Here is a 288,358-nt window from a genome sequence, read left to right on the forward strand (position 1 = left end):
GTTCAGAGAATTTGGAATTACAGTGCCAGAAGATCTTAATTTAGCTCCTGCTTGTACTTTATTTTGCAGTGATGGTTCATTGTATTCATATTGTAGCTAACACTTTAAATCAGATTCTGTTCTCTGCAGAAGAGCTGCTTATGATTGAACTGCAAGCCAGAAACAAACACAGCATTCTGCTGCTTTTTATTTTTCTCCAGTACTTCTTCAACAGTGAAGAATTCCCAGTGATGCCACCAGAAAATGTGTGCCAGGGTAAAGAGGCTGTGGCTGTGTGAGGCATGGGGAGAGGTCATGCCTGTGCTCAACTCATCTGTACTGCTCCAGTGGCTGATGGGGACCAAGAGAAGCAACTGCAAGGTAATGTGTGCTGGAAATCATGCTGATATCTAGAAGCTTCAGAATTTGACAGCCATAAGGAAAGAAAGCCAAATCTATGTAATCCTCAAAAAGCCTGGAGGGTATGGGGAAGGAAATTCAGACTTACAACTTTTAATTATTTAAAAGAGTTTAGAACATAATCTCTATGTTTTATAGAGATGTGTTTTCATGCTTTATAGTGACTTTGCTTCACAACAGTGAGGATAAACCCTGCAAAGTTCAATGAACTAGAGAAATAAGATTCCAGGCATCGTTTTTCAGCAGAGTCCAACCTTGCTTAAAGAGATGCAAATCTAGGATTTTTCAGTGAATTCCTGCACATTATCCTATGTTTGCATAAGAGCAGGTGAAATTTTGGGTTTTGCAACCCGTCTGTAATGCACCCTAATGTTTTTTAAGTGTTTTTCATAGTTTCCTCAGAAGCAAGAATTATAAAATCAAAATAGATGGAAATAATAAATGTATTTTACTGAGGTTCCCACACTGGTACAAATGGCAGGATTTGCTGGTGTAGTCATAATGCAAACTGTGTTTTAATGGGAATATCATTTACTGGTTTACTGGATGTGACATTGAATATAAAAAGTCTAGAGTCAGGCACCAACATAAATTGTACAAAGGAAAAAACAGAAGAATAGTTCTAAAACATCAGGCATGAATCAGTCCTCCAAGTGATAATACTTACTATTAAGCAAACAATATTTTCAGTAGTGATAATCTGGAGAATCTGAGGCTTGCTGGTTATTGCCTCAAGGTTTTTAAAATGTAATTGTTTCAAGCAAGTGTTTTCACCTTTCTGGTAACATGAAACAATGTAGAAAGTGAAGTATACATACAGCCAAAACAGAACAGAATGTTTTTTGTTTCTCAAGAAGCTGCACTTCCCCATTGGGTTGCTGCTGGGCTGTTGCTTCTGAGCTGTGCCAGTCAATCTCCCAGACTGCAGTGCCAGCTTTTAGATATGGCAGCAGGCTGACTGTGACAATGGGTTATTCATAATGTCTGTGTTCCCCCTTGTTTCTTGATTGCAAAAGGCTTGTTACAGGTTTCATTTTCCTTATTTTCAGAAAAGGTCTTAAATGTTTATATGAACTAAAAAGGCATCTCACTTGGTATGTTGATTCTTCCTACCTTGATTGTTCTCTCTTGAAGGACCTGGGTGCAATTTTTGACAAGTTTCTTGCCTTAATTCTTGTATGAGCAAGCTGGGATTCTAAAGCCTGTCTATCCTCTTCTTCAAGGGCACCTGAATTTGAATGCATCTAAATTTCAATGAGTGATGAATTTTAGTCCAAAAAGTTTTAAATAAATTTAGGCAGCTTGATACATAAATATCCTAGTTGCAGCTGCTGGTTACTTCTATTTCATTTCAGGTTTGAAGTGGGCCAGGGTTCAAATACATCTAATGTGTTTTCATCAGGAATTCAGCACAAAACTCAGTTGTCATGGTAGAGCCAACTTTTACATAATACCTAAGTGGTTAGAGCAGCTACCTCAGTTCACTTACTTCCTCAGCTCTTCTTATTTCATCTCTGAAAATTGTGCCCTTTTCTTCAGGTCATAGAATGATCTGAGTGCAAATGCTTTCCAGTAGCCTCTTCAAAACTTGGCTTCCATGCTTTTAGGAATCCAGAAATCCTGAGTTATGAAGAAGAGCAAGTAAAAGGATGCCCAGGCCTGAATTGCAATTGGTAGCATTTGCAAGCAGGGGTGAAAAAAAATGCTAGGTCTCATACCCAGAATTCCTTCCATTTTTCTTAATGGTGTAAAGAAGAGTGGTGCTGATGTTAAAGAATCTCAAAGCAGATTTCTTTTTTATCTTACTTGTGGTTGCAGATAAATAGTTCCTAGAAATTTCTGTGGAAGCATTAACCACACCCAGATTTCTCCAGCTCTGAGTTGTACACATCATAGTATGGTCAAATCCACTGTGATCATCCTGTGCAGAAATTTAAAAAAATGGTTTTTCATTTGTTCTTTGTCATTTGGCTAGAACTGTGTCTTCTTTGGGCAGAGTATAGTTATCAGTAACACTAAATGCAAGTAGTGATAGGGGTTTTTTTAATAACATAAACACAAGAGCACTTGAAAATGAGGGTCTGAAAGCTAATGTGAATAAAAATAAGAAACTTTACATAACAATAAATAAGTGAAAAGAAAAAATGAAAAACATTAGCTCTTGTGTGAATAGGACTATGGGAGATTTTAATGGGAAATTTTAACAGAATTTTTTTAAAAAGTTAATAAAAACAGTGTCTGAATTATTAAAATAATCAGAAACCGATTTGCTTCAATAAAAGACTTTGTGTGCTTTGATTAAGAAAAGAAATTGGAAAGTTTCATATTCACCTCAGCAGGCATCTCTGCAAAATGGAAGGTCCCCTGTGCTCCTCTGAAGCCATTTAATGCATATATGAGCATGGATTCTCAGAACTATCTATAATGCATATAGTGCTTTCTGCTCTCAGTGGCTTTTTTTCCCACTCTCTTTACGTCATTTGCCATTTGTGAGGGTTGCCAGGGTAATGACCAATCATCCCTGGAGAGATGCCTGCTAGTAAGGACAACATAGGCTTTCTCTTTTTTGGTATTCTGCAGTATGTATTTGAGAGCTATTCTAGCATCAAGATTACAGAACTTTTGTTTAGTTAGGAGGGAGTGAAAGTTTACAGAGTATGAAATAACAGCTTATAATTGTTGAGGTAAGTGAGGATTTTTATATTCTATTCTATTAACAGCTCTGTCTGGATTTATTCAAACCATTGATCATCATTAACATTTGGTGTTTATTTCTGCTTTATGTTTAGCTGACCTTGAAGTTAGTAATAGCAGAGAGGTTTTGCCTAATTTGAACAATGAAATCTTAGTAGTGCTGCACATACAGCAGGTCAGGATTTTATTCTCTTTGTAATTACGAATCTCTCAGCCTTTCTTGCCACTACATTCACCATACACATCCACTCATCCCAAAAATATTTTCAGAAGAATTAATTAAAACCAGAAGAACCCCACAATGAGTTGTACTGCAGATTATAGAGCATTAACTGGGGTTGTCTGTAAGGCAAATGGGAAGTTCTGAATAGTCTCCATTGTGCTGCATGTATATAACAGGCCACGTCAACTGGAAAAATTAAAATGCAGAGTTGAGCCCCATCCTATAAGATGCTGAACTTCTGTTAATTTTAAATTTTGTCAATTAAATAGACACTTGCAGGCTCCCAGGATAACTCTTTGCTCACCTTGGGCAATACGAAAATAGAGCCTCCAAACTGCAGATTTTTTTTCTATCAGTGGAAGCTGGTGGGTCACAACTGCCCTGCAGAATGGGCTCAAATTTTGTTCTTTTGCGTGTGAGAGCACATAAATAATACATAAGGAAGGAGGCAAAAAGCCCAATTCAGAAGTTCCCAATGAAGTCAGAAGTTTCTATGAAGTATTTATTTGTAATCCTGACACATATGACTCAAGTGTTTGTTTTGAGGTAGTTTTTTTATCGCTGTTGTTTGAAATGAACTACACTGGAATTACTTTGAGTTGAGAGCATGTTTTTTGGTACAGTTCACTGTTTGTGTGCCAGCTCCCTGGGGGAGAAAGGGACAATGGAAGAGGTTGTTGTGTTGTTTTTCTGTAGAACTGCTAAGGTCTGAAAGTTCAGATTAGTAACCGTCTCCTAAACATTACTATTTACTGCTTAATATATTTGTACCTACACATAGTTTCTATGGGCTTTACCCTGGCAATCTTGCATGTCATGATGGGCATAACATATATTAACCAGAGTAAAGCAAATATATATTTCTTTAACTCTGTTTTCTGGTTATTGCAAATACATGCAGAGTGTGAGTTTGACTCACATTTTTCCCCAGTGGAAATATACATTTATGGTATTTAATTTAGCATGGTAAATTCCAGTTGGTATATTTCAGGTGTTACTATGTATTGAGATGTGTTTATGATAGGTTTGCATTACCAAAACAACTGGAGCACAGCAGTGAGTCTGGATGTGTGTATATGAGGGAGAAGAAAATTGGGAGTGACAATTTTAGTCTGAGGTGAAAATGATCTTTTTATCTTGCTCTTGAGAAAATGTTTGTTCAGAAAGTAGACATGTTTCCTCTTTCTAAAAATTTTTGATTTTTTTTGACATCTCTGTCCTGAATATCACCTTCAAGTGGTAAAAGTATGCATCATAGTTAAATGGTTGCACAGGAGGAAAAAGAAAATCATCTTAAAGAAAATGTATCATTACCTAATGTTTCTAGTTAATCAGCATTCTGTATGATCCTACCATTTTTAGTAAACTGGAAAACAAAACCACAAAAAGATAATTTTATATTATTTTAGGTGGATCTTATGGGAGAAAAATAATGACAACTGGGTAAGGCATGTTAACTAACAAAATAGGTTTTCAAATGAGAGATTCAGAGGTAAAGATTTCTGGAGAAGATGGTTGGTAACAAGCCTCAGTCTTTGTCTTTCTGTTCACCCTTTTCCTGCCTTTCTGCTTCTTCTCTCGTTCCAACTTCAAAATGCTCTGTGCCTGTATTATGCAGAGAATAGCATTTACTTTCAGACAATGGGACAGAGATAGAAGCTGAAAGAAGAGGAAGAGAATGAAGTCTGCATTGTGCTTTGTTCACAGTATAATGTCTGTCAACAATTAGGGAAAAGTATTTGTGGCTCTGAGGGGTGATGTAGGAGGTGGGCAACTCTGCAGCAACAAGTCTGAGGAATCAGGAGGCAAAGCAGACTGGGAGTAATGAAGGAAAGCTGTGAAGGTGAGGTGGAACCAAGTGGCTTTAGCAGTGCTCATACTGGGGCTGCAGTAAACTAACTGAGTAGGAGAGAGCTGCAGGGAGCAGGCTAGGAAAATTCCTGGAGCATCCTCCATGAAGCTGGTGAGCAAAGTTTGGGGTGGTAAGCTGGAGAGGTTAGGTTGGATAGTGACAGACACTAAAGTCTGGCATACAGTATTTACCCATGACACAGTATAAGTGCTGCTGAGCAATTTGATGCCTTCAATGACACATCTATTGCTGGAAACTTTGGAATGGTGAATTCTAGTTGTTTCTTTATTTTCTGCTTTTGAATACATAGAAAAGATGTGGAAGAATTAACACAAATTGATCCACTGATGAAAACTCAGGCTTCAGACCAGGGTGGAAAAGCATGGCACAGGGTGGAAAATGAGGAGATACTCAGCAATAGGAAAATAAGTGAGGATGACAAAAGAGAAGCAGTACTTATCCTAGGAAGACCAAGACATGCTGAATAAGGTCAAGAATATATAAAAACATTCAGTAGCCCAAACTCCTCATCCCTTGAGAAATAGAAGAGAAGAAATAAACGAATAATCATTGAGTGAACAATAGTTTCTAAACATAGTGTATGACAGAGCAAATGGTTACTGTTAAATGAGTTTGTGCTATCAGTGGACTGGACAGCTCAGCCTACACTGTGGCCTTTGCTATTTGAGGTTAATTCTCTTAAGACATGACAGATTATTTTATCTGTCAGTCATAACCTATCCATGATCTAGCATTACCATTTTAGTTGTTGGGAAGTCCTTTGCTGTACTGTTTTGGGGTTTTGTTTTGTTTTGTTTTGATTTAACATTGTATATCTCAAAGGAATACTATGAATTTTAATTCTTGACTGTGGTGATTGAGACCATCTGATGGAAAATTTAGTGACTCATTTTTATCTGAACAAGGCCCTACAGTTGTGTGCTTATTGTTATGATGTTATTGCATTACCTGGGTCTGACTGTCCACTGCTGTGAATAAGCATAGCTATATTACTCCAAAACTCTGATGTGAAATTATGAAATGCCTGTATTCAAGGCACTAGAGAAATAATTTAATCACATGAACTTAGCTAAAGTGGCACCAAAAGGCACAGGAGTAGTTACACTATAAATGTATAATTTTAAATTGCCAGCAAGTGGCACTTTTGAAAAAGGGGGTAAAAATGTGCTTTATCATCCAAGGCTGCAGTCCAGGAACACATTAAAGGCATGCAAAAGGAAAATTACTGTTACTCGACCAGAAGTATGCATAGTTAGGAAAGACTGAAATTTAGTATGTATTACAGTACAGCCTCTCTTTTAAAGTGCATGTTAAGGTTCACTTTGAACAAGTAATTAGACAGAAAGTGCCCTGTGGTTTAAAACAGAAATAGTTGCCAGAAGATGGGCATTTAAAAGCACTCTACTAAAATCTTTCAATTTCTACTTTTAGTCCTATTTTCAAATGATTTAACTTGAGTTTTCATTGCACGTCTATGCTCTGAGTTTTAAAGAGACATTGAGGCTTTTGAAGGTTGGATCACTTTTTCCTTAATTGTTACATAGTTACTGTATGATGTTGGACAAGTACATTAAAGATTTTAGGGCTTGCTTCTTTCCATATGTAAGCTGGGAATGAGTAGTATTTACCTCATTATACTATGGACATTATCTGTTATTTTTGTGTACTGTTTTGGTAGTCAAGTTGTTCAGGACCTAGCTACTTAGATATGCAAAGTGCTACAACATACAGCTCTCTGATACCCCCCAGGTCATCTTGGTTTTCTACTGTAGTAAGAAGGTCAGGTTGAAATAATCCATGTTATTATAAGAGCTTGTATGCAAAACTTTCCTGGAGAGCAACATCTGTTATCTGGTGGTAATAGTGATTCAAAGGAGCTCTCTGGGAAGAGAACACAGTCTGTCTCACATGAACAGGATGACTCAGTAGTTCACATTTGGAAAGAGAAACATTCTCAAGGCCTCACAAACATGATTCTGGAGACTCATTACATGCATTATTACACTTTTGCGAAGCTCTCTGATAGATGCAATGCAAATGGTTTCTGGTAGCCATGATCCTGTCTTCTCCAGGAGCAGAAGTGACACCAGACCACCTGCAGTGCCAGTGCTGCAGGCTGATTCTCCTTCCTCTCCAGTTCCTCAGTGGCATCACATCTGGCTCTCATTTCACATGCTTGGTAATCAAGCTGAGAAAGGGATGTGACAGCTAACGTGTCAGAGCATTGTAGGTCCTGACACGAGTTTATCTTGTATAAACTCTCCTGTAACAGGCTAGGTCTGTGCCACACATGTACCTGTTTGTTTGTGTTTAACAGCTGAGGCTGTAACTTATGTTAATTTGTCTAGAGAAAGTACATTACTTCGATGGTGAGTATTTTGGGCTATGGAAATGCACATCAGCTTTCACAGGATTTAACTTCATTTCCCATTTTATCTAAAATTTGAATCAAATTTTGTAACATGTAACATGGCTGACCCTGCTGTCCCAGGCCTACAAATCAAGGCTACCTTATAGCTTCACCTAGAGGAGTGAGCAGGCATCCTGCCCTAACCTGGTGTTGATTGATGACTGCAGCTCTGTTCAGCTGAAAGCAGACAGCTGAGCTATATATGGGTATTCCAGTCCCGTCTGCTTCCACAGAGGCTTGCATCTTGCAAACATTGCCCTGTGCAAGGAAAACTACTTGTAGGTGTTAGGTAGTAACATTATATAAAATGCTGTAGACCTGAAATACTTCACAGCTTAATTGAGTGCAATTCCTATTGACTCCAATAGATGTTTTATTCAATTAGGGACTGCAGATTTTAGATCATTGCCTTTGGCTTACATCATTGCAAATATTATTGATACTTATAAAGCTTTTAAGGATCTTTCAGGCTTTTAGTCCACAAATTGACTGCAGTGTGAAAGTCTTCCGCAGGGGTAAGAGGAGTACTTATATCCATCTCATTTTTCATTTACTTATTCCTGAGCCTTTCTGTGCTATTCCTTTGGGAGTGCTCATATAAAATATGCAATTTAACAAAGAGGGGGAAAGCAGGGTTGTCTCAATATAGCAAGATTCAAGTTTCATTTTTGTACATTAGGAGTATGCCTTTCTTATTTTCTTGCCTAAAATGTAGAAGTGAATCTGATTAATTTTAATTCTCATAAAATGATGAAATTAAGGCACAGTAAATTTAGAATGAATATTGAGGAAAATTAACAGTTTCCCAGAGGCAAGCATGGATACAGTACTTGAAACTTTAAAAGTACACTGGATGGAGCACTAGAAATTTTAACAGAACTGAACTGCTTTGGCAAGAAGGGGCTTGATGGCTTAAACGAGTTTTTACCTTTCTAATCTGTATGCAGTATAAAGCCAGCTGCTGAGTTATTAAACATGAGTAGCACAAGTAAGCCTTGTGTAACTTAATTCTGTCCCCTCTGCCCCTGATCACAGTGGGAGTATGGATAGGATGGAAATCCTTATGCTGTCTCAATGTTACACCTGGAGAGAAACAGGTTACAGTTTCTGCTCTGTTCCATTCAGTGCTTTGGGGAAATAATAGTGAGTAAACCATTTCACATGTAGCACTTGTGATTGCATTTGATATTTCTTTTTTATCTAGAACCAGTGATGAAACATATATATATATGTGTGTGTGTGTGAAAGTAAATCAAAACACAAGAGATTGATAAGGATGCACACAAGTATTTTTAGGAGTTATATTGTAGAAATCTGATTGCGTTTTTGGCAATACATTCTTACTGTAGATCTTCCCAGAAAAATCTGCAGAAAGAGCTAGGAGAAGTCAAACATATACACATGCATATTTTTAGGACTATTTAGTAACATTTGAGAACTGAATCTGTGGGAAAACTGATACACATCCTGGCTAGAACACTGACCATTTTTATTTAATTCTGTTGTCTTAGGTGAAGTGACATTGGACTTTAAAAAAAAGAGGTAGCCTCCTTATACTTGGCATTTTTTTTCAGCAGCAGAGAGCACAATAAATGTTATCTATCAGGGAAAGAAACAGTCTATTTAAATTCAGGCAGCATAGCATCTTCAGGCAGAAGGGCTATTTTTAACTTCAGATGTAGCTTAATTTAGAAACTGAGCAGTTGAAATCCCTTTTTTTTTTCTCCACTCCTCCAACTGGAGATTTTTTATAATGATTGTAGATATCCCTGTGTGAAAATACTGAATAGAATAAAAATTATATTATCCTGAGCCTCAAGGTCATGAAAATACACAGCTAAACAAAGCAGCTCTGTGGCAATATTGTCATACACGTGTACACAGAGATGGGATTAGGTTGATACACTCTTTTGTGTAGCATAAGGACCACTTCAGCAATTTATCAGTCAGCTGTATATAATTTTAATATCCATTTATTAAAGATCTTACACAGATCTGTATTATTTTATATAGGAAGGGCTGTAATTCATATAACCCTGTACACCACATGATAAGGGAGTGTAAATTTCAGTGGTTTCTAAGGGAGAAAAGTCTATGAGAAAACTGGCAATGATTCCCTGCATTGATTTTTCTGAACCAGCTTCTTGTACTTGGCTTTGTGTGTAAGTTAATCACAAGAATTGAGAAGCTCTTGTTACAGAAGATATTCAGGATTAAGAATTGCAGATTTGACTCTATTAGCTGATTACAGGCTTTTTAATGTATTCAGATGCCGAAAATGAAAAAAAAACCTCTCACAAATGGAAGTACTTCCAAGATGGCTTGTAGCAAACAGTCTTCTTGCATAATTGCATACTCTGTCACTCAACATCCATCTATTGAATTTCAATAGCATTTCAGCCTAAAACACAGCTCTAGCTGAATTTTATAGTTTACCTCTTCAAGCTCAGCCTAAAGTGATCCTGAAAACTATACTAGTTGTGTAACAATAACAAAAAGCATGGAGAGATATGTGCCATTGTGACAGAAATAATTGGGTTATTAATAAGCTGAGTGTGACATGGAAAAGTCGTCTCTATTTCTGAGCATGGTGACACCTTCACTGTTAACTCTTAAGCACACACAGCTTCTTACAGGTTCTGAAATTTTACTTAAATGATAGAGAATTTGTTCATGTACAGGAAAGGTAACTTTTTCTGTAGCTACCTAAAATCCTGCAATTATAAGTGAAAGCTTCTGCTGGCATTTATTCTTTAACTTATGACAGCTAAAATTAAAGGCTTTCATTCCATTGTTTTTATACACAGGGTAGCATGATGTAATGTAGTAAGAACAGCATAAAACAAGTTAGAAATTTAGAGTGATAATCTTTAATGTTTAATGGAGGTTAAAAAGAAATATTTCTAGGGCTGGGCTACTCCTGAAGTGCCCACTTGGGTTAAGGATTCTTTCATCTTCCTCTTAAATGTCTGTTTTTGAGGAATGCTCCTTTTCCCCAGCTATTTCATATCTGGAGGGAATATGTGAGTTAGCACAGAAGCTATTAGAGCCTTTAGACACTGCTGTGGTGTTTCCTCAATTCCCTGCTGGCCAGACAGACCTAAACTAAGGCTGAATTCAGTCTCTTGCAGGCATTTTAGTAGTGCTATAAGGCTTGGAGATTTGGACTGTGATGCACAGTTTGGATTGGGAATTTGTATTCAAAGCCCTTTCATAAAGAGGATTTTCTTTGTAATAAAGGAGATATATTGCACCAATATTTGTTGAAGTGTTTCAACTTTAAAAAGAGAATTTGATTTTGTCATCAAAGGCTTAATCTGAATCTTGTGGCAAAAGAAACATTCAGCACATATACTTTCTTGTTTTAGGTATGTTGGGATGCTGTCAGGAGGCAATATTCAGTTTGCCTATTGAAGAGGTTCAAAAAAAAAAAAAGACCAATAACCATCTAAAGCAATGGAATTGTCAAGGAAAAGCAGAAATCTTGTAGAATTGAAGGGAAAATTTTTGGTCTTAACAGGATCTACTTAAATAATTTTCTGAAATGCTTTATAAAATCTAATCAACTTGGAATTTGAACTATCAATTTTTATCTGCTTTGTTTTCTTGTTGTTTGTATTAAAGAGGAAAAGCTGTTTTGAGAGCAAATGGTAATTCTATTTTCAGGCATTTTCAGGCATTCTAACTCTTAACAGCAAAATGCAGCTATGAAGAATAACAGTGCCACACAGATGATGGGGCTTAGGTAAAGGTAGACTTTGAGACTTCATTTCCAAGTAAAGCTAGGGTTTCTCATAGAACAGCACCAAAATGCTCATTTCTGATCTGTTTTCATCATCAGAGAAGCAAATGCTTAATGTACTGGCTCTTCCACTACAATTTTATTATAATTTTTTGCATTTAAAAGTTTAAGCCCTCTCTTCTGTGTCAGCTGTTGTTACAGAATTTTTTTCACAGAGAAAATATATTGGTGTTTTTTGTTCCCACAAATCACAGAAGGAAGGACATGCAGTAGACTGGAGTTTTTATTAATCAGTGTACTGTCTTCTCCAAAATGGAAAATTGATTTTTTCAAAGCGTGACAATTGCAAGAAATAAATGAGTTGATATGGGGGTGAAATACAGAAGACTTCAACATTCATACTGTGTATCTGATTAATTATAAAAATACAATATGCTATGGGCATATATGGATTTTTACACATCAGTACATAGGCAGCTCCCAAACTTAGATCATCTTACTGTGTTTGGGGCATAGAATCATAGAATCATTTTGGTTGGAAAATGCCTTTAAGATCATTGAGTCCAACCAAAAACCCATCACTACCAAATTCACCATGAATCATGCCCCTAAGTGCTACATCTACATGTCTTTTAAATGCCTCCAGGAGTGGTGACTCAACCATTTTCCTGGTTGTTGTCCCTGTTGCAGTGCCTGACATCCCTTTTGGAAAAGATTTTTTTCTTCTTTCATGAGATGATGGTCATAGATGAGGTACTAACAAAGTCAGATTTGAGAGTGCATGCTCCCTACAGTGAATCAAAGACTGAGATGCTGTTTAGACATGCAGGCAACCAGAAGTATCAGAGTAGGAAAAGAGTGTGGTTGAACCAGTTAGTGCACTGATAAAATCTGCTACTTCTACCTTGAGCAAAATTTGTGAAAGTACTGGAAATGAAGTGCAGAAACACAGCAAAAGAGATGTGTAAGGCAGTCCCTCTTGCCTGTCCTTGCACTCCTAACGTAAGTGCCTGAAGGAGGATGTCCTGGGCTATTGAGAGACTAAATGCAGAGGTTGATCTGGCAGAAAGAAATTCAGAATCCACTCGTACTTCACAGAGCTTGTGTTCATAGTTCCTACTGGGGAGCCTGACACTCTTCACTGATTATATGGGAGACTTAGATAAACTAACCTTGAGCCCCTGAGTTTGGTATTAAACTGACACTGTGTCCATACGGGGTCACTGCAAAGACAACTTTGTCTGTAGGACTAAAAACCTAATATTGATAATGTTCTTTCCTTGTATGCCATCACCTTGGGAAATTTCCAGACTGCCTTCAGACTTCTCTTTCTGTTCTTTATTCGACACTCAGATCTCATGTGCAGAGGATGAGTAATCTGAAAGTCAATGGAAGAGAGTAGCTTAAGTCTGTGCCTTGCCCTTGTAACCACACCTAAAGTCAGACATACTCAAGGACTTTCCTCTTCTGTGTTCCATCCTAGAGATAGGATGTTATTTCTCTAATCAGGACTGGCTTTTTAAGATGTCCCTGGCAAATTCATAAATACTGCTGTTTAGTTCAGTAAGATATGTGACAAATAGAGGAAAGTTCATAATCAAAAGAAGATGGATAGTTTTTGTGCTGTACCTGATTCAATAAGAAAGCAGTGTTTGCTTGAAAAGAAGAAAATCTGTCTTTTCATTAAAAGAGGTGAAAAAATTTTAATGCTAAAAGGATTAATTTGTATTAATTTATTTATGGCTAAAACTCCTTTTTTGTTCAAATTTTGTTACTGAAAATTTTGTATACACAGCCTAGCTTCTGAAAATCTGTTGAATTCCCTGTCCCTTACATCTGACTTGCAGCACTCTTGACACTTCTCATGTTTCTCTGTTGCACTTGTCGTGTTTAATATGAGAGAAGAAGCCATGTGGTGACAGCTCTATACCAACATATCTTTACAGACAGATGCTATAGCTTGATCCTGATACTCACTGTATGTTTTACTTACTGCTGCAACTGGGACGTAAAAATACAAGCACAAGGGTTTTTTTCCTGTATACAGTGACATTAAAAATCCTGTTCTGATTTAGTGTAATATTAATACAAAAGTATTTTAACCTAAATGAAACAAGGGGACAATGACAGTAATGTTTCATGGTGCAAGAAAGGATTTCTTCCTTCTGGCTGACATTAATCACCAGTTCTTGCATAAGCATTCACCATACCTAAATAAAATGCTAAGAAGAAACTTCCTCCTCCTATGAAATGGCCCTTGTTGCAGAGATCAGGTTTAGCTGTTAAGGTCATCAGGAAGTACATGCAATACTTAAAATCATGTTAACTGTGTAAATACTGCTGTAGAAAAAAAAATTACAATTTGCCTCAGAAATGTTATGAATTTCATGTTCATCCTTGAAGAGCTTTTACCACTGTATTAGATTTAGGAGTTTAGAGGAGGGAAACAGGAGTTACACTGTTTTTATCAGTGCTGGATTCAGGAGTTATGGGAGGGAATCTGAAAAGGAATTTTCTGTGCTGCACGCCACCAAACTGTTCTGAAACCTTGTTGCTAGACTGACTCTCAAAAATGGCCCTGTGAAAAGCCAGTTACAGGTCTTATGTGCCTGGACAGAAAATATTACATAATGTATGCTAAGGAATTTCACATTATCTGAAGGATAAAACAGGAATATGTTAATTCTTTTCTGTAATTTTGTTTGATTTGTTTGATGTGATATTTAGGTCTTGTGTGAACAGGTCCTTTTTCATTGTTAGTTTTCAACATAAGGTCGGTTGATCAACCAGACCTTCTGTGGTCTCCAAAATACAGAGGAGAAAGAAATCATTTCAGTCACAGTGAAAATGAGCAGAGATGCTCTCAGTCAGGAAATTAGGAAATGAAATCCCTCATACTTAGCATGGAATAGCAAAGTCATAGAACAGATATTAATGTAGTATGGTAATTTAGTCTTGGAGACAAAAAAAAAGAATTAAGCCTATTTTTTATTTAGGAAATTGAGTATTATTTCCTTGGATATGTAAATTATGGTAAATATGTTTCAAAAAATGGTCTAAAAGAACACCTCAAGGGAAGGAGCACAAGAACAAACAAAGGAATGGCTTAAATGGGTAAAGAAAGACTTGTTCACTGAATGACTCAAACATTTGTAAAAAGCGAGCAAAATGGTAGCAGAGGCAGCAAAAGGAAAATGCATTTTAAAATTCTAGCAAGTAGACTTCAACTCTAAATATAACTACTGTAGTAAATGACTTTGGAAAGTTATACACAGACACAAAATATTCTCAACCCTGTGGTTGACAGAAATGTCGTGATTTCAATGGAAAAATACACTAACACTGCTCATGGATGCTTGTTTTGTGGAGAGAAAATTTCTGTTTCCTTGATACGTATTTATAAACAATGAATGAGTCCAAGCCTTTAAAATGCAGATTACCTTGCCTGGGTGCTGAACAACTCCTCCAAAGAAAACACACAAACATACAGATCCACTCATTCCACCATTGTCAGGCTTTAGTATTCTTTTCAGACTTTTTTTTTCTCTTTTTCTTTTTTCTTATTTCTTTTATTCTTTTTATTCTTTTTCCTTTTTCCTTTTCCCTTTTTCCTTTTTTCTTTTATTATTTTTTATTTTTATTCTTTTTTCTTTTTCTATTTCTTCTCTTCATCTTTTCTTCTTCTTTTCTTTTCTTCTTCTCTTCTTTCCTTTTCCTCTTTTTTCTTTTTTGCCTCTTTTCTTCTTTTCCTCTTTTCTTTTCTTCTTTACTTCTTTTCTTCTTTTGTTCTTTCCTTTCTTTCTTTTTTCTTCTTTCCTTCTTTTTTTTTCTTTTTTTTCTTTTTTTTCTTTTTTTTTCTTTTTTATTCTTTTTTCTTCCTTTTTTTCTTTTTTCTTCTTCTCTTCTTTTCTTTTTTCTTTTTTCTTTCTTCTTTTTTCTATTTTTTATTTCCTATTTCCTCTTTCCTTTTTCCTTTTTAATTTTTCATTTTTGTTTTTACCTCTTTTCCCCTTTTCCTCTTATTCTCTTTTAGTCTTTTCCTCTTTTTGTCTTCTTTTCTTTTTTCTTCTTTTTCCTCTTTTCCCTTCTCCTTTTTCTATTTTTTCTTTTTCTTTTCCCCTTTTCTGCTTTTCCTCTTTTCCTCTTTCCCACTTTTCCTCTTTTTCTCTTTTCTTTCCACAGATCAAACGCTTTCCCTCAGTTATCAGCATAGTTGATGAGAGCAGTGATAATTCTGTCATGTGAATGATGATGATGCACCAGAAATTACAGCTGCTGGCATGGAAGCAAAGCTTAGTGGAAAGACAAATTTAGGTGATGCAGATAATTTCCAGAATCCTGAAGAATCCACAGTTAAGTGGGTTTCTCATGAGTCTGGTCTTTTGTTTGGATTCTTTGTGAAATTAATTTTTTGGTTGTTTGCTGGGTTTTTTCCCAATGATTGGAAAGCAGCAAGTGTGGACCTATTTTGGAATAAATTACAACACTGTTTTATCAAAGGTATATCATAATGTTCAATATATTCCAATATGATAATTGATTCTTTTAGAGTGATAAAAGTGAGCTTCATCCACTTGGATTCCAATAACTGATATCCCACAGAAAATTGTTCTTGAATTTAGAAGCTGTGGTGGTGAACCCAAGAACTGTGAGCTGGACAAAGTGCTGAGTGAAAGTAATAGTCAAAAGAAGAGAAATGTTATTAGTGGTGTTTCTCTGGGGTTAGTCTTGGGAGATGTTGTATTTAATATTTTTACTGGTGTGTTGAGGTGAAATTCCTAGACAAGACAAAGTTGGGAGATTGTGGCAATGCTGAGAAAGTTGTTGTTCAGAAAGAATTGCACTAATTTTTTTACAAACTCACTGGTAGTGTCTGCAGAGCCGTACACTTTGGGTTCAGTAGGAACTTCATCTGTAACTTGTGGGTTTATGAGCTAGAAGTAAGAGAGGTGGGAACAAATTGGAATGTACTTGTCAGTGAAAGGATGAATGTGACTAGACAATGGAATATAATTATTGCAGTAAAGATAATACAGTCTGAAAGGCAAGAGTATTTTAGCAGAGTGAAGGAAATCTTGGTACCATCCTACAAGGAGTGTTAACTGCAGTTAACACAAGGAGTGTTTTCTGCAGTCATGTTGGGCTATTTCCAAACTGTGAGAGGTGCAATGAAGAGCTACAGGATGAGCAAGGGAATGAAGCTCCGTCTTTAGAAGGCATATTAGAAGTGCCTTGTATACCCAACCAAATGGAGTGATGAAGCACTCAATACACTGGCAGCAAATATTGAGGAGTGGATAGGTTCAGTGTTGATGACCACTTCGTCCTTTGCCTCTGCTGGGATTGCTGTCACAGCTGCCAATTGCTGCCTGTTCAGTAGTTTTCTTTTGTGATGTGGACAGGTAGGCAGTGTTACCTCCAGAAGTCCACAAAACCTCTGCATGTGACACTGAGGAGAGGAATGCCAGTAAGACTGTATTTTATTAGTACTGTAAAATTATTTGGCAGCCTTAAAAAATGCATGCCATTCTCCATATCCTGGCTGCAGATGACTTACAAAAGAAAGAACTGCTCTTCATTCCTGCTCTTACTGATCTTCCTCCTGCTTGGTCTTTTGATGGCAGCTGCTGCTGTCTGGTTTTGACTTTGGAGAGCTCCATAAGTGTGAAGTGGGATGGCATCATGCTCCCTGGAGTGTCACTTGTTAGCTGATAAAAATAGTTACAGGCAAACACAGAATAGAAAAATCAAATGACTGTTTAAATTGCTTGTGAATGGGAAGGTAAAGAGGCACAGCCCACCTGGGAGGCTTTTTATTTAAATGCAAGGGCAACAATGTTGGACTACAGTCCCAGCAAAAGTTGCAGATGATGCTTTAGGACTCCTGAGCTGGGAGAGCCCATAGAGACAAGTTCGTCCCTGGTGCAGTTCCAAAACTGCCATGGTAAGTGAGCCTTTTGTGTTTATTTCCCTCTGGTTAGATAATCTGATCTGAGTAATCTGTGTTTTACAGTTTTTAATGTAAGTGTAGCTATGGGATCCACAGCACGAGAATGATGTCAGTGTTAGTGCCAGTATAATCACTGTTCTATTAAAAAATAAAATATTCATGTTGTAAAATGAAGTGTTCAGAGGTAAAGAAATAATTTAAAAAAAAAAAAAAAAAGAGATGCAGGCATAAATGGAGCCTCCAAGTTCAGGAAAATATCCAGCTCAGCATGCATTTGGGGCTGTTTGGTGCAAGTTCTTTTGACTCCACTTAATGACCTTTAGGCCTTGATTACAGGCTCTAGTTTAATTCCAGCTTTGTAATGTAGACTTCTGTTTAATGTTGCTGTGGTACTAGCTAGGTGTTTCAGATATTAAGCTGATTCAAATTACAGCTAAGAAGGAAAAAACATAAATGCAGAAGCAAAATAACATGAAAGTTGAGGTTAACATAGGTCTCACAACCTTTGAAAGGTCTTACAGTGGGGTTTTTATATCAATTTTTAAGCCATGGACAGAAATGTTCATCCAGGCCTATTGGTGCTGTTGGAAGATACTCTAAGCTGAGCTACTTGTAACTATCATTACTACACTTCTGAAATTGCTGTCTAAGGGCAGGTAGGGGTAGAAATATGAAGCTGTGGCTCTTCCAGACAGACACCAGAAATCCTCATTCCAAGCTGCAAATGCTAATAGTCCCACAGCTCCCTTGGCCAAAGTGTACTCTTTATTCACCCCTTCGGAGTCACCTTCATCAGATTAATGTGATTCAAAACCATCAGAAATGGCTTGTAATTAGCACTACTCCCCTTACCAGGGAGAACAAGCTGTTCTCCATCCAGCTTTTGCAGCGTGGCCCCAAACTGCCTGGTCTCCTGTTTGCAGCCAGGACACAAGCTGAAAACACAAGTCTGCTGATCCTGCAGAGCCTGACTCACGCCTCAGTCAAGCACTTAGAGCAGCCTTCCCCAGAGGGAAGGAAGAGCCTGATGGATGTGGTACTGCAGGTTATCAGAGTGTGTGCTAATGAAGCAGCAGATCCATTACAGTATTTATCCATTCTGCAAGATCAAATTACAGGAACTTCGTGGAGTACAAAATAGTTTGATTTCACCCCATGTTCATCCTGTAAAAGATGATGTCTCTAAAAGATATTGCCATCCTCTCATTATTTGCTTGTGCTGATTCATCTATGCTCAACATTATTTATAGCCAGGATTTGATTCTGCCTTGTTGCTGAGAATGTGTTTTGTTCTTTTTTTCTTTTTCTTTTTGTAAACCTGTTTGGTAATTGTCATGGATAAAGCTGAAGGATCCCCAAGTCTTCTGCTTGTGGGGTGTGACATGTAAAACAGAAGTTTCTCTTGCTATTACAGATCAGAAGGCAGGGCACTGACGTAAGAATTATTATGTGAATTACATTGTCTCTGTTATGTAGGAATTCAGGCAGTGATTGTGATAGTCCCTTTTGTCCTTTAAAAATGAGAATTTATGGCTCAGAGGTGCTCCTCTGTCAGTCACAAAAATTTTAACATTATATCAAATTTTAATGGTATAATATCTTATCTTTTGAGCTGCAAGTGTGGTGTTTTGTATGCAAATTGATTTACAGTCATTTTCTTCAGTCTGCAAAATGGGCACACAAAAAAGGGGAAGAAATTCTGTTTTCAGTGACAGTGTCCAGAGGGGGAAAATACAATGATAATAAAAAAGCCTTTATTGAAGATTTTTTCCTTTTTGCATAGGTTTGTGAGATACTATATTTTTTTATATAGGAAGAAGACTGCTTTTAGGTGACTCCTTAATACTGCCTGAAGGAGTAGTGTCTAAAAGAGAATGATAATAAGAAATAGAAATACAGGGAAGGTTTTAAAACATAAAATGCATGCAGTTTTAAGCGTGTGTTCAACTTCTTGTCTAGAAAGATTTCCTGCTGCATTAATTTTTCCTTGCTGTATCCCCAGAAGGCTGAACATCTCTATCTCCTGCAGATAATGCAGCAACACCCTTATTTTGTGCTAGCAAATGATTTTTCTATTCACAAGCTGTTTCAATATTGCAGAGCATCTCACTGCACTAGCTGCATTTATCTGAATTTAAAGTAACTTATTCATAAAAAGATTATTCTCTCTTGGTTTGGGGGATAAAGGCACGTGCAGTAACACCAAGAGCTGAGATCATCTGGCAGACTTTTTGTCTGCTTAAGACTTTCACTGATGGTCTTGACACTGATTATAATGCCAATAAAATAAAATACAATTTTCTGCTGAAATGCTGGCAAAGCAGTGCCAATGTGGCAGGCACTTACTGTGTGATGGCACTGTCTTGCATGTTCAAGGTTAAACAAAGAAGTGTACAGGAGACTCTCTGCAAGAGGCAGAACTACCTCAGCCTTAGGTCTGACTTGAGCTGAACAGTCAAACCCTTGTGCCATGCTTTCTGGGTGCAAGTGGACCTGCTGTGTATTGAAATTATCTCACTTTAAATAGCAGCCATGTAGAAAACCGAACTGTGTGAATGATTGTGAATGGATATACCTGATTTTTGTAGAAAATCTAAGCATAACAGATGGAAATAAACAATTAAATTAGTGTAAAAGTCTGTGTAAAACAGCTGTGAAAGCACATGGTTATCAGTTTTACATATCCCAAGTTAGACCACAATAAAATGGAGGATGTGACACAATGACACAAACAACATACATGCCTGGAATACACGGAGATCCAATGTCAGGAAGCTGAGTCCAGGCAGGTTCAGACTGGAAATGAGGTGTATGTGTGTAATAGTTTGGGTCACTACACACCAGCACCTCTAGACAAGGAACATGGGGTATTTCACAAGCACAGTAAGTTGAGGGTTTGTCTGCATAAGACTAAACACATGAATTGACTACCATTGACAAGTAAAAGGATCTGATGCAGGAACTACTTAAGGAATATATTTGAGTGATGCTCTAAAATGTCATACTAAAAGATCAGGATAATCTCTGTGCTAGGAAAATCTACGAGTCTATTGCCAGAGCTCTGTCCGATATGTGCAGATCATGCAGAGAGCAAGGAAAGGTTTTCATTCCACTGTATAAGAAGATATTAATTCTGTCTCACCACAATTTTTCACATGATTAGATAGATTGTGTCAAATCTCGGGTCATCACAGAGAGTACTTTCCATAAAATTTCTGATACAGTAAGAGGAACATCCGCATTAAATGAAATTTGAAGATTGTCTAATGTATAAGTTTGTGAGACTAAGTCCTTATCCCTAGAAATACTGTTGTCAGCAGCATGTTTGTGTGAATTAAAGTGCAGATTGGATCTAGTCATTGATGCTGATCTCAACTTTTATGTAGGACATAAACTGAATACATTACATTTTCTAACACGCCCGGCCAGCATTCTCTGACGCAGATGCCAAAGCTTAAGTAAATGGGGACAGGCAGGGTTTGCCAGCCTGAGGTTTCAGGTCGTTAGAAAATTCAGGTGCCTAAATGTAAATGTAATGTAGATATCCAACTTGAAAGATGTCTTGAAAACGTATCCAAAGATACATATTATTCTGACAACACTCTGGAATCAGCTATTACTGCTGACACTGTGCCAGCCCAGCGAAGGAGTCTTTTGATGTATTTCAAGAAACATCTCAGTTTGGTGTCCTGTAACTACATCCGTAACCACCAGCCTCTCAGGAAAAAACTTGAGAAGGCTGTTTTTTGTTTTTTAACCATTAGCTTCTCACTCTTGTGCCTTCCTTCCTCTCTAAGCTTCCTTTTTTTTTTTTTTTTTGAAGATGAAACCTAGCAATGCAATGTTTGCCTATAGGCGTCCTTTTTCCTGTGAAAATAGAGAACCCTGAAGAACAAATAAACTTCTTTAGTTGCTGATCCTGCACGTTTGCAAATTCATTGGGAGATTTGGCTCACATGTAAGGACACTAGGATCTGGCTCCTAGGGAATAAATGTCAAAGACCATGAAAAGAAAAGCCTTAGTAGGCACTGGGACTATAAGAACAAAGAATGCTTCCAAACTGCAACAGTGAAAACCACTGGGAAATGTGGAATAGTCTGACAGAAGCAATAGGAATGATGGTTCTTAGTCAGGCACTGAATCAGAAAAAAGAAAAAAAAAAAAGCTTGATCCCCCTTTAAATGAAAGTAAATTTAAATGAAAATAAAAAAAAAAAAAAGACAAAGAGTTTAAGAAGGTAATTGTATTTTTCAGGAAGAATTACATGGCAATTTCTGACTCCCAGGCTTACATTCAGGGTACTAACCAGAACTTTGACACACTGACTGACTTTCTGTAGTGAGTGTCAGCAGTGTTGCCTCCACTGCCTATTTACTTTTCAGTACTTCCTCTCGGAGGCTTTCTTTTAGTCTGTGTTCTCAGCAGGCTTTTAGAGGAAGCTCTGGGTATTATGTTTTGTCCAGAATAAACAGAAAGCACAGTACTGTCTTCTGTGCATAAGCTCTCTTCTTCCCTTGTGAGTTCACAAATACTGTAGGAAAACAAAATTATCACAGAAATGGTGCTTTGTGAAACGAGCAATCCAATATAGTGCTGAGGATTTGGTTCCTCGCTTTGTCGGGGAGTTCAAGCAACTCAGTTACATCATTTACTTTTTGTCATGAAGGCCTTCAAGGAAGTGCTGACGTCTGTGAACCAGCTCCCCCCTTTCCTAGCTTAGGCTGAGACTATTTTCATTCCATTCATCTCTGCCTAGATGCAGTGTCTGAAGACTGTTGCAGAGTATCTGTTTTCAATGGACACTGATGTTTTTCCAGTCATATGTCATGAGGGACTGTCCTCCCACTGGTATGAACAATATGACCATGAAAGAAGGCAAACAGTAACTGCATTATGTCCTCCAGAAGATGGATAGAAGTTGGAGGGAATGTTTTTCTGCACTGTGTTTCAGAGTCTTGCTCGTCTGTTGCATGACACTGCTCAATTTTTTTCCTAGTGCTTGCAGATGAAATTAAATCAAGGTTGTAAAACTGAAAATCATATTCATATACTTTGTAGATGGATGATGACAGATGATTTGGCAAAATGCTAAAAAAGATCAACTGCAATTAGTCTATAAAAAGCCAAATCACCAATATGGATTTGTTAACCAAGATTTCAAACAACGAACTTCATTCTGTCTTATATACTCACTAAGGATGCCTTTTTGTGTTGATTTTGTTGATGGATGGAAGTTGCTGGAAGTCGTTATTTTAAGATTCAATTATTCATAAAACTGTATCATTTAATAACAAAAGCCCATCTGATTATACAGCATTTAGGTTGCTGCTGCACTGAACATACTCAGACTATCCTCCAGCCATTGAAAGGGGGCTCTGTCTTTCTTAGTTGGCTGAAGAGTGGAGAAGGACTGGGGCAATTTCCTACAGACTTTTCTGGCTCTCTTGGTATGATCTCCTGAAGTACACAGCTGTATCCCAGAGACCATTGGGTTATAGTAGCCAGGATATGATTAAGATTACAGAAACAACCCCAGAAGTATGGGGTTGCAAGCAGCACTGTCTCTCACTGTTCTGAAGAAGGTTTATTCCTTGCTACTTCCCTTGAGAGAAGAGTTTAAAACTGCCCTTTTATGGAATGAGGAGTACCCAATAGGTGGCCAGAAAAAGCAATCTGAGAACTGGCCAGCTGGAGCCCAGCCAGAGTGGCTGCAACTGGTGATCCCCTGAAACAGCCCTGTGCAGCAGGAGCTGCCACCTCTGCAGAAAGAATCCCCCAGCAGGTACCACCTAGAGAAGTCACTGACAGCCTGGTCTGTCAGAGCCAAAGATGAAGCAAGGTGAATGGGAATGAAGGAATAACAGGAAGGGAGACAGTGGGGAAAGGAGTTAATCTTTGTTTTGTGTGCTGGGAATCTCAAAGTGTGTTGTGCTGTTGCTGTGTTTTGAAGTACATTTTGTCTTAGGACCCAGCTCTCCTTGTGCCATCTTAAGTCATCAGTTTAATACAGAGCAATGCAAATAAGCAGCAACCCCTTGGCTGTCTGCTCATACAGACAAACATGTATGTTAGATGCTTTCCTTTAAGCACAGTAGTGAGCCAACAATGTTAAAACACATTTGTTTTGCTTTGTCAAGGGAACCAGCTGTCACTGTAGCCACGTCACTAAATCACAATATAACTCTTGGTCTAATGACATTTGTATAGATCTCCAGCTCTCTACTGTTTGTCACTAATCAGAGTAGTCTGAAGATAATCATGCAGGGACATTATCCCATTTGATGTTCTTTTCCTCTACCTCAGCTAATAATTTCTGCAATGGATACACAAGCCAGCATATCCTGACTTCTCCAATTCCTTTTTCTATCTTTATTTTTCTTTCTTTTAGAAGAAATAATTGAAAGATCAATGAGGTTAGTGTGCCAGATCTATTGCTCAACTGCCGTCTCCTTTTCCAGTGGGATCTACCAGGAAGAAATCCAAAGAGCATCCAAACCTCTTCTCAGACTTGCTCTGAGGGTCCTACCCTGTCTGTATAACAGGGATAGTTGAGCATGATTAAGCATTAGAAGATTAAATACACTTTATTACAGTATGCCTCATTCCAGTGGAGACCATGTCATGGTTCATATTAGCACTACTGGGTGCTCTTGTTTTCTCTTTCTGTTTTAGCAATGCAAAAAAGAAACCAAACCTAACAATAACAAAAAGATGTACATTCTCTTCCCTGTTACAGGTGCTTGAAACTGCAAGGAATTTCATGAAGTGTACAAAATTGTTTAGGATTTTAATCAATGCAGCTGCAGAATTTGACCATCCATCTTAAAACCACTGTGTTTATTTTTAAGATTCAAAACACTAAATTAAAAAAATTAAACAGCTGTAGGGAATATCCTCTTAAATTGACCTTTAATGTGTTATTAAACATAGTAAATACAGTATTTGCTTGCTAAAACCAAAAGATAAAATGCTCAGTCTCTTAGATCTTCATATGGTAATCATCAGAAAAACAGCTCCTTGTTAAAATGTGTCTGTTAAACTGACAGGCTGCAAAAGAAACAGATTGTCGGCTATTCAGTGGTTCTCAAGGATCAAAATCACACATTTTCATCAGCCTACCAAAGAGGGAGACTTGAGTTTGCTAAATTTAAGTAATTTCTTTCTGTTTGCTCACTTAGGCTGGTCCCAGCCACAGGTTTGTTAGAAATTTGTAATAAACTTTTGTGCTTACTCACTCCAAGGTGGCACTGAACATCAAACAGCTGCCAATTATAAGGTGGCAGGGACTTGAATAAAAATGAACTACCTTTTTTGAGAAATGCTTTGAGTTGATTGCAACCACTTTGACATAAGATGCAGTTCTCAGCAAGTGCAGACAGCAACTGAATCTGGCAATTTCCTTAAGGGATATTTGATGTAAGCAAGTGTCTCTGAAAACAACCTGTGTATGCACTGCAAGGATCATTTAGAAGTCTTTTTTGAAAAATATACCTCTGTGTCTTCTATACTTTAGGCAAGAGTGTAGAAATTTAGCTATTCCTGACCCTTTATCCCTGTCTGTTGCTCAGCTTCCACCACTCTGGAGCAGTGGAAACCTTGGGTTTTTCCATGTGCTCGTCAATGTATTTGCCAAGATACTTGGGACTTCTTTGCAAAGGTGCTACTGCTCTGCTGCTTGACATTCAGCATGGGCAGGCAGAGGAGGCCAAGGGAAGAAGCAAGAAGCCAGAAGGGAACAAAACCCTTCAATTTTTGAGTTCTTATTCCAAATGGTTTTGAATCAGCAGCTCTGGGCCCTTACCAGCTCTTGAAGGAATGCCAGTTCAATACAGAGAGTGAATAAGGTGTGTGTGTGTGGGCGACTGCTTCTCTGTCAGTTGTGAGAAGCTTTATTTTAAAAAGTGCTGCTTTTTTTTTTGCTTTTTTCTTTTTTTTCTTTTTTTCCCAACATTACAGAGAATGGCTCAGAAAAACTGGTAATGGTTTAGGGGGAGGCTTTCTCCTTTGTGGCCTATTGCCCAGCCGAATCCAGCTCAGGTCACTAGTGACTGGAAACTGTTCCCATGTTAACACAGTCTGATGGATGATGTGAAGTGTGCCTGAGCCCAGTTTCTAGCAGGAAAAGCATCACAGAAACCCTGTTGCTGTTGTCCCTGACTGACTCTCTGGTGAGCAGGGGGGGGAAGGAGCTGTGCCAGATTCCTTTGGGGCAGAGCTGAGGGGAGGGCCACAGCCCAGGGCTGCTGCAACTTCCTCTGCTGCTGCACATCCTTCCCTGCTCTGCAAAGAGGGAACATCAGCCCTTCAAGCTGCCAGGCTGCTGCTTTCCCCCAGAAATGACACGCAGGGGAGAGAGGCAAGCAAAATGAACAGAAAGAAGGAGCACCTTGGCCAAGGAGCCCTGGTATCTTCTGGTAAAAAACCACATGGGAAAGCATGAATGATTTCATTCAGAGTTTTGGACCAAAACCCAGTGTATATGAGGAAAATCATTAACATACCATTAGCAGTCGTGTGTTAAAATAGAAATTACTTCTTTATTGTAACCTCTGATTTTATTTTATGTTGGTTTTGTTTCCTTTTTTGCATTTTGCTTATTTGAACTCTTACTGGTCATTTTCACACTGCTTATATTTATTTTCACTCCTTTGTTTGCTCATTTGTTCTTCCATCTGAAAAGCTCTCATGTTGGGTAACTTGTTTAGCAGCAAGGGTAGAAGGAAGGCAGGTGGGCAGGCAATCTGTATTCTGATTTTGGCTCTGCTGCTGGTTGCTTGGCAAGCTGTTTACACGACTCTTCCTTACTTTCCCACAGGACAGTCATAGTTGAAGAACATCTTAAAATCTTTGAGAAAAAACTAGGACTATACATCCTCTAGTGCTATTTACTGAAGGAAAACACAATGAAACAAAGTATTTTTTTCCATGTGCACCTAAAGTGTGTATGAGTTGATTAAGCCCAGTAAGCCTCTATTCTTCATTTTTCCTTTCATGAATTAGATCTAAGTGTTGAATCATCATTGATGTACACATCCAAACCTCTATAGACATCCTAGCTTTCAAACTGTAAAAAGTCCAAAGTGTTCTAGATTCTTCAGCCCATTTAAGAAATGTGATATGCAAGTAGCAAGTCATAGTAACTAGAAAAACACAGTTTTGATACAGATATGAATTGACACTACAGAGAGTATGTATTGGCCTCTCCTTAAAGTCCAATGCTCTCTCTATTCCCTCTCACCAAATTTAATTTGGTTAAAGTGCCCACCATCATGGCACAGCAGTTTGTTAAGGGTGCAGTTGCTGTATCATTTTATGTTACTTGCAGTCTTATAAAGCTGTTGTGGATAACAATAGAAATAGTATTGTTTCTTTGTCTGGGCCAGGGTACCATTTCCAGCATCATTAATTCACTCTCCTTTTTCCCTCAGGAATGGCTGGGGTCATAGCAACAATGCTGATGCAGATGCAGGTTAAGAGCCAGCTGAAAAGCTGGCTGGAAATGCTCTCTGTCTCCCTGTAGACCTGGAAACCCAGCCCCCTGTGTCAGATTCCCTCATTCACAACCATAAAATTCTTCAGGTACCTAAAATTCTGTAAGTTAATAGCAAAACTTAAATTTGCAAGCTTGAGTAATACTTCTGACAACTCCAGTGTAAGCTCAGACTCAAAGTTGAGAAGAAGGTAAAATATAATTATTCTAATATGCAACACTTCACTGTAGTGCTGATTTCTTGCTGCGTTACACCTGGAAGATAGCTTAGGTTCCAAAACTTTGCCATCTTTACTGTAATTCAACTGCAGCTCCCTGATTTAAACCCATAGTTCATTTATTGATCTTCACCAAAACATTTGCCAGTGGGACACCTGGTAGCTTTGTCTTCTGCAGTCTTCAATTAGCAATGCTAAATTGTGCTCAATGGGAGAGTGTTGTGGTGATGTCCACTGGGTTGTGGCTCTGTAAACGTGTTCATTTGTTGGTGGCACTGTGCAAATGCATGTACTAGAACTATGACACCTATTATTTTCAAGGATGTTGGGTAGCAATGCAAGAATCTTTTGTTAAAAATGTGAAAAGTAGTTTGATTTTGGTGTGCTTGGAAATTAGCTTATATTTGTAAGAATTTCTAAAGCTGATTAATGGCCCCGATGATGCTTCTTCAGTTGGCTTCCTGTCTTGTTCCACAAAGGGGCAAAACTATCTCTAAACAAAACAATATTTCTTTAATACTTCTTTCTTCCTAATTCCACACTCTTTTACTGCCCATGTCAGTTACTGAATGCTTTGTTAAGCTCTTCATGACTATTCACATTTTTTCTTCTGTCTCCATTCATTCCACGTTATGCCTGGAACAACTTTAATGTACCTTACACTCTTCATTTGTTGAAGCAGTAACTAAAAACTCACAAGAAGTGATCACTTGCTGTTTTATATGAAGGTAACTAGTCCTTGTTTGCTCCCTATTGCACACACTGTGAAATTCTTGAGGTTTAGGATTAGTTTAGGTGTATGGTATAGTAATTGTAATTTCCAAAGCAGGATCTAGAAAATACCACTCATAAGAGTTAGGAATATAGCTGTTTGGCTGAAAAGAGTCGGGAGATTTTTTTAAAACTGAGAGTTAAAAAGGGATCTTCATTGTTTCTGCCACTCCCATCTGCTGTTCTCTGCAGCTGAAAATGGGGCAGAAAGCCAACATCATGACATTTGAGCAGACAGCAGTTTGTGGAAGCGTCTATTACAATTCCACACCCACACCCTTGGTGGAAAGGAGCCTTCTCCATGGACATTTTCAGCAAAGTTGCTGGCAGAGAGTTACAGCTGATGGGAGGCTTCATCCCCTGAGTCTGGGATTTGTAGGCAGACTCTTAAATTCTTCTATGAAGGTTTTAGGTACAGAATGCCCTTCTTCTGCTTCCTTTCTCTTCTGTCTCTCCAGAAGAAATCATGAGAATTTCCAAAATATGCAGTAGAGTTTTCTCAGCCCTCACGTGCCTTTGTTACAAGCATCAGAGAGCATGCAGAAGCACAGTGATTAATAGGAGCATTGTCTTTTGCCACAGCAGTGATCTTAAACGTTGGTGAAATATCTTGCAAATTACAGTAAGCACGTGAAATTAGTATTGTTCAAAAATGCATGCATAAACATAGGCAATATGTAAAGCATCTATGCATGTCTATCCACTCCTCTTTCTTCTATTTAAATCGTGCTCAGTGACTGTTCAGTTCCCGTTAAGGGATGAGTCACCTGGCTCACTCTGAAGTCAGGAATCTAGACTCAAAACTGTAGCTGCACAGTGATCCAACTGTGCATCTTGATCAGTTCCTTTACTGGACCTCAAAAAGTAAATGAACTCTCTGACATCTGTCGTTTTTTCAGCCTCCTAAATAACCAGAGCAATATTATTATTGTTTCTCCTTACATCATTTTTGCTTGATTTTTTTTTTTTTAAATTGAATTAAAGATTAGAGAATAAGCATGTGGATATAAAAGGAACTGAATTATGCTGGACTGGCAGCCCTAGACACTGAAGTTCACTGCTTCTTGGTAACACAAGGACACTAATAAAACACAGCAAGGATACTCCCCTCTACCTGCCCAAATGAACAGCTGGTCCAAAGACCAGAGCCAGCGGTGAGCAGCTGGTGCAGTTGCCATGCACATTCTTTCTGGGACTTCTAGAAACACATGTACACAACATGAACTAAACTGCCACCATGGATACAGATCATGTAGAGCATCAGCTGGCATGCAGAGGGATCACTGCTCCTCAGTGCTGTAGAAAGCCATCCGTGTGTAAGCAGAGCCAGTGACAGACTGATAAAAGATGATCTGATGTGCTTCAGTTGTGAGGCTGAGCATGTGGAGGGTTCTTGAAATGAATGAATGTTGGGCTTCAGTAAGAATAAGAACAGGAGATTGAAGATACATCAGTAAAGCACTTCCTTTCCTATTTAGGAATACATTGAGGAGGGGATGTCTGAAAGTGGATATGTTTTTCCTTCATCTATATAGAATATAAAGATAATATGTGTTGTCCTGCTTAACAGAGAAATTATACTATATCAGTAAATTAAGTGACCTTTTACATCTCTGGCTCTTCACAAGGCTTGAATAAAGAATGGTGTGAGATTACTCACTTATTAGTAAGGAGTTAATTTTAATTCCTAGATGGAAAGATGGAAATGTAAGGAGGAAAGGATGTCGATCAGCGTATCTCACCTGAATAGCTGCATGGTTTGCAGTAGCAGAAGTGCTGTCAGACATAAACAAAGAATGAGGACAAAACAAAAGGCAAGGGCACATACAGCAGGAGCTGCCTGATTTAACCAATGAAAAAAACAATGATGAAAGGAAACCAGTGTTGCCATTATGGAGTTGTCAAGAGAGTGCATTGCCACATCCATAAATTAATTCTGAAGTCTGAATGAGCAATTTATTTTTTCTTTTGTTTTTCTGAAGTCAGTCAAAGGACTGGTGTGATTCAGTCATACCAGTGAAGGGGATTCCCTATCGATCTTTGTCTCTTTGTTATCAGGGTTGCTTTGCTTTAACTTGTCTCCTGAACAAACATGATTACTTCATGTATATCCTGAAGTGTTTTGGGAAGGAATTAGATAAAGGGCTGATGAAATGTGGGGACTTTCTGGAAAATGGAAAGTACCAGTCTCAGAGTGAAGTCTGCAATTTGCTGTAACCAAGAAAAGACATGCGCAGACCTCAGTGGTGTTTTTAGCCATTTAGAGTACACAAGTGTCTGTCCATCTTTATGTCTTTTGATCTCAGGGCCTGCCAGCACTGGAGAGTTTTTTAGAAAATGTCTCATTGCTTCCTAGTGCCCATTTGCTTTCACAGGGTTTCACAAAACTTCAATCAAAAAGATGTTTAAGGTGCTGCTGGAGCTAACTTGGCTGAGGTTTTCACTTGCAGCTGAATCAGCACAATCTCTGAACAGGTTCCCTTCTCCCTCTGGGTATCTCTCCCTTCAGAGATGTTTCCGACTCATCAGGCAGGAATCCAAGCACTGAGGGCCTCCAGCACCACTTTATCTATCAGAAACCAAAGTTGCTACGTTGGCTGTAGTAACTCATAATTCAAAGGAAACATGTTAGGAAAGCTGATCTAGATACTGGTTTTAAAACTCATTTGGCACTGTATCTCAATATTTCTCTTTCACTGCAGAATAAATTGATTCCTTATATAAATTCTAAAATAACACGAAACATATTGCTGAAGTGGCATAAGGATAGTTCCACTAGGGGCAGTTCTGATTTTGCAGAGTAGGGTTTGGCATATGAAACCAGTGATCAGAAGGACTGGGTAGAAACTGGTTGTAGAATATTGCCAGTAGCGGGACTGGGGATATCCCTTTCATTAGGAATTCATAATGTCTTAATATAATAAATAAGAAAGCAGACTACTGAATAGCTGGGATGAGTTTTATAGGGACAGGCAATTTCTTTTATTTGTACTTGTTGGCCTAAGAGAAGATATCCCTCCTTGCAAACTTTGCTTTGCTGTTAGCTTTGGACCATCACGGGTGCAGCAATGCCACTCTTGCAAGGTGAGTTTTCCTGCTGAGAACCATGTCCTGCCTGCTTCATTTTCCCAGTCTGGCACAGGAGAAACTTCCTTGTCTCCCAAATGAGTCATGAGGATAAAATATGAAAAAAAAATCATAAAATGTTTTGATATTGCTCCACTGGAAGGACAATGGCGGATAATTTTGCAATATGTAACTGCTACATCTGAACTTTTCTGGGGCTGTTTGCTGCCTGTGATTTTCCAGAACTGTTTGAAAAAAAAAAAAAAAAAGAGAGAGAGAGAAATTATGTGCTCATTCTGGGATCATATCTTGTCAGTAATCTCTACTCAGAGATCTGAAAATTTAATTAAGAAAAATGTAAGGAAGCAAGCATAATTTAAGGGAGAATTATCCTTGTGCCTTATTTCCCCCTTTTATAAAAAGTTAAGCAACTTATAGAGTGACACAGTGATTCTGAGAAGTTTCTTCTCTTCTTCAAGCATAGTCCATCAAAATCTGACCCATACCTTGTCTATTTTTTTCTATGTGATCACTTGTTAAATGCAAAGTAAACATATTACTGAATGTCATCTGTCATTTGGATAAAGGGAAGACAGATGTATTGCAGTGCAGGAAAGCGTAACGTAGATTTTGTAGCCAGGACAGAGCTATAAAAATAATAGGTTTGAGTCAGTAAAGGGAAGTGCATAAATGTTTTTTTAAGACTGATTTGTGGTAAGCAATGAGCTGTTTCATTACAGTACATACTGTATGTTCCAGTGTGTACTACCATTAACACAAGACATTAATCAGTAATACACTAATAGCTCAAAGATTGCTTTACCCACAGTAGCTATGATACTCATGTAAGGTTTTTTTACAAAAATCTTGGGGCTTCATGGTGCTGGTGGCGTGGCAGAGGTGTGTGCTGAGAAGGTGGATGATACAAGTATCCTGCCTTCAGTGTTGGAGCCCTGGCTGCCTTAGGTTTGGTGTTCCAAGGCAATGACTTGTGTAGCGGTGTCCCTGTGGCACCAAGATGAGGCAAGACTCAGAGAAGGGGTGGCTGAAGCATCCCACAAACCCCACGCACAAATTGGTGTGATGTTTGGTGTGATTGTAGTCTGGCAATTTGATGGTAATTTGAGCACTGAACGTGGATAGCTCAGCAGTCTTGTGCTGGGGTAAGGATGCGTGCCCCATTAAGGGATGTAGGATTGCAGCTTTGCGAGGAATACACCAGATCCGAGTATCCATCCACAGCCATCACTTGTACTTTGTTACTACCTACAAAGCTGGGTGGAGTCACTCCTTGCTCCTAATCACAGTGAAACAAGTGACAGAACAAGAGGAAATGGCCTCAAGTTGTGCCAAGGGAGGGTTGGATTGGTTGTTAGGAAAAGTTTCTTCACATCAGAGGTAGTAAGGCGTGGAGCTGCCCAGGGATGTGGTTGACGAGGATTCCTTGGGGAATTTAAGACATGTATATGTGCTGAGGGACATGGTTTAAGTGGTGGTCTTGGCAGTGCTGGGTTAATGGTTGAACTTGGTGATCTTAAAGGTCTTTTACAAGCAAAACAATGCTATGATCTACGAAACACCCCAGTCCCCTGGGCGTTAAGGGTGAGATGCAACTCTCATCGATCAGTTCTGCAGAATTGATTTTATTGATCGGGCAGGGTTGCCCACAATGAGGTAGCTGAAAATGCAGAGTTTGGGGCCTCACCTGGAGCCCTTTTCCCGGCCAGGCCAGGTCCCCACCCTCCTCCCCAGGCCGCTCCAGCGGAGCAGCAGTGCAAGGCGTCCATCGAGTACTTGGGGGCACCCCAAGACTACTTCAGGAGTGTTTGAAGAGCCCCGATGTGGGTGCTCGGGAGGCTACAGGCTGCACGGAAAACGCGTGCTCTAGCAAAAGAGGAGTTCTGCCCGCGGCTGCACTAACTTTTCGGTGGACACCGGTGTGCCCCGGGAGCTGGAGCTAACCCACCACCCCCCGGCACACCTTGTGCCCCGGCACAGGCTCGCAGCCCCCGCTGGGCTCCCTGCCAGGACGCGAGAGCCATCTCCGGGCAGGGGCACACCCGTCCTGCGCTGCCCGCCCTCCCGCCGCTGCTGCCTCACGCTCCGCCGCCGCACCCGGTGATGGGGCTGCAGAGCCGCCGCCTGGGCACGGCTTTCTTCCCGGGGTGCCGCCAGACTCCGGGACCTTACACGAGGCTTCCACGGGCGCTGCCGGCTCCCGCTCCCGTCCCCGAAGGTGGCCGTCCCGCTCCACCCCTCCCCGCCCCGCCAGGCCACGGCGAGCCCGGGCGCCGGCACCTCCGGGGCGCTGTCGCTTTAAGCGCTCTGACGTCAGCGCTGCGCTGCCATGGCAACGGCCCGTCACGTTGGCTGGGTCCATGCGGGAGGGGGAGGAGCTCCTCCCGCCGCGACCGAGCGCCATGGAGGCGGCGGCTCGGTGACACCCGCGCGGACCGTTACCCGGCGGCGGAGAGCCCGAAGGTATTTCCCGCCCGGGCCGCGGCGGGATGGAGGAGGCCCGCGGAGCCAGGCTCCTGCCGGCGGGGAGCGAAGACGGGCTGGCGAGCGGCCGTGCCCGTCCTCTGGGGCTCAAGGGGGGCCGCCTGAGGGCGGTGGCTGGTCCTCCGGGACGGCCCGCGGCGCCCCCTCCGCCGTCCCGGTGCCGGGAAGCCTCGGCCGGGCGCGGCGCGGCTGTGCAGGGCTGGAGGGGCCGCGGGCCGCACTTCCTGGTCCGGCGGCAGCGCTGGCCGCCCCCGCGCAGTGTCGGCCGTACACATCCCGGAGGAGTGTGGCTGCGGGCGGGTGGCGGCCGCGAGGTTCCGCCGCGCTTTCCGCCCCGAGCAGGTCTGCTCGGGCGGCGGAGCCCAGGGGAGAGCTCGGCCCCACCGCCAAGGGGGCGCGGAGCTCTCCGTACACGGGGAGGGCCGCACCGGCGGGAAACAGCGGCGCCCTCTCCGCCTTCTCCCGCCACCGCCCCCCGATAGAACTTGGTGGGGCCGCCCCGGGAGCGCCGCAGCCGCCCCGCGCCCGCCGACCCCCCGCCCCGCCCCTGGCGGACGGCCCCATCCCGGGGCGGGGGGGGAGGATGGGCGGCACCACCGCGCCGCAGCGCCGGGAGGAAGGGGGCGGTGCTCGGCGGGGAGAACCCAGCCGCAGCGGGGGTGAGAGCTGAGGCGGCCGCGGGCGTCGCCGCCAGCAGCGGCCCCAGCCCGGCCAGGAACGGTGCCGCGACCCTGCCAGCAGGTAAAGCTCCGCCACCGGGGCTGTGCTTCCCGCCGGGGCGCCGGCTCCGGCCGCGGACGGAGGGGCCCCGCCGGGACACAGCCCTGGGGCGGTGGGCGAGTTAGGGGTGCGGTCCCGCCTCGGGGTTGCGAGCACTGGGGTCCGCCGGGAGTGGCCGGTCCCGGTAGGCGTGGGTGGCATCTCCGGCTTCGTCCCTTCCCGTCCCCCTCCTCCCCGGGCTCCCCGTAGCGCGGGCATGCCGCGCCGCCGCACCCAGCCTCCGCGGGGAAGGGTGGTGCCGGGGCAGGGCTGGGCCTCCGGGGCCTCGGGAGGGCTCCCCGGGGCGGGTCCGGATTGGGGGCGAACGGGAGGGAAGGAGAGGCTCCGTCCCTCCGGCGTTTGCTTACGTTAAGGGGCGAGGAGCGAGGTGGGCGGCACCGAGCCCCCAGTATCTCCAGCTCCGGCACGGTTCCGCTGAAAGGAGCAGCGGGACCTGCGGGACGAGTTGTGAGAGCTGCCGGCGGGGCAGGGCGCCGAGGAGTCCCTTCCCGCCTGGAAAGTGCCTGCTTGTTGCCGAGGGTCATCAAAGACAGACCTGGCGCTGAAAGTAATGGGATTAGCGATGCGGGTGTCACTCTGACTTGTGCTCAGGGATGTTCAGAATTCTTCTGCCATCCCGGCAGAATCAGCTAGCCCAGCGCTTCGGATTTAAAAGTCTACCGCTAGCAGCAACAGGCAGTTCTGAGGCTTATGGGATAGGCAGGGGAACTCTTTTTCTTTTATGTCATTATTTCTATGCCTACATAGAACTTGTTGGGGTTTCATCATTCTCTAAATCAGTTTTGTGGCAAGGGGCTGTGACTTTCATGCAATGCGTGGGTGTTGTGACAAGGGTAAGTCTGCAGGTACTCCCCATACTTAGGAAAAATGCAAAGTCATTAGGTGCGTTTTGTGTCATATTTCATAGGTACTGCTAGTTTCCACATCCAGATTTTTTTTATTTTTATTATTCTTATGTTGAGGTTATCAACTTCTTTGTTTTTAGTGTGGTCTTCATTGGAAGTTGTGAAGAACATTTAAATTGCGTGTGTCTGGTAGACAACAAGTTTAGCTTATGCTATAATGCTATGTGAATTAATGAAAAATGAGCCTCTGATTTGTGCCCCCTTGTTAATTACACAGTTTGGGAAGAGATGTCTTTTACTAGGTTGATTATTTGTAGCTTGGAAAATTCATTATTTTCTAGGCTGTTTTTCAGTTCTGAAGTAGGAGCATGGTAGATTTCAGAGCAAGGTGTGAGTGGAGGAAAAAAATTCATAATTATAAATTATATTGTTTTATTATAAATAATAAATTTCTGAAACAACAGAAGAGTAGCTGTTCTCTGCCAGGTAGGTTGTTAGCAAAAGAATGGCAAAATGGTCTTGAGAGAAGAGGCAGGTAACCAACCTCTTAATCCCACTAAAAAAACGTTGAGAGAGATAAAAATTCTAGTTTTCTGAATCTGATGGGAGTTGTGTATTTAGTGGAGTTCTGTGTTCTAGTCTGATCTATTCTCTGAAAAATGTTGTGTCAGTTTTCAGCTGAGAATCTGAATTGGCAGATTGGAGTGATCACTCGGTGAGGAACAGTTCCCCTGTGATAGTTGGGTTCTTTTTCTCTATTCTCATCGTTGTAGCCCAGGGGTTGCCATGCTTCACCTACAAAACTACCCACAAGAGCATTTATTGTGCTTTCCAGAATTTCATACACTTCCCTAAGAATGAATAGAGGATCCAGAGGTTTTTGATAGTTCTTGTGGGGACTTAAGGAAACACTGGCAGGCATGAGCCTGCAAAGTCATTCAAGTGTGCAGAGAATGTGAAGCTGCTCTCTGACTTCTCCTTGAAATGATGGGAGTGATGTAAAAGTGGTCACTAACCTGACAATTAAGTGACAATACAGTAGATGTAATTAATGGTTAAAGTTAAGGAAAGTCTGAAGTAACACTAACAGGGATAACAACTGTATCAACAAATTAAAATGAAACAAACCACACGAAAAAAATCCTGAAAGTCTTCTAATGGGATGGGAATCTTTGGTTGGTTTTTACAATGTTTGTTTGTGATTCCTGTGCGTGATTGCTGTGGTGAAGTTAATTTGTGCTTCCAAAGAGCAGACTGATTTTGTCTTGGAAGATGGGATCTAGGAAAAACAGGGAGCTCATAAAGATATGGATGTCTTGTGTATCTAACATGGCAATAATGGATTATCTATTATTTCTTTAAAATTAGCAGTTTTTACAATGAATAATATAGGTGAATTGTAGCCTTAGTTATTAACATGATAGATCTGTGTAACAATAAGAAATAATAGCTTTCCATATGTTAATGAAATGTTGAGTTTCAGGTTACAGGGATGTCTTTTTCTGTATCGTTAAAGTGATGCAGCAAATAGCTGGTGCTCACTGTCTTGCTTAGCCCTCTCTGAAGTGCTTTAAAGTTAGGCTCAATAGACTACTCAGGTTATTTAATTCTTAAGTAGAAGATAGTTGGCTATTAATGTGGTCTGTTATATTTATGTTGGATAATGGAAGTTTCAAGTATTTCTTCATGTTGCTTAGTTGAGTACTAATATATCTAGTGTTTAATTTGTCCTCCAAGTATTTTAGTTTTCCAAACGGTTTCTAAAGAAAAAACCTGGGACTCAAGAACCACATTTGAAAACCTTGCAAAAATATTTTCTGGTACAGACCTGTGTATAGTTCTCTCCTTGAACATTATGCAATTTTTTTTAAGATGCTGCAGACTTGATGAATGTAAGGCTTTGAAGATGAAGTAAGGAACAGTAAGACCGCATTGTGCAGTGCGTTGTAAATCTTCCACAGTTCCTGTCTTCTCTGCCAGAGTCATAAATTAAGATTTGTGTTACTGAAGACAGGGTCATTTGATTTATAGTTTCTTTTTTATTTTTTTTATTTTAGGAGTCACTTTAAAAAGTCTCATCAAACCAGTGAAAAACGCAGAATCTCTGAGCTTGATGTGCAGTGCTAATTCATTGAATGTAAATACTTAGGAACAATGGTAACGCAGTTATTGTGGTTTGGACTTAGTACTGTCAGAGAATATCAGTGCTCAGATTAATGCAATTCTCAAGTGCCCAGAACTTGCTGTTTAGAAAGTATGCATAATATTGCTAGTCAAGAAAACATTTTTAAGTTCCACCAGAATTTTTCTCTCCTTTAATTGGATGCAGACCTGTCACTTATCTTCTGAAGTTTGTAATTAAACTTAGTTGTTATTGTTCTTGTATGAAACCTCTGTGTTTTGCAATGCAGTGTTTTATAATAGGATTCATATGAAAGATGTTAAACAGAACTAAAGCAAAAAATCATGACAAACGTGAAGGTGTGCTCCTAAGGTTGTTTGGTATCTGGTAGTAGGGCAGAGGACTTCATAGAGCTTTCTAGATAACACATGACAGTGTTGAATGTGCAGCTTTAATTTTTAAAAATCTGTACTGTTTAGGATTGGGCTGATATGTTCAGCAGCATGTGAACCATGAAACAGTTCATCTTTGCAGAGAGGCTGAGACAAGAACAAGAGATGAACAACCTCATGTTTTGATGGGATGTCAGCTTAGATGCAATCAGTGATCCTTGCTGTTCTGATTAGTGTGAATTGTTACAGTTAGTGTGGGGAAATACCATAATGAGAACTTACCTGCATGTTTATAAAAAACAGATTTTAAAATGAACATAGACATTGACCAGCAAATAGTTATGCTGTTCAATGGAGACAGTTTTATTTCTTTTAGGTCAGCTTCCAAAAGTATGTGAAATGCTGGCATGCAGTAAAACAAATTTTGATTCAGTTACTATAACTCTTGCAGTGTGTTGCTTTTTGAAACCATTCTAAACTGAAAAGGAGGGGAGTGCCTAACTATAATGTAGAGTAAAAGGCACTTTGTAGTTCCACCTATTACATAAAATTAGCTGTTTGGAGGCAAAATGGATTTGCCAATTTGCAGAAGCTGTAGTTTTCCCTTCCTTATGTTAGATCCCAGACAAATATTAATCATATGGATTTTCAACATAAGCCAAGTGTTTGAGTCATTGTGAATTCTACTGTTTTGAAACATTAAAAGGGCTGAGTAATGTTAAGATTAAAATTATTTTATAATAATTAAATTTTCAAATGGGGGGGAGGGGAACAAAGTAAACCCATCAAATCAGTCCCATGATTGCATATATTTCTTAAATGAGATTGCAGATCTTGGAGCTACTCTTGATTATTAGCTTGGTATCTTTGACAAGAACAAAACCTCCTCACAGTAAGTGATGAGAAAGAACTCTTGGACCTGTTTGGTTGCTTTTTATAGTGCAGTTATTAGTTCAGGTGGTCAGCATCTAAATCTTGCACAGATCACCCAAGCAGTTTCAGGATAAGATGATGATTTGAGTCTTGTTGGGTTAATTTTTATATATGTTTTTGCTGCCCTGTATTTTTTTTTCTGTAGTAATTATTTATGACATAAATTGTAATTTTCTGTTTATATTTTAAAATGCAATTTATGTGGTATTTGTACACATCTAAAGTCTTGCATTAAAATTAAAGATGCTTATGAAAGATATATTGTTAAAACACATGGTATTTGAAATTGATCCAATTAAAATAAATACATGATTTGACTACTTTTCTGAAGACCCTTTCTGTCATTATCAATTGTTGTGTGATTTTTCATGTATTTAAACTCCAGTTTGGAAAAGATATTTTCCTTCCTTTGGGTCTTTGATTTAAAGTGAGCTTAGTAGTTGCTAAGCTGAAAGAAGTGCTCATTACATATACAGATGCTACACTTGTCAGAGGGGAGATTAGAACTTGTTGATCTGTAAGATCCCTTCCAACCCAAACCATTCTACAAAAATCTGATTTAACACACCAAATTTAGAGCCTCAGTCTGTATTTAATGACTTTGATTGTTTTTGGTGATTTGACTTACAGATTTTGACAGTGCAATGTAATGTCAGAGAAGTAAAAAATTAATAAAAGTGTGGCTTGTAAGGTTTTAGGCAATCTTATTCTACAGAAGCTTCCACCCCAAAAAGAATTATAAATTAGGTTTAAGCAAATGTATTTATTTGGTGTTGCTATGGGGGAATGTAAAGTGGAGTCCTTTCCTTCACACATCCAGGTTGATGGTGGGAAGGAGAGGAAGGAAGAGCTAATGAGTTTTGTAGCAATTTCAACATTAGGTACAAATAGGGCAAGTTCAAAAAAATGTCACAGCAGTTTCTGAGAAAACATTGAGTCCAAATGCCCTAAAATTTGAAGAAACTGATGATGGTCTTAGTGCCATTTTCCTTCCATTGGATCACTCGGAAGGATACAGCAGGGATGTGGATGTTCCCAACATTCTTAGAGGAGGAGAGCATTGGCCCACAGGGAAGTGTTGCTGGGAAGGATTGCATCCTTTTCAAGGTTACTAAATGACCCTTTTTTGATCCTGACTGACTGACCTGTGGGGCAAGAAACGTCTCCATTGTTCTTTCTAGTAGTTTGGATACAAGGTGTCTAAATTTAAAAAAAAACAAAAACTAAAACCAATCCAAACTACAGAAAATGAAATGGCCGAGAACTAAGACTGCTGCTACAAACACAACCGTAAAGGGCAGATTCTTCTTTTGTCTCAGAAGCAGCCCAAAAGAGGGAGCTGAATTATTATTTTATTTTTTGTGCAGCAGGATAAAAATGTAATACAAGAAAAAAGTAAAAGGGCTATAAATGTACTAGAATGTAATTATGTCAGTGCTTCATTGCTGATCCCAAGCCTTCAGGAAAAGCAGCTAATTGGGAAGGTCAGGTAGCTGGAGACAGGAAGTCATTGTGGCATTTTTTTCCCCTCTCATCTACTCCAGTTCATTACAAATGCAAATAGATGGCGATCAAAAGGCAAGCACAAACTTTGGAAAGTGGAAAAATTAAGAAAGGAAAATTGACTTGCCTTGTGTTTTCAGAAGCCTGAGCAATTTTCTGTTCTTAATCTCTGCAGAAATCTTATGACCCTTAATCATAGACTTTCCTACTTTCCTACAAGATGAACAGCCACCATCCTAAGCAAACAGTTAAATTGCTTGAGTTTCACTGGCAGGGCTAATGTTTGCCTTTTCATTGAGTCAGATATAGTTTTGCTGTGCTTAGCTTGAAAAAGCAGAGTATTAAGACAACTCAGCCATTTTTATTAATCTTTCAGTCACAATTGCTGAGAAAAAGTCCAGAACTGTAGCATGCGTATCTCAAACATTAAAACCAGAAGACTTACAAGAACAGTGTCTGCTCTTTAGTGAAGGCTGAAAGCAGAGATGATGTACTCATCTAGGCTGCTGTTGACCCAGTTCACTTTGAGATATGTAGGAAGTATTTATAAGAACAGAAGTTTCAAGGGATTAGAAAGATAACCTCCAGCAAGGCAGATTGTGGACTCATGGGCTCTTTGTGGCCACACTGCCTGGCAAACACATTCCTGTCTATAACCTTAGGCTTTGTCTCCACAGCGGTATTCTGCTATTTATAATGTAGCATGTGTCATGTTTTAATAAAAGTGTTGTTATTGTGTTAACAAAAAAAAAAGGGACACTTTGGGAAAGATTGCTTCTAGGGGGAATATTGTACATCTTTCCTCCAGCATTTTGTTTCTCTTCCATCCTCTTCTGTTGGAAACTTCATCATAGGGTCATCTTCTGATAGCCATGTTGTCAATTTCTGACTTTTTGCCACTTCACACATTTGTGTGACCCGAGTATCTTCTTTTTTTGTTCTTGTATTTTTATTTTTGGGCTATAAACTACACAAATATGTTTGGATTTTAATGTATTGCAGGGATGTGAAAAATGATGAATTGCACAATGTCTTTTAACATAATGCCACTTTTATCCAGACACGTTTTGTTTGGGGCTTTTATCCTGCCTAAAAGTGTTCTGCTACATGTAATCAGCATGTTAAAGATACTCCTACTTTAAAGACAGCCTTTATTTTGAGGGCCCTGCAAGTGTGAGGATAGTTAAAAGCACAGTGACTGCTTTTATATATGCTTTCATATATTGTATTCCTTAAGTATTTGATGTAGTTTCTTTTTTAATAAAGGACCATTTGAAAAGAGGCAGTGCTGCATGAGAAACATCAAAAGAGTATGGATGAGTTAGATCAGTCTCATCACAAGTGATACCTGAAGTTACACAGCCTACATACTCTTAAACCTATACTTGCATCAATATAGCTAAAAAACAGTACTCAGGGTTTTCACATTCTAGTATGGGGTTTCTTCTGCTCAGCCTGTGGCTTTCTGTATAGAGAGGAGGTTGATAGATTTTTTTTAAAGGTCTGTGATAAAATGCATCTGAAAAATAGTATGAGAAAAAAACTATTAAATTCTCCTGAACTCTAGTCTAGAAGAGAACTTAATTTTTGTGGCTTAACTATTATAAATAATTGACTGGGAGCATATTGTGAACCAAGTGCAAAATTACAATTAGACCTGAGGGCAGTAGTTTTATCTAATCTTTGGGTAATCAGTGTAAAAAAAGCAAATGTTTATATTCCCTTGTTTTCTTATGAAAGAAGAGTCCAGCTGTATGCTAAATGTTACAGCTGTGTGATTATGTGAACTGCATAATGCCTCGCTGTAACTTGGGTACCAAGGGAGTGTGTGTGTGGTGCTGAATGGTGAGGAGAAGGGAAGGGTGCTAAAGACTATGTATAGATCAAAATGCTTTTTTTTTTTTTTTTTTTCTGCAAGCTGGTGATACATCTGAAAGGATGCAATGTGTGTGTGTAACTGGTAGTGCTGGGCTTTCTGCTCCTGGGGTGTGTAAGAATGCTCCACTTTCAAGAACTGTCAGCAAGAAATTAATATCAGTCAAGTGAATGATCATCTTAGTTGGGTCAAGACACTTTTCCTGTAGACAGTTTCTCTTAACATGTATCTTCGCCACTGCCTTTAAACCTAAACTTTCTGTGTACTTAGTGCCTTTTATGCATACCATGCAGTCTGCTTGCTCTCAGAAAACAGGAGGCTGCTTAAGTAATCCTTTGTGCACGTGGATGCCAGACCAGATTTTATACACATAACACTGCTTGGCTCTACAAAATGCAAAGGTACTGTGCCACTTCAGTAAATATCAGTGTAGTAGCCCCTTAAAAAAGTCCCAAATCAAACTTGTTTAAAGCTAGTTTCAAATGCAAGTGGTCTTCCAAAATGACTTTCAGTTCTCAGTCTCCAGTGCACTTTTCGTACCAAAATTTGGTAGAATAGCTTCTGGGTGTAGCTGGGTGTTTGAAGAGGCAAATTACATAGTGTGTCAGTTCACTGTGTGTGTCCTCCTGTCTGTCCCCAAGGAAGAAATTGGAGTGGAACCATCTCTGTGTTGTTATTTATGGTTGTACCTTTTACTTCATTAAGATCTTTCTTGCCACTTCTTACATATTTTGAATTGCAAAAGCAATAATAATTTGTTCAGCGATTGTCCTGTGGTCAGTGAACCTAATTTTCACTGGAGAATAATTATTACAGTCACTAAAGACAGTATAATTCAAATTATATGAAGTTCTGTTTGCAAGGATTGTGATGAAAATGAATCTGTTCTTTTGTACCAAAACATTTAGACCTGGAAATGAACATAATGAATATGAGAATGTTACTTTTGAAAAAATCACTCTCTTGGGCTGCAAAATATTAATGATTTTTAAAAATTCCTTCCTTCCTGTGCCTTTTTCAGACTTGTGATTAATGCTTAATTTGTTGGGCTGTTTTTCCAGAATCTAGTGTGTGTGGGCAAAGAAGAGTAGGGGCTTTCTGCAAGTGTTTTATGAATGTACTTGGCTTAGCCTTTTGAGTTATGTTTTAGAAATAAATTCTTGTATCTCTGAGCTTAAGCTACCAGTCTAGCAAGATGTCAACCTATTGTATAAAGAAAGTTAAAAAGTCTGAAGCCACTGCTCGTTTTTTCACGAGTAAACTTTTAGCAAGAATTACCTCAATCTGATTTCTAAACCGGGATTTCCTTTGTCTGTTTGGTGGCTGCTGTTAACAAGGTCAGTATTTGTTGGTCTGTTTGTCTTCCATGGAAACCATAACCCAAGTGGTGATCCAGCTCAGGGAGGGGTTGTGATCTGCTCCCACCCATCTCCTCTCGGGTTTGTTCTCTGATCTGCGGGCTGTGCCTGCGCGGGGTCAGGCGGCAGTGCTGGTAAAAGGGCACTGGCTTCTGAGCCCAGCAGCACTGCTGTGAGACACCTTCCAGCCCTGCCTCATCTGCTGGTGAAGATACACTCAGGGTTGATGCTTGAAGTGCAGAATGTGCACACAGATTATTTGTCTGACTCCGGTTATTCCTGTTAACACACCCAAGCAGTTGTTGCGGTAAATCCAAACGTTTTCATGTGGCAGGCTGTATTTCCAAGTTGTACTAAAATCACAAGCTAAATAACTGTGTGTGTGTAAAGTGGCACATGCTTCAGCTCTTTTTGATGTGTACGAGGTGTTTTGGTGGAGGAAGGAAGGAGCAATGTTGTTGGCTTGAAACTCCTTCTGCCCTGCAGCCCAGGGGTGGGGCTGCATTTGTGATGTGACTGCGTGGGGCATGTTGGCACACCAAGAGGCAAGACTGCTTTCAAATCCCACTCATCTGTTGCTTGCTCATGGGTTTCTTTTGTTACCTCTCCTTCCCAGCTGTACATGCAATCTTGAATACATATATTCATCAGTTCCTTAAAACTGGGGGGTGGTATCTCTTGGAGAAATGGGTCTTTAGGTTCTGCTAATACCCTTCCTCTCCAGAGGCGTTGGTTGATTATTTCCTGTTTTTGTACCAAAGCTATAATGGAGACATATCACTTTAAAACACTTCCAAAATGTGCAGAAGTGCAACAATAGCACTGACCTCAGGAGGGAGGTCACACCCAGGCTGCTTCCTGTTTTCTTCTTGGGGAGACCAGAGGCCCTGAATATGGGAGAACTCTGCTTTATGTCTGCCCAGGGGCTCAAAAATCACTGACAAATTGATTCCATTTTACAAAATAAAAATTTAAAAAGCTTGAGGAAGATATTTAATTAGAAATTCCAAGCTTGTTTTCTAAATGGTAACAATTAAAAAAAAAAAAGTCAACCGTTATTCTTTTTCTTTACTGAAATGTCTAAGATACTCTGCAATTAACACACCCCTCAAAAGTATGCATTAAAGATATAGAAGGGAAGGAGATGCACTGAAGAGGTTTGAGAGGAGAGAGGAAGAACAAGGTACACAATGGCACAATGGCAGCCTTTGTATACTGTTATTTCAACTTTTGCCTCTTTTTACTTGGTTTTAAGTATTAGTTGATCAATATAAAAGCTCCTTGCTTTGTTGTCTTTGTTATTGATGCAGTGCAGCTACAAATCAGAACAAAGAGTTCTTGGGAGAATTAATAGCTGCTAAGATCTTCAAAAAACAGGAAAGACAACATAGGGCCAAGATACAGGGGAAAAAAAAAGGCATTAGAAACATAATTTTCTTCAGTGGAGAGTTGAGTGCTTGTGGTCCTCAAACAGCTCTACCACAGTAAATATATTATGTCAAATTCCAACTGTAATACTTTTACTGTATAAAGGTATATAACTACAGTATAGCATTAATACATTCATTTAAGATTACTGTTGTGCAGGCAGAGATTCACTTTATGTAAGGCCTTGTCCACTGGGTCAAAGCTTATAAAATTTGAACTGTTCTTGAATATCTCAAATCTGTTCCCTTTAGACAATAAGAAATAAAACTTCTGTATGTTTATCTTCTCTATTCATGGTTTGGGGGGAGAATAAAAGATTGTGCAAAGTTACCAAAGTCTTGATTAGTGTCACTAAAAAAAGTTACAGAAGATTAGCAGGTAACTTTGCACAAGTACCTTCAGCATATAAAGGTTTTGTGTGTGAGTTACCAGTATAACTCCCTTGAGACAGCTCTGGAGTGTTTCTTAGTGTCTTTTTTCTATAATTAGTCAAGTACTATAGTTAGAATTCCTTATGTTTAGCCACCTGTGTTGATCACTGGTAGGGATGATCACATGCAAGCTGTATGAAACCTCCTCTCTTGATTTTTGCTGCTATGTGTCGATCACTTTTGAGATCTTACTGCATAGGAACTGAAAAACTATGGTTGCTAAGTGTAGGTAAGCACTTACTCAACTCTAAAGAACTGCTTTTTGAATACAAAATAAAATTCTTGTTTAAACAATTCTTTAGTCAGTAGCTCTTAAGAATATTGTCAGGCAGACTGTTCTTCTTGCAGTCTCTGTATATTTGGCACAATAATAGCAATGCTTAGTTATGGGGTGTGGAGTATTTACACCTCTCTAGTAATTTTTTTTCCTCCTGTCTATATGGTGATCTTACATGGGAGTAAGCTAAGCTTGCCAAGGCAAGTGAAAATGCCCCCTTTTTTTTTTTTTTTTTTCTTCCCCTGGTAAAGAAACCAAATTATTTAACACTTAGTTTGTAAACTGCAATGTTCTCTGAGACAGAAATAGCTCTTCTTTGCAGAACTGAAGCTTCCTATCACTACATGCCTTACTATTCTGCTTCAAGTAATCTGCAAATATCATCCCATTTCCTGGCTTTCCAGAGCTGTGTTGGCTCTCAGCCTCCTGCTCCATGCAACAGGGTCAACAGGTCCCTGTCTGGTGAACTCCTTGTGTCCTGCTCTGCAACCTGCCAGGCTGTCACAGAGGTCTTAGGTTCCCTGCATCTTCTTACAGAGTCTCCTCAAGTGCATTTAGTGTGAGTTTTTGCAGAGGAAAGGATATTTTTCCAGCCATGATGGTTTTTTTTTCCAATCCATGTATTGCAGAGAAAGTACTTTCAATACAAGAAATGGTAATTTGTCACTGCCTGCCCCATATAATGAAGGATTAAACTCTTAGACAATGATGCTGCTACTGAATCAGGAGTAATGCAAGGGATAATTTATCTGTGGAGCACTCAAGCCTGCCAGTGGCTCTCTTGACACTAGATATGCTGTGGAATCTGACTTAGTTAATTATTCTGCCTCAGGAGGTACTTTATTTTGGTACCAGCAGATTCACTCGCACAAGTCTGCTGAGGAGAAGTTGCGCTGAGGTAGAGTTCAGCCAAGAAATGGCATTGCTGTTCTGAGGGCAGAGATGTGCTGCCTTGGTTACACAATAACTTGCTCACAACCTGCTCCCTGTGTTGTTGCTTCTGCAGGGCAGCATCTCCTGTCCTTGACCCTGTTTCCCAGTTGCTTGGGTGTCCTGCAGTGGTACACCCCCTGGCTACCAGTGGCTTTAAATATTCTTCCTCTTCTATTGCTCATCCCCCTTATGGCCTCTTTGCTGTAGCAGATGATGTTATTTATCACACATCATGCACGTTGTGAATTGCATTTGAGGAGAAGCATCTGGCTTCTTCATCAGAGTTTCTACCTGTGAATGTTAAAAAGGAGGTACCACTCGTTTTCTTTCTCAGAATATTTTTTTCCCTCTCACTGAATGTTAAATAAGAATATTAGTAAGTCAGGGAGATAGACATTCTGTTACCCTCAGCCTTACCAAGAGGAATCCTGACTCTTAGAGGTGCAAGAGCTGATGCCTCTGCTGTGTGCAGGACCAGCTAGGGTATGGCTGGGCTCCTGGGCAAATTATTCTTTGGAATAAAGAATTTTCCAGGCAGAAGTAGTAGTAGTGGTATTTTTGCCTGCTGTAATATTTTGATCTTCCTGGAGGGCAGAGTGAACAAGCATGTGTCCTTTATAACAGTACAAATAGGAGTTGAATCCACTGTAGTTTTCAGTAATTGGTTGTATGTGGAAAAAAATGGCAATATAGTGATCGCTTACCTCTGTTTTTGCAATCCCTATGAGCCCTGTGAAAGCAGTCCCAGCATTTAATCAGATAAAAACCAAGTTGTTTTTATCCAAGGACTGGTAGCATTGGGAAATAGCGTGCTTCAAGGTTGTGGTGGTGACCTTCTTCTCTGGGCTGAGGACAGCTTTACAGGATGAAGCTTTTGCTTTGCCATTGCTGCCAGCCATCTATGTTCTTGCTGCGCTTCACTGATCACATCACAGGTGCAGGTAACAACAATGTTGCAGCAAAGAAATACAGTCAGCATAATGGTCTTCACACATGGTTACATCTTGAGTATGTCATCAGAAGCATTAAAATGAAATAGATGAATCTGCAAGTTCCAAGCACATGCTTAGCTTCTGGCATTGCTGTCTTCAGTATGGATGGCATCAGGAAGGTTCTCACACAATAGTCCAACAGCAGTTCAGAGATGCTGCTTGCAGAGTTAGTCTGAATCCATGAGACCTTCCTCCCTACCCACTCCATTTCTGGAATTTGTGAGCACCTCAAAATAATGCCTACAAAATTAAAAAATCTCAAGTGGAAGCATCTTCCTCACAGTTCTGCTAAATACTTTAAGGTGGATGGATGGTCATTTGAACATGGGAACAGCTGCATTGGGAGCTGCTGCCAGCAATATATATTGTATTCAATCTATATGAGATGTAGCTTGACTCTGATACTGATAGGATTTTATGGGCAGTAACTAATGAACTTGCAAATTTAGAACATACCAGGATTGGTACCATACCATTGCTAGGACTTTCCAACTACAAAAAATCTATTTTTTTTTCCAAAAAAGTATGGAAGATCATTGTCCTTTAATTTGATTAGGAATTTATTTTTATGCTAAAGGTAGGTGACTGAGAAGTCTTCCTGACCAGGGTTTTGTCCATGTAGGAACTTGTACAGGTATAACATGATTTAAAGCTGTCAAACATAGCAGTTGTTCAGCTGCTGGTGCAGCTTGACTCAGAAGTGGTATTGATGATGAACAGTGCTGATATGAGTGACATTAAAGTCATTAACATTGACTTTATGGTTGGAGTGCAAAATGGTCATTTGTGGTCTTTCAGTTTATTTTCTAATATGCTCACAATTTTACTACCAATAAAAAAATGTCTTGACTTTAACTACTTGTGGCCAGCTGTGCATACTTCCAGATGAACAGTAACATCACTTTTTTTATGGCCAGTTCTCTGCATTGAAATTAGTGTTTACAGAGCACTGAAGTGTGTGGTACATCACAGGGCAGAAGCTGACTTCCCTTCTCAGAAAATTAGAGATACATCAACTTCTTTGTTAAGTGTCTTTATCTTCTGTTAAAAATAGCCTGCAGGACTGCTGAAACACTGGCAGGCATTGAGGCATCATGGCTGGCTTGCTTCAGTAATCTGAGTCCAGTGTTTTGTCTGTGTTACCTTTGTGTAGGTTCTAGAACAAAAAAGTGAGAACATTTTTAAAAGGATAATCTTAACACTGTGAAACTGAAAAAAGGGGGTTGTATTTCATAGAGGCATGGTATTCCAATCAAAATATTAAAATTGTAATTAAACTTCAAAGGCAGGTGAATAGTATGCATGATAAAGTGATTGCAGTTTTTGATGCCTGATTTTTTAAACTGGTTAGTGTTGGTGACTTCTATTTTAAGCTTGCTGTGCATTAGACAATGTTAAATAGCCTGGGCCCCTGAAGTAGGAAGATGATGGTATATGGATTATGATGTCCTGAAGAGCATAGGTTTAGGAAGGAAAGGTGTGAACTTCATTGTTTACTTGTGTGTCTGAAAATATTAGCTAGACCTAAGTCACCACTGTGCACTTACTAGTGAGAGTGTATTTTAATTTAGAGGTGATCCAGTTTGTCTGTGTTTGAGGGTTCATTTGGATACTGACTGTGGAAAGCATGGAGGGTCAGATTGAGAGAAAGGTACCCTTTCCTCCTTGAGCAGAGAGAAATTTCCTACCTCTTGTGTAAGGAACACTTGTGTAAGCTGTTAGTCCAGGGATGATTGTTAGCAACGAAAAGTGTCCTGCTTTATAGATGGAAAAAAGCCTTCCAGAGTCTGTCGTACAGGGCACATCACTGCTGAACTACAGAGAACCAGTATCTAGACCAAAGAAAGAGCTGGGCTCCCCTAGGGCTCTGCAACTTAACCAGTTACTCTGTCACCTTCCTTCCCTCCTTTTTCAGTGGACTAAAACTGGGAGGACAGTGCTGTGTTGTCTCTCATCCTTAAATTAAATGCTTAATGTTTTGAATAGGTTCTTATCCCCACTTGTTTTCTTCCCTCAATTTTCATTCTGTGAGCAGTAGTCCAACTTCTCTCTTTTTCTATGAGCTTTAAAGTCTTTGGGGATTTTTTGTTCATGTAATGGGATCACCACCACCACTTTTCTGGTGTACTTTTTTTTTTATCATGAAAGAAATACAAACAAGAGCCTGGTTTATTCCTGAGTAAGCTCCTATCTTATTTTGCTTTTACTACAAGGATGTTGAAGTCTAGGCTTATGTGAATAGACTTACGAGGTCTTTGTCTCTACGGGTGCTGTACTGAGAACAAAGAACAAAGTTGATCTGAGGAAATTGTTGAACACACTGAAAAAAAGAGATGTAAAATCTGATTTTAAAAAAAATTACTGACCTGAAAGCTTGCTTAGGTTTGGCCTTACTCTGAGGTGTTCTTTTTCTTAAGACTGCTTTGAGTTTTTGTTCAGATGAGGACTGCTTTAGGCTCTGTGGGCTGTGCCAGCAAGGGGGTGCTTGTAGGGATGGTTCAGCTTTTACTCTCCCTTCCACTGTGTGGATGCTTTTGAAATTACAACATCATCCATGGTACTTAGCCCAAGGAAGCAGGGAAGAAAAATGTAGGGAAGCTGCTATTTCACCTGCAGCCCTCTCTAATTTTCCTCTTTAATTAAAACGAAAACCTGCCTCGGATGTGATGTGCAAAGGTGCCTGTATCCCAGCAGTGCTGAGCTCCAAGGCAGATGTTTGAGGCCACCGCTGCAGTCTTTGCTCTCTGTTGCCACCTTGGGGTGAAGACTGAGGGGTTTGGAGGCTTCAGGGGCAAGGAGAAGTGGCACTATGAAGGTGTTCAGTAACTTTTTGAAGTGCAGTGAGAGCTTCTGTTGACAGTTCCTTGTAAACACCAAATATACTTCAGTTAATCCTGCTTTTCATATTAGCTCAGGAACTGAAATAACTTAGGTCTTGCCTGATTTATTAGACAGTGTACGAAGGGAGATACCAATTTGGAAGTCTTTCTAGAGGCAGAATAAAGAGATATTAGGTTTGTGAGGTTTTGTGGTTTACTTTTTAAAGAGGAGCAAGTGATACTGAAGCTTATTTTTCTTCCCTCTTATTGACAGGTTTTCTTCACCAGTGGAGTGTGAGAAATAGAGACTGAAGATGAGTGAGCTGGAACAGTTACGACAGGAGGCAGAGCAGCTGCGAAATCAAATCAGAGTAAGAATTACTAATTGCTTATTTTTCATTATAAAGTTCCTCCTTTAAAGGAATAAAGATTGCATCTGTGACTTGCTCCTGTTTAAGCTGTGCAGAGCTTAAAATGTTTACAGAATATTTGCTATCAAAATCAGAAAAGGATGCCGGTGGAATAATGAAATGCATTCATAATACTTCTGGAACAACATGTTGTATTTCCCTATTGAATTTTGCTGTATTTTGTTACTAGGGTGGTGTTTGTCTCTGCAAATGTTTTATTTGGTATTTAAAAGAAAAAGTGAGCAGCAGACTTGTAGAACCTAGACATGACAACTTGGGCTTAAGGGTATTGGAAAAGCTTATTTCTGTGCTAAAAGTGACCTCTGCACTGCTACTCTTGATTAGCTTGCAGGTCAAAGCATGGAGTGTGAGAGAAAACCTTCCAGGCCCTGTGTCATTTCTACAGGCCCTATTTCTTTGCTTCCTCTGGAATAATTTTTTTAAAAATGTGGATTCCCCCATATGTGCTAATTTTATGTTGAAATTACTCACTGCACAGAAATGAAGCATGAGGTGTCATGCCTGAAGTCAGTTTGCCAGGAATCTGTTGCAACCTGCCTGTAAACTTCAGTGATGGAGTCTTCGGTGGGGAGAAAAGAGCAACATATAATAAGGATTTTCAAAGTCTGTTTATTCTTCACCAGCATTTCCTTTCCCCAAACATGAAACATTTGTAGATCTGGTTTTTATGAGAAAGACTTATTTACAAAGATGTGTATCAGCCAAGACTTCAGGTGTCTCAGACCACGTTGCATGTACACTGACTGTTTCAGCATGGCATCTGCTGGCAGCAGTTGTTTAGTGGTCTGCTGGTCAGAGCAGTGGATGTTAAGCTGCTTATCAGTATCAGCAAGGTGATAAACACACTTCATGTGTTGGGGGCAAATGTTGCTTTCATGGTTGCTCGTTCAGTGTTATCCAAGAAGAGCTGTCTGCTGTCATTTTCACTTAATGCCACTAATGAGGCTCAGTCAGTGTTGTGACACTGGGTGCCCCTTCTAGCAGCACTGTAGGGCAATGCAAATAAATTTTACTTTACAAAACTTTTTCTTAAATATAAACTTTATTACAGCATTGAAAAAAATAAAAGGAATACCCAATGTTTCAGTTTTTCCTCTGCCTGGTGTGTAAAGATTTTCTCCTCAGATTATGCTGGGGTAAACCAGTTGGGTTTATTTCAGTATTCATTATTAGTCTGGTTTTGTGCAAAATTCTTCTCTGTGAAGGAGATACCAGGCAAGTGAAGAGAGCCAGACTGAGTTGCAGGAATGTTTGCTTCTTTAATTTTGGTACATACATATCTGACTGACCCTTTGTATAAGGACTCCATTTTGTGGTTTCAGGTTTATTTAACATTTACCTTGAAACTCTGTCACCCAAACTTGTAACTGGATCTACACAGATGTGGCTGAGTAACCATGTGTAACCAGGGCTATTGCCCTTGGAGTCAGCTCAGGGCTGGCAATTAGTTTATGCCTCTTTGGATTTAAGTGCAGGGTTGGATACCTAATCCTTAATTTAAATTCAGATTAATATGCAATTATAATATGCTCCTGATGACTTAATAAGATGACCAAATAATCGAGTTTTATATTTGCATAGGTGATTGTTTATCTTTCTTATTAAAACTTGCTTTATCTTTCTTATTAAAGCTCTACACAATTTTCTTTCTAAATAGGTATTCTGTTTGGGACAGGTAAAAAGACAGGTGTAGAATCTAAACAAGTTTTTTTAAGTGTCTAGAATTTCTAGCCAGCTGGTAATCTTCAAGACATATTTCTTATGCACTCATAAAAAGAGGTGATGGCAGCATTTAATGTTTTATATGCAGCTAGTGGTTTGCTATTTGAGTTGTTTGCAACTCTTTGGTTTTACCTGATGTTTTTCCTAACAATAAAAGCATGAAAAATCAGCTTTATGCATACAAGTGAGTTCCAAATAAGATTGCACCAAGCAGCTTCCTAAAGTAAAATAAACTGCATAGCTGTCAGTTTCCCAATACACTTTCTGTAGTCTGCAATACTTTAGAAATATTGAATGATTTTTTTTGGTATCTAGGTGAAATCAGTACTTGTGCCTCCCCATGTAGTTACTACAGCTGTAGCCTTGTTCTGCACATGACTGTTGGAGGGATAAGACTGCATTAATTTTTAGTGCAAGAAGTTTAAAACATCAGTGAGTGATGAACTATTAGACAGCTTTGTGGTTAAAGTTGATTCCTAGTTCTGTCTATACCAAGGTTCCCATGTGATGCGTGTCCTCACTTTGAAAATTAAAATTCAGGATATGATTTTTGCAAGTGTTACATATTTGGCACAGTCTCCTTTGAATCATGACATTTTCTACAAAGTTGGCACTATTTAAAAAAGCCTATATAGTTTTGAGAAAAAAATCTTAAGTTTGTATGCTAGAAAATTGTGGGGAATGCATATTGATCCCTTTTTCTCACAATTCTGTACTGCCTAATGCATGAACTGAGAAAAATGTGCAATCATATAGAGGAATTCTTTGTGTTGTGCATCATCCTAGCAGAATCACTAGTGTCATATGTAAAAATTAGAACTGAAATATCTTGAAAATGTGAGAATTAAAATAGCTTGTGGAAACTTTGCTTTTCCTGCAACTTTGCCAGTTCTATGGCAACTGTTAGACAGCCTCGATGATAGGTGTTGCTAATAGCACTGCCTTTAAGAAAAATTGCTTTGCATTATTCAGAATTTATGTTGAGCATCTTCAAGTGTTTCAGCTAAACTAAAAAAAATTAAGTTGGTCAAAATCCAGTGTGTTTCTTCTTGTGGATGAAGTAAGACCTGAGTGCTAGGGGATTTGCTGCTCTGGTATTTTAAACCCCTCCTGATTCCAGACGTCAACATTTTATAAATATTTCTACAGTTCAGACATTTTAAAAATACATTGAGATGACTTAATCCACTCTCAGGCTTGCTTTCTGGGAGGAGAGTGGTCAAAATAAGCACGCAAAAAAAAAAAAATTTCTTAAACTTGAAGCATCAAGTAACCCTCAAGCAAGAGCTTGAAAACTCTTGAGCTCCTGGTCAGGAGGCATTGGTGCAGTTCTGAAATGTGTGAGAAGAGTTTTCCTTTCCTCCCCTCAGAGAAGACAATGCCATTGGTATAGGGAGTGCACATACTTCCTTGAGGGCTCGTCCTGTGGGGACACACAAGTGAGTGGTGAAGAAGGCCATCTGTCATCTGTGGGTTGCCTGCTTCACTGGTTACAGAAGTTGGAAGGTACCTGGAGAAATTGCAGGGAGTTAGAGAGGATCTTGTGGCTGATCCTTCAGCACTGCTGTCAGTAGTTTTATCTCCAACTTGGGCTATGGAGTCCCTGTCTAATTTTAAGCCAAACATTTTAAATCAAGTGCCTATTTTTGTGTTTGGAAGGCAGGACCTGAGTTGCAGGAGTGCAGTGCAGACCCAGTTGTCACTGAAACCAGGTTATGCAAAATCAGGAGTGTTGCAGCTGAGGCTGAGTGATGCTTGCCTGCATGTCAGGTGTCCAGCCTCTTACTCTTGGTTGTACAAATGAAAGTAAAGTCTGTTTCCTGGGTCATATAACCACAGAGTCTGAAATAAATAAAAAAATTAATAACAAAAAGCCAGAACAATATCTGTATGGAGACTTGAACACCATGCATTCTATGAAAGCTTCTCTAAGTCCATGTCTGTCCTGCTCTCCAGCCCCTGCCTGCTCATTTTTCCTTGCCTCTTATAATCAGCATCATCACCCCTGCACAGCAAGGAGAGTTAATGCAAGGACCTCCTCTAGCACAAAGCTTGCTAATCATGCATAATATGTGGTTGCTTTTTCAGATGGATCAGTTCTTCCTCTTGGTGCTCAGCACACCCTGAGCAAGCATATCCACACCACGGAAGGAATACAGGGCAGAGGGTAGGCACTGGGACTTTAGGATGGCACCAAATGCCTTTGAATCACCAGTTCTGTAGGAAGGGAGATTCAAAGGTTGCTGGAGCATGATACTTCCTAAGTCCCTCTTCCTCCACTACCACCTAGCTTGTGTGCCAGTGCTTTAGATCCCTTGGACAATAAAACACACTAGGTGACAGAAGGCATACTGGTGTGTAAATTGTTGTTGGCTTGTGGCTTTTTGAGTGTGGTGAATTCTAGTTTAAAAATTTTTTCCTTTAGACACTTCCTCTCCGTTGACACTTAGTGTCACCTTTTAGATTCAAACTCTTCCATTCTTTTGTTTCAGGATGCAAGGAAAGCATGTAGTGACACAACTCTTGCTCAGGTATGTTCTTGATTCTGTGTGTAGGCTGTTACTTGTTATATAAAAAAATAAAATTCCCTAAAAATTATGACTGTAACATGCTTCTGTTTAGTAAGTGAGATAATAAAATGAAAGAAGCCTTTGGAAGTGGACTGTGTATTTAGACAGTTACTTAAAACAAAACCACCTCACCAAAAAACAAACCAGCAAAAACCCACTAGTCAGTAAACCCCTCACCATCTTAATGATCCTGCTTCCAGTTTAGTTTTTAAATAGTGTGTGTTTATTTTGTTCGGTATGTTTAGAAAGACTTAAATAAATAGCTTTTAGCTGTATCTTGTAAACAAAAGTATTTTGCATTTAAAGTTCTGTTGTGCTTTAAAAAGTAACAGTGCAGTAACAGTCCTACCATTGGTTTTATTTGAAAACTTTCAGATTTAGTAATACTGAGGCTGTTTCAAATTATATAGGATTATTTTTTTAAAACTTCCTTAAGTTTTCAAATGTACTCATTGTGAAGTTTGTTTCTGTATCTTCTGTAAAATCTGCTTTCCCCAGTCCTGTATGCAACCTAAGTCTGGCTTGTCCTTCAGTGTAATTATCTTTTTTTTAATGTTGCATGCCAGAATAGATTACATTCTATCAAAGTTCAAATGTATTTAGTTATCTTATGTATTAAAAATAGTCCTCAGTATCTCAGGGGTTTGTTTTATTTATTTTTAGATCACAACAAGTCTGGACTCAGTGGGTCGAATTCAGATGCGGACAAGGCGTACGCTTAGAGGTCACTTAGCCAAAATCTATGCTATGCACTGGGGATCTGACTCAAGGTTTGTACAAACAGCCCCTTAAACCTCCACTTGAAGGGTTAGAAGTCAGATTGTTGACTTCAGAATTCAAATTGCCAAATTGCTACATTTTGGGATCTATGTGGTACGGTGCTGGTGCCTTTCCAGGGGGATCACAGACTATGGCTGGAGTGGGATTTTTGTCATCAGTTATAGTTTGCCTTTTTAAAACGCTAACTGTGAGTAATGCACAGTGGTAACACAGCCTGATTTGAAAGGAGAGGTACTTTGCTTCTTCCTACCACAGGCATTTTGCCTTTTCCTTAATTCAGTTTTAACTAAGCTCTTTGAGTCTGTCTATCCAGAGGGTAGGGTATGTGATGTGGTTTTGGAATTATGGATATTGTATTTTCCCAGGTGTTGAATAATTGTGTAGGTTCTGTGATAATAGATATAGCACCTGTAAGAAGAAATCCCAACCTGTTTTACTGAAAAAACCCTAAAATGACCTGACTGAACTTAACAGGAAAAGTTACACAGCTTCTAGGAGAGAATTTTGTTATTCTGCCTTCAGAGCCAACTGGTGGTCAGAAGTCAGTAGAGCTTTGTGGTCTGTTTTGCCTTCTATAGTCCAGAAAGGATCTAGAATCTGCTCTCAGAATAAGCTTTATTTTTCCCTAAATTTCTTGCTTTTCTTATTTAGCTGTGTAGTTAAAATATTAGTATATGAAAAATAGAAGCAGCTGTGGAGAGAGTTCATAAAATGTGTTTTCAGTAAATTGTTTGGTTCTGCCCATTGTTAATCATAACTGTCTGTGGACACAGGGGAATCTTTGGTCTGGTAATATATAGCTCTTTGCAGGTTTTTTTCAACAAATGTTGTGTAATAATGAAATTATGATTCTGAATCACTTGGTCATGATGTATGTCCATACTGAGATTTTTTCTGTTTGTTTGTTTAATATTAACATATTCCATTTTGTGTTCATACATAGGCTACTAGTCAGTGCATCTCAAGATGGAAAATTAATTATTTGGGATAGTTATACAACAAACAAGGTAGAGTTTATTTATAATCCCTCTTAACAATTCACACTTAACTTATGTTTGAAGGTGTTTGTGTCTTATCCTTTTTCTAATTTAGACATAACAGGTTGGTTTTTTTTTCCTTTCATGAATAACTAGATAACTAGATAATATCCAGATAACTAGAGATATGGTGGGGTTTTTTTGGGAGAACCTGTTAATTGAAAAAAATCTCAGGTAGAGTGTGGTGTGATGATACCTGCTATAAACTGTCCTGTCTCCATGGGTACAGCTATCCAGTTCAGAGATGTAGAATAACTGGACAAAGAAACCAAAGTAGGATAAACAAATGTTGTGAATGTTTAAGTTTAGAATAACTTTGCTATTAAATAATGTTGTACCTGAAGTTCTATATAACTACCCTGGAGACTGCTGGTATTTTTCATCTTAGAATGTATATATAAATATGAACATGAGTTGTAAGATGTTGTAAAATCAAACTCCTGAAACAACATGCACAATCTACTTGGTTTAATCTGCTGTAATTCATTAACTGATATGAATGACCTCAGTGCAAAATGAAAGCTGCTGTGATTCATGAGCTCTGTCTTTCTGAAGATGCACGCCATTCCCTTGAGATCCTCCTGGGTGATGACTTGTGCATATGCACCATCTGGGAACTATGTTGCCTGTGGTGGACTGGACAACATCTGCTCCATATACAACTTAAAAACCAGAGAGGGCAACGTGAGAGTGAGCCGCGAGTTGCCAGGGCACACAGGTCAGCAATAGTTTTTGTTTGAGTTTTGGTTTTTTTATTGCACCAAATGAAATTGTCTCACTTTGGGGTGTATTCTGAACTCTGAAACAATTCTTTTTTGTTTTGATTAACAAACCAGCTCTGGGAGATCTTTGGTCACTGCTCTTTGATTTGAAGCATCAGTTATTATTACTCCTAAGTCTGAAATTAACATGACTTTGGATTTTTTTTTTAGGATACTTATCCTGTTGTCGCTTTCTAGATGACAACCAAATTGTCACTAGCTCAGGAGACACCACTTGGTGAGTTTTTGAGCTCTTTCAGCCTTTATTTCCCCCCCCCCCCCCTTTTTTTTTTTTTTTTCACTTTTCAATGCCTTAGTTTGTATTTAAAACCTAAACCCTCAAATAAGCATATACTTTGTGTTAATGCTGTCACTTTATCTGCAGCGCTTTGTGGGATATTGAAACTGGTCAACAGACCACCACGTTCACTGGGCATACTGGAGATGTGATGAGTCTCTCCCTAAGTCCAGACATGAAGACTTTTGTTTCGGGTGCCTGTGATGCCTCCTCAAAGCTCTGGGACATTCGAGATGGAATGTGCAGGCAGTCATTCACAGGACATGTGTCAGATATTAATGCAGTTTGTGTAAGTGATCATTTCTATTTCCACATGGAAAGAGGGAAGATAAAAGCTGTAGTTGCATGAATTCAGCTTATAGTCTACTGGTTTACCTTATTTAAAAGAATTTTTTATGGCAAAGACTGTTAAATTTCCTGTAATGAAGAAGGTTGTCTAATAACTCGTGAACTAGTTTATAACTGAATTATTACTCCTATCACCTATGGTGCACTGAAGCGTTTTTGGAATACTTTTAGCCATGTTTTCATTCATTTTTTTTAGGAAGGTAAGAATGGAAGAAGAGAACTTTTTTGCAGAGTTAAAACTGAAAGTTGTAGATAGTTTAAAAGAGCTTCCAGTGAAATATTCTGGAGGGCAAAGTCAAAATCAGAACTCGTATTGAATATTCATCCTTGGAATAATTTTGTAATATTTATAAACTGGATTATATTTCCTCTCTGTCATAATAACACTATGTTCTGATCTGCAAGATACAAGCTCTGATAAATAGGGAATGAAATCTTAAGTCAAAGCTGCATCTGGTTTTGATAAACATGAAAAATTACTAAGGCTGAGAAAATACCAAAAGCATGACCAGTAGAAAAATGCAGTTCCTATACTTAGATCTGAGTCCTGAGATGTGTTGAGCTTTTCTCATTCCCATTTCAATCAATTTGGCTGTTCTAAGAATGACTCTGCTTTGGAGTAGATATTTTGGAAATTGAATTGCTTGCTTGCAATCTTCTGTCTTGGCTGAGCCAACCTGGCTCATCCAGCCCAGGATGGAACATTGTGTACCACTTCACCCAGGTCTTCCTGGCCCACAGCCATGACACACATCACTGCATTTTGCTTCATTTTGTAGGATTTACTTGCATCCCCTCTGACTCCCATTATGCCGCATGCAGAAACTGTCTGGGTACAATTCCAGTCATTCAGGTGTTACTAATACTAATCTGTGTTCTGTTGCTTAGCTGTGTACATGCAGTTTTTTCTTAAACTTAGAGATTTTTATTTTTTTTTAAATAAATCATTCTGCCCCATCCTGTCCCCACCCAGCAAAACAGTCCTGTGACAGTCTTGCAGTATTGCACGAGCAGTGTATTTTTCTTGTGTCAAACTCCTCTCTCTCCATTCAAACTTGCAGTTTTTCCCTAATGGACATGCATTTGCCACCGGATCTGATGATGCCACCTGCCGACTCTTTGACCTCCGTGCAGACCAGGAGCTGATGATGTACTCCCACGACAACATCATCTGTGGGATCACTTCTGTGGCCTTCTCCAAAAGCGGTCGCCTCTTGCTAGCAGGTTATGATGACTTCAACTGCAACGTGTGGGATACTCTGAAAGGGGAGAGAGCAGGTGAGTTCACCTCGAGCAGGGAGCTCGAGTTTTCCATTTCCTTAGCAGAAGATGGATATTCAAAATCTATGGGAAATGCAGGGCCAGTTCATTGCCAATGTTGTTGCTGATCTTACTGAATCTGCTTGATTCCTCCTGACACTGTCTTCTTCAGGAATGTCATCTTTTTATTCTATCTGGTTAAATCTTCCAGTTGTTGCATTGCACTGCAGTTTCTGTCTGTGTAATGTGTGGTGTAACACATCCTGTCAGTGAAATACTCTGGTGGTTGGGTATTGGCCATTTTTAACTCCTCTGCTGGAAGATACCAGCTCTTGAGTCTAAGCATCAGCTTCCAAAATTGTTATGTCTGCAGAAAATTTATTTAACTCAATCGTAGAAATTAAATAATGCAGAATTATACACTGGCATTGGCTTTTGCTCTCATCAGAGGATTCAGTTCACACAGTAGTTAGTTCCTGTAGGCTTTTTGCTTTGGGGACTATAATTTCTTCCTGTTGGGAAGGAGTCAAAGTGGATACTTTTAATCCTTGGATTGTTCACAGTGATAGTTCACAGGATAGACAGTGTGTGGCTTAATCTTTCTCACTTCATTCAGTAATGTCAGTGATGAGGCCTGGTTCAGTTCTGAGCCTCAGTTCTGCTGGTTAGGCTGGGAATGTGTCCTTTTCTTAAAGGACATGGACAGGCTGAGAGATTCAGTAGAGATTCATGTGGCACCTTGGGAGAGCTGACACGTACAAGAATGGGTAGAAGGGAAGTAAAAACAAAGCAGAAGGAGGCACAGGGTGCTGTGCTGCTTTTCTAATAGTGTGGCTCAACACATGATTTTAATCCTTGGGGTTTGCAAAACATGAGAAACTCAAGGTAGTTCCTGTATCCAGGGCACTGTCAGAAAACACCACATTTAATTTTGGAAATATTTGATGTGCTGAAATGGTACTGAAAATGAAAATGAGGTGATCTTTGAGGTAGAAAGAAGTCATAAAGGCAGGAAGAAAAAAAGGAGGCAGTGTTGTGTGCACATGTTTTTCAAAACCTTGTTGTTAAGTTTCTTGGTGTGGCAGTTGTATTGTATCTCATTCTTCAGGGTAAAGACAAGGAGGATGATTAGATCTTACATTACATCTCCCTTTAGCATTTTTGAAGACTTACCTGGGAGAGCAGAGTTACAGCTGAAGTCCTTGGCATCCTATGACTCTTTAACTTTCATTTCTTCTTCTTTTCCAGGTGTCCTTGCTGGCCATGACAACCGTGTCAGCTGTTTAGGTGTTACTGATGACGGCATGGCTGTAGCTACAGGGTCTTGGGACAGTTTTCTCAGAATCTGGAATTAACTGGGAGCCAAACATGTACATTCTCCATTTGAGACCTGGAGAGATCAATGCTGCAGCCTATAGCTGTGAAATTAACATTTCTACCTTGTATTTGCAGGTGAAGTTTTTCTATTCACTGATTATTACACAAAAAGGCTTTCTGTAAACTAGAAAAAAAAATCAAGTGAAGAAATAGGGGAGGGGGGAAGAAATCACTGACTTTTTAAAAAGGGGCCAGCACACATAATCATGGTGACCGACAAACTAAGAGCCAGTCTTATTGTTTTTGGTGGTTTGGTTAGATTGTCCTTGAAGGGTTTTTGCTTGTGCTCAGTCTGCTAATCCTGTACTTTTTTTGTACATAACAGAGAATATACACATTATAGCAGCCAATCATGTAACATTTGTCTGTATGTAAAAAAACATGTTTGCATTTTTTAAGGAACTACATTTATAGCTTTGCTTTTAACCTGAGATGTCACTTCTGAGTTTTGTAGTGGATGAACTAGATTGCTGTTTTCAATGTTTTTGTGAATTTACTGTAGATAAAGTGAAGCCAATGGTATGTATGTGTTTTTATAATGGAAGACATTTGAATTTTTTTAAAGGCCCTGGAGACTCCCAGTTAATACCTACTGCCTTATTCACACACTTGACCTGCTTGCCTGTTTTTAATTGTGGGGGTTCTTCCTTCTAGCCAGTGGTTCCTGGTTCATCCATTGGCAGTCATGGCCTCCAAACACCAAGGAGTTAATGCCAGGCAGACTTGCAACAATAGCAGAAATATTTAAAAATGAAGATAAAATGAAACAAAATCTGGTTCCAGAAGTTGTAGCTTCCTTACTGCAGCTCTTTGCATCAGCTGCTCCCTGCAGTCCTTGGGTAGGGAAGCCAAGTGACCTGTGCCACTGTCATGAAGTGGCTGAGTGCTTTTCCTTTGGACAGTTCAGCTCTAACTCAGTGGGGTGGTTTTGGCCCATCACAAACTCCAGCTGATTTGCACTAACAAAACAACTTGGCACGACTCTGGGCATGCAGAAAGCAGCAGTGCTTCTGCAGAGCTTGCTCAGTTCCCACCATCAGCTGAGGAATTCAGAAGGACTTTGCTGAAATTCTTAGAGATGATTTCCAATGTGCAGTTAATTGCCTGTAACCCCCCTCCAAATGAGGGGGCTGCCAAAGCATACCACAACCAAAAGCTCTTGTTGTCAGTTATGTGCAGTGTGAATTATAAAAGGAATTGTGTAACTTAGGATAAACCAAGTAACCTTATTTACCTGTGTGACCCTCTCAAACTTCATACTACAAACTCAGCGACCTGCTTCTTCTCCTGTGGTCACAGAGGTCTGTGCCATGGTGGCTTATTAGATGCTAATTGTTCTGCAGCTCTGACACTGTAAATAGCCATTTCCTCTCCCGTTCCTGATTTTATTCTGATTTTGATGTCAGTTGCTTATAAATTATAGGTTCTGAACAAGGACAGTTGAGTGTAGATGTAGGAAACGCAAGTGGCTGATGCCCATTTGAAACTAACCAGGAAGATTGCTTAACTTTTTGGTGCCTGGCTGCATGCCTGTGCTTGCAGTGGATGTTCTCTTGGAATCTGAATGTCTGCAGCATTTTTGGAAGGGGGAATGAAGTCTATTGGCTTCTCTTAAGTGACTTATTTTAAAGATAACCTAAATTTTAAATCCTCGGGTTGGAAGATGACGTGAATCTGCCCCCATCTGAAGTTGTGGGGAGTCGGGGTATCTCTGGCAGTAAATGTAAGTGCCCGGTATCTTGTAATATACCAAAACAGATTTGTGGCTGAGAGGACTATTTGTCAAGTTTTGGACATTTGTAATCCTAAATTTCAGTACTTCCATACTGTGCCTGTAAACCTGCCATGTCTGTAATGGTGAAGGTGCCAATAAATGTACCAGTCGATCACAGTAAATCCACTTTCAAATAAAGGAAAAGGCACATCTTGTGCTGGAGAAGTATACATTTACTAACAGCAGACTGGTGTAGGACCAAAATCACACTCTTGTATGTCACAGGAATTCCTCAGCATTTTGCTTTATGATCTGTCTGCATTAACAAACTATTATGGAATTCTTGTTACTCTCTTAAGTGAGCAGCTCTCGGGATCTTGCAGACTTGGTTTATTTTTAATGGTGCACTTGATTATTGTTTTTTAGCTCACAGCTGCCTTGAGTGAATCATTCTGGAAATTTGTTACTAAGGAATTTTAAGATAATATTCTTTTTCTAAAATTTTTTTTTTTCCATAGAAGTGTGTTTTGAACCAGTTTCCTAGTCAACACCGTTGGAAAGACAGGTGCCATTTTTACGTTCTGGTATTAAAACTTGTTTCTACTTGTGAAACTCCAAAAACAATTTTACAAATGTATATAACTTTTCTTAAAAGTTCAAGTAGACTGTAAATGTGGTAATGGCTTTCATACAGGTATTACTGCAAATAATTTCACTGTTGTTGTTTGATGGGCAATTGTCTGTTGGGTTCAGCTGCTTTTAAAATCAATAATATGAAATGCCATCTACTCACTAATGAGGTTTCCAGAAGGATCATACAAATATCTGCCAGCTTTTGCTGTTTGGTTAACCAGTGTTTGTAGTGCTGCAGGTCCTTTTGTGTTAGTGTACAAGGAAACCTGGAAGAATCATGGAAACATTAAGGTTGGAAAAGACCTCTAGGATCATCAAGTCCAACCATCAACCCAACACCTCCATGCCAACCAAACCATGTCCTGAAGTGCCACGTCTACATGTTTTTTGAATACCTCCAGGGATGGTGCCTCCACCACCTACCTGAGCAGCCTGTTCCAGTGCTTCACCACTCTTTCAGAGAAGAAATTGTTCCTAAGATCCAATCTAAACCTTCCCTGCTGCAATTTGAGGCCATTTCCTCTCGTCGTATCCCCAGTTACTCGGGAGAAGAGACCAGCGCCCACCTCACTGCATGCTCCTTGCAGGGAGTTGTAGAGTGGTAAGGTCTCCCCTCAGCCTCCTTTTCTCTAGACTAAGAAAAGCCTTAGCACAGCTGAGGAAGCAGTAGCTGATGCTTCTTGGGAGCTTGTGATAGATCCTGCCAAGGTGGCGTTAGATGTAGTTTGTTTGCTTTGGGGTTTTTTTTTTGTTTTTTTTTTTTACAGCCTACAGATTTAGTGTAACAGTGTTATTGTATGAGGCCAGGTAATGACCTTGCACGGGCTGTGGTAGCTTCTTCTTTAGGTGGCTGTCAGTGGTATTTCAAGATTGATTCTCTTACTAAAATGGATGTGGTTTTAATGGTAAAAGCTCAACCTTCTAGTATAAGGGAGGTAATTAAATTCATAGCATTCCCTTTGAAGGTTTTATTCCCAGCTTTGAGTCTCAAATCGAATTGTCTGTAGTTTGACACAGGCTCAAGGATGCAGGTTGAGCTTTAGTGATTTTTCACGCCTGCACACCAAGGCAGCACACTCTCCATATTTTGCAGCACCAGCGGGTACGTCTTAACTTGTCTTAAAAAGTAAGTTTGATGCCAAACTACACCATTATCTGAATTTCAAGTAACTTGTGTAATTACAGAAATGGAGGAACTGATTGTGCCAAAGCACTGGCAAGGTAATGCTTTTCCAGCCTCTCTCAAAGTCAATGGATTATGGCTTGGAAAATGCCACTCTGTGCTGCTTTATGGAACGCAATTTATTTTATTCAGGTACAGTTGGTGTTATTTTTCTTTTTGTCAGCATTTTCTGGTGTGCATTTAGCTTTGCAATGGAGAATACTAATCAGGCAAGTGCCCAGATTGGGCTTGTTCCCACGTAGACTGGGACATGGATTTATTGGTAGAGATGCAGGTTGAGGTTCTGGAAACTACACAAAGTTTCCACGTGGCATCCTGCAGATGTGCACTCACTGCCCTGGCACTGCGGGCCCCTTCCCCTCAGTCTCCAGACCTTTTTTCTTCCAACCCTGCCTTTCCTCTGCCTTGCCAAATTACAGATAAATTGTGGTATCTGGCAGAACAGGCAGTTCAATGTATTGACAGCAGCCTCAGCTGCCCTTTGAAGTGGAACAGGGATGAAACAGGCTTTTCCCCCTGCCTAAGGCGAGGGCCTGACCTTGACTTGGCAAAGCCAAATTGCTGTAAGAGCTGGTCCTGGTGTGCTTACTGTGATGCATGGGTTGGAAATAGTTAACTCATTAATTCAATTAGTGTACCCGCTTGTCCCACGATGAAGTTCACATTTCTTTTAAGGTGGAATGAAACCATTGTGAAAACATTCCAAGAGTGCTTATTAGTCTTTCCTCTTTGAGGACACTGTCACCGCCACTAGGTTTAGTGCTGTGCTTTAAGATGTTGGTGAGAGTATTGGCTAATTCAACTAGTTGGTATAAATGGTTGTGTAGCAGAATGACTGATTTTTGAGATAGCATTTCCTGTACAAGTAATTAAGCATGGGTTGATGGTGCACTTTGTATACAGTAATCTGGCATGCATGCTGGTAAAACTACTTCCTACACTTCAGAGGCACCACAAGCCTTTTTATCCAATTGCTGGTTATGTAAAATACATGCAGAATGTTAATGCAGTGTTGTTATGGTAAATGTGTGAACAGTGTTACTAATTGATATAACTGATAACAGATTACATGTGCCTGACATTCTTATACCACACAGTATGTTTAGGTTGTAACTAATATGGACTTCGGTGGAATAGTCTTAGATATTTCAAGCCTTTGTTTTACTTACACAATGGTGCTCTATTTGTGGGTTTTTTCTTTTTTTCTTTTTCCTTTTTTTTTTTTTTTTTTAAAGGAAAGCATCTGAACACTTGTAGTACATATTACATCCAAAGGAGTCCAAAACTAAATGCTTCTAACCATGCTTGATTTTAATTTGCCTTTAGTTTCCAGCATTTCTCATCAGCTAGGTTTTTGGTTTTTTTTTTTTTTTACTTGTTGCTGACTACTTTGGAAAACTTTGGTAATGTTACCAATTATGAAGTGATTCTGCACTGCCTTTGGATTGTGTATGTATTCAGAACAGTCTTAAAGCTTTTATTTAAGCTATTAAAAAAACCAGGGACTTGTGCCATTTGTTCTTTAACAGTGCTGTTGTAAAAAGACTTCCCTGTGAAAAAAAAAAATCACTTGCTATGAACTCTTGTTTATAGCTTTTTTTTTTTTTTCCACAATGGATCTTTTTCTTTGTATTTGTACAGTGGCTCAGTGAAAGATGTTGCCATGAGTTGATATTGTAACCAATAAACAAGTGCTTTTAACCAGACTGTGTGACTTGCCGATGTGTTATTAGAGCTGTGGTAACCAGCAGCCTGCCAGACCTACAATTAATTCTTGCATCTGGCTACCTTGTTGCAGTGAACTGAAAAGTTGTGTGTGTTAACCAGCAAAATAAAATATACAAGCAGGCTGCCCTTACAGGCAAATAATTACGGTGATTTGTTTGTTTTGGGTTTTTTTTTTTCCCCAAAGCAGTGTGTCTGTACTGGTTCTGCCTGAGGAAGGAGGAGGTGTGTTAATACTACAGTGAAGTGAGCTGGATGGGAGCCACCACTCCCCCACCGGCAACCCAGCAGGTTTCAGAACACTCACTCACTCTGGGTTTCAGAATTCCTGTTACACAGTAGCACGCTCCCTGCAGGGCAGACACTTTCACCCTTTTTTATGGTTACAGCAGCATTTTCCCCAAACCATTGCAGTGATCAGTGGAGCAGCTGTACAGAGTGCACTTGCCTGCAGAAGCACCTTCTCTGATTCAGCCTCAGCAGTTCTGCCCCAGGCCAGGGGTGCAGTGCAGGTAAGAGAGATCCATGGTGTAGGTTTGCACCTGAGATGCAGCTGCCAAATAACTTAACAGAGCAGACGAGTAGGATTTTTTTTTAATAAATAACTGTCAAACACATGCATGTAAAGTTTTATCTCCATAGAAATGCTCCAGAAAAAGAGCATCAATACACAGCTGTTACCTCACACACAGAAGGCTGGGCTGTCAGTTTAGGACTCCACAGTTCCCTTCAAAGTCCTTGAGGCTCCTCATGCTTACTGCCAATGAAAGGTCCCAGAGAGCTGTGCTTGTGCTTGCAGTCAGAACACCAAAATACATTATGGTGATATAAGTGCTTTGTCTTCAACTACTTAGCTGACTCTAGCATTAGATTGTACATGTTTCATTTTATGATAGCCCTTTGCTGAAAAATAGCAAATCTCCAAGTCTTAAAGTTGAATATTTCATTTAAGTCATGTTAACACATACATAAAAATATATAAATATTCTGAAAAGGCTCTTCTAAAATACGTTATTTTTAAAAAGTCTAGTTAGAAAAAAGTAGGTGTTACATGACTGCAGATGGCAACAGCAAAAAATAAACCCACTTTTCTTTTTTTTTTAAAGAGGTTTTGCTTTGCTGGAGGTGAGCAAAGGTAAACTCCAGAACACAACTGCCTTGAGTCTCACCTAGAAGAGCCTTGGTCTACAGCAGAAACAAGGGAATGCTCAGGGTACCCCCTGAGCCAAAACTCATCCAGCCTGCACCACCCGAGTCAGGCACATCCACTCCCTGCCAGGGACACACCTGCAGCTCACCTGAACGTGGCTCCTAGCCCTGCTCTCATGGCCCTATGACCATCTTCACCACTTCACCAACTGTGAAAAATCTGATAAAATGGTTGAAATTGGTTTAATTTCATCAATGCCATCCTGTCTAAAGGATTTTTCTCTGGGAAACCAGAGCCTACTGCCTTTCCTTGGTGACTGCTCTGCAGTTTACTATTGTCTTTCACATCCATTTAAGGAACTGCTGCCCAGCACAATTTCACTTGGTTTCCAAACAGTCCATTCCCCATGCTGGAGTTCATACTTCCCTTCATTAAACAAAAACACAAGTGAGAAAGCTGCATCCTCCATCCCTGGCTAATTGCTACACGACTGAAAGCAGGAAACAGTGCCACCAGTGAGAAGCTCTTCCCCATGTAACCTCCTGGATGCCAGGAAGCAAGACTTGCCACTGCTAAATACTAATGAAAACCAATAAGAATTTGAGGTTTTATTGTCAAGTGCCCAAAGAAATGTAGTGTCTAAGGGTAATTTTTAACTCAAAATCTGCAAAAGAAAGTACCCAGAGTACTGCAGTTAAGTTCCCCATCAGAGTCCAAGTTTTAAAATAATTAACAAGTGTAATCAAAGTAACATTTTAAAATATAAATCATTTTATGTGACTTCACAGAGAAGTTTCATCTGTAAAATTTCTACTTTGTCCTACAAAGGATCACTGGGAAAGCTAGCAGGGGTGTTTCATTTACTCTTTTGAAGAAAATGTTTTGTAAAGCGATCCAGTTCATTCTCAAGGTGAATGGCTTTATTTCTGTAAAACAAACAAAAGCAATGGATTTACTTCAATGCAGCAACAGCACAAAGCAGACTGAACCAACATCAGTGTTCACTTTCCATTCCTCTGCTCCTGAAACCCACTAAGAAAACCTAAACACGTGCTCTGGTCAGAGCTGTGGATGCTGCAGGCAGCCACCAGCTCCTTGCCACACCTTTCCTTTCCCCTGAGCAAGGCCCATCTGGGACTTCCCTGGTTCTGTCCTTTGCTTTCTGGTGTGTAACCTGGCAGAGCTGCACACCAGGGTCTGGATGACTTCAATGCCTCATGCCCACAGGCAGGGCAGGCTCACAGAGGGGGGAAAAGAACCCAAAACTAAAGCTGAGGCTACTGCTAAGACCCTGAACCACCTATTGCTGCAGGTTTCTCTTCTGCAAACACCTTCAGGTTGTACCAAAAGAAAAGCAGTGACTGCTCTGAATGACTCAGTGCAACACCACTGCTCTTGGGTTCTGTGGGGAAGGTTCTTTGGAAGGTGCCAACCTAATTTACCTACAGAAGATTAATATTCTTGAGAAAGCCATCTCTCCCATTCAGTAAACAGAGCCAAGGGCAAAGATGATCTAAGACAAGAGCATATTTGGAGCTTTGGTCATTTACCCAGGTAGAAACATACTTACTGAACTTAACCAGAGCTGTGCAGTTACAAGAAAAAAAGTACTGCTGCATTTCTCCACCTGTGCCTGCTGCATTTCAACTAGAAAGTAACAGCAAGCACCAACCTCACTCAATTTGCTCATGGCCAGTCACATCCAGGCTTACCTCAGCTGCTTGGAGTTGGTCTGAATGTTCTCCAGCTGATCTATTTCTTTTGAAAGCCTGGCAATTTCATTTTCCAGGTTTTTCTGGGTAATATCCACCTGCTGACAGAGCCGAGCAAAGGTAGTGGCCATTTCCCTAAAGGAAAAAGAAGTTTCATGATTTACAGAAGTGTCTGCTACCAAAAAAAAAAAAGTAAGAAGAAAAAAAAATATTAAAAATCCCCAAATCACATGTCATTGCAGTGTGCAGTGGAACACAGCAATCAAAGTCTCCCAGCTGTTAAAGGGATTACAGAACAGCAGAAAACAGGAGTATCATTATATTTTAAATTTTAAAAAGACACTTAAAAAATACAAAAAGCACCTTGGTCTATCCCAACATTGCATCTGCCAATTTTTCACTGAGCATCAACAGGTACAAGTCTGAGGTGGGGACTCTGGCAGTGCCCTGCAGGAGCAGCCTGCACTGCCCCCTGACACACTCAGCACACAGCTCCAGGGACACGAGCCCTCTGCAGGGCTGGAGTGCCCAGCCTGCCTGGGACACCCCATCCTGCCCTCCTCCTGCTTCCAACCTCAGTTCCAAGATTCCTCCTTACACAAAGGAAACAAAACCCATTACCAGCAAGCCAGCTCGCCCACAAGAGAGGAGCCATCTCCTCTCTACTTCACCTCACTGGAGCACTGGTTTGAGTCCAGCTCTTCCATGTCCTCACAGAGACACACGGTTGCTGGACACGGGGACGATTCTCTTTCCTCTGCTGAAGCTGAGCTTTGTATTAGTAAAGTATTCCCTGGGCTACACAGGAGAGGTGTTCTGCACCCTGGTGGTTAGAGGTTTCATTTAGCAGGGCTAATTTTCTGAAATAATAATTTAATCAAAACACTTCAACAGGAGAAGCTCATGGAGACAACCACCCAGATAATACTTTGCAGAGATAAGCAGAAAAGTATTTGGGAAAGAGACACAAAAGAAAATATGGAATATTTCAGAAAGGCTTTTAAGCTCCTTGTCTGCAGTGCAGAAGAACCAGGACTGGCTGCTTAGAACTGGTCCCTGCCAACCCTTGAAGCAGCACAAATGCCTTGGGGCTGGTTCAGTGCTCATCCAAACCAGCCCAAGTCAGCCTCCACCAGAACTGAGCCACCTCCCACCTCTTCAGAGTAAGGTGCTGGACAAAGACAATCTCCACCTTCAGACTGACTCACACACATACACACAGAGACCTACATATTCACCTTTGGTGGTAGTTTCAAACTCCTTTAAAAAAAACCTCCCCTGTAACAAATACCCAGGGCCATTCAAGCTGCCCTCCCACACAGCCATGTACAGCCCAGAACACCACAGGTCCATGGACAGGTATTGCCTGTCCCAGGAGGGGAACTCCAGTGTGATACTTACTGCTGCACCTGATGGCTGCAGTTTGCACTGGTAATACTGACGATCATTTGCAGCTTTTCAGTAGCATAGTTTACAAACTGCTGTTTAAAGGCTCTCTCTTTTGCTTTGGTGGTCCAAGTCAGTCTCTCATAAAGATACAACAACCCATACATACTTAAGGAAACAGAGATGAGTTTCCAGCCGACTGTTCTCCAAATCTGAAAGAGAGGATTCTTCATTAGTTTTAGTAATTTATCCTACAGAGTAAAATCTGATTCCACCCTCTTAAGTCATCTTCATGGCCCTTTCACCAGATTAGTTTATAAAATGTATTATTCCCATTCATTACTATAGGGTAATACAGCTGTATTTAAATGATCTGGTACCCCAGTGGCATGGAGAACACAGAGGTTACAGAAGCCTTGCCACTTTTTCATGAAGGAGGAAGGAGAAAGCAAAGCTCCCACAAAATCCAAATGGAATGAAGTGCCATCAAATCATATGGCAAAGAGAGAGAACATCCAACTGTGCTCAGAGTGAGCAGACTCATTCTCTCCCTACAAACTGTATCCAGTGAACTACATGCAGAACATTACATGTTTCAAGCTGCACCCCAAACAGGAAAGACCAGTTTAACCTTTGTGTGTTCTAGCACAGTGAACACTGCTAATGCTACTTGCCACTCCGCCAACAACGATGATGGTCATGGAGGTCCGTGATGTCAGTGAAGCTAAACTCATTACCAAGGGAACCATAAAATCATCCTGGGATGCGTTCTCTGGAGTGAGGGCAGGGAGGCTGGCAGCAGATGGGGTGGTAGCTAAAGGACGAGGGATCTAGAAGAGTGGAATATGGCAGCCTGAGTAAAAAGCATTAAGGAACTACACAACAGAGTGGTTTTATTCTCACATAGTCAGGGTTTGATTTACTTCAGGGGAAACTCTTCAGCACTGAAGTCTGAATGTTGCTCCTGACAGGCAGTGGAAGTTTTTTTTTTGTTCCATTCTAACCCTGAATATAATCCAATAAAACCAACTCTCACCAAAAATATTTCACACAAAGGGACTGGGGGAAAGTAGCAGCAAGCATGTTAACAGTAGGGGCAAATACAGTAAAAATCCATATATTCTTATCAAGATAGTATAAGGCACTTCATGTCAGCTTCATCCCTAAAGCACTCACTTGCAAGTTGGGATCTGCTAATCCAAACAGCACTCTTTGAGCTTGTTTAGGACCCAAGAAACGGTTTACAAGTGAAGTCCATCCCAAGGAGAAGTGGAACATGATATCCTCCTGGAAATCTGCACACAGACTATGACAGTTTAAGTCATAGCTAAGGTCAAACTTCCTGCATGGAATTAACAAGTGGAGCTGATTCTGAGCACTAGAAGGCAACAACGGTTTCAGATTTTCTAGAAATAAACCAGAAAAGGTGAGTTAATACTAAAATTTTACAGTCTATTCACAAGTAGTATCCTTGCACTGCTGAGCAGCTTTGTGATCTACAAGAATATAAACTGACCAGTTTTTGTATTTATTTGTAAACTTGGTGGACATTTTGGCAGCACTGACCATAGCAGAACAAGTAATTTATGGCTCTGCTAAAGAAAACAGTCAAGCAAAATCAACTCATAGAGAAAGCACTGCTGGACAAAATGGTCAAATTCATTGAAAAACCTCTCTCAATGGTCAAAAGATAAGGATAGACTAAGAAAAAGTTGGTTTGTCTAGCAGTTCTGGGCTGCCATGCAGAAAAGGTAACATTATTGCATAAGATGACAGAAGGCTTCATGGAATTCCATTGTCTTATTCTGAATCTGCTACTAGCAAAAACAGATCAGAAGAGAGGGATAGATATGCAATAAAGTTACTACTTATTAAAAACAAACAAAACAAATAAACAAAAAACAGACTGCACAAATATTTTGTGAAATTATCCTGTTTTGCACTCAGAATCTGGAGGGGCCTATAGAGAGAATTATGCCACAGAAATGTTATCTAAAAATGAGTGTATTTTGTGCATCTGTTGTGGAAGCCAGAAGTCTAAATGGGTTTACAGAGGGATTAGACATGTTCCCAGCGGACAGCTCCATTACTACTTGCTTAAACCATTAATCCAGATGCAGTACTTTGACTCACAAGTCTCTAAGTTGGAGATGGATCACTATAGCTACCCTGGCTCAATATTCTCCTCACCAGACATGTGTTACTGGTTAACATCAGAGACAGGCCACTGAGCTCAACAGCCTTGATCTAGGATGGCTTTCAATTAATGTTAAATCACAACCAGAAAGAAAATTCTTTTAAAAGCAAGTTTCCTTAAATTATCTTCCTTTGAACAAAAAGTCTTAACATTCTTCCTTCCTCATCTTACCAATCATCTCCTGCTGTGACTGATGCATTGACTGATTGACTTCACTGGAGCAACGGTCAGCCAGGTTCTTCCCCAAACCATCTTCTATGTGTTTGTTAAGCTCCTGAAATTTTATAAAGAATATGTGCTCATTAATTTAGATTTACCTAACCAGTTTCACTATAGAGAGCAGAGGTATGTTAAACACTTAAGCACTGTTATTTACAGTGGGAAGACAAGAATGTTACCATGGAAATACCGCCACACACTATGCCTGAAAACCAAATTAAAGTGACACTGGAAAGGCATCTCTAGGAGTATAATAATTAAAAAGGCATATGAAAAAGTCTCTATTTTCCATAAACCATGACAGTGAAAAGCACACCACTACCATACTGCTCTGCTAAGCCTTTCCTGTTGTCATTTTGATGGGAGCCAATTTCATTGCTGTACACGAAGATGAAGAGATCCCATAAGCTCCTCTGGACAGACCTCCTGCAACTGCAGAGCTCCCAGCTCATCAACAAGGCTGAGGCAGGAGGGAGTTACAGCAGCCATTCATTAACAAAGTCTGAGGGTAAGAAGCAAACAGAGGTGTATGCTCCTTTGGAATATTCAGTTTAAGGAGAAATTTATGGAAGTTTTATAAAGAAGAAGATCACAAATCAGGATGTCAGTGAATTAAAGCTTCAGTAACCACTCCAGTAAAAAGACAGTTGAAACAAAAATTAATATCCTTCCAATAACAAAGCAGAAAATATTTTCAACCTTCTCCAGCTCTAGGTAAGCAGATACACATATAATAAACAGTAAGTAAAAATCCTGCAATGCTTAAACAAAATGTCACGTAAAGTCCTATGGAAATTATTAAAATACAGGGGTAGAAAATAAAGGACAAATTAGCTTCAAAACATGAAAGAAAACTTACGGTCTTATAGAGCTTCAGTACTTGAGGAGAAGGGTGAAAATCTGAATAAAATTCATCAACTAAAACAGAAAGTCGGCAGATCTCATCAGTCATGGCAGAGGAGACCTGGAAGAACATGGTAAAGGCAAAATGTTTCTCTTTCCTCTTCCAGACAGAGTGCAAACACACAACTGCATTAACTGTTAGAATAAAAGAACCAAGGACCCCACAGTCAGGAAGGATTCCCACTTTGACACGTTTGGGTTTTCCTTTTTTTTTTTAACTGTAGGAAAAGGAAGATACTAAACATTTGAAACTTACTTTCTAGGCTGGGTGGACACCTAAAGGAGCTGCCTTACAGATGAATGCTTGAATCTGAGAAATTTTTCATGCTGCCATTACTTACTTTATTTTCTACTTCTTCAGTAACTCGTTTGATTTTTTCCTTAGTATCTTCTGTCAGAATGTTCAGCTGATTTCGAACGAAGTCCAGCCTGTCCTTCTGATCCTCCCTCTCTTCCATTGAATGGACTCTAGCATGGCAGAAAGGACATCCCCATCACCAGCAGGTATTCCCCCAGTAATGAAACAAGCCCCAAATCCAGGCATGGACCACCCAGCCAATGGTTTACAGAGCAGCCAAAAGAATCCAAAATGACAGTGGCTGAACGAAGCAGAGGCACTGTTTCAGAATAACTGCAATATAGGTGTTAAATTTACAGGAGAACTTTAAGGCTGCACTGATCAAACATAGCTCAAATTGCTGGGTTTTGATGTATTTACAAAAACAGCATTTGGAGTTGGATTTGTTACAGTGTACATAATTACAAGTCAGAAAGGCAAGGGGAATCAGAGGGCTTTAGTACTTAGGCCTATCCTGATTTAAAAACAAAAGGATAAATCCCACCAAACTGTCCTATTGCTGCTCACCAACACCACTCAACTACTCCTGAACAGTGACATGGGTCTGATGACCTTGCAAAGCAAAGGGGAGGTGGCAGAAACTAACCTCATCACAAACAACTCTCTTCAGAGATCCCTCACCTATCGTTTAAGTAAAAATTGCTTAAAATCCATAAAAGCAGTTATGTCTTGAAGGGCAAGCAGAAACACCAAAGGGCAATTCAGATTAAGAGGGGTCACTACACAGGTTCTAGCAGGTCAGCTGACAGAAAGAAGTAGAGTATCTGAACATTTTCAAACATTTCATGGCATGTTTTCACAGGATCTGACAATGTGAGACAAGTGAGTATGAAAACAGGCAGTTTGTAAAAGCTGATATATTCAGGGAGATGAGTGTGTTTGATGGGTACAGTGGAGTCTGCTGAAACATGAAGACAGACTATTAACAGGCACAGAAAGGAGATGGATGGCAAGGATTAAACATGACAGCAAGTTCACAGTCTACAAGAGAGACAAGAAGTAACAGGAGGAGGAAGGAAGGAAAAAACCCCATATATATGCAAATCTCAAAGAACATATGAGACTGTCAGACAGAGTAAATGGGCTGCTATCATTAGCACTAAAAGGATTACATGAGCAAGATACTGAAGCATACTACATGGAAAGGGCCAGGGGCCAAGTTTCAGCTAGCTTGGGCTCTTCTCAACCCTTAACAGTACCTGAACCACTTGGAAAATTAAGTGTCTATATCCTCACTTTCATTTACTCAGCGTTACTCTTAACAAAAAACTTAGGTAAGGCTGGGCAAACATCACTTCTGAAATGCTGGATACCGCTAGAAAAACATAAAGCTTGAAATCTTTTTGATGAAAGATCTGAAAACCCACAGGCTGCCCTTGTCACTGGAAGTCAGTAATGAAGAATAAATTAAACCACAATCCCTATACAGAAGTCACAGACCAAGGACCAGACAGAGTGGTGCAGGTGAACAGCAGTCAGAATGACACATCAGAATGAGAGAAATTCTCAGTTTCTTACCAAGTGAGAAAAGTGATTTTTAAAGTCCATAATCACCCAAGAAAATCACCAGCATAGAAACGGCTCCTTAGGTTTATCCTGCCTGGATAAACCAAAGCCAAGGAGCTCTCCAACCAACCTACCTTTTCTCAGCTGCTGCTACGTTTATGTCGTCCATAATGTTTTTCACAGTATCTATGATCTGTTTAGCTCTGATAGTGTGCTGCTCAAACTTGGTTTTCACGGCTGACTGCGAGATACACTCCTGCGAGGGGCCCAAGCCACAACACATTACTGCAATTCCAGGTCAACACATTCAGGAATTTCACTGCCAGAAAGCACATGCTGCTAATTTTTACCATGAACTTAAACCAATGGGAAATAAAAAGGGAGAAAGTATATAGAAATTAATAGAAAACAGAACTGAAATCTGAAATGAGTCTATAGCAGCATGTCTGTATCTTCGTGTTCTTTCACAGTAATGTGCAGAGGTATTTACTCTTCTAAAAGAAATTAATAATGTAAAGAAAAGAAAACTCAAAAGGATACATAAGATAAATCTAACTCTTCAGAAAGTCTTCCAAACTATTTTTGAGGAATTATAAATATCTACTATGAATTTTCTCAGTATTGCCTGGCTTGAGTTGTCTTTGCTGTAACAACCACACTTAGTTTCAAGAAACAGTTCTGTCAATCAGCTTTGACATATTAATGCCAATACTGACCATTCAGGAACAAAATATAAAATTAGCCATAGGAAACAAGGATTATCTCACAGGACTAAAAAAAAAAAAAGTTGGGAAGTAGCCCTGAAAATATTAGCTTATTTGCAGAACACAGAATGCTCCCAAGATACAGCTTCTAATCAATCTGAAATATTGAATACTGTACAAGTGATTTACAAATTACAGGACACTGACTGAAGAGATATACAAATGTTCAATTTGGACAAAAGCAAAACCATTCCAAAAAACCATAAATTAAGACTATTACTTTCTTCAAGCAACTGCACATTCTGAGTTATGTAGCTGAGTTATTTAAGTTAATTGAGTTAATTAACCTGAGTTAGTTAAGTATTGTTGGAATTCAACCTGTACAAAGTTGCAACAAAGTAGCAACATCTGTGTTTGAGGGGAAGAAAGCAAGCAGCTAATTTCTATCAAAGAAAGATATGGATATAAGATGTACAAATCTATGGATTTGTTTAATAAAATTTGTTCCCAGTCTATGGATGCAACTTTCATAGCACAGATTTTTAAAAGACTTGCCTATGACTTCAGCATATGCTGTGGTAACAAATTTTCAGCTATCTAAAAATAATAGATCAAACCAAAATAAACAAAATGGGTAAAATATATCCCCTGTTCCTCGATGAAGCAGATCTAGAAATCAGCAATGAAAGGCCAGAATTTCATAAATATCAGCACATTGTAAGAGCTAGACAAGACACAGAGGAAAGAGTCTTCTCAACATTAGTATGTGGTAGATAAAAGGATGACAGTCACTCACAACACAATCAGAAAATCCAAGTTAGAGCACTAGGAAGAACACAAAGGTTAGGTTAAATGACTGGGAAAAGTCAGAGGGGGACAGCAGTAGCTTTGCTGTTAGTCAGTAAATAAGTATCTAACAAAACAAAGAGAAAAGGTACATTTCAACAGTATAACCAAAACCAGTTACCTTCCAGTACAGCAATACAGTCTGTAAGTGCACAACTTAGAACATTCCTGTGCAGTGTTAGGAAGGGTTTCTGCAGTAGCATACTAATTCTGGCTGTATTATTCACTCCAATTTACAGCCAAAATTCCTGTTCCACCAGGCCTCCCCTTGTCCACTCCCCCAGACACCTTTTCTTTTACTGTTTTTTTTAAGTAATTTGGGAAATGCTACAACTGGAAGCATAGTGGGGTTTAGTTTTATATAGAATGTCCACTAAGGACTGCTGCATGCACCCAGCAGACTGTGCATGCACTTCTTTGTTATTTTGCTAAGGCATTTTTATTTACCTCATTGAAAAATTTCAGACAAAGATACACAGGCTACTTTGTTACACTAAAACATAAAAAAATTAGAACTGATCCACTAATCCAACCCTTTCCTTTAGAACCACATATCTTTTTTCTTTGTTGTTATACAGCTGACACACACAGTAACATCACTTTTTCAAGCTACTACATAAATCTCTAAAATCTTAATTTCACCACTGCTTACAAGTGTTCCTAGTAATGCCTGGACCTTTTTTTTTTGTGTAGCAACTTTAATGAGCCTGTGCACTGGAGAAGAGCATCACATTTATTTTTGGAATGCCTTTTGCCTTCACACAAGTCACAAACCTACATAAAAGTAGTTACAAACCTTTCAAAAATAGTCCAATTTTTTTCTGATATCACAACAAACTAGCACTGATGGTTTGTTTCTAAATTGTTTTGATGATTCTAGATACACTGAGCACATATCAGTCCTGGGATGAGCAGGCTTTTCCATCAGGGAACTGATACTAAAATCTGGAATGTGGATGTACTAGACAAGTAACAGTTCCTCCTCTCAGCCCTTGTGGAAAAGGAGTAAAAAGCCATTCAATTTTGGCAAAGACAAAACCAGGATGAGACAATGCAGGAGGAGCAAAGCCAGAAAAATACTTATTTCTAACAACTATCTGCTATTCAAGGTGAGAACAGATGAACAAACCCATAGAGAAAGCAAAGATGTTACACATGGTTTGAATAGCTTAAAGTCCTCTAATTGTTAGCAGAGGTTATGTTCAGTAAAATTAAAGTTAAGCATAAGTAAAAGCTACCTTTGCATTAATAACCAGCAGTCTGTAAAGCCCATCATAAATACCTCAAATATCTGCTCAAAATGCTGAAATTCTTGTAGTCTCGTTTGAAATCCTTCAGCAAGTGCTCCACCTGTGAGACATACCAGACCATAAGGAAGAGAGCAATACCCCAGCGTGGTGACTGTATCTGAAATATTTTTATCAGGTTTTATGAGTATTTTTCTGTATTTGAGGAAAAGTGAGAGTTCCTACACACCACCCTCTGGCATTCCTTGGGCCTTCTGTCTCCTGGCACTCAGAACTTCTTTTGCTGAAACAAAAAAGATGCGGTTCCTGGCTTCTACAGGATCTATAACCTTCAGCTCATCAACTAGAAAAGTCAGGCAGCGCTCCATGTGCTGCCTACGCACCTGAGGAAAAGGTAAAAAAGGTAAAAAGCTCATGAGAGAAATGCAAAAATTGAGACATCATCAAATCAGAACATCAGTCAGAAACAGAGGCTGGACAATCCCTTAGAGAGCTGATGCTTTCTAACCCTACTGATGCAGCAATTGTTTTTAACCATCTAAACAGCCCCAAAAGCAACACCATTTTCTTCTCCAACTGTATTTCTGTAACCCGGCTGCCTTTGGAGGTATCTAAAGAGCACACTGAGCTGTTTCTGTCAAACACTGTACTTTGCCAGCTACTCTATGCATGCACACGTGGATAGTCTGTATCCTCAGGCTGCATTACCATGACAGAAATTAAAGGTAATAGAAAAACGTAAAAGAAGCTGAACTGTGCAGGTAAAAGGTTCTAAACCATCTTGCCATTGCATTACCTGTCTGTATATATTGTAGCTTGAATTGCAGGTTGCTTTTTTTCTCTGATCAAGGAAAAAGTTAATTCCATTTCTTGACCAAATGATTTATCCTTTTATAGCTAAGAAAAAGCTGGTGTTTTCATATTAATAACTGTATTACCTAGGCAACTTCACATGCTTTTATGCTTGTAGAGACCTTCTCTTTATATATGTTTATTATTTTTTTAAAAATAAAATATCCACCCATATAAGAGCCAAATAAGTCACTCACATCTTCCATATATTCTGGTTCTGATGCAGAGGCATCCCATCTATTATTCAAGATGAAAATGTTTGGCTTGGAAAGTCGTTCATTCACTTTATGGAAAAAATGTTTTTCCTAAGAATTAAAGCACAAACAGTAAATTCCTAGACATCCAAACCAGAGCCACACAATCTTCTGTGAGAGATTCTAAAGTTAATCCAGTTTTTAAAAAGTTCATGAAAAAGAATTTATTAACATTAAAACTCACAGATATCCAACATACACATAAACATACAGTCATCAAATGTCTTAAAACTGATGCCTATGCTAAATGTCAAATAAACAGCAAGCTTCTCTAAAAATAAATACAAATACAAATTAAGAACATTTCCAAAACAAGTAGTTAAGGAAACAGTAAAAAATAAAGTCTACTTTTCCATAAAACCATCACATTGTTCATTGCATTTTCTTTTTCTCCTCCTTTCACTCTTACTATCACCTAACTCCATGTCCTTTGATACTCCTAGCCCTCTGTTCAATTTGTTTGCAACTGTTTGATATTCAAAATACTGTGTGGGAAGAGAGGAAGCAAAAAAGGTCACACAAAACAAGACTCTATCTGCTCCTTTTGTTTTTCAAATAAGACATCTGGCTAAACCTGTGAAGCTTCCCTTATTTAAACTACCAAGATGTTCCTGGTCACCCTGCCAGATCTGGTTTCCATACCCAGAAAAACACCCTGTGACTATATTTTCAACTAAACAACATCAGCTTCCACTACAGATAAGTTACATTTGCTGCGTGAGGACGTATGGCTTGAGCCACAGGATAAAAACCACTGCTAAATGTTTTAATTTTAAAAAATGAGGCATGTATGTACCTGAAAAAATATTCAGGTCCCTTGTCTGTACCTACCACCCCTCACTGCTGTTTTCACAGTGCTAATGGGTCTGTCCTGATGGTGTGAATCCCTGAGAGCTCACACTGAATCTCTGTGCTGCAGTAAGGTTTGTGCTTTTGCAGAGGGACACCACCATGTTCTGGACAGGGCACAGGAGACATGTTAGTCTCTGTCAGCCAGGCAGTAAGCATACATAAACTGTATTATTCTTGCAGAAATTAGAACTTTGTCTGAAGAGAATTTATGAGGAAATATTAGAAAAATCACGTTTATGTAAAAATTTGTGGCTGTGCAGCAGCTACCAAATATTCTTAAGCCTGGTAAGAGGTAAAAGTGATGTGTAAGGAGGGTGAGAAGATAGTTACATGCTTTACCTGAAGGATAAACTTGTGTAAATGAAGAAAGGAATTACCATTTGCCACAGTGCAAAGCAAAATACAAATGCTTTACAGCAGCTACATAACTGTTAAAATTAAAAGCAACTTCATTTGTGTCTGCCCCAATGAAAGCATTCAAAAGGAGAAAGAGTAAGAGAGCTTAACTGAGCCAAAGCCTCAATCCCAAGGAAGATCAACATCCTTTCCCTCCAGTATACACCCTGGACACAGGTTACTTCCCCATTCTTATAATTACAAGGTGCTCAGTGTTAAGTGAGGATTTATAGGCATGGCAACCAAAAAAACTCAGTAAGACTTAAATGCTGCAAACAAGTGGCAAGACAAACCTATTCCTATTTAGGAGCTTCCAGCCATGCTCAACAAGGAGCAACAATTGACAAAAAATCACAGGACTTTTTTGGTCAGACAAATAAAAGGATCTGACAAGCACAAAATTAACAGATTTTCCACTAGATGTACATCCAATGTTTCTCTCCTGCATATTTACTATCTCAGTCAGTTTGGTTTTCATTCCTCATATCTCCTGAGCAAGAGAGAATCAAACAAAATTTGGCCTTTTCTGTTATTTCATTACACCAAACTGTAATCTGGCACACAGGGCTCTGTGTTTCTACATAGCAATGAGGTGTTCATTGCTATGTAGTTGTGGCTTAAACCCAGCCAAAAACTAAGCACCATACAGCTGCTCATTCCCTCCCTAAATCTTTATTCTTCTCCCTTTTTAATTAAAAAACCCAAACCTACTATGGTAGGTGTATAAAGCAAACCACTTCTGACCTCCATCCATAATAAAAGCAAAAGAGCATCTTTCATGTGAGATAATGGAGGAGATAAAGGCATGGGTGTGCCAAAACCCCTCTTTGCCTTGGATCCTGTCAGAACCTTCTATCTTTGCCTTTTAAGTCACATCTCTTTTGTATCCAAGTCTTTGTGCATTAAGGTCAGAAGCTGGAATATGCTTCTGAACTCATTTTATGTTCCTAGATTTCTACCACAGTAATCTAATTTAGCAGAAGGCAAGGAAATACTGTCTTTTTACACCCAGTTCTTTATTGTATTAAAAACTGCCTCGATTATTAGAGAGTTCAGACACTGCATGCCAGAACTACTCTCAGAACAACCTGAGCATTTTTTTTTTTGTCTACAGTAGGCTTAATATAAGTCAAGGAGATTTCTCAGTAGCACTGTACTACATTCTGGCAGTCCTACTTCTAATAACTTAGAAACCTTATGTTGATACTGTCTACATTCACAATACTTAGTTTAGAGAAAACTGGGTATCACTAGAAAATCAAAGCAAACTTCTGGTTTCATCTTTGAGTACTGCAACAGCTCTTTTCACCATCCTGTATGCTCTCCTCCCACAAGTCATACAATATTTTGGCTGCAAGGTATACAGCTCTCAAAACAAGGCTTTATAGAACTAAGTTGTTAAAATATCCACACCTCTCCACGTTACACAGAACCATGCAACATGAATGCTTATTGCATATTCTCCAGAAAAAGAAACACAGTCCAGTGAGGGCAGCCTGTAGCACTTGTCCTCAACACAAGGTGTATCAAGGGAATTCACCCTTTTCTGAGACAATACATGAGGAACAAGGCAGAAATTCAAGTCCCTTCACCTACTTAGTGCATTCTGCTGAACTTCAGGATAAAAAATACCTCATAATTTGTTTCTTTGATAATACAAGTGTCTTCAGCTGACAAATATCAAATATTTTGCAATTGTAAAGCAAGACAAGCAGTACATCATCCATGTATAAGAGAAGAAACTGAGATAGAAAAGACAAATGTGATGCTCAAGTCAGAATAAGTGAAGCAGCTAAAAAACCCTGGTTCTCCTTTCTCTAGTGAGGGGTATACATTGTTTCCTGCCTAAACCCTATTCAGAACACCTAAATGCATTAATTCATGTGAGCTTCAGCTAAGGTCTAGGAGAAGCTATTTCAGCTATGGAACTGCTTGAGCATTTAAATGAAGTGACATAAAAATCATTGCACATCATACCGTGTTCATGAGAGTTGATTCAGAATTGGCCACCAAGACAAAAACATCAGCATCTAAGCAGAATTTGTCAATCCAGCTGTCCAGTTCTGTGGTAACATCTGTGCCAGGGCTGTTGAGAATAAAAAACACCCCACAAACTCATATTTATCCAGCAAAGGAGTATCTGAGTTTGAAAATGATAAAAATAGAATGGGGTTGCCTAAGGGCTCTGTAAGAAGATACAAAGCTTTGTACTTTTAGACAAGCTTAAGGCAAATGTAGAAAAAGCCAATTTCCATTTAGCATTTATCACTCACTCACTCAGTGGACCATCTACTCATTCCAAAATGCATTTTCTGATGAGTAAATATGCAGAGCACAATAGCCAAGAACAGAGAAGTCTCATGGAATGGTCCCCCTCCACGTATTCAAAATTTTAATCAAAAAGGCCAGTTCATAAAATACATATTTTCACATTTATCCATCTTCTTTAAAATGATATGCTATACAAGCTGTGCACAGATTTAATAACAGATTAAAATTAAGATAAAACTACAGGCCTGCTGATTTTTCAAAAACAAGTGAAATATAAGCATTAGGTCATGTTTGCAACACCTCAGTTATTGCTGGTTCTAATGTTTAACATTTAACAGTAAAAAGATTATTTTCCCCTTACAGGTATCTATTCTCTCAGATTCCAGGCTGTCTTCTTTTCCCTTTATGTTTCACCTTTTTCAACTGAGGCTGTGCAGATCAAGCCATGCCTTGTATCATACCTAAGCAAGGATCCCTTCTGGGCTTCCAGCACACTTGTGCTGGGCACATATCTCCAAGGAGAGGGAACAACTGCAGAAGCTCAGAAGTGCAGCAGTACATCAAACCAAACCCCTCCCTGTGCCAGCTGGGCTGGCTTTTTCTGTGGCCAACAGGACCTGAGCTTGCACCCAAGAAAACAGTGACAAAACCCCTGAGATTTCCAAGTTTTAAGATTAAAGATATAACAAAAAGCACTACAATTTATCAAAATACATCTGGATATTATTTTGCTGGATATGAAGAAATCATACTTACAAATTCACTCATATTTGAGTGAATTACTCAAATTCAATGTATGTTGATTCACACATTGGGTAGAGATCACCTAACAGTTTGCAAAAATATTGCCAGGTCACACCTCAAAATAGCCAGGAATACAGGCATTTGACAGAGGCAAAAAAATCCAAAGAAACAGCTTTCAGAACTCTTCAAATACACAGACTGTAGAAAACACTAACCCAACAAAAGGGCACGCAGAGACAACAGTCAGAATTACATTTGGAGGTGACCCATTATGTAGGCACTGCAACTCTTATTAGAAGCTTTTTTGAATGAAATCCAGATTGCTCACACCCCACAAGATCAGATTGAAGCATTTAAAGACAGGGGACGGGCAACAGGTTTTGCAAAAAAACCTATTTGCACTTGATGCTGTTTGTTTTAAAAGAGGAAGTGTCCTCAGCCAAAAGCAAGTCCCTTATTCAGTTCAATCACAAGACACTTGTTTGTTCCAACTGCTACAGGGCCAAAGTCAGTGGGGTGACGGCAGGCAGAAGTATACGCAGAAAACCAAACTCTGTATGTTCAAAGAAAAAAGGCAAAACCGCCACTTTTCAATAATTTGGCAACCTGGCAACCACAACACAATCTATTTGTAAAATAGTCTCTTTGAAACATTGTAATGGCTGATTTATTTAAGAAAATATTTACTAAACTAGAAAACATACCTGTCCACTAAAACCAAATCATCTCTCAGCAGGGCACACTTTGACTTGGGCCAGAAGACATGGACGAGACAGCCAGCTTTCAAATCTTTATCCATATGAAGTGCATGAGCAAGCTGATTGACTGTCTATAGAAAGCATAAAGTGAACACAAAACATAAATATGCACCACAAAGGAGTCTCTATACCAGCCTGGTCTGGTATCTAAAGAACTTGTGCCTTGATACTCAAACAGGAGTTTCTCTGGAGCCACAAAGCTGAACTCCTTAAGGGGCACTGAGCAAAATCATGAATTTGCCTCAGAGGTTTAAAGTATCAATATGAGCTGCTCAAGAAGCTAAGCACCATAAGGCCAAATGAGAGGCACGTTCCAAATCCTTAACAAGTAACAGAGCTTGCTCTCAGTCCTATAAAATTAAATCACTCAACATATGTTATGCTACCATGAGACACATGTTAATTGTTTCTCTGAAACATCCAAGAAAAACTGTGAAGCACTCAATTTAGTTTGTCAGCCCCTCTTAAAGAGAAACTTAAAAATGCAGAATAAGTTAGCCTTATACTTTTGTTGGACTTGAAATCACTGTTAAAAGACAGACCTCTTAAGAAACAGTTACTGTGAAAAGTAGTGATGATCATGCAAAAACTGTACCTTGACACTCCTCTTTTCATCTGATCCTTCTGTCATAAGATAAGCCTTATCTCCATCTGTCCCTTCCACACTGAGAAAGCAGTTAGTTGTATGGCCAATTCCACTAGGAAGCACTTTATCCCACAGCATTGCATTAATGACAGAACTTTTCCCACTGCTTGTTCTAGAGAGATAGAAAACAAAAGCACTTGGAGCACAGCAGAGCAGCATTAAGCTTTCAAAGCATTGCTCTCTGGGATTTCTCCACACAGACAGCAATGACAACTCAGAACACTTTATCAGATTATAATCTCAGCTGTACGAAGACTTCTAGAGTAAAATATGAAACAATATACAAACCCCTTCAAATTTATTTCTTGTTTCTTCTTTCTTATTTATTTCTTCAATTCTTATTTCTTTATTTCTTCAAATTTATATCTCACTATAATTCTTATAATGCAAATGCTGTCTTTAATAATGGAACTTAGTCTTGTCTTTATTTCAGAGGGAAGAGGTAGCTAAATTAACCAAAACCCTGATGATAAAAAGGAACTGGTCACCAACTCAAGATTCTGCAAGCACCTTAGATTCTCAACAGTGCTCTCTCTACTTTGCACTAACCCCTCACCCATAAATATGAGGTTTAACTATTACTCAACAGTATGAAGTTACATAGACAACAACTCATTTTTGAGCTGCTACTTCCAGAAAAAGCTCAGTCCTCATTGTACAACAGTTTGCAAATCTATTCAAAGTGTCAAAAGGCAAGCTAAATTCTCTTTTCCTTGTTCTGAACTTCTGCCATTTGTAAAAACAACTTTTATCACACATTACACCTTGTGTATTCAACTTTTAACTTTGTGAAATACCAAAGCTGAGATGTAACTAATTTCAATATCCCAGAGCCTTTTATTGCTTTCTTTCATGTTAACTATTTTTAGCAAAATAAAACAGCTATTGTACACCTTTTTTGCCAATACTATTATGGAATTTTTACAACTAAGCCAGGAAAATTCATGCTCCAGAAAAAAAATACAGAACTACATGTTTAAATTCAAGCACAGAAAAAATCAATCTTCCTGAAGCAAAGTGGACCAACAGATACTGGACTAACCAGGCACATAAAAGCATTTGAAAGCACTGGAACAGCAGTCTTTTAAAAGGACTTCACTGTTTTATATCTGACTGGATGTTTGCTAAGGCAGATTTTCATCATCTTTCTACACTCTCCAAATTTTAAAGGAACAAAAAGGCACAATGTTTGAAATACAGATGTTTACTGGAAGTGTTGAGATCCATTAGAAATTTCTGACAACTTCAGACTTTTCCACCCACATGACACTGAAATCCAAAGGACAATACATACAAGCAGAGACATTCAAAATACCTCAGTGCTTCATGTCTATACACCTGATGGCATCTATTTAGAAGCACAGAATGGTTTGGCTTAGAAGGGACCTAAAAGATCACCCAGTTCCAACCCCCTGCATGGGCAGGGACACCTCCCACCAGACCAAGTTGCTCAAGGCCCCATCCACCCTGGCCTGGAACACTTCCAGGGAGGGGGCAGCCACAGCTTCCTTGGGCAACCTGTGCCAGTCTCTCACCATCCTCAAATTAAATAATTTCTTCCTAGTGTCTAAACTATGATGGCATGAAAAGAACACTCAGGATCAATAAGATTGAACACAGTTTTGTACACATTTCAAACAGTAATTCTATGATGAAGCACAAATTCCAGTGCATTTAAATTAGAAATACACTAAGCCCTACCAGAGGAAAAACAGATAAAATTAAGTACTGGTAAATCCATTCCTTACCTGCCAAAAAATGCCACTTTCATGTGCCTCCGTGACAGCACCTCACCAATGACTGCTAATTTATTTTTGTATGCTTGTATTTTTGCTAGTTCATCTTCTGTTGCCACATGTTCAAGCTCTGGGTTCCTGTATGTTGCTATGCACAAGAAAAAGAATAACATAAAAGCAATCATACACAGGGTCCATACTCCAGATTATCAGCACTTCACATGCCCACAAAGGTCTGTGTCAATTTTGATCATACAGTGATAAAAAACCCCAAATTTCACTACAGATACTGATATTATACTTCGCCATTTAGCAGCTCCACCACAAGCACTTTTGAAAACACAACACAAATCACTTCAGATGAATCAACAATCCTACTGCTGTCTTTGATATCCCTGCCAACACAGCCTTCTGGGCTGATGTGCCTCACTCTTTGTGACAGCTACCTCCTTCAGACAGGAAAGCTGGGATCTTTCATGGATACACCAGGCAGGCTGGGCTGTCTTCTCCCTGCAGAGCTCATTGGGGTGGTGAGCCACCAACTCTATGTGGAGGCAAACATCCCCAGGCTGCTAAAACTTCTGAGGGTGCAACCAGTGGTTCTTTGTGTTCTATCCCCTTGATCTACTTTCCTGTTAAATAATGGGAGAACCTGTTTGTCCTTTCTGCTATGCAAAAGAAACCACAAGAGGACAAACAAAGAGTGGCATGGTTAAGCTTTCACCCTCATGGGAAAGGGATGACAGCAGCCCAAGTGATGCAATCAGCTTTCCATAACCATCAGCGGGCAAGGCCCTTGTGCTTCAGGTGAGCGCTAACCTTCCACAAAAGTTGCTCCCTCACTGACATAGTCCAGCAGCTGGTCGAAGATGGCCGTGATTGTCTTTTTAGCCAGCACGAAGTGCTTCAGCGGAGAGACAGAGGCTTCTGCCATTATGCAACTGAAACGAAAAGTTACATAAAAGTAACCAAAACATTCAATACACGCAGGGGCGTGAAGAGGAGTCCCCCACTTCTCACCCAATCATTTAAAAAACCCACACCCCAACCCACACCGGAGGGCACCCAGCTCAGACCGATTTCTACCACCCGGACCAACTCTTCCTTCCCTCTGCCCTCTGCCCTCTCCCCTCGGGCCGCTCACCCAGCTCGGTGCCGGGTTTATGCCGTGCCGGTGCAGCCTGCTCGCCAAACACCAGATTTTCTCCCCACAGCCCTCAGCTCGCACCCTCCCCAGCGCTTGGAGGTCAGCGCCGTCCCCTCAGCCTCCCCGCCAGGCCCTGCCCCCGCCGACACTCGGGGGAGGCGCCGCCGCTGAGGGGACAGCGAGGAGCCGAGGCCGGCGCGGTGACACCGGGCAGGAGGAGAAGGGTCAAGAGGCAGAGGGACGGAGCTGCCCGCGGCCCTGCCCGCCCCCGCTCACCCACAGAGCCCCGCCGGACTCCGCCGTTACTCGGCAACCGCTGGCGGGGCCCTCCCCGCCGCCGCCTCCTCCGGGCCCGCCGCCGCCGGGACGGGGCGGACGTCACTTCTGCTTCCGCCTCCACCACTGGGGGTTGGCGGGTGGCAGGGGCGGAGGGAGGGAGCCGCCATTTTTAGTGAGGGCTCAGGGGGGATGGCCGCCATCTTCAGCCAGGGCAGAAGTCGAGGCGGGAGCGGCGGCCGTGAAATGGAGACGGGAAAAGGTCCCGGCCCGATGCCCTTGGGTCAAGGGCGGTCCAGATCCCGGGTGGGCTTGCGGGGGATGCCGCACACGGGAGAGTGTGGGAGGAGCCCCGTGAGGGGAAGGCGTCTGAGGTGAAGCGGGGTCTGTCTGTGAGTCCGCTCCTCTGCCCCTGAGAATACACCCAGCCCTTGAGCCCCCCCAGGGAGCTAAAACAAAGACAACGACGCACGACTTGGGGTTCCTGCGTGCTGCCCGCAACTTGGTTTAATGAAAGTCCGCTAAAATTACAAACTCGAAGTATTTGCAAGGGTTAAAAAGCACAGAAAATGCATACATCTGATACAAGAGCATGAGAACATGGGAAACGACGACAAACAATGAAAATCCATGACACTTAAAAGCATTACACATAACACATTACTTAAGAACTCATTTGTTGTATTTTATAATTTTCTAATAATTAGTGGGATTTCAATGCTGAAGTCAACAATCTTCCATATAAAAAATTCTTTTGTTCAGTAACAAACATGATTTGGGAAGCTGAAGTACATCACACACATCTATCAGCTCAAAAGTCTGAAAAGCAAAGAATGAAACAAATTATTCCCAAGTAGAAAACACTTCCCAAACCAACCTTGTGGTTTTTTTATAGCTTCTAGGCAGAACGCTGCTCTTGACATAGAGATGAACCTTGCAGGTTGTCAGTGCATGTGGTGCAGAGTATCTCAAATAAAAATAATGCTGGCACACTTCCTATTCCCATGGTCAATTTCCCTCATTGAAGGAGAGGAATTGCCTAAGCTGTGGAGTTAAACACAACTTTAAAGTCTCTGGCAGTGTCAGACCAGCAGAGATCACCTTGGTGCAGCAATGTCAGAGCACTGACCTTCCACTTACATTCTTCACATAAATAAACCAAACTTTTGTCTTCCCTTTGATGGGTTTGTTCCCTTTGAGGGGAATGACATACTGTCCTTGGCAAGTACAGCCATTCCTTTCTGTCTTCCAACTCTAGACTCCACTCATTACCTTTTTTTTTTTTTTAAACTGCTCAGTATCTTTCTTGTTTTAGCATGCTGATCATGTGAGAGCTGATACTCGTGTTTCTGCTAAGGTAAAATGAGTCCAGCTACTCCTGTACATTTCTATTTATGTTCTGACAGATATTAAAAAGAAATACTAACATCATTCTCTTATTTATAAAAGCCAACCTAAGAAAAACTTGGTGCATTTTAGGCATAATTTGGCTTCACAACATTTCCATAGGGTATTATTTTCATTCCCAGTTTATAAATTACAACTAGATCAACTCAAAAGTTAGGTATGAAGTTATTCAGGAGTCAACAAGCAAGTTCTCTGTTTGACAGGGCTCTGTCCTTTTACAAGACCACCTTTCCTGTGTGGGACACAGTGCTGGTGTATACAAACAGATAAACTTCTGAAGCTTACATTTTTTTTTTATTATTATTCCTTTTTAAAAGTCTTTTTTCTATTTCTTGCCACTGTACCCTGGAGCAGCATTTTCTCCAGGGCTCACCTGTGCGTCATCACCAAGAGCAAAGTTCAGGAGAACCAGCATTCCCCTCCCATTTATACCCATATGAACAAAATTAACTTTCTGCATATAATAGTGCTTAGTAGTGCTTTGTTAATTATATTATTGCTACCATTTTAAGCCAGTCAGGATCCCTGTGCTCAAAATATGATATAAACAATTCTGCTACAGACATTGTAATTTTCTGTACAAAAAGCTAATAAAATATAGTCAAGATACCATCAGGTTGCCCTTTTCAATGACTACACAGAAGATTTAGCAGTAAATCAGCATTCCAAAATGGGGAAAGCAGTCTTGCCTCCTACAAAAAAAATACATGCTAACTGGTTCATAGTAGACTTCCCAGAAATGCTTCTCTAGAATCAGAACTTCCATAAACTGACTGTATTTAGTCAATTTTATCCTTACCTTTAAAAATCCATTGCAAAGACTCATTGCCTTCAAGCTGGTAACACCAAATCTCACTGATCAAGAACTGTTTTAAACATTAATTATATCTATACAAAGCTTGCATTAGACAATCTTACATTACAGATTTACAATCAATGCACAAAGAAATGTCAGATCCACCATTAAAATTTACAGGTCATCTCACCCTTATAACTAGCACAATCTAAATAAATTACCTCACCCTTATTTTTATCTGTCCAAGTATCCACTCACAAAGAAATACAGCTACAGAATGAACTGTAAAAATTCACTTCTGAAGATTATAATGGCAGGACAGCACTATCTAACCTGAACAGCTGTGGGGAATATTTTCAAAGTTTAAATTATTACAATTTTTGTGCAGTACCAGTGTTTCAAGCCCAGTGTACATGAGAAATTTTAAATTTACAGCATTAATATAACTATCCTAAGATATTAGCAGTGGAAAGCTAATTGTAAATGTACAGAATTATAATAATACAATTATAAACTAACAGAGGCTTGCTCTAAATGAGGTTGGTGACATACATCATTTCAGCAAGAGCTAAATTAGGATTTTATATATGAGAATAACAGTGTACATTTTCAGCTGGATCACATTGCAAATTCTCTTACAGTTACTTCTTGAAACATGACTTCATCTACACACAAGCAATGTGTGTCTCCTTGGTGCATTAAAAGATAGGAACTGAAGGTAAATAAAGGAGGTAAAAATTATGTGGGAGATCTGCAGTAAATGTGTGGAAGAAAGGGTTGTTGGATAGTCCCACAGACAGGAGGTGAAATTAAACACAGAACAAAGAATGTTAATTATGAGATCAGATAGGTACCCCAGGAGAAATACAGGGCAATTTTAAAAGCTTATCAAAAGCATAAGGTGGGAAATGCAGGCTGGTCTATGAATTTGGAGACATCCATGCCCAGGAATATTTGGAACAACCTTATCTTTGTCAGGCTGGGACAATTTGCCAAACATTAGCATAGTGACCTGCTGCCACAGAGCAAAACATGAGCTGGATATGCAGTTGAGATCAGCATGGAGTTACTGAAGCATGGAACTCGATGTTACCTTTCTCTTTACCCCTTTCTAAACTCAAGAACTTGTCTTGTATGCTACATGTACAACATCAGATTGACACTGGCACAGGTTGCCCAAGGAAGCTGTGGCTGCTCCCTCCCTGGAAGTGTTCCAGGCCAGGGTGGATGGGGCCTTGAACAACCAGGTCTGGTGGGAGGTGTCCCTGCCCATGCAGGGGGGCTGGAACTGGGTGATCTTTTAGGTCCCTTCCAAGCCAAACCATTCTATGATTCTATGAGCCATTCTATGTGAAAGTGCAGGATGACCAGCAGAACTGCCATCACAACATGCAACTACTCCCACTCCCCTTACCCCCCCCAAGACCCAATCCATCACACTCTAAATGTGATTATTCCTATTGAAACTCCCAGGGAAGGAAATTCACAACACCAGGTTGTTATTCATGCTTAGATGATAAAGATAACAACATTAGATTTGTATAATTGCTGTTAAAATTGTATTTAATATCACATTTCTTTGAATGGAAATTAATTCCAATTTTAAGAAACTGATTACAGGGGAAAAAAGTTATCACACTGTCTCATGTATCTGAAGATGACTTAAAAGATCTTTTTCATTTCCAAACCTCATTAAACAATCAGTACATTTATGAGGCAAATCTGCTGAATGCCTGAAATCCAAATGAGTTTTAAGGTCTTCAATCTGTCCTGTTGAATATTCACAGTATTGACACAAATAAATCCCTTCAGATAAATGAGAGCTTAAATGCTTGCAATATTCCAACATACCTGAAAAGCCCTTCCCACAGTCATCACAAACATGAGGGAATATTTTGTGTGTTCAATAGCTACGTGCCCTGTTGACATTTGTGTGCAGCCTGCTCCTGAAGCCACACACTTGGCACACAAAGAAGTTTTGCACTTGTCAAAACTGATTTTGTTTATGAGACTGTACTGTCCACGCTCCTTGTTGTGGTAGCTGTCACTCAGCTCTATCAGTCGACACGCGTGCTCGTTCACCACGTGGCTGTGGAGATCTTCTGGGTCATTTGTCTCATGCTCACAGAACTGACACAGATACTGCTCGTCACAGCTGTGCTCCTGGAAGTGCAGGTACAGCTCACTGCTTGAGGAGAACTGCATGTCACACTGCTCACACCAGTAGAGGTGGTCATTGAAGTGAGTGTCTGCTATGTGCTGACTCAGATTCTCAAATATCACCGTTTTGTAATCACAATATTTACAGATGTAGGGATCCTCCTCATGCAGTTTCACGTGTTCAATGAGCTGCACTTTGCTGGAGAAGCTTTCTTTACAAACTTTGCAGACATGAGTGTCCGTACACGTCTTGTGCTTCAGGATCATGTGCTGCTTTAAATCAGAAAAGTACTTGCTATTAAAGTCACAGAGCTCACATTTGTATAAGCCACTGCTGTTGGCTCTCAGCAAAGGCCACTTCTGTTGAGCTGTGATATTTAAAGCCTGGTTCTTCTCAAACATTTTGCAGGTTTCCAGAGGGATATCCTCTAGGTCCTCAGCTTCTAGCTTCTCAGGTGACACAGTTTGTGTTTCTATGTCATGAACTTCTACAGCATTCACTTCTGTTGTAGAAATTTCTACAGTTTGAATATCTAGAGGTTTCTCTTCTTCTGTAGGGCTATCACTGAATATAGGTGAATCACATAAGTCTCTGCACATACCGTTATTTGTACCTTTCTCTGTTGAAGAAAACAGATAATAAAAGCAAAAGGTTAAGGAAGCCCTGCAAAATGCAAAAAAATAACTTTTTGGTGAATTATAGTGAATACAAAAAGGAGTTATTTTTCCCCAGCTAGACTATGTTTTATGTTTAACTAACAAATAAAGAATCTACAAGTCCTCTACCTCTTCATCAAAGCAGGAAAGTTACATCAAAAGCCAGCAGCTGTTCTTTCCAGCTTCTTAGCACTTAAGCTGCAAATACACATTGACCTTTACCTTTGTCCTTTTTTTTAGGGTCTGTGTAGTGCATCCCCACAACATTTGAATGTGACCCACTCCAGTGAGAAGTCCCAGCATGCACTGGACTCCCATCATCATCTGTGTCTAAGCTCTGCACAGGACTGTGGTATCTACCTGCAAAGAGAAGAGAAGGATTTTCTTGTAATAATTTGTCTCTACTACCATCATCATGATTCTTTAACCACATTCCTTATTTACTAACTCTAGTTGCATAAATTTGTATGCTATCACATTATCATCTACGTTAAAGAGACTAACAATAAATACTTTATCAAATATTTCTATACATATGAAAGACAGCAAGATAATTCAAAAAGTGGCAACTCTGTCTTTAAAAATTCAGCAAAATTAGTCAGGTAATTACACTGGAAAAAACATTGTCATTTGAAATACAAAACCGTTATTAAATAACCTAGGACATCAGATTTAAAAATAGTATTTTTTAGGACTTCTGGAGACTTGCTTGTTAATTTGAATGAAAAGAACAATAAATATAATAAAAATCCATGTCTATATTTGCACAGCTAAATTTTACATGCTGTAGTGGATGTTGTATAGAAATGCATTTGGTTTTCTGTAAACACCAAGTACAGTTTAATGCAGTTGTTGGTGAAGCTCATGTGAAGTCTCAATTTATTTACACCAGTCTTATGTTACCTAGCTAGACTTAAAGAAGTCTAAAAATCTTAAAGAAAAATTTATTCATAAGGATCTAAATGTCTGCTAATAATCATTACAAATGCTGTAAAATTGAAGGATCTCTTTGTCAGCATTATTGTTCACTTTGAAAACTGTATTTCAACTGTAACAAACAACCTTCCCCTAGTCTAAGGCATACCAGATCACAATGATGCTCAGAAGCCACCCACTACATATGGTATATTTTATTTGCTTCTACAAATAGGAGCATAAGACACTTAATACAGGATTGCAGAACAAAATGTAGTCTTACCTCTGCTTTCAGAGAACCTCATATCTGGCTGTTTCATAGAACAGACACTATAGCAGTGGTCAGAAAAAATGCCACTGTTGTCTATGTATTTGCTTGCACCTGAAGAATCTAAAACAACAACAAAAGAGTTTTAATACCAGCAAATTGATGTAGCTATATATGTAATTGATGTTCACCAAGATTCTCTTCACCAGCTACATTTTTACTTCTCCAGTTGGCAGAATTCCATGCTGGCCTGATAACTTTGTATCAGATACAACATGATCCCACTGAGGACCTCAACAGGAGCACAGTTCATTCCGTGCTGCAGACCCCCATCCCAGCTATTGGAAAACTCCTTCCCTTGTGTCTTAGCAGATTAATTGTCATTTTGTAGCTTGTATTAATTTCCCATTTGCTGGAAGTACAGAACAAGACTGTTCAGATGCACTGACTGAAAGTGGTCAGGCTAAGACTTCTTACCCCACCCTTCATGTTACTGATTTTCCATGTATTAGCACATGGGGTCCCTTCTCAGTACAAAGTAATTATTCTGAAAATAAATAAACTTACCAAGTGTACCTAACTCAAGCTCCAGACTTACCTGAATATCGAGAAGGGTGTAGAGTCTTCCTTTTCCTCTTTTTAGGATGTTCGTTCATTTTGAATAGCCTAAGCTAACTGTAAAGTGAAAACATTAAAGTATTAGACAGACTTATTTCTATGTACCTCATCTTTCATTACATTATGAAGCAATGCAAACATACTGAAAATCTATACATTAAGCACAAAGAGGTTTTTTTTTCCTACTCCCTCTTCTGCCCCTCCAGTCCATTTTGTTACAGATAAGAATACATTAGATGCACACAACTAATGAACTCCAGCTCTGTATTCCTGTCCTGGAAAAAAAGAAGGATCACCATAAAGACAGACAGGTCAGGACTCCAGGCATTCCATGTAACCTGCAATTCAGCACTGATGCCTTCAGTAAGAGACCAGAAAGCTTAAGATAAACCCCTTTAGATAAAGTTTTCATGTTGAAAATCGTAACAAATGTCATGGTCTCTTACCTAAAATGATCTTCAGTATTGGTCAGCAGAGAAGCTAAGAAGCTGATGGCTGTACAGCTCCCAAATGTAGTGAATATATCAGCTGAAGAACATTGTAACTGCGGGAGTAACAGCATTTTGAAACACTTTAAAACTTTAGCACAAAACAATATCGGGCAACCTAAGTATTTCAAAGAATAAAGCTGTGAAATTGAAGCTAGAAAACAACACTAACAGTTGATCATTAATTTCCGTTTAGAGCATAAAAATTAATGAGGCAGATGCAGTAGAGTATTATTTTCCCCCAGGTTACTTGGCTTTCAGTGCACTTGGCAGCTCCTAACAAACAGAAAAATATTTGGAGACAACACCAAAAGCAGCTGGGCTATACACTGTCCCAGACAGTTTTGAAGAAGAAAGGGCTGCAAACATGGAATCTGATGTGCTTTACTGTAACACCTGAGCACTTACAGGCCCAGGATCTTATAGTGCTCCCACCTGAGATAGAAGAAGGGAAAAAAGCCCCTCATCAAGTAACTGCTGTTGTCGTGATATGAAATAGGTTTGTCTAGATGGAAATTTTATTTTAAGGGATGATCAACATGGAAAAAAACTTTTTTTTTGACATTATATCATGGTCTAGAAGCACCAAACACCCCCATCGCTTTTTGTGACCGTGAGGGAAGACTCCACACCCTACTGGGACCGCAACCTTCATCCCAGTTCGCCCGGCTCAGCCTTTTCCCCGCGGATCGGCCCATGGGGACACTCACTCCAGTTATTCCCCCCCCGTGTATCCCTCTCGGCGCAGTGATGGGGGAGGCCATAAAGGCCCTAAAAACCGAGACCCCGTCCCCGAGCCGGCCGCGGCCTGCACGGAGACCGCAGCGGGGAGCGGCGAGCGGGATGGCGGCAAACGAGCCGCTCCGCTCCGCTCCGCCCCGGGGCAGCGGCGGGGAGGCGCGGAGCCGGGGGCAGGGGCGAGGCCGCAACCACGTTCCGGCGGCGGGGCCAGGGCTAGGATGGGAGAGGGCGCCGCAGGCCCAGCCGGGTAAGAACGGGGAAGCGCCCGCGGAGCCGTGACCGGGAGTGCGGGACGCGCTTCAAATGGCGCCGGGGCCAGGGCTAAGATGGGGGAACGGCGGCGGGAGTTGGAGGGGGGGGGGGGCCGCGCCCAGCGGGGTGAGAGGTCGGAGGGAGGCGATCACCGGCGGATCCCCGGGGCTCACCGGGGCCGTTGGCGGCCGCTCCCCGCCGGGACTCACCTGCAGCTCCGCGCCCGGCCCGGGGCCGCGGCCGCCGCCGGAGGAGCCGCTCCCCGCGGGGGAAGGGGCGGGGCGGGGTCGCGCGGCGGCCGCCGCCATGGCGCCCCCTGGCGGCCTCGGGGGGGACGGTGCCTGCTGACCCCCGGCCCGTTGCCATAGCAACCGGAGGGGTGAAACCAAACTCCCACTGGGCCCAGGCCCAGACCCGGGCCTTCCTCCCGCCATCAGCTCCTCCCGGGGGCAACGGGAGAGGCTTGGACATCAACCTCCTCAGGCACAAGGTGAGTTTTTGGAGCAATGCAGCTCTTAGCCTCCAAAGCTGGTGTATGGGAGAGTCAGTAAAACACAGGGGTTGGAGAATTAAATAAGCAACTTTCCCCATTTCAAAGAGTTCCAAATTCAGAAGCACAAAAGGATCCCCCTTTTTGCACTTTTTTTTCTTATTATTTTTTTCCCACAATAAGGAGCAATCAAAGTTACATTTAGCCACAAAGCAGAGTATTTTCAAACAGCATCTTACTTTTCAAAATAGTAACTTGCTTTTAAAGATAAAAGTGACCATGACAGTCACTTAATTTGATGACTAAATAGATCATGGAATTTTTCCAAGCATTTCATTCACTGAGGTATTCTGCTCTGGATTAGCCTGAAGCTATCTAATGTTAAGATCAAGCTTTCAGTTAGTGGAGAAACCACAACTCCCCTCCTATACTGTTGCTCCAGTGATTAAAGAAAAAAAAAAATAATAAAAAATTACTCTGCTTCTGGCCTCAGCTGGAATCTGAAACAGGACTTAGTGTCTTTATAAAATCCTACCTTTGGCCTTTGTCCTGAAAGCTGGAACCCTGTCTTTAGGGTGATGTGATTTAGTACAAGATCCAGGCATCCCACTTCAGTTTGTGTTCTGCTGTTTATTCCAGTGACAGGAGCAGAGAATTGTCCAGGATAGCTTGTGTTTGTGTTCTATAAGCTGGCTGAAACCATTCAAATAAGTGGATGCCCACATATTTCTCCCACTTTTTACAAAAGTTTTTTGTTTTTTTTAAGCATTTATATGGGAAAGCACTTTCTCCACTTTTCAGCTGAAGGCAGCAACAATCCATAAATTGCCAAAGGAAAAAGGAAAAAAAAAAACAAACCCAAGCCCTTCCTTTTCAATTCAGTCCCGTTAGGTGAAGCAGAACAAGGGTAACCAAGTCACTACCGACAAAACCAAACACATTTCTGTACCTTTTGATTGGTTTCTTCTCCACACACACAGCTGAACACTACCAAGGCTAGAGACAAAGACAAGACTTTGAGCGAAGGAAAAACATCTGAGGAGGATCCCCTTTTGAAGCTGCAGATGCAGTTCAAAGCCACAGGCATCAAACAGCTTCACCCATGCTTTATGCAGATAATTCTAAACAAGTCTCACTTTTCTAAACTCTCAACATGTCATGCCTGAGATGTTCAGCCAGCTCTGGATCAGGTTTTAATCACTCAGAACCCATTCCAACTAGAAATACAGAGAAGCCTACATGATATCCCCCCCTATGCTTTAGAAGAGCAACACAAATGTTCCTCATCTTATTTCCCAGGAATTTCTCTTCACCAACATAAAAGCAGGGTGAACTTTTTCTTCAATTACATCAGTAAGTGTAGCTCATGGCTACAATCTTTGCTGAAGGTCAATTCATTAGTTTGAAAGGACACATAGGAGGTTAACAGGGATACCTTTTCTAGCATCAGTTTTCTTGCTCTTGTTACATGGACTCGGATTTTGGATCAAGCCTTTCCCATGCAGGCTGGAAACCAGGCAGATTTCTGAGCATAACATCAGGAGGGCTCCCTGAGATCCTTGGCTAAAGCAAACTTCCCCCATTGCAAATCATTCTTCTGTTTCACTGGCAAAATTTCACAAGTGTTCCATAATTTTTTGATGCTCTGGGGACTGAGACCTAGAGAACTCCTACAAAAATCACACCATGGTAAGGGCAGTAAAGTCTAACATTTATATTTGAACAAGAACCAACCATCACCTTTCTCTGAACAATCCTGTGCATTTTAAACCAGGTAACCCCCATTCCTAAGCATTTCATAGCTGAAGAAGGAAGAAAAAAAACCTCACCTCAGCTTTTTAGCAACTGAAGTCCAAAGACCACCAACACATCCACAGAAGCAGTTCTGGTGCAGCTCTGTTCTCCTACATTTCCAGTGATTTTCCAGGTGTGCTCCTCTGTCTTTCAAAATTCATATTGGATACAAAAATACAAACAGGCTTGACCTTTTTCTTTAAAAAATATATAGTTTTGGTAATGAAAGTATGAATGATATTTTCATAAAGCAAACCAGAGTGGTTTAGCAGTGGCATAAAAACCATCCAGCTGAAACACTTCAAATAACATATTTCTTCTCACAACTTCTACAGCTCATATCTAATATGTTACCTTCTTTCAAGGATCAGCATGTGCATGGATGAATGCCATGTACACCTATGACTTCCCATTCATAAATAAGGAAAATTCTATTTCTATTCTCTCCCTCTCCCAAAAATCAGCTCCTTCCTTCTTGCCTTTTTCAACAGCAAAGCTGCAACACCAAATCACCCCAAGACTGAAGATTCCTTAAATTCTCACTTCAGAATTCACAAGTGTACCAACCATATTATTTTAATTTTGTTAGTATACACATTAGCACTCGAAAGTGTGATAAAAACCAAAGCAGTTTTTTTTCTTTTTTAATAAACATGTGATACAGACTGTGAAGATAAATAAAAAGCAGACTTTTTACAGATTTCCATGAACATGAACTACAATAGTATCATAGGCCAAACTTTTTTTCTTGAGGAGTACAGCAGAAGGGGAAAAAAAGGGTTCTTTTTGTGTAAGGGGATAGGGGCTTTTTTGGGGGTTTTTTTTGTTGTTTTTTTTTTTTTTAATAAAAAGGGTACTGCAAGACTGTTCTCAGTATGACAACACATGCATCTTACTGCATCTTAAAACACTTTTTTTTGGCCCATAATTACAAAAATGTCTTGCTTTCTAACTACTTTACCACAGGATCTTTCATAAAGAATGACATACACACAGCAACATTTCCCCCACCCCCCAGTAGTGGTTATTTCAAAGATAATTGTCTCATTTTTAAAAGATATTTCAAGCATTGGTGGGTGTTAAGCTCTCCTTTTGATGCAGACACGTAACTGCTACCACCTTGAACAAAGCAACACAGACATCAAGAGATCACACCTTCCTGGGCAATATTTATCCCAAATGTCAACAGCATCCTGGGCTGCCTTAGGAAGAGCAACGGGGGCAGGGAATGGAAAGAAATTCTCAACCTGGGAAGAGGTCCAGCAAAGGGACATGAAAATAATAAAGAGATGGGAGTGGAGGCTGAGAGCTGGCACTGCTTAACTGGTGAGGAGAAGGCTCAAGTGGCATCTTGTCAATGTGTATAAATACTTGATGGAGAGGAAGGCTTTCCTTAGTGCTGGCCAATGAAAGGATGGAGGCAATGAAACAGAAGAAATTTCATAAAAACATTAAGAAAAAGACTTTTACTATAGGTCCCTCTATCCTGGGCAGACTCTAGACCCAAATGGAAAATGTCCTGGGCCACCTGCTCCAGCTAACCTTGCTTTGAATGCAAGGAAGCTGGACTAGATGATCTCCAAAGGTCTGAGACAACCTCAACAATTCTGTGAGATTCCATCAAAGTTCTTACAATTGTGGTGCCAGTTGCAATGCCAACCAGATGTCCAAAATTTCAAGTATGAGAATTGAGGATGTCAGCCTGCAGCTGTGTATATTTTAAATCCTTTTTTACACCAGGGAAATAGAGGCCAATGGTACATGTGAATATTCAGTTATAACTGTGCAAAGGGACAAGAGGAAAGGATGATGCTCCCAGATGATCAGTTACACATTTAGCTTCACAAGAGAAGAATTTGGATCATGGCAGCTGTAAGACAAGAGAAAACTGATCTTTTCCTGTTTTCCTTTTCTTTCCCCTTCTCCATCTGAAACAGTCAACCAACTTTGGACAGCCTGGGGCAGCTGATAATTCAAGACACAGAACAATTAATAAAGCTTAGAAATAGATTATGAGTATTTACACCAAAGAAACAAAGCAGAATCCATGAATAATCTGTTTTGGCTTTTAAGGATTAAGTAAACTATAGCAGATATGAGATTCTTAGGAGAAATAGCTTCTGCTTTAATTAGGCTATTTCAGCAATACTATTAAGTCAAGTTTAACTGTGGTTAATTTTGTTACTGTATCAGGGTCCTGACAAAACTGAACTGAATGGTTCCTAAGCCAGTTTACAGCTACTATGGAACCAGCATCAGAATCACAGGAGGAGTCAAGACTATATTTTTTGCCTTCTTTATATCTCAGGAATATTGCATCACATACAGAAGTAAAAGTAAGGACACTTAAACTTAAGACATGTTGATACAAACCAATGAGAATGCTAGTTTCAAAGGATGAGCAGAACATTGCTTCTACTCATCTCCAACAAATATTTTATGTGTTCTTATGCTATGGGCAAGAGAGGGAAGGAAAAAGTTAAGAGGCACTTCTGGCTTTGAGTCAGGAGTGCTAACACAGTAACACCTTGTACTTTGGAAAGTCTACCCCACACAGCTCTCAAGTGAAGAATACTGTACTGAAAATAAAGGAAAACAGATTTTCCTGAGTGTGGGTTCAGCAAGTAAGTGTAGTACAAAAGAGCAGGAAGAGGAAACATTTAAGCTAACAAGCAATAAGAAATCTTGTAATTCTCAAGAATGAAAGTAACTATCGACAAGATTAGTTATGGAGAGCTAAAAAGGCTGGTTAGACTGTTTCCAAGTAAAATTGTGAAGGGTTTAAATGGGCTGCCAGTAAACATTTCTCTCATTAAGAGAACACCTTTCATAATGAGTCATAAGTCATCTGTGACTTATATATATAAATTCTATATACTGATTTCATATGCTGTTGTGAATCCAGAGTGATTCTGATGAAGTCAGTCTTATAATCAGCATAATGTAATATCAGAATTTCTCAAAGACCAGAGCACCTACAGATTTGGTTACCCTATGCAGTTGAAAAGCTTATGCATCCAGTTTCCAGTTGGCTTCCCTTCATTAACACAAATGTAAAAAATAAAACAAAACATTCAGAAAACCAACAACAACTGCAGGGGTGGTGACCTCGGTGATCTCTACACTATTTCTGACAGATAGAGCCTTACCCAAACTGAGAACTTTCAGCACAAAAACAAAAAGATACAAATACATAATTTGTATGAAACATGTATTGCAAAATCAAGTTGGGATTCAACAATATGCAACAACATCCACAGCTATATAGTATTAAAAAAAAAACCAAAACAAAACCAAACAAGTGTGGTTCTTCCATTCAAGTAAAACTAAGCCAAGAAAAAGAAATGTGGAAGTTAACAAAAGTAATAATCTTAGAAGCAGCAAGGTACAATTCTTTCTATAATACCACACCAATTTCATTAACTTGAAAGATGCCTTTCAAAGATGTCAAAACATCCACAAAATAGTAATGTCAAGTGGCTTTTCTGATAATTATTTTTGAATGGGTCCAGCCCAGGTCTGCAACCTGTACAGACATGCAAAACAGGAGGAATTAATAATTATTACTAAGAACAGACATTGGAACGTGCCAGGTAGAAAATGACAAAGCAAAGAACATACCTTCAAATTGTCAACAAACATGGGCTACTGACCACGAAAGGGCATTTAGTATTTTACATAAAAAGTGAAGCTGAAAAAAAACCAAACAAACCAAAACAAACCAAACAACCCTCTCTATTGTCATCAGCAGGGTCATCACATACCAAGTTCTCTATAACCTTGGTAATTTCTATATTGCCCTTAATATTCAAGGCTTATATCTTCTCCACAAGATGCCAAACCAGTAACAATTTTGGTTTTATTTAAATGCTTTCTTATTTTAAACATGGTATTTAAGGTCTATTTCGTCTATGAAAAAACTACTACTGCACCCCTTCAGAACAGAAAAGTGTGCACATGAAAGTCAGTAGAGGTGCTTTTTCTGCTGTCTTTAAGAAAGCAAAGAATATATTTTTAAGAAAAGCTAATCATCAGCAGTCTGTTCTAACACTAAATTAAACATAGCTTCACAGTTGAAAAAGTTACTGGTTTTTAAATTTGTATTTCACTAAATCAGCATTTCCTAATGCTTTGCAATAAAACATATGGCCCAATCTAGGGCTCCCTTCCTACCACAAAGTTTTGCAGGAGGAAGGTGTTCCGATTCAATTCAAGCTCAAAATAAGCTCCTTTATGTTTTTTTGCAGCTGATTCTCAGAATAAAGGGAACATTTTCAAATTTGTATGAAGTGGATATAGTCAAAAGATGAAAATCTAAATTCCAAGCCATCTCTAAAAATCTAGAGCTCAGTTACAGGTGCTTTCAGTCTGTAAGCAGATCTTCTTTCTGATACCAAAGAGATGACTTCCTCTCATTTATACCAGTCTAAGTAAACAGTACCTCCACTATCTTCACTGAAGTTACATCAGGACAACACTGACATAACAGGATAAGGTAATAATACGGGTCGAACACTTTGAAGGTTAAAAAAAAGGATAACTTATTTTCCTTAAATATTGGCAGAATGTTCTTCAAATGCCTGTCCTGGCTAACAACTGCCAGAACAACTGCTAAAGCCCATGACCTTCTCCTACCTTTTTTTTTTTAATGATTTTAAAAATTTTTTTACTTATTAAAGCCTAAAATTACCCCAAATCATAGTGTGTCTGTATCACTGCGAAACTTTCCTTCTTCTGCTATTTGATGCTCATAACTTCTACAGCTTCTGCACAGCATTTCGTTGCATTAACTTTTGGAAACAGAGTCTGATTCCTCACATTTCTGTTTGTTCAAAAAGTGTGCAGAATGCACTACAATTATATTTACAGAGGTAAATGGCTACGAAGGGGCAAAATACAAAAGAAGTTGGGCTCATAACTAACATCCAATAAATTTGAGTTGACCTTTTCATCCAGGCTAGAAAAGGCTGACCATCTCTTAGATAAATGAGGTAAAACATTGTTTCAATACCAGATAAATAAGGATAATATAGCACCTAATGTGGCATTTGTACATGTTTTACTCAGTTAAATGAAGAGTTACAGCCAACAGGGTTTCAGATTTTGTGAGCCAAATTCAAACTGAAACTAAGCCATGTTTAAAAGAGCTAAATCATTAAGAGTGTGTTGACTGCAAAGTAATATATACAAGGGTAATTTTGCTCTAGAAAGTATGACCAGCATTAGAAGGAGTCAAAATATGAACAGAAAGGAATATGTAACAGACAATAAAAAGATCAATGAGAAGTCTATTGGACTACTCCAAAATATTTAGTAGACGTAAGGAAATAAAACTTCACATTCCCCATACTATTCTTGGAACTTCTGTAGTTTTCACAAAAACAGGTTTCCCCCCACAACATCAAGTATCCACGTGCACAGTAACCAACTGCAGGATCTTGACTATGAAAGTGTCTTGAAAAACTGAAGTCTTGGCTTTACAATCCCCAAGGTCTTTCATAATGTAACTGATTGCACATTTTTAGTATATTACACTTTGCTAAATGAAGCCAACCACTCATTACCTCATCAGTACAGCCTGCACAAAGTACATTTTATTTATATACCTATATTCTAATCTAAAACCAGCTGTCAGCATATTTTATATTACATGTGGTATTGCACTTTGTGAGTGGCACCTCGGTGCATGCTTGCAAGTGAATGAGTTGAACCCCCAAAAGCCCCAGACCTTTGGAATTCACTCCAAGTGCTGCCAATCTAGCAAGTTTTAAATGTTAGGGTGAACACCCTCAGAATCATGGGCTTCATTAATTCAAAAACCTGTTTAATAATTAGAAAAACAGTCCTACCTGAAGTTATACATAAGGGCAATCTGAAATCCTTGGTACTCTGAACAGTTTCCAAAAATGGTGCCAATTTAATTGATTGCACACGTAATAATAGTGTTAGAAGACAACAACTAGATTTACAAATATATATTACAGGCACGCACACACAAAACAGACAAAGCTATAAAATGTTTGGTAACTCTGCATGCATTGAGCTAGCCAGCAGATCTGCTGTACGTTGAACTGCTTATTATTGATCATATTGAAAATCTAAATTGCTATTTCTGATTCACCTGTCCCTGGATTAAACAATCACTTCCAGAGGAGGGAGAAAAAGGAGAATTGGTGGACACAAAGACTGAGGGTTTAAATGTATGTTCCTTGAATAGCCAACATATCACTTCATTAATGTGAAGTGCCCGAAAATTTTTGAGGAGACTTAGGCCAAGTTCACCTCTGGCATTAGTGGGTTTATCTCCCACTGCACTTCAGTGGTACTCACGTCCTCTTTAACCAGGGCTGAATTTGGTCCTAGGAGTAAATCTGGCCACCTGCAGTGACGTTAATAGAAATGGGAGTCTTGGACAGATAGAACTGGGCTGCAAAATTAGAAGAACGAATATTGGACAAATCATGTAAATAAAGAATATATATTAATAACAGTTCCTATTATATAAATAGCCTTTATAAAAAAATAATCTTTCAATAATTTTAATAACTCACCTTTCTTTAGGCTCTGGAAAACATGTATGAAAAAAATCTATTCAGTTCAAGTTAGATTAAAGCAAACCTAAGATGAACGCTACAACTCTCTGTTGCACTAAACCCAATGCTGACCATTCAATTTCCAAGTTAGTCAGTTTTTGGGAATGATAGGGAGTTTCTTTGTGAAAGTGTGAATTGCACCCCTAGAAATACTGAGCAGAAGAAACACCATACTGCACGGGCCTATTTCCTACTGCTTTCAGAAACCGTGCAGACGACGGACCCAGAAATCCAGGGGTCATCTAAACCTCCTAAGTGTTAATGCCTCTGAGCACATTTAAAAGGCACTGTCCTCTCACTACTGTTTTTAGATCTTTAAGCTTAAGAAATTCTTTTTCCCTTCAAACTACGTTGCATTTAAATCAGAAAATATAAGCAGCTGGGCTGGGAAGGACCTCTGAGATGATCAAGTCCAACCTCTGATCCACTACTGCCACAGTTACTAGACCATGAGTGCCACATCATGTTCACTATCACTTGAATTTTCATCCACTCTTGTCACTCCAGCATAGTCTCTACTGCTGTACCAGATCTAAAGTAAAATGTGATGGACTCTATGCTCATGCTACTGCTATTTTCTTTTTCCTTCTAATGGATCCTATCAAATGGAAAAAGAAAACACCCTTCCAACTTTACCTTTTTGGGCTTAAGGCATAACATGAAGTCACACATCATACTAAAGCTTAATTTTTGAAGTGTACAATTTTAGTGCTATCTGAAACCCTGTTTTACATTATTTTTTGACACTTGTCTGAACAGTTCATCTCTTTTCTTGCCATAAATTCCAAAGTTGTTCATGGTTTGTGCAATTCCTATGCAACCAGTCTTTGCTGCTAATGGGTATTAACAGTGCAGTACCCAAGAGGGCTACCAGTTCTTGTTTTCTTTGCTTTCATTTCAGTTCAAAGCATGCTGCTTTATTGTGTGGAAGATCCAGTCCATTTTTGTTGTCCAGCCACCATGGTGAGCATCATTCATTTGCTTCATGAAGTACTCAAGAGCTTCCTGCTCAGTTTTGTCCAGTGCCAGGGTCTTTCGGATGTACGCGATATCGTCAAAGGATTGCAGTTCTGGCATTCCTGAGCCAAGCATCATGGAGAAAAGGTTTATGAAGAGATTGGCATGCTGCCGAATTGCTAGATAAGCCTTGTAACACATCTCTTGAAACCTGGAAGAGACAGAGCAAAAAAAAGCAGCTTAATGTATTTCCCTATTAGATGCAGATTACTTTCTCATCTCCAAAACAGGTGCTGGTTAACTGGACATTTTTTTTTTAACATGGACAGTCTTAATTTAATAAGAACATCAAAATGTTGCTGAGAAAATATCCTCATCTCCCTACTTGAGTTCATTTCTGTAAGAACTAGCAGTGGTCAGACTAACAACAACAGGCTTTCAAGCCTTAAACCTCATTTATAATTCAGGCAAGCACTCCACATGAGTTTATGGAACTTCCCCCAGGCCATTTTAGTCACTGCTACTGGTCTACAGATTTCACAAAACATTTCATGATTCACTGTCCCTCTTAGCAGAGTATGCACTTCCTCTCCCCTGGTTTCATGAGGGCAGTGGCTATTGCTCCTTAAATACAATGAAGACAGGGGCATTTGCTATATCCCAACATTGGGTGAGAAATGCCCATTTATGCTGCAATAAGTTAAGAAATCAAATAATGCAAAAGCACTCCACTGCAGCACTCAGGTAGGCACTGTAATTTAAAATCTGTTTTCCCTCCCCTGCAACATATGAAATTAGGATTAAAATTGAAACCTCAAAATGGGCTCTCTTGAAAGACAGATATCAGGAATAACTACGAAAACAATAATTTATTTACCATTACTTTAAAATTTCTCCTCTCTTACCAGGTTCTGCACAATGTCACAAACTACACAGGCCAGCTGAAGCACTGATATCACAGCAGCTCCAGGAGAGAGAAGTATTGAGTGGTCAACAAGGCTCTGATGTGCATCACACCTAACGTTCAAGAACTGTTTCTGCAATTATGCAATCCCAAGAGGATTTCAAGTGTTAAACATAAATTCAGATATCAAAAAAATTCTCTTTATTGACATGTGTGTCAACCCTGCAAAGCTAAAGTGAGGTTTCTTGAACTTATGGCCATGTAAGCACTAACATCCCCTACTAATTTACAAGTGGATGGCTGATCTTCAACTAAAGAACTAAAACATAGCCTACTGCAAGCCAAGTGAAAAGAGTACTGTTCTGTTTAAAAGTATAAATTATTAAAGATCACCAGTAGTTAAGAACAAAACCAAACCAAAAAAGGCTCACCTTTCAAACTCCCTTGTTTTGGTACATTCTTGGGCTCCTTTACTAATCACTATTAAAAAGTCTTGTGTTAAGACAAATGGCACACGTTCTCTTTTATAACCAAATTTTTTCTTCTTGTGGTCAAGGAAGTGCCCAAAGTCAATGTGAAACAGCTTGGGAAGAAAGAGTTATTTTAAGATTAGTAATTTCTTGTTTAAATGACATCATAGTAAAGCTGATAATTTAATTCAGATTTATTATTTTTTTTAAACAAAATCATATCAAAGAGATGACATCAGTTGTGTTTTTAGAAAAATGTCATCTTACTTGTCCATCATCTTTCACCATGATGTTACTGTTGTGGCGATCACCAATGCCCAGTATAAAGGTAGCAACACAGTAGCCAGCACAAGAACGTGTAAACAAGTCAATAGCTGCATCATACCTAGTGAAAACAAACACAGGAGAGTTTTAGACATACTCTAATTATACAAAAGAGCAACTGTTTTTGTTTTTTTTCCTCTCCAGAAAAGAAAGAACCAGCTCCTATCTTTTCTTAAGTAAAGATGAAAATTGGCATATGCTGAAAACAGAAATACTTACAAGGAACAGTCAATTGGCTGCTAAAGTGACTGTCTCTCTTTTGAAGGCCAGCAGTTTTCATTTTGATGAGCTACTGCTAAAATACAAACTCAAGCTCTATCTTCATAGTTCTACCTCCCATCTCTGTTTACTGCTGAGAAGTCATAAAACCATCTCAACTTACAGAAAGAGCTACAAGCAGGAGTATTAGGCAAATGCAGGCAGGGCTAAAAAAAACAGAACAAATACAACAAACAAAACCAGATGGACATAATTTCCCACTTGATGAACTTCATTTCTCTTGGAAGTTTCCATCAAAAAGAGCACATGAACAAGAAAAACAAGCAACAGGAAATCTCACATTTCTCCTTTGTTCTTGTCCTTGAGCCACTGATGCAATGTATGGCTGTTGAACTGCAATGCTCCTTTTAAGCCTCCTTTACACTGAATCTGCATGATGGTATGAGAGCTCCTCACCACCTCAATGAGCCCCACACAGTCACCAATTGACAAACAACCATAAGGCAACATCCTGAAAGACAAAGGGGTTTTGTTTTTCTTTTTTTACATATTTAAGACATCAAGCAACAGGCATGTTTGACAACCCTTATCAGATAAGTGCCATCTGCTACTTACTTTAGATATGAAAATCTGTTTTTCAGGTGTACTATCATTAGTCTTATGGAAAAAAACATGAGATATTAGTACAGTAACATTCCAGTCACTGTACCCACCCATGTTGTTCTTCAGTTTTATATTAGGACAACAGGTGAAAGCAAAATTTTATCAACATATTGTTGGAAGCTTTGGGGAATACATTGGAAAAAAATTTGCTATTGTTTTTTTGTTTTGTTTTAATCAGGCTGTCACTTCCACCTTACCTATTCAACTTCTAAAGCTCTATGCTGCCTCTAAAAATAGTGGCAAGAGGGAGGAGATGATGTATTTTTGCAGACCACAGATAGTCTGCTCTTGAAGACATGAGCACTTCAAACGATTCTTGGACAAAGCCATGATTTTGTCATTACAGTACAAGAGACAAAACAGTTGCCCAGTCACATGAAGTGATGTAGATCAATGGATTCTTTTGTCCAGATGAGGAAATAAGAAAATGAGAACCGGGGTTGCTAACATACTCAGTTTGACAGTGTAGAGGCAGCTCCATAATGCCATCACCTAAAAATCCACCACACAGAAATGCATATTTGGAAGCCTAACATGTTTACCATCAGTTTTCCAAAAACAGAAGAGCTGATTCTGAGTGGCATTCTGCAGAAGCCACTGCTCCCAAAGGCTGGAGAAACAGTATGTTTATCAGACTGGGTAATACCCACTTTGTGCCCTAGAATGAAGATACTGCAAAGAGTCATCACTCCATGGGGTGTATGTTTGGCAGCTTGTTCAAAACAAATCCTACAAATACCATCAGTGGACCAGACTGTGGCTACTGTGTGTTAGCTCTTGTAACTATTCCTGGTTTATAGATCCCTCATGCCCACTTGAATGAGACTTATGTCTCAAATACAATCTTATCTTTACAGAATCCAACAGTTTAGCCAGCTGATTATTTTAAAAACAATTTAAAATATCACTCCAAGAGGTACTACCATGCCTATTTATAGCATTTCATTTATTACCCTGGGGATAATAGAAGCAATCTCTAGTAACAAACTAATGCAAAAACCATTAAGAAAAATATTGCTTGAGAATGAACTCCAATGCTTACCGAAGATCAAGACCCTGATTTTGCCAGATGTTTTCCATAATTCTAATTATCTGAAGTGTCAGCATGTCCTGACGCAAGTCTGGAACAGTCAAATGCACAGTTATTGTAAATTTCATAACACTAGAACACTTTGTTACACTTTATTTCACTTTTTCCCCCAAAAGTATGCCTAAAGGAAATGAGGTTTACATGGATTAATTTAAGTTTTGTACTCTCAACTGCAAAAAGCAGATATTAAATAGCTAAGAATAAATATATAAATTTGTGTTGGCAATTTCAAAGAAGTTTTAAAATATACACAAAAACATGAGAATGGAATTACACATCTGTAATATCCTGAAGACATTTTCAAGTAAAAACCCCAGAGTTTCACGTCAAAAGACCGAGTATCTTGGAACATACAACATTCAGATCTGTATCTGACCAAGACAAATGCTTATTTATGCTTGCTTACTTCTCCTGAAAAAGAAAACTGCTTTGCTCAGATGATGTCTTTTTTTTTCTCTAATATGTTTATTTTATAGGCTAAGAAAAAAACACTAAACAGATAGGTAGCTACTGGATTGCTCATTTTTCCTTACCGTCTCCATTTTTAAAGATTATTTCATTGTTCTGAAATAACAATTCAGACATAATATCTGGGTTTTCCCAATTCAACCACAAAGGCCTTTTTGCAGATGACATTATCCTGCACTCCTCAAGCCTACAAAAGAGAGAAGATTTCTATAAAATAGGCACAATATGATTCTCATACCTGCATTTCTGTAATACTACTAAGTTGTTCCTGTCTTCCTCAAATTCTTTCAAGTAGAATCAAATTAAATGTGCATGGGTAACAGAAAAATAGCTGCTTTCACCTTCAGAATTAAATTAATAAGTGCAATGTTAACCATTTGCTAAGCCCAAGAGAAGAGCTGGCTGTGTGGTAAGTTTTCCTTCAGCACAGTTTGCTCCTTACAAATGGAAAAAGGATTACAGACTGGGTAACATGGGTAATACCTGCTTCATACACATTTCTTTCCAGATGCAAAAACTCCTCTCAACTTAAAGGAAGAGCTAACTGTCATGTTGTTCCCTAATTTGTTAAACCATTAGACTGATTCATTGCTTAGGAATTACCCTGCTACAAATGTTATTCAGTCAACTTTGATGATATTTCTATATGCTAACATTTAGCCTTAACAGCCTCAACATGCCCAAGCATTTATTTAAATATCAAAACTGAAGACAATACCGAAGATTCCCCAGTTGATGAGCAGGATTGAGAGGTGAGATAAAACCTTGTAAAGCATCCATGAAATCTGGCCGACTCATTTGTTCAACAAGAAACTTCATCTGTACCTGATAAATAATCACATTCAAGCTTTCAGAACACTGATTACACGTATATGAAAAAAGGTAACAGGTTTTGGGTTTAGTTTAAAAGCATGTTTTTTACACAGGTCTAACATAAGCAACTCCAGTAAGCCACATATTACAAACTGAAACCCTTAACTTTAGTTCTACTGCCTTAAGATTTAGACAATGGCAACACACACAAAATATTACAGCTTCTAGAATAAGATATCCACTAAAGTTAGCATTACTACTTTTCTAGATAAATTAAAATCAGCTCTACAATTCTTGTGACTCAATTGGAAGAGTTTTGGTATGTGGACAGCTATTAATACCTTCTGGGTCTCATCTTTTTTTTCCTGCTTGAGAATATCTGTGAGGTTAATCAACTTCTCCATAGCCTCCACCTGCCTGCTCAGATGCTTCAGGTACATTCCACACGCTCGACAATAGGACTCCAGAAGTAAACCAAACCTCTGACTTACAGTTTTATTGTGCATTTCAGACCTAAGGGAAAAAAAAAACAGTTATATCTTAAAGACAAAACCATTTAGGGATGCCAAAAATGAAGCTATAGCTGCAATAACTTCTTGAGGGCTGCTTCTGGATCCTTATCTTCAGGTAAGGAATTTGTACTGACTTCCCACAGCTCTCATTCTGACTGGACTGATCAGGCTTCAGTACCCTTTACAACTAATTCAGCATAGATTTTACAGGCTTTTCCTCTCCATTCTTTCTTGCTCAATCCTGTCCTTCTCTATCCCTTGCTTTTAGTCAAAATCCATGCCTCCCAGAAACTCCATAGTAAACCTCAAGCTTCCCAGTCAAATTCCAGACCTCCTTGCTGAGAGCAAAGCCAACCTGTTTCCCCTACTCCTTGTCTCATTTTGCCAGTCCCAGGCTGCGGCCCCTCTAGTTTCACTATTCTTACCTACTCACTCCTAACATGGTCCTAAAAATACATCCACTCCAACAATTTAATCAGGCAACTTATTCCATTATTGTTGAAGATTACCAAGGGGAGTAGAAAACTGAAAGCAGAACAAAGATTCCTTTCTTCTATTTCTGTGTCTGATCACACTATCAGTTCTAACAGTATTTCTCATCAAGATCTAGCTACAATCCAGTATGCTGTGGGACTGATTTATGGTCAGCTTTTCAACACTGGCAACTACAAAGGCCCACCTTATAGTTGGTAAGGGAGGTATTTCAGCTACGAAGCTGTATAAAGTCTTTAATAAGTAAGTATGAACAGTAATTTTTCAAAGCCTTATCTGGTCAGATTGGGTGGCTTTCTATAGGCCTCAACTATTTCTAAGATTTTCTGAAAAAGACTGGTGAGGGATCTGGCACAGAAAGTTTGACCAGCAGAAATCTGCCCAAGTCACAAACAGCTAACATTATAGGAGGCTCCCAGCAATCTTTGACTACTTTGCTTTTAGAATAATCATCATTAGACAAAAAGAAGTACAATACTAAATATTATTAGCTAGCTTTTGAAACTGTAACACAAGATTCCTATTACTGATCTATGCATTCTAACTCTCAACTAATATAAAATAAACATCAAGTGGTAATTCTGCTAAATAGGAACATTTAGTATGCCAAGCATCTAGAACAACTAATTGTTTACAGCCAATACAAATCCCACCACCCCTTAGCATGATATTAAGCTTACTTTAAATGCCAAAAGAAGAAGTGTCCTATCCTTTGATTCGTGAGGGCCTTCTTGAGTAAAAATCTCACAAGCTGATTATCTAAATACTGTTCATATTTCAGAACCTAGTTAAGAATAAGAACATTTAAAAAAAAAATCAGCTGCAGTTATTGTTTCTGTGAAAATACAGATAAAGGTAGTTAAATAAAAAGCAATCTATGTTTTACATTAAGTTTTGTAGGATGACTGATCTTAGTATTAATAGTTTCATGTGTTAGGATTTGAACAACGTCTGCTAACCATGCATGGGCTGCCTCTATTTAAGGAATTCGCCATCTGATGCTTCCTTTGCAGCTACCAAATATTTTAATCTCAAATTGCTCACCATTTTGAGAAGATACTTCTGCTCATATTTTCCCATATGTTAGGACAGCTGAAAGATCTGCCTGTTCCAGTTGGCAGAACAGTTCCCCACTCCACAAAATTTTGGCATTTAATATCAATAAGCAAAACCACAGCTCTACAGATAATGAACAACATTTCATCTCCTCCTACTAAATAATCTGCAATACAAACAGATACTTTAGGTGACCTCTTCTTCACATAATGTTACCTTTTGTTTTATTTTAAGCCCCTGTGATCGAATTAACACAAGACATCACACATACCAAAAGATGTTGTATACCTGTACAAGCTGGATTAAATACTGAGATAGTTTGTCATCTGTCAAGGACTTCTCTAGACACCGAACTGCAAACGCCCGCACCATCGGATCTGGATAATTACAGTCCAAAAGCTCCATTGCTTGCTCTGGCTTGATTGAAGGCCAATCTTTTACCAAACAGTACATCTGTGGACAAGAAGTCCAAGCACATTATATGTTTGCACTGAACAGGAAGAAGTTATATCACACAGCCATTAGGAGGCATCATCTGATACAAACTGCTTCTCAGAAGATGCTGTTCACTCCCTAGTCCTCTCTCAAAAAACAATCTGATACTAGTTGCCAGCTCTGTTATTTTATCCACTATATAAAAATGAAAACAAACCCTTCACATTTAAGTATAACTGACAAGTCAGCAATATAACAAGGATTCAAGTAATACCACCAAGAGGAAATCCTAAGACTCTGAGCTACAGAACAAGAACTATGAACCAGGGTGATCAGACAGTTATATGGCAACTTGTATCTTCTAATTCAATTTACCATGCACATGTTTCAGCTTCCAGAAGTTTCCTGTAAAGCAGCATGTTTTAAAGCTTCTTCAAAATATAAAATTTCATCAGTGCTGTATCTTACCTGAGCCACTTCATCTCTGGAATTCCATTTAACAGACAAAAGTAATTTGGGCAGAATTTCTGGAGTATTCACACAATAGTGTCTGCGAAAGAGAAAACAGTTGTATGTACAAAATGTCATTTTTGCTTCCATAGCCATCTACTATGTCTCCTCAGTCTTGCAGCTTTCTCTTCCTTTGTCAAGCAGAACCTGATCAATACAATAAGGTGGTGTTGGGATCCATGCATGAAGGCAAGACTGCAGTAATGGGGAAAACTAAACAGATTCAACAACTTACTTTTCCCCACTGGCTTATGAACCAAAACATACCATGCAGAATGTTTTAAAAGCCTTTTCTAAAACACTAACCCCAATAATACAGAATAAAGGGAGCACACCCCAAGACAATCATGACAATTCCGACATGAATGGGGTACAGTTTGACTGGGCCAACAAGGATTTTCCTTTGGTTTTAGTTTTTGGATACCTGTGGCTCCAGAGGAAGTCCTTCTCTTGCTCAGTGATTTCAGACAAAGGATCTCGTGTACATATGGCTCGCAGTTGCTCCTTGTCACTTTCTCTTAATTCATTATCTCTGGCTATTCTGTTACTCTGCAGAGAGAAAGTGGTCCATTAACCCTCCACACATTTCCTTCTCTTATCATACAACATACATCAAGTATTTTAGCAGCATAGAAACTTCTATAGTCTATGTCATAAAATACTACCCGATTTCCTTTTGTTAGAATTTTAAAATAAAGACTAGCCCTTTGATCTCTGCAATTGCTTTTAGTCACCACTCAGACAAGAAAAGCTACATTTCCACTAAATCAGCTCTGTGGAGAAAGAGCAGCAGTTGACATCTGATGAAAAACATAATGCAACACAAAATGAAACTGGTCATTTATGTCTCCAGTTTTAAGGTTATTGAGAGCAGCTGAAAGGAGGGAGAGAATCAGGACTGAAAAAGCAGAATATGGGGGGATGAAGCTCAGTAAATAAGTGGTAGAACACTGTACGAAAAGCCTGAGTTGAGCATATAAAAGCCCAGGTAATTTACTGTTTTATAGCAAATGAATGCTAATTACCAAGAAACCAGCTGTCCTTAACACTCAAGAGCCCTGCAGCACTGCTCTGTCACAATAATAATACCATAAGCAGATACACCCCTCTTGGATAGGCTTCTGGTAGAGTATCAAAAGAAAACAAATCCCTACAATTCTTTGAACAAAGATGGGACTGTTATAAATATCACCTGAATTCCCAACCTGGAAGCTGATACACACACACTTTTTTGCACAGCAAAACTTTCCACCCTTAGACTCTTCAAACAGACCACAAAGTTCTCTTGGGGAAACTCAGAAGTCTTCAAGCCAGCCCCCAGAAAAAAAAATCTAAAATACACAAAATAACTTCACAGTCTGGTCTTTAGATGAAGCATTTTTAGGATTACTGCTTTCCCATCATTCTATCTCCTTTAAATCATACAGAATCTGCTGTTAAGAAAGCTCCAAACCTCACCAAAAGACAGCTGTCAGCACACAGATTTTCTTCATGGAAGAGATAAAAGACTACACTTATATGGATGCCAATCAATTCCCTTACAATTCCTTGTATTGTGGTCATAACTAGGCCATTGAACACCACAGAAAGAGTTATAAGCACCTTTAGTTTACAAAAGAAAAATTACCTCTAAGACATGAGCAACAAAATGAAACAGTATAATTGAAGGAGAATTATAACCTTGGAAAAGTTAAACTAAGTAGTTTAGACATCTGAATTATCTATACAACAGTGTCAAAGAGGCCCTAACAGTTTGCACAGTGAGACAGTTTCATTTTGAAGTGTTTTGGTCAGCGAAGCAATAGGTCAGTTTACTTGGAGAATGTATTAATCCACTGACCACAAGACAAAATTGATTTATTGCTTTTACAGTGAATTGGACTACATGAATAAAAGATTTCTTTATCGCTGACATACTGCGTAAAAGAAATAATACTTCTGTATTTGAGTATCTAATCTTAGAAGGGGAAATTTGCCTTACCAGCCCTGCATAGCTGTAGTTAAACCCCAGTTCCCGTGATATTGTCCAATTGGCATGTTCTTCAATCACCGTCATATCTGGAAACTTTACAGGATTGCTAAACCAATCAAATTCCAGCTCTAAACATGGAGTTTCCTATGTAGAAGGAATTTAAATTAATTTTTCTGTTGAATGACAGTAATAATAGCAATACAGGATAATTTGAAAACGCACCCCTGAAGAGGAAAGTGGAGTGCAAATACCTTATTTGGATTTGATCCTGTTACACCAATAGGATTCAACAAATCCTCCAGTCCATGAGGTACTGCCCAAAGATTCAAAGCCATTTTCCCAGATACAAGAGTGTCTGTGTAGTCAAACATGTTTATATTTCCCCAAGCCAAAGGGCAGTGCTCCTTAAAGAGATTAAAAGATGATTTTTCAGTGTTGTCTATTAATTACTGCAGAGTGAGTCACTAGAAACAACATATACACCCCAGAGCAAGCTGTCACATTGCCAGATTAGCAGCAGAAAGCCGCATTGTATTTTTTATGAATGACTGTCATGGCACTCATTCTGCAGAATGGTATCAAAACACTTGCAAACACATGCTAATGTTTTCCCCACAATAAATCAAGGTAATGGAGAGGGGTTTTTTATGGCAGAAAGACTTTTATCAAGGCCTGTAGTGACAGAACAAGCAGCAACAGTTTTAAACTGAAAGACAAAAGGTGTAGGTTGGACGTAAGAATTTTTTTTTCCCATTGGTACAGGTTGGTGAGAAGTTGTGGATGCCCCACCAATTAGAAGCGTTCAAGGTTAGATGAGGCTTCTGAGCAACCTGGTCAAGTGAAAGATGTCCCTGTCCATGGCAAGAAGGTTGGACTCAATCTTTAAAGCTCCCTTCCAACCCAAAATGTTCTATGATTCTACAAGATTCATAAGCCTGGTTGTAGACAAAAGGCTATGTAGTACCTCTGACACTGAAAAACAGAATATAATGATGCAGGTGGCTACAATTAGGTGCCATATATAGATTCTTAAAAATTGCTATTTAGTACCTTACATCAGATGATAAAAGGGCACAAGTTTTCTTTACTTTAAAAATCTACTCTATACCAAGTAGAAACACTGCCCTTTTTTAATAAATGGGTAAGTAACATGGGTTTAGAAACTTGTGTTTAAAAGCACTTGCACCTCAAAACACTAACACTGATCTTTGTGTCTGGTAATACAGAATTGACACAATTTACTCTGTTGAACACATATTGGCTTTTCCATGCTGTTTAGTTTCTGACCACAAAGTGGTAGTCTGAATAAGATACAAGGAAAAAAATTCCATGTTAATAAGATTCAGATGAAACATTGCACTAAGACTCATTGCCATGACAGGATTCACCCAGTATCTTCCTGAGCTTAACTTAAGTAGCTTTTTTTCTTCAGTGTATTAAAGCCATGAGGTGTTTTACCTCTTTAGCACCCTTCCGACCTTTGACAGAGCAGATGGAAAGGCAGAGCCGAGCAGCACGTGGAAGATCAGGAATGTACATGTCATACAACAGCCATTCATTCCACCTGTAGCATTTAAAAAGCAGAATAAAACCATGTTGAAGGACAACATGGAATACAACTGTATTTAATCAACAGTTCTACTAAAGAGCATTTGGTATGTATTCCACCTAAACTGTATATGTGTATAAAGAGTGCACTTTGTTACTGAAAAAAAGGTCCTTTTACACACATTTGATCACACCTACTCCTTTTGGAAATGCAAAGTTCCCCAATTAGCCTTCTAGAACCAACACTTTACAAAGTCATGATAGGTTCAGTTCCTGTAAATTTAGCAATAGGTTCATTCCCCTTCAGTCTTGCAAATCTACCAACAGCCACTGCTGGTGCAGGTATAAACTAAAGGGAACGGATTTACACGTGTGCTACACCACTGTCTGTAAATGTCAGTAAGATCAGGGACAAAAAGGAACTAGTAAAAAATGTGGCATAGCTTTTAGAACTCAAATTTGAAACGCTAGGAAAAAAGGTAATTGCAAGATAAGGATAAAATAAAAAATATAACACGGGATTCCAAAGTAGTATTCCTAAACTTGGATATTATTCAAATTCACATAGTAATAAGAGTAGATTGTTTCTACAGGAATATTCATTTTGTTTTCATGAACATCTTTCTGAACTGCACTTTTGAAGAGAAACTTCTGAATAGTTTGTTTTCTAAAGTGGACTGCCATACTGAATTTTCCTCAGTTGGAAGAAGCAGCATTGTCCAAGCATTTATTTCTTCAGCATGTCTGAAATAACCAGCCAAGCCCTTCTCTAAGAATAAAGCTGTTGGCAGATAACCTCTAATTCACTTTTCTTATGTGTTCATTTTATACAATAAACACATGTGCGATTATATCCTTGTGCTCAGGCCACACCCTTTCCAAGAAGATTTTTTTCTCTAAAACAGTTATCAGGTCAAGTATATCTGTCTTTGGGGAAACTCAGAGGGAAGCTACTTTTCAGTAACTGCACATATTATTATGCCTTATAATTACAATACATAATAATATTCATAGAAAATGTACATATAAAAATATTAAAAGTTTAAAACTGTATTAAAGATATGAAGTCTGACAAAAAATACAAGTCATTAATAACTTCTGAGCACATACTGTGCATCTTATCCTAGCAGATGCTGAAATTTCATACCTCATTAGTCAAAGTTATGGGCAGAAACCCAACATCTTTTAGATCCTTGTTCTCAATAGATTTATATATGCTCATATAAAGCTTCTTTTTGCCCATTAATGACACTTTTAAATTCAAATTATTTCTTTTTCCAGATAGCATTCCTGTTAAGTCAATTCTGAAAACAATTAGCCCTGAGCTAGCATATGTAAAACAACTATGTTCAGTAAAGAAACTATGGTATTATATGTAATGAGACGAAACACTTGTATTCTATTAAATTTATAGAATTAGGTAAAAATATTCTTAAAAAAAAACTTAAGGCAAAGAATTTCCTACAAGGAGCTCTTCTGGATAATGGCTAAGTTTAGCCTTCCCTCCTTCAGAGCTATTATTTGTGGTGCCCTGGATGCCAGGTTCTCCATAGCTGTTCAAGTACTTATCTTACCTGGGATTAGAACAAGGTACCCTTTGAGTATTCACATTGTCACACAAAGGTTCCCCTCCATGGTAGATACCTGTTCTTACATAGATCTGAAAACAATGTTAGTATTAGTACTAATCTTCAAAATGTTACTATAAACAAACTTTAAAACTGCTTTCAACATATGCTATGATTACAACATATTGCCCCTTAATTTCCACCAAGGAAAACACAACCAAAACTGAAAACCAACCAACCCCACTACTTCTCAACCCAAATTCATGTCCTGCAAGGGGCAAAGCATACTATATGAGCATGCTTACAAAAATGGTTTGGTCTTTTTCCTCGTTAATTGCAGAGCTAGTTCTTAAAAATACAATAATAAATTTCAAATTAACTCTAAAAACACCCTGGAATTTATTTTCAATCCTTCCTGTGCCAAGCTGTAGTGGAAAAAAAAGACCAAACACATTCTGCAAAAGTTGAGAGCAGGCTTCCAGGGTGACTTTAATGGGACTTTTTTCCTTGATCTTCATATACCTCCTTTTCTTAAAAACAGAAGAACTGCACACTATCAAGCATCTCATCAGAAATATTCCCAATTACTGTGGCATACTCTTAGACATAACAATTATTTAAAATATAAATAATACAGGTTTTCTTCTTCCATCCATTACATTAAACATTAAAAAGCAGTCTAATTTTTAATGCAAACACAGAATGGACAACTCAAGAGGGGAATCACGAGTTGCTGAAAGCCATATACAATGCCATGCAGCATTTCCTTTACCTTGTCAATGTCTCTGATGTTCACATTTACATAGGTTGCACAGAGGATTCTTATTCTGAGAGCACTGTTTATAGTCCAGAGGGATTTGGCTGTAGCTTCTCCATTCATGTAGGGTGTAGCTGTTGAGATACGTCTGGAGTAAGATGGCATTGTAAAGGTGTCCAGTGGCAGCTGGGTATAGAGGCTCTCCTTGGCCATCAGCATCAGGTTGGGCATGCGACCAAGCATTATACAGCTCCTTATATACTGCAAGAAAACAAAACCAAAATTCAATGTGTTTTCAAAGCTTATACTCTTGGTAAGCCTCCTAAAAACCTATAGGAAAATATAAAAATGTATTTAAAAAGCTTATCATTGTCCCTGTTTATACAGTATTTATCCAGCAATTTAAAAACATTGCTGGGTAGGATCACTCAGTAGAGCTTGGTACAGATTTTGAGATACAAGTAATACCTGAAGCAGTGGAAGGTCAAACTGGAGATGGAGAACAGAGCTGTCAAAATGTCAGTTCAGGTTTTATGTAGTGCTCCTTAGCTCTGGCACAGTCTAGCACAAACAAAGCAGACTGCTTCCAGATCAGAGCTGCTCCTGGGTGCAGTTTCGCTGCTTTTGCATAGCAGCTGTACCTGTCTGCTGTACAGACCCAGCACAGGAGTCTCTTGCACTCCTAGCAGTAGGCAGAGAGTGCAAGATAAATGGCAGCCACACATTTCTGGTTCAGTTGTGCTTACCATCTCCAGCTCAGTGCTGCTCCTGACAGACACCAGCTGTAAAGTTGTATGGTGTCCATTCAGGACTGAGTGCTAAGAGAATTTAGGTGGCAACAGTATCACAAAGCACAATCCATTAGGACAGGTCCAGCCCTGGAATGTAGTTAGCAAGCTCTTTTATGCTTCAGTAAAAGCACAGCAGATATTTCTGAAGAAACCATGCTGGATCAAATAGGTGTACTGTTTGACATCAAGAGAAGGCTGTGCAAAAAATTATTCATGTATGTCTGTGCTTGTTCCTCAGTTCCTATAGAATACAGCTGCTTTTGCTATTATTCAGGATCCCCCACCCTCTTTGCTCTGGAGAGCAGATTGTCAACCATTTTAGATGAAGGAATGGAAGCTGTTTATTACAACAATACGTTCCTCAAAGAGGAAGCAGCAGCAGTCTGTCAGGAAATCTACAGGGTAACATTGTTGTCTGCTCCAGAGAGGGCAGCTCAGATGCTCTCCTGTTAGCAGTTCTGCCTCACAAACAAACCCAGGCAATGAAGGACAGGCAGCCACAAGATTTAACTGTGATTTGTGCAGTGCTGGAGGTTTATTACTCATTTAATAAGATCAAAAAGTTTAAAGATGTAAGGAAAACAGTTCATTGAGCTTTTCCCACCTCTGAAGGGGGAAGGGATGAGATTCATAGTAGCAACTGTGTCATAACTTAACATCTGATCAAATTTCCTTTTGTATTACATCAGTCCCATTCCAGCATAATGTCTCTTGCCATCATCAGTCTGGGGTATTTCTGAAAGTAATACTGATTTATCACTGGAGTTAGAAGTAAACTACTTCATTCAAAGAAGTTAAACTAGGATTTACATGACCACTGGTCTAATTTAAATCACCATTTTTTCCTCCTCCTCTTTTGAAGCACACAGACAACAAATACAGACGCTACACACATACATTATGCGATTAGTTTAAGGAAGCATATACTTAACTTTATATGTTTTGGGTTAGTTTAACAAAAAAGCATCCCAGACACAGAGCTGATCTGAACTTTGGCTTATTTTAGGGTCAATATAAAATTCATTGCATTACTCACCTTATACTGGCTCAGTGGATATTTTTCTAGCAAGTATTCATCACAGCCACACACTTTTAAGATATATTTGCCCTGGTACTCCAAGACACAAAGTTTCAGTTGCTCACTTGACAGCAACATACTTCGTGTTTTCTTCCGAATTGCTTCAGCAATCACTTGCTCAGGCACACAGTCATGATTGATTTTTAAGGTGTATTTCTGCTTATCATTGTTTGGGGAGACTATTACCCATATCACCACTATAATTTGCCCTGGAATAAATGTAAAATAATGTTAGGCCTATCATGATCAATACACAGTTTCTAAACAAAGCAAACCCCCAAAACCACCTCTCACTCATAGACCAGACTGACAGAGGGCCTGTAACTTCCACTAGAATCTACATGTGCTTTTTTTTTAATCTAGTGGAAATTCAAAATTTTTATACCTTGAGATAAGATTATTTTTATTAATGTAACACTGCTGACTATTTAGCTTTCAAGAAAACAGCAGTAACTTTTATATTTAAGAAAATATTTAGGTATTTATATTTAAGAAAAAAACATGCAGTTAAGTATTGCTTTCCTTTTGAACCTACATTCTATCAAGAAAGTTGTTCTGAATGACTCAAGGTGTAAGACATTGCTAGAGTATACTAAATATGGTAGCTAAAACAGTGATTCACTTAAGTTACCAGCTGTACTCTTTGATTTCAATCACTGAAAAACACTGTATGCTTCTACAGTAAATATTTATCCTACCTTTATCGAGTTTATTGTATATGTGTTTGGGTAGCTCAGATGAAGACTCCACATTTGGAGGACAGACATATAATGCTCTACTGTGTGGTGCATTGGCATCTCGAAGATCCACTGCTTCTTTACAAACATTAAGAATATTTCTTCTGAAGTCTTGTACTTCTGGATCCTTAACCATGTCAAATTCACAGACAGGCATGCCAATAGCAAAACCTAGAGTAGTGAAGAAGCATAAGGAAACAATCAGAACTAATATTTATAGCTAAAGGCTCCTATTGGCAAAAGAAAAAGCACACTTTAAACTAAACACAGCCTAAAATATTTGTGTTAACCACTGGTTTCAACTTGTATGCATAGTTGTTTTGTATCATTCAAGAACAATACAGTTCTAAAGTTAAGTACATTCAGCAGTCACAAAAAAAGGTTAGAACACAGGTGTATATTAACTGAAGACCCTGGAAGCTTGAAATCATCACTCACTCCTAATGCTCCTGGAGGAAATAGACCAGCAATAAACTTCTTTAAATTCAGCACTAAGTTTCCCAAGTGGACTGAAATATCATATTTTTTTCTAATCTTTGGCAACATTATTGGTAGTTATTAGGACTATAATCAACTTTGCTTACAATTGAATAATAGCTATTCAATTTTTTTTTTAATGAACCAGGCTATTTAAAAATGTGACAAGACTCCAAGACATACTGAACTTCAGCTCTTTGGCATAGATTCATGTAATAAAGGTTCACTTCTGAGGTTCACTTCTACAAACCAGAAGTAGTTTACCTGTGGTGCATTCTTAACAAATAATTTAACAATTAGGAGCATGCCAGAACAAATATTTCCAGTTGACAAGTCTCTACCACTTCAATATATATCTGTTAGGAACTCAAAGGGTAGGTAGACTTCTACTAACTGAATTAAGGGACTTAACCTAGATGCTGCAATGTCTGCATTTTCTCATTGAATTATAAGATACTCCAGAGATTATTCAAAACATCACAATTAGTCTTTCCTCTGCCCTGCAAAAAAAGTGTTTTTGTTTCCCTCCCCTCTCCATTCTCTTTTTCTAGAAAGGGAGAGGAAACACCCAATTTCTGCAATGTTACTTTCTAAGCAATATAGAGCAGTATTAAAATGTGTGCTATTGGAAATGTGTCTTAAGATTTGTAACTAAATCCAGAATTTATAATTGTGCAAGCTTCAACAATAATTAGGATTGACTTCCTAAATGAAACAGGTACAAGGTTTCACTCTGCAATAATATGAAATCCTGCTAATAACAGACAAGGAAAAATCATTACCTTACCCATACTACAAATATATATAATGCAAAGAGTTTGCATGTGAATGAAACAAAACATAAAAAAAAAAAGAAAAATAGTTTACGAGGATTGGTTTTACTACAATCAGGATCTTTAAACATTCGATGCAAACCTCGACAATTACAAAATGCAAACTTTGCTAGATAGAGGTGACAACCACAACTCATTTCAGTTCTTTTTTGATTTTGAAGATGAGAAAGTATAAAGATCATCTCACCTATTTCTCTGTTAAGAATCTTTTCTTCTCTGTTGCCTACTGGTTCAATGACTTTTAGAAAAGGTTGAAATAGCCGCAGGTCACAAAGCCTCCGTGTTTCATCGAAAAATTCTTCTCTTTCTGCTTCTTGCGTAACACTTACAAAAATGTAAGAAGATTCATCCTGAAGGAGCTGATAGAGAGGGTATTTTCTAGCTTCTTTAAAGAGTTCATGTTTAATAGTTAGTAAGGTGGCCTCACGGAGGCATTCTAGAGTCACTATCATTCCATTTGGGAGAAGACACTCCACTAGGATCCTCGGTGGCATTAAGTGGATGCCCCATAGTTCGCCAGATGATGGTCGGGGAGGCATTTTTAAGTCTTTAGATAGCTCTGTACTGGAAGTTTTTCAAGCAGGGATTTGTACAAGTAAACCTAGGTAAAAAGCAGAAATTTAAGTATTAAAATTTAAAATAAAAACCGTAATGGGAATTTCAGATACAACTGTGCAAGCATGCCCTATATTTGTGATCCATGGCTGTGATCTACATTCATAAGAAAAACCTGATAAAACTTATGTCTAAGGAACTTGTCTTTCAAATAAATATCTTAATAAAATGGTTAAGAATCAGAACCAGAGTACTTTGGAAAATATGCTTCTGAATGTTCTGAAGCCTGTTACTTTCACCTGATACACTACATTTCTTGTGACAAAACACGGGGCTTTATCTTTGCATTCATTGCTCTTAATTTTACCAAGATCCACTGAGACCTCCTCACCACTATTTTTCCATAGTGGTATCAGATTATTTAGTCCTTCTTTTCCCAAAACTCTTCCCATACTTTTGTTAATCTTTGTCACTTTCTCTATATCTCTTATCTTTACCATACCCTTTTTGCTAAGTAGAGGTGAAAGAACCAACTCTGCACACCACATTCAAGGTCCAAACCAAGCAGGCATCTACATAGTAATATTTTCTATTGCTAGGGCTAGGATTACTACCAGTCTAGTCTACTATCCTAAAGCCACTCTTTGTCATATTTTCAGTCAAGAATCCTCTCCAGATTACCCCTCAGTTTCTTTTCTTAACAGCAGAAAGAAGGGGAAAACCCCATACCAACTTTTTCACATCTCTCCTATTTCCATCAGTTTCCTAAAAGCTCCAACTGTGGAAAAGCAATGAATGCTAGACTGGCCCTTTGCTAAGCTACTAAAAAAAAATTATATAGACATAAATATTTAAAAATGTATATAAGCTTAAACATATAAAATGCAGATATATGTAAAGACATGAAATAACAAGTCTCATTTCTGTGCTCCAATGCCCTGGTACTTTTAAGTTTTCTACCAAGTACATCCTGTACCTGCTTTTGATACACTTCAATTCTTATAAAGAAGCATTAGAATAAAAAAGATGCTTTCCCAAATCCACTGCTTCCTAAGCAACTCTGAGTAGCAACAGGGTTGTCTTTTTTTATCCTTTCATTCCTTTGTAGTTATAGTATGGGCTTTTAAAAATATCAACAGAAATACTGAAGTGCTACCGCAGCTTTAGAAAAATGTTTTTGCACTAAGATCTCATGCATATTTAGAAGGATTTTCCAAATGACTTCGTTTTAAAAAAGACCTTAAAGAAGCTATTTTATTTTTCTCATTGTTTTAACAGTTTCAGTGAGCGGATGCTGAAGTGGAAAGTTCTAAGCACATTCACAGTGTGTTTAAAGAGCTAAACTTGGAAAGCTCACCAATTACAAAACATTACAAATGAACTCAAATAACACCATTTAGAGTAAACTGGAGAATTCAGAACTACAGATAACTATCCTCAGTTTACAGACAAGAAGAAATACACAGAGGTTAAACATCCTGGTTTTGATGAGGAAAAACATGAATGAGACTCCATCTCCACACCAGTGAATCACACTTCTTACAAGCGTAGGCAGAAACCCATTACTGTTAAGGCATATACCAGCATGAAAAAGAACAGAACATGCAGTTCTAAGAACTCTTCTGTCCACACATACAAACAATAATAATATAGATGGAATGCAACCAAATAAAATATTCACAACAAAGACTGAGTTTATACCAGCAGTCTTTTTAGTTCAGTTCCACTGTCCCACTATCCCATTGAAGCTCCTCTGCACCCACCTTCTCCCTGCCCAAGGTGTCTGGTCTAATTCTTCCTCATGCTGGCAACAGGATCAGATGGATTAAGGTGTCAGAGAACTACTCACTTTTCCTCTCTTGGGATAGTTTGTGCTGGTTCAGCTGCCTCATTTTGATTACAAAGAAGTGCGAAGAACACCTGGGTCTATGCTGGAGATTGAGCACAACTGCAGCAGTGCTGAGCTAGTTCAGCTTCATAAAATGATGATTCTACTGAAAAGTTTTCCTCCCTTCCCACTAATAATTGCTAAGAAAGAAACAGAGACACAGCTGGGGGACACATACATATTTAATCCTTTTAGACAAGTATCTTTTCAAAATAAATTTCAACCTTGGCTTTTTAAAGATGTCAAATGCTAAATGCCAACTCAATACCGTTTCTTAGAAGACTTGCAAACAGCCCCAAAGTGACACCAACTTCTACACTCTTTTTAGAAAAAACTGCACCAAAACAGCAGCTTTTGTTTTAAACTGGGATACAGCCATGTGCTGGAACAGTGCATGCAGTCATTGTGTGCACATTCATTTGACTTGCACATGTAAGCACACCTCCAGGGTCTGGAATTGGAAAGCAAAATTGTAAACAGAAACAGTTTTGAAGTATAGTTGGCAGCTTGCGTTTCTGTGTACACTGTCAAATCTGGAAGGCTGCCTGGAATAAACAGAATGAATTAAGTTCTTCGACAGTAAAAGGACTATCATTTTAAGAGAATTCCAGGGAGATGTTATTTTAAATTGACTAAGGGTATGGGCAGACACTTCAAATGAACACTACATCACACCTGCAATCCATGATTGCACTTTTTTCCCCTGGCCAAAAGCCTTGGTTTACTGCAGATGGTCAGAAAGGTCAAATTCAAAGACACCCACTGATCAAACTGCATTCTTTTAAACACTTTACAGCCCTCCCAATTCATTCAGCACATCACTAACCTTTTTGAGCACCCAAACTAGTAGTGATCAAATTCCAAAACTCCACACACAAGTATTATGCCCGCAGGAAGGAAGAGGGAAGTTAACCAACTTACCTCCAACAGTCCTGATTCCTACTTGCTTCCAGGCACACTTATCCTATCAATCCTTATTTATGTGATCCCCTTTCTTATAGGAGAGTGAATATTTGTTCCCAACATTAGTACTCAAATGAATACTTTCCGTGTTCATAATTTAAGCAAGTTGAGGTTGGCACAAATTAACTTGAGTCAACCCCCTGTATGTATTTCCCCCTAAAGGCATCTGAGGCTACTGCAGCTGCTTTCACCACATAAAAAAAGCCCTGTGAATCTATAGCTCAGCACAGCACCTGGCAGTACTTTTTCCATTATAAGTGGCTTTTGTACATTAATATTTTGCCATAAGACTCTTAAACAGCAGTGTCACTGATCTAGATTACATGTCTGGCTAAAAGGAAGGACCATTGCCCTTCAGTACATATGAAATATACACTTCAAACACAGCAAACAAGAAATTACCTGCCATAAGCTCCTCTATTATAAAGTCTGAAGAATCCTTCCTTGCTAAATGATCATTGATTTTGGCAGATTATCTACTTACAGATTAGATTATGTGAATTGATCTTCACTGTCTAAAGAGCACTCATAAACATTCTACCAATTCCATGGAGATATCAATATTTGGCACTTAATACATATATATGTAAAAAAACCCAAACAACAAAACAGTTAACTGAGAAGGCTTTTTTCCCCATTTTGTAAATTATCTATGGGTACATTCTCCAAAAGGGAGAAGCTCCATCTAGCATTAATGCATATCTCTTATAAAGTATCTGAAGACCTGCTGTGCAAGCCTGTGGACCAGTCTAGAGGAATAACAAAAAAAAAACAAAACAAAACAAAACAAAACAAAACAAACAAAAAAAAAAAGATATTTTGTTCACTTTAGAGACTTATTCTTAAGGCCATCTGTCATCAGCCAAAGCACATACAGATACTCTTCACACTCTGCAAGAGGGAAATTCCTCCATCTAGGATGAACTAACCAAGAAATCCACCCAGCACAGCAGGAAGAAAAAAGCAGAAGTGTCCTGTGCTGTAACACTGTATTAAATGCATGAAGAACGGGATGCAAAGAGATATACATTCCAGTGACAGAGAACCTTTTACATTGCTATAAACATCAGCTAGTGTTTCAAAATCAATTCAAAAGCATAAACTAAACACTCAATACAATTTTATCAGTCCATACTTGAAACTGAATTAGTCATTCAGTTAACTGCTGTGCTCTATTTGAAGTCCATTAGTTTTTCCAGTCATTAGACATATGCCATTACACTGCTTTCAAAGACAGGATATAACAGTGTTTTATAATAATTTGTAGTATATTTGGTATCAAAGAGCTGCCCATTAAGATTCATGTCTATATTTAATTTCTTTTCCAGGTAGACATTTCCTCTAGACTCTTAGCACTGGCTTAAGAAAGAGTCTCACACTTTTTAAACAACTCAACTATACTCAGATTTCAATTTACTGTGCACTCCCATGTAGGTTATAGGATTTTCTTGATCCTTTACGAAACTGACAGAAGTATCAACTACAGGTATGTCCCCAAAGAAGCTCTTCTAATTTCTGTGGAATCTCCAAACCTAAAGCTTGGGGGAGGAGAAATAAGACATTCCTGAGATGAGAGCAACACTTCAGAACACTAAAATCCGTATTTCACTTCAACACAGACATTTCAAAATTTTAAAGACCAAAATGACTACAAAATTCACCATGAATAAAAAATGTGCAGTCTCCTGTCTCATTTTGCTGCTGTCCAAACCTGTTGTGTGATGACAGTAAGCCTGCCCAGACTAGATAGGTTCAGCACTGTCCTTTCGTTCTTCCTGCTTGCTGAGCTGGCACGTATCCAAAATCCAGGAAGACTACTACAGAGATGTCTGAAGTTGTCCTCTATGAAGACATTATTTCACACAGATTTAAACAGCAGCAATATTGCTCTGTTTTGAGTAGAAAGCAGGAGGCTGTGTATTGCAGTTACGTCTTCATATTTCCAATTCCTTTCATCTTTGTTATTGCATAGAAGAGGCGCAAATACGCGGAATTGGTTATCTGATCACAACAGCAGCTCAGGAAAAGCAAACAAACACCAAGGATTTAACGGTCAAAAACATTTCTTAGCATTTCATTTCCTTCTGAAACAGGGAATTATTTCCAAACACTAACTGTTTTATTTGTGGTTACCTACTTCTTTCCCCCCTGCTAAACACAGTACCTAGAACTAGTCCAGGCAAAGCCAACACACAACATCATTGGTGGCATCTGTAGAATTACATTGCAGCAGAAATAAAAGATTCTTCCCTGTGAACGTAAATTTTCCCTGGAAATTAGTGGAAAGAAGTTCCAAACAAACAAGGAGTCTAATTAGATGAGAAAAAAGGTTGCCTACATTTCAAAGCTGTTTTCTTTAAAGTTCTCACATGCAGTGTCTTTTTTTTTTGTTTCAGAATGTAATATTCTTGGATTGTGGTTGCAGTAACTTTCATACGCCATGAATAAAATTAATGGAGAGTTCATCTGAAAAAAGAAAAAACCAAGAAACTCACTATGAAGTACTGTCCAAAAGATAATATATATGTATACACAGAAAAAAAATACAGGCTAAGTGAGCTGAAAAAAACCCAAAACCTTTGAAAATATTTAACATTGCTAGTCTTTGTCTTTTTGGTTGGTTGGTTTTTTTTTGGTTTGGGGTTTTTTTCCCCCCCTTCCCTTCTAAGAAAACCAGAAGACCTTTGTAAATTTTTATGTTCAAATCCCCTTGCTCATCCTCCCCCATCCCTGCAAGCAGATTGTTTACAGCTTCACTCACTATCCGGAAGCCATGAAAACAGGATCACGAGAAAGCAACATTTTCAAGTTTCTGGTGACCTCTACAACTCCCATGACAATTATGTTTTTTCCCCCAGGGATCCCGTGATATTCTGAGAGCAGAATGTCTGTCCTGAAACATTTTCTTCCAGTTAAAGGCAGATTTTTTTTCCTATTTGTTAAATAAACAGAAGTTCGGAATTAAATCTGCCTTTTAGTCTGAAATAATTCAGCAATTCCATTTCTAGCTTCACCTCAATGGAAAGGATTTTGTTATTTAAAAAAGACCAGTAGTCATAAAGCACAACAAAGAATTAGAAAAGCAGTGCATCTCTTTACACTTCACAGATCTGCTTATTATTTCTACAATTAGCTTGGCCTGCTCTGTAGCAGGATGAGGATTCCTGTCCCACCTGGCTGTGCTCTGGTTGGAGCTGTTTCTCCACAGCAAGGTGTGCATTCCGAAACTCACTGAGCTGTGCTCAAATTCTCTTAAGCTCTTCAGATCAAAAGCCTTGAAGGCTGGCAACAAAATCAGAGCAATATGCTATTTAGTACCAAGAGAAAGCTTTCCCTCTGATTACGTGTTTTTCTTTAATGCACTATTTTTTTATGGGTGACAAACATCAGAAAGAACATCAAGTAAAAGCATCAGGGAGCATATTCTGCTGCCTGCTACAAACACTAAGGGTTTCACTGTCAGTTTTTCACATGCAGGGATGATGTCCTGGTTTTGGAAATCAGTGCAAGACAATGTAAATAGAAAATTACTCTAGAATGTCTGTCATGAAACTAGATTTTGATAGCAAACATGCTGGGAAAAAAAACAAAATTAGAACTCCTCCTTAAAAAAATGCCGTTTACTTTTCTTTCCGTGTTTCTTCCCATCCTCCCACCTTCCTGGGATATTTGGAATCCAGACAGTAAACAGGATCTTTAAAAACAGGAAGTGCTGGCACACAGACAAGGACAAGGAGCCAGGTGTTCTGCACTGCCTCTGGCCTGAATCTTCACCTGATGTGAGCAGCTCTGTAGCAGAGCTCTAACTTGGACACTGCGCCTGTCCAGGTGCTCATCTTCCCCAGGCACATCACCTCAGCTTTTAGAATTATTTCTGCTGCAATGTAACCTCCAGTTGTACTGAAAAAGAGGAAAGCTTGCCTCTGACCATATCTAGAAGGGCATGGAAAGAACTGCAATAAAGTTCAGGAGGTACAGCAGCCTTCATCACTACACTTGCCTCTCTGCTCCAAGCAACAGGATAGTGAGAGTTCAACCTACATCCACCTGACCAGTTTCTCTGGGTGGAAGGTACAGACAGCAACACATATTGTAAGAAAATTTCACAGACATAAGGTCTGCTTCTCTTTATTATCCCCATCCACCCTGTGAACCCTCCCTTTATTAAGCAGCAGCTGAAAAAGACATCAGACTCAGACTGACAGCATTTTGCGTACTTCCCACATAACATCTCTCAGGATGGAGTCTGAGAGAGACTTGAAATTGAGATAAAGGGTTTCTTCCAGGCTACTCCAGACCCTGAAGCAACTAACATGCAAAACAAACAAACAAAAAATATCTGGAGTGGCAGTGGATAGCAGCATTTTTGAAGCTTCACAGATTTTTAATTTTAAGCATAGAACAGTGAGCTGGAAGACAGAACTTTCCGCAACCCAAATATAAATTAGCTTTCCATTTATTCTATCTTAACAGACTTATGTAGTCAAACAGCATTTAGAGAAGTATAGGTTTAATCTGTACAGACTTTCTGAATTCTGTAAGGAAAAATCACTGTTTTATTTACTGGTAACAGAGGATGGGATGCAGTTTCACTTTTTTTGACAGAACATCTGTAAGGAACCGCATGCCTCCACAAAAGCCATGAAGTGGCTTGGTGTTTTCCTCCCTCCCTCCCCCCACTCTCCCCTCTTTGTTTAAGCTCCTAGACTGAAAAAAACTGAAAACAACCCATTCTCCACAGAGATATTTCTTACTTCTCTTTTAAAAACCATTTGTTGAGAGAAGGAAGTTTCTGGTAGAGTTAACACAAAGACACAGCCATTTGAGAAAAGACTCAATTCTGCAGTGAGGTACTCTTGCCCTCTAAACAACCAAAATTAATACAGTTCTTGGCAAATTGTCCTATACAAAGACACAAAATGGAAGGCAGACCAACCCAGTTCTTTGCAAATCCTGCCCTGCAGAAACAGTCACCTACTTCTACATGAGCTATGATCACAACAGGAAAATAAAATGGCTTTTCAAGAGTCAGTTGGAAATAATGAAGTACTACACCCCCATGGGTTTGTTTGTGATGCAGAGTCAATGCTGATTAACTAAATATTTATTTAGGAGTGGATTATAACCTTGCTGAAAGGAAAGCACCAACAGTTTTCCATAAAACATCATCAGCAGACCTTTATTTACTACAGAAGCAGCCAGAGCCTGCCCTGCCTACACCACACACCAATGTGTGAGCAGCACAGTGGGACACAGCCCAGCTCCAAAGCATTTAGCACCACTACTGCTCCCAGCAGGCTCCTTCTCCCTAAAGGTCATGGATCACTTCAGGGTATTGCACCTAAACACACCAGACAACTCGGCTTTCTATGTGAAACACTGCTGTTGGCTGAATTACCGGTTTTGCAAACCTATTTTACTGCTTTATCTAAGTTACCAAAAACCCGAAGTTTCCCCGAGACCCTATGGAGTGGGGGTTTCTCCTCATTCTAACTGTTGACTCTGGTGAAAAAGGACTCCTCGACATTTACAGGTGGAATGCCAAAGCAACAATGTGACTGAGACACTAAGGTGTTTGCATTTGTGCTCAAGAAAAGCAAACAAATGTGATTCAGTGTGACTGGGGATGTCATTATGTCCATCCTGAGTTCTTCAGCCTGAAGTATAAAACCAGCTATGGTAAACTGGGACAAATGGTTCTTCAGCATGTTTAATCACAGGTTTATGACTGCTGTATATATCTGCTTTGCAGACCCTGTGCTGGGCAAATAGGAGAGCATGATTGCAAGTGTGGAGCTACTAAGACACTAAGCTTTTTGTTAGTGCATCTCTTTTACCTGTACTTCAAACTGTTACCCAAATGGTTTCTCTAAGGAGGTCAGAGTACCAGCAGTTTGTGTTTACTATATCTGAAAAAAACCAGCTAATATTTGCCTAAACAGATAATGTTTGCAATTAACTGGAACTTTCCAAAGAAGCAAGTGACATAAGCTCATAGGTATTTAAACAGGGAACACCAGCAACATCTCCAAAATAGTGTAATGACTTCCCAGATTCCAGCTTGGAAAGTCACTTTCATGTCCATATTAAATGCTTTGAGACTCAGGCACATGCTGCCTACTGCTACAATCAGAGCTCTGTAAAAGGGACACAGTAAAGACTTATTTTTAAAAAGCCAAAAAGATACTGGCAGTCAAGTCACTGCTATTAAGAGAACTTCATCCATCTGCACAGACAAGGAAGTATTTTTAATACATGGTTCTTTGGAAACATTTTGTTAATGTTTTTATAGGTGTGTATATTCAAGACAACTGAAAGGAATTTTCAGCCTAGTGAAGTTTAACCCCGAGATGGAACAGGAGACCCCAAAAGCCTAAGTGTTTTGGATTTAATTTCAACCTATAAAACCACCAATCAGTGAAGGCTGACTATACTGCAAACCATCTTTTGTTTTGGTTTGTTTTTCTTTTCTTTAAATTAGCAACCTGCTCACATAGAGGACAGCAAGAAATTTGAAGCTGTAACTATGGTTACACTTCTCATATCCCCTTGCAGTTGCTTGTGATATTATCCTACCTGGTCATGTACAATAAAAGGCTTGGAGAAGAGCAGATGAAAGAAGAGTGGAAGAGTTAGATTGCAAAGTAATTTGACAACACATTTAAGAAGAGTTTTCACAGTCAGGAATAGGCTTTGCTATCCTTCATGTATCAACTCTGCCGATTTTTTTGCTCATTGGCTTCCATTTTCATCCTTTATCACCTGGTGGTAGTTATGCCATCTTCCCCTACATGTCAAAACATTCCCAGCTGGAGGTATCTAAGATGAAGGGAGTGCTGCTGAGCAGTGATAACTTCAGTGCTTTATCCTCCATTTCAGAGCAGATTGAAGAGGAAGACAAACTATTAGAATTTTACTAACCACAACCTTGATAAATAGTTAAACATCAGAAAAAAAGTTAAACTTTGCCTTTCTCTTTTATTTGATGACTGATTCTCATAAACTTCACATAACTGGTTATCACATTAAATGACAGCATTTCAATTTCACGTTACTGTTTCACACCAAAACACAAATATCATTATAAATCCCTCTTTTTACCAAATTTCCTAGAATAAAACTGGCACTCACAGGCACACTATTTGGACACAACCCTAATACAAAATAATCAAGACTATTTGAGTTATCGGATATTGCTTAAAAATTAGCTCTTTCACATAGACACTAGGGGTATTTTTTATTTTTTGGGAGGGGGAGGATGGTGGTGGTGGTGGTAGGTGCTCTTCTACAGTACCTAACATCATAATTGAAGGAGATTTCAGTGGTGATGGCATTAAACTGCAGGATGATAAAATATAGGAATCACTTTCTTCCCACCAGTGGAGATTGCCTTGATAAACTGCTAAGTGGAACTGGCTGTTCAACATCCAGAAAAATTTTCAGAGAGCAATTTTCAGTTTTATTAGTCTCATTTCTACTTTTTTCCAGCCACAACTTTTGCTGATTACTCTGTTAAGAGCTGGGAACATAAATACAAGAATAAAGAAAAATGTTTTATATCTAAGCATCTTAATCACAACAAGCATATTTTGGAGTATTATTTGGAACGGAAGTTTTTACTTCACTTTTCCCAAAAGAAGCTAGATCTGTCTAGAAATTTCTCCTCATGTTATCACTATTAACTTGATTCTTTTAACCTGTAGTTAGGTTAGTTTTTCCCAGTCTTATTCTTCATGAAAAGTAAGTTAAAGGCACAAGCACCAAAGCTGGATAATAACATCACACAATGCATATTCATTGAGTTTGAGAAAGAAAAAAATAAATTTCTCTACTCTGGCTTGCTTAGTAAACCAGCCTTTGCTCATTCTTACTTTTTTGGTGCTTGCATTTTAAAATGTCCAGTGTTTAGTTTGCCTACATCTTTGCAGAGATTGATCTCATCACTTTTCTAGAGTTTCGGATGTCCAAGTCCCAAGGTACAAATAATTTTGTTCTGCTAGATTCAGATCACAGGTATTTCTACCTATGGCTGATTAGTCTCAGATGAAATGCTGAGTTTTTACTATTTTATTTTCAGTAGCATTCAAGTTTTCTTGAATTTTGAGAATCTTCAAGAACATGTTTCTTTTAACTAATAGCTAGAAGGAATAAAGTTGCAACAAGGAGTAATTTTTTTTCTCAGATTAGTGTCCTCTGGAAGAAACCACAGCTAAAGAGCTAATAGATCATGACACTTCTCCAAGACAATAAATTCAACCTCTGCAGAAAATCCATGCTTCTGGAAGTAACAGCAAGAGTTAAAAATCAGGACCAGCCTTGGAACACATTGGGCAAGAGTAATTCATCACCATGAATTGCTGTTTTAAGTATTGGCAAAAGACTGACTAATTAGTACTGGAATAACAAAACCAGTTAAGTCTCAGTGACAGGTAAGTTTTTTGATGTGTTGTACAATCTAGGAGGCAACCTTCCAATTTTCTTCCTTTTCTGCTTGGATTTTGAGAGAAAACACCCAAGGGATTTTTCTCTACATCTCTTTGCCTTGGAAGAGGGTCATAATGTACAGCCAACACGGTGACTCAGCTGTCTTCAAATTTCGGGGAACTTTACAGTAAATCTTGGTCAGTTCAATGAATCCCCTGTATTCAATAAATGTGCTTTGTGGTTCATCATCCTCAAAAGCTACATTTGCAAGCATTTCTTTAATCAAAAGCTGTAAGCAAAGCTGCCAAAGTTTTCCTACATAAGATCCATGAAGAGAAGTTAACTTAAGGAAATGTTTTTAATGGGTAGACAAAACCCAACAGACAAAACTTCAAGGTATATCTAACCTCCTATGGGTAAAAAGACACGAGGCATCACAGGAAAGCTCAATGAACCCTAAGGCTCTAGGTCTGACCCAACTGTTCTTAAACTAAACTGCAGAAGCAATTGTTTACTTCTACTGCTGCAAGTTAGCAACATGCCAGAGAGGCAAAAGCTATACCAGTCTCTCCCTGTCAGATCCACAGAGGTAACAAAATTCTTTGCATTTTGCTCTTTAATACCCCTTAATCCCCAGTTGGGCTTTTCAGTGCAGGGTTTTCTTGCTTGTCTGTTTTGTATCTGAAGTAAATACTAAAGCAGTGCTGCAGAGAAAACCCATTTAATGCTTCTGAGTGTTATTTCTGGTTCATTTAACACTTCATTAACCATTGAGAAATACATTTACATAATAAATTCAGTTGGAAAGAACCTCTGGAGGTTATCTGGACTAGCCCTGTACTCAAAATAATTCAGATATGTTTGGTGACCAAATAAATATCAAAAGAAACTGATCTATTTTATCTCTCCTCTGCCCAAACTTGGATTAAGATATTACACAGAGAACCTTGTTAAAGAATTCTTTGCCATAACACACTCAACCTAAAGGTCAGAAGAAAATTCCCATCCAGTTTTAGTATAAATATTTCTGTGGCCTCCTCTAGCCATAACTACAGGCAGCATCATTTGGAGCATCTGGATGTCTGCCTTTATAAAAGGATAAGACAAAACTCCTAAAAATATGGAAAACAGTGCATAAAAAGCTGGGAAACACCACAATAAGCCCTACACCTTACCTTTCACTGTGAGCCACAAGTCTGTTTCTTTAGTTAAAAGTACAAACACTTTCCCTAATGCTCTCTCTCTCTAACTCAGTCATGAAGAAGAAAAGACACGTATACCAGATTTTCATGAATGGGGAGATTTACAAGATTTCACACATTTTAAAATTATAAAACAGTAAATAATGAGACAAAAGTTACTTTCATAATGGTATTTTAAGACAGCACTGAAAAGACTAACTTTGCGGTCTTACTCCTGCTCCAGTTATAAACAGTTTCCTCATCAATATCAAAATCAAAAGAACAACTTAGCTTCCACTTGCCCAAATGCAATACTTCCCAAGTGTCCTATTAGCTACAAGCTTTAGTAACTTTGATTAATGTACTCAACAAGGCAAAGAAACCCATACAATATCCATCTACGAGATGTTCATATTTCTTGTATGGTTTAGAATTAATGTATCAAGATTCCAGTTTCCTTTCCCCAAAACCAGGCAAGAAGACCAGTAAAAACAGTTTTCTATTTAAAAGTGAGTGGTATTAGTAAGGTACTCAGATATTTGAATATTCCTATTACCCAGAGAGTCTGCATTAGGAGTCTACAAAACTCCATAATTGACATTTTATGTGCACAGTTTTTAAGCAAGCAGTTTTTGCAGACTAAGTGTCAGCCTTAGGCTTGTTGTCCAGCCATTTACAGATAGCTTTAACTTGGAAAGAAATTAAAGTTATATTGATTCTATGATGATCAAAGTTCTTCAAAATCACCTTACATAGGACCAAGGCCTTAGAAAAAGCACACTACACACCTGGATATGAGGAATACCTGTAATCTGGAACTCCATTCTTTACCCAATAACAGCTTCTAAAGTTGTTATTTTCTTGCAATAACTGGAAAACTCTTACGATCTACTTGGTCTTGTGAGAGAGTATGAAGCACAAAAACTTATATAAACTCCTATTCTAAAGCTACCATCAACTTCTAAGAAGTGAGTTATGTTGGAATTATCCCCCATTTGTTTCCAGAAAGCAGGAATAGCCCAGTCTTCAGAGAAACAGTAAGTTAAGCCCTGAACTACTTTACAGCTTCCAATAAAGCACAATTGCTTTGTAAACAGCTATACCACCTTTACCAAAGAATACTCCAGAAAAAAACCAACCCTCTCAGTTTCACCATGCACGCAAGTAAACCACAACAAGAAATAAAACAAATTTCCCATTAATATAGAATGACAATTTGAAGAAGCCAAACAACTACAAACACCTTGGTTGTGGATTTGTATGCCAGGCTTAGTGTGCCCTGAAGCATGAAAAGAAGTGTCCAGGTTGCTAAGAATGGCATCAACACCTATGAAATGCAGGGCATCTACTCCAGCCAAACTCTATCAGCAGCTCTGAGGCTGAAGTATTTATTACCTTAATGAAAAAGTAGAATATCTCATGGGTTACATAAGGAACTGCATGGTTTCATCAGTTCCTCTAAACACTATGAACTTGGTTGGCACATGGTTTATCTACATGATGACTGGCTAGACTTTGCTTCCAAATAACCAGACACTCTGGAAAAACCTGCCAATGTAATTTTTTTTGAGAATAATGTTATTCATCATGAAACTTCAAATTCATATGGGGCTTTACTTCAGAACAATTTCTCTAGACAAGTCCCCTGTGGTAGACAAAACATTAAAGCCCATCATTCTGAGCACTAGCACATTCCTAATGATGTTTATGCACAACAAGAGGTGGACTTTGATTGTTACACTGCATTGTAGAATTACAGCATCGAAGCCAATAAAGCAACAAGTACCAAAACATCTCTCTGAAGTAATTGTGAGGTGGAAGAAATTCAAGGATGATTCAGACCTTGATGGGAAAGTTTCTGACTTTCATGTGATGCTATAGCTCAAAGCTAGGATGTGAGTGTGCAAGTAACTAACAGATCAGCATCCAGAAATACTTCTATTAAGTACTACAAAGCCCAGATTCAGAATCCAGTTTACGACTTTGAAAATTTGCTGGAGAATACTCATAACTTCAGACTCCAGCAAAGCTTTACAGCCCATACTGTCTACTTTAAAACCTACACTTTCTCCGTGCTTGTTCTGAACGCTCACTGCTTATAAAGGAACCGCTGTTCAACCACATTTTTAAGGTCAACAAGAAAAGAGTTACAAAGAGAAAAGTTTCGTTACAAAGGGAAAAAAAAAAAAAAAGTTTACAAGGTTACATTAGTAACACCAGAAGTAACAGGTGTGGTAGCTCAGTAACTTCAAGACTACTGCAAACATCCACAAAACGCCCAAAGAGAAACAAACCCGCAGTTTGCATCAGCTTGCTCAAGGTTTGTTAACATTCGGTCTATTCGAAAATACACAAACACTGTGAACAAACAGCGGTTTCGTATTACACATCAATAAAATAACCTGATCTCTAGACAGGGCGACATAATGAAGGGGCTGTTACAAGGGATGTGACAGTGTTACCGCAGGCGGGAGCAGAAGGCTGCGGGCCACCCCTCCCGCACACACCCCGCACCCGATCCCCCACAGGAGCTGCTCAAACTCATCTCTAAAACACACCTCCCCTCCAGGGACAGGGGGAAACACACTCACGTCCTTACAAGGGGAGACTCAAAAAAAAACCCCGCAAGATTTGGAGGATGAACTCCTTGGAGCCCTCCCAGCCGCAGGAAGCCCCCTCCTCCTCCCCCTCCCCCTCCATGAGAGCGCAGCCGCACCCCGACCCCCCCCCTCCCCAGCCACTCCCGGGTCGTGCTTCCCCTTCGGGCTGCCGAAGACCCGCAGGTCGTCTCGCAGCCCACAGAAACCCGCACCCACCCCACCCCTTCCACCACAGGGAAAAAACCGCCGGGAAACCCCCGACCCTCGCCGCAGGACGTTCCAGAGAGCGCTGCCCGGAGGGCCGCTCCGCCACGCTCCGCACCGACCCCCGCCACACTCACCTCACAGCTACGGCCTCCCCCGCCGGCCCGCAGCCACCGCCCCGACGGGCTGGGCCGGGCCGGACCGCGCCCCGCAGCACTCGTAACCCTCTCGACCCGCCCCTCAATCACCGCGAAGCCGCTGGGCGGGTGACCGTCCCCGCGGGCGCTAGCGGAAGCGGCGCCGGCAGCCCCCGCACCGCTCCCAGAGAGCCGCCGCCCGCACGGGCAATAACAGGAAGGGAGCGGGGCCCTGACCCCGGATGGGGATGGCACCGCCCGCCGGAAGCGGAGGGGGAAGGCGGCGACTGGCGGCACGGCCTGACGGGACCGGACGCCACCGCGCGGTGAGGCGGCAGCTCCGGTCCCGGTGTCGGTCCCGGTCAGCGCCTTCCGGTCAGCCCCGGTCCGCTCCCTGTGCGCTCTCCTGCTGCCACCTAGCGCGGCGGCGGCGAGGCCTGCGTGTCCCTCAGCAGCGCTGGGACCTCCGCCTTCCCCGTGGCCGGAGCTGCCGATACCGCAGGATCACAGCACCGCGGCCCGGGAGGTGACCTGACTGGAGGCGAGTTTTCTGTCCCGTTCCTTGTCGTAACCTGAGGGAAAGGCGGCGGTGCGCCCGCCCTCAGGCTGCAGGCCCCGCGCTGTAGGGCGGGAGTGACCGAGTCCAGCACGGTCCTGTCCCCCGATTCCGTCCGCAGGCCCCGCTGGATCTCCAGTAACACCTCAAGTTCTCTTTAAAACTTTATCTGCCGTTGGGGTGAAGTAGCTTATACGCGAATCTGGTGTTTTGTTAGAAAAAGAGCGGCTGGAAATTAGAGACCAAAAGGGTGACGAGTGGGGGTGCGTAGCTTGGAGAAAAGGGGTCTGAGGGGAACCATCGGTTTCTATGGCTACGTGAGGGTGTAGCGACAGGGGTGTTGGTCTCTTCTCCCAAGTCACAAGCGATAGGACAAGAGGAGATGGCCTCAAGTTGTGCCAAGGGAGGTTTAGATTGGATATTATGAAAATTTTCTTAACCAGAAGTTGTTGTTAGGCCCTGGAGCAGTCTGCTCAGCAAAGTGGTTGAGTCACCACCCCTGGAGATACCTAAAAGATGTGTAGAGGTGGTGCTGAAGGGCATGGTTTAGCAGTGGACTTGATCTTAGAAGTCAACCAAAACGATTTTGTGATTCTGCTAGTCAATAACACTTGAAATGTGTATTCCCTGGTGTTTTGGGTTTTTGGGGTTTGCAGTGAGAGTGCTGGGCAGGCTTAGCTTGGTGAGAGCCAACAAGATGCAACAAGTGAGGATCCTGCTGAGGTGATGACAGGAGGGAGGCAACAAGGATAACCTGCGTTGGGTGATTAATCAGTCAGGTATCTTTGTTAATCACTCTGTTTTTCAAGGGATATTTATCATCTCACCAGGAGTGATGGCTTAAGCAAGTTTTGGAGCCAAAGTGTGAATGAAGGCACCAGCCTCACAGGGCAAAGCAAAACATAGCCCAGCAATACAGTCACACAGAATCATGGAATGGCAGGGCTTGGAAGGGAACCCTCTAGATCATCTACTACAACCCCCTGCTAAAGGAGCTTCATCTACAGCAGGTTGCACAGGATGGTGTCCAGGCAGATTTTTGAGTCTCTCCAGAGAAGGAGGCTCTACAACCTCTCTGGGCAACCTGTTCCAATGCTGTGTCACCCTCAAAGTAAAGAATTTTTTCCTCACGTTCATGTGGAACTTAAAGTTTGTGCCTGTTGCCCCTCATCCTGGTGCTACTCCCACATTTGTTGAACTTGATTTGGTTCCTCTCTGCCTGACTCAAGCAGCAGCAGTGATTTCTGTGAACATACCTGGCAGTAAACTGCCTGCTTGCTGCTTCTGCTACAAATCCCCACAGTTTGTGATTCCCTGCAGCCTCTAGGGATATCCATCTGATAAATAGAAATTGTTTTTTTAAGATCTCACAAAAATTAGTTAGAATGAGTGGGGCTAGCTAATAGATTTCCAGGTGGGTTGGCTGATAGCTACCATAAAGTCTTAGAAGCATAGAATGGTTTGGGTCTGAAAGGACATGAAAGATCACCTAATTCCACCCCTTCTGCCATGGGCAGGGACACCTTCTGCTATACCAGGCTGCTCACAGTCCCATCCAACCTGGCCTTGGGCACTTCCAGGGAGGAACATCCTCTGGGTAACCTGTGCCAGCATCTCACCATCTTTACAGCAAAGAATTTCTTTCCGATATCAAAATCTCCTTTCTTTCATCTTAAAACTATTACCCCTCATCGTGTCAGCTTTCTGTAGCCCCTTCGGGTACTAGGAGCAGCCTCTGCCAGTGATGGTTCCAGCTTGTAGCAACTCTTCAGCAAAAAACTCGTCAGCATTTTGCTGTTCCAGCAGAATGGGAGAAAAACAGAAAGTCTTTATGCTTTGAAACAGGGTGGCCCAGCTGCAAGGGTGAGGCCTGTGCTGCCATCTATCGTGGGATGGAGGAAAATTAACTTCCTAACTGCTCATAAATAAAAATTAAGGTTAGTTGCAGTTTCTGCTGTCCAAAACAGAAGTTGGCAGGCCAAAAAGAGGTAGGATAACCTTGTGCAAAGCTCAGGGTTTGACTGAGCATTTTCTAATATGTGGAGCAACTTGTCAACCCCATTTAGGGCTGTAATGCCAAAAAGTGTGTTTCAACGAGTTTCTTTCTGTGGGAAACACGTTTGGGACTGGGGTACAAAACTGAGTTTCCAGCAGTGTGAGAGGGTCACATGCCAGCAAAAATCCCCGGTGCCAGGTAACACTGAGAGGAACCCATCTAGTTTCAGCTGGGTGAATGGGATAATCTCTAGACAAGTTATCTTGCACAGATTATGAAAAGCACAAGAAAAAGAACAGAGAATGATGTAGTGAGTAGCTGATTTGCTGCCTTCAGATTTGCAAGCTATGAAAGCAAGGCAGTGGGTTCTGTGAAGGTCTGAAGAGGTTGGAGGAGCACAATAAAGACAGCTAAAAGCAGTGTTTTGTTTTGCATCTCACAGTTTTATTATGGGCGAGACTTTTTATTGTCTCTCGGGTATTTCTTTTGTTGTTGTTTTCCTGGGGGGGGGGGTTGTGATTTTTTTGTGTGTGTGTGTGTGTGGTTTCTTTTTGTTTGGGGTTTTTTGTTTGTTTGTTTGGGTTTTTTTGTTTTATTTTTTTAATTCTTCAAATGTACCATGAATGCATTTTTGGTGATGTGACCCACCCGTTTTAACTTCCGTCGTGCACGCTTTTTATTTAAAAGGCCTTTTCCGACCCAAACCGTGCTATGATTCTGTAAAGGCACTGCCGCCAGACCCCGGGTAGGCAGGGCTGAGCTCAGGCACCTCCCCTGCTCGGCGAGGAGCTTTGAGGAACCTCGGAGAGGGGCACAGAGGAACGAGCTCCCCCGGCTCCGCAGAAGGCGGCAGCGGGACCCGAAGCCTCGGACTCCCGTGGGCCCGCCCAGCCCGGAGCCGGCGGCTCCGCCCCGCGGCTCTGCGGTCACTTCCTGCAGCTGTGTGCCGGTTCGGTTCGGCCCGGCCCTCCTGCGGCTTCGGGCAGCGGTGGTGCGGGGGGAGCGGCCGGGGGGGCCGGGACCGCGGCTCGGTAGGTGCTGGGCGAGCTGCGGGCGAGGGCTGCGGGCATGGCCTCGGCAGAGGGGTTTGGGGGCTCGTAATGTTGGTGCTGGGCTCGGGTGTCTGTGTCTGCCTCTGCTTTTATGCCTGCATCTCCGAAATGATGTGCTGGTCTCTTGAGTTCTTGCTCAGGTTGCGGTTGTTCCGAGGTAGTCAATACGAGGGTTTTAAAATTTTGTTTATTTTTTTTCTTCAGACTCCATGATCAGCACCGCAAGGCAGGCAACTTGGTAGAAATGTCTGCCAGGATGTAAGGGTTTACACCGTGGTTTCTGGTAGCTCGTTGTTGTAAGAGGTGATAAATATCCTCTGTTTCTGGTTTACTGACTATATATCCTCATCATTAGAGGGTTAGTGGGCCTTGTATGTAAGGTAAAATTGTGTACAATGCATGTTTCTTTTGATGTCTTAAATCCCTGCAGCATTATAAAATGACGCTGCTGTTCAGGATGAAGTTCTGTAGGCTTAGTCTATAGCCAAGGGTAAACTTTCTGGCTAAGTTAGGTTAAGTGATGTCAGTGTTTTGAGATGCAAGTGGACTTGAGAAGAAGCATGCTTCCTGTCTCGGGGAGAAAACCCCAAACCACTTCAAACCCAGGGCTTGTTAATTGTTTGTATAGGTTTCTTCCATTGTTATTAGTTGCCTCAAGTGCATTTTAAAAATTAATTCTGCTGGGAATACATGGCATGTAGATGGTTTGTTATGGCTCACATTTATGGGTCAGGAAAGTAACATTGGGTACATGCTTTCACCATCAAACAAGGCTTTGGTGTGAGACCATACCAGTTCTTTTCCCAGAACTGTGCTGTTGGCAGCTGGGGAGGTTGCTCCCTGTTACCTGTGCCACCAGCAGTGCCTGTACCACCAAGACTACCAAGCTGTGGTACTCAGGACATGGAGACTGGGTCCTCTCCTTCAGTGCTGCCCTTGGGATGCCCCAACCTGAAAGATTTGAAGCTCACCCTGGAAAGCTGCAGGTTCTCACCCTGACTCAGCTGCTCTTGGTGTTGGAGGTTTCTCATTCCTTTGCTGTTTTGTAAAGATTTTGCAGCTTCCGATGTGAAGGGAGAGGAGTCAAAGATGTCCTGTTGCCTTCTCTGAAAGGGTTATCTGTAGCAACCAGTAGTGGAGGGTTAAAATAACATGAAAACAAGTGGAATTTGAGTGCTTCTTTCTGTTGTTTTACTTTTTTACTTTTAATAATATCTATAAGAAATAAACAAAATGTTAGCAATTTCAATGATGAAACATGGCCATTAAAAGAAAATCAGTTGTATATGCCAGGCCAAGAAAGTCTAATTTTAAAATTGCCCATGGAGCCTTAGCTTTATCTTCAGACTAATTTTTACTTTAAGAAACTGTAAATAACATCACAATTACAGATTTTTAAAGACTATTACATTATACTTTTTCCCCTGCCCCTATAGATGCAGAGCTATTAAGAACTGTGTCCTATTTTGTATGTGACAAATCCCATGTCATATGGGGCAGTTGCATATGGAAGACTCAAGGCAGCAAACACTCATGCAAAATTAAGCAGATGGATCTCAATTGTCATTTACTTTAGCTCTCTGTTGCTCTGTGAAGCATTTAGGTATAATTTACTCCCATTGTAAGGTAAGAGGCCCATTGTAGTGGTGTGATAAAACTTTGAAATTGGATTGCATGCTTACCTGCTTGCATAGTTGTTTCAAACTGCCTTGACAGGCCTGCAGTATAATACATTTAACCATGGTGAATATGAACTTTTTCCATTAGTAGCCTACAGTAGTCAGACTGCCTTTGAAGTACAAGTTGAGGAAACTAAAGATAACATCTTTTTTCCATAGTTCTGTTTAACCAGGGAAGCATATGCTGTGTGTTGGAGAGAAGTTAGAAAACACTAAAGCATTTAACCTGCTGATGGTTGACTTGCCCTACTCCATTCCTACATCCCATCTTCCTTCTTTCCTCCATTTTATCTTGTTTCAGTTAGTTTTCATGGTGATGGTTTTGGTTTTGCTTTTATGGTCACATCATGTTAGGTATAGATCTCCTGGAATTTCTCAGAGCCTTCATGGTGGTATGCTATTGAAAAACATAAAAACTCCTGGCAACTCTGTTACTGTCTTAAAAATTTGTCCTAATAAATAAGTTGTGGGTTTTTTTTTTCCACACTCCCATTTCTTTTCCTTTAGTTACCAGTAAGAACTAAATTGCCTCCAGTCTTCTATTATTTGGAAGTCTGGTTTTAGATAGAAATGTTTCCGAATTTTGTCATTTGAGTGCTTTAGTTCCACTGATATATTTAAAAAATTATTATTATTATTTTACATTATGTTTTATTTTTCATAATAGAGCAGAGACCTCTCTGGAGCCAGATTTTCAAAGGTAATACAGTACCTAAAACTACAGGCATCAACTGGGATTTTACAGGGTTTGAATGTAGCAGGGTATATATCTCCTGCTAATTTTAGCAGATTAAAAATGCCAGAAGTTATCCCAGATAAATGCTGTCTGCTTCTCCAGGTTCCTAAATGACTTTGAAGTCAAATTGTATCTTCAAAAGCTACTCAGGAACAAAGTTCCAAGATGGCATTCAACTTATCGTAGTTTTCCAAATGTGTTATTTTAAAATGTAGATGTGGCTCACTGTTTGCTTGAATAAATGAACAGAACCCACAGCAGAAACGTGGTTGCTACCAATGCAGTCCTGGCTGGAGCTGATCTGCAAAAGCCAAGATAATGCTTCCCTCTACCCAAGTGTAGCAGTGACGAGGATTTGTTATGATAAGAAGCTAATAAGACATTAACAAAAGTAGCTGTGCTTTGAGTCATAATATCACTGCTCTGCATTATTCTAGGAATGTTCATCCAGGCTTTAGATGTGATTTATAAACTTTAATTAAATAAGCCTCTCAGAACCCCTTGTTGGAAAAGTAGGGTTAGTTCTAAGTCTTGAATTAACTGAGAAATAATTAAATAAAGGTTAATATGGAACAAGCTCTCCCTTTTGCAGAAGATACTGCTTTAAATGTTGCAAAGGTTGTAGCCAGTAAGGGAAACTTGAAAAATAGCTCAAGGTCATTCAAAACCACTCTGGAATAGAGCTCTTGGGATTTGTGTACAAGGTGTGCTCAAGTTGATTCCCACTCTTCTGCTTTTCTTGAGTTTCTTGAGAAGTAGACTGGCTTTCCTCAGGAGGGTCTTTGTCAGTATTTGAGGGGTTCATGCATGTGTATAGATTTTATATCTCTACCTGTATAAAAATCTGCATTGAAATATTTAATTTTTTTTTAAAGTCACCAGTGGCACTGATATATTGTTAATAGTTGTTTAGGCCTTGGGGTGTGAGTTTGTCCTCAGGCTGCCAAAAGAGGATGTAGTTAATGGTTGTATCCCTCCCATACCCACTAACACAGCTGATGGGCTGTGTAGGTGTTGGTCACATCTTCTGCAGTCATGGAGCAGTGGGGTATTCCTGCTGGTCAGGTACTATGGATTAGTAATCTTCACCTGTCCAGGAGGTGCTGTGGGGTACTAACAACTATATTTCAGACTTCATTCTAGTTCTTATACACATATATTTTGACCTGGATCTGCTTTTCAAGGATGCTGCTGTACCTGTGAGATAGAGTGTTATAAACTTGACTTCATCCTGCTTGGCACTGTGAAAAGGTATAAAGTAGAGGCATTGAAGTTATAGGAGTTGTTTACCTGGATTGTTGGTGTTCCTGTTTGTGCTTCTGATTCCAGCATTTGTGTCTCTCTGGTCTAGATCTGAAGACTCCTCATCATTCAGAAGTAGCATGCCCACAGTCTTCTTGTCCAATGATTCTTCTACAGCAAGCAGGACTTCTTCCTCATCCTGAGAAGCCTTCATCTCTTCCTATGTCAGTGGCTACAAGGCCAAGAGCCAGCTCACCACTGTCCCCACCAAAATCTCTCGGACTGGGGCCTTCTTTTCATCACACACAAGAAGAAGAGCTTGCAAAGGTGGTGGAGCAGGACCCTATGCTGGAGGAACTATGTAAGCCTCTGTGCTGTAAGCTTTGCAATGTCACTCTGAATTCAGCACAACAAGCCCAGGCTCATTACCAGGTAAGGAGAGCAGCAGGAGTCACATCTTTCAGGGCTGCAGCTTGTGTAGACCTACCTGTGTTGCTGTGGGAGCACAGAGCTCAGTGTGGGCTGATACAGAAAGACTAATTTAGCTTCTCAAGGGGGTTTTGAGTGCTGTGTTGAGGTGGCTGCACACTGGTAGCAGCATTTAAGTTAGCTCATATGGAGCTACCTCTGCATCAGCTAATGGACTGAAAAGACTCTCTAGGCCTATCTTTACCCTGCTTGAATTTGCTGGTTGTCCTGCCATGCTGCAGTGCTGGCAGTAAAGGTGTCATCATTGGAACATTTTGCAAAATCCTTGTCCACTGGGGCAGAGAAGTTGTACCAAGAAGGCATGGATGGAAAAGCAGACAGTTGTGATTTTTTCTTTGTTTCATGTGGCCTATTTTTCACCTCTCCACTCTTCCAATAAAATTGAACTCAGTCCACAGTTTTTTTGACTGCCTCCTGCTATGCCATAAGAAAGGGGGACTGCTGCCCTGTGCTGAGCACTGTCTTTCTGAGATAATGCACAGCACTGATGTGGGCCATTTATGCAAATGCTCTCATCTGTGATGTTGGCTCAAACCAGATGAGTTTTGTTCAAGTCGATCTGGTTGACTTGTCTGAAATAGTCAGGGACTACTTGCATATGCTGCTCTTCTGAGGGACTGAATATGTCATAGTCTTACATTACCCTATTTTATTTGTACCCTCTCTGCCTGGTGCTGTATTTGTGTGAGGTATGGAGATAGTGACTTTCTCCACCAGTGAATGCAAAAGGGTGTTATTCATATCCTCAAGACACCAGACCCAGTTCTCAGATTTACTCTTGGCCCTGAAAAAGTGGTATCCTGCCAGTGAAGGGGTAGGTTGAATTATTGTTACGCTTCAGCATCTGAATCCTGCAGTGTTTCTGCCATGAGGGGACAGAAGTGTCTTTATAGTACATAACTTGCATTTATACATATGCTTAACTCTATATCCACAATGCATATACATACTCTCATGTCACTCTGCCTGGTGACAGAGTATAGTATAGGTTTCCTATAGTATAGGTTTTCCAAGAGAACATAAAATATGAAATAGAGTTTTTTAGAGTCAATTTAATGTCTTAAGTCATGTTTGCAATCTCATGAAGAATTGTGTATTCAGGATTATTTAAGAAACTATGCAAAATAGTTAAGGTTTCCTGAATAAAATACAAAGTACAGGTTTTAAATGGAATGGAAACATATTGATGTACTGATTGTACTTACTGATCTGAGAAAATCCATTGAAAATGAGACTAAATTGTGCCAGGTGATGAACATTTTGGAGAAAAGGTGATGCAGCATCCTGAGTTCAGAGCTGTGATTTTCTGAGTGACAACTCCTTCACCTGAGGTGCTGTCCTCATGGCCACTTTCTCATTTTCTCTGCATCTTTTACTTTTCAGTGTAAGATACTCTCACTAGGACAGTGATTAATCTGGGTTCTCTTTCCAGGGTAAAAACCACAGTAAGAAACTCCGGAATTACTATGCTGCCAATAGCTGTCCGGCCCCTGCCAGGATGAGTAATGCGGTTGAGCCTGCCCCACCTCAGGTTGTCTCCCTTCCAGCTCAGGTAAGCATGGGAAGGTGACTGAGATCATGCTGCTTACTTGTCACCTAACCCCCAGTAAGGATAACTAGATCTCATGCTTTGAAGGTTACTTCAGGAGTTGGGAAAGAATTTTCCTTGTGATGGCACAGGATGGTGCAAGTGGCTGTTGTGAGCTGTTTGCTCTCCTTTGAAGGTGCAGATATTGATCTGCCCTTGCAGCAGAATATTGGACTTGAAATGTTCTATTTCTGTATGGCAAATACTTTGATTCCTAGGTAAGTCTGATGTGCTACTGATAGTAGTTGTTTCAGGGCAGGTATAAAACAGCATTGTTGGAGCTGGATTTGGACACAAGGGTGTGGCATTCATCCTGCATGATCAGCCTTCCATTGTGTGAGTGAAGTCTACATGGAAAAAGTGTTCAGGTGCTCCTACACCCATTGCCCAGGGCTGTTACCTAATTCTTCTTGTTTCCCCTTTTGCAGTGCTCACTCCTGTGTCTAGAATGAATGAATGGCTCCCTCAGTGATCCAGATTAAGACTTGTCTCAGGCATGTTAGAGGCAAAAGAGGTGATGCTTTCTTTTTCTAGAGTTCATCACTTCTGACTGTCAAGGGGCTTAACAGCTAACCTTGTGCATGTGACTGTGCAGGGAACCACATCTGGGCTGCAGGGATCAAACCTGTGCCTGTCACTTCCAAAAAGCGTAAGCCTCTGTTTTCTGTACAAAAGCAAAGAGCATTTTTGCCTCCAGAGGCAGACTGCTATACCTGCTGTTGGAGCCAGAAGAGGGAGACTCAATCCCATGTAAAATGACTTTGTGGCTCACAAAGCTGAATAGAAGGGATATGGAGTCCACTCCTAGGTAGTGGGACATGGGTGCTGTATCTGCTAGGATATCTAAAGCATTATTTTTTTAATGGAGAAAATGGTCCATGGCAATAAGAAGACCACACTGGGGCCTTCTGAGGATTCCTGTTGTAGTGCAGAAGTCAGAATTGTGTGTGTCCGTAAGCTTGAAGAGAATCAAGAGATGTGAAAGAAACTGGACTTGGCATGTGCTGCAGTGACATGGCTGTATGAATCACAGCTGCTACACTGTTTTCAAAGTGTTTTTTTTCTGGATGATATACAGTGAGGAGACATGTTGCTGCCCCAGTCACTGTGTGGTCTGGCCTGACAGGCAAAGTGTCATTTATATGGCAGGAACTGCTCATGTGAGGCTGGATCCTCCCTCTGAAATCTTGATCCATGTGCCGTCCTACCTAGAGGGTAAGGACCAGAGGATTGGTAGCTCTGGTACTGTTTTTTTAAAAAATCTCTTAAAGTGGTCAGGGAGCTGTGTAGAGAAAATGGGTGCTGTGGATAGATTAGGTAAACTGTAAATGGGAGAGAGGAGCACCTTGACCTTTCGGTGAGGCTTCCTCAGTATGAAAGTCACTGTTCTTCAGCTTGTGGCAGTCAGGAGTAGGGGAAATAAATCATTGCTGTGAAGTAAACAAACCTCTGTAGCTATTGCAGAGGTACAAGGTGTTTGTTCAGATCACTTTCTTCACCATCTGAGGCCAGGGATTTGCCTAGATCTCAAGGAATTTGCAGTGAAGTTCTTGTAAGAACAGTTTGGGAAGCACTTCAGAGTGTCCTAATCCATGGGCTCCAATTCCAGCTCTCTTGTTGCCTGATGAAGATGATCTCAGTCCTTGTGCTTCAAATATTTCAACGATTTAACCTTCCTGTGTTTCATGTGCTTTCTCTCCTTTTCCTGCTAGATGGGATCCAGTAAACCAGGTGGTCGGGTGATCTTGGCCACAGAGAATGATTACTGCAAGCTTTGTGATGCCTCCTTCAGCTCTCCTGCTGTGGCACAGGCTCACTACCAAGGGAAAAACCATGCCAAACGGCTGCGTCTTGCTGAAGCACAGAACAACTCGTTCTCGTAGGTATTGTTCAACTCCATGCTCAGGCTGAAAGCATGTGGCAGTGTCTCTGGCAGTCTTTTTCTCAGAAAACTCTGAATTGCAGCTGTTCATATTTGCTTACTCTTCAGGGACACATCAGAACTAGGCAAACGGAGGGCAAGGAAAGAAGGGAATGAATACAAAATGATGCAGAACAGAAGAAATATGTATACAGTTCAGAACAACACAGGTAACCGGGAGCTTGCATCTGTTTTAGAGTTGGCATAATAATGAGTAATAAACAGATTTGGTTTTCTTCTGTTTCTGAGGTTTGTTTTAGCAGAGATGGGTTGTGAAAGGGCCTGGTTCTAGCTCTGATGATTATTTGTGTCTGTATGTTTTTTTTCCCAGCTGCTAAACTCGCTTTGTTTTGTCAGCCTGCTTGTTAGTTTGGTTTCTCAGTTTGTAACTTAATTTACCATCTGCCTGTCTCTAAAGCTGCTCTAAGTGGTGATTATTATCCTGCTTTATTTTCTTGGCAAGTGGCCAGATGCTTTGACTCCTACTGTAGCACATCAACCTGTACTTGCACTCCTGTAGCCACAATGAGAGAGTGTGTTAGCCTCCCTCTATGACCATCTGTTCCTAGAGTTAGAGTCCTTCCTTAGGTATTAGATACTAACTTTGCCTCTTTACCATGATTTAAAGTCTTTTTTTTTTATAGTGTCCATCTCAGTATCTCTTTTTTTTTTTTAAGTTGTGTTATGAGCACATGTTAACTGAAACCTGATTCCTGGTGAAGCTTTGTTTAATTGTCATGTGGATAAGATAAACCTTTTGAAGTTCTATTTAATACATTTTTGTGACAATTTTAATCTGAGGCATCTTATTCTAATCAAAAGACTGTTCTAATTCTGGAATTGGAGGTCTAAGGGGGGAAAAAAGCCAACTTGACTCATCACTTAAATAGTTAGACTCCTAATTTTCAACTCTCCATTAATAAAAGTGGGGCACTAAGCCCACTCTCCTGCTTTAGAAAATACCAGCAGGTACTGCTCCACTATGTGCTATACCCCTGGATTTCAGTGGAGAAGTCACAGGTGAAAATAAGGTCTGGCCTCTAGTCAGTTCAAGAAGCTAATATTTGACTGCTTTTTATAAAATCCATTGGGTTTAGAAATTCCCCCAGAGCTGCCTCTAGCTTTTCTTTCTCATAGCTGAAGGAAGTTTTTCTGTTGTCTCCCCAGGTCCCTACTTCAATCCTCGCTCGCGCCAGAGGATTCCTCGGGATCTGGCCATGTGTGTCACCCCCAGTGGGCAGTTCTACTGCTCCATGTGCAACGCCGGGGCCAGCGAGGAGATGGAATTCAGACAGCACTTGGAAAGCAAACAGCACAAAAGCAAAGTGTCGGAACAGCGCTATAGGAACGAGATGGAGAACCTGGGCTATGTACAATGACGCCCCACCCTCGGTAGTAGTTTGCAAATAGAGCAGCTTGTCTCTTGCCTGCTGTTTGCCACATGCCCTGCTTTGTGCTCCATTTGATAGGAGTATGCTCTCGAGCTCTACATGTAACACCTGCAAACTTAATGGTATGGTTAGATTTTTTTTCTGTCATAGTTGGCAGGATGATGCCGTGCGGGACATGAAGTGTTTTTGATGTTTGTTTGCTAATTATCCAAGGCTCTTCGTTGTATTGAGTGGCGGGGAGGGAGGGCTGAATGTCTTGCCCCCAGCCTTCTGCATGAATTATGCAAAGCCCAAGAAGTGTTGGGAACTTCTGTGGTTCTACCACACGAGTGGACCATGTGCAAAGCACACTCCCCTCTTCGCACACCACAGAGCAGTGCTCCAGAATACCTCCCTACAGCAGACTGAATCTCTGGGCAGCTTGTAAAGAAGGGGCAAGAATGGGGCCCTTGAATGTGTGAATTTGGTGGTCTACTTATCCACAAATCGCTGCTTTGGCCTCCACTATGGCCATGAGAGGGTCATGCCTCTTACCCACATCCTCCATGATGCAGATTTTTCTGAAGATCTGACATTGGATATTGGCTGATTAACCGCATCCAGAAATAGTCTCTTGTACCAGTTAACAATGAAAAAAGATTCTCGGTGTTGGCTGGGCACCTTAATGAGTGTACTCATGAGTGTGGCTCATCTCAGTGGCTTAATGAAGTGAATCAAAAAGCAAACCTGCTCAGATGAGATGGGCTCTGCTCTGATTCTGCCTTAGACTGGGTAGGGTTGAGAATATGTTGGAAGGAGCTGTCAGCTGTAATTTTTGCATACTGATGTGGAAGAGAGCAAATGTTGGTCTCTGACCTGCAGCTCTATTGGTCTGGGAGAGCAGGGCTGCCTGGACCTTGAGGCACAGATATCTGAATGTCTTGGTTCTATTCCCAGGACAAAACCCAATGAGTTATAGAGGGAGATGAAATGCTCCTTTGGACTAGATTAATTTTCCCCTCCTCTTTCTTTTCCCATCTCAGAATGGGTTTTAATGCCATTCCTTGGTGTGAACTTCACTGTTTAGGGGCCATCAAAAATTAAGTAGGATGTAAATGTCAGGGGTGATGATTGTTTTAGTAACAGCTTTTTCACCATGAAGAAGTATTCATGAAACTTGTTAAGCAACTTGGTAAATGTAGACAAACCCAAAGGGTGTATGCCTGGTTTCATTTTCCTTAGCAAAAGCAGGAAGGAGCAGGGCTGACAATTTTATTTTTCTGCTCATTTGGGTAGATGCAAGGAGCTGTGACTGGAATCCAGTTGACAGTGTTTCTGAACTGTTTGCTTCAGTGGCAAGTGCAGTGTGTAGGTAACATTTTTTGAAACTGATTCACCATTTGAGCTGCTACAGCTGTGTGCTGGGAGAGCTTCTTTGGCTTCAGTGGCAGGTTCAGACAGGGAGTAAAGGCAGCATCCTGCCTTGTCTGTCACTACTCTTTAGGCAGTAGGGTGAATTAGATGCAGCTCCATTTGTTCCAGTAGCATTTCACCAGGGTTAAATCTTACCTGGTGCATAAAGCTGAAGGTAGCTACTCCACCCTCTCTCTCTTTTTTTTTTTTTTTTCATTCTGATCCTGCTTCTTGCATTCTAGAAGGATTTTCTGCTTGCCTTAAAAAATGAATGAACTAACAAAGAAATCCAGGTAGTTTTTCATCATCTTTCTAGTCCACCTGAAAAAGGTTTGTTGCACTTAGCTGCTCCTCAGAAGCCTGGTATTATCTAAAACTACCTGAGCATCAGGTACCCATGCAACCTTAATGCAGCCTTCCTAAATCTAGGCAAGGTGAGCTGTTGCACAGTAATTGAAAGCAACCCACTATTTACTCTGTCCTGATCCTTGCCCTGCAGAGACAAGCAGAGCAATGCACATCCTCTCGAATACAGTTCCCCACCCTCCTTTGTGCAAAGCCCAGTTAAACAGGGTTTGTGCACTGGAGCACTTTAGAAGGTAGGAGGAGAGGTGCCCAGGTTGCAGAGCAGTTTGGAAAGCCCATAAGTCTGTTTCTTCTGTGCTTTCCTGCCCTTGGCTCACCCTGTGTGGCCTTGAAGAACATTTCCCTTGCAAAAATCTCATCAGCCATTTATTTCCTCTCATCTTTGGCAGTCAAAGAAGGGCTCTGGTTTTCTCTTACTGTTCTGTCTTTTGTTCTGCTGGTCTGACACCACTATGCAGGCACAGAGGGAGCTGGATGAGCCTCACCATAGTGTGTTTCACCAGAGTGATCCCTGCATTATGGTTAAACATCCCTCTTGCTGTAATGTAAATTAAAGCATGGCATTTCCTGCAGGCTGCAATTAGTAGCAGAAAACCAACACTTTTTAAAAGTAAGACCTGTGGATACTGGTGTTATCTAGCTTAATGCTAGAACCAAAAAGGCATTTTTGTCTGCTTTCACGTGTCCCAGAAATCAGCTGTTTACCACTTTGCTTTGGTTGCTGCTCCTGTTTCCAGCCCAGCAATCTGCTCCTCATTTGGCATTTCCAGTGGCTGCTGGAGGTGCCAAAGCTGGGTTTGTTACTCATGTGCTGTTATCTCTTGGTGAAAGCCAGTGCCAAGATGCCACAGCACACCAGTGGCTCATGTGTTCAGGAGAGAGTGTGAGGGAGGTGCAAGGGGCTGTTCCTGCAGGCTCCTTTCTGCATGGGGCCAAGTCTGGTTTTGAAGAATCCCTTGAGCCTGCCCTGAACAGAGAGGAACATGTGAATATCATCATCCTCAGAGTTCCAAAGTGGTGGGTTATATAGCAGATGTAAAGCAGTGGGTCTCAAGTGACAAGTAGAACTGGTTTCCTACATGAGAAGGAAGATGTTTCCTGCTGGGAGAAGCTGAGACTCATTTTGCCCCAATGCTCTGTTGTGGCCCTTCCCTGCAATTGACCAAAGCTTGCTTCTCTCTTGCCAGCATTGCTTAACCATTTGTGATTTTCCCACTCTCCCTCCCACATAGAAAATTATTGACTGCAAAGAGAAAACATGCTGCCTCCCTAATGTTAGGGTTCAGGCCAATCCAAACTCATACTTGTCAACATGAGAAATTGGGTGGGTCCTGATTTTATTTTTTGGGTGAAAGCTGTTCTCCAAATCACTATTCAAAGCACTGAAAGCATGTCCTGACCAAACCCTGTTTGACATGGATGGGCTGGAGGGAATACTGTACAGGTGTAATACCATTTTCCAGACCCATTGAATCTGTTTCTCATGTTAAAGTACCAAACCCAAGAAACAGGACTTTTTGTGAAGCTTTCACACTGGCCAGTAGTTTAATGACCTTTGCTGCTAGAATCAAAGTATAAATCATGTATTCATATTTATTTTACTGTGCTGACCACTAATTGATTTCTTAATATTTAAGGCATTATTATGTAGATTGTTTTTGTTCAAATAGAAAACTCAACATCGCACTTTGCTTTTCAATCAGAACAGGTATTTATTGTGCTTGTGAAAATGTTTTCCCTCCAACATGTGTGTTGTTTCATTTCACTTGATGCAAAAACAAACAAACAAACCAAGAAACAAACAAAAAAACCCTCATCCCAAAATAACAACAACAACAAAAAAACAACCTAAAAGTGGATCTTGTTTCTTTTCATGCCAAACATAAAAAAAGCATTTCCTTGCAGCTTGCTCCTGAACGTCCATTTCTAATTTGTTTTAAACTTTTTTTTCCTCCAGTGGTTTCTTTTGTAAATAAGGATGATATTTTTAGAGACACATGAAGTGCATTACTCCATTTAAGCATTTCTTTAATAGCAAGGAAGTAAACTATATGGAATTCTTGTATTTGTGAGGAGTATGAAAGTGATACTATTTTGTTTGTACTAAGCATTAGTTGTTATTTGGCATTCTGCACTAATGAGTAAATGTGTTATAATCTTGCCTAACATTGGTCTATTTTTGACTTTTTGCTTTCTTCACATACATCAAAAGGAAACCTTAAAACCTCTGTGGAGTTGGTTAGGATGGTCATCAGCATAGCAGAATGCAGATTTTTCTGCAGAGCTTTTTGTCTTTCTTCCTTTTCCAGATGCCCATTATAGGGCATTAGAAGAGAAAGCTATTGCCATGAGCACAGATTCATATTTTATCTTACTAATGCATGATGTCCTTTTGCTATGTTACTTAAGTTAATACTCTCTCTGTAACCAATGGGAACCTTGCCCCAATCAGGAGTGAATGAAATAGCCTAGCTAAGTATATTACGTTGGCTAGAGACAGGCAAGGTACATTGTTAAAATTTGTTTTTTCCTCCTATATTTGGGTTACAGTGTTCTTAAGGTTTTTCTTTTCAAGGAATATGTGTCTGTTTCTGTAAGGATTTGGTCCTGCTCCAGCTGAAGGAGTTTGAAGCACTTTGACTTTAGTTGAGTTAGGAGCAAGTCTTGAAACCTTTCAGGAATTTCATACTGTTTATGTTTTCCTGCAAATGTGTTTTTTGTTTTGTGTTGTTTGGTTTTGGTGGGGTTTTTTTGTTTGATTTTTGGTTTGTTTTGTTTTATTTCTTTTTGTTTGTTTTAAATTTTACAACAGTATATACAAGATGCCCTGGATGAAATGGACATCTGTTGCTGATTATGGAAAAAAAAGGCCATATCTGCCAAAGGATTTACTGAAAATGGGAGAAATATGGATCTGATTTCTTCAAAGTTAGTGGCTTAGGTACAATTGTTTTGATCTGGGCTGGCTTCTTTGCAACCTGCATAAAGTTGGAAGTGAAAATAAAACCCACTTTCCATTAAATGTGGTAAAACAGTACTTTTGGTACTCTCCTTTAGAAGCGTATCAAAGTTAAAACTCTGTTGTTTGGGGTTTTTTTTGTTTGTTTGTTTGTTTGTTTTTTATATCAGAAGCATCTACAGATAAAGGCAAGACTATAGGTTTTTAAAAGATCAGTTTTCCAGTCTGTGTTTTTCAGGGGAAATATTACTTGATTTTATTTCCTTCTGCATCTGTCCAGCAACATTTGCAAGTGCTTTGAATGTGTTTCATCTAGAGCCTTCCTGTCAGGTTGGTTTTGTACATTTGTCCTTATTTTCTTTATATTGTTCTCACCCCCATGAGGGAATAGTTGATGAAAATGTTTCTTTGTTTTTTTTTTCTTTTTCTCTTCTTCAGTATATAATAAATAATCTTGCTCTTACCATTGTACAGCCTTACTGTTTGGTATTGTTACTGCTTGTACAGTATGGACTACACATGACTGAGTTTATTTTAGCCTGGCAGAGGGGGTGACTACATGAGTAATATGTTTTTATACACTGAAAAAGGGGTGCAAGGCATTTGTTACTCTGGAAGGGGGTCAATGTACTTTCAACTGTTACTGAAAGCCAGTTGAGTTTTCTCTCTGAGCTTTAGGAAGGGTTGGGAGTGCTCGGCATCTGATGGGATGGGAATCAAAAGGTATGGGAAGGGCTCTGTCCCTCTTTGTGCTTTTCTCTTGAGTAGACATCACAAGCTCTGGAACAGACCCAGGCTGCATCACAGGCTTTCAACTCTCACTGTAAAAAAGTGGGGAGAAGCTGAGCCAGGGACTTAGATTTGCACATTTTTTTACCAGTGTGTTCTTTACCTCTCCTATTGCTTGAGGGCTCCAGAGGAGTGTATGCTTATGCAGTATAAATGACTTTCCAAACAAAAAGGACATTCTTGAAGCAGAGAAAACCTGGGGTTGGATGGATGCTTGGATGGATTCAACTCAGGTAAGAGAAAAACACTGCCATCCCTTGGTGCTGCAGCCATGCAGTGAGCTGTTGACCTCTAGGGCAGTATTCTGGTGGCACAATCAAGACCTTCAGGGTGTGTGACTGCTGCCTAGGCACAGCTCGTGTGAGCACCTCTGAACAGAGAGGTGTCCCTGCACTCCCCTGTCCTCCAGGCACTGGCCCATTATGGGGAATAGTGACACCAGAGTGGAATTATCCTGATTTACCATTTTGTTGGGCTGGGGACTGCCATAGTGCTTAGGTGACTTCTGTATTGACAGTGAAAGGTAGCAGGTTTTATGGGTTCTCATTCATAGTAAATAGGGTCCTGAAGACTTGGAAGTGGAGCTTAATGTTAAATCTGACACCAGCCCTTCATTGTCTTATGCTCAAGTGTTACTGTTATTTTCCCTTATCCCAGGAACCAGAGAGGAGTGAACCATTACAAACCATCATGTGCCTGTTATCAGATGTTAAGGCACTGCCATTTTAATACTTTGATATGGTGATTATATTCTGTATCAAGTCTATAGCAAACCACAGTGATGCTCAGAAAAATCATGGGCACCTAATTCAGAGTCCAAGGTATTTGTTAAATTAGGCAGCAAATAAAATAATACAAAAGTGGTTGAAAATCTAAGACTTAATTATATGATTTGAAAGCATAAGTAGCCCTCCTTCTGCTCCTCTAATTACTTTGGTGTCTAAGGGTGTCATTTAGTTATCTTGCAACATTTTATAGCTGAGGAAGTAAAGTTTGGAAAAAATATCTGATTGACCCTGAATGTCTGTGGCTGAAAACCCAAGGTCTTTAAATACAAGGCTGATGACCATCTCATCTCCATTCAGCTTCTCAGTCCACAGACTGAAAAAATTAATGGATTTAAAAACCAAATTGATTAATAATATTTTGATTTTTTGTTGTCTATACAATGGAGTTACAATGGACTTCAGCACATGGTTTAAATGAGAGAGAGGTCTCAGTATGTCTTCTGCCATTAAATCTTAGTGGAAAGCCAGAAAAAACAACAGCTTTTTTTGAGGATTGTAGAGTGTTTGTTTGCAAATTGCAGGTTCTGGAGGCTCTTCTGAATTAATTTATGCTCACTTCACATAAATTCTCTTTTCCCAGAGTGTTTCAATTGAATGGTACTTGTCTGTTTTGGAATAGTAATGAGCTGCTGTCACAGATAATACCTGGAATTCATGGGCCTTCAGTGAATGACACTCTTTCAACTGGCCCTATTCCACTGGGCTTGCTTCACCTCTACCTGCATAAAACAAGCATGGATCTATTTAAAGCCAGTGGGATTACCCAAGTGTAAAGATAGAGAGGAAGATTATCCACAGTGCATTATCTGAGACTAGAGAGAGTCTTTGGCAGGTGTTTGCAGTGTATATACAGATGTTAAAAAAGTATTAATCTAAGAGTAGTTTCTCAATGTGGAGGTACAAGGAGGGACTGTGAAGGAAAGAACCAGGTGTATGGTTGTAAGAGGAGATGAACACAGTTGCATGATGAACTAGATATGCTGCAGTCAATGTGTCTGTGGAATTTCATGTAGGAATGCAGTATTTATGTGAAGAAGCCAGACTGTGTACATAACAATGCAATGAGACCGATAGTATGAAAAATGCTGCATGAGCCTATTCTTTGGGTTTTAAAATATGAGGTGTAGGTATGAGAAATCCTGGGAAAAGTCAAGTGGTAAAATGCCCATGATCCAGAAGAGACGATGAAGTGTGGGTTAATACCTGATGTTTTGGGGAGTTTGTAAAGAATCCTTCAGACTCAGGGACTAGTGAAAAGCAGGAGCATGATTCCAAAAATCTTTGCGTGCAGCTGGCTAGAGAATTTGGGGGCTAAGTGAGATCTCATTTATGGCAATTGCTTGGGTTTGCTCTGTGTGAACTTGGATGAGTGGAGATTGCTTTGGCAGAGGGTGGAAACTCTTGTGTGAGGCAGGGCTGGCTGCAGGCTTAGGCTTGAGGGATTTGCAGTCCCTTTAAGGACTCTTCCTGTTTGGTATTATCCTCTATTAGTGCTGCTACCTCTACTAGATACTAGTACTTTGTGTAGTATCTCAGCAGCAGCATGTTGGGTGTAATTAGAAAATACCCAAAATATCAAATACATGGGAATCTTGAACAAGCAGTTTCTGTTACTCATATACAGTGATAACTGGGAGCCTATTGGGATTGCCAAGCACAAATTCAGACAGAGGAACAACACATTTAATACCCAGGGTATTGCATATATTTTTCAGGTGGGATTACTTGCTGCTGTCTGTTCTACCAAGGTAGCCAAGCATGAGATCTGGGTGCTTCTCCTCCCTTCTCTTCTGACTGGTCTCTGTGACTCTGGTAGTCTGGTTTTGACTGGTCTATCTTTGGTTTACTTTGTCACACAAGAAATGCAATTAATAGGACAGCTTTTATAATGTTTGGTTAATGACTTTAAATCAAAGTTTATCTCTTTGAAGGACAGATATTTAATATGCAAACCCCAAGTAATTTCTAATTAATGTTATTGAAAAATACAAGAAAACTAGTAACAGAAGAATATAAATAAAATCGAGACAGATGTTTCAAAGTTGCAATGACCCCAGGCACACAAAACTGAGGAGGCAGAAGTGGGAAGTAGCAGCAGGTAGTACCAGCCTGCATTTTGCCAATCTCACAGTCCCAAGGCATATACTGGGTGTTCAGCTGCCATATTTGCAATTATACCCTTGGATTAATGCCTGATAAAACCCAAGCTATGCTGCTGACCATTAGCTTTCCCTTGAGGCTGATCTGCTCCAGTCTTGGACAACAGGCAGCATGCAGAAAGTTTGGGAATTGTGACACATGACTGAACAGAGTGTTCCTTCTCATGTGCTGTCTTCCCACAAAGGCAAAATGTGTCAGGGCCAGGTTAAGCCCTTGTCCCTGGGGTGGGTTGTGTGTCAGCCCAATGCCAGCACAGAAGTCATGACTACAATTTTTAAAATGTAAGATGCAGTCACATACCTGAAGCTTTGAAGGAAGTGTTGGAGGTTGCAGGTGAACAGAGGATGAAGGGAGGCACTAGAAGTCCAGGCTGGATGTAGATTCGTGGAGTGGTATCTCTCCTCTTAACAGGGTTCTCACTAAAAAGGCAATTACACAGGCCTGGTGTCCTTTTGTTCATGGTCTAATACATGGGACAGATTTCTGAAGACACATTGTTAATCTAGGTTGGCATTGATCTTCAGACAGCTTCTCACAGCTGCTAAGAAATGCAAGGATGGATCAGCCCACAGCTCCATGCATATGTGTGCTGGGTATATATTAGGACATAATAAGCTTCCAAGGGAGTTGTTGGTAATTTGAGTCCAGACAATGTATGTTAATTATATGGCAACAGTCTTGACAATTGGCACGCATACTTTTAACTGGAATTTTCTGATTGTAACAAGGCCAGCGTTGCCTTCTCCTCTCACTAACTTCAAAGGCATTGTCTTGATTAAAGAAATGGTGTCCTGAAGCTGCTAGGAGAAAGCGAGGCTGTATCAGTGTGAGTGTCAGGCTGCCCACTTCACAGGCTGCTTGCTGAACAGATGGGCAGCCAAGCTCTCAGAAATGGCTCATGAGAGATTTTAGGTTCCAAAATGCCAGCCGACATTTATTGTTGTTGGCATACAATGTAATATTCCCACTGTGAATGTAGTAGAGGTCTTCCAAATCAGAGCATGCCTCCCCAAAATATCAGGACCCAAAGATATACCTTGGGTGCAGGTTGTAAACTGTAATACTTAGGAGGGAATATAATTTACACGTCCCAGAGGGAAATGTAATAATCAGTGGAAGAAATGAGAATAGAAACAGAAACAAAGTTTGGAGTTCCTTTGGGTGATCCTGCCAACCTTGGACACAAAAGTGGCATAGATCATGAGTAACATTTAACAACATTTGGCACCTTAATGTGCTTGTGTGCTTTCATAAATCTCAGCAGACATTTTAAATTGCTGTAGCATTTTATGTATATCTGATTGCAAGGCTTTGAAAACAAGGCTTAGAAACCCAAGTGAGTATTTTACAAAATTCACTCTAATAAGGGGTCTCCTTAGCATATGGTTGTGTGACTGCAGTGGGTGCACTTGTTGCCTTTGAGCCTAGCTGGAGTTTTCCAGGACAATTCCCTGTGCAGAGCTGGGATTGTCTGAACTGTCTACATCAAAATTAGACTGCAGGCTCCCTGTCTCTGAGGGTGCAGCAGTGGTTACCAGTCTCTGTTCCATGTAGATACCCATCATCTCAATGCTGCAGTGCCCCAGTCAAATTCATATATATTTGAGGCTGGTTGAGGTCACCCTGTTCTCAGCAGGTGCTGCTGAGATGATCTAGATGTCCTCCAGAAGGAAATGAAGTTGTGTCACATCACCCAGGAGCATCACTTATGTTTGGTGTTTGGGATAAAACTTAATGTTCTACAATTACAGTGTCAGATGGCTGGCAGCAATTTTTCCAGACAAATACAATGTGCCTTTCCCAGAAGGATTCAGTCTTTAATATTGTTTTGATGCTGGAGGCTTTTCCAATTTCAGTTTATTAGAAATGACTTATCTTTGTTGGAAGTGCTGCTTTAACCCAGTACTGCTGGTGCCACCTACAGCAAAAAACCCTGGCTGTAACTTTCTGCTCCTGTGCAGTTGCTGTATGACCAAAGCAAACTGGAGCAACCATGACTTTGCAGGGCTAAAAAAATGGGTCTGAGCCCTTTGTCAGCTTTGTGTGCTTTGAGGCTGTGTCCAAATAGTTTCCTTTTTACACCCTCAAAGTATGGAAATGTGTTGCTGAGGTGCAGGTAAATGTTGAAAGGCAAGCAAATCATGTGGAAGGAAAAGCAAAATGGGGGCTATGGGATTCTAGCCAGGGCTGTGCTGGTCCAGAGCCACACTGAGGAGGGGTACATCCACTTTGCTTCAGTTTGCTTTTTTTCTGGCTGACTACCTTTATTAAGTCCAAATCACCAAATGCAGTGGGAGTTCTTTCCTAAAGTTAAACTTGTGATGAAATGCAGTATTTTTGGGGGGGGGGGGGGGGGGGGGGGCATCTTATTCATTTGTAGCAGATGTACAAAGCCAGGTGCCCTGACTCCAGGCAAACTCTGTTACTCTGAAAAGATACCCACATACACAGCAAGGGTCCAGTTTTAATCAGCATCCTTATGCCCAGCCTTCCTTCAGAGCAGAGAATGAGGAGCAGCTGTTTGCTCTCTCTTCACCTATTCAAGCCACCTCTTCTTTTTGTTTGTTTGTTTTGTTTTGGGTTTTTGTTTTGTTTTCATGGGACATTGGTGAAGCTGTGACATTTCTCTATCTCAGAAGAATCTTGCCTGTTCTGGAGAAAGAACAAGTGTGGAGTGACTGCAGTCATTGCTATTTTATAAGAATATAATAAATAATATATGAGGTGTACTAATCAAGTGGCACATCTGGCTATGCTGAATGCAGTGATACACTTGATCCTTCTTCTAAGGGCTTTTACTGAGCAGCTCAGGCATTTTTCTGAGGTGTTTCATGGGGCAGAGGATAAAAGTGAGCAGTCACGGTGTGAAATCCCATCACCTTACTGGAATCCTCAATCTTTATTCCCTGGATGAATGGCTGTAGTAGACAAAAAATCAAGGACAATACAGAACTGAAGCTGATTTTGGAGAAAAAGGGTCACAGTAATTCATAATTCCAGAATGTTTCCACCTACCTGCTGGTCCAGCAGTTTGGCTTGGGGCTGTGATGTGCTGCTTGGGAAACCCCAACCAGCCTCAAAGCTGATGCAAACTCAGGCTGTGCTTTTCTAACAGACCACCAGAAAAATCAAGAGTGAAATTTTGAGAAGTCCTGTAGCCCCTGCATCTTTTCATATGTCTGAGCCTTCTGGATTTAGAAGCCCCATCAATCCAGGCTGTGAGGTGAGTGCAGGAGGTGGCCATACCTTGTGGCAGCTCTCGTGGGGCTGCCAAGATGCAGTTGTCCCTTCAAAGATGTGTATCCATGCACCAGTGTCCCTCTGTCCTGACAGCTGTACTGCTGTACTGCCAAACCCAGCCAGCTCAGGCAAGCTTTCCCATGCTGTCATCACACCTCCTGATGGCACTGCAGACATACATATAGAAATCTCAAACAATTCCTTCCTTCAACACATGTTTCGAGCTCTTATTTAACATTGCCCCATTTTCTGAGGTTTTTTAGGTAGGTAGCAGGGCTTTATTGGTATTGGTTTCTTGTTTTGAGGCAGGCGAAGTGATGGTATTTGATTTTGATTTCAACAGCACACACATTAGGATTTCAAAAGGTGGTAATATCCCCTGGAAACAGAAGAGGGCAGCTGGTTTTTGAGAACCGAAGAGTGCATTGACTATTTTTGAGAATGAAATTGCAGTCACTCAGATCTAGAGGAAAGAGGTGCTTTTTTTCTTTTTTTTTTTTTTTTTTTTTTTTTTTTTTTTATGAATGAATAAAAATAGCACAGTATTCCAGGGCCTAGTGTAATTAGGGTATAAAATAGCTGGACCCCCATCACCTTCCACAGAGTCCCTGGGCTTCGTCTGGCAGAATTAGATTCCTTGCAGTTTTATTGCAATGTAATTAAAAAATAACCAAGGGAATACAGTACTCAGTTTTCAGAGATGTTCAGCATCAGATAGAATGAAAACCCCTCTGCAGCTCACTGGATTAATAGCTGGTTTCTTTGTTTACTGGCCAAACAAACAAAAAAAAATTGCTGTGAGTTGTCACTCTATGTATGGAAAAATACAGAAAAATCAGATTTTCTAAAACCTCATTCAGTCCTCCACATGTATAATTTTTTTATATATACTGAAAGATGTTTTCAATTTGTATTTAACAACAAATGAAATCTTCCTTTAAATCCAAAATAAGGCATTTTGAGACTTACTCATTTTTCAAGCTTCAATTTCCCAGAAAACAATTACAGAAGTTTGACAGGAGTTTACCATGTGGTTAAGTGCCTCTGAATCTTGATTTTCTGGCAAATGTTTAGCTGAAGACCCTGCAGCATGGCTAGACTGGGAGTCAGAACCTTGGAATGTTTTTAAAGCCAAAATAACCATTCTCTTTCACACAGAAACCTACATCCTTGTATGATGTTATTAATGAGAGAGACACTGAATCCCTGTTGCCTGTGGAACTAAACCTCCCCTGGAGGGAAGGTGAGAGGAAGTTCCTGAGTGGTTTTACCTCTGTGAGCCAAAGTGAGAAGCAAGAGAGCTGGTGCAGTCAGCAGCTGAAGGTGAGGATGCTAAATCCCTTCATGGGACTTACATCTCCCAGTGCTTTTGTTGGTCCAGTCAGCAGGTCATTTGGAAAACTCAACAGTGACTTTCCAGCACTTTCCTGGTGTCACTGTGCCTTTTTCTGACCCTGAGCACAAATGGGAATTTCTGTATTTGAATTCACTGGGGAGCATGCAAAAAGCAAATTGTCTTTTCTTTTTTCTTAATAGCTCTGAGGCAGGAACAGTTACAGACCCTCTGTAATGAAACAGTGATGATGGAAAGGGTAGCTGAATAGACTGCTCTTCTGATGCAGAAAATGATGAAGGCTGCCCTAAACTTTTAATCAGGAGCTCAAGTTTTATTTGCAGCTCCTGACAAGCCTAGCGTCCCTTAATGCTGCTTCCGACAGTTCCAAACTTCTGAAATTAATATGAGAGCAATGAGAATTTAATGGAAGCACTAATTACAAATGCTGGAATTATTCTGCTGCGATTCAAAACCTCTGATGTGGAGAAACTCCTAGCACGGATGGGCTGCTATCTAATTTCTGTGAAGTTCTGCTGTGAAAGGTGACCCTGACTCTATGCACCTTCATTCTGCCAGACGTGGGCATCCTTCCCTCCCATTGACTTCCACACCTTGCAAAGAATTAGGATTCAAGCAATTAATTCCTCTGGAGAGACTGTACTACTCATACCCCTAATGTGTGCTGTTCCCCCTATTTCCCCTCTCATCATCAGTCATAATGTCCTGGGCTGGTGGGCTTGGCTCCAGGCTCTTTCCAAAAGCACTGACTGATTATGCAAGTGGATTAAACCCAGATGGCTGTAGCAGTTTGTACCTGGATTGCCACCCCTGCAGCAGAAACATCCAAACCCCTCATGAAAAAAATCCTGCTTTGCTGTGCTGAATACTTTTAATGTATTAGGAGAAACTGGTACCAACAATTAAATGCCACTTTGTGTGGTTGTTCAGGTACTGGTGGTGCAAGAGGTGCAGGTCAGGCAGCATCTAGGAGATGTGAAAGAGTGATTCATGAACAGGAGCTTCCTCAGTCCTTAATCCACCTCAGTGAGCACCCCAAAAATCACAGATCTTTGGAGAAGAGATTGGACATTATTAGTGGCTGTACTTGTACCTTGCTCCAGAGCCACCTTTCATCCTGGGCTTCTTCCCAGGGTGCATGGAAACCCTGCCAGGTACCTGGGTGCTGATGGAGTGTTTGAGGTGGTCCTGACCAACCCTGGTGACTGCTGGGCTGCCCCTTGGCATGTGACCTGGCTCTTTGCAGCCTTCACAGTGATGCTGAGAGATTGCTGCTGTCCCAGTGAGATGCTGTAGAGACCCAGAAGCAGCTGTCATCATCCTCCCAAAGCCTGCACTGGGTTTTTGGAGCCTGGCTATGCAGCAGCAAGCCCATGCTGCCCTCCTTGCATATCCTTAAAATGCTATTTCTGGCTGTTTTGAGCTCAGGGGGTCAAGATTTAAGTTTGAAGGATTTAAAAGGACAACCTTGATTTCAGACTAGTTAGAAATAGGAAGGAGTCACAGACCAATGGGCTGAGGGTGGGTGGATCTTAGAATGTGAGCAACTTCTGATCTCTGTGACTTTTTTCCTTTCTCTTTTACAGCCAGCTGTGAAACCTGAACCTTGATATTAGTTTCAACTGTTGAATGGCATTAGATGATTCATGTCTTCTATTAATATAAAAAAGTAATACCATTTTCTGCTTTGCACATAATGCCTTTTGAGAGATAGATGAAGACATAAGGGACATCAAAGAATTATTTAATCTAAGCTTGCTTTTTTTTTTTCTTCTGTTCTGTATTTTGTCACTTTACTGAATGATTACACTCTGGTTCCTACCCTTCCCCAGCTACTCTGGAGATGCTGCACAAAAGCAGGAACCATCTCATCCTGCTTCAGTGCCCTCTTGTAAGGGAGGGGCTGCATCTTTTATCAAAAAGTAATAGATTTCCCTGGTATTAGAGAATGAAGAAAAGGAGGGGGAAAACAACCATCTGGTTTCACTATACTCCTTAATAAGCCAAAGCTGCTATCATAAAAAAGCCAGCATTGAAAATCAAAGTATTATCTCATTGGTTCAGCTGAAAATTTAGCCAAAGAGGCTTGGAGATTTTCCATACATATCTGGTCAATGTTCCCAGAGTCATGTGTGTAAATGCAAATGTTCCTGGGAAACAATACAATGAATCAACATGTTCACTGTGGCAAGAAAGAGAAGTTTTTATTCTTGTGGCAATAACTGGCATGAGATGTGGATTTTGCAGCTGAAAGATTATGGCAAATTTTACAGATTTTTCTGCTCTTCTTACATTGTGAGGACCTTGATAGAATGGAATTTAAAGACTTCTTTCCTCCTCCCCTTCCCCTCTGCTCTTAAGAAAGAGAACAATAGATCACAGAGGAATCAATAAAAGTAAAACTGAGAGTCAAGAGAAATCTCACATCATGAAATTTTGGGGAAGGATATCTGTAAACCAAATACTTAGTTCCAAACTTCACTGTAAAGTACCCTGTATGGTTCCTTGACATCATGGCCCACATACTGGCCACGAGTGCTCTCAGCCACTGAAAGGGAACAAACTTCCCATGCCATCAGAAATATGTGCTGCAGCCTCTGCCTTGACCTTACCCAGAGCTCCCTTCTTTCTTCTGTTTTTATTTCATCTGAGAGTAATTCCATGTCCTGTGCTGAGTCCCAGTTCACCAGGCTGGGACCTGCTGTGCCTGATCCCTGTCCCCACAACGGATGGGAGGAAAAGGGGATCCTGTGTTTTTGTGTCATGGAAGCTCAGGCTTTTTATTTCACTGGCTGTTGGGGCATTATTTGGAACTGGCAGAAAAGGGTGGTCCCAGCTCACTGAAGCTACTAAAAGGTGATAATTTTTTACTGAACTTTTAACTCAAGATAATTTTGGGTACTATGAGTGGGGGAGAGACATTTTACAGAAGCATCTTAAAAGTGTCAACTACATGTCTAACTTTGGTGGGTGGCCTCCTAACAAATCCAAATCCCAACACTTGGTGTTTACTGGGGTTTGTAAGTGCTATTGTAACAACAGTGAATTATACAGAAAGAAATGAGCTGGCTACCTGGGATTGTGACTTTCTCCTCAGATTCTCTTCAGTCCTTTCTCCTTTGGTGCAGGTCTGGCTGCTGTTTAAGGTTTACCAAGAGGAAGCTGCATTTTCCTCAGCACGTTATTATTGGGATGATTTCCCCAATGCTTGAAAGCATCCTCAGTACTTCCTCCTTATTTAATAGATGTGCAAGAGCCTGGTTTGCCTCCCACTGAAGTCAATAACTGTCTTTCTTCATTAGCATTCAAATTGCAATCAATCTTTTAACATTACTATCAGACAGATGCAACTTGGCCATGCTCTGTTGTTGGTTTGAATTCTTCACAAGTGAGCTAGGTCAGGATCCTGGGTGGGAGCCAGACCCAAAGAATTTGGGTGGCACCCACTGATGATCACAGGTTCTCCAAAATGCTGCAGGAGGAGGAAAACAACAGACCCAGCACATCTGTGCTGCAGCAGCACAGCAAAGTGATTTGACTGCTCCAATCAAATGAATAACTTGCAAGTGTCAGAAATGTAATTGCAACCCCAGAAAAGGGAGCCTTTCCTCTTTTTCTCTCTGCTGGATCACCAAGAGCTGTGGTGACATTGGTGCACAGTGAACTTTTCACCAGGAGCTGGGCTGGAGCCCAGAAATCAAGAGGTGCAGTGTCTAAGGGCAATGACAGCACCTGGGAGGGAATGATAAGGGACTCAGATCCTGCAGCTTGGAGAGCCTGTGTGTAATAGCACTGGGTTTATTCTGCTCTGAGTGCCAGTACATCAAGGAATTGATGTAGATATTGAAGAGGCCCAAAGGGAGTTTGGGATGATTGATGTGTCATCACCACTCCTCCGAAGTACTTGGTGAGTGGGACGCAGGACGGTGCAATGCAGGTACTGGGGACTGCAGCTTGTGGCTGCTGTGCAGAAATATTTATTCAGATTGGGATCAGAAGTATTTGCAGAACTTCAGTCAAAAATGAAAGAAAGAAAAAAAAACAACAAAAAAATCCAAACAATCAAACCAGAAAGCAAGAAAGAATGTGCTTTGATGAAGTCAAAGCACAGAACAAACCTGGCTCCCTGCTGAGGGTACCAAGGTTTGCTGAAATCTAGCTTATCAGCACATGGTGATATTTGCTAGCAAAACAGACTAAATTATCTAAACTAAAGCACATGGGGCTATTATAAACTTCCTGTGCCTTAGAATAGAAATTTCCCAGCACTGGTGATTTTCTCATCACATCCCTCCCCAATATAATAGAGATTATCCTCTGAGAATGTCTGGTTTCATCTAAGAAAATTCAGGCTGTCACCTATTTTTCTCCCCAAAGCCTGTGTTTCATTTCCACTATTTGGACTCCTGCCATGTTTTTAGCCTCCTGCATTTCACAGCCACATGGTATATTTGAATTCATTCTGTGTAAGGGAAACCAAAGCAGACAGAAACTTGTGTTTTACCCTGAGTCCCATAGGTTAATGCTTGAACAAGGACTAAATCCACTCAGGTCCCAGACCTTTTTACTTCAGCCCTTCTCTCCTTTGCCCTTATCTGAGTCAATAGAAGATCCTCCTGGCAAGAACAGTGGTTGTCCTTGTGGAAAAGTGAATTTTTAATCTATGTTTTTTCTTGGATGCAATGAGCATCTGAAAGGAGCACAGCTAATGCCACAGCTACCAGAGGGCTTTTGAGGACCACCAGCAACTGGTTTGTGGAGGTGAGATAGGCAATGCGAGATCAGAATAAAGATATTAGCATTAATTTAGAGCCAGAAGTGTCTAAATGAGATGGAGGGTTTTCCTGGAGAGGGCTCTCCCTCTTCTTAACTTCTTTGTTGCCCATGGAAGGACAAGCCCCAGCCACACCAGTGCTGTCCAGTGTGGAAAATATTAGTAAATATTGAAGGAAAAGTCCTACCTGGGGGAAGGTAGCTCAGATTAATTACGAGCCAACTCAGAGATTAACGTGGGAAAGTGTCTATGGTAGCCTTAAATGTGTGTGACGATATATGAGGACTTTTCCAGGACTTTCCCAAGACTCTCTGACAAAGGAGGCTCTTGCCAGGACATGGCATGAGATGGGAATTCAGAGGCAGGAAGAGGGAGCACCCCCCCCACACACACACCTCTCTGCCCTCCTCTTTATTAATTTACATCTCGTAGCTGGGTTTAATTTATCTAGATGTGCCAGCTCATTGAAACTTCAGTTTCTTCTCTTAACTGCTGCGATAATCTCACCTCTACTGCCTTTTGAAAACAGAAAAAGCCAGGCAGTGAAAATGGGCCATTTTGATGACTATCTTCGTTCTTTTTCAGCTCTTTCTTTGCTTCACATCATAGGAAACTTCAGAACTTCACCTCAGCACCTGAAGCACTGGTTTCAATTTACATTAATTTCAGACACCACAAAGTGATTCCCTAATAGCCAAGAGCATTGTTAATGCTTTGCTTTTTTTTGAGGTAAAAAAATGAAGGAAAGGGTCTTAAAATGCATATATTGTACATAATAACAATTCACTGTGAAGCAAATACCCTTAATGTCTCAATGAAATTTCTTGTAATAAAATATATACAGTTCTCTCTTGGGCTGCTAATTCTTCTTTCACACTTTTTATCCACTGAGCTTTTCAGTCTTCTGAGCAAGAGGAGAAAAATTGAAATTCAGTGCTTGGGAACAGTCTCATCCAAAATAAGAGTTTCTGCTCTAACTTCAGGTAACTCATCCACCTTTTGCAGGTAAGGTGGGGGAGAGGGGACATCCCCTCCTCAACAGGGTTTTCGGAGACATTGCAAGATCTGGTGGGGAGTCTCAAAAGGAGGTGTTCAGAAAGCAGTCACTTAAAACCCAAATTATGATACAGATTCTGACAAATAGGTCACTATTTATTTTTTTTTTTTTAATATTTAGTTTGGAAAACTGAAAAGTGGCTTTGTTTTACAGCAATGTACTTATGCCCCTTGGAATGTGAATGAAAATTAATCCTTGGTCACAATGGGAAAGATTTAGCTTTGAAATTACTGTTACAGAGTTTTTAAATTAACACATGCAGCACGCAGAGTGAATTATTTTCCTCTGAGTATGTCCACTCTGGACACTTTTTACCACATTTTAATTGATTGCCAATTAATGTAAAGTAGTCACACATTTTTAAGGCTAGCATAGACACTTTCCCACATTAATTTTTGAGTTGGCTCGTAATTAATCTGAGCCATCTACCCCCACCAGCCCTAGAGATAGTTTTACCTATCAGATATGAGGTGCTTGTTACTAAAGAACCAATTATATCTTCATTTTAAGCAGCTGAGGAGCAGTGTTTAATTAGTTACATGCTGCATATCTTGGACAACTGACTTTCATAGAGTCAGGGATTTGACTGCTCTGAGTAACATATTTAGCTGTGCTGTGAGGTTTGCAAATCATCTTGGGAAATCATTTACTCCTTTGCATTGCTCTTCTGACCTAACACCAACAAAAGAGAATGAAAAATGTTATATGAAAGTTAAGCTTTTTTTTTTTTTTTTTTTTTAAATACTGACTTTGTGGTTTTTTTCCTAGTCAAAGAAGAACTCAAAGGAGTTTCTTTGGAAGATGTAAAAGCATTTTGAGAAGAACCAGTCTTCTGCAGAGCTCAATGTCATTCTTCCCTGTATCTGGTTTGTGTGTCATCATTTGAAGATGAATGAAGTGAATATCCAGGTGTTTTTGCATTAACATGACATTTTCCATTCACTGCACACAGACACATGAGAATGTCAGGCTCACTACAAGTAAAGACTCTCATTACTTCCCGTTTTCTTCCCTTGTCTCAGAGGTACACTACCACCCAGAGAAAAAGCATTTTCTCAATCTACAATAACTCTGCATTTTCATACAGCCCAGCCCTGCAGCAGGAGCAGTGCTGGGAATGGTGGTACCTACAGGGGACTGAGCAGCTTCCTAGAAAAGCCAGAATCAGGCATTTTAGGTCTTATCTCATTTCTCAGTGAGCACAGCCACCTGCTTACAGCTGCCTAAGGAGGGAAACCATCCCCTCTGCTAGCTAATCACTGTGGTTGAGCCAAGCTGGTCGAGATAAAGAGGAGCTGGCAGCATCTTCTGTTTTTTGTTGGTTTCCACCCCACCTCCCAGAACACTGGTGACTCAGGCTCAGATCTGCGACAACAGACACGTGTCCCGTGTCCCTGTGCTGTTGTGACAGATGCTGTGAAAACCATTGGGGCCTCTTTTCTTTGCCTGATCAAAGCAAAATATTTAAGCAAAAGAGGCCAAGTGGATTGCTCTGCTCCCAGGATCCTTGTTGAATTTATTGCCTCAGGACTTGCATCAAGACTTTAATGAACAGGTCTGCTGGGCCCCCAGATCTCCCCAAACCCTGGCAGATGTCTCAAATTTGGGGTGTTGTAGGCTTGTAGGCATGTTCAGCAGGTTTTGGTGTTCACAGCCTGGATGGGGCTGGCCAGTTTTCCTAATTCAGCCACACCAAATTGGCCATACCAGGGGGGACAGAGCATTAGGAGCTGGTGCTACAATACAGAAAGCAAAGACATTCACATCCCACTCCCCAAACAACAGCAACAAAAAAGCTTTCATGCTCTTCATGTCAAAGATGAGCTTCAGTTTTGTGATTTCTTCCCTTCCCCTGCCAAAGTCCATCTGAGTCTGTAGATACTCCTGTGGCTTGAAGAATAGAATCCTTTGCCAGGCTGATTGAAGAGAAGACCCTATACAGGCACTGAAAGTGTCTTAATCAAGGTCAGTAAGTGCCAGAGCAAACCTAATTGAACTTTAGGGAGAAAAAGGGCTTTTCTTTTTAAGCAGGTGGATACTTTCTATTGATTTCCTTCCTTCACTGAGGATTTTGCAGAGAATCCATAACATAACTTTCTCTGCAATCTTCTTGGAAATAAATGGACCACATATACACATTCATTTAAACACAGCAGGTCTATTTTAAAAGAATAGGAGCTGATTGAGTTAGCTTTCTGTAATTGAAAAGGCACTTTGCTGTACCAGTCTTTATGCAAAGTAATTTATCTGCTTGAAAGTTGGATCATCAGCTGCAGTTAAACCTCATTCTGCTTTCAAGATGCTTGTTTCTTGTCTCCAACTTATTTTTTTTTTTCTGAAACCATCCTGAGCTTAACTTTTAGCTTAAGCTTGCACAAACTTCAGTGAATTGAATCAGAACTAGGGCCAAGCCCTACTGCCAGCCCAGTCTCACCCCTACCTCAGCCCGTGGCAGTAGATGCTGGCATAACCAGGGCAGCACCTGGAAAATTGGTCTTGGGTAAACAAGTGACACCAAAACAAAGTACAAGCTGTGAGGAATTCTGCTTTTTCAGTGGGGATGCTTATTTAATAAGCATCAGTGTGCTTCACTGTGAAGTTCTGATATTCTCCTTCAACCCACAGGCTTCCACATCTGTGAACCTTTCTGTATCCTGCCGAGGGAGCTACACAGAGTGTGCCAAGGAGTTTGCTTTGGGACCTGTGGAGACACTTTCTCCTTTTCCCATTGTGTTCTTCTAGATAGTACAGCACCCCCAAATCTTTCACTACCACTGATCATCTCTGTCTCCTTGCTGAGCTTTTCTCTACCACAGGTCTTGGATGTTTGCTACCCTGCTGCCCACTCTCTTCCCTCCCTCTCAGACAGAGGTTAAAGCTGAGAAAGACTCTCCCTAAGGATCCTCTTTCCTTTCTGTGAGGTTCCTGTGAGGTTGGGAAGAGCAGTCAGTGCTCAGGGCACCCCCAAGTCCCCATGCAATAGTGATGGGGGGAGCTGAGAGCTCTGTGACCCCAAGACTTTTTTTCCAAGTCTGCAACAGCTCTTCATGTTCACTCATATCAACTGAGGCTGGCCCTGAGGGATGGGGTACACTGTTCCCCTCTTGCATTAGTCAGATCTTCTCCTGGGAGGGAGCAGAGCTCAGTAGTGGCCACAGGCTGTAACACCAGAGGGAAACTGGGATGTCTCAGGAGTGCAGCAGTTTGCAGGTACAGCCTCAAGCAGAGCCACACCAGCAGGCAGTGCCTGGGAGGTGACTGCCACCCACCTGAGCAAGGAGTTGAGATATGTATGCCCTTAAGAGCTTGAGTGGTGACAGAGTTTTGTAAGTGAGGAAGCAGGAAAAACACTGTGATATAGAAAACTCAGCCCTGGGAGTCCTTTGGGTGAAGTTGGTACAGTTCATGATACTTAAGGAGCAGGGCAAAGAGAAACAGCTGCTTTGTTGGTTGTCCCTTACCTGCAGAGAGAACAATAAAGCCTGGGTGGAAGGTGCAGGAGAGCTGCCACACTGGTGCAGGGGTTTTCCCAGAGTTGTTGGACCCTGCCTGAGGTCTGGCAGAGATGCTGCTGACACTGGTGTGCTGCCAGACCCTGACAGCATTTTTCCTGATTTGTAGCCCTGGGGAAGGAGAAGCATTCAGAAATCAATATTGGTGGATTTTAAATGAAGCGCTAAATTATCTCACTTTCAGTCATAGTGGATTTGCTCCAGAATGATTCCTACAAAAAAATTACCACTTTTCAATGCAAATAATTATGGGGAGAGTAGGGCATTATGGATCCCACTTCCTGAGTGGAAAAATAGATACCTTACAATTCCCTCTCCATCCCCAAACCTGTGTAAGATCTTAAGATTTACCTCACAGAGAATTACTGGTGGAAATATCATACTATGACATTATTTGTGGAATAAAACCCTCTGCATTACTGCTGCATGTACCATAGATACAATAATGATCTCATACATCAGCTGTGGTGAGTTTATAAATACATGAATAGAGAATTAACTGCAAGCTGTTTTTCCTTTTGGCTGTGGGACCAGGTGCCAGTAGATTTAATCAACGTACACTTATATATTAGTGTGATGCACATGAATCTTTTTTTATACCAGAAGAGAAGCACCTGTGACAGAAAAACAGCACAATGTAAATACTTCATCATTTCAGCCACAGCTGCTCTGTGGCTCTTGTGCTGAATTCTAAGAAAGAGTAAAATCCATAATGGTGTCTCCTACAGTTTGTAGCCAAAACATACTTAAATTAAAACTGCAAATTTTGCAAAATGAAAGAGGTGAAATCACAAGCCCCCACCACCATCTCCAGGGTGGGATGGGGATAGGGATAGACCTTGAGTATGGCAGAATCCCACATGGAGCTGAGGGCCCCAGGAAGAACAGCACCTGGACCACAGAGGGGTAGAATTGTGCTCTAGTTGAGGAACCCTAGGGAGACCCTGAACTCCCATTCCCTCCCCACCGTGAGAAGCAAACATGCACAGCCCCAAATTCAGCAGCTGGGCAATGGTCAGGGGTGTCTGAGGGGAGGGGGGGGTCCCAGGTGAGAAGCATTTGGGTCGTTAAGGCTCATTTGTGCACTCAGGATCCCACACTTTAAAAGTACCTCCTTTAGAAAGCTTTGGTTTTTGTTGTGGTGTGTGCTTTGCTTCTTGCCTCCTTGGCATGCTTCTCAGGTATGTTCCATGGTACGGCAAATCTGATCTCATTTTATCTGTGCTTGATCTGGTAATCTTAATGCTACTGTGTTATGATTGCAGTTGGAGAGGGAGCTGCTGGGGGTAAAGGGTTTTTTAGTAGTGCTTCATGAAAGTTATGAAGTTCTTCATAGGTTGTAGCTTCAGGAAGGATATGAATGTTGTCATAAGTCATTGGTTTTACTCATTCATCAATTACAGAATCACAGAATAGTAAAGGATGATGGTTCTGATTCTGATTGCAAGGGACCTCTGAGGATCATCTAGGCCAACCATTCTGCTAGAGAAGGATCCCCTAGAGGGGACACAGACTAAATGCTGTAGATAAAGATGGCCCAAACAGCCTGGTAGATGGTTGGAAAGTCAATAGGTGCTCCTTGGAAAGTCAAATATCTTCTCTAATGAAGAAGGTGGTGGATGGTCCACAACCTAAGTTTTTCTAAGTGTGTTTGCCTTGTGTCTGTCTGTTAGGTGGAAATTATGGCCCTGCTGATGTTGTGTGGGTGAGCTGGTAGCTCTGGGTCAGCGTGAGATATCTCTTGTCTCTGGATGATGCCAGAGGTGCAGTTGAAGTTTGTGAAGGATGGAGAGCTGTAAGTGCATGGAGATGCTTGTGGGTGGGCAGGTCATCCTGGAGACAGTGTTTATGGCATTAGAGGTGGTGCTTCTGACACTGGGATGGCTGTGGGTAGCTTCTTTTGAGAAGCTGTTGGCCTCATTCCAGCTTGGCCTTGGCCAAATGCTCAGTCCTTGGGATTACTGTCTTGCACTCTCTCCCACTTGCATGTGGAAAAAGGGCTCCTACCCTTGCATCGAAATTTTTTTGGTTGTGAGCACAGTTATACCCTAGTGCATTTTTCCCTAAAGAAGATTAAAAAGTCAATCTTCATACCCTGATGCACACATTTTATCTAGTAATTAAAGGCTCTTATCATACCAAGCTCTGATTTAAAAATAGTTCCTCCTGGACTACCGAGGGAAAAAAGTTGTTCTTAAGTAACTTGTGATCCAGCAGCTTATGCATTTCCTATCACCTCTGAAGGTGGAGAGCCCTTTCCCAAGGAGAACCAGAGGAGGCAAACAAAGTCAGTAGGAGAAAGAGGAGAGGAAAAGAGAATCACAGGAATGAAATATTCATCCCTTTATAAAAAAACAAAACAAAACCACACTCTGAAATAATTTATCATCCTGACTAGGTGGTTGTGGAAAGCCAACCCTAATGTGGAAAAATGCAGAAGGAACAGGGGATGAAGTCACTCTGGCTTGAAGCAACCCACTGTGAAAGGTGCAGGAAGGCCAGAAATGCCACCAAGGTTTGTCCCTGTCCCTCTGGGCTTGATGGGTGTCTTTTGGGAATCTGGTACAACAACCTACTTTCCCCTGTACCCTCCACAGCATGTGGTGTTCTCTGAGGGTTCTCTCAACTGTCTCTTGCCCAGCACCTGAAAAACACCATCATCTCTGGGGAGTATTCACAGCGCTCTGGTGAGAAGCCCCATCCAAGAAGATAATATTAGAATAGAAATGGACATTTCTATTCATTCAGCTTGACAATATAAGGGGAAGGTCACCCCCTGTGCTGGTGGTGTCAGGATGATGCATGGCTGAGGTGGCCCCCAGGGGATGAAGGAACACTCCTCCAGACCCCGTGGGAAGCCCCCTTCTCCCTGATGCTGCATACATCATCCAAATGACACACACAGCTGTCCCAGCACCAATTAGTCATGTGGCATTTGAAAAACCAAATATTCTTTCCCTGCTTATCAACTCTTTAATTATGGCCTGCCAGGGTTTTATGCTCTGAAAATAACCACTCAAATGTTGGTGTTAACCCTTCAGCTCCCTGCTGCTCTGGGCTTTCCAGTCAGCTCATGGGGCAAACAGGAGCCACAGGGCAAAATTGGAGAAGGGAGGACAGGGACTCACATAGGACATGTAGTGCCAAGGCCATGATCTGGACCTAAGCTCTCAACTGTCTACTCAAAGGCTTTCACAATATGTCACCTTTTTCAGCATACATGTGATGTTATGAATTTCCTTAAGCTACCTTGGCTATGGCAAAGTTTTGGAGCATCCTGGTGAGAATTTATAATTTTTAGAACCACTTTTTTTCTTGTCAAATGTGTTTTTCTGCATAATGAAAGTTTTACAATAAAGAACCAGACTTTGAGGGTGTTTGTTTTCACTTTGTTTGATAGCAATTAATTCACTTTCGATCTGTCAGCCAGCTCTTGCTTTTGGTTCACAAACAGGGAACGAAACCCAAAAGATTTAAGTACTCTTTTGAGAGAGAGGGATTTCCTATCTGCAGTTTCACACAGGAAAACAGAGATTTTGCTTTGCTTCCTCAGCTGCCTGAGTGTGTGTTACTGCTGGCTGACACTGGGCACACTGCACAATTATTTTGCCCAGGCTGTGAAGAATTTGAGAGCTTTGGCAGGAGGGGTCTTGTGTGCTGGGCTGCACCACTCACAGCTGCTGCTGCCTTTCTTTGGGCTGCTGTTCCTCTGCTGTGGTGGGTGCCCTGAAAGCCAGGAAGGCTCACAGGGTTGCAGGGAGAGAGATCAAGTTTTGTTAAATGTGTGCAGCCAGTACATCCAGTAGGTTACTGCTGCTGAAGACTGAATTTTTGAGATACAGATGATTTGGGTCATATCTTCCAGGCCACCTCTGCTTTTTTTTGTGGGATGAACTTGGCAGCCTGTGCTCAAGAAAGGCCTTTGGCTATGTTTGAGTCAGGAGCAAGGGGCACAGCCAGGCCCTGGAAACCTTCCCTGCTCCCATCATGGGGATTGCTGGGTCCTCAGGATACTGTTTGGGCTTTTGCCCAAAGCTAAATTCCCCTCAAAGTGCCAGTGAAGAAAATGAGCAGAGGGACTGCAGGAGAGGTCATATGCGTGCATTGGCTCTGGGTGACAAACCTGGCTCTGCTCTCTCCTCCTCGGTGACCTTAGTGTCTTCCACTTTTCACGCTTCTGTTGATTTTGTTCTGCAGCATTTTGTTTGGAAATGTGAAACTATGCAGCTCACTGCAGTTAACAGGAGTGACGTGCAAGCTTGGGGTTTTTTTTCATTATCCTCTATTGCTGGTTAATGACCTAAACCTCTTGGATGTTTTTGATAAGTTGAGGTGTATAGATTAAATTCCTGGAGTTTCTGCTGTGAAGGGCTCTTAGCACTGAGCAAGGGTGCAGCTAATCTGCAGTTCTTGAGGCCTGGGACACGCTGCAGCAATGTGTGGAACCCCAGCTCAGACTGTGTGGAAGAAGTCCTACTTTATGGATGAAGCTCCAGCATCTGCCTCTGTAGCTAATGTCAGTGTAAAGCAGAGAGGAAAGGTGATGGGATTATCCTGGGCTAAGAGAAGCTCAGCTGTGTCCCAGCCTGCTCTTTATGTGGGTCTTGTAGGCCTTTCATCACCTCATTATACCTCAGCCTTGAGGTTGCTTATTTGTTTGAAGGGCAGAGCTTGCTGCTGGCTTTCATATTAGATGGCAGCACTAATCCCTTTCACCATGACAGCTGGGTAGGGGCAGCAGACTAACTTGTGCTTTTGCATCCATTCGTAAAAAAAAGGCAACCAATACAATAATTATAAGAAGTTTTCAAGCAACCCATTGTGCTGCTATCCATTGCTTTGCTGTTATAGCATGGTGGTTTGAAACCTTGCTGCTGAGCAGTTCTAGGAGATGAGCTCTTGTACAGGTCTCTGTGATGTGCTGACCATGTTGCCCAGGTGGAAACAAAACACCCTTTGCAGAGCCCTCACAGCCTGCCCCTTTCTGCTTGGTGGCTCCGTGGCAGCCATGTAGCAGATGTGACCTCAGCTGGAGCCCAAGGACTGAGGGTGGGGGGGAAGCTGCTCATGAGGGGCACAGCGCAGCGTGAGGCTGCAGTGCAGCCCGGACAACTCGGCCATTAGGCAAATGTTTCTCTGCTTCTGAAGAGCTCTCGACACATCCAGGACTTGAATGTGCAAAATAGCTTTAGTGAAGCCTCTAAAAATGTTGGCTGTAAGGTACCCCTGTTCTACTGGGCTCCTAAAAAAATGAAAAAACAACGTCGGTGTTTGAGGCAGCTCAGTGACGCTGAGGTAACCAAGCTTCTGTCGGCCCAAAGCCTCTGCCCTAGCGTGAGCTGGGCCTGGCAGCCTCTGCTTTGAAATATTCACAAAAGGTGCCTCTTCAAAAAGAGGTGGGCAAATGGTGACTCCAAGGACACCAGCTCAGCATCAGGTTGGTAAAATGTCCCTCTAAGAAATGCAGATTACCCATGAACAGAGGACAGTGTGCCTCAGTTTCCTTCAGGCCCTGGGCTGGGCTGCACTGCCCCTCAGCTCCAGCCCTCGCCTGCTCCCCGGGATCCATAGCAGGTAGAAAGAGCTCGTCCCAGCTCCAGCTTTTGATCCCAAATCATAACCCAACCTCCAGCCTTTCCTCTTCTGAGCTGTTCCTGCTGCAGGCTTTGATCCATGCCAAAACCAATTGCCCTTGACAAAGCGGAGCATGAGTCCTCCAGGTCTCTCGAGTTGGTGACAGCTTTTCCCTGGCCTCTCCACTCTTCTGCAGGCTCTGTAATTCTCTTATCCCTGGAGGATCCAACTTTCCAGATGCTTCCCCCATGCCTGAGATAGGTGGTGTGTGTGCTGGGGGGCTCCAAGCAAGGGAGATTTGGTCTAAATGTCCTAGGTAGAGCCTGGAAGTCACTGCTCTGTGTAACAGTCTGCCTTGTGGTTTCCCTCAATGAGACACTGCAGGTTAGTGTGAGCTCTACAGCTGGGTGATGCTTGGATACCAAAATGACATTTGGTTTGTCATAATAGAAAAAAAAAAAAAGAAAATAGAAAAACTGCAAAGAGAAAATCCTAATCTGAAGAGGTCAAATGCCACTTTCCCCATCTTCTAAGATAAAATGTTATTGATTCTGCCACAATCCCCTTTGTTCACCTGGAGGAGGCAGCAGAGGTATCTCTGGGTCTCCTGCTGCCACGGTCTGGCAGTGACTGCTGTCACCTTCCTCCTCCTTTGGATGCAACCATGCCTTCCTCTAGGCCTGAGGTTTTATACCCTGTGATTTGACAGAGGAAAACTCCCACTGCCAAACCCCTGCTCAGAGCATTGAATCTGGACAGTGATTATTTTTTTTGTTTGTTTGCAATCATGCCAGAGCCATGTGAGTACCAATATGCAGAAGCCTGGCTTTACCTAGCATAAACCACTCAATCCTTCATGTTCTTGCCAATGCCCAGGGCTTGGCACAACAGGGCAGAGGTGACCAGGAGGCACCTATGAACTGAGTTGCCTGATCTCAGCTCTGGATCTTCTTGCTTACAAGTTCTCAGTCCAGCCTGGCAGAGCTGGAGCTTGTAGCTGCTGGTGTGTGCTCAGATATCCAAGGATAGTGAGGATGCTGTTATCAGTGCTTGTTCTTTACAAGGCATGGGCAAACTCATGCTGACTGCTCTTGGCAGGCACACAATTAACCTTGCTAATCAGCAGCTTTCCAATGAAGGAACTGCACTGCTCTGGCAGGGAATTAATTTTTTACTTTGGGTTGATTGAGATTCATGTACTTCAATATTTTAGCATTCGTCTGCTAACTTACTGGATCTGGCTGGAGCAGAAGGGATTTTTTTTTTTTTTTTCCTCTGCCAGAACAAGGCAGAATTGCTCTGTGGAAGCAGATATCTCTCTGTAAATCCGGTCTGGCCAGGGAGCTGCTGGAATCCTTAGTAGCACTGAAGGAAATACAGGGAAAGGAGTAAAAATCTCCAGGGGAAAAAGCATCAAGTGAGCCAAAGCAGCACAGAAATATAGAATGCAAAGTAGGATTTTGTGGAGCCCTGGAGGTTGGCTGTGCTGTGCTGCCAGGTGGTCCCATGGGCTCCAGTCTGATGTGAGTCCTGCTACTTGTGTAGTAATTTAAAACACAAGATAAATGGAGTTGGAGAGTGCTAGTGTCTGTCCCAAATGCACAGAGCAGGGTGGAGAAGCTTGGGCTTCAGTTACTCCCTGCCAAAAATAGTGTATGGAGGTGTGGATGGTGTCTGGTGAACCTCTTGGCAGGACCAGCCCTGGGGTACACCCTCTGCCAGCAGGAAAGCTGTTGGACTGTGGTGGATGTTTGCATTTAAAAGGAAAACTTATCCCAATATATGATGCATTAAACTTGGATCTTCTTGTTACTTATTTTTTCAGAAAGCACCCTGCAGAGGAAACTTCTTTTTGCTGCATCATAATTATCTGAAAGGCTAATTGCAGACCTGAATTTTGCTCATTCAAGCCACCTTCCAGAAGCACCAGTGAGTCTCCAAATCCGGGTAAGAAGGACATTCCTATGGGTATTTATAGGTATTTACATATAGAAAATACCTACAGGTATTTTTCCCTAGCTGAATTTATCAGTTTAAACAGCTTAATTATAAAGCCAGCAAGAAGTCCTTAAGGGTACTGACTTTCATCACTGATGAGGAGATTAATATTGTACAAACAGATCCCAGTGATATGACAAATAGCATTGAAAATAGACCCAAACATAAAAAGGAAAGAAAAAATGTTAATCCAACCAAGTCTGGCATGACAGCATAGCCTGGTATACCTTGGGTGTGCCCTTGGCTGCTGGGTTAAAATTGTTTCTGTGTGGCTGGTGGATCATAAAGAGGTTTTGTGGAAGTACCCTGTGCAGTTTCCATCCTGCAGGGACTTGGCCCTGGGGAAAAGCTTCCAGAGAAGGGTTCTTTTATATGTAGAGTTTGGGGTTGTGGGTTTTTTTGTTTATATAATTGTCATCTTGTTTTACATAATTTAACAGCATCAGGGCAGGACGTTTTTTTCTGAGGCTGGAAAGAGCTGTCAGATTAGCTTCTTAAACAGGTGAGGTAGCAGAGGGGAAGGGCTGTGGTGTGTATTTCATAATGTAACACAGAAGAGGATGAACCCTCCCATGGATGGTGGGTGTGAGAGGAAAGGCTTGTGAGCTTAGGACAGTGGTTATGGCATTGCCATGCTCTAAGCAAGCCACAATAAGTGGAGGATAAATATCACCAAAATATCTGCACTACAGATGCAGAAGAAATGGAATAACTATTTGAGACTTGGTGCCATGTGCCTGATGCCATGCCCAGGGCGGTCTGCTACCTCCTGTCCTGCTCTTGGCATAAGGTGTGAGAGCTTTGAGGGTTATCTCAGGCATGGAGCAGCAGAGTTTGGGGAGCTGGGGATGGGATTCACCACAGCAGAAGGTTTAGTGGCCAACAACTGCATGGGATGTCTCTGGATGCTCTTTCCTCACAGTTTCCTTTGGGAGCTTTGAATGATTTGTGGTAATAGGTCCCCAGCAAGCTGCTGGTGGTGATGGCCACCACCAAAGTCAAAGCACCGGGGACACCAAAGTTCTTTGCCCAAACATCTGGATTTGAGTTACTGCTGACCCAGTTTACACAGCTCTGACAATAGGAAGTGGATGACATTTTGGTTTTACTTCTGCCTTACTGCATGTGTTGACCAGCATGGCCAAGTCCTCACCTGGAGAGCTGCCAGAAGGGGTGAAAGGGGACTCCAAAATGGTATGAGGGAACAATTTCCTGGATCATTAATTTGCTATTTGTGGCCAGAATGTTATTGGCTTGAGATGAAGGACTGCCAAAGGCATCTGCAGTCCCAGGTTTCCACTGCTGTTTTATCCTCTTAAGGTGAATGCTCAGCAGCACAGAGCTAGTGGAAAATAGGGAACAGTGAGAGCCTCAAATTCTTCTGCACAGACCTGCAGGGACTCAGGAACAGGCACTACTTTCTGCAGTGCCTCACTCCTGACCCCTGGTTCAGCATTAGCCCACTGGGCAGAGATATTGTGTAAAGACCTTTTTTTTTTTTTTTTTTTTTTTTTTTGACAGAGAAGGATCTGAATTCTCTCTAATGTTGTTTCTAAATTTGAGACTCCCTAGCAGAAGGAAAGCCTCCTGGATATCTCTACCTGGTGTCTTCTATAGGATGGTTTGAGATTTGTGCAGATTTGCTGCTGGAGAATGTATTTTCTTTCCACATGAATCCACTTGTTGGGCTGCTCTTGAATCTTCATTTGTTTGAAATCATCAGAGGTTTGGCTGCTGACTTTAGTGCACCAGGGTCAGATGTCCAGACTGGACATTCTCGTACTTTAGAAATTTTTCTTCCTTTTTTTAGTTTTGCTACAGAATACTCAAAATTTCTAGCATTTGGTTCAGCGGGACAAATAAGTGTATGTTCATGGTGAAGCAGAGATTTGTGAAGGACCCCATGCTGTGCCCATGAGATGAGTTCTTGGGTGTTTTTTATGAAGAGGAGATGCCACCAGGAGCTTTGTGGCCTCAGACTTGCCTTTGGGCACATCTTCAGGGACAGGTCTGGCAGCAGTAGCCAGACCAAGGGTTGTGTCTGGTGTGTCCCAGTTAGACCACAACACCCTGCTGCCTGTGCAGAATGAGGCCCCTGAAAATTTTGTCCTTGGAAATCCCCAGGGTGGAAACAAATTATCCTCATTTCTCTCCTGCTTTACTTGTGTTTGCTCTCTCTGTCTTTGGGCTTTCCCACTCCTTCTTGGAGAGTGTTTAACAAGGTAGACACCTTGGACTATGTGGGCTTTCCCATGACAGTTTATATCCGATGAAGTAACACCCTTTGCAACACACATGTCTTGCCCTGTGATTTCTGTGGTGTGGGAGATAATGTGTAATGCTTGGAGCCTGAGACCCAGCAACTCCTCCTCACAGAGGTGGGAGCCAGCATGGGGGAAAAGTGCTGCTGGTTATCCTTACATACTTTCCTACCTGTCTTTAAGCATATGGCAAAGTGGTGCCAAGGAAGCTGCAAGGAATTACACCACAACTCCTCTGTGCTGAGTTTTGCAGCCGTCTGCAGTGCTAGCAAACTCCTGTCATATTGTTCAGCTGTCCTGCTGTATTAATGGCTTTGAACTCCTGCTTGTAAGGGGAGTGATTAAGGTGTTGCTGCTTACTCATCAGGCTTTGCTTCCTACTGAATCTGTGATGAATATAACAGCTTATGTGTGTGGTGATTAAAACCCCAAGTTCCACATGGAGGGGTTTCAAAGGGCTCTCCCTTCATGCCCACTTGGTTTTGGGTCTGGAGCTGCCCAGCAGTCTCTAGCACAAGAGATCCTTTGCTTGTCATCTGGAGTTAAGTGTGTGGGTGGCTGGATATTATGAAGTGTTTTTGTAATGGGATACAGGACACTAACTCCAGTTATGCAAAAAAATAGCCAGGTTGGAGACTTTTAGGAGAGAGATGACAATTTCCCACATGAAATGCTACCACATGGTATATTGGAAAATTTACCCTAGGAGACATTGAACATTTTAGCCTGAGCTGTGTGGAAAGCATGTTCTTAACACTTGACTGTTTTTCCTATCTGGTGTATATGATGAAAAATAAAAAGCTTCAAAATTTTCTGCAAACTGAAAGAAAAAAAAGAAGTTGGGTCAATATAAAAAGAGTTCAATGGGATAGTGACAGATCACTCCATTCAAGGTGAAATTTTGTGTAGTTTTCTGTGCTCTTCTGCCTGGGAATGAGCATGCTTTAATATTGCTGGACATAGAGTTTGCAGAGCATTTTAGAAGGAGCACCTCTTATTCTCTATATTACTGTAAAATCTCTAGTCTCTGAAATATGCTAAGTTCTCACATGAATAAATGTAGTTCAGTTAAAAATACATATTAATCTAACTCCCTGCACAAAAATGGGGAACTTAAAAAAAATAGATGGGCTTATATAGAGGTTTCTGCTAATTTTAAAGCATTTTTCAGTTTTGGAGGAGTTCAACTCACTTGAAAAAGCTTGGTGTGAATTCACCTGGCAGCATTTCCCATCTTTTTTCCAGACCATTTCTAAAGGATGAACAAGTCCTTTTTGTGAAGTGAGGTTTGTTTTACATGCAGCAGCGTCAGGATGGGGCTTGTCAGGGGACTGGCACATGGTCAGAGGACAAAAACGTGAGAGGATGTAGCCTGGAAGAGATGATGCACAGCCAAGGACTGCTGGCTGTGTTCTTGGGTTGAAAATGACCTGTTGAGTTCACTCACCCAGCCATACCAGCTATGGGGTCTGCCCACTGGGACCTCCCTAGTTAACAATAGCTCAAACAGCTGAGTGGTCAGGTCATGCAATCCCGTTTTGTGTTAAAAAACAACATAAAAGGTGGTTTGGTTTCAAATGCACAGAGTATGCACAAACTGCCCCCTGGAGCAGCAGCATCTTCTGCAGGGATGTCTGCACCCAGGAGAGGAGCTGATTGATGTCTGGCAGCTGCTGCCCCACACAGGTGATGGTCATGGATCAGTGCTCCCATCCTCTTTCCTGGTGCCTCCTGCTCTGAGGCACTTAACCTCTTTGAGGTTGGTTCTGTCCTTTGCTTTACTCATGGTAATGGTCAGTGCTGTTCTCTGAGGTGATGATCAGCTGAATCTGTCTGGAGCCCAACTTGGGCTGCTGCTGGCTATGTCTGTGTTGATTGATTCTGCTCCTCACTGATGAGTGAGAAAAATATAAGAAAGGAAGCATGCTGCTGGACAGCCCCCAAAAATAATGTTCAAAACATTCTGTGAACCAAACAATTGCAGATAGCTTTTTTTCCCATGTCAGAGGAGCTACTACATTTTTCAAGCTTTCCTAGTAAGAAATCTACCTGGATTTTTAAAGGCAACATCAACTGAAACTGAAAAATGGAAGCATCTTGTTTTCAAAACACTGAAACAAAATAATTGATGTTTACCCCTGCTTTTCACTCTTCCCCGCTCAACAAAAGAATTTGGCAAGGTTTGTATCCAGTTTTGAGATGCTTGGGTACACCACAAACTCCTGGTTTCTTTCTGAAAAATTGAGTGCTGGGAAGTGACAAGTGTTCAGTGGAGCAGAAAAATTGATTTTTTTTTTTTTTCCCCAGTTCTTTGATAGATGATGAGCAGTACAGCAGCTAATGGAGAGCTAATGCTACTTAGATTCAGAGTTTATGCAAAAAATTAGATTACTGCAAAGATACTGGTTCAATCCACTTGAATGGCTGCAGCTATTTTAATAAGGGCATGACTGTAAGAGAAGGAAAATTAGCTAACCAATTTTTAAGGTGCTGTTAACCCCGAAATTGTCATTCCCTCTAAAGGTTATGGCAATGCAGTTGTATTGCTGTAGGTCATAGGTTTTATAGTCACATAGATGCAGGACTGTGCTTGGTTTACATCAGTCTTACATTGAACTTTTCCTCTGTGACTGGTGATGAGAATGGAGATGAGGCCACAAAGCCAGCAGCATCCCCAGTCTTACCTTGGGACTTGTTCCCCTCTTGTCCCTTGTGTTTGAAATCACTCTCCTTTCTGTATTCAGCTCAAGCTGGAGCTGGGAATGCTAGCACACTGGGTACATTTTGAGATAAAATGGCACCTCCTCAATTAGGAAATCTAAACTAAAATGAGCTCTCCCTTGTCCAGGATGGTGACATTTAGTAAGCTGGCTGCAAGATGCCAAGTTTCAGAGTATTACAGCAGGGATATTCACATTTCAGCTACAGATTTACATATTCCAGAATAGAAATAAGACCTGACATAAATAAACTAATTGAGAAAATAAGTATTAAAAGGCCATGTGAATTTGGCACCTGCAATACTTGTGCATGCTTTAAACACCACAAGGATTCCTCTTGTAGCTTTGTAATGCTGCTCTTTTCATAACCTGTGTTTCCATTTGGGGGGTTTTGCAGCACTGATGCTGAATGCCCTGCCTGGACATCAGGAGGTGGAGTGTTTGTGCTTGAAAGAATCGAGACCTGTCTTAGAAACACAATATATTTGGCTTATCACTGAGTTTCACTACTGTGTTTCTCTTTCATTAGAGCTGCCTGCAGGAACATCAGGAGATAATTGTGATATTAAAATAGACATAGGGAAAGGAATAGCACAAGATAATATCCCCTCTGAAACACTACCTTGCTTTTTGGGGCAGCAGGAGTCGTCAAAATCTTGACACTTCAGCAGGGTATGAACTTTGCCAGGCACAGTTCCCTTTAGAATTATTGTTTTACCTCATCCTCTGATTCCTCAAGTTGTTTTGCTATCCACCAGATCTCTCCCTTAATGTCAACACAATGATTATAGACTGCAACAGTGTCAAGATGTTTCACCCACAGGAGGGCTGGTGAAATGTTTATGGCCCAACCTGTTGAAAGCTGTGCTTGATGTGGAAATGTCAGGAACAATCATCTTTCCTGCCACCAGAACCAAGAGGAGCAAACACAAGTGCTTAAAATGTCACACACACAAAACCAAAGAGCTATTTAATCACAGGCTGTGGAAATTGTCACATAAATGGCCAGCACTGGTGTCAGTAATGGTGATGAAAAACCACCACAGCTTTTTGCTAGAGAGGCTGTGTACCATTTCTGATTTGTGAACCACAGTTGGCAGCGTGGTCCTTCCTTCAGCATTGGTAACTGAGCTGATGGTGGAGAGATGGAAAAAAGGATCTGAGGATGGCAAAAGCAGCCACAGACCAAACCTTTCTGCTTAAAGGGCAACCAACTTTGTTAAGGATGAAAATGTGCCCTGGGAGACACCTGGACTCTCTAAAAATGGGTCTAGATGCTTCCTTGGATGTGGGGGTCTCGCCTCCATCACTCTTGGTGAAAACTGCAGAATAAGGTTCTGTAACAATGTTGAGCACCTGGAGCCCCTTGTGTCATGGGCACAGACAAGGAATCCCTATATCTACATGCCTGTGCAGTGGAGGGGTGGGGGACCATAACAGTGGGACTCAGGTCCCCCATCTCTTTCTCCATCCATGCTGTCACCAAGGGTGTCACGCTCTCTGGTGGCGGATGAATAGTTGGGTGAAGGTTGCTGTCAGGATGTAGATACAAAGGTGGTATGCACAGACAGTGCAAAGCAACCGATGGAGACAAGCTGTTTGTCATACAAACCGTGGGATAAACATAGTCCTGAGCTATGCTAGATAAGCATGGAACTTCCTGAATATGCAGCCCCCTGATTGTGAGATTGTCTTGAAGGGATTAGTGATATAGATAAGGTGCGATTTCTTTCCTTGGGTAAATCACCATTGTAAAATAGTGGGATAAGAAAAGGTATATAACTGCATGTAAGGATACGAATAAACGGATTTAGTTTGCATCAAACTGTTGTCCCCGTCCTTGCTGCGGCATCAGTCCACTGAAGACTTTGTGACTCCAGTCTCACTGATGCTGAGGGTGTCCTGAGCCACTGATGATGGTTTCTGTGAACTCCACAGACTGATCAAAACAACAGTTTAGTGAAGAAACCTTTACAAATTCCCTGGTTGCTTCAGCACTCCTCATTTTTTGGTGATAGAAGCTGCTACTAAGAAAAGTCAGACGAAACAAGCCAGATTTGAAGGCAGAAGATATTGAAATCTGGGAGATTTAGTTTCATATTTTTATTACGTGTTTTTGGAGCCCTGATTAAACCCCCACCCTCCAGGAATTTATTTACCTAAGGAAAATTAAAGTACTGATTACAAGATTGCAGGTTCATTTGCACTGCTGAAAACTTTTTTTTTTACAGCTCATGTTACACTTGCATGACTTGTAAAGTTTTGTAACATCTTAATTTTTAATGCTATGTTGCCAAAAGGTACTTACATAGAAATGAAGCAGGCAGAGTATTTGTTTTGCAGTCCTTTTGAGGGGGGAAAAAAATGTTGGTTTCCTGGTTTGAATAGGCCTGTAAATGGTTTCCTTGAGTTATTGGATAGTGAGTTCACAGGGTGCTCACAGGAGCTGCCTTGCATTTGTTTGTCCTTCAGGCTGAGTGCAAAGTGAGAAACTGTGAGAGGTGTCTTTAAAATATAACACACAAAGAAATGTTTTCTACAGGGGGATAAAGAGAAATTATGCGGGAATCGTGACTATAGTTTGCATGAAATTATACTGGCAAGGTCCCCATGGTAAATACTTGACAGATTGGACAATATCTTTGCCTATGAGATCCTCAGTGTTGCCAATAAATCATTGCATCTGGGCCTTTTAAAATCGTAATTCAAGTCAGCTAGCACTGTATACTGAGTTAAGGTCAGGAAAGATTTCCGAATGTATCAAGATGATTATCTAACAATTCATTTAATAGAGCCATGGAATTGGATGAGATTTTTCTCAATTCTGATGTCACAACAACAGTGACCTTTGACTAAAACAACAACATGAATATTGTATAAGATCCTGCAGTGCTGCTCCTCCATATTATATGGTAATATCCAAGGATGAAGGTTATAAATACATGAGTTATACTGTTGACTTTCCAGTTGGTAAAAACAAGAAAAAAACCCATAATCAGGTTCCAATACACAACTAGATATAATATAGCTTCTTCTTTATATATATATATATCTGTATATATATCAAGTAAAAAAATCTAAAATAGTTGGAAGTAAAAAATGAAAAAATAGCAGATTGTGTTATTTTTTTCTTTACAGTGATATGGTAGCAAATACAAGACAAATGAGTCATAAACCTTTACTTAAGGTATTCTGGTCCCATCTCCATCAATAGGGCTCGGAATGAAATAGCAAATGGAAAAGGTGATTTTTTTTTGGCTACAGCTTCTGCAAGTGACAAAGATGATGTTGATAAGACAGAAGGAAACTATAACACTAAGTAAAATAAAACTACGAAGTATTTTCCAAAAGACCTTAAATACTCTAGGGTAAAATTTACTTCTGAACTGGGAGATCAAACACAAAGCATCACAATGTCCTGCTTAGACTGAAAATACTGAAATACTCTATGCTTATCCTGGCCTCAATACATCCCTTTTGTGCCATCTTGCCATGAAAGCCTCTTATCAAATCTTTTTTTTTTTCTTTTTCCCCTCCTGTAACCAACAATAAATAAGCAAAGCCACAAATCTATTGAATGGACTGAGCCAGATGTGAGATCTCAGTGATGTGCAAGAGGTTGGCTGCCTTTTGTCCAGTGGTGAATTTCCCCCAGAATCCTTTACATTAAGAATGTCAAGTGAGTAAGCCTGGCAAATGGTCACACTGAGCCCTATTTTGGCTGTAGAAGAGAAAGTAGTACTAGTGTCAGCATAAAACAAGATCATATAGACAGTCAACACAAAACAGTATTTTTTCAGTTGTCTGCATAATTATAACATCATGTTTGCATATAGAACAGCTTTTGCATTATTGCTCTACTTATAAGAATATAGTAAGGAACTTATAACAGACTTGCACATTACAAACTTAAGGTTCTTTGGTGAAGAATGAGAAAACAGTATTTTCGCTGCACGGAAATTCAGAGAAGTTTTTTTGTTTTTATCTGCTGATCCTTTGGATGCTCTCACAGATGAGGGAAAGGTACTGAGTCAGCTTTACCATTGCAACGATGGCCACTCCCCCAATCATCATGCAGGTGGGCCAGAAGAGGGAGTGGAACAGCACATTGGAGCTGTACAGTTTGGTTAATATCACATTCTTCTGAACACCTTCAGGGTCATAGAAGCAGGAGAAGCGTTGGTACTTTCTGAAGTTTTCCATCACAACGTTCACCAGTGACATGGACTCCTCGTAATTCTTTCCACACTTGGGTATGTAGGAACACTGGGAAGAAATTAGAGGGAGAAAAAATGCATCCCCAAACCAAATATAATGTCTGTTTTCAGGTGGCAAGCAGAAAAATCTCAGAATGATTATGCTTTTCGTAATAAGAATGGAAAACTATTAAACTAATAATAAATTTATCAGACAAAATTCAATATTTTCAACATCTATGTAATCTCCCATTGGAGTACCTCCAAGTGCTGTACAAACATTAATGCTTTAATCTACACAGTGGCCTCGTGAGATAGGTGAATAAATTATTATTTCTAATTTACACATGCAAAAATGGAACTGATGAAGTACCTCTTCATCCTAAGTGGCACGCATATGCTGCTGGTTAGATGGGTAATAGACTCTCTGTAAACACAAATCTGGTAGTTTAAATCTCACTTGGATCAGATCAAAGTGATGGTGGTGGGCTCAGGAGTTCACCCACAGAGGAGAAGGCTGCTGAGACACCTTTATACAAATGTTCCCATAATGTAATGAGAGTGAGTTTTATGAGGAAAAAAGACATTTTGAATCAAATTATTGGACCCAGGGCTTTTGATTGGAATTGTTTTAGTGTATATACTTTATAAATGTTCCTCTATTCTTTTTCATGACTAGGCTGTGACTCTTTTGTAATATACTTCCATAGATCCCTAGTCCTAATAATGATCAGAGGATTAACCTTCTAATAGGATTTGATTGATTCATTGGCAAGTTTATTAGCAGAGAATATGGTTTTAAGCACCCCAGAAAGATTTTCTGGCATTAGCAGACTGGAGCATTAAAGACAGTGCGTGGCAGTGATGCCATTATGAATATTTCATAGAGCTCTAGAAATTAAAGATGGAAAATATCAGAGCAGTAATATATCATCCATCTTCCTGCTGGTGCAGGGCTGCTCCCTCCAGGATATTCCCTTGCACTCTGCCCAGCTTTGCCTTAAATGTCCAAAGCCAGAAGCCCTTTTCCAGTGCCTATGGCTTTTTAATAGATCATAATATATTAAGTTGGAGAAATTTTTCCGTCATTTCCTTTTACTAAATGATGTTCTTTCACAGTCATAACAGCAGTACCTATAGCTCAGATAGTTTTCTTGGTTGTTGCTTTCTTCTTCTTGCAAGTTTGGTGCTATGCATCTTTGTTTCTTGAAGATCCAGCTGTTACTATCCTGAGTGAGGAGATTAAATGGGGGCTTGGACACTCTTGCCAAAGTCTGGCCCTCCCCTCTTGTTGGAAAACAGCAGGCACATAAAAGCCCAAATTATTACAGATTACAGTACTTCAGGTCTGTGGAAATATCCCCGGAGTGCAGCAGGGGGAGGCCTGGCTTCCTGCAGTCAGTATTCTCCAAGATTCTCCCAAGGGTACCTGGTACTGCAGTAGAACTTAAGCTGTTGCCTCCTACACCTGATGGCAGAGCCACCATCAGTGTTGGGCTGCCTGTGCCCAGAGGGTCTGGGAGGATGAAGCTCTGATGTAGAGCTGTGCAAGGGGGGTTGATGTAGTTTGTCTCTCAGCCAGGCTCCTTGTGATGAAAATCTCCAGGCTGCAGTGTCTCAAGCACTCACAAGATTACTCTGCATGCTATCTGCCTTGCTCCAGCTCTCCTGAGCTCCTGGAGACACCCAGGCCTCAGTTTTGAGGAGCTCCTCAGCACAAGGACTCTCTGTGTGCATTGTTGTGGGATGCTCCTGGTCTCCTTTGATGCCTTCACTTCCCCAGCAAGATCCCAGGGATAGCCCAGGGCTGGCTCTGGAATGCTGTGCACAGATCATGGGTAGGTGGACATGGATAACAGGATGTTTTGAGTGTTTTCTTTGGTTCGATCTTAATCTACTTTTCTCCATTGCCTGGTATGGAATTTTTCTAGCCACAATTGTTATGCTGTACCTGTGAAGGCAGACTACTGAATCTGTGCTGTTCTGTTACATCTCTGCATTGCAAAACACTTGAGAATCTGAAAATCTGAAAGTAAACAATATCTGGCTCTCTACCTCAAATGAGGATTCTGTGATATACTGTGAGAAAAAGCAGTTCTTGTGTTACTTGCAATCTGATCACAAGGAGGACATACCAGGCAGTTACAGAGAGAATTTGTTCTTATAATGCCAGCTCAGCTTTTCTATTTAAAGGATGGGATATGTAGCCCGGATGAGCCACCTCTGGTCATGTCCAGTCCAATGCTCTACTCTGTGCAGAATTTCTCAGGGACTTCTTCAGTTGAGTTGTTAATATCTCCAAGGATGGAGATCACACAAATCCTCCAGGAAAGCTGGAGGCAGTTTCATTTAAGACAACAAAGTTACACTGACAACCTGACTGCCAGAGAAGCCCCTGATTCAGGGGCTGTGAAATGCAGGGTTCTTGTCATATGTCTGTGTTGGGGTGTATGTCCCTGTCACACTGAGCTTGGAAGCTGGGGCTGGAAACTTTGATAAGATGTGCTGTGGCAATCTTTGTGAAGAAGTGGTCAGGACATAGTTGTACATCTCTTTTGGAAAGTGCAACAGGTTTCAGCTGAGGGCTGAAGGAGGAGCTTTGTGTCTGCACTGGGCTGATACTAAATCCTGCAGACTGAATTTCCATCCCCAGCCCAGAAACGGGTCTGCTGGGAACCACTGCTGAACATTGCTGCTCCCCCTAAACAAGGCAAACTCCTCCTGGGTTATAAATACCTGAACCTTTGGTGGGAAACCATGAGATCCCCCATCCTTTGTGAGTATTGGGCAGTTATAGCTGGCAGAACAGTGATTCTGGTGATTAAAGCCTGCTTGTTATCTCACAGAGCATGGATATAAATCAGCGGTCTCTCCGATGACACAAAAAGAATGAAAATGATATAATATGAGATCAAAATGGGGCTTCTAACCACCTCAGCCCTTCCTCAGGGTGACAGCCTGGCTCCATGGTCCAGGCACAAGGGAACACTGGCTGATTTAACTCTGACAGCTGAGAAGGGAAAGTGTAGCTGTGAAAGTGTTTAAACTGCTATGGTTGTAGTATTGATGAGGAGCTGGGCTTGTCTCAAAGGCATAAGTATGCCCAGTGAGAGCAAGGAAAAGCCATGAAAAGCCTTGTGTGCTTTCCTGGCAAAGACTCAAGCATCTTGACTGATATCCATTCACTTCCCACTGATTCCCACCAGAGTCTGACAGCAGCATGGTGTAGATCTCAATATAAACTGTACCTGCTCCTCACCTCACCTTGTGAGCTGACAGCTAGGTTAGACAGTAAGTCTCTGAGATTAATCAGTATTTAAAATCAAAGTGCATTTTGATCCATCTGTCCTAGCTGGGAGGGGAGAGAAGAGAGATAGGCTTGGGATGTTGCTCAGTGTGTGCAGTGAGGGAATGCTGACCTTTTGAAGGTCATTGGTGTTGGCCTCGGAGGGTAAGCACCATTCCCTGCTATGTCTCCAGGGCTCAGTGAGCCAGGGATAGGGTTTTGGTTTGTTTGTTTGGCAAAGAGATAGATAGGAACTGCAGCACTGGGTAGCTGGATGGAGAGAAGGAGGTAGCACACAGCTGGGGCATCACAAACCAGCCATGCTCAGGGCTGCTGGTCCTGCTGTATGGGCATTTCTCCAGCTGGGGGAGAGGGGACACTTGTCCTGGGACTTGGGATGGGTTGTGCTGATCTGAGCTTGGAGGTCCAGCAGACCCCCACCAAGCATGAAAAAGCCAGGTATTTCATGGGCATTGCAAACTTCCATTCAAAAGTGCATTTGGATTCAGGTCACATAGCACACAGTATGTCAGGAAAACCTGGGAATCCTCCTGAGAGCAGAGCTTAACCTGTAAAACAACCTTGGGCAGGAAAAGTATTAACTGTGCGTACATTAAATTAAGAGGAGGTGGTGCCTGGGAGAATTTCAGCGAGCAAAAATCATCAATAACAGAAGGTGGAGATTTATCCTGAATCTCTTGATTTATTTGGATCCACTGGAACACCGAGACTGAGCTGACCTCTTTGAACCTAACTGCAGCATGAGTGTCACTGGATTTTGCTCCTGCCCCAGCAGCAAGTGGGATCTGTCCAGCCACAGGCTTCACAAACAGTGAGTGCCCCCTCTTTGCACCACTGCACCAGAGGGGAAGGCAGTGCTCCTTTCTCCACACTTCAGATCCAGAGGACTTTGTCTTTCAGCCACAGGAGCTAATTATCCAGCAGAATAACCAGCCTGGTGCAAGCACTCTGTGCTTTGACTGATTTTAATATTGCTTCATCTTAATATGCAGAAGTAATTTGGTCTACTGAACTGCTGCCATAAATAGAAACACAATAGGTTATGTTGTCAGCAGCTTGAACAGGGGCTCTGCTGTTATGGGCTGCACTTTGTCAAGTGCCCATAGTTGGGGGTGCAGCAACCTTGGATAACCAAGTAGTTAAAGCAAATCTGGCACTTGAAAGTCTAAGGAATTAGCTGCATCCCTGCAGCTTACAATCTTAAGCACCCAGGGGCTGTAGACAAAGGTGGGAAGAGGGCTATTCCTTAGTGCCATTTTGCCTTGCTATGTGGAGGGAACAAACAGCCAGCTGTGAAGAGGCAGCTGCTTGCCTGGGTGTGCAGCTCAGCTGTGCCTGTGCCTGCTGGGCAGCAGAGCCTCCAGGCAGGAGCCATCTCTATCCCACCTAGACAGTTATGCTGGATTTTGTACTTGCTGAAGCAGAGAGAGGAATTCTGCAAAATTGTTAAAAATCAGTTTTTTTGGTTCACTGTCTGGAATCAGAGAGGTTGTGCAAGAAAGACAGTCTGACTCCTTAGCTTATACATGCCCACAATCAAGGACTCTTTTTTATAATGCTGCTGCTTTTGACTTGATAGTCCCTGATCTGCAAACATTCAGCATTTTTGCAACATCTGCAGGGTGATACCTTGACCCCAGCATCACTTCTGTGAGACACTGGGCCCTTCTCTCTCCCCATTACCTTCCCTGGCCCTGCCATTTCCAGGCTCAGCTCCAGGGATGCTCCATGCACATCACTGGAGTGTTCCCAGGCATGTGGAGCCATGCTTGGGTGGGAAGTGACCTGTCCACAGCTCCATGAGAATATCAGTGTGACAAGTGCTCAATGCTGTGCCTGCCTCTAAACCAATGCTTGCACTGGCAAAGGATGAAGGAAGCTCCAGCCTCCATCCTGCATGGGATGAAGGTAGAAAACTGCTCCCTCTAGAGATGTGAGCTCACTTTGTGCACTGATTTCTGCTTTCTCTGCTCTGTACTTACCAGGGAAGCAGAAGCTGTAAGTCTTATACTGATTTAAACTAAGGAATGGGAATAATAAGGTGAGCAACCCTCCAGAAACTTGTTTAGGAAGAAATTATATTCTGTGCTCCTACCTCAGAATTAATTTTCATTGTTTCCTCAGTGTGGTAGAGCAGAAGCTTCTGGCCAGAAGAGGTGAGATTAACATACACCTGGAGGCAGGGGTACTGAGAGATTTTCCAGCAGTCTGGACCACAGCTAAATGAGCAGTTGAAGGTTTCTGTGATGGATGCATTGAGAAGTGAGCACTGAGCCTCTTCTGTCCAGACACTAAGAATGAAAAAAAGAGATGTTAGAGCATGGCAAGAATGGGTAACAAACACTATACCCTGACGCAGCTTAGACCTTTCATCAGGGATAAAGCAGGGAGCACCTTGTAGGAGACAGGACATGTTTTGGGCTTTGAGGAAAGGATGGACTTCCTCATGTTGCACATTGCAGACAACACATTATTCTGTGGTATGTAAGGTTTGTACTTTGGGAACAAAAAAAGTCCATTCACTTATGCCTGTGTGTAAATGAAAGGGAGATACCGGACTACAATGTTTAAAGACAAAGTCCAGTTCAACTTAAAGTGGAGTCTGACTTTATATTACCAGGGTATTTATATTCATAATCATAAAGGCACAGTACCATGCAAGTGGTACTGCATGAGGCTCCACCTATGGAAAGACTTTTTTTCTAGTGGCAGCTTGCTGGGTTTCTGTAAGTGAAGTCAGTGTCTGTAACTGTTCAGGAGGATTTCAGCTTATCTCCAGCTCACTGGAGGCTAAAATGGGAACGATGGAGCCTGGGCAATGTTCCCTTGGGTTCCTTGCCTGTATTTAAAAATCTCTGGCTGTATTTTCCTTAGGGACAAGAGCAGTGGGAAGGGCAAGATGAGGGCTCTGTGTGAGCCTCTTTATGGGCTGGGGGGAAGGTCTCAGCCAGGGATCCCCCTCAGCCCCCTGGACCCCTCATCTGACACCCTACATGGCTTTCCTGCCCCCCACCCTGCCTTGCCAAACCTACAAAAGGCACAGTACAAAGTATCACAGTACCAAAGTATCAAAGATTTCTGACTAATTCTCTTGGTATTTTATTTCAGCAGTGATTTTACTTGTATACTCTGTTACACATTTAAATTAAATTACACTATAATTTCTGGGGGGAAAGTGAAAGGATTTTTATTTTTTCCCTTCCCAGACAGTATTTTGTTGTCTGTAAAGGAGAATAACCCATAAGGAGATCTGACTGTGCTAAGAGAAGTGACAGCAAAGACTCCTGGGTTGTCATCTTCTCCTCAGTTTCACCTTTCTGACTGCTGTTTTATTCATGCATAGGTGTAATAAAGTAACATCTACCTACAAGAAACTTGTGAAGATGGAATATTTAATACTTTGGAGGTGCTTTGATATCTTCTGGCAATATTTCACATAGTTTCTCATATAAATCATCTCTTTCCACATGGGCAATGTTGACCTTAGCAGCCTCTCTAGCCAGCCCTGATACTGCTGAAAGGTCTGTGAGAGCAGTTTGGAAAAGCAAATGCTGTTGGATACTTTAACAGGTCTTGATCTCTGTTTTCAAAATCTAAACTTTGCCTGGATTTAAAGGCGTCAAACACCTTTATTGCACAAATAAGATGCTGCAAACCAGTGCACTTTATCCTCAGGCATTACTACTTTTTCCTCATTGTTACAAGGTCAAGAAGGAACATTTTCCTGGAGCTGCACCAATATAATTGAGGATTTTCACACCAGTTAACTGTAGGTACATGCCTGAAGAAGAAGCCTGTGGTGGATAAGCCAAAACATGCCAGATATTGGCTCGGTGAGTCTGGGCACAACAGACTAATGTTTGGATCCCAAATTACTCTTATTTCATTCTGCTACCTCACTGATCAGGGCTGAAGAAACAATGTTGACAGTCTTATTAAAGTCTGGGCTGGATTTTAAATAGGGCTGGTGCTTGAAAACTGATTTTGAGTGCTGCTAATGAATCACAAGCCAAACTTCCTGCTCCATGGCAGAAAAGACCTCAGAAAAATTAAATGCAGTGCAGTAATGATGAAAGATCATCTTTCACTTTCAGCGAATTACTGTATTTCAGGAGAATTTCACTTGTTAAAAAGAAAGCAATACCCTACATGGAAAACTACATGCTACAAAGCAGTTTGATTTCTTTCACAAATTAATTCTCCATTCTTCATTTGAAAGCGTGTTGTTTCTCGAGGCTACCAAATGTTTTTGCTGTTTTCTCCTGTGTTTGGCTGGGCATTGTAGCAACAGCCCCAGAGGCACTTGGAGGGTTCAGAGGACTGCCAGACAGCTGATACAGATATTACATGGGTTTTAAACTGTGGCAAATCTAAAGCCTATGGATCAAGATTTTGTCAAACAGAGATGTAATTTTTCCCTTGCTTATGCTGATATTACTCAACTTGCTTTATCTGCAGTTGTGGGTATTTTACCCTGGGGCAGGGAAGTGGAAAATCAGCACTGTGTTGACCAAAGGAAAAATTAGAAAACTTTAATAAAAAGAGTAACAAGAATAAGCCACAAGAAATCAGCTGGAGCAGATTGTGTGAGATAAGGGTGAGTGTCATGAAATTACCTTTGCATGTAGGACCGCAGGAGGGTGATTCCCAGGAGGAAGTACATCATGATAGAGCACACCATCATGGCCAGCCCCAGGAGTATGGCCCGGTCTTCTCCAGCTTTTAGGGCTGTGACTGTTTTCTTTTTGTCCAGTAGATCGTGATCCCTGATTTTTTGGTAAATATTTCTGAGGTTGAAAATAATACATTCTTATGTGAAGTTCATACTTAATCAATGAGCCCTCTCTAGGGTGGGTAGTTCCACCTCCATACCCATCTCGTGGATCCTCTGATGTCCTTTTTCAGGATTCAGTCTGACCTGGTGAAAACTTATTAATCTCCAAAATAAATTACAGCCATTTCTGAAAAGGTAAAAGCCTCTTATGGCAAATATAAGGATTAAATACTTGTGCTAGCTCAGTAAATCCTTTTTTAGTACAGTTTTGTTGGCTCAGTTGAATGATAGCATTGGTGAATATGACATGTCAGTGCCATCTTAGGCCACTAGAAGATGTTTAGATATATAAGGTGTCTTTTCTTGAGTTGAATATGGTGACAGGTCTTTGATAGGAAATAGCCAGTTGTCACTAAAATTATCTGAAAGGACCATATTCTTTTATGATTCCCTACAGGACTGTGGTTTGGGAAATTTTCCACCCTGAGCGTGACTCAGAGCTCATGAAACACTATGGGGATTTTGCAATTGATTTCTGTGGGCTTTTTGATTGGGAGCTTATTTACTTTATTTACGAAATAGCTTTCTGGAAGCCCAGTTACTCATTACAGTGAAAACCCTCGCAGAAATTTATCCACCAAAGCTATTTGTTCTGAGATTAAAAAAAAAAGGAAGATCCAACAAACCATTCCCCCTTCAGCAGAGAGTCCTTTGCATTTTCTAGCCATAAGTCCTTCTTTCATCTCTGAGCCTTTGATGATTCAATGGGTCATGAGGATACAATGACGAAGCAGGGAATATTTGAGTACATTTCAAACACACTCAAACTTTGTGAGTTTAAAATGTACTTACAGACCTGAGGCTGGTCAAAATCTCCTGTGTTTTCTGTTACAGTTCTTTTGAATCATCCATGCAGCACCCGAAGCATGTGAACAGCACACCTCTGAGCCCTGGCACCACCATAACATGGACATGGTAGTAAACGTGGAAGAAGTTCTTCTTCTACTGTCTGCAAAATGGCAGGTGAGCAACATCAACTTCACTTTGGGCTCTAGCAAGCCCACCACTCATTTAAGCTGAAACCGCCAAGTTTCACTCAACCTTGGAAAAAAAGCACTGCATGTCAGACCAACCATATAAATTATGTTCACCAAGAGGGACAAAGAAATAGAGTTAAGACAGATGTAAAATCATACATAAAGACAGAAGAAACAAGAAAATAGGTTTCACCGTATTATTCCTGAAGCGGGAATTGAATTTGTATTTGGATGATAAGTTATAGCCAGAAATAGCACATATGGTCCAGGGGTTTATAGCAAAAAATTAGCTTAGATGGAACAGTAGTCAGAAGTCTCCCTTACTTAAGACCCATTGAGGTTACTTCATTACAGTTTCAAAAACTGTAATTTACATCTTTAGATATCCACGCTTTCTCTTCAGATCTATCCTTTAAAGCTTGTCAGTGTTTTCCTAGTTGGAAATGGACTGGTAATTCAGCCTGCCAGATTTTTCTCTGGTGTTGGGAAGAAAAAAAAAATTATGAACTGGCAGATGCAGTTGCCTTCAGAGAAGTAACACCGAGTAATAACCTAATATTACTTTTCTAGTATTATTTATCAAACTGAGTTTAACTCTGAGAGATGCTATTAGGATTTGCATTGCTCCTAAATGGAAGCAGGCAGGAAGGCCAGAGATTGTCACACAGTTCCAGCACATTAACTGATCACACAGCATAACTTATGTCAGTGCCTGGACATAAAACAGAGACAGTGCAATTGCTCACTCATGTCACCAGAGCAGCTAGGACATAAAAGGGATACAAATGGACAATTTAAAAACAAATAGCTAATTGAGAACCAACACTTCCCACATGGCCTTGAGCCAAGAGATGTGCAATGAAAGGTAAAAAAGGATGGACTGAAGGGTGTGTTGTGGAAATGATCTATTTGGCAGGTGACTGGCAAAGGGGCTGCTGAGCAGTGACTGCCTGCCAGGTGCACCTCCCACACTCACCTGCCATGGTAAATAATCCTAAATGAAGCTCTGCCTCAGGGCCGTGCTTAGAGCGCTCCTTGGGTTGCTCTTTTGCCAGTATTTGCTATTCAAAGCCCTGAACAACAGGGAAGTGGTAGCCTGGTGCTCCTCATGAAGGGTTTTTTTCCTCTGAATTTGTGCTGGGAGCCAGGAGGAGAGCACAGGCTGAAGTGTGTGGTGGTGTGGGATGCACCGACCCCGAGGCAGCCCAAGGGACACCTTGAGTAGCCCTCCCCCCTCCTTCCTGCTCCTGCCTGCACTGGGGAGGGGACAATTTGCTCTGTAGGACACTGGGACCATCTGCTATTACGAGACTTGGCATTTTTGTCCATGAGAGCACCATTTTTTGGGGGGATGTGATACCTTGGGCAGAACATCTTGTTATTGACAGAGCAGCCTCAGCATCTCCTCAGCTGGAATGGCAGTGGTGGCCTCCCCATGTCTGTGTGCTGCTCCAGGGAGGTGATTTTGTGTACGAGTGAACTTCTGGCACAGCCCAGGGACCTCTCTCTGCTTGGTGAGCTGGAAGAGTGCAGTGCTTAGCCAGCTGATTTTGGATCCCAGGGCTGCATAGCCACAATTAACTGACTGCTGCAGTGTGTTTAAGTACAGATCCCTGCATCCCAGACACTACTCCCCTAGATGACTCCATCTAATACTTGAGACTACCTGGGATAACTCCCCAAACATAACACCAAGGGGGGCTGTTTCTTTTTAAAGAAGTCCCAGCTGTCAGCTCCCAGGGTCTCTCTGCCCTGTATGAAGACAATTAATAGAAAGCAAGCCTCCAAGGACAAAAGGTCTTTGCTCTCCTGAATGTTTCCAAATTGAAGTTTTCCCCTGCTAAATCTCACTGTTCCTTTTGCCAAATTGCTCAGAGGATGTGAGCTGACTGCTCTACCTGGGCAGAGCTGCCAGAGAGGAAATCTTGGCTGTGACCACAGTTGCTGGGGACAGAGCAGAATTTTCCCTCTCCATTTCTCTGCATGGCAGCAGTGCAGGGATCCCTCTGCAATGTGCTCAGCAGCTCCCTACATGATCTCCAGAAGAAAGCTTAGGAAGGACTTAGGTAATGAAATTAGGCAGCCCAGGCTACTTAGCACAAGTCAGTCAAGGAGTATTACGGTGCAAGTTTAAGCCTCCTGCCCTTAATAAGAAAGTCTACATCTTTTGGGGAGTTGCTCTTATTTGCTGCAGCCAAGACCTTTCTTTGGCATCATGAGGGATGTGGACCTTTAGCACAAGGTTTAGTGAAGGATGAGGTATGTCATATGCATCCTGTGTGTTCTGTTGGTGCAGGACTGGACTGCAGCTCGGGAGATATGATTAATTTATTGGAATGCATTACTTAGGGTCCAATATGCCAAGGGCTTGCAACTGGGCCCTGCCCAGTAGAACAGAAGAGGCTAAAGTAATGCTGCTTCTGAGCCAGTACAACAGTTCCTGTTTTGCTGAAAAATGAGTAGGTCTTGGAGCACTACAGTGGGGGTCTACTTTCTTTCCTGGAAACCTAGACTAAACAGGCACCTGCAATGACTTTTTTTTTCTTAATATACACAGGTTATCTACCCTCAGTTTCCTTCCCTAGCAAATAGATATTGTCTCCTCTCACACTGAATGGTCATGGGGCTTGTCAGATGGAATTTCTGCCTGCCTGCATTATTCAGTGACTTTGAATTCTCATTCAGCTCTCTGATATCACAGATGTTATGCAGATGTCACTCAAATTACTTCATGTTGAGGTTTTCACTGATATCAGACATTCTTGAATACAAGTGTCAGAAAAACTCCTGTAACTTACCTGCAGAATTCCCAATACTCGGGGACTTTTCTGCTCAGAAGCCTTTACTTTTTTCTTTACAGGCTATATTTAGCTGTATCAATTTTTGTTATTAGAGCAATGGCAACAGGAAATCTCTCTGGAGCTCTCACAAAAGACTCAGAGGTGGTTGTGGAAGAATTCCCATCAATGCAACCAGATTTCATTCACTCAATTCCATCCTTCTTCCTCACAAAACTGAACTGATCTGAGACAAACCAAACCAGTGCTTTGGTTTTCCAAGCTTAAAATATTGTGTATTATTGAATCCTGCAAAAGCCATTGCCTGTGAGACGCCTTCCACCCAAACATAGGGGATTCATCCACAGCCAGTGACCCATTGCTGCACAGGGCATTATTATGGGGGGACTCCTTGAAAGTCACCAGCTTGTGGCATGTTTTATTTTGCGGCCCCAGTTGACATTCTTGTCTGCAGTCTAGGAAAGTGTCATTTAGGGGAAGACATTTCTCTAAAATGCATTGCTTGTTTCACAAAGTGATGCTGCTGGTGACCTTACAAGTGTTAAAATCACTGTCAGATGCTGGTGGATGAGTTTCTCCCACCAGCAGCACTTGCTCTGTTTTCACACCTCTCCTAATGCAGCCCTGAGGCTGTGGTCAGCACTTTCCTATTTCCATTTTCTCATCCTCCCTATCCCTCCTGAATTTAATTAATCACTCACAGGGTATGAATAAATCCTTCTGTATGACTCTCTAGGACCATCTGGGAAATAAACCCACCCAAAGGCTTGAAAAGGCACCTGAAATTACTGTGGCTGGTGTGTAAGTAGAGAGGCACTGCTCCCTAACTCCCTATTTCTGCAGTCAGACAGGGGTGAGCTCAGCCCAGGGTTTAAGCTGACCAGATGCTGGTGAGCCCTGTTTAGCTTAGCACTCAGCCCTAATTAATAAGTCCCATGGAAAGGCATGGTGTGAGCTGAAAGCCAAGCTAATCAAGAGCTCAGAGCTTCCAGCCAGCCCAATGTGTGGGCAGATACCTCCTACAAGTGTCTAACCTTGGACCATCCTGCCCATGACAATGTCTTAAGGAAGGAGAAGAGTTAGGGGAAATGCAATTAAAGAGGAAACTTGCAGAAGTACAAGAGGCAGTTAGATAACCAGCTCTAACAGAAAGTCCGTGGAAACCTGCTGCAAAGCTGACCCTTGTAGCTTTGAAATATCTGCTTGAGATTGGATTATCCATAGAGCTGAACACCTAGGAAGGCTTTGCAGAAGAGTTGAGCAAATGGACAAATTTTCCAAAGAAACTCAGTGTCCTGAGGGCATCCCTGCTGCCTGCAGCCCTGAGCAGATGCCAGCAGTAATTTCTCATTAGAATAACTGAAGAACTTGTTTTGCTAATTGGCACTGTGGATACGTTAACCTCAGTTTTTGTTTCACCAGCATCTGATTTTTTATGATTACATTTAATAGTTACTGCAAGGGGAAGTGAAGGAGAAGAGTCAAGGGAGGGAAAGAAAAGAAAAGAAAGGGAAGCGTGTCTGGTGTGAGAAGACAAGTTGTCCAGCAAATCTCACTAAAAAGGAGTGAGATTTTGGAAGGATGAGTCTGAGCATTACTGACAGTTTTTCTTTCATCAGTGATATTTGACTTCTTTCATCCCAACTGAGTGTTGCCTTTGTCTGTGGACTTAAAACCTCTCCTTCCCTTCTCTTCTGTGTAATTCCCTGCTCCTGTGGGAGACTCAGTAACTCATTTATGCCTCTGTGTCCTTTATGCCTATTCCCTCTAGCAACACCGCTAGTGAGCTGGTGGATACCAGCAGTCAGCTCACTTTCCAGCTGTCATCCTGTGCAGTGTATGGAGCACATGCTCATCCTCACACACACTCATACATATCAATAGAAGACATCTCTGCCAGCTGGATGCACCATCCAGATGTATAAAAGGGCAATGATTTGGCTGGGGGAGAGGAGTGCCTTGTTGTCTGGAGGGGATGTAGGAGTGGTGGTAGCTGATGGCAGGAAGCAGGGGTTGGGGTTCAAGCCTGCAAAGGCTTCATAGGAGTTGGAGCTGGGGCTGCAAACCTGTGGTTGGGGATCAGTGTGCTTTTAAATGTGCAATGACCTCAGAGGTGGTCACAGCATGCTGCTGATGATCTGGGGACAAGGAAGACTTTGGCCATGGCTCTGGCATTGTCCCTCTGCTCTGTTTTGGGTGGCATATTGTCCCAGGTGCTCATCGGTTGGTTCTGTGGGAGGTAGAGCAGTGTTTGGGGTTGGGGGTGAGACCCAAGGTTTCTCCTACTTCTCCAGTGCCACCACTGAAAAGAGGCTACAGGCCACACTCCTAAAGATTCAAAACCATAAGTGACAATCAGCATAACTGCCATTTACCTTTTCTCATCCTGTTTGTAATCTGTAGAGTTCCGGCCACTGGTCCAAATAAACATTTTAAAGGGTTGCCCAGTGTCGTCTTGGTTCGCTGCAGAGGAACGTTGGAAGGACCTGGGGGAAGAGGGATAATTTTTGTCACTGCCCATCCAACGCAGCAGACCACATTAGATGCAGTGTGCCAAATCCCTTGTGGCTGTGCCCAGGCTGGTCTGAAGGAGGATCATTTGTTAACCCAAGGAAAGATGCAAAATAATGGGGATGACAGATCTGAGGGTGGGAATGAAAGAGAAATCTCATCAGCCCCACTGGTAAAATGGGATCCTGGCTAACCAGGCTTAGCTGTGCTCCACACTGTAAAGGGTTTGTACCACAGGCAAGAAATCACCTGTAGTTTAAAAAAAAGCTAATGAGATGCATCCAATATCCTTCTGGCGGTATTTTTGGGGTAGAATATGTCTACTGTTTAAACACACCCAAGTTTGCTACAAATTATTGGTTGTATGGCAGCTCTCAGTGCAATGAGGCTCTTGAGGAAGGTGTCTGAATGAGTCACAAGTATGGGATGTGTATGCAGCATTTTGTGGAAATGCTGCAGATGTGACAAAGATATCATTTTCCCATAGAGAAACAACTGTCCCAAAGCCATTTGGCCAGACCAATTAGATTCCTGCCTAGGGGCTTCTTTGTTTCACAGCAGAGTATGAGGCCTGCTACCTTCTCTCAGGGTCTTCTAAAGAGGGGGAAAGTCTGAGAGGTTTCGTTTTAAGGACTGAATTTGAACCCTGTGCTTCAATTAGACTTTATAGAATGAGGAATAGAATTTAAAGGATCTTGAGATGTGTTGCTGCTCTCTTGCCCTGATTCAAGGTACAGTCCCTGTTTCTATGTTACTCAGAGCAGATTTTGGTTGCCCTACATGAACTGAATGTGGCCAATCATCTTTCCAGATGGTAACTTTACTGCTGGGCTGAAAGCACAGGCTGTACAGGACCTGCCAGTGGGGCTGCATCTCCCCTCACAGCTCCTCCTAAACTGCTCCTGGTTTTAGTGAGGCTCAACCAAAGTCTCAGTCTTTTGGAACTGGGGCCTTCTTGGTGAGGGACGTATTCCACATTATTTCATGGCACAGCACTTTGTGCTTTTACTGCATTCAGAATAAGGCTGAAGAAGAAACAGAAATATTCCTGGTAGCAAATACTATAATGCCAAAGATTTCCATACACTGGGAGCCATTCTTTTGCTCACTAAAAAATAAACCTGGATGCTGATGCTGTCAACAGAGTAGGCAAATTAATTCCTCAGTGCTTCTCGTCTGAAAAAAATCTGTAATTCACTATAACCATGCAAAGGGATAATTTCAATATTTGCATAGTGGTGAACCTGAGAGAATACTTAAATCTGAAAGAGGTGGCTGCAGGGGAATTCTGACATGGACAGGAGCCAAAACCCATCCACACACAGGTTGGTGGGTGCCAAGGGACAAGGCTCTCCATCTGGAATCATCCCAGAGCCTCACCATGACACAGACCCAGGCCAAACTCAAACTGGCCAAACTGGTGACCCTGTGACTACCTCCATGCTGGGATCCTGCTGCTGCAATACTCAGAGATGCTGGCTTGGGACTAGAGCTTGGTAGCAGGGACCTTGCTTGAAATAACAGATGGTGACAAAGGGTTTGGGCTGCATTCATGCACAGCAGATTGAACAAGAATGTGGCCCAAAAGAAGGGAAGAAGAAGGAAGGGATTTTCCCCTTGCTTTTCCCCTGACTCTGTGGTTATCACTGCCCTCTGAGAGCCAAAAATATTTTTTTCTTTCCTTACAACCACTGCAGTTAGGTGGTGGGGATTAAGCAACAGAAAGAGGCACTTGCTCCCTGAAATAACTATAGTTTAGATGGTGAAATAGCATCTACCAGTATCTAATCAGTATAGCCACTGACTAAGTAGTGTTTTTACAGTGATCATGGCCAGAAATCACAGTGCCTTGGGTCTAATCCTCACTCTGGAGTGCAAGACAGGACCTACACTACCCGAGACAGCTCAGCACTGGCTGCCAAGTCTGTGCTGACTGAGCCCATGTTCCTGCATTGAGCAATGGGGGGAGGGTTCAGAGCAGGTAGCTTTGAGGATACATTTATTATTTTTCTGAGACCTGTCCCAGCCTGATCCTCTTAATGCTGGAAAATAAAATACATATATATATATGTATTTGCTACTGCACCCTTTAGGGCATCACAGGTGCAGGAAAGCCTGGCTGGCTGTGCTGCCACAGCTTCAGTTGTCCCAGAGCCCATCAGGAGATGGTTGTGAATGCTATTAGAGAGTTTGTTCTTAAATAAGCAAAAACTGGGCACACGTTAGAGGTAATCAGAAGCTTCTGCTGCCTGTCTGAGTCAACAGGGACACCTGCCTGGGCTGGGAGGCAGGTTCACAACTCCAGATCAAATTGCTGGAGCACCACTGGTGTGAGAGCTACATGAGAGGGGTCTGGCCCACTGAGGGGGTGCTAGAGAAGGAAAAAGGGTGTCTTTCTTCCCCCAAAAGTCAGAGTGATCTCAGACTCCCATATAGTGCCAGTGCCCTGGAGCAGTCCATATGTGACAGCAGTAATGCTGCCTGCTTCGTTGTTAGACAATCCAAGCAAACTATAACACAATTACACACCTAATTTTGTGTAAAATTATTACACTGGTGACACCACGGCAGAAGTCAGACGTGCACAACTGAAGTCCAGGTTTCCTTTAGGAGGATGTTAGCTGCAAAGCTGCTTTTGCAGAACAATAACAACACAAACTCTCAAGACCCTCCTTTGAAGGCCTTTGGAGGACTTGTAACTTAGAACAGCTACAACCTGCATGTTCATGTCCTGTTCCACCAGGTCAGCCACGAAATTTCCATGCCTTTCTCCTCCCTTAAGTTAATCCCAAGGCAGGACTGTGAATTCTGTTCCTTCCCTGTCCCCTCCCTCTTTTCTGAGAAGAAAAGCAGCACTTTTTTTTGCCCATTGCCTCTCTGAGTCAGCTGCTGGCAATGTATTTATTTTTTTCATGCAACAAGTAATCAGCCTGTGAAACTCATTACTGCAGGCTGCCAGCCTGGCATTCAGAGTAGAACTGGACTGTGCTCTTGCTTGAACAGACAGAGCACCTAAACTCATGGTAATACCTGTTAAAAAAGCAGTTTAGAAGAGGTGCTTCAAGATGCTTTTTGTTTATCAGGAGTCTGTAGGGAATATTCCTATAGAGCAGATTACAAGCAAACTGCTGTACTTGATGTGACTTCTGCTGTGTGTTCTCAGAGTCAGGAGACTGGGTTGGATCCTGGGCTTTCTGCTTGATTTTGCCTGAACATTGCTGTCTCATTATTATATATATATTATATATTATTTAGCCAGTGTGGCAGCAACACAGCCATCTCTCAGTGCAGTTGCCACAGAGACAGGCAAGGAAGCCATGCTTTGGTTTTACAAAACATGTTTTATTCTTGGTGTTTGAATCTATTCTGACTAAATGCACAATATTTAAGAGATAAACTTTGAGTAAAAAGTGTATAGACTCCTATGTACACCATGTGCCCAGCTCTAAGGGTCCATGATGCTGACACATTGGGTGCTGATCCACTCCTTCCACCTTCTCCCATTACCATCCTTCTCTTGAAAGTTATCTTGTGATGAAATTTATGGACCTCACTCGGAAACCTGACAAGTTTTCCCCTTTTTCAGCTACCACAAGTTGAAGATTTGAGATAGTTTTGATAAGATTATATACTCTGCCTCAGAGTGTCTACAAGTTCACTCAACAACAACAACCTAGAGGTGGACTGCAGTGTGAAGAAAGCATGCTGGGGCAGCTTTTGCTACTAACTGTTCCAAAAAAAGATGTAATTCTGAGGGTGAATCTCAAAAATCCGTAGCTGGAACCGTGGTAACTATATTCCATGCTCTGTTGTCCCCACTTTCACAATAGGCTGGCTGCTTTCTTTCCTCAGGCTTCAGTTTATGTCACCATTTATAGGAAAGGTTCCTTATGTCTAGGTCACTACATCTGTGAACAGCCAAAAAGGGATATTTTGGACCATGTTTTTAGGTAGAAAGCTGGGTTTTATATGTGTGTTTATTTGTAATTACCTCTGTCTATGTTTATGTTAGTTGTAGGGTTTTTGAAACCTTGGAGAAATATTTATGGCAGCAAACTAATGAGCTTTGCTCCCCTTATTGCATTTCATTTCCTGGACGATGTGGCTACTGTAAAAAGAGAAGCACTTGCATTAATTTTGCCTCATAAAAGACACCCTGAGCCATCAAAAGCCCATAAAAGCTGCACATTCACCTAAAGATGTAATCACTGACCTCTCAAGCTTTATCTGAATACTCACATCCCTCTCTCCATGCTGCCAAGCATTCTTGATGCTTCATCCTGGCATCTCTTGGCCAGAGGAATCATTTGAACCCAGAGGCTGTTCCCCAAGAGTCCTGAAGTGTTTTCTTCTAGTCCTGGGGTACATGAGCAAGACCTGCTGTGGTTGTGGCCATGGTGTGACATGAACATCCCCAATACACAGGTACCCAGGGAGGTTTCACACCCTGGCGCTGAGCATGCAAACCAGCAACCAGGTGAACACCTACCTGGCAGTTCTGTCCTGACACAATTCAGAGGGCAGTGCTCCTTGTGTACTCAAAATACCTGGGTTTTTTTGCAAGTCTCCATGGAGCACAGGATCTGCTTGCCCTAATCCCACTGGTCATAATGGACAGAGAGCAAGCATGGACTGAGGGCAGCACTGAGATAACTTAGAAATGTCTCTGCATTAGCAGAAGGCAGTTACCAGTTACGGAACATTTAATGCTCTGGCAGCAGCAACACTAAATTGTGAAGCAACAACAGCAATATCAAATGTTGTATTTTTGCCTCATGACTGGACTTCTCTGTACAGCAAGCTAATGGGCACAGCGCAGGGCAGAGACACATAAATAGCTGTTCTGGTTGGAGCACCTCAGAAGCTCTCTCTGTACTAACTGGCTAATCCAGCTGGCAGATGACCTTGAATTTGGGGGGTTTCTTTTACTTTTTTTCTCTTCTACGTCTTTTCCTGGAATGAATGATCTTTATTCATCCTGTCTGTGCTGTGTCAGTCTTAATGATTCTGATTTAGCTGATCAAACTAGCAAATTTTGAAGAAATTAGTGTGTCTCCAGATCAGCTAGAAAGGCAAGAACTACCGTCTATCATAATGAGCAAAAGAGTCCAAACTTTGTTAACCTTAATCTTGGAGAAGCCTGACACCTCAGCTTCCCCAGCTGCACATGGGATGTGCTAGTCCCATCACTGTACCTGGCAGATGATATTTTCAGGCTACATCCAGGTAGCAGAGCATGTAGTGAAGAGCCAGCCCTCACGGCCATCCTCATGTTTTGGTGTGGTTTGCAATCCAAGCACGTGGCAATGCCTCTCTTGGCACGTTGCAGTCACCAGAGACTGGCATTTGTGAGGAACAGCTGAGGATAATTGTCCTCTTTGCCTGTCAGGGCTTTGCAAGCATTTTTAGCTTTCTGTGCTGAATTTGAATTTACGTAGCAAGTGACACATTGGACGAGCACTATATTCATCATCTCAGCTGCTCTGTGGTGTCAGAGAAGGGCACAATCTGCCTGTAAAATGGGATGGCTTTGGGAGGGGGTGCAGTAGTGGCAAGTGTTGGGTCAACCCTTGTGAGACACCCCTAATCCACTGAGCCAAGAGAGTTTTTGGGGAGATCTGCTCTGCCAAAGAACAGGTAGCATTTCACTGATGAGGAAGGATCCTGGGGGTGAGAGTGAAGGCAGTGGAAGTCCTGCACTGCCTCATCAGATAATCTCCTATAAATCTAAGCACACTTCTCTGTAATTGCAAAGAATTTGGGGAAGAACCAAGTCCCATCCATGGGGACATCCTCTCCAGCTCCAGCTTTGTGCAGTGGTGTTTCACCTTTACACCCGTCCAGAGAAGACCTGATCTGAGAGGAGCATGGCTTTTAAATATCCCTGAAGAGTGTTTCATTTCAGGGAAGCAGTGCTAAAACCCTTTTGGTGTGCTTGGGGATGGGAGCACAGGGAGGAGAAGACAGATATGCTGCTGGGGATGGGGAGGGCACCAGCAACCCTAAGAAAAGCCACTGAGAAGAAGAAAATCACATGAGCAATGTGGCTGGGGAGAGAGGTGAGAGCAGAGAAAGATAAACAGACACAGAGCAGCACCCAGAGGAAAAGCACAAACAGTCAGGAGAGATATGACAGGAGGGTTTTTTTCTCCTACCTAATTCCTTGAGCAGGTCAATCATCCTTTATCTCCTTTGAGTCAGTCCCTGTGCCATGGAGAGCACCAACTGGAACAAAGCAAAGGCAGAAGCCAGCTAAAACTACTGCCCAGCGGGAAGTGAATGCTCTGGCACTATTTATTTTTGAGTCTACATTTGGATTAGTTGTAAAGAGCTGCGTGGATAAGCAAGCAGGCAATTACAGCTGGGACATGCTGCTGGTGAATGGAAACAGCTCCAATCTGCTGAGGACATATTGGAGTTCTAATTTCGTTAAGATGCCTTTAGTTACAGCGCTCATCATAGCCACTAAAAGAGATGGCATTAAAAAATAAATACAACTCATTTTGCCTTTGGTCTGCCTACTCTGCTCCCCTACTCTGCTTCCTTTCCTCCCTCCCCTCCTCAGTTTTAGCTGTTGTTTTACTTTAATTAGGCAAAGTTAGGCAGCCTGCATTTAGTCTGCTTGTTAATTTTCAGGAATGCCCAGCAGACTGCACTAACAAGAGGGCAGTCATTGGGAAAGCCAGACCACTGCTGAGGTTTCACATGTCACATCTTACTAAAGACCATTACCTGGAGATGTCTATTAATGCTGCAAAAGTGAGACTGAGGTGTGAGGCTGAGGGACAGAGCAAAGAGGTGATTTGCACAGGCTCTTCTTCACCAAAAGAGTGCTGGAACAAATGCTGGGACAAGTTGCCCAGGGTGGTGGTTCAATCACCATCCCTCAAGGTGTTTAAAGGACATGTAGATGTGATGCTTAAGGACGTGATTTAGCACAGGACTTGGTAGACTTTGGGTAATCATAGAATCATCAGGGCTGGATAAGACCTCTAAGATCACCGAGTCCAGCTTTCCACCCTACAGTCCCTAATCATTAAACCATCCACTGTAGCTCTTAATGGTTGGACTCCCCAGTAAGCAGATTGGCTTCTTGCTCTGGGGACTGGTGTAAAACTTTTTGAGTTTCCCTGGCTGTCAATGATTGCTGTTGGTTTAAATCTGCTGCCATATGCAAGGGACAGCTAGTTGAGATTTAAATACCAGAGTGCAAGATTGGAGGAACAAGAGTTAGAAATTATCTGTATTACATTAAGGCAGAGTATTAGAAAGACAGGGAACAGAACAAAAAGGGTAGCAGTGATGTGAGAGAGTAGGAATGGGTAGATGTTGCAGAAAGGTGATAATGAAATCTGAAGAAGCAAGGGTATGAAGTCGATGGGAAATCTGGTGGAGTCAATGAGTCAAATGACTACTGAGACAAAGCTGCACCAGTCTACTAGGTTAAAAATCAGTGTGAGCCCTAAATCACCTGCTTTGTGGATGAGTTCAGTGCATGATAGACTGGATGGTACAGATGGAGATTTGGCCTCCTTAGAAAACCAGTAGCTTGAGAGCTCTGAATCTCTTTAGAGATGTGTTCTTGAAGTATACTTTTTAGCATAAAGCCATTTTTTCTTGAGAGTCAGGAAAAATGAGGAAGAACAAAAGCAAAGTCTTTCTAGGAGGCAATAGTGTACACATGCCCTCTATGCAGTTTTGAACCAACGAAGAGAACAAAATCTCTGGAGATCTCTGAGGCCAACAGAACACTCCAAGCAATGAGGGGCCATGTCCATGGAACAAAACCCCAGTGTATTTTTGTCTCGTAACTGGATTAGAAATGAGAACAATGGTAGGAGCAGGCATAGACACTTCCATTCCTCACGTGGCAATAATATATATTAATTACAGCAAGCGTCCAGATTCGAACAATGTCACTGCAGTGCTATTACTGTTGAAAAGTATTGAGTTTCCAAGGAGGTGAATGTCTTTTTCCCTCTCTAATCATGATTACTTGGCTTAGTACTTGGATGAAGCTTGTATTTAACCAAGATAAATGGATATTGCCAAAACCAGCAAGTTAACACTATGCATCACATTATTACTCTCTTAGATTTCTTGCCTTGTGTGCTATTTTACTTGGCTGCTAAACACAAACAAAAACAACAATAGGAAGGAGTGCTGTGCAGAATTCAATATGGATTAAATATAAAGAAAAAACCCCTAGGTTCTGTGCTAGCATTTTCCTCAGTCAACATAACAACAGTATTTTGCCCTATAATTTCACTTTCTTGAAACAAGAGTTCCCTCACCATATTTTTGCAGACACCACCAGCCTGAGTAATATTTTGTTGCTTTCAGTTTGGAATCCCTATTTATCATTTGAGCTAATGAGCCAATACCACAGGTTAAGATCCAGAAGAATGGACCCAAATTAGAAGCAGAACTTCTGTCAGTGCCAGCAGGACTTCCATGCTTCATTTCCCCCAGGGCACAGCCAGTGTTTTCCTTTCCAATAGTGCAAGACAAAACTCCTTTAAGGAACTGGTGGCAGCAAAACTGTGCCCTGACAACACGTTGAGTTGACAGGATGTGGGAATAGATTTTGGTTGTGGGGCTGTTTGTGAGAACTTGTTTCATGGTAGCTCCTGGAAGATACCCACCTCAGTATAGAAGTTTAAGTGCAAAGTAGCCTGAAAAAAATTGCCTTTCCAGCCAAGCCAGTGTAGGGGTCAGGCACTGAACAGCTTCCAGCTTCTTCTGCACATGGGCGTTCACCTGACCACATCACTGCCCACCAGTCTGGCTTTTGATGACCAGGGCAGGCAGCAGATCCAGGAGAATTCCTAACTCAGATCCTCAGACTCTGCCAATCCCATTATTTCAGCAGGCATCCTGCTCCCTACACCTCTACCCCACTGCTGGGGGGATCTGCAAGGCTGTGCATGGACATCTTACTGGGTGGGCAGCTTCCTACCCATCTCCCACAACTCCTTACACAGTGGTGGTGTCCAGGACATGCTATGTGTCCACCTGTGTGGATGTGCAAGGGCCATGTGTTGGACCCTTCACCAGAGAAAAAGCTCTACATTTTCTCAATCAGCTCTATGCACCAACTTCTTTCACGTGCTCAAGGGCTGGTGCTTTCTGGATGAGTCATTTAAAATAAAAAAGACTTGACAAAGCAGGAAGTGCTACCTCTGCTGTAGGCACAGAACTACTCATCATCAAGGCATGGCAGCCAGACAAATGTCCCATCTCTGTCTTGGGGACACTCCCAAGCTGGAGAGCCCCTTGGCACCTCACTGGGATTGATCATCTCTGTACTCTGCCAGCTTTGCTCTGGGCAGGGATGTGCTGCTGGTGCCAGCCAGCTGTCACCCAGCAGTTGCTGAATGACAGGAACTATCAAGATCAAGGCAAAATTCAGTGTCCTAACACACCAAGTGTCACATGGGTGATTAAAAGCAGATTCTGCTCACTAAAACATGCATTGATGACACACTAGAGGCTTGCTCAGAGAGCAAGGACTTGACCCTACCCTTGAGTGCCATGCAGATGGGATTTAGCCAAATAATTACCACCAGACACAGCCTGCACCTTCTCACCTTGTCTGGGCTTTTTTTACCAGGTATCCATCATTTGATACTGCCATTCACAGAAAAGGGAAGTAGATGTTGAAAATCAGGACATGTGGGTTATGTCTGTATTCTCTACTTTTTGGTGCAGTTTAGCAGTCACTTTTTTTTTCTTTTGTTAATTCTCACCTTTTTTAATGCTTTTATGAATGCTCTTCCTGCAGAGGCAGAGTTCATCCTAAGAATCTCCGGGCCCCAGCAATCATGTGAATTACCTTAAACTAAAAATGCAGGAAAGCTGTGTTTTCACATTGACCTTGAAATCTTGACGGCCACTTACATCTTCCACGGGCTACAGCGGGTGTGGATTTCATTACAAAGGTGCTTTACAGCAGAGCTTGCAGCTGAGGAGGCTGCTAAGGTGAGTTTAATGAAAAATGTTTCTCACATGTAGATATTCTCAAGATCCTACCAGTGCAGTAGGTAAATAAAAGCTGGTAGTCTTCTTCCTAATGTGCCCAGAGGGCTTTTCTCCCATATTAACTTGATAGCAGTAATTAAATTACGGAAAATATTACCAGAGGCTTCTGTAATATGGACCAACTTCCACCCCCACCAGCTCCTCATCCTTATACTGCAAATGCTGTCGTCCATTCCCCAGCTCATTTTTTTCTCCCTCCTTTTCAATCTGATGAACAAGCCTAAAGCAGTCTATCATTTCAATGCTCTTTGATATGTACTTCAGAAGAGAGTGGGTACTTGATTCTCTTCTTATTTATATCAGCAAAGTCAGGAGCTGAATGCAGAAGCAGGAGAAGGGGCAGTTCAGTGCCACAGACCCTGGCAGTGCCAGAGCAAAGGCATTTCTTCTGTTTGCTGTGGTCTCTTGGGGAATCCTAACAGCTGGACTAATGTTGGATGTAATTTAAGAAATACTCTCTGTAAACTGGTGGGAGGTTTGGTATAGAAATATAATCCCTGCTGAATAAGTGCTCAAAACCTGGATTTTGACCTTCATGCAAGCCAAAAGAGAGATTTATTTTTTTTTTTAATGCCTGTAAAGATTTTTAAAATGTTGTGGAACGTTTTGTCCAATAGCAGCTCTTCTATTTCTTCACACTGTTTGTATTTCCCTTTTGTCACAATGGAAATTCGAGTCCAGTATTCATTTAAAGTCAAGCATTTTATCACCATTCCACTCAAATGTCTGAGTCAGATGCTTACAGTGTAACACCAGCAGCAGTGCTAGCAGTGGATATATTATGTACATGGAAAATCAACCTTCTGCACTACAGCCCAAAGGAATGCCTTTTCTTTTTACTTTATCCTTGGGGAGTTATTTGCTTTCAGAATATATTGCTATTGGTGCCTTACAGCTCTTGGAAAATGTTTCTACCAGAGTATTTCATCTGTCAGAGTGCTCCCCAGTCAGACCAGTTTGCTGGTGCAAAGTTTTGAGTTGGGGGTGGGAGCCTTGCTATCAAGTGCACTTTGCTTCCTATCAATCAGGTGCAGAGAAAAGAAAAGTTTATTTAATCTGGAAAGTAGAATGCTGGTGTGGAACAAGGATGAACATCATTCTTCATCTTTTCAGCTTCCCTTTATAACCTCAGGAATTTTGCTTTTCCTCTACATTCTCCCTGCTTTTCTTCTACCACCACCTTGTAAGTTCTCTCTTCCTTCACCACTGCTGGAGCAACAGTGCTTTTAGCAGCCAGATCCTTTTGGGGCTTGTAGGTCCTAACCTTGGTCTGACATGCAAGTGACTACAGGGTGACAGAAGATGCTCTGTGAGTCCTACCACAGGACACCAACACTGGCATTATGATGGTGGGAGAGGAAGGACTGACTAGGAGACAGCACACCCAGTTCTGTTTCTGCAGGCTTTGATGCACAAAATTAATTCCTGTGGGGTGTGCAAATATTGAGTACTGGTCACCAAGCAAAGATAGGCATGTGTAGGTTCTTACTCCATGTACCCTGCAGTAAATAAAAACCAGCAGACCTGGAAATTCAGGTTGGCTCCAAGAGAGCCCTGACCCCCTTTCTGCTCATCTCTGAAAGGGCATCACCCCAGGTGTTAGCTTGGTTGTGCTTGGATGAGTACCAGCAACTGCAATATTTCTGACAGTATTTCCTAAGCATCTGTATTTGCACCTCCGTGGAAAACATGGAGCTGATCTGGCAGGACCTAATTTGGGAACTGTAACACAATCACAGTGAAAAGCAGTCCTGGAAGACCACCTGTGGATTTCAGCAGAACAGATCTCCCGTAGTTAAATGTCATCACACTGTACACAGCTGCTGATTTCAGGTTTGCTAATTTGTAAAACAATGTGAAGAAGGTGCTGCAGTTGTGAGCACAGCAGGTGAATTATAGGTACTTAGGCAGCACTGTAGGGATATGAATTCTGTTTATTGCACAAGCCTGCCTCTATAATTAATAGAAATAGCAACATTTCCTTGATCTGTTTTCATTAACTCAGGCTGATGGCTTGGGGAGGTCAGAATGGATTAGGAAACACATTTTTGGAAGAAGAGGAGAGAACTAGAGGACTTTGTCAGCTCTTCAGCATCAGTTCAGATCTCTTTCAACCTGTGAGAAACAAAATTGCTAGTGATGCTCAGTGTGTAACAGACCATCTGTCACCATAATTGTGGCTTTATTTTGGTTTCCCCTGCTTCTGGGAGAAAAGATACAAACTTGCCTAGCTGCCTACCTGAACTGAACATTATGGAATGAGTTTTCAAACCTTGAGAACCAGCCAGAGTAAGTCCAAAGCCTGCTTAAACCCCAGCAGCTCTCTAACACCAATGCCAGCACCTCCCAGTAAGAACTGGCTTCAGGGCTTACCTAACAAGCTGAAAATGATTGGAACAAGCCATGTCTCCTTTAACAGGAGTTTTATGGGCCTTTCCCACTCTCTTAGGAGACGTAAACTTATCAAGGTTTTAAATTGTGCTTTATTTATCTCAGTGGTGTAGTCTGATACTGTTCCCACAGAAGCACTGGTGACACTTTATTGCTGTAGAGAGGAGGGCTCTGCATGAAGTGGCTGCTTGTGCCAGCTTAGCCATGGCTGGTGAAAACCAAAATACAGCCCAGGCTTCAGCCTGGGAGTTATTTTATTATTTTGTATGCTTTGGGGACTGGAATCAAGAGGTGTCCAGAAATGAGCATGAAAAAATGAGCTCTGGGAGCAAGTCCAGAGGAAGCCATGGAGATGATCAGAGTGCTGGAGCAGCTCTCCTGTGAAGACAGGCTGAGACATTAGGAGTTGTTCAGCCTGGAGAAAAGAAGGCTCTAAGGGCTGAAAGGGCTACAGGAAGGCTTGGGAGGGACTTTTGACAAGGTTATGGAGTGATGGGATGACGAGTAGCAGGTTTAAGCTGAAAGAGGGGAGATTTAGGTTAGATGTTTGGAAGAAATTCTTTTCTGTGAGGGTAGTGAGACCCTGGAGCAGGCTGTCCAGGGGAGCTGTGGATGCTCCATCCCTGGAACTGTTTAAGGCCCAGTTGGATGGGGTTTGGAGCAAACTGATGTAGTGGGAGGTGTCCCTGCCCATGGCAGGGGGGCTAGAACTAAATGATCTTTAAGATCCTTTCCAACCCAGCCTCCCTATGAGGTGATTCTGTGAAAAGCACACAGCTACACAAGGGCCTTGTTGCCTCTTCTGGTGGAAAGCTTTGACCCCCACCCCTGTCCTACTCAGAATCAGAGGCACAGGAATAGGTTTGTCAGAGATTATTTATGTTCCCAATAATTCATTGAAAAAGTATTAATCTTAATAGCTTTCTAATATGAAATACATATCAAGCACTGAACCGCTCTGTGTAAGGGGGGGATTTTATTGACATGACTTCTTAGCCAAATGTAATGCAATTAAATGATTGGATTTCATTACGTATATTGACATGGTGTCAGTGACAATTTCCATTCTCCCTATTATTTCTATAAATAAAGTCACCTGCCATAATTAGAAAATATGATCATGCTAAGACCTCCATTAATTCTTCCCTATATTAATCTAAGAGCTGGGCAGATGTTTATTAATACCTTGTTACATTGCCTTCATCAGCTGTTACCAAAAATAGAAAGGCTGAGACCTGATCTCATGCTGAAGGTTAAATAAGAGCAGATATGGGCTTCTGGTTAGCTTTTTGACAATGCCTTGGTTTTTTTATCAAAATGCTTTTTAAACCTTTAACCTCTCTCTCCTCCTCAGTGTGCTTCAAACCACACATGAAACAGTGGTGTTCCCCTCCCTCCAGCACTGAGTTCAGCAGCCCTTTAGCTGCATCCTGATGTTAATTTTTATTTCAGTGGAGCTGAATTACATCAGTCCATGACCTGCCTTCTGCTTCTCCCTTCTGAAAGATCCTTAAGGAGCAGCAGTGCTGGGCGAGATCCTAGGCTGACGTCATTTGGCACTGAGCACCCATGGATGAGTGCTTAGGAGAGATGTGGGGAACAGCAGTTCCAGAAGGACCTGCACCAAGCCACAGTGGGTGCTGGGATCAGCCCCATGTGAGACCTCATACTCCCTCCTGGGATCAGGGATATCTGGCTTGGCAGGTATCAGAGCTGCTCTAACCTCTGTCCCAGCTCGTCTCCCATTGTCACCTTCACTGGGTCTTCTGCCAAGAAGCTCCACAATTTACTTATGTTTGCTGTGAAAGTATTTTGTTTTGTTTTAATCTTGTGCCCAGTAACCTGAGGTAACTTCCTGATCTTCCCCTTTCCTATTTGTCTGGCATTTTCTGTCAGCATTTCAATTAGTTTTAAAATGAATGTTTCTTTTTCATGGCTCTTCACCTACTTATTTTTTATTTATATTTAACCCTTTTCTGAGTGTTTGCATTGATTCTGATAACTCTGCTGGGAGTTTATCTGTATAAAGAAATCAGTAGCTTTTGAACTGCCCTTTCTGAAACAATAGACTGAGAGGCTTGCTTCGAACTTGAAAACTTCTGAATTGAATTTATTACTACAGCAAGCTCTTACAAATAAAATTACTTCAATCCCATGGTACAAAATCCTAAGTGGATTTTTAAAATTATTTTTATTTTTTTCCTGGCCAGTAGTATTTAAGCAATCTTCTTCCTACTTCTTCCATTACAGACACCCTTTGTTTATCAGGGGAAAGGACACCATGGACATGATGACGATGAGACTCTCTCCAGAGTTGAAAAAATTGGGTTAATTGCTGGTCCCAGCAGAGAAGGGTGTGTGGATCATCCTGGGCTCCTTCATGGGACTGATCTAAGGGAAGGATCTAATAGGAACCAATCTTCCACCTCAAATGAGCACTGTACCCTTCTCTCAAACTGCAGTAAAACAAACCCTCCTCTAATCTGATCAAAACTAAATGCAGGAATAAACTACAGACTTTCTTTTCTATTTCTATTTTTATCTTGCCCAAGGAAAGACCTCTTTGCACTGTCTTCCTCCAAGCCAATTTAGGGCGAAGTGTAAAAACATAATTCCACAAGATCTCTGTGTGAAGCCACCAAGAACGCAGCAAGGTAATAGTATAGCAAGATAAGGGGGATTAAGATTACTTCTGGGCTTCTTAAGAAATAAGGGGTGAAAAAGTTAATGGAATACTCAACTGGGAGACATTGCTGGGACCTGCAAAATTGATAGACCAAGATAGCTGGGTGCACAGCAGCTGCATTTTATGAAATACTATTGCATGGCCAGACTCCTCCATGTACATTGAAGCCTGCTGAATACCACATGGATCATAGCATGGACCCTTAGGAGCTGTGGGTGATGAAATTGATCATTTCCAGCTGATGTGGGCAATAAAGAGGTAGCTGAAGTACAATGAAATGAGAAATACAATGTCTGGCAACACAATGGCACAATCGCTGCAAGATGGGCAGTGTGTCACCTGGTGACTGTTCATGGAACACTCAGGGGATGGATCTTGGATTCAGGTGCAGGTCTGCCTATTGATTACATCTCATTTAAGAAGGTCTGGTGTTTGCCTTCCACCCACTTGTGATTTTTCTGGGCAATTTGGGTTTTGTTTAATTCAGGAAACTGCTTTGCCACAAACACAGCAGTGCTTCCTGCACTCAGTGTTCAAGAGCAGCCTGTATTGAGAAATTGGTTGTATTGTTGTGAAAATTAGATGTTGCTTAAATTGCTGTGGTGAGTTTGAGTGGAATGTGCTGCAGGGACAATAACAGCCACTGACAATCCAAATCCAATGGAGGTCTGATCCGGATTGTATTGAAAATGAGGAAGAATTTCTGTTGTATTTAATAGACATTGGTCTCAGCCTCAAAAGAGTGCACTTCAGACTGAACATCTCTTACTTTGCAGAGATCTTATTAGATTTGCAGAGTTGCTATTAAATTTGCCCAGTGGTATGAGAACAGCACTATTCTGTTAAATTACTTTTTCACTTAATAATATATTCTTTTCCACAGAAATTTTTCTTTCTTAAGTTCTCTTTACCTGTTTGCCTCCATCTGGTTAGGGGATCCATTCTTGCACTTTTCAAATTTATGCTAAATTTTATTTTTGTTCCTTGGGCAGAGTGACCCTTTTTTACTGGTGGAAGCAGAACATGAAAAACTTACTGAATTGAGGGTAAAACAAAAGCAAACCAGGTGCTTGACCCCGAAACTATATCAGAGCAAGGCTCAGCACTGACTTCTGGGGGAGCCCTCATCATACCAGAGCCTTTCTGTTAGAACATACTGATACACTTTGTGAGCCCATTCTTAATGAGACAGATCTCTGAGTTCCCATCTCTATTATATTATTTGTTGTATTTCCACCTGTAGCATCAGCAGCATGCTAAGTGCTTTGAAGAGATGTAGGAAGACAAAGTCCTTGCCTGAAGAGCTTAATATTCATATTTTATTCAAAATAATAAACACCCATACTTTGAGGCTGTAAGATACCAGATTAAAAAGGCTTTTCTCCTTAAATTAGCTCACAGAAATCCAGCTCCCTGAAGGGAGCAAAGGAGGCAGCTGAGGAGGAAAGGGAGCCAGCACTACCAAGTACAAAGCAACTTTCAGCTGCCTCACCCAGAGATGCACTTTCAGCCACAGCCTGGGGTCTTTACAGACGCTTTTATCCCTGGCAGTCCAGCTGGGATCATAGAGGATCAGATCCACCATGCCCTCCTGCCTGGCCTTTCCTCTGCAGAAGGGCCCATTGGGTCTTGTCTGGAATGAAGGAACCAGGGGCTGTGTGATGGGGATGCTGCCTGGGGGTTCAAATGGCAACCTTCTCAGCAAAATCTGATTGCTCTTCCTTTTCACCACAATTCAAGAGTGTGTAGCACAGTTTTCTGGTCAGTTCTGATGCTGTGCACAGACAGCACTGCTCTCAGTGTTTTGTCACAGTGTAATTACTTTTTATTTCTATGTGCTGCACATCACTGTTGACATTCTTTTTTAAAATTTATTAAATTATCTAAAAACAAAGGAAAACTAAATAACAGCATAAAATTATGAAAATGATTATATTTCTGTATCAGGTACACTTGAAGATTAATGGAAATAGGTACTTTTGACATAGTGGACAACAGTGAGAGAGAAATGCACAGTGCTCAGGAAGGGAACAGTGAACACAAGTAACAAGTTCTTTAGAGGAGAAAGGAAGCCCCACAGTTGCATGCTGACATTTGAGAAGCAAAGCTGACAAGAGTTTTGAAGCCACAAGTTCCAGCTTGTTGCAGAATTTAATGTTTCTATGAGTGATACTTGGTTAGACGTTGTAAGCACAGTACTGGAAATTTAGGATCATCAACAGAATAAGTTACACTAAAATTTGGGCAAAGAGATTGGAAAGCAGATCTAGGTGCTTCAGTCATGATGAGCTTTATCCTCCAATGTTTTTTTGTTTTGTTTTGTTTTTAAATAGTCTGTGAGTTCTTATCGGATTTGAAATTGTTTCCATTACAGACACCAGAGATTTTGCAAGGCAATCTGATGGGATTATAGAAGAACAGCAACAGAACAACAGAAGTCATGCAGGTTGAAAGTGATTCAGTTTAGATTTAATGATCTCTCTTTTATGAAATGCTTCTCACAGATAAAATTTCCATGTTTTGTTCCTGGCCACAACACAGGGACAAACCCCCTGATCACAAACCTCCCTGAGCCACTCCTGGTGCTTAAGAAAACATCTATAAGGTGGCCAAACCCCACGTTTGTCATTGCAGGGTTAATTATTTCTGAAACCCAAGTGACACACAAAGGAAATTGCCCAGGGAGTTGCAGGACATAACTCCAGCTATTAGCTGCAGAGTGGGGAAATCACTGAGAGGCTGCTCGTGAAGGGGATGGGCCCATGGGAGACCCCTGGGAATGCCAGGGTACCCAAAACTCTGCACCAGAACACCCTGCCAAATGCACAAAGCTAAAGGCCCTTCCAAGTGACACTTTGATTAACACAGGAGGCAGGATGCTGTGCCAGCCAGCCTGGTGCTGACACTGCAGTGGACCAGGCAGCTCAAATCTGAGAAATAGAAAAAGCAATCGGCATTATAAAGGAGTTGTGCATAGCACCAATGACTTTGTCAGTATATTGTTTTTTTCCATAAAAATCTGACAGGTCTGACATTTTACTGTATTGGTTCTCAAGGAACATTGCAAGAATATTAGAGATAGGGGAACAGAGCAGAGCAGTCTGATAACTTCCCCTGATTGTACCTACTGAGGCAAAATTACATCCAAGGCTTCCCTCTCCCATATGTGAGGTTAGATCTTGCTGATTTTGTCAGCAAGGTCATTAGCACACGCACTTAATCCTAAACCTATTCTGATATTTGTTTAGGAGCTTTGAGTAATCTCTTTAAGAGAATTAACAAGTGCTGGAGTCCTAAGGAACAATCTTCTCTCAGCCCTATCTGGAGCAGAAAGATTTGAGGTCATAGCTGGTTGAAGGTTTTTTTAAGGCAGTCTGGAAACAAATTAAATTCTCTTTAGAGCTAGTCAGGTTATGGAGAGTGAAGGGACAAAACTTGCAAATGATTTTAGGCTGGTTTTTGGGCTCAGTTGTCTGCCTGCCCTGGGGGCAACCCATGTGATATGCATTGTGATATGCAGAGGGGTTCACTCCACCAAGTTTCCCCGCTGAGCCACCTGCACCTGCAGTCAAAGGCCACATGAATGTTCTGCTGCCTTTTTCCAGTGTCACCATATGCTGCCTGCTGTCCCTTCATGATACAGGGCTGGCTGATGGGAGCTAACTTCTAGTTAAGAGAAAAGATGGGAAAATTCAGTGAAACAAAGTCACTGATGCTCAAATGCCAAGCTGTTACATCTTCAATAAGTCTTAGTTCAGAAAACAGTTGTCTTTTTTTTTTTTCTTTCTTAACAAATACTTAGAAAGATTATTAGTGGCTATAAAGTCGAGTATTCACTTGAGGTTCTTGGGTTTAATTTTGTGCCTTGGGGAACTGGCTTTAAATTCTTGCATCTAAAGGTAACCTGTGTGATCTGGTTGTTGGATAGATCAAAAATAAACCATTTCTACATTTTCTTGTCTGAGAATATGTGGCTGGCATCACATAAGATTAGCCCTTTGCTTCCAGATCAGCCTAAGAAAATAATGAAAATCCCCCAAAAGCAGTGTTAAAAGACTTATGTTAGGCAGAACCATCACCTAACCACTTGTGGTGGTGTTGTACCTTTATAGCTTTTTCCTTCCCTTCTGGGAAGGAAATTTTTACTTAGATCTAGAAACTAAAAACAATATCCTGGCTCAAGTGGTGGATGCTGTGAATGCTCCTCTCAGGCACCTGGTTGTTTCATAGCTGCCAGCAACAGAGAAATTTATCAGCTGTCTGAGGCAAGATCACCAGAAGGAATCATATCCCACTTGGAGGTAATGTTAGGCTATTGCAGCCTCAACAGTAGAAGTAGGTTTGGGTATTAACTCATCTTGATTTCAAGCTTTGGACTAAAAGAAAATTTAGAACATAACTGGAAATCCTGAGGCCAAATAACCCAAACATAAGAGCACATAATGCAGCAGCTATATTAGACAAGTGAGAAGCAGTAGTCTTTCTAAATCACATTCTTCTACATTCAGGAGACATTTATGTACAGGTCTATTAATATTGCAATGTTTGGAGAAACTGCAGCTTATACGAGCAAGTGAAAGCACTGAATGAAATACAAGCAAGTGCAAGCACTGTAGCATACAGGCAATCTCTGGCAATGCCTGTACAATTGAAGGTAAAAGAAGTATGGTGGGAGTTGACTAAAGAAACACAATATTTGCATGAAAGACAGTAGGGAATATGGTAAATATGAAAACAAGTTGTTGATAGATTCAGCATAGCCTTGGCAGATCTTCTGTAGGGGTGTGGATGACCCTTGCCTTTAAGTCACCTGCTTCTGGATTATTATTCAGATGAAGCCTTAAGTACAAGTTTACACTGCATCTCAGTGTTAATGAAAGCCTTGCAGTGGAAGGAAAATTCACAATTTATAATAGCCTAAGTCCTGGTCTGTAATAGCCTGGTTCTCTGTCAAACACATCGCTATTTGCAGAAACAAAACCAAAATATAAAAGACCTGAAACAAAAAAAGAAATTAAATAGGAGCTGCTTCTTTGTGGCCTCTCAGAGATAAGGTGTGTGAGAGTGTAGAAATACCATGTAATTTTCTGTCAGAGAGCAAATATAACTATCACATGGGTATTGCATTCATATACCAGCACTTTTCTGTATGTAAGAACAGGTAACTGGTTGGGTAAATATTAATGACCATGCCTTTCTTATTTTTCAACCATCACATCTGCACCTTGAAGCCTACTAATATCACTGATAGAGCATACAACTCACATAAGCACCTGTGGCAGTCTCAGACATGCCCAGGTGGTTAGGAACTCAGGCTTTGGTTATGTCAGGTGAAGGGAAGCAGAAAGAACTGATATTCAGAGAATGGTATCATCAACATATTTTTGACGTGACATATCCTAATGTTGTACCCTAACATTGCCAGAAGCAGCAACAAAGTGTGGAAAAAATGTTTTTCTTTTTCCTGTGTCTATTTGAAGGGTTACATATAACTTAATGCACAGCATGCTACTACTAGCAAAAGCACAACCACGGAACTTCTATTGCTAGTGGGTTTTTATTATTAACTACTACTACTACTACTACTACTACTACTGTATATTTTCACCTGTGAGTGGAGGTATGAGATAAAGATATTCCTGAGCCAGTCTGAGCAATTTAGTCTCCAACCCTGACTCTCCCCTTTACTCCAGGAGGCAGAGCCCAAGGGACCCAGTGGTGGGGAGCACAAAGACATCACTGAAACATTTTCCTTAGCACCATGAGCCCCACAGCAATATCCCAAACATCTTCTGCCTCCTGCTCACTGTTCCTTGAACTTTTTGCTACATAAGGGATGCCAAACCTCTAACCTGAATTTGAGAGGAACAATCAATGTATCACAAGGCAAAACCTTCTGCTTGCAAGTAAGTTAACTTCTGCTACTGCCCTGACTTCAGGCTGAGTAGGAAAAATAACATTTTTTTTTTCTGTTATGTTATCTCCAAAGGCAGACTGGGCTCACAAATCAAAGAAACAGCTCTTAGGTCCTCAGCTGATATTAATTGTTATAGGGATTTGTTAAAGTTAATGAAACCATGTCAATTGAGAGGAATCAGCTTAAGATGTGCTGGGTTTGTAGGTTCCAGGTGCTTGTGATCAAGGCTAGATTAAGAGCAGATAAATAGTTCACCTAGCAGCAGGAGTGGTTTGTTTCTTGGGGTACAGCTTTGTAAAGCTTTTTGCTGAGGTGTTTTGAAGAAAACTGCTTTTTTTGAGGTGTTGGACGAAAAAAAAGGGAGCTTTTTGAAATTGAGGAGGTGGTTGCAAGCAAGTGAAAAAATACTATTTGTACATCTGAGGTATTGTGCCTACTAGTCTGATTAATTTCCTTTTTGTTTGTGCATTGTTTCTTAAAGTGTCTTTTTTGCTCTGTTGCACACTCTGGGAGTATTTATATTGCATTGTGTCAGAGTGACACTTTTCTGTGTGTTTGCTGTAATCTGCATTAAGGTTCAGTATGACTGGATGTGCTTTCCTCCCTGGGTAGGCATCTTGTCAGGGAAGAGCTGAAATGAATTCAGAAATGAATGTATTGATTTATACCTATCAGCGTGTGACAAGAGCACTTGGAGGGTCTCAGTTTTAGTTTAGCTGCTGGACTGCACTAAACAGGACCTGGTTCTCCTGCTCTGACATTTCTTTGATGCAGCCAGGTGGCTTTTGAAGTATTGTAGAAGGTGGAACAGAGGCAGCAGCATAGGTAGTAATAACAGAATAATATTTAGGCTAGATGAGTCAATATTTGGAAAATTCCACTCTTAGTAATAAGACCTTGCCTGAGGGAGGCTGATTGGTGCTGTCTGTGACAGATGAGAAGGTGGGTTAGTGACATGAGATGAAGCCTAAATGCTTTTGTGGCCCCCAAGAGGCAGTGCTGGGGGTGCAGCCAGAAGTGTGATCAGGGCACTGAATCAATTGAAACGGGGAAAATAACACATGAGAAATAAAGCTTTAGGTGCAGAGTTGTAAAGGGGAAAAGTACTGGTGGTTATCTGCTTGGTGGTGGTTGGGGATGTAAACCTGGCTATTAAGGCACAGGGTGTGTGGCACAGCCACAGGTTTCAGGTAAAGGTGGAAAAAGAAAAAGCAAATTTGGAGAAGGTGTAAAATGATAGACATTTGAGCTTTTGGGGTGCTTGTCCCTGGTAGCCCCTGAGGGTGATCCTGGCCCCACCTGAGGCTCCTCATGAGGCTGCCTGATCTGCTTTTCTGGGGCTGGTATCTCCTGCTGGCACCAGAGCACAAGGCTCTGGTTGTGTTATACTGACACTTGTCCTGTAGCACTGATGGCAGTAATGAATGATAGTCTGTATTTCTTGTCTGTATTTCTCCAATATCATCTTCTTCAGGTTACCTAACAACATGCCACTGACAGCATTTTTGAGGGCTGGATTTCAGCCAGTCTCTTGCAGAAGTGAAAGTTTGGCCATCATCCTACAACAGAGTTCCAGTCTATAATGCTGATGATTAGGGGTGAAGGACTTGCTATCCTTCTCCTTCCTGACCACCTCCCCCAAATGAACCTTTCCTTACAACATAGCTTGTGTATCCAGGACTGTTTGGAGGGTCTTTTAGGATGTTAATTGCTTAACCTGATCACCTGGTTGGTTTCAGCTTGATGCTCAAACTCTGAAGCCATGTCCTGTGGGTGAAAAAGTGTTTGGGCTCTAATGAGCATTATGGGATGGGAGCAGCTGCCTGTGGTACCTGACAGCAGATCTAGTGACATATCCCTGAAGGAGTTTTGGGCTTGACTGCAGCAGTAACTTATTAAGTATAACTCTGAGGGAGCCAATTTTGCTGGTTTTGGAGAGATTACAAATAACAGAGAAATAAATGAGTTGTCTTGCTGTCCTTGGTCCATTGCACATGTCAGCATTTCTCTAGTTATTTGTAGGCTAATCTGTTACTGACCACTGTATTCCTTGGCACAAATTGATACTTGGGCTTCCAGGTCCATGGCCATTAACTATTGTGAAAATAAGTGACATGTTTGTCTCACATGATGAGTTTGCCTGTGGAAGCTGGAGATGATTGGATTGACTTATGCCTGTAGCTGGGTACTTGTCTCAGGTGCTTACAAAAATGTCCCATCTGGAATGCCTGCTGGTTTGTGTGAAGTGATGGTCCCTCCTGCAGATGCTGGGCATTTGGCTAGGAGCAGTGCTGCAAAACACCCAAGGCTTTCTGGTGCCCTGATAAAATTTGCTGCTTCTGGGTTGAGAGTGTGGTTGTAAGGACAAAAAGGGGAGGGCTTAAACTTGCCTGACACTTTATGGTGGATTCTGCTACAAGCTCTTCTGCTCAGACTTTTTGCCTTGCTTTCTCTGACCCCTCTGACATTAGTGATTGGGACTTTTTGATTCACCAGCATAAAACAGAAGTCATGAGTTGTGCTGCAGGAGTGAAGATGAGATCTGGAGGCTTTAAGCACCTTGTGTGTATGCATAGGAAACAAATGCAGTTGAGGCAGAGGCTAAACTAAAGACTACTTTAAATCCTTGAGTGTGGGCCAGAAGGGAGTTTGCACAAGCTGTGTACTTATGCAATTAAGGCAAAGCTGTGCTGGTGCTCCAGCACTCACAGCCCTTGGTACGGATGCAGAGGGTCAGCTAACTGCTGACACCTATTTAATCCCCAAATTGAGGAAAATCGGCACCTGAACTACCAGAGGAGGGAATGGGTTTTTTGTCTCAGGCTGCGTAAGTGCAGGTTTGGATCCTGAGGAGTGATTGCTGTTCTAGCAGCACCTGTGCTCTTGTTTTCATGGAGTTGTTGCTTATTTATATGGATCAGGAGGTTGCAATCAGTTCCGAAAATACCAAGAGTACGGTTTGAGCCCATGAGATCATGAGTGGATGTGTGCTTTGAAGAAAAAACACTTTGCTAGAAGCATCAATTTTATAATCACTGTGATGGATTAACTGGTTTTTTTACTGAGTGAAACAGAAAACGAGGAATAAAAATTTCCAGATTCTGTTTTCACCTTTTTCTTCAACTTGTGTTTGAAGGCAAGAGAGCACCTTCCTTCCCTGCCTTTGCCTTCTGTAGGGGAGGCAGAGCTCTAACTGGGGAAGGCATGTGTCCTGTGGCTTTAAGAGAGTGCAGTGATGGAAAGCTTTGGTGAACGCTCCTATGGAGATATAAAATGATTAATCTGCAGGTTTCTTAGAACACTTATGACTTTGCTTTTGGTCCTGTATCTGCTATTTCACTTATGGGGCTGTTATTATCTTGTAATGTACATAAGGCCATATCTTAATGAGTAAAAAGGGTTTGCTTTATCTGTAGCTAGTGAGAAATGCAATTATTTTAAGTAGCGTAACTTCTGTACTAGTGAGACAAGTGGTGTTAAATGGCTTTAATAACTTGGCTGCAGGCTTGTTTTGAGGTGGTGGAAGCACACTAATCCTTGGATCAGCACATGGCAACAGCTCCAGAGCTGGTGTGGGGGGCAATGCAGAGGGGCAGGAACCCTGGAGGCAGAGGAATGGAGAGGTGGGGGTAAAGCAGTTTATAATGTGAGATGCAGCATCTTAGCCTGAGGATAGATGGGGAAAGAGAATAAGAGGTGGGACAGGGAGAATTTAATAAGGATGACAGAGCTGGGGGACACTAAAGAATGGACAGGAGCAGAGTGGGAGTGGGCTGGAGACCTGGTGAGGGGTAGGAAATGTCCTCTTCCACATAAAGATCTGCTAATAGCTGGGAGTCAGTCTGAAGTGCTGAGAGCTGGCAGGTCTGCCACCAGCAGTGGGATGCTTCCCATCTCTCTCTCCTCTGAAACTTCCAGCACTTGTCAAAACCATGCAGCTTCCCTCTGAGTTAATAAACTGTATGTTGGCAGAGGCTAATTTTGGTTTCAGGACAGATAAATCCATCCATGAGGGGTGCAGAATGGATGGGCTTAAGTGTACCAGATAGAATATATCTCCCCCCAGCCTTTACACATCAGCAGTAGGCTTAAGAATTAGAAGCAGAGTAAAAAATGCAGTTTCCCAAGCTTGCCACATCTCTAGTGAGAAGAGCTACTGTTCAGTCCAAATAAATCCAGTACAGAAGCTAATTGCTGAGAAACAGTGGGATCTTTCAAAGCTCTAATTAAAGGCAATTTAAAATCTGCACTGAAATTAGCAAGAGCATAAAACTGCTGCTGGACACATCCCAGTTAGTAAGACCAGCTTCCCAACCAAGGGGTGCAGCTGACCTCTTTTGAAATGGGCAGGGCTCTACTGAGCAAATTGGGAGCTAAATTGACTGACATTGTGCAGAAATTTGGCCTGTTAGCCCTCCTGCACCCTTCCCTGGCAGTGCAGCTGGGAAAGGATATTTCTGAGCACTAAGTGGCAGGTACGTGGCTGTGCTGAAGGGTGAGCAGGGTGCCAAGTAATGTTAACTTGATCTGGACCCAGCCCAGCAGATTGCTGTGTGCCTGAAGCACAAGGACCATCAGGAGTGGAGATTGTCAGTCCTGTGCTCAACTAGAAGCTTTAGAGAAATGATAATTCAGTAACTTTGTCTAGCTCTCTGTTTTCCACCCATCTTGCTTCATTTCTGGTGAAACACTTACAGAAATTGCACTGCCTTGTACTTCTGTAAACAACCAAATGTTCCACCCAGCAGTTTTTAACCATAAGTTGGTGCATACAAGCAAGCCCTGGACACAGTGGGAGCCTGAGAGAGTTTTGTCACAGTTCAACTGGCACTAATACTATTCCTGTAAAAGTGCATTTGTACAGTTGCACTGCAATATCTCTGCTGTAGACCTCTAGTTAAATGCATGTTAAAGTCTAGGGTCAAGCCCCTGGCAGTAAATTAATGGTCCATAGTGTAGCTACTGCTACGATGCCTCTTCCATTAAGAGAGGCAATGTTGCTCTAAGTGGCTTATATGCCCAAAATAATGGTGCTCATGGCTGGCACACAGGAGAGGATGCAAGTTGCATTTAAACACGAAGACATGAGCCAAAAGACTCAGCCCGAGGCACTGCAGAGCTACAGTGTCCCAAGGGGGGACACTGGAAGTGAGGACTTGGGGTATGTCCCTCCCTGCATCACTTTGGTGGTTTCTCACAGACTCTTTCCCTGACTGTTGCTGCCTCTGCCTGCCCTTCACCCGGAGGGGTATTACAAGTCATCAGTATTTGTTTGTAGCCTCTAAACAAGCATGCAAAAACCAGGAAATTCCTTTGCTGGCACAACCTGCAGCACCTGGCTATTGGTGCTCTTGTCTACGAAACAGTTCTTGAATTTAAAGGAAATACTGGGTCATTCTGGACACATGCAATACTCCAGTCTGCTAGATTGCTTCTAGGCTTTTGAACGGTTGCCTGGAAGGCAAAGTTCAGCCCTCAGCTTTGGGGTCTCCCAACACCCCACCTCTTGGAGTGCAAAGAAGCACAGAGAGGTGATGACTTCTCTGGCTTTAAGAGAAAAAGAGCAGAAAAGGAAATCGGAGACATTTACCAGTCTTGAAGATTGGAAGAGTGCTGAGACCTTCTGCTTGCCATCCTCCTTGTCTCTCTTGGGCCCCATGTTGCAAATCCTACGCTCCCATCTGCAGAGCAGCAGCTGTGGGCTCCCTCCAGAGCCCGTTGATGCAATCTGGGTCATTTGGAGAAGGTTGTCAGGAAGGATCCTGCACCCCCCCGCTGTGCTGGTGCTCAGCTTTGCCTTCCAGGGTGTCTGAGGGGCTGGGCTGGTCTTGAATCTTGCTTCCAAACCTGGCTTGCTCAACCCACAGCAGCCTGAGGGCTCCCTGGGGTGAGTGGCTGAGGCAAGGCAGTGCTGGGACACCGCATCAGAGTCGCAGCAAATACTCTGTGGGATCCATCTGAGCCCTTTTTTGGGTGGGGAAAAGGCAATGGCTGAATCTAACACAGAGTGTCCCTGTGAAGCAAAACCCACCTGCCCTACCACAGGTCTGCCAGGGAGTAAGAGGATTTCTAGCAAGGCAACAAAGCCTTCCTGGGGAAAGACAGGATTTCTTGAAGTGGGAATGAGTGGATTACAACCGAGAGCTAATCTGTATGGCTGTTTCATAAGTTTTCCCTGTGCCTGGACTCTGTGCTCAGCAACAGACACTCTGCGTGCTGAGAATAACAGATTTCTCAAACACTATGTAAAAATATATGCATGCAGAGCTCTGGAGCAATATGCATCAGATGTTTTGTATTTTAGCTTTATCTTTCCCTGTTCCAAGACCAATTTAGTATAGAGACACCAGATGTGCTATCAAGCACCGTGGCTTGGTAAAGATCACCCTCCACTTGCCAGTTCATATTCCTCATGAATCCCCACTTCTTTCTTTGCCCTTATTCTAGGTATTTACACAGACAAATGTTTGTGGCAATAGATCTAACTTTGAAGTCAGTGTTTAGACCACTGTCAGCCTCCTCATTTACTGCAGTCAAAATTCTCAAGCAAAGGCAGGATGCAATTACTTTCCAGCCTGGGAATGGCACCATCCAGGGGCTGTGCAGCTATTAGTCTGTGTTTTCAGACCAGCTTTATTGCTTGGCAAAAGTCACACGAAATGAACTTCCAAGGCTTTTTATACTAATAGTGCAAAGAGTGGAAGTGAAAATTTATGCTCCTATCTGGTTCAGCTGCAAGTTAATCCAAATTATTTAAATGCTTTCTGCCTCAGTTTCTCCATTTGCAAATCCCTAACATCAAGCTTACTGTTCTTGGTTTACAAGCACTGTGTAAAATATGGTTCATGTTCTAGCAGCTGCTCCTTGTACACATTTGGAAAAACAATCTCTGAATGCTTTCTAAGGAATATGGGTATCCAAAGTCAGCCCAAGGCTGGGATAACAGCACTGTGGTGGCAGAGTAAGCTGTTCAGAAGCTGGGAAGTGCCTGGGAGTCTGTGTTCTGCCTGTGGGAAGTTTGTCTGCAGTTACTGCTTTCTCAGCCATTCTGTTTTAAATGAAAATGTACAAATGACTTTTCACTTTAGGGTGAAGCTAAGATCATAAATATGAAGTCAAATAAGACCCTATAGTCCATTAAATGCCTGAAAGCTGACAGCCTGTTTAATTTACTGCTGCTACACCTTTAATTTGCCTGGCACATCTGGGAAGAGCAGTGAGAGTGCTCTACAAGACCCTCTGGGTGAAGTTGGAGGGTGATGGACAGTTATCTGCTGGCTGTGAACCAAGGCTTAGAATTTCCAGGCAATATTATTTTGCAGTGGGGAAAGCAGCTTTCTGTCAGCAAGTGTTTCTTCCCTATCTTGTGTGCTGTTTTCAGTCTGTATTGCAGTATTTTGGATTATTTTGCTTTCCAAATGAGGCCCACAAGTTTAAGTTGTCCCCCCGTAATTATATCAAAATATGCATTTCTAAAACTTTAAGCTTCTAGCTCCAGTGTACAAATGCTTCCAAGAGCTAATTCATGCCTCAGATGGGAAGTGTAATTTAAATCTCAAAACAGCACTTGAAACTGTTTGCCTGTGAAATGTCCTTCACTGGAGTCCTTGGCTAAGGCTTGGCTTGTGCCAGCCCATTGTCAGATGTAACTGGGGTAGGAAATCCTTTTCCAGGGCAAGCTTAGCAGTAAAGCCTGAATTTATTCAAACACATGCTTTAATCTTCAGTTCCCCCATACTTCACGACAACCTGTCTAAGATACCATCCCCATCCCAAATGCCTTGGAGTATAGTGCAACTACCCCCAGTATGGTCAGGTTTACCTTAGCAGCAGCAGAGGAGCAGTGCCCAAAATGGAGATTTCAGTGGTATCTGACAGTGATGTTTTTCTGTTTTTCCCTCTCATCCATATATTTCTGTAGTTTCAGCTGTTGGGAAAACAGCCTATCTCAAGCAGGAGATTCCTATATATATATATCTATATTGTCTCTTGATGTCTCTAAATATTTCTCACTGCTCTCACGGTTCCCAGGCAACTTTAATTACTTTGCTTTTAAATAGAGGTGAAGCAACAGGGTTTGGTAATTACTCAGAAATGAGCCACAAGAAGGAAGTGGGTGCAAAGGCCCTCTGAGTAAAGTCTGCCCCCAAAAAGCTCAGTTTTCTTTTTTTCTCTCCAAACTTTATTTCACAAAGCTTCTTGTGGTCCCGACCTTTATAAAAGCTCCTCTTACCATCTGCTCTGCCTGCTCATCCCGGGCTCCTCTGGGACTTGATGGACATCCCCACAAGGGTCGGATGCTTGGCGTGGAGTTGATGCCTTTGCTGGCATTTGGCAAAATTAATCCCTCTTGCCCACTCCTTGGAAGAAAACTGCAGGAGCTGGGTAATAAAGTGGGCTTGGGGCAGTCCCAAAAATGTGCTGAGCCTGTAGCTGGCATGCAGACAGGCAGCACCTCTCCTGGCTGTGCAACCTTTACTTCCCAAAACTCCGGGGCTGTGTGCAAGCAGGCGTGCAGCTCTCTCTCCAGAGCTTGCTCATCCCTTTATATCCTTGCATGTGTCCGTGTGGAATTGGGGAATTCCCAGCCTTTCCCTCAGTCACCTCCATTGGACCACTTTGTCCTTGGGTGTTTTTTGCCTTTCTGAGTCAAGAGCGTGCTGGAGAGATGCTCCTGTTCATCTCTGCTCATCATTTTCTCATGCTGTGTGTTTGCTATTTGATTCTATGGCAAAAATAAAAGCTGCTGTTGCTGGCATGGTCCAGTGTTGGTTGTGAAGGGATCTCTTTCCCTCCCTCTTTAAAATGTAAGGTCTTGTGAATTAAGAAGCTAAAGCCTGTCTAGATCTTACACCAGTCAGTCTCTGATTCATCAGAGGATCTCCTTGGTAACTAGCTGTTCCTCTCTGATTAGTTACAAAAAAGCTCTCCCAATTTAAAGATAAAAAAAAAAAACAAAAAACCAACAGTGAAAGCAGGGAAAGGAGCTATACCACATAGATATCTCATACAGGAATGTGTGCCTTGTGTGCATGCAGCTACACTGGATATTTTCTGATGTGTGTGGGAAGCAGCTTCTCCATGACAGTGTCATTTCACCCCCTGGTTGGGAAACGTGCCCCAGCTGCCCCATCTCTGCCGGAAATACTTTTTGTTGCTTTGGAGCCAGTGACCCTGGCTGCAGGGTAAATAATCCCACAGGAGATGATGATGTTGGCATCTACTAGGGGCTCAGCAGTTTATGCTTAATAAACCAGATTTCTGGCCTTGAATGGGACTGTGGCCAATTAAAAAGATCCAGAGAGGGTTACTTTCTGCAGGAGGTGTCTCTACTGTGTTTGATGCTGCTTTGTAGCCCTCTTACACTGGTAAAGAGCATCTGCTGCCTGATCCCATCCTGCCTATGCTCCAGTTGGAGGAAAGGGGCTGGCTGAAGATTTCTTTTTCTGGGAACCAGCATTGCTGGAAATGTTGATCCAAGGTGAAATAGCTGGTAATTGTTTTTAAAAAGCCAGTGTCAGGGAAGAGTTTGACCTGTGAATAACCTAGGCTGGAAGCTCTGGTGAGAGCTGCCCAGGGACATAGAGGGAGGGGGGTGGTGGTCTGGGTCTAGGAACATCTTTTCATATTGTGTGTCATCTTCCTCTCTATTTCCTTATGCCCTTTCTGTCCCTTGGCACTAATTCCTCTGTATTAATACAACAAACAGTAGCAAAACCCTGGTCTGTAAGGTCTTTCATCTCTGTAAGAAGCTTTTGATCTCTATGGTGAAGCTCACCCAACCCCAGGGAAGCTCCTGGCAGCTGGAGAAAGATTCCTGCAGGCAGCTTGGGCTTTAGGGCTATCCTGCAGTGAGAGTGTTGGTGATTTTGAACAAAATCTGTGTTCCCCTGTGGTGGTGTGGCATCTCTAAAGCTGGCCAAAGAAGACACAGGATCGTGTACCCTGCCTGGGGAGGCCTGATCAGATTTGGACCAGTGGTTTTAGGGTGTTTAAATCCTTTCAGGTGAAATCTTGGGTAAATGCACTGCCCCGACCAGCAAAGCCTGAAGTGATGGTGATGAACTGATTCTGACAAATGAGGATTAAGATAACCAAGCTTATTTGTGATGTAATTCACCCACGTCAGGAACATGACCTCACTCTGGATCAGGGAGGATTTTTTTAAGATAACTGAAGTTGTGGTAAACTGTGCCTGACTCTGCCCCCTCAGTCAGGGGGAAAAGGGGAGAGGGATGCTCTTTTTACCCCTGCTGAAGCTCTGGAGTAAGCCAGAGGGGCAGATCTCAATTTTTATTTTACATTTTAATCACATTGTTGATGGCATGGGGAGAAGTGGAAAAGCACCAAAACTTGCTTGTTTCTCACCCCCCACCAGGTGCCTGAAACCTTTGGTTGGTTTCCCTGCAGCTGCCTGCAGGTAGCATGTATTACTGTCTGCCTTGAGTGGTTTTGGTTATGAATTCATATTTATATATATATATGAAGAGCTTATACAGTGTTTTGCTGTAGCAGTCTCTTTGCAATGGGTTGCTATTTTGGGAAGTGGAGCAAAGGTGGCTGCAGCTATTTATAGCAAGAGATGTCTGTATCCTGCAGCCTGGCGTGGGCAGAGGGCTGCTGGCCTGAAGAAAGCAAGGGTGTGCCAAGCCATCAGGAGTGGGGTGGGTTTTTTGCTTTTCATTTTCATTTTATTTCAATCGCTGGCCTAATCCTTAGTCAGATTTGAACTTAAAGGAATGTCACTAGCAGTAAATTAAGAGAAGCATTCACAGCTTTGAGTATTTTTTATGAATTGGATCTCCTGAGATGAAAGCTTCATTACCGTGAAACAATGAGCCTGCTCCACTCTTAGTAGTACAAATGGGTTTCATTTGTATTAGAAGATACAAGCTTATTATTTTTAGTCTGTTCCTGTAGCACCAGGAATGTTTAATGTGATAATCAATGTAATTGAGGAACTGAAAGTACAGAAAATTGCATCACTCTAAGGGTGTGATAATGACTACAGCTGGAGAACCACTGAAAGGGCTGGGGATGGGCACAGGTTTGGGAAAAATGGATGCCAAGTGTGGATGATCCCAGGGCCTGTGGGGAAAGCACCAAGTAGCTCCAGCATAGCCCCTGCAACAGGACCTGGACCCTCCCTGGTATGGACTGGACCCTGAGCACCCAGCAAGAGGCTCAGAGCCATGGGATGCACTGCTGGAGGGGACACACAGAGAGGGAGCTGATCTCCTGAAGAAAAACTGGGAGGAGCAAGCCTGACTGCAAAATTTGGCAGCCAGGTTTGTTTGAACAGGTCTTCACTGAGTGTTGGGAAACCTTGATAGGTTCACAATTTGGCCAGTTTGGCTTTTTTTTTTCCCAGAAATAGCAAAAAGTATTTTTGACACCAAAACCTTCCTGCCAAATTCCCAGCTCCTCCTCCTAAGTGCAGGGTTTCTAAAGCTTTTCAATCAAATACTTCAGAGCCCTAAACATGCACAAAATATGATGTCTTCTCTCCAGCCTGGTGCTTGGAAACTGTGAAGCTGTTCTGTGAAGCTTTCCCACCCCAAACCTCAGCTTCTAGCAGGCACCTACTATGAGGCTTTTCAGCCTGAATTCTATAGAAAACATAAGCAGTAAACTGACCAGAGGACCTACCAGCCATCAGGGGGTCACCTATAGCACTTTGGCCACTGCTCCCATGAGCCTGGCCACATGTGGCTCTGGGTTTGGGGAGCTGCAGGTCACCATGGACCAAATCAAACAATGCTTGTACCTCCAGGCAACTTCGCTGCTAATTTTGCTCCCCCTGTGACACTTTTCCTGTTTGCTGGTGATTTACTGTCTGTGTTAGTCTGGAAAAGTGGTGGTAGGGAGGAAGGTGGGTGGTGATGGGCCCAGGAGAGGTGTCTGGGAGCCAGGAGGGATTGCTTGTATTTCAGGAGTAGCCTCCAAAGCTGCTAAATTCAGAGCAAGCCTGAAGGAAATGACAGCCTTGCAAGGGTGCAGTCAGGTTTGGTTTCAGCCACCTGTTTAAATCCATTTCAATTAAAGGAGGGAAATTTTCTCAGTTAGAAAAGTTGCCTTGTTCTAGTGGTTTTCTAATAAATCACAGCTCTAAAGACTGAGAGCTGTTTGGTGCCCCCTCCTTTCAGGGAGCACTGCTGGAGCTCCCCTCCCAGCAGCTACAGACCATTACATGAACTCACTTCAGCAGATGCAATCAGCTCTGCCATGACTTACATTGAAGCCCACACTGCAGCCAGGGTGGGGGTTGCTGAGGGAAGGGACTGAAGGCAGAGCTGAAGGTTTGGCTGTAGTGATGCAGTGTTCATGCTCATGCTGCAATGCCTTACATTATAAAGCAATTATCAGGGTTTAAAATTCCAATAGCATTTTGAAGGCCCATATGCCAGGGTTGTGTGTGTCCATTTGCAGAGATGTTTCCTTTATTGTACCTACTCACCTAATAACTTTACCATTTTAATCACAGAGATGTCCTAGGAAACTATTTGTGATCTTTGTTGAACACCAAAGGCAATCCTGCTGTCTCCTTTCTCCATTGCAAGCTGTTCCTAGGGCCTGATTTAGGTGTTGTGCAAGTTTAATGAAGTAAAACCCCTGTGCAGTGTTTTCTCTGCTCTCAATTTTTGTTGGTGCATCCTTTGACAGGGGCAGAGCTTTGGTATTTTCTCTATCACTGCAAACCCACCAGGTTTTCCTTATCTGTCCAGCCCCTCCAGGAGCAGCAGTCACTCTTGCAGTAAAAATCCATCCCCAATAACACCTCCAGCATTCTCCCACTCCATTTCTGATGGTCTGCAGGCAGGCTGGCTGAGGAGGTGGAGAGGGGTGACCTTCCTCTGTTGTCTGATAACAGCAGCTTTACTGCTGGCATTTTGAGGTGATGCTGTGTTGGAGGACAGAGCTCTGGGCACCTCCAGTCTGGTCCAGAAGGGCCAAGAACTGAACTGGGACCTGCTGGAGGGCATCATCCAGAAAATCCTTATCCCCTGGCAAGGGGGGTAGATTTTCTGCTGAGACACCTGAGAATTCAACACCTCCCTGGAGTGCTGCAGTTCCCTTAAAGGATATAATCAGACTTATTATAGCACAACTGTTTATCACATGCACAATGCATATGAAACAGGATGAGTGATTTCCATAGTAACCATAATAACACCCTTCCTATGGAGGGATTCAGATGTCAGATTGATATATAGTTGATAGTACCACACACATACGTGTCCCTGCATAAAGAACAGACGCTTCTGGCAGCCAGTGGTTTGTTTCTGGGCTTCCCCTACTTGGCTTATAAGCACTTACAAGCCCTTGATTACTCATGTGTAATACCCTTGCACTAGACACATGGCTCTGCAATGTCTAAGGTTATGTGGAATTCTATTTGCAACCCCTTTTATAAATAATACAAAACACTTGCTGCTAAATCTGGCTGTCAGCGAGCAAATGCCAGGAACAAAAATGATCATTATTACTATTATTTGTACCATTCCAAAATCCATTAATTTGCTTGTTGAGGCGTTAGGTAATGAACACTTCTGCAGCAAGGTCACAATCCCATTTTACATCAAATAGCTGTCTGTTCTCATGTATGATACATGAAGCATATTTCTTGCTTAGGGCATAATGTTTTATTAAAATTATTTTCCTTTGTTCTTTCTTATAGATTGTCTATTATGACTCCAAAGATTACCTGCATGACATCTCTTAAATTCAATGCATAATTATATAAAACAGAAATTAATCTGATGCTACATTAATAAAGCTCTCTTTTTCTTTGAACAGGGGGATACACTGCTGTTATTTACCAGAACATGGATCTAGCTCAGCTTTGTGGAATTCTGCTATCCCTGACGCATGTATGAGACATGGGAAGAGAAATGATGGAAATAATGTGAAGGCAAACTGTTCAGTTCAAGCCAAAAAGACTAATGGAAGTAGTAAAAATAGTAAAGACATGAAAGTGAGAACTACAGAAATAAATGTCTGAGGTGGGAACCTGGAGGAAAGGTTCGCTACAGCTGCAGATGTGCCTGGCTGAGTGTCAGCCTGGGTTAATTTACAAGGTGACAGATGTCTTGGGAACAGGCAAATGCTGAAGAAAAGGTGTCCCTGGGCCAGGTCTGCTCATGGAGCTGAGCCATTCTCAGGTATCCTTGGAGCATCATGGACTTACTGCAGCTGTGGCTTTGGCACTGGTGTTTAAGGATGATTATGCAATTCTACACCTTTGGGTTTTAATCTCTGGGGATGCAAAAACCCTCAGACCCCTCCTGGAGCACCAACACAATTTTGATTGACTGACCCTATGCTGCTTCAGCTGCTTTTGTCTCACCTCTGGCTCTTCTTAGGGGCCCATTTTCCCTCAAATGGCTCTTATCACATCCTGCTGAGCTTCTTAGCTCCTACCAGGAACCATGCCCAAGTATTTCTGGTGCCTCCAGCTCCTCCTTCACCAGGGCCACTCCTAAATACCCACTTATGTCCCAAGAGCTGATTTCACTGACTCCTTGCTGCAGCTGGAGGAGTCTCAAGGATGTTCCCAAATGTTCTAGCACCCACTGTGCAAGGACAGAGCAGCAAAGTCATCCTCACCCCCTAAATATGACTGAATTTGCAGGAGGTAAGTGCTGCTGTTCCTCTTTTGTACATATAAAACCTACTGGGTGGCAGATGTGAAGTTTTGGGCTCAAGGTCACAGCATGTGTCTTAGAAATCACTTGATAAACACTTCTTCTTAACAAAGGATTTGCTTTGGGCTGTGATCTTATCCTACAAGGAAAGCTGAGATGTCCCTCATTTCTCATTCTAGTTCAGTGGTGTGCTTTGCTCAGACTTATTATTAAGTAGAAAATCATTAACTTTGCCTTCTGATATATGTATTTAATTTCTTTATTCATTATGAGTTCACTGTTGCAGCTGCAGGAGTGTGAAATATGTGATACTACTGGAATTTGTTTGCAACTCAGCATTAATGTCCACTACTTACACAGTGGGAACAATAATGTGCCCAATCTTTGAGGCTATTGTGGGAAATTCTTTATTCCTTTCTAGCTGGCAAGAAGTGCAATTTGCATTTTAGCCTTTTGTTTAAAACTGCTTCTTAAGGTTTTGAAGTGCTGTAAGAGCTGGGTGGTGCACCCTTGCTGTCTGACCCTGTGCCATGTAATTGGGATTTGTCTTCTCTTGCTTGCCAGTTGGTGCAGGGAAAAATCACCTTATTTCTACAGAGACTGTGACAATCTTTTTGTTAGGAAACCAGGTCTGTCAGCCCCCATTCCTCTTCTTCCATCAGAGTTTTAGTTAAATGCTTTGTCACTCACTGAGACTCTTTGCTTTTGTATGGGGTGGCCTCCTGGGTCTGTAAGGTGTTTTTCCTCACCTCTTCATTGCAATTATAATGTACTGAAAGTTCTTTTGGTCTTTGGCTCTCTGGAGGATGAGAGAGGCAATGTAGCCAGACTGACCACCCAGTGGTACAAATGTGACACTAAAATCAGGTTGCTGCTTGTCTGTGCTGTGGGACTTGCCTTAATGCCCTCCCCGGGTTAAACCTATTTCTTCACAGGTCAAAGGGAATGGATTTACTGGTCTGAAAAACTGGTTTTTCAGTAAAGCTTGCTGCTGCTTTGGCTGAGCAGTGTGCATTGTGCCTCCTTAGCCCTGGCTGGGGGAAAGAAGTGGCTGGGAAATCATGGGAAATCATTGGACCATCAACCTGGCTCTTCCCCATGTTGTGTAACCCTCTGTATTTAATTCTCTTTAGGTCAGCAGCAGGGTTAGGCAGACCTTAGGCCTTTGGCACCACATTGAATGCCCCTGAGAGGTTTAAAGGGGTAACTTACTGTCAGAAGCCAAAGGTGGTTGTACCCTGTCTGATCTATTAAAGCATGGTGTAGTGTAGTCTTTCAATGTAGACAGCTGGGAACTTCATTACTGCACTAAAATGCACACAAATTTAAACAAGAGATGTTGCTTCCTTTTCTGAGGGTCCTGTGAGGCTGCATGGAAGTGGAATGATGTTACACAGCAAACCTGGGAACCTCTGGGTCACCTTGCTGCTAAAAGCTTCATCTTGCTGCAATGGGGGAAAGCACTCATCTTGTGCATGAACTCCTTTTTTGCTTTTATGCTACTGAACAAGCAGCTGTGGAAACCAACAGGTCTGAGCACAGAAATTAAGGCTTGGGTGCAATTATCCCTCTAGTTTTTTCTAGTTTAAGAGGCAGAAAATTAGTTACCTGTGCAGGCTGAGGTCTGGGCTGGGAATGGGGAGGCTCTGGGTATATCTGAGAGGCCCTGTGTCTGGCTGCTGTGCCCTGGGAGAGCAGCCAGGGCAAACTGCTCCTGTCCTGCTGCTGCCCTGTCACAGCAGAGAGAAAATTGGAAGTGACACTGCCATTCTCACTGCCTTGCTCAGCAGGGAGATGGCTGCTCTTGTTACAGCCAAGCCTGCCATCTCCTGACCCTGCAGCTTCATGGGAAAACTCTGAGGGAGAGATGTTGCATCATGTTTTCTAACTTGCTGTTAGTAAAGTTTCTGGCATTTGTTTTTGTGTCTAATTTGGAACATGTAGGCTTTTGGTTAAGAAAAATGGATGCTGAAGCATATCATCATCAGCCTCCCTGTACTACACCTCACTTACTGGAACTAAAAGTAGAGCTAAATGCAAACTCCAGTGGTAGCACAGGCTCCTTAGTAATATACCATCTCCATTATAAATGTGCTCTATAGAAATCCCTCTACTTTAAGTCTACACCCACTGACAAATGTAGCTCTAATTTAGTGTAATGCTGCATTTCCAAAGCTCCCATTTGCATCTGTCTGTGCTGAATTAATATGCAGAAGTTTATATGAAGAAATTAATAGCTAAAATTCCTAATTAATCTGGTTTTCAGAGCAGCCTTCTAATAAAGATAATATACGTCAGCAGAGCTGGCAGGGTTTTTCTGGGGTAATTTTTCATTGAGTCCAGAGTAGATGCTATTTGATAAAACTTGATAGTGCTGTCACACTGTCTTCATGGCATAAATAGCCATTTAGCTCAGAAACCAACAGAGCCATTCAGTGTCACGAGTTTTGCCACCATGCTCAAGTATTCTCCAGTCTTTCCTATATTTTGCCAAACTCTAAATTTTTTATAATGCAGGAGGGGATCTCACAATGTATCTTTTAACCTCTGCTGTTCAGACTCTTATGATGGATGCTGCCTACTTTCACTGCAGGATGTGATCACTGCCAGGGTTTACCTGGCTGAGTTATCAGAGGAGTGTTAAACTTTGTTCTTAAAGCATCTAGAAGGTTTATTTTCTACCTTTCCCTTTCTAAAGCTCTTTAATCAGAATTCCTCTCTGGCTTTCACAGCTCTGGACCAAACTGAATCCCTGGAGATAAACCATGCTCTGCATTTTTGTGTGTGCAGCCTTGTATTGCAGGTTCATTCATTATAGGGGATGCTGCTGCTTGCTGAAGCCCTGCCAGCTTCTGTGTGGCTCCTGAGCATCTCAGTCTCTCTCATCAAGACACCCCCAGCCTGAGTTTGTGAGTCCACAGCTGTGTGAGGTTTGCTCTCTATCAGGTGACAATGACCTTGTTTCCCTCTCTGGGCCTCAAGTTGTCTCTGTGTTACATAGGTTGGATATCCTGGGAATGAGGACAAGCAGGGAATTTGGAAACAGCCAAATGGGAATGGTGTTTGTGCTCCTTCCTTGCTGTGTGCTGAGACCCTCACAGCAGCAAATAGTTGGGAGGGATTTTTTTTTCTTTTTCTTCTTTTAAAGTGTCTGTTGCTGACTTTACATGTACCAAGCTCTAGTGTTTGCAGCACAGACAATATCTTACAGAACTGATTAGCATCTGTGGAGATGTCAGCAGAAGCATAAATAAATGGCATCCAGTTCAGTGATACCTGTGTATCAGCTTTATCAAATACTGACCTTGTGTGGAGTCCTTGGGTGATGTGAACTGGCTCTTATTGCTAGCAGAGAAAATAAAGTTGAAGCAGTTTATACCAGCTGAGCACCTGGTCATTATATCTAATGTTGTAAAAGCTGCTGTGGAAGCAGAGGCTCAAATGCCTGTTCATCTTTGATCCCTCAGCAGTATGAGAGTCTCTAGTAATCTCTAAGATTAGGGTTATAGAGAGCTCAAATTTTATCTACAGCCTTCTAAACCCTGTTTACAAAATCTTTCAGTTCAAAGAGAAGAGTATTGGGGGGGTGGGTGTGTGTTTCTGTCTCCTTCATTGTGCCTCTTTGGGGCTTTTAAGTGTGTGTACCTGGTGCTCTGAAGGTGCTTTGAAGGTCTGCCTGTGCTGGGTGCTCTGAGCTGAAGGTCAGCACCACTGGCCCTGGCCCCAGGGATTTTCAAGGGAAGCCTGGGGGGGGGGATGTGTGTGTGGGTACCACATGTTCACCAAATCACCTGTCCTGAGGAGCAGGGATGGAGCCAGGCTGTGTTTGAGAGAGGAGGTAAGAGCAGGTTAGAGGAATAAACTCTCCTATACGGTGGCTTTGCTGTCAGCTGGCTGTGTGGGGGAAGTGAGTGTGGGTTTGTTCAGGGAGAACAGCATTGCCAGAGCATCATGCCAGAGCAACATGGTTCAGAATGGAAAACAAAAAACAGGATGGATTTTGTAGTTTGCTTGCAAAAGACTTGTTCATTTAGAATCTACCTTGTGTATGATTTAAAAAACCAGGTTTGATAAAGATTGGTGCCTTTCAATGATGAATAGAAAATTTTCTTCACTCTCAACTTGTAGTAGTAACACCATGTATCTGTTCAGAAGTTTCTTAGGAAACTATCTGCATCCCTCCTGCCATACTTGGTACCCTGGGTATCTCAGAGACTGAAGAAAGTGTTTACTCTGTCACCTTTGCACTTTTCCCAACAATACTCAAAGACAATTCTGAAATATTTCTGCCTCTTGGTTGACAATAGAAATCTTTGCTTTGAGTTTTGGCAAGAGGTTCGTGGTCCCTAGAATGTTTTTCAGATAACTCATTTCATTTGCATGACTAAAGAGTGGTTCTGCATCACTTCACTACAAAAGATTTGCAGAGCTCCAAATGTGTTTCATTGCTGGAGAAAAATCCAGCAGCAAATCAAGCTTCTATGTAGGGCTAAATAGCTTTAAACTAAAAATCTCAATAGTGACAATTCCTTTTATCCCTTCAAATGGAGCCTTAAGCAATGTGAAATGGTGAGGCTTCAAGGCCCAGAAAAATCTGGATGTGGATGGTGTAAAAGAGGAGATCTGCCTTCATTTCAGAAATAATCTTGGTTAATGTCAGCACAATAATGTGAAACTCTGGTGATTCACTGCTGGAACTTGCTACCACATCAAATTCATTGCCCTGAATTTATCAAATCTAACTGTGTGTTAATTTTGCTAGTGGAGATAAGGAGCCATTGAGTTTAGGCTGAAAAATCAGTTTATATGTCACAGTTTTGACATCCCTTAGAATTTGTCTGGGATAATCCACAGTGCTGCACTCTTTACTCAGCAGTTTTATGCTTTTCTGTTGGCACTGGTTTGGCTTGGGATGTCCAACAGCCCTGAACTCTCTGAAATTTTACGTTCAGGAGGATATAAATCTCACTGGATATCCAAGGTGGGAGACATCTGGCACTCTTTGTCCTTTCTGGAGCATTTACAACATTTTTGAGCAGTATGACAAAAACACCTGGTTCACCTAGTGGTGCAAGAGGGCTTGGGTTTGCTCCTTGCATCTGGCAGGTCTTGCGGTAGAGATGCTGTGGATCTGCTGAGCCACAGTGGAAGAGAGCCAGGATGGAAGAGAGCTGGAAAGGAGCTGCAGTGGAAGTTAGGAAATAGCATAAAGAGGTTGTGTTGGGCTAAGGAGCCTAGATTTGGTCTATTAAGGTCAACATCTTCTACTGGGGATTAGGTAGGATCAAGTAATTAATGAAAGGGTAATTTATACCAGTTTTCTAATCCCTGCAGACAAAGTAGATGACACACTTCTGCTGTTGACCCTCCTGTATGTGTTGGTTTTGTTTTGTTTTTTTTTTTTGTGAAGAAGTGCAGGGGAGGGACAGCAAAGATGGGCAAACAGACTGCAGAAGTTGTCCCTAAGGCTTCCAGGGTGCTGGGCCAGCAACCCCTCTTCCCTGCAGGCATCTGGGATGTCAAACTTGATGCCTCAAACCCTGGGCAGTGCAAGCTCTGCCTGCCCCAGCAAAAGCCCCTGCTGTGCCACGGGGAGGATGGTGATGTGCAGAGTCCACCCACTGCTGAAATTATTCCTGAAAATATTGGCAAGTGGGATACAAACCTCCATTGCTGCAGCTTGATGGTTTGAAAGCAGCACCCCTGGGGATGCCCAGGCCCTGGTTTGGTTTAATTGCCTCCACAGCTCACACAACCCAAGTGTTTGCATGGGCACTGGTGTGTGACCTGGCTAGAGCTGCAGGCTGGCAGCTCCTGCTGCTCTGCAGAAAGGGCTGAATTCTGAATCAGCTGATGCCCCCACTCCTGGTGTTCTTGTCAATTATAACTGGGAGCATGGAGGGGAACTATCTTTCTATATACACTTACATGACCAAAAAAAAAAAAAAATAGTTGCAGTCAAAGGTAAACTGACTGACCAAGGATTTCTTTTCCTGTAAAATTACCCACAAATGGATTTTCTACCTTGTGAAAGCTGTCTCCCATCAGGTGGATGTGTAGGTCTTAGCAAACTGCAATTCCCTTTGACATCCCTAGCAGTAGGGCTGGATGAGCTCAGTGGCATTTTTCTGCTTCAAGTACTCAAACTTTTCACAAAAATGGCCTAAATCAGTGTGATAGTTTTGGCAGCAGATCAGAGGAGGACTTCTGAATCTGTCACTCTCTTTGTTTTAAAGGTCACAAAATACTGTTTAAATACTTCCAAAACAAAACTCTTGGATTTAGTTTTAAAGTAGTTTTCTAATTTAAAAAATTCCTTTAGAAAGTTTTTTAAAATATTTAGACTTAAATAATAAACCCCACGTTTAATTTCGAAATAAAACTTATTTTTTGGATCAACTGCAACTAAACTCTTCCTCTCTGGCCTGCTTTGTCCCACCATTATTTGTCCATCTCTACAAGAGCTACTCAATACTCAGCAAATAGCTATGCTGCTCTCTTAAACTGGATGCTGCTTCTGCCGGTGCCCTACCCAAACGTTGAGACAGGAGAGTGCACAGCATGGTTGGGCACAGGCAGAGTTTGCAGCAGGGAATCCCTTGCTGGTTTTTGGGGTACAGAGGTGTGAGAGTTCAGCTCACAACTCCATGGCTCTTCCTGAGACTGCAGGGTGGATGTCAGAGAAGTAAAACCTGAGGGCTCTGACACTTGCAGTTTTGATGTAGTTATCAAAGGTTGCTTCTCACAATGTTCTCACTTTTACTGCTGAAACAAGACACTCCAAATTACTTGAACGCAGAGTCTGGAGACATTTAACCATGTGCAAGGGTCTGTTCCTGGGTGTACATTGCAGAGCTGCATCTCTCCCTGGTCTGTCAGCTCTGCTGGCTGCTCCTCTCCTGGTGCAAGGCTTTCAACTCGTCCTTTCTGCTCCTCTCATGGGGACCTCAGTGCTAAATTCAAGATGGTCAGATTTGAAGGCAGCTTTGGTCCTGCTGGGAGAGATTTTGCTCTGCTTTTTGTCCCTGCTCCTCCACCCATTTTGCACAACGTGGGGCACTTAGCATCTCCCCTGCTGTGCCTGTATTGTCTCTTCTAAAACTTTTCTGGAAGTTTGAGTTCTATTTTGCCCCCAACATCAGAGAAATAGTGCACTTGCACCAATTGGAATCAGTGTCTGAAATAAAAAGCAGCATTTAATTTCACTGGATTTGGCCTCTTAGTCCCTCAGCTGTGGCAATTTACTCAAAAGAAAAAATAAACCAAAAAAACCCCCAAATCAGATTAGTATAACCATAGTGGCAGTGGCTCCTAAAACACTGGTAGAAGTAATGCAGCATAATCAGATGCAGCCTACCTGGTTTTTTTTCTGGCACATGCAAAGAGATGTGATAGGTGGTGACCCTAGCAAAGGCAGATATGAAATGCCTTGAAGGGAGAAAAATAAGCTATTTCCCACTGCCTGTTTTTTAGAGAAATACAATTTAAACTTTATATTATTGTAAGCCGATAGGATTTGGGAGCATTTATGATTCAGAACTAGTTTTATGTGCATCTGGGAATTTTTTTTTTTTTTTACGTCCTCTTACAGCTGTGTGACACTCCACTGAGGCTGCAGCCAGGTGAGGAAACTGCCAGCAGGCCTTTGGTGGGGTATTGAAAATGCAATGAGATCTCTTCTATCCAAGGTGGATTTCCATTTCAAATGTTTCTCCAGCAAGACAGGCCCTTCCTTTGACTGTCCTCCTCACCTTATCCACCCCAGAGTGAGCCTGAGTCCTGGGGAGCCTCATCTTCCTGGCAAGACCTTTGTACCATTCCAACCCTGGTTCTCTAAAGCCTCATCCATGTGTTTTGCACTTTATCCCACTCTGACAGTACTAACCCCATGCATGCAGATATGAGGGATGATGGAGCATGGAAGTTCCCAAGGAAGGAGGGAGCCTGGCTGCCTGCTTGTGCATTGTGAGCATCATGCACAGGTCAGGCAGGGGCTGCTGCACTTGTGGGCTGGAGCCCAGGCAGCCACCAGAGCTCAGCAAGCGGTGTCACAGCTGAGCAGTGACTGACTGCATGGCTGTCTTTCTGCTAGGCCATTTGTCCTGCCAGCCTCACACTGGGAGAAGGTGTTCATTTTGTTGTGGGAATAACCCCAAGAGACAATTTGATCCCAGCACTGGAGATTTCAAGCCACTGAGTCTGTGCAGTGCTTTATAGGCTGTACTGCATTTTATTGTATTGGGCCTTCTTGCCAGCCAGCCAGGGCAGTCAGAGGCATTCACTTTGCTCTCACTGTATTTTGTATGGTAAAGAACTGACTTGGAGAGGATGGTGGTAAATCTGATGTAAAACTGAGAACAGTAGACCTAAAGAGCATAAAACACGAGTAGGTCAAAAGCTTCAGGAGTTGAGTGCAGCTCTCCAAAAAAAAAACAAAACAAAACCAAAAAACAAAAAAGCCAGAGCTTTTGCCAGCTGAAGTGGGAAGTGTCACCCATTAAATATGCAAAGAGCTCTTGGGAGAAAGGCCAAATTCAGAAGTGGGCTGCCAATTGTTGGTGCCTGGGCCCTGTGCTGTAAGCTAAGCTGGCAGCTGAATCATTTTCTGTGGCTTTTGGGATGGGCAGTTTCCCTCATCCCTGCACAGGTGGGAGGAAGATGGTGGCATCAAGTATCCCTCTTCCCAGGGGTTTTGCAGGCAGGAATCCCACCCCAGGTCCCCCCTCTGCAGCAGCACTCCTGGAGCTCCACCAGCAACTCTGTGTCAAGCTTAAAAATCACCCCTGCCATGCACAAAGCATACACTTAAAGCTTTTATTTCTGTTAGTGTTCTCTAGGCCATGCTCTCCCCTGGCAGGATGGGTGTTGGATGGAAGTCGTGGTTATTGAGCTGTACACTCAGTGCCTTTGCCCCCATTAATGGCACAATGAGTGCAAGGGGGCTGAGCTGCCCTGCACTTACTGCTGATTGAGCAACACAGTGAGGTTTTGGCTGGCAAAAGGTGCAATTTAAAAGGTCGTCAGTGAAAGGAGGAAGGATGGATCCCATAAAAGCAAGGACATACTTGGGCTAAGTTCTTTCTACTGCCCATTTGCATGGTATGATACAGCAGAAACGCTAAAATTACTAGAAAGGTTGTGCCTGCTTTGCAGCTGGCTGGGACAGGATTATTTCTGCACATCTGGAATTTACTGACCATCCCCTGGCAGCTGGTTTGGCCTTTGTTCCAATAATGTCAAGAGGCTGGAAAGGGTCTTTTTCCTCTACTAGAAGCCCCACAGCTTGCAGCTGTGGTTAGCTGGGGCAGAACCCTCTGGAATGGCTGTGGAAGCTGGGCCAGGTGGAGGACAGGATGGAGAGGCAACAGGGAGCAGGGAAGGTTGTCCTGGGCTTGCCTGGAGGGATTGGGCAAGTGGCTCAAGACTGAGTGGAACAAAAAGAGAGAAGGAGAGGCAAGAAACTGCCGTAGCTCCAGTCCCTGGTTTCATAGATCAGGGGTGTATTAGGGTTGTCCTGAAGAGTTAATGTGCAGTTGGAGCTCCAGGCAATCAATCTGCAGGAGTTTGTGCATTGATCTGTTTGGAAGCATTAACCTGAGGAATTTCTCCATCTACACTTGTTTTCATTTTGATGCATGTTTGCAGGGATTGATTCTTCTTAAGATCTAAGCATTGAATTGGATGTTTTTATGGATGTATTAATTCAACCACAGCTTTTGTAAGGAGGCATCAGCTGGGATCTCACCTAATTTGACTTTGTTATTGAGGTTCACTGACAGTAAGCAGTAGGCTTGTGACTGTGTTTCCTCAGCAGCCCTTAGAAAGAGTAGAGAACTCTTTTATCTGTAAGGCTTAATTGTGTTTTTGCCCAAGTGCTGCAGGAAAGAGGTCCAGACCCAGCTATTGCTGAGCAGAAAGGTTGTGTGGCATGGCAAGGGGTTGAATTCCTACCCCAACAATACACAGTGGCATCTTGACAGGTGAAGATGATTTTAAGTGTCATCTTTTCTTAGGAAAAGTCATGTATATAGATACAATGTGCAATTATATGTATATGTTTTCTTCCCAAATTTTGCTCTGTTGTCCACTGGCCATAGAGAAACAAGAGGAAGCCTTAAAGGAAAAGCCAGATAAGTCTATGCTGTGAAGTTCTGGTGAAAAACACTCTTAGGGAGACAAGGAAATTGCAGGATACACCAGAGGGCTATGGGAGAGGCTCTTCCATTACAACTGCTCTGTGAAAGTTCTGCCCATCTTCCAGTTATTCTTGTTTGGATGCAACCATGCTTGTTCCTCACTGTGGCTCTTGATGTGAAAGGAGCTGCCCTGGATCACAGTAAGACTGCTCTAAACACAGCTGTAAATGGAGCCAATGCATAGTGACAGAAATCAGAGTGGCTTTGTCCTTTCTAGGCTTAGCACCTCTTTACCTTGAACCCATGAAGAGCTCAACATGCAGGGGTCAAGTCAAAGGGAGATAAAGTACAATTCACCTCAGTGGTGTTTTGTATGCAGAGCCTGAGCTCAGGCACACTGTGTTACCAAAAGCTGATAACAAATAGATATGAAACACCTCTGAAATCTTAACTTATCCTGAAAAGCCTACTGCTTGAATACTTCTTAGCAACACAAAGCTTTACCTGAGACAATCTGGTTCCTTCTCTATTTTAATAAGCAAGAAGCATAGCACATGGCTGGAAAGGATATGACAAATATTTTCGCATTCACAGAGTGCAGGAAAGAAAGGATGTTGCAAAGCTTCAAGAAATCCCAGTTTCAAAGCACAGAGATGAACAGACAGAGAGAGCCAGGGGCAGTGAGGTGTCAGGCAGCAGCCTGCCTCTTCCTCTCAGCTGTACAGCCCCATCTTTTCCCCATGGGTTGTAAGTGGCTGTGCAGGCTGTACTCTTCTTGGGGATGTTTTATTTTTGACCTGCATTGCAAGAGCAGTCAGAAGAGGAGGTTTCTGTCATGCCAGGCTCTGTTTAACACAATACTCACTTGCTCTCCCCAGCTGCATTTTCCCTTTGCTCCCTCTGAAGCTGGATTTGCTGCTGAACCCCTTGTGTGGGTACACTGTGACCCATTTCACTTCAAGTGAACTAGGTTAGCTAAAGCAGTGTAAAATGTAGGTCTCTTGCTATTTTGCCTTGCTTTGAGTGAGATCCATTGGACACAGAAGACCCCTCCCTGGGCTGATGTAAGTCAATGGACCCCCTCTGATGGAGGCTGCAGTTCTCATTTGGGTACAGTCTATCCTTTGTAGTGTTTATTTTAATAGCCTGATACAACTATTATTCTCAAGGGGAGATAGAGCCTGGTAGATGTGTGTTTAGCAAAGATCCATGCCCATACATATTCCATAAGTATTTGCTGCAAAGATGCAAACACCACATTACCCAATTACAGAAGCACCTTAATAATTTATCAGGTAATTAAAGTATTCATTGCCCTTTATCCCAGAGAGCTCTGACAGTGATACACCCTCTGAACCTAAGTTAAAATGTTGTAATAAATGAACAGTGATGCAATGTATCAAACATAATGAGAACATTAAGGCAGTGAAGGGTGGTTTGTCAGGAATGGGGCACATAACACAGTTAGTGGAACTAACTTAATTTCTGGAAATACCACTGCTCTTGAGGAGTGGGTCATGGAGCGGGGATGTCTGGGAAATAAATCTCAGCAATATCTCCCAGGGAAAATGTACCTGTTACAACTTCAGAGATAGGAAAGATCTGTCTTCCTAGCTGTTATTAATAAGCCTCTCAAGAATGTCATGAAAAAGGGAAATGAGCAACTGAGAGAGAGGGATTATAGCAGAAGCTGTGTTTCAGTTTAGCTCTGACTGGCTGTCCTAACACAATATTGCTTCGTACTCATATAATGAAAAATGCAAAAAGCAAAGAGGAGAAAAAAAATGGAGCAAATGCTTTTGCTACTAATTCTATCCTGGATGTTTTAAAAATGACCCAAGAGGTTAGAAGTGCAAGTCACACTGACTTGTAAATCAGTATTTGGACCCTTGGTTTTGCTTTTAAATATCTCAGTCCCTATTGTAAAACTGCCAGAGCCTCAGTGGTACCATTCTTGTGCCTCTGCTGTTCCCTCTCCTGTTGGGAGCTGCTGTGTGAAAGCTTGGAGCTGGGAGCTTGCGGTGTGAAAGTGTGCACAGAAACGCATGGGTAATGCAACAATCCAGTTGGGATGTGTTGAACTGTGGATGAAGAAGGCACAAGGGTTTTGTCTTTGTTTTCAAATAGTATCTGGAGGGGGGGGTCTGATTAAGCACCATTATTATTGCTTTTGAAGAACTGTTCTTGAGCCTTTCAATTCTACCTATGAAAAAGGATGAGATGGAAATGAATGGAGATACAAAAATAATGGTCCTGCTGTTCCCATTTCCAAGCTCTGAGGTTCAGGTGTGCTGGCAAGTGATTTGCCTTAATGGGAAAACAAGCATATGAGACCTTTCTCTATCCAGAGTTTGAAATGGGCTTCACAAATATTCACAGCTCTTTTGACTGTGGGTGAGAATGGGGCATGATTTGGAAACAGGTTGCCCCAGCAACCCCCTTCAGTGGGTGTACCTTTGATCTTTTTATGGTGCTACCCATTTTCTGCCAGTTCAGGAAAGAACAGCCCTGGTCAAGGCACTATCAAGTGATTGCTGGGCTATTTTTCAGTCTGTATGCTGCCTGTGGTCATCAATACTGGAGTCTTAGCCCAGCACCCTACATCAAAACATGTGATTGACCAAAAGGTTTGTTGGAGTCTGTTGCATGGACTAGGACAAGCAGGACATGAGCTCTATTCCTGTCTCACTTCTGAACTTGCTCCCTAATCTTGACTGCTTTGTGCTATTATTATTTTTCCTTTGCCTGTTTGGTCTCTCAACTCTCTGGAGAAGGAGCAGCTGCTTGCTGCAGGATCTCATGGAGCTCAGTGCTGCTGCTGCATGGCAACTCGTAACAACAGCAGGGAGGGCTATCAGAGTGAGCTTTATAGTAACTTATTTCGAGTTCATTACATGGACTGGAACAGTGTAATTGAAGGCAAGGCTCATCCTTTCCTCACTGCTTGTTAATGTATACACATTAACTCAATTTATTTATGCTGTTGTGCTTTCTCTTTCATGTGATGCAAAGGAGAGGCAGCCTTCTGTTACAAACTCCCCAAAGACTTCAGGAGCTAGGATCTGCTCTTTACTACAAAATGGAAAGCTTTTGTAATTGATGCTACTCTCTGGAAGAAGCTTCTTTGTAGCTCTGCCATCCCAGTCTGCTCAGCAGCATCTGTGCTGCTGCACTGCCTGCCCTCCCTGGAGTAATAGGCTGAGGAGCTGGACACTGAGCAATCCCCTGTCCTAGTTTAAAGAATTAGCATATCCATAGGGATCAAATACTTTGGTTTATAAGGTCACTTCAGAATCAACATTTTCACTGGGCAAAACTTAAGGACAAAAGAATACATGTAAATACAATCATAAGCCAGCAAATAATAGCAAAATATTATTTTACTGTGGTACTTACCACAAGTGACTTTTCATTGGGTTAACTCAGCCAGCTTTTTGTTCTTTGTTGTAGGTTAAAGCAGGACTCTCCCTCTTAGCTTCAGAAAGGCACACAGAGAAAGCAATGCTCTGCCATTAGGAACCTGTTTGTCCTTGTCTTTCCCTCTTGCCTTTTGCACTTGGTTCCCTTCTTTTTGCAAATGAGCATTTGGAAGCTGTTCAGCCCTATAAGGGACTACAGCTGTTCTTTCCTTCCTCATCATTCTGATCATTTGGCTGACATTTCTACTGTGTACCTGAACTTTCCTGTTCTTGGATTCAGACTGCTGTTCTTTGCACCCTTTTGAAGGCAGAACACTAAGACATTTTGTATTGTTATGAGACTTTAAAAAAAATCCCACAACAAAACAAAAAAACAACCCAGGCTTTTCAGGACAGTCGTAGCTATTTTCTCTTGACTTCAGATGTTTAGATGAGAAATAGCTTGTGTGGTTTACTGATGCTCCACCTTTCTGTGGGGTTATAGGGACTGCTGGTCCCCCTGAAGCTAGATATTGCTATTATTTTCTTTGCATAACTGCTATTTTTTGGCATAAAACTTAGAAGACCTGAGCCAAAGCCAAAGATCCAATATCCTATCCTCAGAAAATGGGGAAAAACTGTGTTGTAAATTTTCTGTGAAAATATTTGATTTGTGATAAATTTTTAGGGGAAACAACAACAGAAGCTGCTGCCTTGCAGAAACCACAAGAAATTCTGTAGCTTACAAGAGAAGTGTTCTTTTTAGTTACTGCTTGGATCCTTCTCATGTCACATAATTTATGTTAATTGAATGCTGATGGAATCTGAATAAGCATATTGATGGAAGATGTATTTGAGATACCGTTATTAATTCATCATTCAGCAGCTAGAGCATGAAATCATACATTCCTAGCCTCTGATTTAGGACATTTTATTTTCAATATTACCAAGATGTCTCTTTCCTACAGAAATGACCCTTTAATTTACTGTTTAAAAAAAAAAAAACAACCCACAAAACAACACAAAACCAGCAAAAAATCCTCACCAAAAAGCTTACTGGAAGCAACCTGGTTGAATAACTTTAGAGTAGTAATTATTTATGCACTTTGAGAGCTGTAGCACATACTGATCACAATTCTCTCAGCAAGTGAACAATAAAACATCAATTTAAAAATAGTTATAATGCTCAACTATGAAGGAGAACTTCTAAACTCAACAGCACGTACTTTATTGCACCACAGGCTTACATTTGGGCATATTTAAGGGAAAGGGAACACTTCTGGAAGTTCACCAAATCTACATTCTGTATCTAAGGTATCTACACTGCAAGCTGAGGCCAGGGCTCTGCATCCTCCATCCAACTGAGGCTGTCTGCAAACTTGGTTTTATGGAAAGGTGGTGTTGGGCCACTGGTGGTGTCTGCTTGATGTGGATTGCATTGTACCTGATACCAGGTGCCTTATCCGGATCTGTCCCTGTAAGGGAGAGCATTTTTATTGACTCCTGCATCTTTTGGATCAGATCTCAGGTGACTGGGGTGCTCTGGAAGTGGTCTTGGATAGCTTTAGGGAGGGAATGTAAAGATGGGAGCCAGTTTCTCACCATATCATGATCCTCACTGGTGCTGGAGTTGGTTTCCTAGGTCGTCTGTAAATGCCTAGTATTTTAGAAGCTCATTTGGGAAATTAAGTGCCCAGAAATGCAACTGCTTCCCTTATCCAGAGCTTTACTGGAAAAAGGGGGGCATTCTGATCTCCAAGGTTACTGTGCTTTGCAGTGAAACCTGTATCCCCTGTGATGCTTAGTGTTACCAAGAGGAAGGACTGACATACACTCTCAGCTGAGGGTCAGGGGAAGTCTAACCCTAAATCCAGGAGGACTCTGGGAGGCTCTGACATACAATTCCCCCTGACTCTGTAGTGTTTCTATTATGCCCTTTAGTGGGGCCACATGAAACTTGACTGCTGATTTGTCTGCAAAGATTTTAAGGTGCTCACCCAAGGCTTACAGCTTTCTCCCCTCTGTAAAAGCATCCTTACTTCAGGAGGTGGGGATGTGTGGCTCTTGACAAGTATTACCTTAATGCATGGGGATGTTCATGCTTTTCCCATCAGTGCACTAAGCCCTGGGGAGGAGTTGAGAAATGACAGAGAAATGGAATGATCTGCCTCTGAGACAATTACAGATGTAATGTGGAATGGAATGAGGTAAGCAGTGAAAATCAAGGTGAAATTTCCTGACTGACTAGAGCTGAATTAACTGTGGGCACTGCTGGAGGAAGCTGCCTCATCCTCTCCTACTTGGTGTGTAGGTTTTGCCACTTTTTTCACCAAGGACCATCACATGGGTGACAGCTGAGGTTTTTTCAGAGCTATAGAGTTAGTTTTCAGATGGATCACTGAGCTAAAGTCATTTGACGATTTTTGTTTAAGAAGGAGTAAAGCTGCAGCATTGCTGAACTGCATTGTACAGTGGGAAGTACAGGGTGGTAACAGTGTAGGTTGGCAATGGGGGTATATGTGGCTCTTTCTCTTCAGTAGGGAAATGTTGGCTTCATAACCCCTATAAGCAACTGGTGGTATTCAGTGTCAGGTTGTAGCCTTCAAGGAGCTTTATATTTTATCATCAAGATAGAAATAAGATCTGGTAAGAGCTTTCCTTGTGCATCTCCATGGAAAGGACAGAGATGTTCCAGATTGCAAACTGCCACATTCCCCTTCTGCTCCCAGACACTGACCAACCCCACAGTCATTCAGGGGTTTGCTCATAGCCATTCAGACTGGTGAATTCTTTTATTTAAATGTAATTCCTGCAGCTTCTTAAATGGTAGCTGGAAAAAATTCCTTGTGACTCCACCAGGTCACTTAGAAAAAAAAAGACTTTTAGCCTATTGTGCTTTGCTAAGGAGATTGTGTTATTCAAGTAGGCATGAAAGGGGTTTGAAAGCAGTTTCCATGTTACCATAGAGCAGGGAGAGGATGCTGCTTAATTTAATTCATAGTTAAAGCTGTGCTTGCAGAAGCCTCTGACTATTCCAAAGATCAAAGATGTCTGTACATATAACCTCTTCTTGGCTGCTTTCTGCTAATGATGATGTCTTGCCCAGCTATTAGCAGTTGTAATACATTGACAGATCTATGTAAGAGGCACAAAGCTGGACATTCTCAGGAACTGCTCTCTTCCCCCCAAACCATTTGAACTGCTGGAGGATTGACTGGAAAAGGCACACACAGGAGTCATGGCCAGGAGCTACCTGCATCTCAGGCTGCTTGCACTTGTGGGATTGGGCATCTCTATAGCCTGCAAACCTGTGATTTCCCTCCCTAGCTGTCATTTTTTAGTGTTAAGGTGTTTTCATGACATTAAACATGAATAGTGCTTGTTGGGGCTGGTATTTGCCTTTGGTTTTGGCTTCTTCATATCCCACGTCTGGGACATGCTGCAGGGTCAGAAGCTGTGCAGTCTGTAGGGCAAAGCACAAGAACAGTTTGGCTTCTGCCTTGCAATCATGCCCTGGTTGGTTTTTGATTGCTGGGATTTTATATACATCCCCTTACCTGGGGACTTGTCATCTTATTTGTAATCTGTTGTTTTAATTATTTTCTGTGAAGGAGCCCAAAGACCTTGGGGTATTGAGACACAAGTACATGATTAATTTATTAATTATTCATTATTGCTAACTACTTGATACCATGTAGTTGTCTGCAGTAATGTGTCTGGGTGAACCTTCTGTGGATAAGAGGGTAGCTGCTTTATTTGCTTTATTTATTCGGTCAGAAGTAATATTGTTAAAAGAATTGGAAGGAAAAATAGCTACATTTGACCGGTAACTCTTTCTGATGCTAGCCTCCAACAGCTGAGCTAAAAATCAACAGATGGGATGTAGGCTCCCTAATAATGTCTGGAGGTCAAAACCTCTTGGTGATTTGACCCAAAATTGTCATGAGAGGAATTTACCAAGTGGGTGAAAGGGCTTTGGTTGCCCTGCTTATCACTGACTTATCCCACTTAGGAAATGTCTCCCCATTGCTCTGCAGCTTCCTTGAGTTCCAAAACTACTCCAGTTACCTCTGCAGTTTGGTGCCCAGGTAGTCAATCATCATCCCTGCCTTTTGTTTGAAATACAGAAATAAACAGGAATGTTGATTTCAGCTCAGGGTAATTTGTTTCTGTTTCCCCTTCATGGCTGACTGCCTCACACAGCAGACTTCAGCCATATCTCAGCTGAGATTGCTGAGGATGGAGTTGACCCAGGACAAATCTCAACAATGGTTTTCTCAGGGACATACTTGGAGTTCTTCACAGGCTTTTACCAATTTCTCATTCCTCTGATTGCACCATTTCCCTGCACTGATTGCTGCACAAGAGGGGCCTGCAGCAAACCTCCAGCTGCCATCCTGTCTGATTTCCACAGCAGGAGATGTGGATTCTGTGCCAAACTGCAGTGACTTCAGCCTGCCTTCCCTCCCTAATGCTGTCCACAGTTCATAGAATTCTTTTGGTTAGAAAAGACCTTTAAGATCATTGAGAACCACTAACTATGATTCTATGATTCAACATTAACTCTATCGAGTCTTGTACTAAACACTGTCCCTAAGCACCTCACCCTTTAAACATCCCTAGGGATGGTGACTTGACCACCTGCCTGGGCAGCCTGTTCCAGAGTTTAACAACCCTTTCAGTGAAGAATTTTCTTCTAATATCCAAACTAAACCTCCCCTGGTGCAACTTGAGGCCATTTCCTCTTGTCCTTTTGCTTGTTCCTCGGAAGAAGAGACTGCTCCTCCCTTACTACAGCCTCATTGCAGGTAGTTGTAGAGAGCAAGATGCTCTCACCTCAGCCTCCTTTTCTCCAGGCTAAACACCTCCAGTTCCCTTAGATACTTGTCATAAGGCTTGTTCTCCAGATCCTTCACTATGTTCACTGCACCCCTCTGTATGAAGAGTGGGATTCAAAACCATAGTACTGAGCATGTGGGTCAGAGGATTGACACCCAGAGGAGCTGCTGGTTAAATACAGGTCCCAGCAACAGCTTTCATCAATGTCCTTTAAACTGCAAGAAAATTTTAACAGACAGATCTATTTTTGTGCTTTTGTTTTGTTTGCTTTTTGGTTTTTTTGTTTTAGCTACAAACAATTGCTGTACTTTGATTTTTTTTTAGCTTGAGGGGCAATATCTTAATTAGTGAATTGAGTGGCAATGGGTCAGGTTGTGGAGAACATATTCCTGGGGATGTGAAGACAGCCTGAAGGGGTCAGAGGTGGGGGAGAGCTGTGTGTGATATCTAGTGATGGTGTTTTATCCTCCCAAAAGATCATCTCTTCAGAAACTATTGCAGCAATCTGAATGTGTGTGTGCACTTCTGGAAATAAGGCTCCTGCACACAGGGAAATCAATGCAGGCTGCCAGGCAGTGTTGTGACCATCAGGTCCTGTGAGACTGTTGGGACAATTTTTTAGTAGCATGAGATCATTTCTGGGAGCTCTGAAACTGAGAAAAAAATCTCTTTGGCTTCATAGTCTCATGCAAATCCCCCTTGGGACTCTGTGGTCATCATGACTGTCTGCTCAAGACATTTTTGCATCTGCTTGATTAGTGTGTTAGATTGCTACAGTAATCAAGGAAATTAAGTCTTTAGTGCTATGGACAGATTTTCTGACAGTCCCAGAGAGAATGGATGCTTGGATAAAAATTCCCAGCACTGGAAGGGTAAACTGAGCACCCAGCATTCCTGTCAGCTCTTTAATGGAAGCCAGCTCAATCTCTGGCAGGATCAATCCCTATAGATTGAGCCTATGGCTATTATCAACTTTTCCTATGTCCTTGCTGCTTGTAAATTTAACTCCACCTCTCAATTTTAAATGAAAGGCACAGCAGAGCTGCAGAGGAAGGAAACAATGTTTTTCCTACCATATTGCTCTTTGAGTATTTTTCTGCATGAAATTTAGCTTCTGCCTGTTGTCTGCATGGGTTTGTGGATTGAGTTTTTGTTCCTCTTCACTTTGTGCTGTGATTGAGCGCAGACACAGCACGATGCAGCCAGGATGTACCTGTCTGTGCCCCTTCAGAGTTATGAAATCCACTTTGTAAATGTTTCAGAGAAAATGTTCTTAGAGCACAGCCCATTACACACAGCTGTGAATCTCTCCAGCAGAATTGTGTATATTAAATGGTCAGGGCCCTAAGATGTTCTGCAGGGTAATTTTCCCTCTGTTGCTCTCTCCAGTACTCCTACCACACGTGGAGTTGTGTGTAAGTAGGACTTCGTGTTTTCAGTCTCTTGCTGATTTACCTGCAGAGGTCTAGCAAGCAAGGTGGAAAAGTGCTAAAAAAGTGACTGTCAGCACTCTTGCACTTGCCAACAGCTTTGGAGCCCCATGCTGCTCCCCTGCCACCTCCATTTGAGAGGACCATGAAATAAGGGCATCAGTGACTGAGCACTGCTGGCTCAGATGCTGGGAGGAGATGGCCTGGAGCTGAAGTAAGGAACGACAGAAAAATCCTGCCTACTGCAAGCCTCCAGGTTTGGCTCTAGATATAGAGTATACTGAGTATTTTTAGCTTTCACGCTCTCCCTGACACTTGGGTGTTAATTTTACAGCACCCCAATCTGTTTGCCTACAACTGTCTCCCACAGCCCTGCTGCCTGCTCTGTGTCAGCCCCAGGCACCAAGCCAATGACTGGAGGCATCGGATATGGCAGCAACAGGAGCATCCTGTGCCAAAACCACCTCTCAGGCCTGGGTTAATAGAAGACAGCTCAAATGCTTGCTCAGTTTAACAAAAAAGAAAAAAGGAAATGTCAACGCGCCCTGGCAACTGCAGGCCTTAGAGTGTAACTGTGCAGAGACCAAAATTGTGTGGAAAGTGGTAAACTCTGAGTGTCTCAGTGTTTATGGGAATTAATGCCCCATAGATTATCACCGGACATTATCAGATATATGATCATTTTTTTTCTATGCCTCCTAGTTGTGTTATAATCTCTCACGAGGCCATGCAAGAAGCAGGGAGGAACTTGGTGTTTCACACTGTTTTTTGTACAATTAAAGTGCAACATTATTCTGACAGCCATTCTGCTTGGTGCCTGCATGCCTGGAGCACATCCAAAGCTGTCTGCCCTGCACCTGTGAGACAAGAAGAGCTGATCTGACACTGCATCTGCCTACCCTGCCCAATGCTCCTCATAAATAAAGAAGCAGTTCAGACCGACATCTGTAGAAATTGGATTTTACAAGCTCACTGCCACATGTATTTCAATCTTTGCTCAAAAGACAGGGAAAGAAACAGAAGTCTAAAAGGATCCTGCCTTTGATGCATGGTTGCCATAGCAAAACCAAACTTCTTCCATGGAAAGGGGGTGAAAAGGCAAAAGTTTATGCTTAAAGCAAGTAGGTTCATTATATGGGAAAAAAAATAATAGAGGGAAGAGCTGCAGGGACAGGAAATGCTTTCAGAAATTTCATCGTGGACTGTGTGAGACAAAGGAGCCATTGAAAAAGGCTTTAACACATTCCAATTATCTTGCTTTCAACAGGTCTCACCAAAGTGAAACCACAAGCTTTAAGCTTTCAGGCAGTGTGATAATGATGGAGATGCAGCTCACAAATGCAAATGATAGAAACTGGATCTGATGAGGAGAGTTTGCTTGAGGTTTTGCTTGAAGTTATTTTGAAAAACAGCATTTCTCTCCAAACCTTTCCTGTCTTAATCTGTCAAGAAGCTATATACATGTCTATGAGATGTACTCAACACCAGATGTAGAAGCAGGTGTATCTTTATATAAAGATTTAGTACTGATGGATACAGAACTTTGTCAATTAATATCTGCAGGCTTAACACATAAACCCTCTTTGTTGTAGTACGTTGTTCTTTGTTGCAATCTTCTAGTGAGCAAAAATATGGTTTGGAAAACTAACAGCTTTTTGCCAACAGCTTTTTCTTCAAATGCATAACTGGTACCAAATTACTGTGACACTACAAAGGACAGCAAAAAAATGTAACTGATTAGAAAGCATTTTCCAGAGAGATAGTTTTCTCCCTGGTTTTGTAAACCCTGTTAAGTTAATTTTGCTGACCAGACAGGGCAGCTCAGTGCTGCAGCACCTTACAGATTTCTTCCTCTCTCAGTGCCTACAGCCTCTCTCCACATTCCCCTCCTCTCCACTCCTCATGGCTATGTAGATTCCAGGCATATTTTGCAAGCACCTGAGAAGGTTCCCAGATAGGCATTGCCCTGTCTCCAGACCAAGAGGTCTCTTCTTTCTGCACTCAAGATGGGAGGCCTGGGGTGTGGGAACTGAGTTGTGAGGATGCTGCTTGGAGAGGTTTGGGATTCTTCTGTTAGAAAAGCAAAACAGGACCTATCCTCAGGTTTTTTCCCTGTGTGAAGACTTTTTTTAATTTTATTCAGTCTCTCCATTTGCCACAGTATGTGTGAAGCCATCCTCCCTTAGCCTGTGATAATTGTTCTGTGAAGATCATGCACCACTTGTGGTGATTGCAAGGTCCCTCCATCCAGCATGGGGCAAATCCTGAGGCTTTTACTCGGGTATTTCTGACATTTCAAGGCAAAGATCTCCATTAGACAAATAATCTGTAAGTGTAGCTGAGCTGATGTTTCCACTATTCCCTCAGTCACCATCTCACTTTCAGGGCCCCTGTTCTCACCTGGCAGAGTGCACCTGACCTCAGATCTTATTTTGTCTTGGATGAGCTCAGAGGTAGCCAAGATGAGATGCTGGGATTTGACCCAGCTCTAGCTGAAGTCAATGCAACTTTACTCTCTCTCATCCTATGAGTTTAACATGCATCAGGATGGTCTTTTCCAGATGGGGATTATGCTATGACACAAAAGAAAATAAATAGACAATAAATTTGCCCCAGTGAGCTTGCCACACAGGGCATGGGTAACTGAAGTATGTTGAGGAAAGACACTGAACATAAGCACCCTGAGGTAAGAGTAATAAGCATAGCCTCTGCTCCACATGTATATAGGCAGTTTCTGATCAAAAGCAACACATTTTTTAGATTATGGAAATTGTTCACTAAAGTATCTGGGGATTTTTAACTGGTACAAATGAAAGGAGCTTGTCCTCCCCTCCCTGCAATTTGTCGGTCTCCAACTTCCCACCTCCTGCTTGTGCATCTCAGAACTGGGCTTTTATCTGAGGAAATGAAATTTAGTAAAAAATATTTTTTAAAAAGCAATCTGCTCCCTGAGACTTGGGGAAAAACATTATAGATGCAGTATTTAATATAATTTAAAAGCTGATTAGCCTGCATGTGGAATAAGTGCTTTTCATAAGGCTTTCTGCTATGTATGTGTGCATCCTAATTCGTATTAACGGCTCCTAAGGAGCCATTGCAGTTTATCAAGAAAGTAATATGAATTTTAAAAGCACTCAAATAGAGATTTACATGATAAACCTTAATGACTCCAGAATGCATTATTAGCTATCCTACCCTCCCAGCAGCAGTCACTCATTTCTGGTAAATTAGATAATTCACAAAGGCCATGAAAAACTTCAGCACAGAGTTAAGCTGTTGTTCAGCTGCTCTCTAGGATTTATTTCATGCATTAAGGGTCACTTTCCAGTGGAGCCTTTGTATGACAAGTGGCTTTTTTGTGCACAGGAACATCTCTATGATCCTTTCAAAAGAAAACAACCTGTTAAGCTCTAAAGCTCATGATTTATCTTATTATGGCCTTATATCTCTGGCCATATTTCCCTGCAATTGTCTGGTCAGCCAGATGCTAAATAAGATATCAGTATAAACCAGTTTCACAATATCTGTAAAATACAGCTGGAAGATAATGTTACTGAGATGATGGTTTTAAATCATGACAAAAGTCAGCCAGTAAACTGATACCTTCTATAAAGTTGATGGAAAAATTAATACTGTATAGAAGTGGTAAAGAAGTGGGGCTAGCAACTCCATATCCCCCAGCAAGATGAGTCCAAAGGAGCTGGGAAAATAAAAATCCAATTATTCCTAATTGTGCTGAAGGTTAGGATCCCCATGGTACAAAGACTCATATGGAAAAAAAGAAAAAAAAATACATTCTAGAGAATAGCTATATTCTCCAAGTAAAAAGATTAATTGACCTTTCTCTGCCTGAGTCCAGATAATTTTTCTTTAAATGTAATTCTTAGGGAGATCAGTCATGTATTTAGAAACGAGTGATTTACATTTTTTTTTTTCCCCACTGAATTTTGAACTGCTATTTCCATGCTGTCAGCTCTCCACTTTTTGGCCATTCTGTATTTGCAATTACTCTTATGTAGAGAAATTCAGTACTTGGGACTTGCTTTGATCTGTGACTGGTGGTGTGAGCTGGTCAGCCTCATGGCCCACAAAAGGGAGAAAAGATTTAACTGCCTAGACATGCAGCCAGGTTTTTTTTTTTGTCTCTTAGACTTACTTCCCCTGAGTGCTTGTGCTCTTGTGTTTTTATACTTCGGCAGAAAGGTTTCTGGACTACAGGTCTGGGAGGTTGCAGATGTTTGCATATTCCATCAAGAGAGAATTAATAAGAGAGGAAAAATTGGTTTTAAACACACTATACTTTTAGGCACTTAGGTAACAGAGGGCTTTAGCCTGATGGGTGACAGCTGGTGAGGGAAATTGTTCTGAAAGATTAAATGCCCTAACTTGAGTGGCACTATAAACCTCTACCCACCTTTGCAGGGCGTGTGCTGCAAAAAGATGGGCTGCTTGCTGTGGTCAGGGGAAGGGCATAATGAGAGAAAAATCAGACTGAAAAGGGTGAAGGATAATTTTACCTAACTGATCTGCCCTTCACCCCTGCCTCTGCGGAAAAGCACATGCAAATGTGAGTTACAGAGGAGTGGGGCAAAGCAGGAGCTGGCAGAAGACTGGGCTGGCTGTGTCAGACACTGACCAGTGAGTGCCCAGCAGTAGGTGTGTGGCTGTGCTGCCCAAAAGTCATTATCTGGTGGGCTGCAGAGCAATTACTGTGGCACAATCACACCGAGCTGGTTAGTGCAGAAGCAATTAGAGTCGTGCACTGATTGCTTCTTGCCTGGGATGTCCAGCACTGCCAGCAGTGAAGAAGAAGCTGGAAAAGGCTGTCTGGGGCTTTTCTGGGGATTTGCTAGGATGGTTTTTTAATTACAATTATTTTTTGTGGGTTTTTTTTTTTTGTTGTTGTTGTTTTGTTTTGTTTTGCTTTTTTAAAGGGCTGCATAGAAAGGGATGAATGAGCAGGGTCAGGTTGCTGCCTGTGAAGAAGGGGATTGTGCCGTATTTGGCTTTCAAAGAAAAAATGTCTTTGGCTATTCTGTGAGTCTTTTAGGGCAGTGATAACTGAGTTACTGCCTTTGGAACCCCTCTGCCTGGGCTGCTTTCAGGCCATGAATGAGTTCATTCCCATGGGAACTTTACTGCAGGAGAGGAAGGAGCCCTGGCTCATCTCCAGCCAGCCCAAACTCATTACCTGTTTATAAAAAAGCTAAAGGTCCATGAATGCAAGTGCAAATCTGAAAAACTGGGCTGCCTCCAACTGAGCTGCAGCTGCCACTTCTGTCAATGACACCCAGTTTTGTCTAGTGCTGGCAAGCAGGAAAGAGGAGAAAGAAAAGAGGTGTTCTCAGAGGTCTGCCTTCCCTTGGGCTGGCTGGCCCTGAAGCACCACAGCCCTGCCTCAATTCTTGCTTTATAACCCTGTTCATCATATGCAGACAGGGGCAAAAGCCACTTTTCATTTACACCTTGTCCCTTGGAGGTGTACCTAACAATGTACCTAAGAGAAAGCAGGTTCATCAACTTGGCTGCACCTTTCTTTCCCTTTCTCCCCGGGTGAGCTCTGTGGCAGCCTGGCCTTGGTGCAGAGGAAGCTTTCATCTAGCAAGAAGATGGGAAGGAGCACAAAAGGTGATCTGGGATATTTGGGGATAGCTGGAGAAGGAGTGGTAGAGACAGGTAAGGGGTGAGTGAAAATAGGGTTGATCATTTGCACCCTGGGGACATGAGAGAGGAAGGGGGAGGTGAGCCTACCACTCATTTTTCTGTCAAGTAGGTACTCAAGAAAGCAAAAACAGAGTCTGGATTCATCTTCCTGTCCCTTCCCTTGAGTGTCTCACTAATAACTGCCTGGGATGGATTTTCTGCTGTGTTAATTATCTCTAATTGTCTGCAGCTTTCTGGCCAGCCTCACCTCTCCCCAGGATGTGATGATCCCAGTGGGAACAGGGGTGATGTGAGCTGAGGCCAGGAGCTGCTCCTGCTGCCCATGGCCAGAGACATCCTGCACATCTCTTTCCCCTTCTGAAGCATTTCAGTCTCTTTGGGTACTCAAGGGAAAAGAAATGTTTTAGCTCCCACTAGCGTGATAATAACTTTAGAAATATGAATATAAAATAAAGGTTTTCCCACACGGGTTTCTTGTCACAGATTTTCTTCAGGTGCCTGATTCTGCTGATCTCGACTGGAGCACTATATGGGGTTCTGGGAGCTGTAATGTGGAAAATGAACCTTGAAAAGGGAGTTTAAAGTTTTTGTATAAGATGCAGTGAAGTTTTCCTTCCCTTCTACCCTGAAGCTAGACTTGGCTTTGTGTGCTTGGGGAAAAAGAAAAACCAAACAACAAAAACATGGGTAAGAGATTTAGGTGTGTTTGGTATTTGTTTATGTGAAACGTTAGCTGGTCTTAGCTGTGATGAGATAAAAGAAAGTCTGGCTTTATTGTTTATTGTCCTCATTTAAGGGATCACAGAAGGAGCAGCCCTGATGCTCAGACATTCACTTTTTACACTTGATTTTCACTCATACGAGCATTAAGTCAGACTTTGAAATGTATTTTCTGCAAATTTGTTTTTATTAAGTTTGGCACAAAGCAAATTCAAAACTTGGCATGGCAACAGCACTGGGGAAACAATTCAGAAATCCAGAGGAATAATCCTGGCAGCATTTCAGTTATTTACCTTGATCTAAAATCTCACTCGTGAATACAGGGACTAGTAAAAAAATATGCTGTGTTCTTCCCTATTCTCCTCCTTTTGTTAACCTGATGGTGGTGATTAGCTGACAAGCCTGTGGGTCTCATCCTTTGACATCAGTCACAAAAACTTGTGCTAATTAAATAGCAAATGGGTCGATGTGGGAGTGTGAATCCTTAGATGGAGTGGAAGTGTCTGTGGGTACCATGAATGCTTTGAATAATAATAATATTTTGCACTAATAAATTAGATTTTGCAACAGCCATAAAAATTCATGCTTCAAGGCTTAAAGTTAATCTCTGTCAGGATAAGACCTTCATTGGCATAGATTATCCTGCATTTACCAATTAAGGAATTTCTTGTATTTTCCTCAGAAGGCTGTTGCTGGCTGGCTTTGGAGACAGGGTTGTTTCTAGCCAGGGCATTTATCTTACTGAGGAGGCAACTCTCACACCAGGGGCACTGACTCAGGGGGCATAAGGCAAAAATGGGTGAGAACCCATGAATGTTGGATGAGGGGATGGCAATCAGAGTTTAGTTACAGTGTGGTGGGAATCAGGAGACTGGCTGCTACCTTTATTTTAGGCTTCATTCATGCTTTTGGATAACATATATAATTTTTCTGTGCCTCTGCTTATCTACTTTCCAATTAGAAAATAACTGTCCCTCTTCCCACACCTTTCCACTCAAAAACCAAACTCTTTATTATAGTAAGTAGCTACCAGTTCTTGCTGTGGGCTGGTACAGTGAGCACTTGCACTTTACAACCTTGGAACATGGATTGAATTTGAGGATTTTCATTTTTTGCTGTGATGCTGTTGTCATCTTGATGACAAGGATGACAGCTGGAGCTTTGCATTCTCTGAATTTTATTGGTTTCAGCATCTGTTATTATGTTTGATTTTCTTATGTTAAAAAACTACTTTGTAATAGCCTGTTTGTCTGATTTTTCATTTGTGAGGATGGGTAGTAAAGGCAATCAGGAGTTAGCAGCTAGAATCTGAATGAAGATATCAGGGTTAATTTATGGCAAAATGCTTCTTTTGCAACACATGTTCTGTCCTACTCACATGGATTTAGCAAAGAAAAGACCACTGAGCAAGACACATTTGAAATCTCAGAAGCTTGAGTTATGCTGTCAGATATAATTTGTAACTTTTTTCATGTCTGGAAATAAGTTATAGACAAAAAAGACAGAGAAAAAGGAAGTCTGGATAAGCAATGTTTTCTAGTCATGCATGTGAAAGCCAGGAATATGATGTATAAAATGCCAAATAAGAAGGAATGGAAAAAGTATACTATCCTGGGAAATTCTTGTCTGAGAACCTGAAAGGCAGTTACTGCTTAAGTGAGTGAAGATTTGATTCTGTAGTTACTATGAAACCTCATGAATGAAAATGTTCTTGTGGATTTATGATATTATACAGGGCAATTTACTGGCAGGCAACCAGCTCTTTGAAAGGAGAGCTGATGGTCTGGTTCCCACGATGCTGTAAATACATCCACAGCCACCCAGGAAAAAAAAAATAGCCAGAGAGAAAGAGCTAGAAAACAGTAGTCTGTAATTACCTCTTTATCTTTCACTTCCCTCACCAGACTGCTACTGCTTGGCTTCTCCCTGCCCCAGGATATTAGTTATTATCCTTCCAGTCTCAGATAGTTGCAAAATAAACATTTAGTACCTGCAATTTGGCAACTCATTTGCAGCTGCTGCTTTCCCAGTCTTTCTGCTCTCTGCTGCTCACACCAAACAGAATATGAAGTCCCTCCAGGAAAATGAAGTGGTCAGAAAGAACCTGTGTATTGACTTGCTGGGTCTGTTCAACCTTCCCCATACTAGGCACAATGCCAGCTCATTCCTCATCATGCTCCCCTGCCCCTCTGAGATGTTTCAAAAGCATATCCCTAGGTGCAAAACTCACACAGCCATCATGCATACTCTTGGGGTGTCAGCTCTCCTGAGAGTGATTTACTCAGACCTGTCAGCCTGCAGCTGATTTGCAGCTCTGCTCAGGGGTGCCAGAAGCTGAGAAAGGAACACCTAGGGGTGGAGGGGGCTTCAGTCCTGCCAAAATCCAGCCTGGGCACTGGCCAACACATGGCATGATGCTCATGGGCTCCAGCCCCACTGCACTCCTTTTCCCAGCAGGTTTCCCTCCATGCAGAGCCCTCCCTGGCACCTCTCTGTACCTCTCCAAAGCCCCTTGGCCATGTGCAGGGGGAGGAATGGGGTCCTGCCTCTCCTCCTACCTCTCAGGCAATCCCCACTAGGGCTTCCCAATGCCTTTTGCAAGCATCCTCTTGAGCAATGTCTAAAACACATTTAATTGATCTTGATGGCTACGTGTTTGTCTTACACCTGACACAGCCTGAGGCTTTCATTGTTACCATGTCACATGCATCAAGAATAAATATGCTAATTAGATTAAATGATGCTTATTAGTTCAGTAACTACTTTGCATTATGTATGATGCAGGCAGGTACAGCAGTGTTGCTGTACAGGAGCTGTTTGGTCCCACAAACCAAGCACACAGAACCCTGTTCAGATCTCATGCCAGGGACTTGCTCCTACCCCTCTGCTTGAGGCAGCCAACAGTGGGAGTGCTTCACCACAAAAAAGCAGAGACTTTTGATGTTAGGTGACAGGGTTACAAAAGAAGTTTATGTGGCCATTTCCAGCCTTGAAATCCCTTGACATAAAACCTCTTTCCCACATCCCAGCTGTTTGCTAACCTGCAGGAAAGGTGTGCTGGCTGCTGGTAGCTTTGCAGGGGCAGGCTGAAAACCAGAGACCAATTACCCTGTTTGCAATTTTCCATTTCCCAGGGACATCTGAAGGCACTCTTGATGCCAAGCTGCTTTGAAAACCTAGCTCTTAATTTTGGCAACTCTCTGAAGGTGCAGTGTTGCTATTGTTGGTGTTCCAGCATTCAGGAGTTCCCAGGTTTGTGATATTTTATTTCTATGGCCCAGCAGCCAACATGAGGCAGTGGGCAGGCACCTTGTAACGAGCAGAGAGAGGCAAGTGGCTTTCTTGTACCTTGGGTGGAATATTTGCATTTGATTTTGTATCAACTTTGAGACAAGAACCAGACTGTATCTTGTCCAAACAAGTTTGTTAATCTTTAGTTGACAAACTGGATGAAAAAAATTCTTTATACTCAGTGTCTGGCTATCATTTGTACCGTGCTGTTTAATCCCTTCTGTTGGGTGATTGAAACCCATCATAAACACAGGGTTTTTTCCCTGCCATCTTGAGGGACACCATTCATTTTCTGATTCCTTTAGGGTAAGGCAGTTTGATATTGATACAGCTTTCAAGGCAGAACATTAAGAAGGCGAATTAAGCAATAACATTTATTCTCTGATTGCCTTTATGAACTCCTAACACATCTTGGTACACTTTTTATCTCTGATATATGCATAAGCAATGAAAGTTATCAGTGTAAATAAATGCAAAATTCATTAAGGATGCTGTCACAGGTGACTGTGATATTTATTCATGCACATCTAGGGGGCTTCTAAGGCATATGGAAATTCAATAGAAATTACAGGGTTAGGGGTTTTTTTTTTGTATTTACAGTAGCTAAATGTGTCACAGCTAGTGAAGTCAGAGCAGCTTTACAAAGACAGATGTATGAGCAGCATGATGGTTGGTGAAACTCATTGATGAATTCTAGTAAGACTGATTGGAAAGAATCATCTCAACTTCTCATGTGTTGGTGGACTTAAAATTAATTATGCTTTAACTGCTGTGGAGACAGACCTCAGAATAAATCTGTGGAGCCCAATATAAGTGGCTGTTCAATAAATGGGAGAGGAATAGAAAAGTAATCAACATTTTACTTGTGTACAGAATGAAAAAGAAATCAAACCCTGAAAATATTATTACAATACCACTAAGATAAATCAATTGCATGCTTTGTCTTCAGAATCTTTTTTTCATTTCTGATCATCCTACCTCATAAAGTCTTTAATGGATGTAAAAAGAGAGTGGAGATTGACAGAGAAAATTATTAGACGTGTAGAGAATTTTGTAAGAGGGAAGGCAGCAACATGAGGAAAAATCTTCAGCTCCAAAAAGAGACTTAAACATGTCAGCAGGACTAAGGCAGGCTGTAGTTGCAAAATGTGGTTCCTTGACCACATTACTTCCCTCCTCCCTGGTCCTCAAGGTCCCCAAACTCTGTAAGCATGGTGGCTTTTTAATTTGAGGACCCAGAGGCTGATGGCAGCAAGGTGTGTGGCCAACAGTAACATCTCTCTCCTGTCCTTATGGGACAGGCAGGACTGACTGCAGTCCCAGATACCTGCAGGTATGGGAACAGTCAAGCAACCCAAAACACTATTTAGAAAGATGCAGTTTTCTGGAAGACTGATCAGAGGTGATGCCCTTGAGAGCTGGTTCTGTGCCACATAGCCTGTGGTGGAGCTGGGACTTCAAGGGTTTCCTCTTAGTGCCTTGTCCAGACACCCTGTTCTGGGGAGCACCCAGCACAGCACACTCTCTGGCTCTGAGGTTTTTAACCCCTTGGTAAAGTGAAGCTCCTGGTAGTTCTGTACTGTGCTCAAATATTTATCACACAATATGCACCAATTGCTTTACAGGGTTTAAAAAAGCAGTTAGAAATTTCTGTAGGTAAAGAGAGCATAACAGTTTTATGGAGCAAGCTAAGTATTTTAAAGCCTATCATATCTTATGCTTTAAGTCAAACACGTGGCCACAGCAGGTTCAGGCAGTGATGCCCTTCTTGGCAGGTTCTTTTGCAGTTTCGTGTGGTCCTCAGGAGGTGCTGGTGGGATCCCCAGACAAGATGCAACTTGAGGTTCCCATGGGTAGCCTGGGGCATTTCACCTTGGGAGAAGGAGACCAGAATTCCCTGCCCTTGGGGCGGGCTCAGCTCCTGCTCACACAGCTGCTCCTCACACCTCATCCTTCCCACCTTTTTCCTTGGCAAATGGAAGAGAGAAAAGAAAACAGCGTTTCTAAGCGAGATGTAAATAATGTTTAATGATTGGGTCTTGGAGTTGTTAAGGAGCTAATTTGCTTATGCTTAAATCATTTTGGTGGTTGATTTAAAGCCAAATCCTGCTGGCCTTACCAAGGCAATTAGCTTGATTATTGCTGGAGGGATACTCACACAATTAAGGTGTGCAGTGTTTGCTCTTCATTCTAGAAACCAATTGTCTCTGCAAAAGCAGTTGACACAGTGTAGTGGTGCTGAAACCTTCAAACCCAGGTGGAAAACCTGGTGTCTTTCAAAGCAGAGGGATGGAGAGAGGAACCATCTGCCTGACACTCTTCTGAGGGGAAAGCTAAAGCCTGACAGCAAGAGATGTGTCCTCTCGTGTTTGCTCTGTGGGACTGCAATTATTGTTGCTTCCCCAGCTTCGCCAAAAGAGGGAACCAGCTAATTAGATCTACAATTACCATTTATCAAAAAGAGCATCTGAAGTCTTCCAGTGATATTTTATGCCTCTCTCTCTGCTCTTTCTAAGGCACCTATCAATGTGGTACATGAGTACCATCTGGATATCTGGCTAGTGACCAGCAGGCTGAGATGTGTGAGGCTTTTTGAATAGAGACAAGAGAGAATGGAGAGTGGAAAGAGCAGTGAAAGAGTGGAAAGAGTAGATGAATAGCATGTTTTGATGGAAACTGAAGAGAGTATAACTGAACTTCAGATCAAAGAGGGCTGGGGAAACCTCTTTGTCCAAAATTTCAGAGACAAAGATTTCAAGATTTCAAAGGGGTGGAGTAGGTGAAAACTTCTAGGACCCTCCCTGGGTATGTTTAATTGCCTGTGTGCTGGCAGGGTGGCTGCATTGACTCTGTAGATGAGCACTTCCCACAGAGCAGGAACAGCTCTGCAGTGGAAACTTCTTCCTGCTCTGCCAGGAGAACCTCTGTACCTTGTGCTGGATACCAGAGCTTATTTGCATTCATGGCACAGGTGTGATGGAGTTTTATTAAGAAAGGGAATAGCTTTCGGATCAAGAGTCCTCACTTCCTTCTCTCTCACCCTGAATTCAAGGAAATTTTGAGTTTTTATTTGGCTCATAAGAAATCAAATCAACTTTATAAAATGGGAATTTGCCTTTTTGATTGACTATAAGAGTTTATGAATACTCTAAACCATGGTTTTAGGGTGAACACACTTAGGTATCCTTGCTGGTATTAAATTCACTCATGTCAGCAGTTTATTGTCTGAGTTGGTACTGTCCCCCATGTGAGTGCCTCTATGTGCAGACAAGACTTAGTCTGGCAAAACACCATTGCTAAGAACACTTCTGTTGTCAATTACTGGGAATTTTCCCTCATCTCTGATGATTTTGGAGCTCAATTAGAGCTTCTGGTGTTAGAATAGAATTTTGCAAGTTCTGTGATGGCTTTCAACAGTCCAGGTTCCAGCAGGGAGAGATTGTTCACTTTAAATCATTCAGCTTCATCACACAGGCAAAAAGAAAAAAGAAACCCACCTAGAAACTCAGACCTTGTTTAAAAGGGGATCCTCTCTGAGCTGAGTTATTGCAGATATCTCTACACAACAGACATATTCATGTAGGGAATCATCTAAAGGCAGGCACACCTAACAAAGACATCCAGTTCATGCTTAATGCACCGGATAAATTGCTTTAAAATGCAGAAGTATTTTGTGAGTTCTTAGTGAATAAGCGCATCCACATATGCATCTCTGAAGAGGTTTTTAATTAATTGCTTTCAGTAATTTTCTTTTTGGAAAATTAGAACAATGATGGAATAGACCGACTGTGGAGTTTGGGTGAGGAAAGATTATACTAATCTACTTAAAATATGACTAAAACAAAAAGCAAGAAGAGATTAAACAATTTTTTTTTTGAAGCTTGTTTACCTGTGACAAAATCCTTCCATATCAGCTGCATGCAAGTTATTGGATCATCTTAATTAAACTCTACCAAAAAAGATTTTGCTGTGGACTTCTTGGAATGTTTCACAACCAGAAAGTATGCCCTGTGACGATTTTTTTGCAAGACGGGGTAATACAAGTTTCATTCAATTAAAAATTAGGAGAGCAGCAGAACTTTCAAAGAGTGACAGAAAGATCAACCTGTTACATGAAAGCAAATGAAGAGGGGGATTTGTCAGAAGTTTATAGTATACTCTGTCATGCATCATTAACAAGGGTTTTCCAGAGTCAGGGGACTTTTCATTTGCAGATCCTCCAGTTAATAAAATTCTGTGGTTACAAATGAACTTTCTTTGTTCCCTGCTTGGAATATCGCTCCCCATACCTTAAGATATATATATGCACTGTTGAAGGAATTGAAAGATATCCTAGTTGCATTGATGTTTTCCACTCAGGCTTTCTTTCTCAAATGCTTATTTCCTGGATCAGTAAACATCACCAAATCACAACAGCTCTCCTTACAGCTACTCTGAAAGGACTATTTTTCACAGCTGAATCAATTTTTTCCCTATCACCACAACAGCAGCTCTAGAATTCAACACATGAGCCTAAAAACTGCTCATCAATAGCCAGATGATCAAAGAGCACAGACAAGCTCCTTTCCTCTTTTTTGCCCTTCAGTTCTTTCATAACTCTCAGGGTCTGCAACATGTTGCTGTAATCAAGATGTGGTTCTCTGAATTCAGTTTCTGCAGCAGCCTCACTGGCTCATTAGGGCTGAGGAATTCAGGGGTGTTGAGCTGTGCCAGGGCTGCAACAGCTCCCTGCTCCCCATGGCTCACTCCTGTTTATGATGTCCTCCTGCTTTTTTTTTTATTATTATTTTTATTTTTTGGCACCAGCTTTGGTGCTCTTTGGTTCTCAACTGAGCTCCCTCAGCTTGCCAAAACCAAAACAGAGTTTCCTGGAGGCTTTGTGAGCTGACCTGACTCCCCAGCCTGACACAAGTCTCCAGGAGGGTTTTGTATTCTTTTGTTTCCTCTGACTTGGATTTAACCATGGGCTGTCTTGCTTTAAGTACCAGATATTAATTAGAAGTGGCAAGGACTGTGTCCCAAAGGGACCATACCCCTGGTCTTCTCACCACTTCTAGTTTGACTTATTTCAAGTTATTGCTCTGAAACATCATTTGTTTTCTCAGGAGCCTGACATTTATAAAAAGCCTATCTAAATTTACAAATAACTAATGTTTGTCAGCAGGGAGTACCACTCTGCTCAGGTGAAAAATAGTTTGTCCACAAGTAGAATACAGCCAAACACACACAGAATGATAACTGCAACAATTCTTTGTTATCTTGTCCCTTCTTTGGTACTGTGCCTCAGCAGGCACACAAGGACAGTGGTGTCCGGAGGGCTCCTGCCAAGGGCAGATGAACCACTTTAGGCTTGATCAGAAACTTCTGTCTTTTTCTGATCCCTGATCCACTGAGAGGGAAGTGGGGAAATGGGACAAATGCTCTTTTGTCTCATCTGGTTTTCAAAGCCTGTCAGTGGTTGGTTTAGGACAAAGCAGAGGCACACAGAGCAGGAAGAACACTGAATTCAGACAAAAATCACTGGGTACCTGGAGACAGCTGGGGTACAACTCCTGGCTGCTTATGCCCATCATGGCTGGGGATCTAGCTGTGAGGCACTTCACATCTACAAATAATTTGACATTTTTTCCCCTTTCCCCTGAAGGACACCTTCCCCATTGCTTTGGGATCCACCAGTCCCCTGTGATGGGGAACTGTGGTGCAGCTCAGTGCCAAGGGTTCATCAGGCCAGATAGGCTGCTGCAGGCTTTGGGGAGGTTTTGTTCAGCTGAATGATGTAAAAAGGATTACCTAAAGAGCTTGTGAATTTTCTGGATTCATTGTTAAAAATTGTACTGGTGTATCTATGTGTTTATGCTGTGTGAATCTTTATCTCCCAACGTACTTACTCCGTGTGGCTGACATTCCCTTTGCCAGTGGACACCTATATTTTAACCCTCTTTCAGTGGTGTTGTTTTTTGGTTTTTTTTTGCCTGCACTCACTCACTGCATCACTGCTCTCTTGCTGTTCTCCCTGTTGTGTCACTTCATGTCACGCAATGTGCCAGACAGGCACGACAGGAGAGGTTACAATGTGGAAAATTTAGAAATTTCCACAATGGTATTTCCTCTTTCCTTTTAGTTTGGCTGTACACTTTCCAGAGGCTTTTTGGGCTTGTATGGATGAGTCAGGGAGAACATGGGAACATGTCAAACACTGTGGCGGAATGGCCCATGCAGCATGCGATGGATGGTGCTGACTGTTCATCCTAACTGTGCTGCAAGAATTCAGACACTTTTCATGAATATTCAGATGGAACTGAAAGCTGTTTAACCCAGCTCTCACATCTGTCTGGTGGGAGCACTTCAGTGCTTATGTGTTGCTCGTATGACTACTTGCAAGACAGGAATTTTAAATTTGTCTGCTCAGACAGTGATGGAAATGCAATATGAAACAGTATCCTTGGCTTTGAAATTTGCAATTCGTTCTCTGAGAGTTAGCTATACAAATCATTTCATCAAGGAACACCACATGACTGATCTAAGCAACACAGTATGAATTTGCAAACATTTGCCATTCCCAAAAGATCTGTAAGTCGAGAGTTACTTATGGAAGACACTCCCAAATAATAGAAAATAAATAAATTGGAAATGGCTTGAGATCCACAGAGATCCATAAGCAGAAGGGCAGGTGAGATTCATGGCAAAAGGTACTCATTGAGATGCTGAAGAAAATGGGGAAATTGTTTCTCACTAGTGACTCAATCTGATGGTTTACTTCATTATCTGGCAGTATACTGATGGAGCAAAAGGAATGCTGAGAGAATTGGAGCCTCTTATCACAGGCTCTCAGAAGAATGGATATTTTACTGCTAGCAGAAGTTTTTGTAAGTGGCAAATTTGTCTGGGATAGTTTTGAAAGCAGATTTGGCCTGATGTTTTATATTACAGATGGAGATGCCTGAAATATTAACCTGCTCCTGCTACAAAATTTTGCTTTGCTCTTTGCCTTATCTGGAACTCTAAATTCAGGCTCATCCCCTGAGCATCACCATCTGTATTTCCATGGCATCATTAGTACACTATCCTCACCCTCATTTGCCAGGCAGGGCTGTTACCCCCTGAGTGTTTTGCAGAGGGGTTGGGGGCTCACCCACGTCCCCCGAGAAGTCCATAGCTGAGTGTAGGTTGAAGGGAGCAGAAGTAAAACAAAGTAAAATTGTCTGAGCCTCTGGACAAAAGTGAGATGGAGAAGGAGAAAAGGTGTTTCATTTCCAAATGCATTGCTCGTTTCTGACACAAGTTTAATATCTCTGCATAATAGCTCTTTGATCCCTACAGCAAACTGCCAGAAACAATTTCTTTGTAAGAAAGTTTTTGCTGTTATCATTATATACCAAGCAGTGCATATGACACAGATTGAAAAGATTTTACCCCCATTTTACATTGCAAAGTAATGCACTTGACTGAAAAGTTGTTGCTTGGATCAAGTGCAGAATATTTATGTTTCTTAAAAGAAATTCTTATTATTCCTGTTCCAATATTGTTCTCTTTGGCACAATCTGTAGTTACTTTGACCAAATGTTTTTAGCACTTTTGTTGTTAAATTGTGATCTATGGTTTGTTGTTAAATGAATTATAGCATGACCCATTTACAATGTAGCATAATACACAAAATTCTCCTTAAAGGCAGCACTAGTTAAGACAAGTAAATGCAAATTACTTGGTGAGTCCCTGCTATACCAGAATTTTTTTCCTAATTGAGGTTTAATAAAACCAATCAGTCTAACAGAATCAGAAGTTGTGACAACAGTATTGTAAAGTATGCTTTATGACACCTATATTAAGGTAGATTTAAAATGGCATCATAACCTTAATTTTAAAATTTAGTACAGCAAGTGATACCATAGCTCTTACTGGAAGATACGGCTCTCAGCTCCATTAAGTGCATTTTTAATGGTACCAGTGAAAAACATTTCTGAAAGCAAAACATTTTATTGTTACTAAGTACCACTCACTCTGAAGTCTCTCCATTGTTTTGAGGTGCAACTTTAATGCACCAGTAGAAACAATTCAACACAGGGAGGATCACACTTGGTTCAAACACACCAAATGATAAGGACTCTGCATATGCATAGGACATAAGGTTTTCATTCATTAAGTTCCTGCTGCTCATCTTGGTGAGGGTGAAACGCAATGACCAAAATGCCAACTTGCAGCCCAGCACTAAGCAGGACCCCAGGCAAACCTCACTGCCCTGTGGTGTCCTGCAGACCCGACTCTCATGTTAGGACATTTTCTCATAACACTGAACGGGCACATCATAAAAAAAGTACAGTGAGGCTTCTAACTTTACATATCACCTCCTGGACTTCTGGCTGGGGAGAAACAAGCGTTTTCAAGGGGAAGATTTGCTGTTATACTAATGAGTGAGTGTTCACTCCCCCCTCAGCCCTTGCATCCCGACCTTTTCAGCATCCAACTAAACGCTGTTTACATCCTTCCCCACAGTGTTGTTTCTCAGAGGGAGGGAGGGAGGCTGGGGGCTGGCAATGGCACAGGAGGAAATCAAACCTTTTTCTCTCTCAAACTACAATTCTTGTCCAGCAAAACGATGCCAAGAGTGCAGAGGAAGCTTCGGTTATGCAAAATGGATGGACACATCATGCTGGTTTTTGCCATAGGGTTATAACCTAAGGAGTTCCTTACCAAGAAAAACCCACCCCCCACTCTGGCTCTGTTTTCCCCTTTTCAAATGCCACTCCAGCCACATTTGACTCAATATCATGTCTCCCACACCTTACAGGCTCCATAGCTTTCCTCTTCCTACATTTATTTCAGGGCAGCTTCCTCTCTCCCTTCTCCTATCTCAGGAACAAGCCCGGCTAGCTCGGTAGAAAAGAAGTTAAGTGTTTTCTACATGACCTCTATGTATTTTACTCCGCGGGAAGAGCAACGTGGAATGCACACTCAGCAGGCAGCGAGATTTGAGCTAGTTTGTCCTGGAGGCATTTCTGCCATAAAACGCGGGTATCAACGGTATTTCCACCCTTGGCTTCCCCCCTCCCACCTCCTCCAGCCCATCACCCCCTCCCCACCACCTCCTGGCCGCTGCCGACTGCACCTGGCTGCGCTGGGAAAGCCAAAGAGGTGAATACAAACAATAGGCACCCACCAGCAACAGCTCCCTTTGTTTCCCATGCAAATCCTACCTCCGATAGTTGTCACATCTTCCTCCGAGGCGAAGCCTAATTAATAATAAACAGAGATCCAGCGGAATCCTCCAAACTGCCACCAGTTGTGAAGCGCTGTCATCATCCCCTCCCGGTGCTTAAACCTTTTTGGACCATTAATGTCACAACCCCTGCTAACTCATAGCTTAGGACTCCCTGCTCAAAATGTCTGAAATAGTTTGGAAGGACAATAGGAATGACAGGCACACTAGACAGCCATGCTTGAAATTAGTTATCTCAAGCTGACTTAAGGCTGTTTCGTAGTGCTTTTAAGGCATGCACTCGGTGGGGTTTATTAACCTAAGCTAGACGTGCCATTCCTGCTTTTATTCAGTGCTGTAACAGGATGGCTGCTGGAAATGCAGCGATAGGTCTAACCCCATCCATCCCTCCGTAGCTTTTAAATCTCCCCGGCAGAAGAAATAGCTTCAGTCATCCTTAAACTTACTGAGGCTACTGTTTCTGCAGAGCAGGGTTTCACTCATTGTTTTGAAACTAAGGAGAAAAATCACTCCTGGGCACGGAAGGAGCCGTAGCTCTCACGGCCGATGCGAACGGCAAAATGAAGGCGACAGCATCCGCCCCCACCGCAGGCTGGGGCTGGCGCAGGAGTTGGTGGAAGTAGCGATTGGAAGCAGAAAGTTCATAAAACTATGTGAGGCAGATGTGGCACAAAGCAGACGAAGGGTGGATGTAGGGGACCGTGCCACTGTTTGTATTTACAGAGTCACTGGTAAACGTTATGCTTCCCAAAAGGCAAAATACAGTTTGCAGGGTCTTGCAGTCAAAACCTTGCAAGTTGACAGCACCCGGGATAATGATGAGCAGGAGAAACCCGAGCCATGCGCGGCTCTGGCAGCTCCTGTGATGTGTGGAAGGGGCTGCTGAGAGGAGGCTGTTGCATAGTGCTGTTTTCAAGAAAACCACACACATCCTTGGCCCCCAGGTCAGAAATAGGCGTCCTCTCCTGAGATCTAGGAGCATTTTCCTTCTTGATTGACTGTTAATAACGAGACCGAGTCAAGATGGATCAGAGCTTGTCGCTATCTGCCGTCAGTTCGGTGTTGCTGATCTCAGTGTGGTCCCTAGTGGACAAATGCAAAAGCCACCAGCACAGACGTGTCCCTGCCAGCAGCAATGGCACAGGGGCTGAAGGACTGGAGAGAGTCCTGAGGTCAAGGCAGGCTGGGAGGCAGCAAGTGGTCACTTAGCATTTCTGCTGCTTTTTCAGCGTTTCCCCGAGTTTTTGCTATTGCCCAGGTCACAGCCCCTGGCTTGTACTGAAAAGACCACATATGGAGACATCTCAGAAATAAGTGGTATTTAAAGAGTTAAAGGGGTAAAGCAGATCACTGTGTCACCCAGCTGTGGCTGCTTCACCCAGTGAGAATGAAGGGGTTAAGGCAGCACTTACGGCCAATACACATCACATGTTCCAGAGAGCACTGAGCTTTGGTGAAGGTGTGAGCCTCCTCCTTTGGGTTTGTGTTGGTCCTTTGCACAGGTGACAGTCACATACTATTGGAAAGTCACCCTGGTGGGAGAGGAGGCTGCTGGTCAGTGCCAAACCAGCTGGTGAATTCTGCCTTGCTCCTGGGGGGAAAGTGGACAACTTAAACCCTGCTTTTTACCACTTTGCTTCCTGCCACTCACACCCCCAGTGCCCACACTACCAGGGGTGCTCTCAGCATGGGCTGCAGGTCTCTTCTTCTTCTCAATTTGATAGAAACTATTGAGGGAAGGCAAGCTTGTTACTGGTGCAAATCAGCCATAGATGCCCATAGGGACACCTGGATCTACTGAAAGCGTGACATTTGCCCCCAGATATCACTGCTCCCATCAGGCCTGCCTTGGCACCCTGTGCTTCCCCATGCCTGTGCTTGTTGTAACTCTTGGACATCCTCCCTTCTCCTTTTCACACCCTGCTCTTTACACAGTGTGCTGAGGCAAGGGGTCAGGGCTCCAGATTTTTTTCTCAGATAACAGCAGGGGCATTATTAACACCTTAAGCTTCTCCCAGATTTGGTGGGAGCGAAGCAGACTTTGAATTTTGTAGGCATGAATCTCAGGATGGCTCATTACATGTCAATTGCTAGTGTGGTTGCCAGAATAATACCTGCTTTGCAAATACTTTAAAGAATTTTTTCCACTGCTACTTATCTAGGATTTTTCTTAAGCACTACATTTGCCCTAAGGAGGAAAAAGAAAGAGAAAAAAGAAAAGTTCTCCTTGTCCTGACCAATATAGTTCTGTCTCACTACGGGGTTCACTGTGCAATTCATTTGTAAGTGGGATGACACAGCAGTTCATGAGACATTAGAGAGATTCCTATTGGAGATACACAGGTCCAGGGGTGCTGACTTTGTGGATGATTTTTTGGGAGATTTCAATACTGAACTGGACAAAACAGTGTTCATTGACAAGCTACACCAGTTCACCACTACTACCCATGTCCACAACTCCCCAGTGCTGAGTACAAGGTGGTTCATAAAAAATAGAAGGCTACCTCACCTCCCCCCTCCCTTATGCAATGATAAATTACCTATGGACCTCCCTTCCACCCTGATCCCAAAGGCTTCAGTCCTTTGCAGTAGGAAGAAGTCACTCAGAACTGTTATCACCAGGTCACCAGCTGATAACTAGCTGTGAGATCTGTGCAAGCAATTGGAAAAAGAGATGAATTTGCAGTGGGGTGTAATTGAGAGGGTGGTGAACTGTTTAAGATGTAAGGTGTAGGGCAACAGAGGGGCTGATTGGCTTAATATGGTTCAGTCTTAGGGAGGTATTTTGGGATACTCCCCATTTACTCAGGCTTTTTGTAAACACTGAACAGCAACAGCAGCTGCCACCAGTGATGGGACTGATGCATACTCCCTACCCTTGCCATGGCTCTACTGCTATTGCATTTTTCTGATGCACCAATCTGCTCCTTGCTGGAGAGAAGATATAGAGAGCAATGGAGCACTGATTTGATCAAGTGTGGCAATTTTCTGACTTCCTGGACTGTATGAATGTTGCAGAGGAGGATTGTCACGGGAAAGAAAGGGTTTATGTGTGATTTCACTTTGTCTTCCAACAGCAAAATCCTGTTGACTTCTATAGGAGTGAGATGGCTGCTCAGTCCTGCAGCAGTAGTCCCTCTGTGAGAAAGCTCATTTCTTGCAAAGGAGAAAATGCCTCTGTCTGTTTCTGACTGGTATTTGCTTAGGAAACAGCCAAGGAGATGAAGGAGAGGAAGAGCTTGGAAGATTTGTAGTTTGTGTGCTGACTGTAAGTCAAACAATATAATGAATGGAGTAACTAATGCATAATTTTATTATGAGTCATCCTAATTATAATGAGAATTTGATAGATACATAACTAGAAAGTGTAACTCTGTTACAAGTGCACATTTCTAATTGCACAGGCAAGTACACAGTATAATTAAAGCTGCAGGTTACACACAAAATAACCTTTTCTTCTGCGGTGCCAAATACTCTAAAACCAGCATGAATTTGTTTTGGAGCCTCAGACCTATCAGACAGCATTCTTTCTACCCACTTGCTGAGTCTTTTCCAAACAGCAGCAGGGAGTCTCTTTAATCCATAGATACTTGGTGTGAATTGTGCATTAATGGAATGGTAGGAATGATCCATCAATGGTTTTTCCATGTTGGGTGTCTCTGTAGTGTGTCAGCAGCCAATGCAGCTGCAGATGTGCTGTGTGTGGCAGGCAGGTAATGCCTTGTGTTAAATATGTGAAATTACAGTGAAAATGAAAAATTAGCCTTAACAAAAAGAAGGATGCTTCAGAAGAGGTCAAATTGTGTCATACACATCTAGGTACTCCAATTCTAATATTCAGAACTGAGTTCCCACCTCTGGGATTAATTATCACAGAAAGATTTATCAAGACTTATCTAGAAAGCTGGTTGACATCAGTCCCATCTACAGCTCTTGATGGTCTCTGCTCCTTTTCCCCTGGCAATCCAGGCAGTGCCAGTCACTTCTGCAACTGCAGAGTGCAAGAGCTGCCACAGGAAAATTCATCTGGGCTGGCCTGGGTTTCTGCTCATTAACTATTATCTTGAGTATAAAGTCACTAATAACTCACTCACTGATGGTGAAATGCGACCCTGTGTTTGGCCATGGTCTTGCAGTTGCTCTTATGCCAAGAATCACACAACACCCAAGTGTCCTGGAAACCTCTTCATTTATCTGAGTTATATTCCCCCAACTAGCTAATCACTTCCACATGCTGCTTGTTTGTCTCCTTCTATACACTGACTCTTTTTCTTTTGAGCCACTTGTCTAGGAGAAAATAACTACATCTGGAGTGTTGTTAAATGACCCAGAAGTTGCTGCTTTGTAGACTGACAGTATTTGATGCAAATAGATGGCTTCTTGCTGTGAAAATCTCCTCAGTTGGCAATCCATTTGCTACTTCTGATGATAGTTGTCTGAGGAGTTTAAACACAGGCTCCTCTTTGCATATTCGCAGTATTATTCTTACAGAACTGCCAGTACTAAATTCTTCCTGCACAGCTTCAGCAGAGGCCTTTCTACTCCCCGTTTGCTCAACAGCTGCTGGCGTGCATTGCTCCTTCTCTTTGCCTTCAGCTTTTGCCATCTGCCATCATTAAGATGCCCAGGTGTCGGAAATCTTCTTGCTCTTCTCTTGTAAACATTATTCTGCTTCTTCACTGACTCAACCTTCATTTATAAAGAGGCTGATAGATCAGGCTAGCTCTTCTCAAAACATCTGCTACGTTTCAGACTCTATGGGGACGGATGGGGAAGAGAGTAGGTACACTTGCTGGCAAAAATAAAGACTGATTAACTCTTCCTTCACTTTCCTTTCCACCTCCACCTTACTGTTTCCTTGCACTTCTAGATGTGCCAGTTAATTAGTACTTGCTAGTGAGGATATTACCTAGAGCAAATCTATCATACAGCACAGCTCATTTTCAGAAACATCAAAGCTTTCACATACTGCTACAATGTCTAGTCTGCAGTGGTACTGAGGAGTAGCAAAGATGGGACATACCCAAAGCAAAAGAGATCAGAACAAACCTATTTTCCTCTTTAGATGGCTTCTGTGGTGTGAACAGGGGCCACTCTACTGACTTTGGTGTCCTTTCCTGCTCAGATATGGGTCAGCCATCCTATTGCAATTAACTTGGAGGAGAAGTCCAGACTCAAAAAGCATCATTCACAGTGATGGGTAAACTATTGAATTCTTTTGGCAGAGATGATTAAATTAAGTGGTTTTTGGTGTGCCCAATCCTCCTCAGTAAATCACTGAGGACTGGCTGTAAGTTTGAATAGCAACACAGCAGAATCCAGCAAAACAGTCTGCTTACACAATGCTGCTTGCTGGGCCCAGCAAATGTTTTCTGCTTAAAGAGTAGTAAAATACATATCTGAGGATGCACACCAACATCACAGGGTCCAGTTTCCAGTGAGGGTGTTGAGTAATTCCAACCGGATTTCACACTTCAGTGATTTTACTCTCCTCAGTGTGAGTCTCAGTACCAGTGCTTTCAAAGCCTGATTTTGTGTGCAGCTATTGGGCAGAGATGGTTTCCTGCTCTGAACAGCTCTGCTGAGCAGCAATTGCTGCCTGCTGCTTTCCCATTTGTTAAGCAATGGATTACTGTTCAAACATTTGCAGCCCATGTTGGTCTAAGCTCTATGTGCAATTCTCTGAATTTACTCCTCTCCTGGAATGCTGTGATCAGAGGCTGTTTCTTGCTTGTTCAATAATTTCCTGAAGCATTGCTCCAATCAAGGCTGCTGTGATTTCCTTGCACTGTGATGGATAATGCTTTGTGCCATTCACCTTTCTCAGAAAAAAACAAATTGGCCACTTGGCTGCTCTCTGATTTTATATACAGTGCCTTGCTGTTTCTCCACCATCTCATTGGCTTTTCCTATCCATGCTTTTCTATTCCTATGTTAATACTACTTCTCCAGCAACTCCAGCAAGATAATGCTAGATAAATCCTTCCTCATTTTTTTCCCACCCCTCTTCAAGCCACTTGCTATGCAGTGCTCTCCTTGCTTCAGGATTCAAGTATCTCCTTTAATCTGTTCTTCCTTTTATTCTTTACTCAGCTGCTGCTTTGCTTTGGTGGAATGAATAGTCACTACTCTGGCTCTCATGCTTCTATTTCTGTTCTCTCCCTTTTTTGAAAGGTCTTTTGCATCAGTGAAATGCCTGTTTGGGTTTCTTTGATGATTTGGTGCTGTATGCTAAGCTCTGCACTCCAATTGTGAAGGATCGAACTGTGGAGAGAGCATGCAAAGGGGGGAGGGAAAGGGGCTCTGCTCTGCCTGGTGAGGGGAGTTTCCAGGGAAGCAGTGACAGAGGCAGATCAGCAAACAGCCCAGGAGTCAGGATCTATACTGTACAGAGGCCATTTTGTAGCACCGTGCCTCAGTTTCCCCATTTCTACACTAAGCATAATCCTCTGCCTTTTTCAACTGCTTTGCGAGCGCTTTGCCTGAGAACTGAAAGATAACAACTGATATTCAGCCTTGTAAAGCTTAAGTTACTGCTGTCTTGCTGATAAGCTTTAAATTCAGGATAGTAAGAGCCTAAAACTACCTAAGTAGCCCTCATATCGTGCAGTGTGTTCCGTGCTGTACATTGCTGGTCACCCACGTCTGCTCCCAACTGCACAACCTCCCTTGCAGTGTCCCTACAGCATCTTACAGCCATTTTGCTTTCCTTCTAAAAGGAAAAAAAAGAGCACTCTGAAGGAAAGGCTGCTTTTCCTGTGTGTTCAGAGCCATCAAGGAGCTGTCACCACTTCGCAGACTCTATAGGTCTCTCTGTTTTCTTAAACTGAGGACAAGCAACACATCTCATGACACTTGCTCTGCTGTAAGCATTAGTAGGTGACTTCCAGCTGAGGAGGTGTGGGGAGGCACATCTGGGAGGCAGGATTACACCCTCACGTCTCCTCAGGCTGTGTGGAGGCAGTGAATGTCTCCATGCCACCACCAAGACACAGTGTGCACTAGTGGAACTTGGAGCTGAGGGCTTGCACCCTCCAGAATAGTTCAGGGTTGTGCTGGGCCTGGGAATGGGGTGGCAGGAAAGACTTAGGAATTTTCTTCCACTTTCTCCCAGCTCTCTTTTGATGTCTTGCGTGCATGATTGCCACAGAGAGTTCTATGGGATGTTCTGTGCTACAGCCCGACGTGGAGGGTAAAGAAGGATTTGCTGGCAGCTTCACAGCTGCTGAGGAGCAGGGGGGACATTGCTTGGGCAGAGTTCGAGCCTGCTTGGCAAAAATATGCTGTCAGAACCTCTCACAAAAAACTGCTTTTCAATTTTACCTACTGGTAGTCTGTAGCAGGTGGTCAGAGGGTCTGAGCCCCATGGGCCATGCTGCTGCAGAGTGTGTGGCTACTGCCAAAGCTCCTGCCAGAGCATTTATGGTTGTGAATGTCAAAAATTCACCAAGATTCCAAATATCTCCTCAGTTTTCCCGTGTAAATCTGGAGTGACCAGAATGATCTGACTGTATTTACTGAAGTAGAGATGTTTGGGATTTATACCAATGCTTGGGCTTAAACATCCATCTCCAAAGATATACAGATTTCATATAAAGTTCTTTCCCTCTCACAGGCTACAGGGATACTCCTTTGGCATAAACACATTTTTTTTTCATTCATAAAAGAAATCTCTTTTTTCTATCCTCTCTGATACATTTTTCAAACTTATATATGCAAAAATATTAACATAACATCAAAGGCTGAAGTGGACTCCAGAGGAATGTAGCCAGTGAGTTATCTCAGGTTTTAATTACCTAATGTTATTTGTTTACATCTGTTGGAAATGATTTCATACATGTTATGCCTATCAATGTAATGTTTCATTATTCCATTATTTCTCCAGTAAAAAAAATGAAAAAAAAAAAAAAAAAAAAAGAAAGGAACAACTTGTCCAT

The 288,358-nt window shown here is 41.6% G+C and overlaps 7 protein-coding genes across 16 annotated transcripts; 2 read left to right on the top strand and 5 right to left on the bottom strand.

The window, feature by feature from the left end:
* Positions 1-33,230: 33,230 nt before the first annotated feature.
* Positions 33,231-65,848, top strand: GNB4 (G protein subunit beta 4). 2 transcript variants are annotated; one of them, XM_030455895.1, is made up of 10 exons: positions 33,231-33,318; positions 50,303-50,399; positions 54,674-54,712; positions 55,415-55,521; positions 56,475-56,538; positions 57,124-57,286; positions 57,501-57,567; positions 57,715-57,916; positions 59,037-59,253; positions 60,484-65,848. In XM_030455895.1, exons 2-10 carry the CDS (start codon positions 50,343-50,345, stop codon positions 60,588-60,590), a joined length of 1,023 nt encoding a protein of 340 aa, XP_030311755.1. In that variant the 5' UTR covers positions 33,231-33,318; positions 50,303-50,342; the 3' UTR covers positions 60,591-65,848. The 2 variants fall into 2 exon arrangements, with proteins under 2 accessions (XP_030311755.1, XP_030311756.1); XM_030455896.1 differs by lacking the exon at positions 33,231-33,318 and adding an exon at positions 33,975-34,080.
* Positions 33,294-34,643, bottom strand: LOC115598731 (basic salivary proline-rich protein 2-like). The gene has a single exon (XM_030455798.1). It carries the CDS (start codon positions 34,641-34,643, stop codon positions 33,294-33,296), a length of 1,350 nt encoding a protein of 449 aa, XP_030311658.1.
* Positions 65,849-66,443: 595 nt separating the features above from the next.
* On the bottom strand, positions 66,444-88,138 carry MFN1 (mitofusin 1). 4 transcript variants are annotated; one of them, XM_030455964.1, is made up of 18 exons: positions 88,028-88,138; positions 87,424-87,545; positions 86,617-86,752; positions 84,818-84,980; positions 84,169-84,293; positions 82,427-82,535; positions 79,145-79,252; positions 78,325-78,478; positions 78,131-78,198; positions 75,433-75,554; positions 73,776-73,902; positions 73,391-73,495; positions 72,484-72,586; positions 71,292-71,521; positions 70,790-70,945; positions 70,131-70,327; positions 68,730-68,864; positions 66,444-67,943 (listed from the first exon to the last, which is right to left on the bottom strand). In XM_030455964.1, the coding sequence occupies exons 2-18, from the start codon at positions 87,536-87,538 to the stop codon at positions 67,874-67,876; spliced, it is 2,223 nt and encodes a 740-aa protein (XP_030311824.1). In that variant the 5' UTR covers positions 87,539-87,545; positions 88,028-88,138; the 3' UTR covers positions 66,444-67,873. The 4 variants fall into 4 exon arrangements, with proteins under 4 accessions (XP_030311824.1, XP_030311826.1, XP_030311827.1 ...); XM_030455966.1 differs by having other exon boundaries at positions 67,736-67,943; positions 88,032-88,110; XM_030455967.1 differs by lacking the exon at positions 88,028-88,138 and adding an exon at positions 87,821-88,012 and having other exon boundaries at positions 67,736-67,943.
* A 364-nt stretch (positions 88,139-88,502) lies between these two features.
* On the bottom strand, positions 88,503-96,600 carry ZNF639 (zinc finger protein 639). Its single transcript, XM_030456499.1, has 7 exons — positions 96,535-96,600; positions 95,295-95,392; positions 94,829-94,905; positions 94,246-94,353; positions 93,270-93,407; positions 92,082-93,010; positions 88,503-88,846 (listed from the first exon to the last, which is right to left on the bottom strand). The coding sequence occupies exons 3-7, from the start codon at positions 94,884-94,886 to the stop codon at positions 88,754-88,756; spliced, it is 1,326 nt and encodes a 441-aa protein (XP_030312359.1). The 5' UTR covers positions 94,887-94,905; positions 95,295-95,392; positions 96,535-96,600; the 3' UTR covers positions 88,503-88,753.
* A 2,563-nt stretch (positions 96,601-99,163) lies between these two features.
* On the bottom strand, positions 99,164-140,050 carry PIK3CA (phosphatidylinositol-4,5-bisphosphate 3-kinase catalytic subunit alpha). 4 transcript variants are annotated; one of them, XR_003987914.1, is made up of 22 exons: positions 139,833-140,050; positions 124,068-124,481; positions 122,532-122,741; positions 121,792-122,042; positions 119,980-120,225; positions 119,214-119,299; positions 117,550-117,655; positions 116,343-116,495; positions 116,101-116,235; positions 114,544-114,668; positions 114,078-114,159; positions 113,463-113,627; positions 112,799-112,902; positions 111,456-111,627; positions 111,020-111,126; positions 110,367-110,488; positions 109,786-109,864; positions 108,421-108,591; positions 107,805-107,922; positions 107,499-107,650; positions 105,843-106,374; positions 99,164-105,040 (listed from the first exon to the last, which is right to left on the bottom strand). XR_003987914.1 is itself a non-coding variant. In XM_030456497.1 (22 exons), the coding sequence occupies exons 3-22, from the start codon at positions 124,417-124,419 to the stop codon at positions 106,104-106,106; spliced, it is 3,207 nt and encodes a 1,068-aa protein (XP_030312357.1). In that variant the 5' UTR covers positions 124,420-124,481; positions 129,625-129,752; positions 139,833-140,050; the 3' UTR covers positions 99,164-106,103. The 4 variants fall into 4 exon arrangements, 3 of the variants coding, with proteins under 3 accessions (XP_030312357.1, XP_030312356.1, XP_030312358.1); XM_030456497.1 differs by adding an exon at positions 129,625-129,752 and having other exon boundaries at positions 99,164-106,374; XM_030456496.1 differs by having other exon boundaries at positions 99,164-106,374.
* A 62-nt stretch (positions 140,051-140,112) lies between these two features.
* Positions 140,113-157,668, top strand: ZMAT3 (zinc finger matrin-type 3). 3 transcript variants are annotated; one of them, XM_030456224.1, is made up of 7 exons: positions 143,368-143,415; positions 145,783-145,815; positions 147,203-147,525; positions 149,015-149,134; positions 150,883-151,049; positions 151,161-151,261; positions 152,259-157,668. In XM_030456224.1, the coding sequence occupies exons 3-7, from the start codon at positions 147,256-147,258 to the stop codon at positions 152,468-152,470; spliced, it is 870 nt and encodes a 289-aa protein (XP_030312084.1). In that variant the 5' UTR covers positions 143,368-143,415; positions 145,783-145,815; positions 147,203-147,255; the 3' UTR covers positions 152,471-157,668. The 3 variants fall into 3 exon arrangements, with proteins under 3 accessions (XP_030312082.1, XP_030312083.1, XP_030312084.1); XM_030456222.1 differs by lacking the exons at positions 143,368-143,415; positions 145,783-145,815 and adding an exon at positions 140,113-140,373; XM_030456223.1 differs by lacking the exon at positions 145,783-145,815 and having other exon boundaries at positions 143,204-143,415.
* A 32,860-nt stretch (positions 157,669-190,528) lies between these two features.
* On the bottom strand, positions 190,529-234,989 carry KCNMB2 (potassium calcium-activated channel subfamily M regulatory beta subunit 2). Its single transcript, XM_008497731.2, has 6 exons — positions 234,907-234,989; positions 232,675-232,812; positions 205,914-206,024; positions 199,546-199,716; positions 197,025-197,220; positions 190,529-191,692 (listed from the first exon to the last, which is right to left on the bottom strand). Exons 1-6 carry the CDS (start codon positions 234,987-234,989, stop codon positions 191,408-191,410), a joined length of 984 nt encoding a protein of 327 aa, XP_008495953.2. The 3' UTR covers positions 190,529-191,407.
* Positions 234,990-288,358: the final 53,369 nt, after the last annotated feature.

This window comes from Calypte anna, chromosome 9, assembly GCF_003957555.1.
Source record: "Calypte anna isolate BGI_N300 chromosome 9, bCalAnn1_v1.p, whole genome shotgun sequence".
In the NCBI taxonomy this organism is placed as follows: Eukaryota; Metazoa; Chordata; class Aves; order Apodiformes; family Trochilidae; genus Calypte; species Calypte anna.

Excerpts from the sequence above, each read along its gene's own strand:
- LOC115598731 (XM_030455798.1), bottom strand. The coding sequence starts at position 34,643 with ATGACCCTCGGCAACAAGCAGGCACTTTCCAGGCGGGAAGGGACTCCT.
- GNB4 (XM_030455895.1), top strand. The coding sequence starts at position 50,343 with ATGAGTGAGCTGGAACAGTTACGACAGGAGGCAGAGCAGCTGCGAAAT. Across the intron at positions 54,713-55,414 it reads GTGACACAACTCTTGCTCAG|ATCACAACAAGTCTGGACTC; the intron begins GTATGTTCTTGA and ends ATTTATTTTTAG. Across the intron at positions 56,539-57,123 it reads ATAGTTATACAACAAACAAG|ATGCACGCCATTCCCTTGAG; the intron begins GTAGAGTTTATT and ends GTCTTTCTGAAG.
- MFN1 (XM_030455964.1), bottom strand. The coding sequence starts at position 87,538 with ATGGCAGAAGCCTCTGTCTCTCCGCTGAAGCACTTCGTGCTGGCTAAA. Across the intron at positions 75,555-78,130 it reads ATTTTGAGCAGATATTTGAG|GAGTGTATCTCGCAGTCAGC; the intron begins GTATTTATGATG and ends GGCCCCTCGCAG. Across the intron at positions 72,587-73,390 it reads TACTGAAGCTCTATAAGACC|GAGCTTAACAAACACATAGA; the intron begins GTAAGTTTTCTT and ends ATAAAATTTCAG.
- ZNF639 (XM_030456499.1), bottom strand. The coding sequence starts at position 94,886 with ATGAACGAACATCCTAAAAAGAGGAAAAGGAAGACTCTACACCCTTCT. Across the intron at positions 94,354-94,828 it reads ACACCCTTCTCGATATTCAG|ATTCTTCAGGTGCAAGCAAA; the intron begins GTAAGTCTGGAG and ends TTGTTGTTTTAG. Across the intron at positions 88,847-92,081 it reads CTGTGGGAAGGGCTTTTCAG|ACTTTTGAGCTGATAGATGT; the intron begins GTATGTTGGAAT and ends TTTGCTTTTCAG.
- PIK3CA (XM_030456496.1), bottom strand. The coding sequence starts at position 124,419 with ATGCCTCCCCGACCATCATCTGGCGAACTATGGGGCATCCACTTAATG. Across the intron at positions 120,226-121,791 it reads ATCCACTGAGCCAGTATAAG|TATATAAGGAGCTGTATAAT; the intron begins GTGAGTAATGCA and ends GTTTTCTTGCAG. Across the intron at positions 116,496-117,549 it reads GTCGGAAGGGTGCTAAAGAG|GAGCACTGCCCTTTGGCTTG; the intron begins GTAAAACACCTC and ends AATCTCTTTAAG.
- ZMAT3 (XM_030456222.1), top strand. The coding sequence starts at position 147,256 with ATGATTCTTCTACAGCAAGCAGGACTTCTTCCTCATCCTGAGAAGCCT. Across the intron at positions 149,135-150,882 it reads TTGTCTCCCTTCCAGCTCAG|ATGGGATCCAGTAAACCAGG; the intron begins GTAAGCATGGGA and ends TTTTCCTGCTAG. Across the intron at positions 151,050-151,160 it reads GCACAGAACAACTCGTTCTC|GGACACATCAGAACTAGGCA; the intron begins GTAGGTATTGTT and ends CTTACTCTTCAG.
- KCNMB2 (XM_008497731.2), bottom strand. The coding sequence starts at position 234,989 with ATGAGAGGGAAAAACAGAAAAACATCACTGTCAGATACCACTGAAATC. Across the intron at positions 199,717-205,913 it reads TACAAACAGGATGAGAAAAG|AAATATTTACCAAAAAATCA; the intron begins GTAAATGGCAGT and ends TTTCAACCTCAG. Across the intron at positions 191,693-197,024 it reads CAATGAAAATTAATTCTGAG|TGTTCCTACATACCCAAGTG; the intron begins GTAGGAGCACAG and ends ATTTCTTCCCAG.